Genomic DNA, 288,358 nt, shown 5'->3' on the forward strand with positions numbered 1-288,358 from the left:
AAACAGTAAGCAATGCAGGTGTAGAAGCACCGTGGCTAGGAAAAACTCCCTAGAAAGGCCAATACCTAGGAAGAAACCTAGAGAGGAACCAGGCTATGCGGGGTGGCCAGTCCGCTTCTGGCTGTGCCGGGTGGAGATTATAACAGAACATGGCCAAGATGTTCAAATGTTCATAGGTGACCAGCAGGGTCAAATAATAATAATCACAGTGGATGTCGAGGGTGCAACAGGTCAGCACCTCAGGAGTAAATGTCAGTTGGCTTTTCATAGCCGATCATTCAGAGTATCTCTACCGCTCCTGCTGTCTCTAGAGAGTTGAAAACAGCAGGTCTGGGACTGGTAGTACATCCGGTGAAATGGTCAGGATTCCATAGCCACAGGCAGAACAGTTAAAACTGGAGCAGCAGCACGGCCAGGTGGACTGGGGACACCAAGGAGTCATCAGGAGAGATAGTCCTGAGGCATGGTCCTAGGGCTCAGGTCCTATGAGAGGGAGGGAGAAAGAAAGAAAGAAAGTAAGAAAGAAAGAAAGAGAGAGTTAGAGAGAGCATACTTAAATTCACACAGGACACCGGATAAGACAGGATAAATACTCCAGATAACAGACTGACCCTAGCCCCCCGACACTTAAACTACTGCAGCATAAATACTGGAGGCTGAGACAGGAATGATCGGGAGACACTGTGGCCCCATCCGACGATACTCCCAGACAGGGCCAAACAGGCAGGATATAACCCCACCCACTTTGCCAAAGCACAGCCCCCACACCACTAAAGAAGACAGCGGCTGATTGACCCATTGACCCATTGATTGACCCATCAACCATGAATAGTTTTGCAAAAATAATTCAGGTAATTATGAACAAACAAATACAAAAATGGAAATATACAAACAAAAGTACCTATACCTAACAGACATACACACTGAGATCAATTTTCAATTTGTCAAAAAGTTTATAATACGTATTGCTTTTTTGCTTTTACACTTACTGATCATTTCAACAAAAAAATTATATTATATCTTAATTAAACAACGTGAAGAGGGGTTTGTTCTCCGCCCTTTTCATTTTACGGATAAAGAATCTGCCATGAAAAATAAACAAATTAACAATGAAAGTTAAATCAGGGTCCATATCATTTGGATCAAAATAAAACATAATACCAGAGTCTTTCAAATGAACATTAATAGTTGTTTCTTTTCAAATAAAATCTTCTTACTCACTCCAAAATCTTCCGACATAAGAACAGTCCCAACATAAATGGTCAAGAGTCTCTAGGTCACAACCGCAAAACAAACATTTGTTATCAATAGCTATTTTGAGTCTGTGTATAATAAAGGTCTTGTAACGGATGTCGTCTGGAGATAGAGAGGAGTAAGGATCGGACCAAAGCGCAGCGTGGTAAGTGATGATTTTAATTAAAGAAAGCACTGAACACTGAATCAAAACAATAAATGATGACGTGAAATTACAAACCTGGAAACAGTACCGTGTGGCCCTCACTCAGACGGGAAACAAACACCCACAAACTAAAAGTGAAACCCAGGCTACCTAAGTATGATTCTCAAAAACCAACATAGAAAAACAAACATAGACTGCCCATCCCAACTCACGCCCTGACCATACTAAAACAAAAATAAAATAACAGAACTATGGTCAGAACGTGCCAGTAACCCCCACAAGGTGCGGACTATGGCCGCAAAACCTGAACCTATAAGGGAGGGTCTGGGTGGTCGTTTGACTGCGGCCTTCCGCCTGGCTACTCCAACCTCGGCCAACAGCTCCCCCCCGCAGCTACTCGCCCAAGCCTCTCCAGGTTCTCCTTTACCCAAATCCAGATAGCAGATGTTCTGAAAGAGCTGCAAAACCTGGACCCGTACAAATCAGCTGGGCTTGACAATCTGGACCCTCTATTTCTGAAACTCTCCGCGGCCATTGTCGCAACCCCTTACCAGCCTGTTCAACCTCTCTTTCATATCGTCTGAGATCCCCAAGGATTGGAAAGCTGCCGCAGTCATCCCCCTCTTCAAAGGGGGAGACACCCTGGACCCAAACTGTTACAGACCAATATCCATCCTGCCCTGCCTATCTAAGGTCTTTGAAAGCCAAGTCAACAAACAGGACCATCTCGAATCCCACCGTACCTTCTCCGCTGTGCAATCTGCACCACGGGTGCACCTCAGCCACGCTCAAGGTACTAAACGATATCATAACCGCCATTGATAAAAGACAGTACGGTGCAGCCGTCTTCATCGACTTTGCCAAGGCTTTCGACTCTGTCAATCACCATATTCTTATCGGCAGACTCAGTAGCCCCGGTTTTTCGGATGACTGCCTTGCCTGGTTCACCAATTACTTTTTAGACAGAGTACAGTGTGTCAAATCGGAGGGCATGCTGTCCGGTCCTCTGGCAATCTCTGTGGGGGTGCCACAGGGTTCAATCCTCGGGCCGACTCTTTTCTCTGTATATATCAATGATGTTGCTCTTGCTGCGGGCGATTCCCTGATCCACCTCTACGCAGACGACACCATTCTGTATACTTCCGGCCCGTCCTTGGACACTGTGCTATCTAACCTCCAAACGAGCTTCAATGCCATACAACACTCCTTCCGTGGCCTCCAACTGCTCTTAAACGCTAGTAAAACCAAATGCATGCTTTTCAACCATTCGCTGCCTGCACCCGCACGCCCGACTAGCATCACCACCCTGGATGGTTCCGACCTTGAATATGTGGACATCGATAAGTACCTAGGTGTCTGGCTAGACTGTAAACTCTCCTTCCAGACTCATATCAAACATCTCCACTCAGAAATCAAACCAAGAGTCGGCTTTCTATTCCGCAACAAAGTCTCCTTCACTCACGCTGCCAAACTTACCCTAGTAAAACTGACTATCCTACCGATCCTCGACTTTGGCGATGTCATCTACAAAATTGCTTCCAACACTCCACTCAGCAAACTGGATGCAGTTTATCACAGTGCCATCCGTTTTGTCAGTAAAGCACCTTATACCACCCACCACTGCGACTTGTATGCTCTAGTCGGCTGACCCTCGCTACATATTCGTCGCCAGACCCACTGGCTCCAGGTCATCTACAAGTCCATGCTAGGTAAAGCTCCGCCTTATCTCAGTTCACTGGTCACGATGGCAACACCCATCCGTAGCACGCGCTCCAGCAGGTGTATCTCACTGATCATCCCTAAAGCCAACACCCCATTTGGCCGCCTTTCCTTCCAGTTCTCTGCTGCCTGTGACTGGAACGAATTGCAAAAATCGCTGAAGTTGGAGACTTTTATCTCCCTCACCAACTTCAAACATCTGCTATCTGAGCAGCTAACCGATCGCTGCAGCTGTACATAGTCTATCGGTAAATAGCCCACCCATTTTTACCTACCTCATCCCCATACTGTTTTTATTTATTTACTTTTCTGCTCTTTTGCACACCAATATCTCTACCTGTACATGTGTAACGGCTCTCTTCTATCTCCTCCTCTGACGAAGAGGTGGAACAAGGATCGGACCAAAATGCAGCGTGATGATGATTCATGATATATTTTAATAAAGAAAAAACTATACATGCAGAAACTACAAAAATAATTAAATGAAATAATGAAAACCGAAACAGCCCTATCTGGTGCAAACACAAAAACAGGAACAATCACCCACGAAACACTCAAAGAATATGGCTGCCTAAATATGGTTCCCAATCAGAGACAACGATAATCACCTGACTCTGATTGAGAACCGCCTCAGGCAGCCATAGACTATGTAGACACCCCACAAAACCCCAAGACAAAAACACACCACAAAAACCCATGTCACACCCTGGCCTGACTGAAATAAAATGAAGAATAAACATAATATATTTCGACCAGGGCGTGACAACATGACCATCTGATAATTTATCACTCCAGTGTTAATCTGCAAAATTGTAATTATTCACCTACCTCCTCATGCCTTTTGCACACAATGTATATAGACTCCCCTTTTTTTCCTACTGTGTTATTGACTTGTTAATTGTTTACTCCATGTGTAATTCTGTGTTGTCTGTTCACACTGCTATGCTTTATCTTGGCCAGTTCGCAGTTGCAAATGAGAACTTGTTCTCAACTAGCCTACCTGGTTAAATAAAGGTGAAATAAAAAAATAAAAAGACTCTTGCGACTCAGGATAGACGGGAGACTCTGGCGGCTCAGGACAGACGGGAGAATCTAACAGCGCTGGGCAGGAGGAAGGCTCTGGCAGCACTGGACTGGCGGGAGCACCTGCAGGGAGAAGACTGAGAGACAGCCTGGTGCAGGGAGCTGCCACCGGAGGGCTGGTGCGTGCAGGAGGCACCAGATAGACCGGACCGTGCAGGCGCACTGGAGCTCTTGAGCACCGAGCATGCTGGTTGAATGCTCCCCGTAGCCATGTCAGTGTGGCGATGTGGAATAGCCCGCAGTGGGCTGTGCTGGTGAACCGGGGACACCATGCGTAAGGCTGGTGCCATGTGCACTGGAGACCAAAAGCGTAGAGCCGGCTTCATGGCACCTGGCTCAATGCCCACTCTAGCCCAGCGGATACGAGGAGCTCTCCGGTAAGCACGGGAAGTTGGCGCAGGTCTCCTACCTGACTTAGCCACACTACCCATGTGCCCCTCACCCAATACATTTTTGGGGCTTCCTTTCCAGCCGTGTTCCCTCGTATCGCTGGCTCCTCTCTCCGGCTGCCTCTGCTCTCCTAGCTGCCTCCACCTGTTCCCATGGGAGGCGATCCCTTCCAGCCAGGATCTCCTCCCATGTGTAGCAACCCTTGCCATCCAAAATGTCCTCCCATGTCCAGGAGTCCTGACATCGCTGCTGCTGCTGTTGCAGCAGGCTGTCCTTGGGCTGCATTCCAGTATATTTTAGCAGAGGGACATAGTTTTATTTTATTTATTCAAAAGTTTGTGATCACTTAGAAATGTCCTTGTTTTTTAAAGAAAACCACATTTTTGTCCATTAAAATAACATCAAATGTATCATAAATACAGTGTAGACATTGTTAATGAAGTGCTTTGAGAGACTAGTCAAGGACCATATCACCTCCACCCTACCTGACACGCTAGACCCACTCCAATGGGAGTGGGTTGCCCCAATAGGGCCACAGACGATGCAATCGCAACCACACTGCACAATGCCCTAACCTATCTGGACAAGAGGAATACCTACGTGAGAATGCTGTTCATTGATTACAGCTCAGCATTTAACACCATAGTACCCTCCAAACTCGTCATCAAGCTCGAGACCCTGGGTCTTGACACCGCCCTGTGCAACTGGGTACTGGACTTCCTGACGGGCCGCCCTCCAGGTGGTGAGGGTGGGTAACAACATCGCCACCCCGCTGATCCTCAACACTGGGGCCCCACAAGGGTGCGTTCTGAGCACTGGGGCCCCACAAGGGTGCGCTCTCCTGTATTCCCTGTTTACCCACGACTGCTTGGCCATGCACGCCTCCAAATCAATCATCAAGTTTGCGGACGACACTAGCAGGCGACAGCCTGAGAAAAATCCAATCCGGAAGTGCCTCATGTTTTGAAAGCGCTGCGTTCCAATGCGTCCCTATTGAGCAGTGAATAGGCTATCAACCAGATTACATTTTCTCCGTATTCCCCAAGGTGTCTACAGCATTGTGACATAGTTTTACGCATTTATGTTGAAGAATACCAGCTACATTGTGCAAGTGGTCACCTGATGCTCTCAGAGTGATTCTCGTGTAAAATACAGAGGTAGCCATTATTCCAATCGGGAAAGAAAGAGAGGGTCCAGATTGTCGAGCCCAGCTGATTTGTAGGGATCCAGATTTTGTAGCTCTTTCAGAACATCAGCTGTCTGAATTTGGATGTAGGAGCAGGGAGGGGGCTTGGGCAAGTTGCTGCAGGGGTGCAGAGCTGTTGGCCGGGGTATGGGTCGCTAGATGAAAAGCATGGCCAGCCGTAGAAAAATGCTTTTTGAAATGATCGATTATCGTGTGCATTGGGCAGCTGGGAGGAGGTGCTCCTTCTCTCCATGGACTTTACAGTGTCCCAAACCTTTTTGGAATTAGTGCTACATGATGCACATTTCTGTTTTAAAAAGCTAGACTTAGTTTTCCTAACTGACTGTGTATATTGGTTCCTGACTTCCCTCAAAAATTGCATATTGCGGGGACTATTCGATGCTAATCGAGGATATTTTTGTGCTGGTGAAGGGCAGTCAAGTCTGGGGTGAACCAAGGGCTATATCTTTTCTTAGTTCTACATTTTTTGAATGGGGCATGCTTATTTAAGATAGTGAGGAAAGCACTTTTAAAGAGCAACCAGGCATCCTCTACTGACGGGATGAGGTCAATATCCTTCCAGGATATTAAGAATGATATGGTGACCAAAGATTATCGGAGGGATTTTCAGGCTAAATTCACGTGAAATCCATTTCAACAACAGCTGAGAAATGATGCGATACCATTTTTCCCTTCACAGCAAAACAGAATATAGTCAATTAAAGATAACCTAAGGTTAGCTAGCTTGCTAGCCTAGTTGGACTATATGGGAAAGTTAGCCAGCTTGATAACATTACAGTCCTGTATTGAACTCTGAAAGCCATCAGCTCGTATAGCTATCTTTTGGTATACACACTGTCAATCAATTTTACTTATGCCACGGTTGTTACTGCTAGACTGGTAGCTACCTTTAGAGTAAACATCTTTGACTGATGTTAGCTAACATAAGCTATGTAATGCTACTCTTATTTGGTATCTCAATTGGGTAGCCATCTATTCAACCCTTGGAAAACACTCTGTTACTAAAATATAATTGTCGATATAGCTGTTTGTCTGTTGGTAGCGATGATGAATGTGTATCAGTCGTCTATGGTTGGGTAGGTGTTTCTCAGCCAGTCTCAGCTGGCTAGCAATCTTGCTCCCAATTTAGTGATGCTAGTTAGCTAACAGCAAGCTGACAATATCGAAATATCAAAATTAGGTATGCTTAGATAACCAGGTGTAATAGAGATCAATACAATTAGCGGTTAAATTGAATTTTGTTGTACGTGGTACAGAATCTGATTACACCAACATGCGCTTCCAACCCCTAGCTCTGGTGAAGGTTATTTGGCAAAACAAAATCCAAGTTGACGGCAAAGATAGCTACATTTACAGTAAGCATGGTATAAACCTCAATTGGGTAGTGTTTGTATGGTTTGTGTTATGGAGTCACAGGTGGTTAGAGGAAGCCCGAGGACCACAGAGTACCTTCCAGAACATCCAGAACATCAAGAACATGTAATCAATTTAGTCTTATCTTTTCTTTTTGTACAACTCTGGATATCTGGAGTCATTAGACAGTGCCCTGCTGTAAAATACCCCAAAGCGGGAGCATTTTGAGTACACAAGCATGAGGGAGAGGACACACCTTGCGACTATGGAGCACAACACGATTGTGGGACAGAAACCAGCAAGGGACACTAAAAGGTATACACTCAAGACTACAACTAATGACACTACCACCTCATTCTTCTCTCTGCAGATTCTCAAAACACAATACAAAGACATGTCTACGAAATTACCCTGCAAAGGGGTACTATTGACAAAAATGATCTGTCAAAGTCAATGGGCTGGGGGAGGTTTACAGACAGTTCTTTGTTTGTGCAGGGTTGTGCTTAGACAGTAAATGTATTGTTTTGTATGAGAGCAATTGAGGTGACATTTCTCCTCAATATCCTACACACAACAAATCATACTGTGTAAGAGTTGCCTTCCTAAGACATTTACATTTAACATTTACATTTAAGTCATTTAGCAGACGCTCTTATCCAGAGCGACTTACAAATTGGTGCATTCACCTTATGACATCCAGTGGAACAGCCACTTTACAATAGTGCATCTAAATCTTTTAAGGGGGGGTGAGAAGGATTACTTTATCCTATCCTAGGTATTCCTTAAAGAGGTGGGGTTTCAGGTGTCTCCGGAAGGTGGTGATTGACTCCGCTGTCCTGGCGTCGTGGGGAGTTTGTTCCACCATTGGGGGCCAGAGCAGCGAACAGTTTTGACTGGGCTGAGCGGGAACTGTACTTCCTCAGTGGTAGGGAGGCGAGCAGGCCAGAGGTGTATGAACGCAGTGCCCTTGTTTGGGTGTAGGGCCTGATCAGAGCCTGGAGGTACTGAGGTGCCGTTCCCCTCACAGCTCCGTAGGCAAGCACCATGGTCTTGTAGCGGATGCGAGCTTCAACTGGAAGCCAGTGGAGAGAGCGGAGGAGCGGGGTGACGTGAGAGAACTTGGGAAGGTTGAACACCAGACGGGCTGCGGCGTTCTGGATGAGTTGTAGGGGTTTAATGGCACAGGCAGGGAGCCCAGCCAACAGCGAGTTGCAGTAATCCAGACGGGAGATGACAAGTGCCTGGATTAGGACCTGCGCCGTTCCTAACATTCCTCTCCTCGGCTTTTGAACCTCTCCAGGGGGCCACCACCTACCACCTGCACTCTAATTGGGGCGTAGGCTAGCCTATGCTCCGGATTCCAAACACAGTCGAACGGTCAGTTGGAGCGAGCTAACCAGGACCTGGAAACCACCCTAAGATGTCTGGTCTCAACCAACCCCGCTACCTGGAGCCGACAACTGGTCTGGGTGGAGTATTCCCGGAACACTCTTCCATGTTCAGAAATTGGACTCTCCCCTTTTGAGTGCTCCATCGGGTATCAACCTCTGCTCTTCCCAGAACAAGAACCAGAAGTCAACGTACCCTCGGCCCAGATGTTCATCCGCCGCTGTCGACGTACCTGGAGAAGAGCTCGGGTAGCACTTCTCAAGACCAACTCCAGGTATCGTCAACAAGCGGACCGCTGCCGGACTCCAGCTCCCTGCTACAGCATGAGGGTATGGCTGTCCACACGGGACCTGCCCCTTCGTGTAGAGTCCAGCGAACTGTCCCCCTGTTTCATTGGTCTGTTTCCCATCTCTAGAGTCCTTAGTTCCACTGCTGTCTGTCTCTTGTTACCCAGTACCCTCCGTATTCACCCTACGTTCCATGTGTCTAGGATTAAGCCCGTGTCTCACAGTCCTTTGTCTTCTGTCCCCAGGCCCCCCCCCCCCGCCCTCCCCGTGTCATTAATGGCCATTCGGCATTCACGGTGAGCCGTCTCCTGGGTGTTCGACCAAGGTGCAGGGTTTTCCAATATCTTGTTGACTGGGAGGGTTACGGCCCGGAGGAGAGGTGCTGGGTTCCTGCTAGGACCTCCTGGATTCATCCCCGACTTCCACCGCAGACACCCCAGTCAACCAGGTATGCGCCCAGGTAGGGGGCGTACTGTCACACCCTGATCAGTTTCACCTGTCCTTGTTATTGTCTCCACCCCCTCCAGGTGTCGCTTGTTATCCCTGGTGTATATATCACTGTGTTTCCTATCTCTCTGTGCCAGTTCGTCTTGTATGTTCCAAGTCAACCAGCGTGTTTTTCCCGAGCTCCTGCCTTTTCTATTATCTTTTACTAGTCCTCCCTGTTTTGACCCTTGCCTGTTTTCTAGACTCTGTACCCACCTGCCTGACCATTCTACCTGCCCTGACCTCAAGCCTGCTACACTATACCTCCTGGACTCTGAACTGGTTTTGACTTTCTGCCTGTCCACAACCATTCACTTGCCTACCCCTTTTGGATATAATAAATATCAAAGACTCAAACCATCTGCCTCCTGTGTCTGCATCTGGATCTCGCCTTATGCACTTATAGTGAGAGTGGTCATAATAGTTTGTAGGTCAAACCGTTCAGACGCTACAGATGTTTTTGTGAGAAGACTGATTTTCGGGATGTCTCATAGTCTGACAAACATCGCTTTAGCTCTGCCTCTTTCCACCACAGATGGGAAAGGCCGACAAAGGCGGATGCGGTGGACTGAGACACAGCTCATGCAAAAAAACACATCTCTCGCTTAAACGGAGGGATTTTGATGGGGATTTTTGGATTATGTTAATTAGATTGCACAGGTGAGTCAATAGACTCTGAATGATTTTAAATGTGTGTGTGTGTATAATCACTCCTGTCCACACGTTTCCCCCTTCCCTGTGTTCCTCTCTCACTGTATTTGTTTCCTTTCAGGACTAGAAGTACACTGGGTATCTCTCCTCTGAGGCTGGCTGCCATGACTGGCCATGTCCCCTGCAGTCAATCTGCCGCTGGACATGGTTTCAGACATCAAGGCTCAGATCGAGACCAACCGCCACAAGGCACTGACCCTGTTCTGCTTCCAGGGCCGGGCAGAGTTGGTCGGTCTGCTTTTGTACCAGCGAGGCCAATGTGAAAGCAGCCACAATCGACTGAACCTGACATGTCATGTTATTCATAAACTGATTGATATAAATACTATATTATTAACCTTTTGATTAGCTTACATATTGCATATTGCGTCAAGGTATTGATTTTAAACAGCCATCACTAACATTGAGTGGCTGCTACCAACATACTGACTCAATCTTTAGCCACTTTAATAATTCAAAATTTGATGTAATAAATGTATCACTAGTCACTTTAAACTATGCCACTTTATATAATGTTTACATACACTACTCATCTCATATGTATATACTGTGCTCTATACCATCTACTGTTGCCTATGCCGTTCGGCCATCACTTATCCATATATAGTTTTATGTATATATTCTTATTAATTCCTTTACACTTGTAAAGTATAAGGTAGTTGTTGTGAAATTGTTAGATTACTTGTTAGATATTACTGTATGGTCGGAACTAGAAGCACAAGCATTTCGCTACACTCACATTTACATCTGCTAACCATGACAAATAACATTTGATTTGAAATTTGTAATCTAAAACCAACCATCATTTGTCACATTTGTAGGAATCACAGTAGCCAACACTAGATCTGAAACAGACTGGATTACATAAACAATGGTGGTAGCCTATGAACCTGTTGATTGTGTTTTCAATAACATCCATATTGCTTTTAAAGTGATAAATTATTTTAGTGTGCTGGTGTGTTTAGACTGTGAATGTATTAATTATTGTCATGTTATTTTTTATTGCATGCTTAAATGGGCTGTCTTTTAAGCTGACGAATATACAAATAATACACTTTATTTTTATCTGGAAATGTATTTGACATCCACTATAATTTAATTCCACTCACTGAAAACATGTTTTGCCTTCTTGCCAGGTCGCCCTCGCAAAATAGCTTTTTAACCTCAATGGGTCTCTTGGTTAAGTAAAAGGTTAAATTCTTTCCCTAAGAATGCATGCTTTTGCACACACTGTAAAACAATTCGTCGTGCCCACAGCTTAGCCATTATATTGACCAAATAATCAAGTGGCCGAGCTCACAATTGGAAGGACATGTCTTCAAAGACAGAGAGCAGTCGGGAGGAGGCGAGAGCAGGTTGGCTTAAATGGTCCAATGAGAGGGTAGATACGTGTGTGAACAAAAGGCACAACTCCGATGTGAAATAGTTTTCTCCATATCAGTACAATGTGTAACAACCTAAGCATTACATAAGTTATCAACGAAGCCTCACGTAGCAAATAAGCAAATAATTACATTTTTTTGTTGACCAAATTCCACACTTTCATTGACTTCCATTCAAAAACCCTTGCATTGTGGGCGAAAAAACGCCACCTGCTGGAGAAGACAGATTTGGGGCCTCAAGTCTCGGTGAATAGGAGTAGACCAACAGAAGGTAAGCTTCGTGATACACCAACCATCTAGTGACCCCCCTTCCCTTTCGCTTACAATGCGCCTCTCCCCTTCTTCAACGATCGCTTTGGTTGAATCCAAAACAGAACATCATGGCGATTGATGGTAAGTAAGGCCAATAACGCGTCTCCTCGTCTTGTATAATGAACATCCATTGAAAATAATTAATATTGGCACGACAAACGTGGTTGAATATATTTAGTGAACGTACTGATTTATGACATTTGCAAAAGTTTTTGTCGTTTGCAACGTCGCGATGGGTTTACATTGGAAACGGGTGAAATCTCATAGCAGCACTGCAAAGATCATGTAGCCTACTCTTCATGTAATTTCTTTAGTGCTGAAAATATAGCTTCCCCCGTAATGATGTGATTTTGTTCCACTCTGCCTGTGTGCTATTTTCGATTGAGAAGATATCGAGTTGTTTGTTGAATGCTATATTTTAACCCATTCAACTTTTGTCTGACTACGATAGCGAGTGTTTCATATTTAGGCTACGATAGGGGAACTGTTGCCATGTAGTGAGGAAATGGTGGAGACCTGAAGTTTAAATAAATAGCCAGAATAAATAGTGAGATGTGTACTCGTGCACAAAGCAGGAAAGTGCTGTAGGCAAGCAGGTGTCTGGAGGTCGTTTATCAAATGCGTTTAATCTGCGGGCAAATAAAGCAAAGCACAATGTGTTCTTATAGTGGTACATGAAGAACTAATTTGCTTGCTGATTTTGGATTGGGTTCTTCCTGTTTTAGCTTAAAAATATAAACGCAGCATGTAAAAATATTAACACAACATGTAAAGTCTTGGTCCTATATTTCATGAGTTGAAATAAAATATCCCCAAAATATTCCATATGGACAAAAAGCTTATTTCGCACACATTTTGTGCATTTGTTTACATCCCTGTTAGTGAGCATTTCTCATTCACCAAGATAATCCACCCATCTGAAAGGTATGTTATATCAAGTAGCTGATTAAACAGCATGATCATTAGAGGCACACCTTGTGCTGGGGACAATAAAAGGCTACTTTAAAATGTGCAGTTTTGTCACACAACACAATGCCACAGATGTCTCAAGTTTTGAGGGGGCATGCAATTGGCATGTTGACTGCAGGAATGTCCTCCAGAGCTGTTGTCAGAGAATTGAATGTTACTTTCTCTACTATCAACATCATGTTGGAGAATTTGGCAGTACCTCCAACCGGCTTCATAAACGCAGACCATGTGTAACCACGCCAGCCCAGGACCTTGACAACCAAAGAATTTCTGCACAAACTGTCAGAAAATCAATCATGCTCATTGTCCTCACCAGGGTCTTTACCTCACTGCAGTTCAGTGTCGTAACCAACTTCAGTGGGAAAATGCTCACCTTCGATGGCCACTGGCACACTGGAGAAGTGTATGGTGTCGTGTGGGTTGATGTTCACAACGTTGACATCAGAGTGCCCATGGTGGTGTTATGGTGCTGGCAGGCATAAGCTACAGACAACAAACACAATTGCATTTTATCGATGGAAATTTGAATGCAGAGAGATACCGTGACGAGATACTGAGGCCCATTGTCTTGCCATCCACCCCATCACCTCATGTTTCAACATGATAATTCACTGTGCCATGTCGCAAGGATCTGTACACAATTATTGGAAGCTGAAAATGTCCCAGTTCTTCCATGGCCTGCATACTCACCAGACATGTCACCCATTGAGCATGTTTGGGATGCTCTGGATCAACATGTTTGACAGCGTGTTCCAGTATCCTCAAATATCCAGCAACATCGCACAGCCACTGAAGAGAATTTGTTCTTAACTCACTTGCCTAGTTAAATAAAGATTAAACAAATATATTAAAAAGAGTGGGACAACATTCCACAGGTGACAATCAACATCCTGATCAACTCTATATGAAGGAGATGTGTCGCACTGCATGAAGCAAATGGTGGTCATCAGATACTGACTGGTTTTCTGATCCAGGCCCTGCCTTTTTTAGTTTTTAAGATACTGTGTCTGTGGCCAAGTGATGCATATCTGTATTCCCAGTCATGTGAAACCCATAAATTAGAGCCTAATGAATTTATTTCAATTGACTGATTTCCTTCTGAACTGTAACTCAGGTAAATCTTTGAAATTGTTGCATGTTGCTTTTATAATTTTGTTCAGTGTATATTGTGTAGAGTTGACCTGTTTACAAGGAACATCTGTTTCTAAATATGTCCTCTCGGGGGAGCTTGACATTTTGCAGATTGGTCTAGTTTATGCTGTTCTTTCTGCGTAGTTACCACTTAATCTCCCACACCCACACACACAGGGTTGCTTTCTCACTGCAATTGTTTGAATAACTTTCATTTTGACCACTGACTGTATCTGCTATTACGCAATTAATACTTTTGTAACACCTCTCTTTTTCTTGATACAATTCTAAAAATAGCCTTTGTAAAATGTATAACTTGTAAGTGATTTATCTACAATGTTTATTGAAATAACATGATAAATAAAATGAAATTAGAGCATTTTGCTATTCAATAAAAAAAACATGGTTTGACCATCACTAACACATTCTAAACTCAGTTTGGTTGTTCATACGAATTAAACTGGAGGATAAATAAAAAGCAGTGGCATGAATTTAAAGCAATAAATTGCAAGCTGATGCAGTGGTGTGTATTGATGGATGCCAAGGATAGCCAGGCTTCCCCCCCAAAATGTACCAATAAAAAAAAAATATATACAATTATTTATCAAGGGAGGCCAAATTTCTCTCTGTGTTTCATAATTTTCCTTCAATTCACAAGAGGCTGAATGTACAGTATTTCATTGGAGAAAGCATCTGAACAAGCAAAACAGTGCCTCTCTGTCTCTGTATGTGTAGCCCATCTATGTAGGCAATCTACTGCTGTCTGGTTAAAAAGAGTAGGATGTTGTTGCCGCCCAAGCATTGAATGCAAGAGAAGCCAGTGAGCATTTGGCCTCCCTTGATGATAATAATGTTTAAATAAAAAAATAAACTTTGAGCCAAACTGAGTGAACTTAATTGGCACACCAAAAAAAGTGAAATGGGAATCCAGTTGAAACAAGGATTTGGCTTCACACCAATCACATCACATCCAAAGCCAAACGTCATTGACAGAAAAAACTTTAATTGTTGCATCTCGTTGTGATGTTGTCCTCCGGGCTGGCTGGCTAGCTAACTAGGTAGCTAAAATGGTATATTTCGTTGCTAGTTGGTTCTGTTGATTCTGATCCAACCATAAATTCATACATTACGCCCCTGGCCTGAAAGGATGGAATTTCAATATGTAGCTAGATGTCGTTGGCTAATGTTAACTAGCTGGCTCATAGTTATGAGCCAGGTAGCCGAGGACAACAACTAAAAGCGTGTACTATATGACAGTTATAGACCGTTTTGGTAACATGAAAGAGAGGAGGATGGCATTGGTGTTTCTTTACAAGTAGGGTGAGTCAACATAGTTTTTTCTACTTAAACACACACATCTAAATCAATAGTTGATTAGTAGTCCGAAAATATCAGAAACATTAACTTGATTGACCATGCTGTAGGTCATGTAACTGTTTGTTACATGTAATATGCTTTGTGGACTTTACCGAAAAGATGTTGCTCTCAGGTTTTGTGATGAAACAATGGTGTGGTTGAATTTATTCTGCCACTGTCTTCTTATTGTGTTGGCCTTAGGTCATTGTATATATCAAGGTGGCAAGCCATATGAACTAACAGGTTATAGAGCAAACAATGCAATTATCACAACACACAGGTTGTAATATGGCATTTTTAGGCTTCCACTGTGATTTTTATCTTCCCACCGCTAGTGAGCTGATGTACATTGTATTTGGATATTGATGCAAAACCATACATGTCTTGTCAACATTCTGAGTGAACTGGCAATGGGATTGGATCAGTGTTTCATTTGATTCTTGGAAACAATATGAACATTTTAGGAAACAGCTGTTGTGAACTGACAGAGCAGAGAGAAATCCATCTTGATGTGCCAGTGAACTACAATGTAGCAGATTGGCCTCGGGACAAGGTTTCCCCTAGGTTCAGATCTAAGAATCTTCCCCAATCCAAACCTTAACACGAGGTCCGCTGACCTTCAGAACCTACAAGTACCAGCCAAGAGTGTGTGTTCTTTCAGGCACCACCTGTATCCTAGGCACAGTGTTGTTATCAACCAAAATAAATACCACCGTAAAAAATGTATTAATTGATTGTAAAAAACACATATGCCGTTGTTAAAAAAAAATATATATTTTTGTTTATTATTTTACCCTAACCTAATGGACAACAACACTTAGGCTTCTACTTCAAGTTTATACATACATTGTATCCGTAAAATGTATATAGTATGTTACAATTGTTATCTTTTGTTTGTTTTTTATCCCATCCTTCAAATACCCTCAACCCCTCCCATCTATCTCTGAAAACCCTCCAGTTGGATTTTTATTTGACATATATTTTTATCCTGTGCTGTTTCACAAAAGTTCTGAACCTATATGCAGTGCCTTCAGAAAGTATTCAGACCCCTTGACTTATAGACATTTTGTTACAGCCTTATTCTAAAATGGATGAAATTATATCAAAATCCTCAGCAATCTACTCACAATTCCCCATAATGACAAAGCGAAAACAGGTTTTTAGATTTATTTTAAAAAAAATCAGAAATAAAAATAACTATCTTACCTACATAAGTATTCAGACCCTTTTTTATGATACTCGAAAATGAGCTGCCGTGCATCCTGTTTCTATTGATCATCCATGAGATGTTTCTACAACTTTGAGTCCACCTGTGGTAAATTCAATTGATTGGACATTATTTGGAAAGGCACACACCTGTCTATGTAAGGTTCCACAGTTGACCGTACATGTCACAGCAAAAACCAAGCCATGAAGTCAAAGGAATTGTCCGTAGAGCTCCTAGACAGGATTGTGTCGAGGCACAGATATGGGGAAGGGTATCAAAAGAATTCTGCAGCATCTTCCATTTAAGAAGAACGGGACCTTTTTCGCCTACAAAAATATTATTTTTGAAAAAAGGAACATTTGCTATCTAACTAGGAGTCTCCTTCCTGAGTGAAAACATCTGAAGTTCTTCAAAGGTAAATTTATTTTTTTATTTCACCTTTATTTAACCAGGTAGGCTAGTTGAGAACAGGTTCTCATTTGCAACTGCGACCTGGCCAAGATAAAGCATAGCAGTGTGAACAGACAACACAGAGTTACACATGGAGTAAACAATTAACAAGTCAATAACACAGTAGAGAAAAAAGGGGAGTCTATATACAATGTGTGCAAAAGGCATGAGGAGGTAGGCAAATAATTACAATTTTGCAGATTAACACTGGAGTGATAAATGATCAGATGGTCATGTACAGGTAGAGGTATTGGTGTGCAAAAGAGCAGAAAAGTAAATAAATAAAAACTGTGGGGATGAGGTAGGTGAAAATGGGTGGGCTATTTACCAATAGATTATGTACAGCTGCAGCGATCGGTTAGCTGCTCAGATAGCTGATGTTTGAAGTTGGTGAGGGAGATAAAAGTCTCCAACTTCAGCGATTTTTGCAATTCGTTCCAGTCACAGGCAGCAGAGTACTGGAACGAAAGAAGGTAGAATGAGGTGTTGGCTTTAGGGATGATCAATGAGATACACCTGCTGGAGCGCGTGCTACGGATGGGTGTTGCCATCGTGACCAGTGAGCTGAGATAAGGCGGAGCTTTGCCTAGCATGGCCTTGTAGATGACCTGGAGCCAGTGGATCTGGCGACGAATATGTAGCGAGGGCCAGCCGACTAGAGCATACAAGTCACAGTGGTGGGTAGTATAAGGTGCTTTAGTGACAAAACGGATGGCACTGTAATAAACTGTATCCAGTTTGCTGAGAAGAATGTTGGAATGATTTAATTTGGTTGCTTTTCTTATTTTTGTGAAAATGTTGCCTGCTGCCAGCAGAGCCTAGCATAGCATTATGCCATGCTAAACTTACAGCCAACACTAGACAAGCATTTGTGTAACGCATATTTTGAAAATCTGAGATGACAGTGTTGTTAACAAAAGGCTAAGCTTGTTTTTGGATATATTTATTTCATTTGCGATTTTAATGAATAGGGAAAGTTGCGTTATGGTAATGCTCTTGAGGCTATGATTACGCTCCCGGATACGGGTTTACTAGTCGCAAGAAGTTTAAACAATTTTAAATATATTTGAGATTCAAAGTAGCCACCCTTTGCCTTGATGACAGCTTTGCACACTCTCAGCCAGTTTCATGAGGCAGTCACCTGGAATGCATTTCAATTAACAGGAGTGCCTTGTTAAGTTAATATGTGGAATTTCTTTCCTTCTTAATGCGTTTGAGCCACTCAGTTGTGTTGTGACAAGGTAGGGGTGGTATACAGAAGATGGCCCTATTTGGTAAAATACCAAGTCCTTATTATGGCAAGAACAGCTCAAATAAGCAAAGAGAAATGACAGTCCATCATTATTTTAAAACATGAAGATCAGTCAATCTGGAAAATGTATGATGCTATGATGAAACTGGCAATCATGAGAACCGCCACAGGAAAGGAAGACCCAGAGTTACATATGCTGCAGAGGATAAGAGTTATCAGTCTTAGAAATTGCAGTCCGAATAAGTGCTCCACAGAGTTTGAGTAACACATGCATCTCAACATCAACTGTTCAGAGGAGACTGCGTGAATCAGACCTTCATAGTTTAATTTCTGCTAAGAAACCACTACTAAAGGACACCGATAAGAAGAAGAGACTTGCTTGGGACAAGAAACACGAGTAATGGACATTAAACCGGTGGGAATCTGTCCTTAGGTCAGATGAGTCCAAATTTGAGATTTTTGGTTCCAACCGCCGTGTTTTTGTGAGACGCAGAGTAGGTGAACGGATGATCGTAGCATGTGTGGTTTCCACTGTGAAGCATGGAGGAGGAGGTGTTTTGCTGGTGACACTGTCAGTGATTTATTTAGAATTCAAGGCACACAGCACAGCAACCACAGCATTCTGCAGCGATTTCCCCATCCCATCTGGTTTGCTCTTAGTCCCACTATCATTTGTTTTTCAACAGGACAATGACCCAACACCCATCCAGGCTGTGTAAGGGCTATTTGACCAAGAAGGATAGTGATGGAGCGCTGCATCAGATGACCTGGCCTCCACAATCACCCGACCTCAGTCCAATTGAGATGTTTTGGGATGAGTTGGACCGCAGAGTGAAGGAAAATCAGCCAACAAGTGCTCAGCATATGAGGGAACTCCTTCAAGACTGTTGGAAAAGCATTCCAGGTGAAACTGGTTGAATGCCAAGGGTGTGCAAATCTGTCATCAAGGCAACGGGTGGCAACTCAGAATCTTCAAAAATAAAAATAGCATACAATTATTGTGATTATTTCTATATTGTCCCTAACATATTTACTCCCTAGCAACAGTTGTGGGATATATACGCATGCATACACACTCAAGCTGTTTCCCCCACAAACAACCATAAACTCGGATGCACAACAGTTGTTCCATCCCAGAACCCAACTCGAGAAAGGACTTGATTTACAAATGCATGTACAGTTGCAACTGTTTGACAAGGCATGGAAAATGTAACAAAAATGGGTAGATTTGTTAAGATTTGAGATTTATTAAGTCCTAGCTGATGGGGATCATATATATATATACAGTGGAGCAAAAAAGTATTTTGTCAGCCACCAATTGTGCAAGTTCTCCCACTTAAAAAGATGAGAGAGGCCTGTAATTTTCATCATATGTACACTTCAACTATGACAGACAAAATGAGAAAAAAAATCCAGAAAATCACATTGTAGGATTTTTTTATGAATTTATTTATAAATTATCGTGGAAAATAAGTATTTGGTCAATAGCAAAAGTTTATCTCAATACTTTGTTATATACCATTTGTTGGCAATGACAGAGGTCAAACGTTTTCTGTAAGTCTTCATAAGGTTTTCACACTGTTTGTTGCTGGTATTTTGGCCCATTACTCCATGTAGATCTCCTCTAGAGCAGTGGGAGAACTTGGGAGAACTTGCACAATTGGTGGCTAACTAAATACTTTTTTGCCCCACTGTATCTTGAAAACGTGATTGCTGACATGCAAAAAAAATGTTGGGACCATATATATATATATATATATATATATATATATATATATATATATATATATATATACACTGCTCAAAAATAAAGGGAACACTAAAATAACACATCCTCGATCTGAATTAATGAAATATTCTTATTAAATCTTTTTTCTTTACATAGTTGACTGTGCTGACGACAACAAAATCACACAAAAATGATCAATAGAAATCAAATGTATCAACTCATGGAGGTCTGGATTTGGAGTCACACACAAAATTAAAGTGGAAAACCACACTACAGGCTGATCCAACTTTGATATAATGTCCTTAAAACAAGTCAAAATGAGGCTCGGTAGTGTGTGTGGCATCCACGTGCCTGTATGACCTCCCTACAACGCCTGGGCATGCTCTTGATGAGGTGGTGGATGGTCTCCTGAGGGATCTCCTCCCAGACCTGGACTAAAGCATCCTCCAATTCCTGGATAGTCTGTGGTGCAACGTGGCATTGGTGGATGGAGCGAGACATGATGTGCTCAATTGGATTCAGGTCTGGGGAACTGGCGGGCCAGTCCATAGCATCAATGCCTTCCTCTTGCAGGAACTGCTGACACACTCCAGCCACATGAGGTCTAGCATTGTCTTGCATTAGGAGGAACCCAGGGCCAACCGCACCAGCATATGGTCTCATCTGAGGATCTCATCTCGGTACCTAATGGAGGTCAGGCTACCTCTGGCGAGCACATGGAGGGCTGTGCGGCCCCCCAAAGAAATGCCACCCCACACCATGACTGTCCCACCTCCAAACCGGTCATGCTGGAGGATGTTGCAGGTAGCAGAACGTTCTCCACAGCGTCTCCAGACTCTGTCATGTCTGTCATGTGCTCAGTGTGAACCTGCTTTCATTTGTGAAGAGCACAGGGCGCCAGTGGCAAATTTGTCAATCTGTGTTCTCTGGCAAATGGCAAACGTCCTGCACGGTGTTGGGCTGTAAGCACAACCCCCACCTGTGGACGTCTGGCTCTCATACCACCCTCATGGAGTCTGTTTTGGCCTGCAGGAGGTCATTTTGCACGGCTCTGGCAGTGCTCCTCCTTGCACAAAGGCGGAGGTAGCGGTCCTGCTGCTTGGTTGTTGCCCTCCTACGGCCTCCTCCACGTCTCCTGATGTACTGGCCTGTCTCCTGATGTACTGGCCTGGTAGCGCCTCCATGCTCTGGACACTACGCTGACAGACACAGCAAACCTTCTTGCCACAGCTCGCATTGATGTGTCATCCTGAATGAGCTGCACTACCTGAGCCACTTGTGTGGGTTATAGATCTCATGCTACCACTAGAGTGAAAGCACCGCCAGCATTCAAAAGTGACCAAAACATCAGCCAGGAAGCATAGGAAGTTGAGAAGTGTTCTGTGGTTATCACCTGCAGAACCACTCCTTTATTGGGGGTGTCTTGCTAATTGAATATAATTTCCACCTGTTGTGAAATTTATTGTCAATCAGTGTTGCTTCCTATTTGATTGACTTGGAGTTACATTGTGTTGTTTAAGCGTTCCCTTTATTTTTTTGAGCAGTGTATATCTATACACACACAATGGACTAATGAAACAAATACCAAAAGATCAAATACCAAAAGATAGTAAAAAACTATCATCCTTTTATATAATTTATCTTTGTTTCGTATTAGTTTGTTTAGTTTAGTCACATGATTTCCCAATTTACAGTAATCAGCTGTGCAGCCAGACTTATTTGCTATTCCTTTTGCCGCGTCCCTCTCAACCATAGTTTTTTAAAATTCCTCATCAATCCACAGGGATAGCCATTCTAATAGTCAGTTTCTTAATTAATTGATTCAATTTTTATTCATTCTTTATTTAACTAGGCAAGTCAGTTGAGAGCAAATTCTTATTTACAATGACGGCTTACCAATAGGCAAAAGGCCTGCTGCGGGAACAGGAGGCTGGGATTTAAAAAATGTATGTTAAAATTTAGGACAAGAGACTCTCGACAACACTACATAGCATGGCAGCAACACAGTATAGTAGCAGCACAACACGGTAGCAGCACAAAATATGGTACAAACATTATTGGGTACAGACAATAGCACAACAAGGTACAACAATACATCACATGAAACAGCCACAGCTGTCAGTAAGAGTGTCCTTGATTGAGTCTTTGAATGAAGAGATGAACGCTGTCCAGTTTGAGGGATTTTTGCAGCTCGTTCCAGTCGCTGGCTGCAGCGAACTGAAAAGAGTGACCCAGGGATGTGTGTGCTTTAGTGACTATTAACAGAATGTGACTGGCAGAATGGATGTTGTATGTGGAGGTTGAGGGCTGCAGTAGATATCTCAGATAGGGGGGAGTGAGGCCGAAGACTGTTTTATAAATAAGCATCAACCAGTGGGTCTTGCGATGGGTATATAGAGATGACCAGTTTACAGAGGAGTATAGAGTGCAGCCGCTCGAGAGCGCCCTTACCTGCTGATCTATAAATTACAACGGCGTAATCTAGCATTGGTAGGATGGTCATCTGAATCAGGGTTAGTTTGGCAGCTGCAGAGAAAGAGGACCGACTACGATAGAGGAAACCAAGTCTAGATTTAACCTTAGCCTACAGCTTTGCTTTGTGCTGAGAGAAGGACAGTGTACCGTTTAGCCATACTCCCAAGTACTTGTATGAGGTGACTACCTCGAGCTCTAAACCCTCAAGAGGTAGCAATCACACCGGTGGGGAGAGGTGGCATTCTTCTTTCCAAACCACATAACCTTTGTTTTGGAGGTGTTCCGAACAAGGTTAAAGGCAGAGAACTTGTTGCACACTAAGAAAGCTTTGTTGTAGAGCTTTGAACCTTTCTGGCGCAGGAGTTCCGCTATCGACCCATCCGGTGAAATTGCAGAGCCCCAAATTCAAAATACAGAAATAGTCATAATAAACATTCATAAAAATACAAGCGTTATACATCGGCTTAAAAATGTACTTCTTGTTAATCCAGACGCTTTGTCAGATTTTAAGAAGGCTTTACGGCAAAAGCATACCATACGATTATCTGAGGACAGTGCCCCACTTACAAAAGCATACAAACATTTTCCAACCAAGTAGAGGAGTCACGAAAGTCAGAAATTGCGATAAAATTAATCACTTACCTTTGAAGATCTTCCTCTGGTTGTAGTAGTCCCAGCTACACAATATATGTGTGTTTAGTTCATTAAAGTCCCTCTTTATATCCCAAAAAATCAGTTTTTTGTTGGCGCATTTTGTTCAGTAATCCACTGGCTCAAAGGCAGTCAAAACATGCAGACGAATACATCCTAATAGTACCGGTAAAGTTTGTCGAAACATGTCAAACAATGTTTATAATTAATCCTCAGGTTGTCAATTGTCTAAATAATCGCTAATATTTCAACTGGACAATAGCGTATTCAGTAGAAAGGAAAAACAACGAAGGGCACACACGAGGGCACGTGCGCAAACCAGCACTGCATGATTCTACAGTCCACTGACAGAAATGTCTCCTTCTTCATCTTTCAGAAAACAAGCCTGAAAAAATGTCTAAAGACTGTTGACATGTCGTGGGAAGCCATAAGAACTGCAATCTGGGTCCTAACCCATTAGATACTCTATAGGCATTCAATTGAAAACTACCCACATAAAAAAAAAATCCCACTTCCGGATGGATTTTCTTCAGGTTTTTGCCTGTCATATCAGTTCCGTTATACTCACAGACATTTATTTGAACAGTTCTGGAAACTTTAGTGTTTTCTATCCAAATCCACATGCATATCCTAGCTTCTGGGCCTGAGTAACAGGCAGTTTTCTTTGGACACGCTTCTCATCCAAACGTCGAAATACTGCCCCCAAGCCATAAGAAGTTAACACAAAGTCCGGGGAGGGGCCAGAGTATAAAACTGTATCGGCATATAAATGTATGAGAGAGCTTCCTACTGCCTGAGCTATGTTGTTGATGTAAATTAGGAAGAGCGTGGGGCCTAGGATCGAACCTTGGGGTACTCCCTTGGTGACAGGCAGTGGCTGACAGCAGATTTTCTGACTTTATACACTGCACTCTTTGAGAAAGGTAGTTAGCAAACCAGCCCAAAGACCCCTCAGAGACACCAATACTCCTTAGCTGGCCCATAAGAATGGAATGGCCTACTGTATCAAAAGATTTGGCCAAGTCAATAAAAAGAGAATACTATAGACATCAAGAAAGCCTGTCAGTTGATTATTGACACATTTTTCCAACACTTTTGATAAACAGGGCAAAATAGAAATTGGCCTATAACAGTTAGGATCAGCTTGATCTCCCCTTTTAAATAAAGTGTGCATCATGGCTGCCTTCCAAGCAATGGGAATCTCTCCAGAGAGGAGAGACAGGTTTAACACGTCAGAGATAGGCTTGGTGATGTTGGGGGCAGCAAACTTAACTTCTTGGTGACGGGGCAGTATTTTCACGTCCGGATGAAATGCATGCCCAAATTCAACTGCCTGCTACTCATCCCCAGAAGATAAGATATGCATATCATTAGTAGATTTGGATAGAAAACACTCTGCAGTTTCTAAAACTGTTTGAATCATGTCTGTGAGTATAACAGAACTTATGTAGAATGAAAAACCCGACGAAAAAACATTTGTTTTTTGTTTTGTTTTTGTGGTCACTCTCTTTTCAATAAGCTTTCATTGGGAATCCAGATTTCCAAGGGACCTTCTCGCAGTTCCTACCGCTTCCACTGGATGTCACCAGTCTTTAGAAATTGGTTGAGGTTTTGAATGAATAAGTAGCCCTGTTCAAAATGAGGGTCACTTCAAGTGTACTGTTTGGTAGAGGAGCATGACCAGAAAGGTAGCGTCAGTTTGTTTTCTTGCTGTATTGAACACAGATCATCCCGTCTTCAATTGTATTGATTATTTACTTTAGAAAATACCTAAAGTTGTATTACAAAAGTGGTTTGAAATGTTTTGGCAAAGTTTACAGGTAACGTTTGAGATATTTTGTAGTCACGTTGTGCAAGTTGGAACCGGTGTTTTTCTGGATCAAACGCGCCAAATAAATGGACATTTTGGATATATATCAACGGAATTAATCGAACAAAATAAGAATTTGTGATGTTTATGGGACATATTGGACTGCCAACAAAGGTAAGGCATGATTTATGTTTTTATTTCTGCATTCTGTGTCGCGCCTGCAGGGTTGACATATGCTTCTCTCACTTTGTTTACGGAGGTGCTATCCTCAGATAATAGCATTGTTTGCTTTCGCCAAAAAGCCTTTTTAAAATCTGACATGTTGGCTGGATTCACAACACGTCTAGCTTTAATTTGGTATCTTACGTGTGTGATTTAACGAAGGTTTGATTTTATAGTAATTTATTTGAATTTGGCGCTCTGCTTTTTCCCTGGCTTTTGGCCAGGTGGGATGCTAGCATCCCACATATCACAGAAAGGTTAAAGAAGGGTCTAAACCTTCTGACCCAGATGTTTTTTTGGCGTTAAGTTTAAGGAGCTTTTTTAGCACCTCGGACTCAGTGACTGCCTGCAGGGAGAAACTTTGCAGTGGGGCAGGGGGAAAGTGGGAGGGGCTTTGGGATAGTCACATTAGAAGGGGTGGGAGATTAGGAAATGTTGGATGGCAAGGAGACATGGCTGAGTCAAATGGGAATCCTGACTTAATGAAGTGGTGATTAAAGAGCTCCGCCATGTGCTCCTTGTCAGTAACAACCACATCATCAACATTAATGGACATGGGCAGCTGTGAGGAGGAGGGTTTATTCTCCAGGGCTTTAACCATTTTCCAGAGAGAACTGCTCCTTTAAAGTAAATAATTTTAGCCTTCAGGATAGCCTGAGTGCACTGATTTCTCATTTGCCTGAACGAGAACCAGTCAGCCTGAGTGTGTCTGCCGTCCCTTTCGCCAAATGGAATTCTTGTGGTGGAGTAACTCTGCCAGATCACGGTCGAACCAGGGGCTGAACCTGTTGTTAACAATACCACTGAAAATATAAAAAAAGATGGTCCAAGCGTCCTCGACAGAGGGGATCAAGCTGATTCTATACCAATTTACTGGGGCCAGGTCATGAAGGAAGGCTTGCTCATTAAAGGGTTTTAGCAAGTGTCTGACAAATCAGGACAGGTCGTTTCACTGAGCAGTCATTGCAAACAAAGGCTGTAAAACAGTGATCACTAAGGTCATTACAGAAAACACCAGACTGATGATACCTACCAGGATTTGTGAGGAATGGGTACATGCTTGTCAGTAACTGGAAGTAGCAATTTCACAAATGTGTCAAGTGCGGTGTCTGGTTGGTCTTCAATACACACAACAGACCAGCAAATATTTTGTACATCTTCAACGTAGAAATCACTACAAAACCTCTTGAATGATCTGTTATACACTATTTTAGGCCCAACCTTTGCAACTTTGGTTTTTATAGATATGGACACTTTATCACTACATCCGATGGGTGTGGATACTGGTTTAAATTCAATTGAGTTTGGTAATTGATACTCCAACACCAATGATTTTGCTAATGAAACCATAATGTAACTAAGTCCACTGTAAGCTCTGTGAATATTAGAATATATTTGGTGTGCATGTTTTTAGCTCATGCAATACATAATTAGGCAGATTGTTTCTGAGTTTGACTTTCTCTATGGTTATTGTTAGGTGAGATGTCAATGTCAGTCTTGATGCAATAATGCATAGATTTGTCAGTTCTAAAAAGCTGTGTGTCAATTGGACTACTTTCAAAGAGCCTCAGGGATTTGGGTAGAAGAGTGATTGTGGAACTCTCACACTTTTAAGACCTACAGCTTTTCATGAAAAATATCCTGCAAATAACAATAATATTATTAACTTTATTCATTAACGAACACAATAAGGCAAAGACACTCAGGACAGCCATTATGCTTCACTAATGAAGAAAATAAAGCTCTTGCTAATGAAAGCCAGTGCCCAATATTAAGTGTTGGAAAAAAGACCCAATTGTCATTTATGACTCAAGTAAAAGGGAAAGTCACCCAGTAAAATACTACTTCAGGAAAAGTCTAGAAGTATTTGGTTTTAAATCTACTTACTGTTGTCCGTACTTAAATCTACTTAAAGTAAATGTAATTGCTAAAATATACTTAATTATCAAAAGTAAAAGTACAAATCATGGGCCTCCCGAGTGGCGCAGCAGTCTAAGGCATCACTACAGACCCTGGTTCGATCCCAGGCTGTGTCGTGTTTGGCCGGCTATTGTGCTCTAGCGACTCCTTGTGGCGGGCTGGGTGCGTGCACGCTGACTTCGGTCACCAGTTGTACGGACACCAGTTGTATGGACAGATTGGTGCAGCTGGCTTCCTGGTTAAGCAGTGTGCAGTGTGCAAGAAGCAGTGCGGCTTGGCAGGGTCGTGTTTCGGAGGATGCATGGCTCTTTGCCTCTCCTGAGTCCGTATGGGGAGTTGCAGCGATGGGACAATACTGTATTTGTATTTATTATGGGTCCCCATTAGCTACTGCTAAAGCAGCTACTCTTCCTGGGGTCCAGCAATTACAAAACATTTCACAACACACTGTGAGCCCTCACTCCCCTACTCTACCACAACCACATATGTGTATGTAAATCCATGTGTATGTATAGTGCGTATGTTATTGTATGTGTGTGTCTGTCTGTGCCAATATTTGTGTTGCTTCACAGTCCCCGCTGTTCCATAAAGTTTTTTAAAATCTAATTTTACTGCTTGTGTCAGTAAATTGATGAAGAATTGAGTTCCATGTAGTCATGGCTCTATGTAGTACTGTGTGCCTCCCATAGTCTGTTCTGGACTACAAATTGTACTACCAAAGTATTGACAGTAAAAGTATGAATCATTTAAAATTCCTTATATTAAACAAACCAGACGGCACGATTTTCTTTTTTTTCTTTTATTTACAGATGGCCAGGGTCACACCAACAGGAGTGAATGTTATTTATAATAACCGTTACATGGAGAAAATCAGACCTCTGAAATTAAAATGGAGGCCCTCGCTTTAATAAATGTATATATTACCTACAACTTCCCTGAAAACTTGAAAGAAAACAACCATTTACCCTAATTTCTTGGTCAGTCTTTTCATAAGCATTTCATGCAATTCCAGTCATGGACAGAGGTAGGTCTACAGTATGTGTTCAACTTATCATATTTCTCCAATGCCAAATCAGTGTGTTTTCTTTGCAATTAAACTCCCTGTTTGGAAATAATGAAAGTTGAGACATTATTAGGAATCTGAGCATGGTACTGTCAAAAGGTAGGCCTACCTTTCTTCCCCAGACAAGAGTAGGCCTACCGACAGAAAAGTGGAAGCTTTAACTGCTGGCTACACTTCTGTGGCTTAACCCAATGAGAGAAGGTCACAAGTGCTTCCCTAAAAGCTGTCTAGGTTTAAATATCTTATTTTGTACATGAAGTGAATAGCATAATCAATTGCTAGTGACAGAATTTGAGTACTCACCAAGCAAAGTCTATTTTTTTTTGTCTCCTCGGCTATAGAAGGCTGTAGATCATCCTCCGAATGTCAGAAAAGGAACGGTTATATTCCCATATGCATCGGATTCATGTATTTTACATTATTTTACATTTTACATTGTTTCTAGCATAAAGCATCTCAAACAAAAGCGCCGTCATAGAACACTTTATTTAATCGAATCCGTTTATCTTAAGCTAAGCACAGGTAAGCCTGTGCTTTTTGCTATTTTCTTTAATAAATGGTAGGCCTACGGATTACACTGTCAAACCCTCCATTCAAGTCTTGGTTTAATTTAGCCTACCTCTGTGTCAGTGTCACACCTGCATTCGCTTTGGCTCCCTCTCCACTCCAGCTCAGGTGTTCGGCGTCCGCCGGCCTTCTAGCTGCTGCCGAACCTACTGCTGGCACACGCCCTTCACTCATCAACCCCAGACTTGTCTCATCATCATTACACACACTTGGTTCCAATCCTCACTCTATCACTGTATATATACTCCCTTTACCATTTGTCTTTGTCTATCATTGAAAATGTTACTTGTTTTCCTGAGAGAAATCTCCTACATTTTCCTGAGTACTTAATACTTTGGGTTTGCCCTGTGCCTTTTTGTTTATGAAGATATATTTTGAGCACAACAGCATTTGGGATTCGTCCTGCTTCGTTCTATGGTTTTAAACCTGCAACTACCTCCTGCCTACTCCTCTCTACACCAGTGACAGTCAGTGTTATTTAAAGAGTGCATGGTGGGTGGAGGAATTGCCCGACAAATCTATGGATATACAGTGCATTTGGAAAATATTCAGACCCCTTTCCTTTTCACATGTTGTTACGTTACAGCCTTATTCTAAAATAGTTTTTAAATATCTTTTCCCCCTCATTAAATCTACAAACACTACCCCATAATGACAAAGTGAAACTAGGTTTCTTGAAATTTTAGCAAATTTAGTCAAAGTCAAAAACAGCACAACCTTATTTACATAAGTATTCAGACACTTTGCTATGAGACTCAATTGAGCTCAGGTGCATCCTGTTTCCATTGCCTATCCTTGAGATGTTTGTGCAATTTGATGGGAGTCCACCTGTGGTAAATTCAATTGAGTGGACATGATTTGGAAAGGCACACACCTGTCTCTATAAGGTCCTACAATTGACAGTGCATGTCAGAGCAAAAACCAAGCCATGAGATCAAAGGAATTGTCCCTAGAGCACAGAGACAGGATTGTGTCGAGGCACAGATCTGGGGAAGGGTACCAAAACATTTCTGCAGTATTGAAAAATGGTGCCGAAGATCTTGCTGACGTTTTACATTCTCCCAACCAATTGTGCTATTTTGTATTTTTTGGGGTCTAATATTAGAGGTCTCAAGGTATTGCTCGCCTGAGTACTTTATGATAAGTTGCAGACCACATTATCTACCAAGAGAGTTCTCATCTGTATTATTCGTAGCTGTCTATTTACCACCACAAAACGAAGCTGGCATGAAGACCACTCTCAACCAACTCTAAGGCCATAAGCAAAGAAGAAAATTCTCACTCAGAAGCGGTGCTCCTAGTGGCTGGGGACTTTAATGCAGGCAAATTAAATATGTTTTACCAAATTTTTACCAGTTGTCACATGTGCAACCAGAGAAAAATATTCCTAGACCACCTTTACACCACACACACACACAGATGCATACAAAGCTCTCCCCTGCCCTCCATTTGGCAAATCTGACCATAATTCTATACTCCTGATTCCTGCTTACAAGCAAAAAGCGAGTCGCTGGAAGTTCCAGTGACTCGCTCAATACGGAAGTGTTCAGATGATGCGGATGCTACACTACAGGACTGTTTTGCTAGCACAGACTGGAATATGTTCCGCGATTCATCCAATGGCATTGAGGAATACACCACCTCAGTCGTCGGCTTCATCAATAAGTGCATCGATGACGTCGTCCCCACAGTGACTGTATGTACATATCCCAACCAGAAACCATGGATTACAGGCACCATCTGCATCGAGCTAAAGGCTAGAGCTGCTGCTTTCAAGGAGCGGGATACTAATCCGGACGCTTATAAGAAATCCCGCTGTGCCTGCAGATGAACTATCAAACAAGCAAAGCGTCAATACAGGATTAAGATTGAATCGTACTATACCGGCTCGTCGGATGTAGCAGGGCCTGAAAACTATTACAGATTACAAAGGGAGCTGCGAGCTGCCCAGTGATGCGAGCCTACCAGACGAGCTAAATGCCTTTTACGCTCGCTTCGAGGCAAGCAACACTGAGGCTTGCATGAGAGCACCAGCTGTTCTGGATGACTGTGTGATAATGCTCTCCGATGTGAACAAAACCTTTAAACAGGTCAACATTCACAAGGCCCCTGGACCAGCTGGATTACCAGGATGTGTACTCAAAGCATGCGCGGACCAACTGTCAAGTGCCTTCACTGATATTTTCAACCTCTCCCTGGCCGAGTCTGTAATACCTACATGTTTCAAGCAGACCACCATAGTCCCTGTGCCCAAGAAAGCTAAGGTAACCTGCCTAAATGATTAACGCCCCCTTGGCACTCACGTCGGTAGCCATGAAGTTCATTGACTACAGCTCAGCATTCAACACCATAGTGCCCACGAAGCTCATCACTAAGCTAAGGACTCTGGGACTAAACACATCCCTCTTTATTTAATCTTTATTTAACTTGGCAAGTCAGTTAAGAACACATTCTTATTTTCAATGACGGCCCAGGAACGGTGGGTTAACTGCCTTGTTCAGGGGCAGAACGACAGATTTTTACCTTGTCAGCTCTGGGATTCAATCTTGCAACCTTAGTCCAACGCTCTAACCACCTGATTACATTGAACTCCACGAGCCTGCCTGTTACGCGAATGCAGTAAGCCAAGGTAAGTTGCTAGTTAGCATAAAACTGATCTTATAAAAAACAATCAATCAATCATAATCACGAGTTAACGACACATGGTTGATGATATTACTAGTTTATCTAGCGTGTCCTGCGTTGCATATAATCGATGCGGTGTGTATTCATGAAAAAGGACTGTCGTTGCTCCAATGTGTACCTAACCATAAACAGCAATGCCTTTCTTAAAATCAATACAAAGAAGTATATATTTTTAAACCTGCATATTTAGCTAAAAGAAATCCAGGTTAGCAGGCAATATTAACCAGGTGAAATTGTCACTTCTCTTGCGTTCATTGCACGCAGAGTCAGTGTATATGCAACAGTTTGGGCTGCCTAATTTCCCTGAATTTGACGTAATTATGACATAACATTGAAGGTTGTGCAATGTCTCCAGATCCTCAAAAGGTTCTCTAGCTGCACCATTGAGAGCATCCTGACCAGTTGCATCACCGCCTGGTATGGCATCTGACCATAAGGTGCTACAGATCGTAGTGTGAACGGCCCAGTACATCACTGTGGCCAAGCTTACTGCCTTCGAGGACCTAAGTCGGAAGTTTACATACACCTTAGCCAAGTACATTTAAACTCTGTTTTTCACAATTCCTGACATTTAATCCCAGTAAAAATCCCCTGTTTTAGGTCAGTTAGGATCATCACTTTATTGTAAGAATGTGAAATGTCAGAATAATAGTTGCGAGTGATTTATTTCAGCTTTTATTTCTTTAATCTCATTCCCAGTGGGTCAGGAGTTTACATACACTCAATTAGTATTTGGCTTAGCCTCAATTAGTATTTAGCATAGCCTTTACATTGCTTAACTTGGGTTAAATGTTTTGGCAAGCCTTCCACAAGCTTCCCACAATAAGTTGGGTGAATTTTGTCCGATTCCTCCTGGCAGAGCTGGCGTAACCCAATCAGGTTTGTAGGCCTCCTTGCTCGCACACGCTTTTTCAGTTCTGACCACACATTTTCTACGGGATTGAGGTCAGGGCTTTATGATGGCCACACCAATAGCTTGACTTTGTTGTCCTTAAGCCGTTTTTCCACAACTTTGGAAGTATGCTTGGGGTCATTGTCCATTTGGAAGACCCATTTGTGACCAAGCTTTAACTTCCTGACTGATGTTTTGAGATGTTGCTTCAATATATCCACGTAATTTTCCTTCCTCATGTTGCCATCTATTTTGTGAAGTGCACCAGTCTCTCCTGTAGCAAAGCACCCCCACAACATGATGCTGCCACCCCGTGGTTCACAGTTGGGATGGTGTTCTTTTTTTAAAGGGCGGTTTTGGAGCAGTGCTTTCTTCATTGCTGAGCTGCCTTTCAGGTTATGTCGATATAGGACTTGTTTTACTGTGGATATAGATACTTTTGTACCTGTTTCCTGCAGCATCTACACAAGGTCCTTTGCTGTTGTTCTGGCATTGATTTGCACTTTTCACACCAAAGTACGTTCTCTAGGAGACCTGAGCGGTATGACGGCTGCGTGGTCCCATGGTGTTTATATTTGCGTGTTATTGTTTGTACAGATGAATGTGGTACCTGAAGTGTTTGGAAATTGCACCCAAGGATGAACCAGACTTGTGGAAGTAAATTATTTTCCAAGGTCTTGGCTGATTTCTTTTAATTTTCCCATGATGTCAAGCAAAGAGGCACTGAGTTCGAAGGTAGGCCTTGAAATACATCCACATGTACACCTCCAATTGACTCAAATGATGCCAATTAGCCTATCAGAAGCTTCTAAAGCCATGACATCATTTTCTGGAATTTTCCAAGCTGTTTAAAGGCACAATCAATGTAATATATATAAACTTCTGACCCACTGGAATTGTGATACAGTGAATTATAAGTGAAATAATCTGTCTGTAAACAATTGTTGGAAAAATTACTTGTCGTGCACAAAGTAGATGTCCTAATCGACTTGCCAGGACTATAGTTTGTTAACAAGACATTTGTGGAGTGTTTGAAAGGGAGATTTAATGACTCCAACCTAAGTGTATGTAAACTTCCGACTTCGACTGTATATGATAGGCGGTGTCAGAGGAAAGCCCATATAATTGTCAGAGACTCCAGTCAACCAAGTAGACTGTTTTCTCTAATACCGCAAGGCAAGTGGTGCCGGGCACCAAGTCTAGAACCTAAAGGCTCCTCAAAAGCTTCTAGCTGTGCAGCGACGCTGTTGGAGCTTGAGCGGATCTGCAGAGAAGAATGGGAGACACTCCCCAAATACAGATGTGCCAAGCTTGTAGTGTCATACCCCAAAAGACTCAACTCTGTAATCGCTGCCAAAGGTGTGTCATCAAAGTACTGAGTGTAAAGTGTCTGAATACTAATGTAAATGTGATAGTTACATTTCTTGTGTTGAATGCATTTGCAAACATTTCTAAAAACCTGTTTTGCTTTGTCGTTATGGGGAATTGTGTGTAGATTGATGAGGGAAAAAACAATTTAATCCATTTTAGAATAAGGATGTAACATAACAAAATGTGGAAAAAGTCAAGGGGTCTGAATACTTTTCGAATACACTGTCGTAACCTATAGCCTAATTTCGTCTTTCAAACAGGTAGCCCTACCTCTTTCTTAAATAGGAAAGAATAGGCTCCAACACAAAATCCTCTTATTGTTAGTAAAGTCTAATTAAAATGACTGTTGAAATGAATTATGCCTACTTGAATTATGCCTACCCTACCCCTAATTTCCATTTGATTGTTCCGCTGCAGCTGCTTCAAGTTTCAGCACAACAAGGTAAATTACTCGAATCTGGCTTATTGTGAGGTCAATAACTGATAAATTCATCATGGGCAAGAAATAAATAAATTATCGTAGTAGCAAGCTAACAAAGTTGACCTTACGGTCCTCCTTCTCATCTTTGCGGTCTCCTCAAACTGAACAGAATATAGGCTAGTCCATGCGCAATATCGTGCATTTTTTGGACTAGGCCTAATCAAAAATAAATTGGTGAAGAAGCCTTTGACTCTACTCCTGAACTGCCACCGTAGTTCGACACAGCACAGCCATGGGAAGCACAGCCATTGGAAGCACACAAAAAAAACGGTTTAGATTAGCAACAGTAGAGCAGGCCAGGGGGTTCAGGGTTGGAATATCAATTGCTGTGTGTAATGCAGCCTTTTTGTATTTACCCCATCTCAGCGGCTATCTTAGAAATCTAACTTTCCTGTGGTCTTCTCTGAGCATGCCCTTCGTAGCCTATAGCTTTTGATTGCGACCACACTAATTGGCCTATAAGCGCACTTGATATTGCATGCCCAGCGGAGAATCAGAGATGAGCGGCTATTTTCTTAAACACTGAGAAATGTTTAAATTTGATAAATTACAAATGACATAATCCAAACCTGGACTAGATTAAAAAATAAATACCTCCCCTTGATTTAATTTGAAAAAGCATGGACCTCCCCCATTTCTTCCAGGTAATAATTCTGTCAATTTCAATCCATCCCAAATAACTAGATTCTAAATTGGAAAAATTTTGGGGCTTAGTTTTTTGCGCTAAATGTTTGCTTTTTCATTACTTCCACATTCATCTGAACGACTTATTGCGAGTGATCATTCTTTTCTCGCTGTGTCTCAGCTCACTGGTCACCATAGCAGCACCCACCTGTAGCACGCGCTCCAGCAAGTATATCTCTCTGGTCACCCCCAAAACCAATTCTTCCTTTGGCCGCCTCTCCTTCCAGTTCTCTGCTGCCAATGACTGGAACGAACTACAAAAATCTCTGAAACTGGAAACACTTATCTCCCTCACTAGCTTTAAACACCAGCTGTCAGAGCAGCTCACAGATTACTGCACCTGTGCATAGCCCATCTGTAATTTAGCCCAAACAACTACATCTTTCCCTACTGTATTTATTTATTTATTTAGCTCCTTTGCACCCCATTATATCTATCTCTACTTTGCACATTCTTCCACTGCAAATCTACCATTCCAGTGTTTCCATTCCATACTTGCTTTATTGTATTTACTTCGCCACCATGGCCTTTTTTTGCCTTTACCTCCCTTACCTCACTGGCTCACATTGTATATAGACTTATTTTTCTACCGTATTATTGACTGTATGTTTGTTTTACTCCTTGTGAAACTCTGTGTTGTTGTATGTGTCGAACTGGTTTGCATTATCTTGGCCAGGTCGCAATTGTAAATGAGAATTTGTTCTCAACTTGCCTACCTGGTTAAATAAAGGTGACATATTTGTTTTTCCATTTTTTTTCCCAAAATAACAGATTTCATGTAATTCTTATTACAGAGCAACTACAAGCAATCAACATCACAATGCAATGTATCTCCATCGAGAGGATGTGATGCCATTCAACCCAATAAATGAACCACAACAAATAGATTTTTTCAGATCTGTTTGTTTTACAGATGAATCAATCTGTCATCCAACTGACAATGTCCGAATGAACTTCATAGCAGAAAGATGTGGGAGTGGAGAAAGACCACAAGAGGGATAGAAAGAAAGTGAGGAGAAAATATGTGAAGTGCTTTGAACTTTTTAATAGCACCCTAATTTCAAGCCATCTCTTGAAAAGTCTATGTTCTTATTTGCTAGTGATTTCTATTGACTAGACCTAATTCAACATAGGAACCAATCCAGTACTGCTTCAGATATAGTGATAGTTGCTAGGCATTTCCTCTATATGGTTAATACCCTACTTCTTGTACCTTAGACTTGTCTTTGTATAACTAGCTTTTGGCCTGAGTCCATCGCTCTACAGTGTCCTCAATAGCAAACAACAACTGTGGCCTGATTTTGCTGTGCAGGTAGTGGAGATTCCTCAAGGAAACTGGGACAAGCCCTATAAATACAAGCTCGACTGTCTGCAGGTGGGACCATTATGTCTGGCAGACACTTCAGCTTGACTTAGTTTGTATTTAAAAAAATATATATTTTACCTTTATTTAACAAGGCAAGTCAGTTAAGAACAAATTCTTATTTACCATGACGGCCTGCCCCGGCCAAACCCTAACCCGGACGACGCTGGGCCAATTGTGCGCCGCCCTATGGGACTCCCAATCACGGCCGGGTGTGATACAGCCTAGAATCAGCCTGGGTCCGTTGTGACTCCTCTAGCACTGAGATGCATTGCCTTAGACTGCTGCGCCACTTGGGAGCCCACTCGGGAGTATTGGTTGTAAACAATAGTTGGCCAAGACTTTCGAATCTGTCTATCACCGCATTCTTATCGGCAGACTCAATAGCCTTTTGTTTCTCAAATGACTGCCTCGCCTGGTTCACCAACTACTTCTCAGACAGATTTCAGTGTGTCAAATCGGAGGGCCTGTTGTCCGGACCTCTGGCAGTCTCTATGGGGGTGCCACAGGCTTCAATTCTCAGGCCGACTCTTTTCTCTGTTTATATCAATGATGTCGCTCTTGCTGCTTGTGATTCTCTGATCCGCCTCTACCCATATGACCAACTTTCTGTATACATCTGGCCTTTCTTTGGACACTGTGTTAACAAACCTCCAAACAAGCTTCAATGCCATTCAACACTCCTTCCGTGGCCTCCAACTGCTTTTAAACACTAGATGCATGATCTTCAAACAATTGCTGCCTGCACTCGCCCACCCGACTAGCTTCACTACTCTGGATGGTTTTGACTTTGAATATGTGGACAACTACAAATACCTTTGTCTGGTTAGAATGTAAACTCTCCTTCCAGACTCACATAAAGCATCTCCAATCCAAAATTAAATCTAGAATTGGCAACAAGGCCTCCTTCATGAAAGCTGCCAAGCATACCCTCGTAAAACTGACTACCCTACTGATCCTGGACTTTGGCGATGTCATTTTCAAAATAGCCCAAAATACTTTACTCAGCAAATTGGATGTAGTCTATCACAGTGCCATGCGTTTTGTCACCAAATCCCCATATACTACCCACCACTGCGACCTGTAGGCCCTCGCTACATTTTTGTTGCCAAACCCACTGGCTCCAGGTCATCTATAAGTCTTTGCTAGGTAAAGCCCCGCTTTATCTCAGCTCACTGGTCAACATAGTAACACCCACCCGTAGCACGCGCTCCAGCAGGTATATTTCACTGGTCATCCCCAAAGCCAACACTTCCTTTGGCCGCCTTTCCTTCCAGTTCTCTGCTGACAATGACTGGAACGAATTGCAAAAGGCTGCACTGAAGCTGGAGTCCTATATCTCCCTCTCTAACTTTAAGCATCAGCTGTCAGAGCAGCTTACATATCATTGCACCTGTACGCAGCCCATCTGTAAATAGCCCACCCAACTACCTCATCCCCATATTATTTATCTTCTTGCTCTTTTGCACCCCAGTATCTCTACTTGCACATCTATCACTCCAGTGTTAATGCTAAATTGTAATTATTTCACCACTACGGCTTATTTATTGCCTTACCTCCTGGTGTTTTCGCGGGTACTATTTAATGTAGCTACCAGTTGAGGACTTGTGAGGCGTCTTTCTCAAACTAGACACTCTAATGTACTTGTCCTCTTGCTCTTGTGCACTGTAGCCTCACACTCCTCTATCTATTCTGATTTGGGCCAGTTTGCAATTAGGGTGTGGAAATGTTATGCTTAGTACTGTAGCCTACACCCGACCGTCACGTTGTACAGTGCCATATTTTCCATTCCACCCTAACGGAAACCCTATCATGCTAGCTAGTCTCAGGGGTTAGCCTGGGATACGTTTCAGGGGAGACTGGAAGGATGAAAGTAACACAATGTAAACTGATTACCTGGAATAACATTTCAAAAATTTCTTAACAGGCCAGTTCATATAGTTCTAGTTCATATTTATTTTAGAATGTTAGCAAAATATCAAGAAATTATTTCATGTTTTAAAATTATGGAATTATTGGAATTATACTTTCATTGACTTGATGGATCAGCTTCTCACATTTATTTTTTATTTACCTTTATTTAACTAGGCAAGTCAGTTAAGAACAAATTCTTATTTTCAATGACAGCCTAGGAACAGTGGGTTAACTGCCTGTTCAGGGACAGAACGAGGAGCATGCATGACAAGGACAGTTGAAGTGCACCTAATTGGTAGGGCTAAGCATGAATAGTCATTGAAAATGGTGAAAAACATCTACTACATTCCAATTAAAGTGAGATGAGAAAATGATGGTTAATTTAAATTTCTAACCTATAGCATTAATTATTCAAATCGACACAAACATGAAATTATGGCTGATTGTACATTTGTTGAAAATAACAAGCATTACAAACCTGAACGTAAGATAGATAGTGTGCACTTTTCACTAGCTGTTACTTCTGGCCCAAGGCTGTGTTACTCCCGCCCCACCATCAGGTACAAAAGTAACGTTGCGGTAGTTCTGTTCTCTGTCTATTCAATTTAAACTAGTTTACCGTAGAAATTAAATTACAGTTGCTAATGGTAGAGGACATACAGTGCCTTCTGAAAGTGTTACGTTACAGCCTTATGGATTAAATCGATTAAATTATCCGTCCCCCCCTCGTCAATCTACAGACAATTCCCCATAATGACAAAGCAAAAACGGGTTTTTATACATTTTTGCAAATTCATATAAACAAATACCCTTGTAAATGTCACACTTACATAATTATTCAGACCCTTTACTCATTACTTTGATAAAGCACCTTTGGCAGCGATTACAGCTTAGAGTCTTCTTGGGTATGACACTACAACCTTGGCACACCTGTATTTGGTGAGTTTCTCCCATTCTTCTCTGCAGGTCCTCTCAAGCTCTGTCAGGTTTTATGTGGAGCGTTGCTGGGGAGCTATTTTCAGGCCTCTCCAGAGATGTTCGATCTGGTTCAAGTCCGGGCTCTGGCTGGGCCACTCAAGGACATTCAGAGACTTGTCCCAAAGCCACTCCTGCGTTGTCTTGGTTGTGTGATTAGGGCCATTGCCCTGTTGGACGGTGTGAACCTGGATGCCATAAGGTGAATGCACCAATTTGTAAGTCGCTCTGGATAAGAGCGTCTGCTAAATGACTTAAATGTTAAATGTAAATGTAACCTTCGCCCCCAGTCTGAGGTCCTAAGTGTCTGGAGCAGGTTTATATCATGGATCTTTCTGTACTTTGCTCCGTTCATCTTTCCCTCAATCCTGATTAGTCTCCCAGTCCCACCACCATGCTTCACAATAGGGATGGTGCCAGGTTTCTTCCAGACGTGATGCTTGGCATTCAGGACAAAGAGTTCAATCTTGGTTTCATCACACCAGAGAATCTTGTTCTTCATGGCCTAAGAGTCTATAGGTGCCTTTTGGCAAACTCCATGTGGGCTGTCATGTGCCTTTTACTTAGGAGTGGCTTCCATCTGTCCACTCAATGGTTGTCCTTCTGGAAGTTTCTCCAATCTCCACTGAATAACTCTGTCAGAGTGACCATTGGGCTCTTGGTCACCTCCCTGACCAGGCCCTTATCCCCCGATTGGTCAGTTTGGCCGGGCGGCCAGCTCTAGGAAGAGTGTTGGTGGTTCCAAACTTCTTCCATTTAAGAATGATGGAGAACACTGTTCTTGGGGACCATCAATGCTGCAGAAATGTTTTGGTACCCTTCCTGTTCCCCAATTCCTTTGACCTCATGGCTTGGTGCTCTGTTATGCACTTTCAACTGTGGGACCTTATATAGACAGGTGTGTGCCTTTCCAAATGATGTCCAATCAATTGAATTTACCACAGGTATACTCCAATGATTTGGAGAAACATGTCAAGGATGATCAATGGAAACAGGATGTACCTGAGCTCAATTTCGAGTCTCATAGCAAAGTGTCTTAATACTTATGGGGGAAAAAAGGTATTTATTTTTATTTTTTATTAATACATTTGCAAAAATGTCAACCTGTTGTGACTTCGTCAATATGGGGTATTGTGTGTAGATTGATATTTATTTATTTTTAAATGTAACAAAATGTGGAATTTTCAAGGTTTATGAATATTTTCCAAATGCACTGTATTTAAGTTCTTTGTCATGAAATATGGTTTCTTTAAGTCTATTGATCTCTGAATGATCAGATTCTCCCCGACATGACAATTGTGACCAGTTAAAGGAAACTAAGCTCAAGTGCCTTCTCGAACGTGAACTTTCATGTGCCTAAATAACAAACTGTAAATGCCATCTGTAAATACAAATGAAGTTGTTAAATTTTGAGCCTAGTTGGTTTAGCCACAGAAAAAGTCACCAACCTTCCCGCTAGCCATGATTGGCTGAGATAATGATTGGGCTGGACATGCCGAAAGATGAGTTTGGATTGGTCTGCCATATAGCGCGTTTCTGTCTATTTGCGATGGGCAGTATGTGTAGGTAATCTGTTCTAACACGGCTTTAAAAAAAGGTAGTGCGTAGTAAAACAGCATAAGTGTTGCTCATCACTTTCTGGAGGACCAAGCTTTGAATCAGCGTAATTCCTGTATGATAGCTAAAGAGATGGAGAAAAAATTGTCTCCGGATTACATCTTCAAAAGAGGTCGACCGATTAATCGGAATGGACGATTAATTAGGGCGATTTCAAGTTTTCATAACAATCGGAAATTGGTATTTTTGGACACCGATTTGGCCGATTTTAAAAATATATATATACATTTTCATTTTTTTACACCTTTATTTAATCTTTATTTAACTAGGAAAGTCAGTTAAGAACACATTCTTATTTTCAATGACGGCCTAGGAACGGTGGGTTAACTGCCTTGTTCAGGGGCAGAACGACAGATTTTTACATTGTCAGCTCTGGGATTCAATCTTGCAACCTTACAGTTAACTAGTCCAACACTCTAACTACCTGATTACATTGCACTCCACGAGAAGGCTGCATGTTACGCGAATGCAGTAAGCCAAGGTAAGTTGCTAGCTAGCATTAAACTTAGTTTATAAAAAACAATCAATCAATCCTCACTAGTTAACGACACATAGTTGATATTACTAGTTTATCTAGTGTGTCCTGCATTGCATATAATCGATGCTGTGCATATTCGTGAAAAAGGACTGTCGTTGCTGCAATGTGTACCTAACCATAAACATCAATGCCTTTCTTAAAATCAATACACAGAAGTATATATTTTTAAACCTGCATATTTAGCTAAAAGAAATCCAGGTTAGCAGGCAATATTAACCAGGTGAAACTGTGTCACTTCTCTTGCATTCATTGCACGCAGAGTCAGTGTATATGCAACAGTTTGGGCTGCCTAATTTGCCAGAATATTTCGTAATTATGACATAACATTGAAGGTTATGCAATGTAATAGGAATATTTAGACATAGGGATGCCACCCGTTAGATAAAATACGTAACGGTTCCGTATTTCACTGAAAGAATAAACGACTTGTTTTCGAGATGACAGTTTCCGGATTCGACCATATTAATGACCTAAGGCTCGTATTTCTGTGTGTTATTATGTTATAACTAAGTCTATGATTTGATAGAGCAGTCTGACTGAGCGGTGGTTGGCAGCAGCAGGCTCGTAAGCATTCATCCAAACAGCACTTTTGTGCGTTTTGTCAGCAGCTCTTCGAAGCATTGCGCTGTTTATGACTTCAAGCCTATCAACTCCCTAGATTAGGCTGGAGTAACCGATGTGAAATGGCTAGCTAGTTAGCGGGGTGTGCGCTAATAGCGTTTCAAACGTCACTCGCTTTGAGACTTGGGAGTGGTTGTTCCCCTTGCTCTGTATGGGTAACGCTGCTTCGAGGGTGGCTGTTGTCAATGTGTTCCTGGTTCGAGTCCAGGTAGGGGCGAGGAGAGGGACGGAAGCTATACTGTTACACTGGCAATAGTAAAGTGCCTATAAGAACATCCAATAGTCAAAGATTAATGAAATACAAATGGTATAGAGAGAAATAGTCCTATAATTCCTATAATTACTTCAACCTAAAACTTCTTACCTGGGCATATTGAAGACTCATGTTAAAAGGAACCACCAGCTTTCATATGTTCTCATGTTCTGAGCAAGGAACTTAAACATTAGCTTTCTTACATGGCACATATTGCACTTCTACTTTCTTCTCCAACACAGTGTTTTTACGTTATTTAAACCAAATTGAACATGTTGCTGGAGCAGTTTTGCCTTGAAGAATGGGCAAACATTCCAGTGGCTAGATGTTTCAAGTTCATAGAGACATACCCCAAGAGACTGGCAGCTGTAATTGCTGCTAAAGGTGGCTCTACGAATGATTGACTTGGGGGGGTGAATAGTTATGCGCGCACAAGTTTGTGCGTTTTTTTTGTCTTATATTTCTTGTTTTTTTTTCTCAATTAAAAATATTTGGATCTTCGAAGTGTTGTGTAAATCAATTGATACAAACCACCCAAAAATCTATTTTAATTCCAGGTTGTAAGGCAACAAAATAGGAAAAATGCCAAGGGGGGTTAATACTTTCGCAAGCCACTGTACTGCATGTTAATGAAATAATCTAAAGAAAAATATATGTCAAAAGTGCAAGAGATACTGTTGCATGTAGGCCATGTCTAGATTATCATAAAGATATATCAACAACAACAAAAATTAAACTCAAAAGGAAATGACAGTCTATGGTGCAGGAACCACTGATTCGCTGCCTTTTTTTCTTTTTTTAGACAAAGGGGCTCTCCAGTAGTAGTACCAAAACATTCAAAGGCCATTTTCTCAAAAGTGAGTTTCAAGTTTATCAACTTTCAAAGCCGAATTACTTTCCCAACTGCAGTGTATGATATACCATTTTGTATCTCTCAGTCTCTACTTTTACACAATGTAAAAAAAATTATAATAATCAAATTTTGCTACATAAGACCGATTTGAGCCGGTCGGTCACAACTGGCACTCATTTTTCAATGCTCCTCCTCTTCTCTTTAAGATGGGTGAACATTTGAAATAATAATTTTCTTTAGACAACATGGTGACCAACTAAAGACAATAGTGGGAAGACTTCATGTTTTTTGCTTAGTGTGGAGGGTGATCGATTTGGCTATTCGTCAGGGAATGGAGAACATACAGTATGCATTTTTGGAAAAATACATGCCTCAGTGCTCATTAAGGGAGCAATAAAGTGGTCTTTTAAATTCTGTCCTTTCCGCTGGTTCAAGACAAACACATAATGTGCCGTTTACAGGTGTAGGATCTTGATTTGATCACCCTGTTCCAGGATTTCTAGTGTATTTGAGGTTTTAAAAGGCTTTTGTAATTTACACATTGAAATTTCAGACTTGATTTTCCTTTACGAAAAATGTATCAACCTAAAACAAAATGGCAATTAACATTTCCTTTTCTGCAGGATTATTTTCCTGCGTTAGCAAACTGGCTCAAATTAAGATCCTATATCTGTAGATTAGTATCGGCTTAAAGTAAAACAGCACATGAAGAAAGATAAAATGGGGTTTCGTATAATGTCATTGTGAAAACATTGTGGATCACCATCCACAGGATCAAAATGTTTTTATGTTGAAAGACACTTTCAAATGTCTGTAGTTTAAAAAAATTGCTCGAAAGAATAGCTCACATCTCACTCATACAGTTGAAGTCAGAAGTTTACATACACCTCTGCCAAATACATTTAAACTCAGTTTTTCACAATTCCTGACATTTAATCCTAGTAAAAATTCCCTGCAACTTTATTTTAAGAATGTGAAATCTCAGAATAAGAGTAGAGAGAGGTGATTTAATTGAGTTTTTATTTATTTCATCACAGTCCCAGTGGGTGAGAAGTTTACATACACTCAAAATGTATTTGGTAACATTGCCTTTAAATTGTTTAACTTGGGTCAAACATTTTGGGTAGCCTTCCACAAGCTTCCCACAATAAGTTGAGTAAATGTTGGCCCATTCCTCTGACAGAGCTGGTGTAACTGAGTCAGGTTTGTAGACCTCGCTCACACACGCTATTTCAGTTCTGCCCACAAATCTTTTAAAGGATTGAGGTCAGGGCTTTGTGATGGCCACTCCAATACCTTGACTTTGTTGACCTTAAGCCATTCCTTAAGTCCTTAAGCCAGGCGTTTGGAAATTGCTCCCAAGGGTGAACCATCCAACTTACTTCAACTGTGTTTCATAATTGCTTTGTGCTGAAAGTATTAAAAAATATGGTCGATTTGCAATCCTGAGCCGTATCCACAAAGCATCTCAGAAAATATCCTAGGAATCATGTTAAAAACCTGTTTTAAGACAAAAAACACTCCCAGCTCTGAGTAGGTTTTATGATGATGTTAAGACACTGCCCAGACAAAAACTCTTGAGCCAGGAGTAAAATCAACTCATAAAAGTTTCTTAGCTGGTAATCACAACAGTTTAAGGTACCACAAAGGAAAGATATTGATGACACTCATTGACATGGTTGCAAATGATGGGTAATAACCAATCAAGATGAGCCCAGCTGTGAACTCTATACTGGGCCAGAATACTGCATTTGGAGTCCCGGGGCACAGCCCTCTGGAGGCTCATCTCATGCTTTTGTTCACAGATCATTTTTTTTTTCAGTATTAAAACAAATTTCCAGAAATTTTGCTATCACATGCGTATGCCTAATATGTTGGCATTCATAATCATTTTTTTGTTCAAATTCTGGTATTTTAAATAGCATGACAGGCATATGGTACTGAATTGTTGTTAAAAGTGTAATTTTTATTACCGTTATATCAGTGTTTCCCAACCTCGGTCCTCGAAACTCCAAGATTGCACGTTTGATTATGTCATTATTTGAATCAGTTGTGTAGTGCTAGGGCAAAAAAACTAAACGTGCACCCCATGGGGGTTCCGAGGACCACGTTTGGGAAACCCTGCGTTATATTAACACACGTCACTCCCGTTCAACAACTCTCTAAATAGCTTCTGGCACCGTAGGCATCAAATAACTTGATGATAATATTGCATAAAATATTTTAAAGGTATCATTAATCACTGAACGCATATGCTTTAAATGCTGTCAATTGCCCAACTTATAGGCATGCCCAAATTAGGCATCTTTTTTTAACAACGTGATATTGCGCTCCAAAGGGATAACTTGAAATAACATGATGTACGGTGCCTTGCAAAAGTTTTCATCCCCCTTGGCGTTTTTCCAATTTTGTTGCATTACAACCTGTAATTTAAATAGATTTTTTATTTCAATTTCTTGTAATGGACATACACAAAATAGTCCAAATTGGTGAAGTGAAAAAAATAACTTAAGTAAATAAAACTGAAAAATGGTGTGTGAAGCCTCTAAAGCCTCTAAATAATATCTGGTGCAACCAATTACCTTCAGAAGTAACACAATTAGTTAGATTATACACAGGTGGACTTTATTTAAGTGTCACATGATCTGTCACATGATCTCAGTATATATAAACCTGTTCTGAAAAGCCCCAGAGTCTGCAACACCACCAAGCAAGCTTCACTATGAAGACCAAGGAGCTCTCCAAACAGGTCAGGGACAAAGTTCTGGAGAAGTAGAGATAAGGGTTGGGTTATAAAAAAATATCAGAAACTTTGAACATCCCACGGAGCACCATTTTAAATCCATTATAAAAAAATGGAAAGAATATGGCGCCACAACAAACCTGCCAAGAGAGGACCACTTTAAGCCGTACACGCCACAGAGCTGGACTTTACGGAAGAGTGTCCAGAAAAAAGCCATTGCTTAAAGAAAAAAATAAGCAAACCCATTTGGTGTTCTCCAAAGGCATGTGGGAGTCTCCCCAAACATATGGAAGAAGGTACTCTGGTCAGTTGAGACTAAAATTGAGCTTTTTGGCCATCAAGAAAACGCTATGGCTGGCGCAAACCCAACACCTCTCATCACTCTGAGAACACCATCCACACAGTGTATCATGGTGGTTTCAGCATCATGCTCTGGGAATGTTTTTCATCGGCAGGGACTGGAAAATTGGTCAGAATTGAAGGAATGATGGATGGTGCTAATACAGAGAAATTCTTGATGGAAACCTGTTTCAGTTTTCTAGAGATTTGAGACTGGGACAGAGGTTCACCTTCCAGCAGGACAATGACCCTAAGCATACTGCTAAAGCAGCACTCAAGTGATTTAAGGGAAACATTTGAATGTCTTGGAATGGCCTAGTCAAAGCCCAGACTTCAATCCAATTGAGAATATGTGTTTTGACTTAAAGATTGCTGTTTCCCAGCGGTACCCATCCAACTTGAAGGAGCTGGAGCAGTTTTGCCTTGAAGAATGGGCAAACATTCCAGTGGCTAGATGTTTCAAGTTCATAGAGACATACCCCAAGAGACTGGCAGCTGTAATTGCTGCTAAAGGTGGCTCTACGAATGATTGACTTGGGGGGGTGAATAGTTATGCGCGCACAAGTTTGTGCGTTTTTTGTCTTATATTTCTAGTTTTTTTTTCTCAATTAAAAATATTTGGATCTTCGAAGTGTTGTGTAAATCAATTGATACAAACCACCCAAAAATCTATTTTAATTCCAGGTTGTAAGGCAACAAAATAGGAAAAATGCCAAGGGGGGTTAATACTTTCGCAAGCCACTGTACTGTATGTTAATGAAATAATCTAAAGAAAAATATGTCAAAAGTGCAAGAGATACTGTTGCATGTAGGCCATGTCTAGATTATCATACAGATATATCAACAACAACAACAAATTAAACTCAAAAGGAAATGACAGTCTATGGTGCAGGAACCACTGATTCGCTGCCTTTTTCTATAATCATTGCACCTGCTGGTAATGCTTAACTGGTTGGGACAGCTCTTGAGGTCTCTATCTGTCAAATTATATGTTTGACTCTAATGACTAAGGAGGCTTCCCACTGGTCACCAACTGGTTGAATCAATGTTATTTCAATGTAATTTGTCAACGTATTGTGACATGTAATCTGTGCTGTAAATACAGTGGGGCAAAAAAGTATTTGGTCAACCATCAATTGTGCAAGTTCTCCTACTTAAAAAGATGAGAAGAGGCCTGTAATTTTCATCATAGGTACACTTCAACTATGACAGACAAAATGAGAAAAAAAATCCGGATAATCATATTGTAGGATTTTTAATTAATTTATTTGCAAATTATGGTGTAAAATAAGTACTGGACTAAAGCATCCACCAACTCCTGGACAGTCTGTGGTGCAACGTGGCGTTGGTGGATGGAGCGAGACATGATCTCCCAGATGTGCTCAATTTGATTCAGGTCTGGGGAACGGGCGGGCCAGTCCATAGCATCAATGCCTTCCTCTTGCAGAAACTGCTGACACACTCCAGCCACATGAGGTCTAGCATTGTCTTGCATTAGGAGGAACCCAGGGCCTACCGCACCAGCATATGGTCTCACAAGGGGTCTGAGGATCTCATCGCGGTACCTAATGGCAGTCAGGCTACCTCTGGCGAGCACATGGAGGGCTGTGCGGCCCTCCACACCATGACTGACCCACCGCCAAACCGGTCATGCTGGAGGATGTTGCAGGCAGCAGAACGTACTCCACGGCGTCTCCAGACTCTGTCACGTCTGTCACATGCTCAGTGTGAACCTGTTTTCATCTGTGAAGAGCACAGGGCGCCAGTGGCGAATTTGCCAATCTTGGTGTTCTCTGGCAAATGCCAAACGTCCTGCACGGTGTTGGGCTGTAAGCACAACCCCCACCTGTGGACGTCGGGCCCTCATACCACCCTCATGGAGTCTTGTTTTTGCACAACAGCATGTGAAATTTATTGTCAATCAGTGTTGCTTCCTAAGTGGACAGTTTGATTTCACAGAAGTGTGATTAACTTGGAGTTACATTGTGTTTAAGTGTTCCCTTAGTTTTTTTGAACAGTGTATTTAGTGATATTGAATTATTTTTGGTTGTCAATGCAACTAAATATCAATATCAAGGAAATCAAACTTCTGCTTGCATTGACAACCAAACACAATTCAATATCACTTTTGAAATACAAGAAATAGCCTACTATTGACAATGACATGTTGGATTCACGTCTCCAACCCAAGTTAAAGAATGGGATTGACCCAGATGGAACTCTCCAAGCAGTAGATACAGTACATCTTCTTCAAATGTTGATATTTGGTTGCATTATCAACCAGACGATATTCAATATTACTTTTGTAATACAGTTAGTAGCCTAAAGTTAAGGCTATGTTACACACTAATATAACATTTAACCTTAATTTGTAACATATCCATGGAAACATTGAGTTTATTGTAACTATAAATGTGTTCATATTTAATCATATGTTCAAGATACCATGCATTGGGCCCAGGCTTTCCTTTGGATTCTGAAATGGCAAATGAAGGTCTGAAAGTGTGTACATATTTCCTAAAATGCCACACATTATTGTCAATATTGTTTCGTCATGTGGAATCACAACAGATATAGAAGTTCCATCCATATGCGTGTTTGACCGCATTTCTGTTGTCTTGTGTATTCTCTCTATTCTTGTGAAATCCAGATTTTTGTCAGCATATCTGTGTCATTGACTCTTAACCTGTTGTTTTTATTGTATATCCATGTATGGTTATTATTTGTTTGTCTACCATTATGCGTTACAGGCCATTTAAAATGCATTGTCTTTCCAGGTGGTGAGCGCAACTGCGGAGTACATGAGCTCATCTGCATCAGAAAAGGTAGGGGCACTCCCCACCTCACCTCCCTGTACCACTACCATTCCCATGAATCACTGTATAATGTCTGGTCATGTTGTCGATGTCGAAAATCCACCTGTTTCACTGTTTATTGCCTTCTTTTATGGTCCATTTGTCTGGTTCTATTTGTTTTGCTTTACCAAGAAAAACTTGGTGTTTCCTTGTGCCTGTCCTGTGTGTGTTCGGCCTCCTCGCCCTGTTTTTTTGTTTGTTTTTGTTTTGTTTTAGAAGATAATGAAGAGAGAAGGTTTTAGTGGTTTGAGGTGAGAGGTTGGGGTTAACCAGGAAATAAATAAGCCTTCTAAACATCACATACGGTGTAACAATGGGCCTAGAACAGGGGTCACCAACCTTTTCTAGCATGACAGCTACAAGTACATTTAAAAAAAAAAATGAAACGTTGCAAGCTCCACATTTTCTGCTTTCAAATAGGCACATTCTTAATAAACAACTCCAGGGGCCCTATAAAATCTGTTTTAATTTGTAAAATCTGTCTTAGTTTTCCTGGGTTCAGATTTTTTTGTTTGTTTCACTTTCAAAATTACAATTATTTATATAGAATTAATACAATTGGATATTCTGAGTCCATGTCAATGCTTAAATCACAGCAAAATAAAAATGTTTAAATCTGAATTTTTGTAATGGGTAATTTCTCTTTAATTCAAGTGTGCACCTAGGGAGAGTGGGATGTGCATGGCTAGTGATGTTTCTGTACTGCACATGTAATGGCAGAGTTTGCAAAACAAAGGCTCACCAGATTGATACAAATAATCATGCTATCATTCTGTCAGGTAGGCCTAATTTGCTGTTAACATTTATTAGAAAGATAATGTTTTGGGCAAAGCCTGTCTGCCCACAAGATGGTTATCTTTAGCATCGCTAACTGCCTACACAAAGTGATTAATTGGCATACTGTATATTGTGTTACGTCTGGCTTTTTAAGCCAATTGTGGCTAACTAGGTGTGGGATAATATCAATGATGCTTTGATTGGATAGAAGCTGGGAGGTTGCAGTGTCTGCCATTTGTGAGATTTGTTTATGACAGTTTGCGGTGGAACACTTGGAAAATGTATGTACTTCCATAATTGTATGGCGAGCTACTCATAGGTGGGCTGTGAGCTACTGGTAGCTTGGGATCAACCTGTTGGAGACCCCTGGTCTAGAGTGTTAGTTGGCATGATTATGTCAAAAAAAGCCCTGTTGTGGTGTTAACCACACAAGACTGCCATCCTAAAACTTGATCTACGTTCCCTATTGTTCTACGTCCCATATGTCTGACTTGTTGCATCAACTAAAGGCTTTAAAAGATTGACAATTGGAATGTTAACAAATATAAAAAAAACAAGTCCACCCTAGCGATGCTGAAATACAGTAGTTAGCATAGCAGCAGGTGCTTTGATACTCCTGATGCTAGCTCATGTCAGTTGCATTGACCCTGTTGTCTGAGTGTGTTAGAACATACCCAATTGATATTTTTCCATGATGCAGAAAAGAGCTGGAGTCCCATACAGCAGTTCACACCCAACATGGTCTGATAGGTGGAGTACTGTATGTAGCATGTGTGGCACCCGAGTGGCGCAGCAGTCTAAGGCACTGAATCTCAGCGCTAGAGGCGTCACTGGTTCAATTCCAGGATGTATCACAACCGGCCGTGATTGGGAGTCCCATAGGGCGTCGCACAATTAGCCCAGCATCGTCCGGGTTATGGTTTGGCTGGGGTAGGCCGTCATTGTAAGTAAGAATTTGTTCTTAAATGGCTTGCCTAGTTAAATAAAGTTTAAAGAAGTAAAAACATGTAAACCTGTACACACATCAAATGTTTTTGCTTTTCTCAGTCTCATCTGGCAGTTTTGAAGGTGATTGATAAGGTTCCTATACAGTTTCATGTATTACTCTAAATAGCTTTCCTCTACTCAGTGGCCACCAGTCGTGCAGGGCAGGTGGGGCAGACCCACATAAAAAAAAAAATAATAATTGGGGGGGGGCATTCCTGTTTTGCATGTTATTTGGCATTAATACGTGTCACATATCAGTTTGCAAACAATGTAAACAAATATATATCATTGAGTTAATAAAGTTTTCTTGAGTAAGGCAGCTCCAAAATGCAGGTGTTTCAGCCTAGCTCAGTGCTTTCTGTGGTGGTGGGGCAAGCCAGCAGAAAATACGGAGCGTTGCCCCATGATTGGCTGTGTTCTGTAACTCATGGGGACACTACGTGACCGCCAAGGGTAGAGCTAGAAAATACAAGCCCCTTGGGTGCTGACATAGAGTTACATTAGAAGTGCCCATCCAAGAAGGCTCAAGGTCATTGGCGACAGATAAAATGATGTAAAATCACATATCTACAGTAGCTTTGATTGGACTAATCAACATCATACTTTCAATATCTTAGCTAACAGTCATCATCATGAATCAAGTTGACAATGTCCTGGCAAGTCCTTTATAATCCTTGTCAAATGAAAATAAATTATAGATAAAACGTATCAGTGTTCATCGGCCTTGGGACATAAACATTACACAACAATTTGGAAATCACAAATTCAACAATGAGTGGTTTGGAAGGAATCAGTGTGGCTAACTGCAAGCATTGCAATGCAATCATTAGCCTGCTATTCCGTGGAGTGGCTAAGATTTAGGGTCTCTTTTCCTAGTTTAAAATGAAACATTCAACATTGGTCATGCTGTCAATGAAGGATGACTCAAAACAACTGTTAACTCGGACATGCAAAATCTGTTCAAGACAATAAGTTCAAGACAACTGGGAAAAAACGAACTACGACGTGTTGAACTTTGATCCAACTCGGAATTGTACATTTGGAACTCGGGCCTCTTTCTAGAGCTACAACCTGAAGATCATTGACGTCATCATGATTTTTTTTCCCCCTAATAATAATAATTTATAATAATTTTTTTCAACCTAATAATTTGATATATTTTCACCTCTTAATTTCACCTACTGTTCTGACTTGGTGGTGCACATGTAGCCTATAACCTGTTTTTGAGAAATGTAATCATCAAATATTGTAAGAGCTTTCATTGTCTGCTTATATGCCCCCTTTATCCTACGGTTTTGACTTGGTGTACAGGGAGAACACTGTAAGAACGGCCCATGTTCTGAATTCTGTTGCTGTACATTTCAAAAGTGCTGAACAAATAGTTATATTGACTACGTTCGTCCTAGCTCGCTCATTAATGTCTTAATCGAAAATACGGATTGCCTCTTATCTGCTTTTCATCTCCTTATGCCATAGTTTGTACATCTCAATTGCCAGTAGAAACTACGTTTGTTTAAGCAAGTCAGCCATATCAGATATGTTTTTATAAAAGGTAGTAAATGAGACTGAATGAACTGTTTCGATGCCAGACAACTCTCCGCTGATAGCCAGGTGTAGCAGTGGTAAGGTGTTGGTACTCTGCTTTTGCGACAGATTTATGTAGGTCCTAACAGTTTGTGGTCATCGTTATAGTGCAATTAATGTATTGTTTAGTGTTGTATAGTGGCTTTACTGGCATGCATCCCACATTATTATTTTTTTGCCCCATCAAGATTTACATGCTAAAATCGCCACTGCCTCTACTTAGTCAGTTATAATGAAATGCTTACTTCTATCTCTCAACTCCAGGATCAACTATTTATACACGCAAATGGGCATTGAAAGCTTGAAAACAAACACCATCTGTTAAAATGGTCTTTGTGGACCCTCATCCTATAGACCCTATCCTGGCCGCATCATGAAAAGTTGTGCCCAGTTCCGAATCAGAAACTAGTTTGTTTATTGTTTACAATGCTCTGACTTCAAATGCAGCTCATGCAAGTAAAAAAATGAACACAAGTAATCAGATGGTTGTCATCTACAACATCAAAGGTGTCGTCAGAGGATTTGATTACCTAGCAAGTTAGCAAGCCAACGAGGCAAGCTAAAATATCACATAGAGCTAGATAAAGCCAGAAGAATAATATAGTTGTTAAACATAGATATAGCCAACAGTCTTGCGTGTTTTAATGGTCGTCACTCACTCACTGTGAAGTTTGTTAAGATACCGACACCATCATTAGCCATCGTGCTAAAGAACTTTTTGATGCGATGATGCGCATGCATCAATCGTACCTAATGTTTACTTGTAAACAAAAAACGTCTCTACTGTGTTTCAGTGAGAGATGAAAATACATGAGATCTTGCAAAGCGTGCCCAACTCTTTTACTTGTTGCAGTTTGTCTAGTCTGACAAAGCTCATTTCCAGCAGACATTGTTAAATCAACGTCATATGAGGCAACAGTACAGCATTTCCTATTTAATGCTAATGCAATGCCTTCCTCCATCTTTCATGCAGTTCACTGTAATGACTCAAAGACCCAAGTTAATAGCCGCAACTGGACACTGAGTATGCTCACAAGTGTGAGGACGTGTATTATTATTTGTGTGGTCTGGTTCTTTAAGCTTGTGTTGTTTATTATAACACACAACCAACTGCTTTTGGTTGTGTGTTATTGAAATGGTGTTTGTTTTATACCATTTGTTTTGTCTGTATGTAGGAGATGCCAGGGACAGTGTGCGTGCGTGGTGAGTGGGATATAGTGTGGGGGCACTGAGAGTGATTATGTACTGGCTGTATGTGGGTGTCTGCGTGGAGATGATTGGTGCTTTCTGACCTTCCGGATGGCAACTGTTACCATGCCAACAGGATAAAGCGAGGCAAGCGGAGTTAAAAAGGAAGGAATAAGCATTAATGAAAAAAACAGTCACCATTGAGAAAAGCAAATGGACACAGGCCTACATTCTGACTTTATCACAGAGTTCATTTGGCTTCATCAAAGAATTAAGCAATAAGGCATGATAACCTGGGAATTATGTTGCGATAACTCACGACTAAGGGCTGTTCTAATGCCCGATGCAAAGCCGAGGGCCGGAAAACAGCCATTTTATTTTAATGAGTACATTTTGTTTTATTTCATCCTTCCACCATACAAAATAGTTCAGGCAAAAGCCAGTAATTATTTCTGAGATTCTGAGGTTCCTAGCCAAATGGGCTGGTTGCCGATCTCTTCTCATGTTTTGACCCAGTTGTACATTCTATTCATCCCATGTTGATATGTTAAACAAATCATTGGCATGTAGCTAGCTTGCTAGCAGAGGTTCAATGAGCAACTCTAGTAAATGGTTGGCGAGTCCATAGGATATCAAGTTAGCCTATTTTTTTATTAGCCTATCCACGAGAGGACACATATTTTGTGTTTTTACAGCATTTCTGCTAAATATACATACAGTTGGAGGTGTACCTGTGATATATTACAGGCCTCTCATCTTTTTAAGTGGGAGAACTTGCACAATTGGTGGCTGACTAAATACTTTTTTGCCCCACTGTATCTGGATACAATCTGGCAAGTCTACTCCTGCAAAAGTGTAGGCGATTAAATATTTTAAACTGTAGTAACCCATGTCTAATTCAGATAGAGGATGAGTGTATCCTGTCAATTGCAGAATGCCAGGTGATATCGGAAATATCGCTTCCAAACTCCCATGAACACTTTACATGGTCAAGAGTAGGGCATGCAATATTCTGAATAATATCATACATCATAGAAATGTGTCCCTTTTTACATAGGGATCCAGGTTCAGACATTCATCAAGCCAGCTGGTGGGTGGGTGGAGACGGGAAAGAGAGGAAGATCTTTATTGTAAAGTTAACGAATCTGCAGATACCTGAAGAAGTGTGTCTGAGGTATACTGTGGTCTCTAACTAGATATTCAAAAGAGGTAAATACACGGTCATGGAAAAGGTATTTTACATTCTTCAATCCTTTCTGAAACCATAGCTGGAAGGCTGTGTTTATGAGGGAGGGTGTGAAGAGTGGGTTGGAAATGAAATGCATGGATGAGATAGCTTGTCTGTCTCCCAAGTGTATCCTAAACTGAGACCATATCCTGAGTGAACTTTTCACAATTGGGTTGTTTGAGTGGTATTGCTTACTCAATGGTAGGGGGACACAGACTAAGGAGACTGGGGATGATTTATGACATGAGTGATTTTCCACACCGGTCCTTCCCCCTCTAAAACCTTTTGGGTCTCTACATTTATCTTGTGAATATTAGCAGCCCAAAAGGTAATGGAGGAAATTGGTTAGGGAAAGACCCTTTCTGTCTTTCAAAAAACACTTTACGCAACCGTGAGATCCTTTTTATTCTAAATTAAAGTAGATATATGTCTATCCAGGTCTTTACAAAATGATTTTGCTATAAAGATGGGGATTAGTCTGAAACAGATACCGGAATCTTGGCATGATGACCATCTTTACCTCAGCCTATGCCTCCCTCCAGTCCCTCAACTTCTTGGCACTGACGGAAACATGGATCACCACAGACAACACTGCTACTCCTACTGCTCTCTCTTCGTCCGCCCACGTGTTCTCGCACACCCCGAGAGCTTCTGGTCAGCGGGGTGGTGGCACCGGGATCCTCATCTCTCCCAAGTGGTCATTCTCTCTTTCTCCCCTCACCCATCTGTCTATCGCCTCCTTTGAATTCCATGCTGTCACAGTTACCAGCCCTTTCAAGCTTAACATCCTTATCATTTATCGCCCTCCAGGTTCCTCGGAGAGTTCATCAATGAGCTTGATACCTTGATAAGCTCCTTTCCTGAGGATGGCTCACCTCTCACAGTGCTGGGCGACTTTAACCTCCCCACGTCTACCTTTGACTCATTCCTCTCTGCCTCCTTCTTTCCACTCCTCTCCTCTTTTGACCTCACCCTCTCACCTTCCCCCTACTCACAAGGCAGGCAATACGCTCGACCTCATCTTTACTAGATGCTGTTCTTCCACTAACCTCATTGCAACTCCCCTCCAAGTCTCCGACCACTACCTTGTATCCTTTTCCCTCTCGCTCTCATCTAACACCTCCCACACTGCCCCTACTCGGATGGTATCGCGCCGTCCCAACCTTCGCTCTCTCTCCCCTGCTACTCTCTCCTCTTCCATCCTATCATCTCTTCCCTCTGCTCATACCTTCTCCAACCTATCTCCTGATTCTGCCTCCTCAACCCTCCTCTCCTCCCTTTCTGCATCCTTTGACTCTCTATGTCCCCTATCCTCCAGGCCGGCGCGGTCCTCCCCTCCCGCCCCGTGGCTCGACGACTCATTGCGTGCTCACAGAATAGGGCTCCGGGCAGCTGAGCGGAAATGGAGGAAAACTCGCCTCCCTGCGGACCTGGCATCCTTTCACTCCCTCCTCTCTACATTTTCCTCCTCTGTCTCTGCTGCTAAAGCCATTTTCTACCACTCTAAATTCCAAGCATCTGCCTCTAACCCTAGGAAGCTCTTTGCCACCTTCTCCTCACTCCTGAATCCTCCCCCCCTCCTCCCTCTCTGCAGATGACTTCGTCAACCATTTTGAAAAGAAGGCCGACGACATCCGATCCTCGTTTGCTAAGTCAAACGGCACCGCTGGTTCTGCTCACACTGCCCTACCCTGTGCTCTGACCTCTTTCTCCCTCTCTCTCCAGATGAAATCTCGCGTCTTGTGACGGCCGGCCGCCCAACAACCTGCCCGCTTGACCCTATCCCCTCCTCTCTTCTCCAGACCATTTCCGGAGACCTTCTCCCTTACCTCACCTCGCTCATCAACTCATCCCTGACCGCTGGCTACGTCCCTTCCGTCCTCAAGAGAGCGAGAGTTGCACCCCTTCTGAAAAAACCTACACTCAATCCCTCCGATGTCAACAACTACAGACCAGTATCCCTTCTTTCTTTTCTCTCCAAAACTCTTGAACGTGCCGTCCTTGGCCAGCTCTCCCGCTATCTCTCTCTGAATGACCTTCTTGATCCAAATCAGTCAGGTTTCAAGACTAGTCATTCAACTGAGACTGCTCTTCTCTGTATCACGGAGGCGCTCCGCACCGCTAAAGCTAACTCTCTCCTCTGCTCTCATCCTTCTAGACCTATCGGCTGCCTTCGATACTGTGAACCATCAGATCCTCCTCTCCACCCTCTCCGAGTTGGGCATCTCCGGCGCGGCCCACGCTGGATTGCGTCCTACCTGACAGGTCGCTCCTACCAGGTGGCGTGGCGAGAATCTGTCTCCTCACCACGCGCTCTCACCACTGGTGTCCCCAGGGCTCTGTTCTAGGCCCTCTCCTATTCTCGCTATACACCAAGTCACTTGGCTCTGTCATAACCTCACATGGTCTCTCCTATCATTGCTATGCAGACGACACACAATTAATCTTCTCCTTTCCCCCTTCTGATGACCAGGTGGCGAATCGCATCTCTGCATGTCTGGCAGACATATCAGTGTGGATGACGGATCACCACCTCAAGCTGAACCTCGGCAAGACGGAGCTGCTCTTCCTCCCGGGGAAGGACTGCCCGTTCCATGATCTCGCCATCACGGTTGACAACTCCATTGTGTCCTCCTCCCAGAGCGCTAAGAACCTTGGCGTGATCCTGAACAACACCCTGTCGTTCTCAACTAACATCAAGGCGGTGGCCCGTTCCTGTAGGTTCATGCTCTACAACATCCGCAGAGTACGACCCTGCCTCACACAGGAAGCGGCACAGGTCCTAATCCAGGCACTTGTCATCTCCCGTCTGGACTACTGCAACTCGCTGTTGGCTGGGCTCCTGCCTGTGCCATTAAACCCCTACAACTCATCCAGAACGCCGCAGCCCGTCTGGTGTTCAACCTTCCCAAGTTCTCTCACGTCACCCCGCTCCTCCGCTCTCTCCACTGGCTTCCAGTTGAAGCTCGCATCCGCTACAAGACCATGGTGCTTGCCTACGGAGCTGTGAGGGGAACGGCACCTCAGTACCTCCAGGCTCTGATCAGGCCCTACACCCAAACAAGGGCACTGCGTTCATCCACCTCTGGCCTGCTCGCCTCCCTACCACTGAGGAAGTACAGTTCCCGCTCAGCCCAGTCAAAACTGTTCGCTGCTCTGGCCCCCAATGGTGGAACAAACTCCCTCACGACGCCAGGACAGCGGAGTCAATCACCACCTTCCGGAGACACCTGAAACCCCACCTCTTTAAGGAATACCTAGGATAGGATAAGTAATCCTTCTCACCCCCCTTTAAGATTTAGATGCACTATTGTAAAGTGACTGTTCTACTGGATGCCATAAGGTGAATGCACCAATTTGTAAGTCGCTCTGGATAAGAGCGTCTGCTAAATGACTTAAATGTAAATGTAATGTAAATGTAAGTTGACTGCCATTGAGTGTTATGGTGAGTGTCAAGCAGCGATTGAGGTCTTAGTGTTCTCCAAGGCTGGCTTGAAATTAAAATAGATTTTTATTTAGAATTTCCGTGTCTCATAGACCCCGAAATACAGTTGAAGATGAAAGTTTACATACACCTTAGCCAAATGCATTTCAACTCAGTTTTTAACAATTCCTGACAATTAATCCTAGTAAACAGTCCCTGTCTTAGGTCAGTTAGGATCACCACTTTATTTTAAGAATGTGAAATATCAGAATAATAATAGTGATTTATTTAAGCTTTTATTTCTTTCATCACAGTCCCAGTGCATCAGAAGTTTACATACAATCAATTAGTATTTGGTAGCATTGCCTTTAAATTGTTTAACTTGGGTCAAACATTTCGGATAGCCTTCCACAAGCTTCCCACTATAATTTGGGTGGATTTTGGCCCATTCCTGACAGAGCTGGTGTAACTGAGTCAGGTTTGTAGGCCTTCTTGCTCGCACACACTTTTTCAGTTCTGCCCACAAATATTTTAAAGGATTGAGGTCAGGGCCACTCCAATACCTTGACTTTGTTGTCCTTAAGCCATTTTGCCACAACTTTGGAAGTATGCTTGGGGTCATTGTCCATTTGAAAAACCCATTTGCAACCAAGCTTTAACTACCCGACATGTCGTGAGATGTTGCTTCAATATATCCACATAATTTTCCTACCTCATGATGCCATCTAATTTGTGAAGTGAACCAGTCTCTCTTCTATCAAATATATACACTACCATTCAAAAGTTTGGGGTCACATAGAAATGTCCTCGTTTTTAAGAAAAGCACATTTTTTGTCCATTAAAATAACATCAAATTGATCAGGAGTACAGTGCAGACATTGTTAATAATGTTGTAAATGACTATTGTAGCTGGAAACGGCAGATTTTTTTATGCAATATCTACAAAGTCGGACAGAGGACCAATATCCGCAGCATCCACTCCTGTGTTCCAATGGCACGTTGTGTTAGCTAATCCAAATTTATAATTTTAAAAAGCTAATTGATCATTAGAAAACCCTTTTGCAATTATGTTAGCATAGCTGAAAACTGTTTTTCTGATTAAAGAAGCAATAAAACCGGCCTTCTTTAGACTAGTTGAGTACCTGGAGCATCAGCATTTGTGGGTTCGATTACAGGCTCAAAATGACCAGAAACAAATAACTTTCTTCTGAACTCAACCGTCTATTCTTGTTCTGATAAATGAAGGCTATTCCATGCGAGAAATTGCCAAGAAACTGAAGATCTCAAACAGCGCTTTGTACTACTCCTTTCACAGAACAGCGTAAACTGGCTCTAACCAGAATAGAAAGAGGAGTGCACAACTGAGCAAGAGGACATGTACATTCTGTCTAGTTTGAGAAACAGACGCCTCACAAGTCCTGAACTGGCAGCTTCATTTTAAGTAGTACCCGCAAAACACCAGTTTCAACTTCAACAGTGAAGAGGCGACTCCGGGATGTTGGCCTTCTAGGTAGAGTTCCGCTGTCCAGTGTCTGTGTTCTTTTGCACATCGTAATCTTTTCTTTTTTATTTGGCCTTTCTGAGGTATGGCTTTTTCTTTGCAGCTCTGCCTATTGTCCTCTTCGCTGTTGACATTGAGACTGGTGTTCTGCGGGTACTATTTAATGAAGCTATTTAGTTCACCTGATCAAGAATACATTTCCGCCCCAAAAAAATGCATTTTGATAAAAACCTTTTTTTTACTTTCAAATGGCTCCTGTGACTTGCGACATACGCCTAGTTTCCTGAATCAGCTCGCAAATGCTCTTTGCTTGTTGCGTGCCTAGCAAATCCTTTGGTACTATCAATGGCATTCTTCCAGTTAGAATACCCAGCTTGGGTGAAGGCATTGTCTGTGTTAGCATTGCACCCACCCAACACAGATCTTTTGACATGGGAAACAAAATGGAGCATCTGCAGTAACAGAGTATTCCAGCTACTCTCTTCCTATGAACTAGTTGCTATTAAATGAACGTTTTTGGACAGAAAACCTGCGTTTTAAGGTACGATTCTAGGCTAACTTGGCCTGGCTCCTTTTTTTCATAGATCATCAGGAACTGTCAGAGGTGGAGGCGGCTGTGGAGCCAATTTGGCAGCGTTTGTGGAAGGGTTGGTAGATTGTCCACATGGAGCTAACTGAGCTTGGCGGTGGCCTCAGTGGTTTGATGCTCATCGCGCCCCACTCCTTTGTTTGGGTACTTTGTCGAAGCCAATTTCTGATATCCATTGTGGCAGATTAGCTGGTTCGTGCTAGCTAAATAGGCTAACCTGTTGAGGCTAGGAGGCAGCATTTTCACTTTTGGATGAAAGGCGTGCCCAGAGTAAACGGCCTCCTACTCTTTCCCAGATGGGAATATATGCATAGTATTATTACTGGTGGATAGAAAACATGTTTGAATTATGTCTGTGAGTATAACAGAACTTATATGGCAGACAAAAACTTGAGAAGAAATCCAAACAGGAAGTGAGAACTCAATTTAGAAAACAGTGCCATTGCCATCCACCTTAGATATGGATGAGAATGCACTTCCTAGGGCTTCCTCAAGATGTCACCGTCTTTAGATTCTGGTTGTATGATTCTACTATAAAGGTGGGGCTCATAATAGCTCTTTGAGTGGGTGGTCTCGGTTTCATTACGCGCGGTCACGAGAGAGTTCTTGTGTGTCCTATGCTTTTCTTTAGACAATGAAATTCTCTGGTTGGAACTTTATTGCTGATTTAATGTTTAAAACATCCTAAATATGGATTGCATACATCATTTGACTTGTTTCTATGACCTGTAACGGAACTTTTTGAGTTTTTGTCTGGAGGAATTGCTCGTGCTTTTTGAGGTTTGAATGCTGGGCTGAACAAGGTAACATATGAGATGATGTAGGGTATGAAAACATTATAGAAAGTGGCATTGTTTAAAGTGGCTAGTGATACATTAGATCAAGATGGCAAGATGCAGTAGATGGTATAAAGTGCCCTCAAGTATTCACACCCCTTAACTTTTTAACATTTTGTTTTGTTACAGCCTGATTTCAAATGGATTAAATCGAGATGTTTTTGTTACTTTGCTACACCCAATACCCCACAATGTCAAAGTGGAATTATGTTTTTCTAAATCTTTACAAGCAGAATGCAAAATGAAAAACTGAAATGTCTTGAGTCAATAAGTATTCAACCTCTTTGTTATTGCAAGCCTAAATCATTTCAGGAGTAAAAATGTGCAAGTCACATAAGTTGTGTGGACTGACTCTGTGTAATAATTGTTTTTAACGTGACTTTTTGATGACTACCTCATCTCTGTACCCCACACATAGAATATTCTGTTAGATCTCTGTCGAGCAGTGAATTTCAAACACAAATTCAACCACAAAGACCAGAGAAGTTTTCCATTGCCTTGATAAGAAGGGTACTTATTGATAGATGGGTAAAAAATAAGACAGCAGACATTGAATATCCCTTTGAGCATGGTGAAATTATGAATTACACTTTGGATGGTCTATCAATACACCCAGTCACTACAAAGATACAGGCATCCTTAACTCAGCTGCCGGAGAGGAAGGAAGCTGCCTAGGAATTTCAGCACGAGGCCAATGGTGACTTTAAATCAGTTACAGAGTTTAATGGCTGTGATAGGGGGCAGTCTTTGAGGAAAACCTGGTTCAGTTTGTTTTCCACCCGACACTGGGAGCTTAATTCACCATTCAGCAGGACAATAACCTAAAACACAAAGCCAAATCTACACTGGAGTTGCCAAGAAGACAGCAAATGTTCCTGAGTGGCCGAGTTACAGTTTTGACTTAAATCTACTTGAAAAACTATGGCAACACCCGGAAATGGTCGTCGAGCAATGATCAACAGCCAATTTCACAAAGCTTGAAGATTTCTTAAAATTATATTGGACAAATGTTGCACAATCCAGGTGTGGAAAAATCTTAGACCCACAGCTGTAATTCTAACATGTACTGTCTTGATTCAGTGGGTTGAATACTTATCTAATTAAGATATATTAGTGTTTTATTTTTTACAATTATTTTTTATTTACACATTTTAAAAATGTTCTTCTACTTTGACATTGCAGAGTATTTTGTGTAGATTGTTGACCAAGAATTACAATGAAATCCATTTGAATCCCACTTTGTAACACAACAACATTTGTAAAAAGCCATGGGGTGTGAATACTTCCCAAAGGTACTGTATTTATTAAGCCAGTGTAACAGTATAATCGCAGATCATCTCCTGTTGTCAGAATGTAGACTATTACTGACTAAAGATGTCTCCTAGTCCTCTGTCATGTTGTTTAACATGTTGTACTGTGTAGAATACAGTGCAATAGTTTTAGTATATCTGTCTTCGTCTGTGGTTCTAGGGCTATGTCTGGTGTGACAGCTTGTATCGAATAGTTAAACGCGAATAAGCTTTCTTTTAGGTGTGTAGACTTTTGCGTGAGCCAGGAGAGCTAAAAAGTCTTAATCTGCAATAAGGGGGGAAAAAAGGTTTTATTGAAATAAAGTACTCCCATAAAAAATAAAGGGCTGTATTCAATACGTATCGCGGAAATTCCCCGCTAAAGCCCAATTGAAATTCACGGTAAATGCTGCATATGTCGGAAATCGGAAATTGCCTTTAAATTTCTATAGTGAAATCTGCAATGCGTCAGTGATATGGATTGAATAGAGCCCTATGTTATCGTCAACAATATTAATGGCATACTCGAAAGACTTACTGGCATGCATTTCAACCATATAGCAGTCATCTTCAGGCAGTGCAATGGGGATAAATACAACATTTCTGGTGAGGACATGGTAAGAAGTTTCCTAATTGTATCCATTTAGGGTCTATACAAAAAATGTAAGAGAACTATTGACAAAGGCAAATAGTATACTACATTACATTACATTTAAGTCATTTAGCAGACGCTCTTATCCAGAGCGACTTACAAATTGGTGCATTCACCTTATGACATCCAGTGGAACAGCCACTTTACAATAGTGCATCTAAATCTTTTAAGGGGGGGGGGGATTACTTTATCCTATCCTAGGTATTCCTTAAAGAGGTGGGGTTTCAGGTGTCTCCGGAAGGTGGTGATTGACTCTGCTGTCCTGGCGTCGTGAGGGAGTGTGTTCCACCATTGGGGAGCCAGAGCAGCGAACAGTTTTGACTGGGCTGAGCGGGAACTGTACTTCCTCAGTGGTAGGGAGGCGAGCAGGCCAGAGGTGGATGAACGCAATGCCCTTGTTTGGGTGTAGGGACTGATCAGAGCCTGGAGATACTGAGGTGCCGTTCCCCTCACAGCTCCGTAGGCAAGCACCATGGTCTTGTAGCGGATGCGAGCTTCAACTGGAAGCCAGTGGAGAGAGCGGAGGAGCGGGGTGACGTGAGAGAACTTGGGAAGGTTGAACACCAGACGGGCTGCGGCGTTCTGGATAAGTTGTAGGGGTTTAATGGCACAGGCAGGGAGCCCAGCCAACAGCGAGTTGCAGTAATCCAGACGGGAGATGACAAGTGCCTGGATTAGGACCTGCGCCGCTTCCTGTGTGAGGCAGGGTCGTACTCTGCGGATGTTGTAGAGCATGAACCTACAGGAACGGGCTACCGCCTTGATGTTAGTTGAGAACGACAGGGTGTTGTCCAGGATCACGCCAAGGTTCTTAGCGCTCTGGGAGGAGGACACAATGGAGTTGTCAACCGTGATGGCGAGATCATGGAACGGGCAGTCCTTCCCGGGAGGAAGAGCAGCTCCGTCTTGCCGAGGTTCAGCTTGAGGTGGTGATCCGTCATCCACACTGATATGTCTGCCAGACATGCAGAGATGCGATTCACCACCTGGTCATCAGAAGGAGGAAAGGAGAAGATTAATTGTGTGTCGTCTGCATAGCAATGATAGGAGAGACCATGTGAGGTTATGACAGAGCCAAGTGACTTGGTGTATAGCGAGAATAGGAGAGGGCCTAGAACAGAGCCCTGGGGGACACCAGTGGTGAGAGCGCGTGGTGAGGAGACAGATTCTCGCCACGCCACCTGGTAGGAGCGACCTGTCAGGTAGGACGCAATCCAAGCGTGGGCCGCGCCGGAGATGCCCAACTCGGAGAGGGTGGAGAGGAGGATCTGATGGTTCACAGTATCGAAGGCAGCCGATAGGTCTAGAAGGATGAGAGCAGAGGAGAGAGAGTTAGCTTTAGCGGTGCGGAGCGCCTCCGTGATACAGAGAAGAGCAGTCTCAGTTGAATGACTAGTCTTGAAACCTGACTGATTTGGATCAAGAAGGTCATTCTGAGAGAGATAACGGGAGAGCTGGCCAAGGACGGCACGTTCAAGAGTTTTGGAGAGAAAAGAAAGAAGGGATACTGGTCTGTAGTTGTTGACATCGGAGGGATCGAGTGTAGGTTTTTTCAGAAGGGGTGCAACTCTCGCTCTCTTGAAGACGGAAGGGACGTAGCCAGCGGTCAGGGATGAGTTGATGAGCGAGGTGAGGTAAGGGAGAAGGTCTCCGGAAATGGTCTGGAGAAGAGAGGAGGGGATAGGGTCGAGCGGGCAGGTTGTTGGGCGGCCGGCCGTCACAAGACGCGAGATTTCATCTGGAGAGAGAGGGGAGAAGGAGGTCAGAGCACCGGGTAGGGCAGTGTGAGCAGAACCAGCGGTGTCGTTTGACTTAGCAAACGAGGATCGGATGTCGTCGACCTTCTTTTCAAAATGGTTGACGAAGTCATCTGCAGAGAGGGAGGAGGGGGGGAGGGGGAGGAGGATTCAGGAGGGAGGAGAAGGTGGCAAAGAGCTTCCTAGGGTTAGAGGCAGATGCTTGGAATTTAGAGTGGTAGAAAGTGGCTTTAGCAGCAGAGACAGAGGAGGAAAATGTAGAGAGGAGGGAGCGAAAGGATGCCAGGTCCGCAGGGAGGCGAGTTTTCCTCCATTTCCGCTCGGCTGCCCGGAGCCCTGTTCTGTGAGCTCGCAATGAGTCGTCGAGCCACGGAGCGGGAGGGGAGGACCGAGCCGGCCTGGAAGATAGGGGACATAGAGAGTCAAAGGATGCAGAAAGGGAGGAGAGGAGGGTTGAGGAGGCAGAATCAGGAGATAGGTTGGAGAAGGTTTGAGCAGAGGGAAGAGATGATAGGATGGAAGAGGAGAGCGTAGCGGGGGAGAGAGAGCGAAGGTTGGGACGGCGCGATACCATCCGAGTAGGGGCAGTGTGGGAAGTGTTGGATGAGAGCGAGAGGGAAAAGGATACAAGGTAGTGGTCGGAGACTTGGAGGGGAGTTGCAATGAGGTTAGTGGAAGAACAGCATCTAGTAAAGATGAGGTCGAGCGTATTGCCTGCCTTGTGAGTAGGGGGGGAAGGTGAGAGGGTGAGGTCAAAAGAGGAAAGGAGTGGAAAGAAGGAGGCAGAGAGGAATGAGTCAAAGGTAGACGTGGGGAGGTTAAAGTCGCCCAGAACTGTGAGAGGTGAGCCGTCCTCAGGAAAGGAGCTTATCAAGACATCAAGCTCATTGATGAACTCTCCGAGGGGACCTGGAGGGCGATAAATGATAAGGATGTTAAGCTTGAAAGGGCTGGTAACTGTGACAGCATGAAATTCAAAGGAGGCGATAGACAGATGGGTAAGGGGAGAAAGAGAGAATGACCACTTGGGAGAGATGAGGATCCCGGTGCCATACCATACTAGAATCTTGAGAAAAGTCTGACCTGAAATTCTGAATCTGACCTCATACAAGAAGTTGAGAAATGGCCAGTACTTTCACAAAAACTGGTATCAAGTTACAGCTTTATGAACTTAAAAACAACAAAATACTCACCTTTTTAGATTATCGTTTTGTGGTTGTACGTGTCCTCTTCATGTAAAGAGCATCTCATTTCATACTGTTATGCAATTATGTTTTTTAATGAACATTGAACATTTTCTAAGGCCGGTCTCATAGACTAGGCATAACATAGTAAACATAAATCGGGCACACTCAAATTAGTATGTGTTACATTTGGTTTGATTACATAAGATAGAAGGCAAAAGACAAAAATGAATGGGGGCTTGGTCAGGGAGAATGGGTGATCATATAAAGCAAACGTCTAGCAACCCAAAGGTTGTGTGTTCGAATCTCATCACGGACAACTTTAGTGCATTAGTAACTTTTCAGCTACTTAGCATGTTAGCTAAACATAACTCCTACCCCAACCTCTAACCCATAGCCTGGCTAACGTTAGCCACCTAGCCACAACAAATTGGAATTTGTAACATAATTTGTAATACATAACATACCAAATGTGACATATCATGTAAAGAAGAAAACATCTTGAATAAGTAGGTGTGTCCAAATTCTTGACTGGTACTGTATACTGGTGACATGATGATCGGTGCTTGGCTGTCAGTTGACAAATAAAAATGACCTTGCTCTTATCCATAATCTCATTATTTACCCTCTGCACTCAATCTGCAAGTGGTTGGCAGAGCAAGACCAGACTGGGAACATTAGCTGTTTATTGCAGACTTTTTGTTGCAAAACCATCGGCAGAGTAGAAAATGGGTAGTTATATGACGAAAAAAGTGATTTTTATGTGCTGTTCATCATTATGCACAGCTTTTTATTCTCAAGAAGCCAGTTTGACTCAAGCACACCATTGCCGGTGTATGTGTATATTTTTTTGTTCAAATATTAGAATATTAGCTTGAATTGATGGAAACCTAGCTAATTAAACAAACCTGGATATTTTTGCAGCAGCAATAATCATTGTACACACCGTAGGCTTCGTAAATGAGTTGAGAAATAGATGTTTTGAGAGGCCCCGTCCATTCATACAATCACCATTTTGCTCTACTTCTCTTCTCCCTGCAGTCTCTCCAGAGACGCTGGGGTTTCTGACGGCCATCGGACTCTTCCTCATTCTGATGACCATCCTGTTCTTATACCTCAAAAACAAGCTGTCACTTGAGAATGCTGGGAGCCGGCCATGCCTAGACGAGTTCAGGAAAACCAAGGAGTTGCAAGGTAAATCTGAACTCTGTGTGTGAGTTGTAAAGAAACCCTGGGTTGAATTGACAATGCCTTGAGGGCATGTTCATATGTTTGACACAGGGAGTGCAAATGAGCAGCTGTATTATGTGCAGTAGTGATGTTTAGTTTGTCAACGATTCGTTCTTTTTGTATGACCCTTTTGGTCCTGCTTATAAAGGCTTCATGAAGCCTTCATAATGCCTTCATACATACTACGTAAATGCTACAAATCATATATAATATGCTTTATAAAGTGTTCATAAATGTGGCATAACCCACTATGTCAAATATGACAGAAACCTGTGCTTTATAAAGGGTGGCTTAAGCACTGCTTAATAATGGCCTTAAAAATCATATTATATTGAGCCTTCACAAAGCATTTATAACCCTGTCATGCATCTTGGTAGAGCATTGCAACACCAGGATATTGGATTCGATTCCCCTGACCACCCATATGTAAAAATGTATTCACGCATGACTAAGTCACTTTGCACAAAAGTGTCTGCAAAATTTGATATTATATTACATTTCACTAAAACATTTCTAGGATGGCCCAACCTCTTTCTCTCTTGTGTGCATCGTTAATATTGGACCTGACCTCCAACTTCCAAAATGCTGTGCTGCAGGATTACTCACACTCTAAAATGCAGTCATGCGTAGCAAAAAAAACGTTGGTAGGGCCTTTTTAAAATTCATAGTTTTTTCCCCCAAATTCTGTTGTTTTCTTGGTTTTGTTTTTCCAGGTTTTGAATTTCTCAAAAAAAATTCTGGTGTACCAGTTTGTTAATAGAAAAACAAGAAAATTTGATTTTCTGTGTTCACAACTATGCTTTAACCACATCTGGGGTTGACTTGAGATCTGGGAAAAATGTAAGAAACTTACATGATTCTTTTGTGTAGTTGTCCTTTAATTTAGAGAGCACTGTTGTTTGGTTAGCGGGTTTCTGTAGTGCAGTAAACAAACATGTGATGTGATTCAGTCCCCAATGGAATGGGTGGAGTAAAATGCCAGCAACCCTCCGTATTATTAATAACTTGTTATGGCTGGGGGCAGTATTGAGTAACTTGGATGAATAAGGTGCCCAGAGTAAACTGCCTGCTACTCAGGCCCAGATGCTAATATATGCATATTATTAGTAGATTTGGATAGAAAACACTGAAGTTTCTAAAACTGTTTGAATGATGTCTGAGTATAACAGAACTCATATGGCAGGCAAAAACCTGAGAAAAAAATTCAACCAGGAAGTGGGAAATCTGAGGTTTGTAGTTTTTCAACTCTTTGCCTATTGAATATAGTGTCTAGGGGGTCAAATTGCACTTCCTATGGCGCCCACTAGATGTCAAGTCTTTAGAACCTTGTTTGATGCTTCTACTTTGAAGGAGGGGGAATGAGAGGGGATTGAGGCAGAGGTCTGCCAGAGAGGCATGAGCTGACCACGTGTGTTCACGTGAGAGTTATCTTGAGTTCCATTGCATTTCTGAAGACAAAGGAATTCTCCGGTTGGAACATTATTGAAGATTTATGATAAAAAAATCCTAAAGATTGATTCTATACATCGTTTGACAGGTTTCTGCGAACTGTAATGTGACTTTTTTTACTTTGTCTGAACTAAGCGATCACGCATTGAGCATTTAGATTACTGGGCTAAACGCGCAAACAAAAATTAGGTATTTGGAAATAAATTATGAATTTTACCAACAAATCAAACATGAAAAAGCTCTGTGACACGGCAGGGTCCACTCATTCAGAGTGGTCCCACTCCATCATTTTTCAGAATACAAGCCTGAAACGATTTATAAAGACTTTTGACATCTAGTAGAAGGCATAGGAACTGCAATTTGAGTCCTAAGTCAATGGATACTGTAATGGCTTTGAATAGAAAAAAAAAAGAATAATCCTACTTCCTGAATGGATTTTTCTCGGGTTTTTGCCTGCCAAATCAGTTCTGTTATACTCAGACACTATTTGAATAGTTTTGGAAACTTTAGAGTGTTTTCTAACCAAATCTACCAATTATATGCATATCCTATCTTCTGGGCTTGAGTAGAAGGCAGTTTAATTTGGGCACGCTTTTCATCCAAAATTCCAAATGCTGCCCCCTACCCTAGAGAAGTTAAGGAAAAGTGTATCTATAATTCCATGCATAATAATTGTATCTTTTATCAATGTTTATTATGAGTATTTCTGTAAATTGATTTGGCTCTCTACAAAATCACCAGATGTTTTGGAACTACTAAACATAACGCGCCAATGTAAACTCAGATTTTTGTATTTAATATGAACTTTATCGAACAAAACATACATGTATTGTGTAACATTAAGTGAAGTCCTGAGTGTCATCTGATGAAGATCAAAGGTTAGTGATTAATTTTCTCTCTATTTCTGATTTTTATGACTCCTCTCTTTGGCTGGAAAAATGGCTGTGTTTTTCTGTGACTAGGTGCAGATCTAACATAATCATTTGGTGTGTTTTCATCGTAAAGCCTTTTTGAATGGGATTAAAAACAAGTATCTTAAAATGGTGTAAAATAATTATGTTTGAGGAATTTTAATTATGAGATTTCTGTTTTGAATTTGGAGCCCTGCACTTTCACTGGCTGTTGTCATATCGATCCCATTAGCGGGTTTCAAGCCATAAGAAGTTTTAAGAGCTCCATGAAATGACACCATACAGTGCTTTCGGAAAGTATTCAGACCCCTTCCCCTTTTCCACATTTTGTTACGTTACAGCCTTACTCTCAAATGTATTATAGTATTTTTTTTCTCATCTACACACGACCCCATGTTGACAAAGCAGAAAACAGGTTTAGACATTTTAGCAAATGTATAATAAAAAGTATGTATTCAGTAAGTAGGTAAGTATTCAGACCCTTGGCTATGAGACTCGAAATTGAGCTCAGGTGCATCCTGTTTCCATTGCATCATCCTTGAGATGTTTCTTCAACTTGATTGGAGTCCACCTGTGGACATGATTTGGAAAGGCACACACATGTCTATGTAAGGTTCCACAGTTGACAGTGCACGTCAGAGCAAAAACCAAGCCATGAGGTCGAAGGACTTGTCCATATTGTTTTCAAGACAGGATTGTGTCGAGGCACAGATCTGGGGAAGAGTAGCAAAATATTTCTGCAGCATTGAAGAATACAGTGGCCTCTGTCATTCTTAAATGAGTTGAGTGGTCAGATGGAAGTAAAAGGCAACTAAAGAACTCCGAGCATGAGAAACAAGATTCTCTGGCCTGATGTTACCAAGATATTGAACTCTTTGGCCTGAATGCCAAGGATCAAGTCTGAAAGAAACCTGGCACCATCTCTACGGTGAAGCATGGTGTTGGCAGCATCATGCTGTGGGGATGTTTTTCAGTGGCAGGGACTGGGAGACTAGTCAGGATCAAGGGAAAGATGAACAGAGAAAAGTACAGAGATCCTTGATGAAAACCTGCTCCAGAGCGCTCAGGACCTCAGACTGGGATGTAGGTCCACCTTCCAACAGGACAACGACCCTAAGCACACAGCCAAGACAACGCAGGAGTGGCTGCAGGTCATTCAGCGAATGTCCTTGAGTGGCCCAGCCAGAGCTCAGATTTGAACCCGAGCAAACATCGCTGAAGATGTTTTCAGTTTTTGAATACCTGTTTTTGCTTTGTCATTGTGGGGTATTGTGTGTAGATTGATTTTTTTTCCCTTCCCCTAATCAATTTTAGAGTAAGGCTGTAACGTAACAGAATGTGGAAAAGTCAAGTCTTCTGAATACTTTCCAATTGCAATGAATTGACAGGCTCAAATCGGTCTTATGTAGCAAAATTCCTAACTGTGTATTTTACATTGGATTAGAGTCTCAGAGCTACAAAATGGTGTATCATACACTACAATTGAGGAACAATGAGAAAGTAATTTTGCTTTGAAAATTAATAAACTTACTCACTTTTGAGAAAATGGCCTTGAATGTTTTGGTACGAGCCCTTCTTTGTCTAAGCCTATTCAGCATCGTTCACACCCTCTTAAGCTTTAGCCCCACCAATCTTTTTAAGGGTTGATCAGAGCATTCTGTACTTGCAGCAGCAGTCAAACTCCCCTGTTAATATCTTTTATTGTGCACAGATTCAAAATAGCTATTGATAATGTGTATTTTGTGGATGTGACCCAGAGACACTTTACCATTTCTTTTGAGACTGTACTTGTACCGGTTCCGGTTGGAGCGAGCGGTCGCATTCGCACTTCGCTCTGCAGGTTGTATAAATTTTTCATTACATTTCATTATAGTACAACGGTTGATTTGTCTAATCTTAGCAATTCTTCTTAGCTAGCTACATAGCCGTCCTTGTATCAGAGATAATTGCATAATTATCGTATTTCGTCGCCCTAACGTAGCCTTCACTGCTATTCGCCCAGGAGCTAGCTAACGCTAGCTAACGCACACAGATTAGCATCACTGTAGTGCTATTCACTCAACTGTACGACTTGATTAGTTCAGTGTTAGCTAGCTACATAGCTGTCTTTGTTTCCAAGATAATTGTGTAGTTTAGTGTGTGTAGCCTTGGAGTGATTATCTTAATTCACTGAGGTTCGCTAGCCAGCTATTTGTCGTCCTTAACGTAGGAGACTCTGCTAGCTAGCCAACAGCTAACAGCTAACAGCTAGCCAACGTCTACTGAATAGAACTCAACAACCCGGTCGCATTCACAGGTAGTATCACATTTTGTTTCGAATTCAATCACCGGTCAGGGAGTATCACATTTTCATTTCATTACAGTACAACGGTTTGATTTGTTTGATCGTAGCTAGCTACATAGCTAGCTACATAGCCGTCTTTGTTTCAAAGATAATTGTGTAGTCTAGACCGATTTCCTAGGTTAGCTAGCCAGCTATTGTCGTTCTTTTAACTCAACGTAACGTAAACAACACTGCTAGCTAGCCAGCTAGCCCCGAATAGCAGCACTGTAGAAATTATTACACTCAACGGAACGACTTGATTAGTGTAGTGTCAACAACGCAGCTACTGCCAGCTAGCCTACTTTAGCAGTACTGTATCATTTTAATCATTTTAGTCAATAAGATTCTTGCTACGTAAGCTTAACTTTCTGAACATTCGAGACGTGTAGTCCGCTTGTCATTCCAATTTCCTTGCATTAGCGTAGCCTTTTCTGTAGCCTGTCAACTATGTGTCTGTCTATCCCTGTTCTCTCCTCTCTGCACAGACCATACAAACGCTCCACACCGCATGGCCGCGACCACCCTAACCTGGTGGTCCCAGCGCGTACGACCCACGTGGAGTTCCAGGTCTCTGGTAGCCTCTGGAACTGCCAATCTGCGGCCAACAAGGCAGAGTTCATCTCAGCCTATGCCTCCCTCCAGTCCCTTGACTTCTTGGCACTGACGGAAACATGGATCACCACAGATAACACTGCTACTCCTGCTCTCTCCTCGTCCGCCCACGTGTTCTCGCACACCCCGAGAGCTTCTGGTCAGCGGGGTGGTGGCACCGGGATCCTCATCTCTCCCAAGTGGTCTTTCTCTCTTTCTCCCCTTACCCATCTGTCTATTGCCTCCTTTGAATTCCATGCTGTCACAGTTACCAGCCCTTTCAAGCTTAACATCCTTATCATTTATCGCCCTCCAGGTTCCCTCGGAGAGTTCATCAATGAGCTTGATGCCTTGATAAGCTCTTTCCTGAGGACGGCTCACCTCTCACAGTTCTGGGCGACTTTAACCTCCCCACGTCTACCTTTGACTCATTCCTCTCTGCCTCCTTCTTTCCACTCCTCTCCTCTTTTGACCTCACCCTCTCACCTTCCCCCTACTCACAAGGCAGGCAATACGCTTGACCTCATCTTTACTAGATGCTGTTCTTCCACTAACCTCATTGCAACTCCCCTCCAAGTCTCCGACCACTACCTTGTATCCTTTTCCCTCTCGCTCTCATCCAACACTTCCCACACTGCCCCTACTCGGATGGTATCGCGCCGTCCCAACCTTCGCTCTCTCTCCCCCGCTACTCTCTCCTCTTCCATCCTATCTTCTCTTCCCTCTGCTCAAACTTTCTCCAACCTATCTCCTGATTCTGCCTCCTCAACCCTCCTCTCCTCCCTTACTGCATCCTTTGACTCCCTATGTCCCCTATCCTCCAGGCCGGCTCGGTCCTCCCCTCCCGCTCCGTGGCTCGACGACTCATTGCGAGCTCACAGAACAGGGCTCCGGGCAGCCGAGCGGAAATGGAGGAAAACTCGCCTCCCTGCGGACCTGGCATCCTTTCACTCCCTCCTCTCTACATTTTCCTCCTCTGTCTCTGCTGCTAAAGCCACTTTCTACCATTCTAAATTCCAAGCATCTGCCTCTAACCCTAGGAAGCTCTTTGCCACCTTCTCCTCCCTCCTGAATCCCCCCCCCCTCCCTCCTCCCTCTCTGCAGATGACTTCGTCAACCATTTTGAAAAGAAGGTCGATGACATCCGATCCTCGTTTGCTAAGTCAAACGACACCGCTGGTTCTGCTCACACTGCCCTACCCTATGCTCTGACCTCTTTCTCCCTCTCTCTCCAGATGAAATCTCGCGTCTTGTGACGGCCGGCCGCCCAACAACCTGCCCGCTTGACCCTATCCCCTCCTCTCTTCTCCAGACCATTTCCGGAGACCTTCTCCCTTACCTCACCTCGCTCATCAACTCATCCCTGACCGCTGGCTACGTCCCTCCCGTCTTCAAGAGAGCGAGAGTTGCACCCCTTCTGAAAAAACCTACACTCGATCCCTCCGATGTCAACAACTACAGACCAGTATCCCTTCTCTCTTTTCTCTCCAAAACTCTTGAGCGTGCCGTCCTTGGCCAGCTCTACCGCTATCTCTCTCAGAATGACCTTCTTGATCCAAATCAGTCAGGTTTCAAGACTAGTCATTCAACTGAGACTGCTCTTCTCTGTATCACGGAGGCGCTCCGCACCGCTAAAGCTAACTCTCTCTCCTCTGCTCTCATCCTTCTAGACCTATCGGCTGCCTTCGATACTGTGAACCATCAGATCCTCCTCTCCACCCTCTCCGAGTTGGGCATCTCCGGCGCGGCCCACGCTTGGATTGCGTCCTACCTGACAGGTCGCTCCTACCAGGTGGCGTGGCGAGAATCTGTCTCCTCACCACGCGCTCTCACCACTGGTGTCCCCAGGGCTCTGTTCTAGGCCCTCTCTTATTCTCGCTATACACCAAGTCACTTGGCTCTGTCATAACCTCACATGGTCTCTCCTATCATTGCTATGCAGACGACACACAATTAATCTTCTCCTTTCCCCCTTCTGATGACCAGGTGGCGAATCGCATCTCTGCATGTCTGGCAGACATATCAGTGTGGATGACGGATCACCACCTCAAGCTGAACCTCAGCAAGACGGAGCTCCTCTTCCTCCCGGGGAAGGACTGCCCGTTCCATGATCTCGCCATCACGGTTGACAACTCCATTGTGTCCTCCTCCCAGAGCGCTAAGAACCTTGGCGTGATCCTGGACAACACCCTGACGTTCTCAACTAACATCAAGGCGGTGTCCCGTTCCTGTAGGTTCATGCTCTACAACATCCGCAGAGTACGACCCTGCCTCACACAGGAAGCGGCGCAGGTCCTAATCCAGGCACTTGTCATCTCCCGTCTTGATTACTGCAACTCGCTGTTGGCTGGGCTCCCTGCCTGTGCCATTAAACCCCTACAACTCATCCAGAACGCCGCAGCCCGTCTGGTGTTCAACCTTCCCAAGTTCTCTCACGTCACCCCGCTCCTCCGCTCTCTCCACTGGCTTCCAGTTGAAGCTCGCATCCGCTACAAGACCATGGTGCTCGCCTACGGAGCTGTGAGGGGAACGGCACCTCAGTACCTCCAGGCTCTGATCAGGCCCTACACCCAAACAAGGGCACTGCGTTCATCCACCTCTGGCCTGCTCGCCTCCCTACCACTGAGGAAGTACAGTTCCCGCTCAGCCCAGTCAAAACTGTTCGCTGCTCTGGCCCCCAATGGTGGAACAAACTCCCTCACGACGCCAGGACAGCGGAGTCAATCACCACCTTCCGGAGACACCTGAAACCCCACCTCTTCAAGGAATACCTAGGATAGGGTAAGTAAGGGTAAGTAATCCTTCTCACCCCCCTCTCCCCCAACAAGATTTAGATGCAAGTGGCTGTTCCACTGGTTGTCATAAGGTGTATGCACCAATTTGTAAGTCGCTCTGGATAAGAGCGTCTGCTAAATGACTTAAATGTAAATGTTGTGTCAGAAGATTTGAGTGAGTTAGATTTTATTTTAAAATAAACTACTATTAATGTTCATTTGAAAGACTCTGGTATTATATTTGATTTTGATCCAAATTATAAGGACCCTGATTTAACTTTCATTGTTCATTTATTTTTGTCATGGTAGATTCTTTATCCATAAAATGAAGTGGGCGGAGAACAAACCACTTTTCACATTGTTTAAGATAGAATTGAAATTATCAGTAAGTGTAAAAACACAGAAAAGCAATACGTACCATAAAACCTTTTGACAAATTGAAAATGTATCTCGATATGTTAGGTTTATGTAATCTTGTTTGTATATCTGTTTTTGTATTTGTTCATAATAATAAAAAATACTTTAAAAATATAAAGCAGTCACACACCCAAGCTAACTTGCTAGCTACTTCCAGACACATGAGAGAGAACAGCTCACTGAACATTACTCACCCTAGCAGAGCTGGTTAAGCTGTTATATTATCCAGAGCGTTGGTGACTGCAACTGTGCTGTCAGATTGACTATTCAGAGCTCTTCGCTCTCTGAATTTATACTGGATGCTCTGGCCAATGAGTAGGGTTGATCTGAACGTTCTGACCTTACAACGTTAGTCATGCACCCAAGCTAGCTTGCTAGCTAATTCCAGACACAATGAGAGAATACCCCACTGACAATTTCTCACCCTAGCGGAGCGAGCCGCTTTTTTCATGTCTAGATCGTTGGTGACGAACTGAGCTGCTGGCAACAATTTAATTACGCTTTTTTGCCAACGTTTACTGACATCGGCCATATTCAACGAGTGTTGAGCGTTTGTTAATTCATCAGTTATTCTGCGCTCTTGTACAGTTGAAGTCGGAAGTTTACAAAAACTAGTTTTACAACCACTCCACAAATTTCTTGTTAACAAACTATAGTTTTGGCAAGTCAGTTCAGACATCTACTTTGTGCATGACAAGTCATGTTTAGACAGATTAACTCACTATCACAATTCCAGTGGGTCAGAAGTTTAGAGTAAATTAATTGTACCAGTTTCTTCCAGCATCTTCACAAGGCCCTCTGCTGTTGTTCTGGGATTGATTTGCACCGAAGTACATTAATCTCTAGGAGACCGAAAGAGTCTCCTTCCTGAGCGGTACGACGGCATCGTGGTCCCATGGTGTTTCTTCCGTACTATTTTTTTTTTTTTTTTTTTTTACACATGAACGTGGTACCTTCAGGCGTTTGGAAATTGCTCCTAGGATGAACCAGACTTGGTCTACAATTCTTTTTCCTGACGTGTTGGCTGATTTCTTTTGCGTGACATAATGGGAAAATCAAAGAGGCACTGAGTTTGAAGGTAGGCCTTGAAATAGATTCACAGGTACACCTCCAATTGTTAATTTACCTTATCAGAAGCTTCTAACTCCATGATAATTTTCCAAGCTGTTTAAAGTCCTAGTCAACTTAGTGTATGTAAACTTCTGACCCACTGGAATAATGATTGTGAAATGTAGATGTCCTAACCGACTTACCAAAACTATAGTTAATGAGTTAATGACTCCAACCGTCAGAAAGCAGAGACTACCATGTATGCACTTCACTTTGTACTGATTGTGATTTGGACTGAAATTTACGGTGACTTCCCTTCTACGTTTCCCTATTTTAAATTTAAGTGTCGACAGAATAAATAACCCCAAATTAGTTTGTATCCTGTGCTGGGTTTACTTTCGACAGGCTAAATTTTGTTTTATGAATGACCAAAGGTGTCTGACGTTAAAGGAAGTAGAGCGTCATATGAACAAAAGCATTTATGTATGTGTTATGAAGTACCTTTATTGGTCTGACTTGTGTACACCGGCATGCGATAGTGTCTTTATGGATGTGTCACAAACCGGCTCGAAGTTCGTAACAAAAAGGGAGACAACGTGGAGATAAGGAATAACAAAATATATTTATTAACTGAACTAAACAGAATTAACTATGGTGTGTGTAGTCAGTAATCAGTAGTGTAATTGAGAGTTTGCGTGCATATGTGATTATGAGGTGTTGAAAGGTAAGGTGCCAAAGCAACCAAATGGCCACAAAATGTCACAACCAAAATCTGTATGTCTGCCTGCATGGAGAGAGTCTCCTCAATAAAGGTGGAAAGAGGTGTATTTATCCCAGGACACACCCGAGCCCAGGTGTGTCCCATTTCTCTGACGACCCTCCCGGCTCCGCCAACCAACATCCTATTAAGGAAAACAAGTGCAAAGAGGAAGATTTCAGCAGCCCCACCCCCCCAATAAACCTGGGGACCAACAAGGACCCCGGATCCTAATAGAAGGCCCCCCCTGCATCCCAAATGACCCTTCCTGTGTCCGAAGTTCATGAGGGGGGATACTTCATCCTCCCCAGACCTCGGCAACCTTTGTGCACAGGAAGCAACCTTTAAGAGGAAAGAAGAAAATGAGACATGAGCAACAGAACAGAACAATACCAAACACAAAATAACAGTGAACAGAACAATACCAAACACAAAATAACAGTGGTCAGTCACGTACACATTCAGGAACAGGGCGCACTAGAGAGCACGTCAGCAACGACATTATCAGTCCCCTGGATGTGCCGCACATCGAGATGGAATGCTTATAAAAATAAACACCATCTCATTATCCTCTGGTTAGGACACATCATGGACCTCAAGAAGGTGAGAGGGTACCAATAGGTACTACTCCCGACCCAACATACACTCCTCCCAATCTTATCCATCTCGGAACAATAAGCTCTCAACAAAGACTTAAGTTTGATGGAAACGTTCCAGCGCTCCTTGACTTCGCACGTGATAGGCTCAAGACAAATTGTGTTTAATATGGAGCTGTTGGAAATCCTGACCAAACAGATTTGAGGTGAAATTAGATTCTTGATCACAATGAATGACCTTAGTTTCTCCCTGTTTGGAATCCCTGAGTCAAAGCTTTTAGCACAGACTTAGTTGTGAAAGACCGGAGAGGATAGGCAGCAGGAGACCTAGTGGTCTGACACAGTGAACAGGTAACTACTACCCTTTTTAGAACGAGGCAGAGGACCAACACAGTCAATAATCAGCCAACCTTTTGAGTGAGTTCAGGAATAGGAAACAGTGGTACCGGCTTAATAGCTTGATTAGGTTTACTAGTTAATTGACAGGTGTGAAAAGTTGATGAACTCAAACCTCCCTCTTTAACCTAGACCAAAAAATGTCTTAACATGAGATTGTAGGTTTCTCACCCCCATATATCCAGCAACTTCATTGTGGGAAGTTGTCAACACCAGCTCACAAAGCTTAACTGGCACAACAACCTGACTAATCGCCTCCCCCAGAAAACTACCATGAGACACCCACTTTCTCCTCAGGACATCCTCTTGGAGAAAATAGCCATCTCCAAACTGTTCCACAGGCACAATATGTTCATGCAACTCTTCTAATGTGGGGTCAGCCCGTTGTTCTTTGATTAGATCGGAGCATGGTACAGATAACAGGATAACAGGGAAGTAGTGACAGATTTCTTTGTGCCATTCTTGTTAGTCGGCGCAGTAACCAAAACACCTCTGGGACACCGCACGCTCATCAGGAATCCCTGCAAATGTCGGCTTAATGGAAACAGGCCATTCACGCTCACCAGCCAAGTTATTCCCAAGGATAAGTTCGATACCCTCAATTGGCAACGAAGGACGCAACCCCACAACAACCTCACCTTTCACCAGTCCACAATCCAACATCAGTTTATGCAATGGAACTGACAGTGTTCAAACCTATTCCCGAATCAGTCTCAGTAGAGAAGGGTAACAGACTCCAACACAAACAATTCAGAGGCACCTGTGTCTCAGGATCTTCACGGGCACTAGATCTTTACTTCCTAACAGACACTGACCCTCCGTAATGAAAGGTACATAGTCCATATTCACCCAGATTTTCAGATGCCCCTGGGCATGAGACAATGTGTCAGGAGTGAACTGATGTGGAACAGGCGCTGCTAACGACGTAGACTTAGATTTAACTTAAGTGCAAGTACCTAATTTACCCCTAGCCCTGAGAACCTTGACAGTAGTGACACTCTTGACCAAAGTCAGCTTTACCACGGGAGTCACGCTCAACCCTAGTTTAATGAAACTCTGCCTGTGAACCAGAGTATCTCAGTGAGCGAGGCCCAAATCTCTCCGAACACCCCCACTTACTCCGAGTAAGGGGCTCAAAGACACTTGAGTCAAAACATAGTCGTCCGCCAAAACCGCAGCTTCAGCGACAGTCTTTACCTTTCATTCTTGTACGTGACTATGTGATCAGGGATTGTGTCCTTAAATTGCTCTAGCATAATCAGATCACACAGCCCTTGGAAAGTCATAACTGCAGAGGCGGAATACCAGCGATTAACTTCTTGACGCACCCATCCCGTTAGCGAGATCATTTATCAACATCCGCTGAATTGCAGAGCCAAATTCAAATTAAATTACAAACAAATATTGAATTTTCATGAAATCACAAGTGCAATATAGCAAAACACAGCTTAGCTTGTTGTTAATCCACCTGGCGTGTCAGATTTCAATAAAGCTTTTCGGCGAAAGCATAACAAGCGTTTATGTAAGAACATCATAGATTGGTCACGAAAAAGAACAATAAATAAAATCGCTTTGATCTTCGGATGTTTGCACTCACGAGACTCCCAGTTACACAATAAATGTTCCTTTTGTTTCATAAAGATTATTTTTATATCCAAAATACCTCAATTTGTTTGGCGCATTATGTTCAGAAATCCACAGGCTCGAGAGGTCACGACATCGCAGACAAATTCCAAATAGTATCCGTAAAGTGCGTAGAAAGATGTCAAATGTTTTTTTTATTTTATAATCAATCCTCAGGTTGTTTTTAAAATATATAAATGATATGTAAACCGGAATGTAGCTTCTTCCGTAGGTGAGAGAGAAAATGGCTGTTGCACATGAAAAACTCTGCTGGCACCCAGCCATCCACTGACACGATGGGTTCTTTCTCACGGTCATGCTCTAGCTTCTCACGGTCATGCTCTAGCTTCTCACGGTCATGCTCTAGCTTCTCACGGTCATGCTCTATCTGTAACAGAAAGTTATTTCTGCTGTTCAAAAAGACTACTACAAGGGCTAACAGATGGAGCAGCCATTGTAATGAAATGGGGAGACAGAGTCCTCAGCAGAGGCTGCCCCAGTGGTAACTTCAAGAATACCACTCTCCATCAGATTGAAATTAGTGATAAATGGTTAAAATTATATTAGGTTGATATTGATGGCCAATCTGATGGAGTGGTATTCTTGAAGTTACCACTGGGGCAGCCTCTGCTGAAGACTCGCAGTCTCCCCAGTTGAAATTAATGATAAACGGTTAATTATATTAGGTTGATATTGAAGGCCAACCCTTGTAGTGTTCAGCTGTTCTTCAGTACATAATTTTAACAGTTCCTCTGATGGAAAGCGAATGAACTCGTAAGACACCATAGTCACAAGAAATACAAAAAATAATTAATCTTGCTCTTCCCCTCTGCTGAGCACACCAGACCACAAGAGAAATGACAATCACACTGGGCACCACAGAAGAGAGATGATATATATATGGAGCTTCCCCAAAACCTATAATAACTCAACCCTCGTCTTCGTGCGGATTTTCAGTGGGTAATTACGCACTGTAGCCCTCTGGCAAGGAAAAATAAATAAATAAATAGCACACTGGCAGATTCCCCCAAGCCACGGCTGTGCCCCCAAGATAACTGCTCAGTCCACCTACACCACACAAAAAAAATAGAAAAAAAATAACCATGCCCAATGTATTTCAAAGTGAAACACATCACTAAGCCTAACAGTGGAAAAATAAATGCTATAGCTCCAGGTAGCAAGTTTCACTACCCTAGCCAAATCTCCCACTGAGGTACACAGCCTATTGTACTCACCTCAGACCGATTTCCCAACAGTGAGTAGAGCAAGAGTCTCCAGCCTCGGAAGGGGCATGGAAACTAACCAATACACTCTCTCCAACGCAGCACACAACCAACTATCCACCGCAGTGGCAGGTTTACCAAACAAAAAGTCAACCAACTCAAACAAGCTGGGCACCAAACATTACAACTCAAACAAGCTGTAACAAAAGATGCAAACAAAGCACCTACAAACAATACCTGCAAGATCCCGGATGAGCCCCCACTTATCACGAACCAGCTCGAAGTTCATAACAAAGAGGGAGACAACGTGGAGATGAGGAATAACAAAATATACTGAAGCAAACTAAATACAATTAACAATGGTGTGTGTGTGTGTGTGTGTGTAATCAGTAGTGTAAGTGAGTGTTGCAAGGTGCCAAAGCAACAAATGCCACAACCAAAATCTGTAAGTCTGTCTGCATGGAGAGAGTCTCCTCAATAAATGGGGAAGAGGTGTATTTATCCCGGAACACACCCGAGCCCAGGTGCGTCCCATTTTGCTGACGACCCTCCCGGCTCCGCCCACTGACATCCTATTAACGAAAACAAGAGCAAAGAGGAAGAATTTGGCAGACTGAGTGTGATGGTCGTCACAGATGTGTTATGAATGACCGAAGGTGTCTCACTTCAAACTAAGTATTACAGGACACTACATAAAGTGTCAATAAATAGGTCTCATTATCCACAGGTTACTGTAGGGTGTGAGAGGTATTTAAATGGGTTGATGGACCTGCAGAGCTTGCGTTTGTGTGTGTGCCTCAGAATCAAGGTGATTTGTAGTAGTCCAACCTGAGACTACCACATCAGGTATTCATTCCTCTTCTGTTCCGATGCTGGAGACCAGGGCTTGATTACAACCTGTTACAATGGTGCCAACATTGGGCCCAGCATTGTGCGGTATGGCAAATGTTTGTTGTGTTTGTGTACTGTCACTACTCCACTAGCACATATTTACAATACAACATCCATGTGTACATGTGTATAGAGTGTGCATGTGCATGTCTTAGAGTGTCTAAGAGTGTGTCTCTTCACAGTCCCCGCTGTTCCATAAGGTGTAATTTTAAATCTGTTTTCAAAATCTGTTTCTACTGCTTGCAGCCATGGATCTATGTAGTACTGTGCTCCTTTCATAGTCTGTTCTTGACTTGGATTGTGAAGAGACCTTTGGTGGCATGTCTTGTAGGGTATGCATGGGTGTCCGAGCTGTGTGGTAGTAGTTTGAAACAGACACCTTGGTACATTCAGCATGTCAACACTTCTTACAAAAATAAGTAGTGATGAAGTCATTCTCTCCTCCACTTTGACCCATGAGAGATTGACATGCATATTATTAATGTTAGCTCTCCATGTACATTTAAAGGCCAGCTGTGCTGCCCTGCTCTGAGCCAATTGTACGTTTCCGAGGTCCCTCTTTGTGACACCTGACCACATGACTGAACAGTAGTCCAGGTGCGACAAAACTAGAGCCCGTAGGACCTGCCTTGTAGATAGTGCTGATAAAAAGTCAGAGTAGCGCTTTATTATGGACAGACTTCTCCCCATCTAAGCTACTGTTGTATCAACATGTTTTGACCATGACAGTTTAGTCACCTCAATTTGCTCAATTTCCACAATATTTATTACAAGATTTTGTTGAAGTTTTGGGTTTAGTTAGTGGGTTTAATGCTTTTGGTTTATGAAATATTTAGGACTAACTTATTCCTTGCCACCCATTATGAAACTAACTGCATCTCCTTGTTAAGTGTTGCTGTGATTTCACTCGTTGTATTAGAAATGTTGAGTCATCCGCATACATAGACATACACACTGGCTTTACTCAAGGCCAGTGGCATGTCATTAGTAAAGTTTTTAAAAGTAAGGGGCCTAGAGAGATGCCCTGGGGAGTTCCTGATTCTAGTGGAATTATGTTGAAGAGGCTTCCATTAAAGAACACCCTCTGTGTTCTGTTAGACAGGTAACTCTTTATCCACAATAAAGCAGGGAGTGTAAGGCCATAACAAGTTTTTTCCATTAGCAGACTATGATCGATAATGTCAAAAGTCGCACTGAAGTCTAACAAAAAAGAGCGCCCATAATATTTTTATCATCGATTTCTCTCAGCCAATCATCAGTCATTTGTGTAAGTGCCATGTTTGTTGAATGTCCTTTCCTATAAGCCTGCTGAAAGTCGTTTTACAGTAAAATAACGTTGAATACGTTCAAACACAATTTTTTCCAAAAGTATACTAAGGGTTGGTAACAGGCTGATTGGTCAGATATTTGAGCCAGTAAAGGGGCTTACTCTTCTAGGGGATTTACTCTTCTAGGGTAGAATAATTACTTTTGCTTCCCCCCAGGCCTGAGTGCACATACTCTAGTGGGCTTAGATTGAAGATATGGCAAATAGGAGTGGCAAAATCATCCGATATTATCTTCAGTAATTTTCCATCCAAGTTGTCATTGTTGATAGACAATATATATTTTTTTACTTCTTCAACACTCACTTTGCAGAATTCAAAATTACAATATTTGTCTTTCATAATTTGATCAGTTATACTTGGATGTGTAGTATCAGCGTTTGTTGCTGGCATGTCATACTTAAGTTTGCTAATCTCGCCAATGAAAAAAAATCATTAAAGTAATTTTAGTCACATGATTTCTCAATTTGCAGTATGTTTGCCAATCAGTTGTGCAGTCAGACTTATTTGCCATTCCTTTTGCCTCATCCCTCTCAACCATACAATTTTCCAATTCCTCATCAATCCACGGTGATATAACAGTTTTTACAGTATTTTTTTAATGCGTGCATGCTTATTAGTTACTGGAATAAGCAATTTCATAACGGTGTCAAGTGCAGCATGTGGTTGCTCCTCCTTACACACAAGGGCAAATATTCCTTACATTTACATTTACATTTAAGTCATTTAGCAGACGCTCTTATCCAGAGCGACTTACAAATTGGTGCATTCACCTTATGTCCACCTTCCAGTGGAACAGCCACTTTACAATAGTGCATCTAAATATTTTAAGGGGGGTGGGTGAGAAGGATTACTTTATCCTATCCTAGGTATTCCTTAAAGAGGTGGGGTTTCAGGTGTCTCCGGAAGGTGGTGATTGACTCCGCTGTCCTGGCGTCGTGGGGAGTTTGTTCCACCATTGGGGGCCAGAGCAGCGAACAGTTTTGACTGGGCTGAGCGGGAACTGTACTTCCTCAGTGGTAGGGAGGCGAGCAGGCCAGAGGTGGATGAACGCAGTGCCCTTGTTTGGGTGTAGGGCCTGATCAGAGCCTGGAGGTACTGAGGTGCCGTTCCCCTCACAGCTCCGTAGGCAAGCACCCTGGTCTTGTAGCGGATGCGAGCTTCAACTGGAAGCCAGTGGAGAGAGCGGAGGAGCGGGGTGACGTGAGAGAACTTGGGAAGGTTGAACACCAGACGGGCTGCGGCGTTCTGGATGAGTTGTAGGGGTTTAATGGCACAGGCAGGGAGCCCAGCCAACAGCGAGTTGCAGTAATCCAGACGGGAGATGACAAGTGCCTGGATTAGGACCTGCACCGCTTCCTGTGTGAGGCAGGGTCGTACTCTGCGGATGTTGTAGAGCATGAACCTACAGGAACGGGCCACCGCCTTGATGTTAGTTGAGAACGACAGGGTGTTGTCCAGGATCACGCCAAGGTTCTTAGCGCTCTGGGAGGAGGACACAATGGAGTTGTCAACCGTGATGGCGAGATCATGGAACGGGCAGTCCTTCCCCGGGAGGAAGAGCAGCTCCGTCTTGCCGAGGTTCAGCTTGAGGTGGTGATCCGTCATCCACACTGATATGTCTGCCAGACATGCAGAGATGCGATTCGCCACCTGGTCATCAGAAGGGGGAAAGGAGAAGTTTAATTGTGTGTCGTCTGCATAGCAATGATAGGAGAGACCATGTGAGGTTATGACAGAGCCAAGTGACTTGGTGTATAGCGAGAATAGGAGAGGGCCTAGAACAGAGCCCTGGGGGACACCAGTGGTGAGAGCGCGTGGTGAGGAGACAGATTCTCGCCACGCCACCTGGTAGGAGCGACCTGTCAGGTAGGACGCAATCCAAGCGTGGGCCGCGCCGGAGATGCCCAACTCGGAGAGGGTGGAGAGGAGGATCTGATGGTTCACAGTATTGAAGGCAGCCGATAGGTCTAGAAGGATGAGAGCAGAGGAGAGAGAGTTAGCTTTAGCAGTGCGGAGCGCCTCCGTGATACAGAGAAGAGCAGTCTCAGTTGAATGACTAGTCTTGAAACCTGACTGATTTGGATCAAGAAGGTCATTCTGAGAGAGATAGCGGGAGAGCTGGCCAAGGACGGCACGTTCAAGAGTTTTGGAGAGAAAAGAAAGAAGGGATACTGGTCTGTAGTTGATGACATCGGAGGGATCGAGTGTAGGTTTTTTTAGAAGGGGTGCAACTCTCGCTCTCTTGAAGACGGAAGGGACGTAGCCAGCGGTCAGGGATGAGTTGATGAGCGAGGTGAGGCAAGGGAGAAGGTCTCCGGAAATGGTCTGGAGAAGAGAGGAGGGGATAGAGTCAAGCGGGCAGGTTGTTGGGCGGCCGGCCGTCACAAGACGCGAGATTTCATCTGGAGAGAGAGGGGAGAAAGAGGTCAGAGCACAGGGTAGGGCAGTGTGAGCAGAACCAGCGGTGTCGTTTGACTTAGGAAACGAGGATCGGATGTCGTCGACCTTCTTTTCAAAATGGTTGACGAAGTCATCTGCAGAGAGGGAGGAGGGGGGAGGGCGAGGAGGATTCAGGAGGGAGGAGAAGGTGGCAAAGAGCTTCCTAGGGTTAGAGGCAGATGCTTGGAATTTAGAGTGGTAGAAAGTGGCTTTAGCAGCAGAGACAGAGGAGTAAAATGTAGAGAGGAGGGAGTGAAAGGATGCCAGGTCCACAGGGAGGCGAGTTTTCCTCCAATTCCGCTCGGCTGCCTGGAGCCCATATTCCTTACATCATCAGCATAGGAAACACTACACAACGTATTGTATGACCTCGTATTCACTATATTAGGCCCAGCCTTTGGAACTTTGGTTTTCCGAGATATGGTTACTATATTGAGATCACTACATCCGATGGATTTGGATACTGCTTTAAAGCAGATTTCTGCAACATTAGTTAATGTGATCAATACTTGTTGATGATTTCATTCCTGTGCTGTTTGTAAATAGCCTGGTAAGTTGACTAATAACCTGGTCCAGGTTGCAGGCACTGGATACATTTGAAGATTTTTCTTGAGTGTGCAGCTTGATGAAACCCAGTCAATATTTAGGTCACCCAGAAAAAGTACCTCTGTTGATATCACATAAATGATCAAGCATTTCACAGATCGTATCCAGATCCTGACTGTGAGCACTTGGTGGTATATAAAGGCTTCCCGCAAGAATGGGCTTTAGGTGAGGCAGGTGAACCTGTAGCCATATTTAACATGAGATCCTCTCTAAGCTGTACAGGAATGTGGCTCTGAATATAGACCACAACACTGCCCCCATTGGCATTTCTGTATTTTCTGTAGATGTTATAATAATGTATTGCTACCACTGTATCAAAGCTATGTGAGTTTCAGAGATAGTCAGAATGTGAACGTCATCTGTTCTAAGCAAGTTATCGATTTCCTGAACCTTGTTTCTTAGGCTATAATATGTTAATGTGGGCTATTTTTTGCACTTTTCTGGGATGCTTGATTGTTTTTATTGCTTTACTTGGATGCTTATCAAAAGTAAACATTACAATTAAGTTTTTGTTTGAGCTGACAGTGTAGGGTGAGCTGCACACATTGGTCTTCCTACTAGGGAGCACCGCCCCAGTGCTAACAATATAACTCTGGTTCATAGGCACATGATTACTGCATGCAATAGCTGTAGGATTGACAGAGGCATTCAGGGAGTTAGACATACATTAATTATGTTACTGGAGGAGGTCCGGCCGTTCTTTTGCCTCGAGTGGTTTCGCAAACCCCTCAAGGACCAAAGGGCGGTGGGTCCGGTTGACCCGAGCCAGATGTAGTATCCTTTGTGGGTGATGAATGGGCCGGAGTCTCAGAGAGACTAGCAGTCCGATGAAGCACGGATCTCTGGGGATCTGAACCCCAGGTAGAAGCCACCGGAGAGGGAGACAGAACAGCTGACGAAGGCGTAGGTACCTCCGGAACCAATCTCGAATCAGACTCCCCAGGGAAGGCGGCACTGGAACCTCTGGATCCAGGGCGGCAAAGCTGTTTCTAGTCTGTGTCCAGTATGAGTTTACGATCACAAAGGTTGCGGCCATTGCCAGAGGGTGCTGCTTTCGAATTCCATGACGAGTGACATCGCCATGGCTGGTTGGTAGGGTCAAGAACAGGAACATCAACCAAGTCATCCAGAAGCAACCTACTAGCTCCATTCTCCAGGGAAGGGGAGAGCACGTAAAGGGAGGGATCCCTGCAGAGCACCGTCCAGTCGGCTGTAGAGAGCCGACGCGGCGGTAAAACTTCCACCAGGCCAAAGCCGCGTCAGGCTACTGGGGTAAAATAGGAAGAAAAAGTAGGTGGGGGTGGATTCCCCAGTAGCTTGTGTAAGTTTGCTACTTGTTTGCTATGAGTAGCCATTTTGCCCCTGTAGTCTTCTGCAAGCAAACAGTTGCTACATTGAAAGTCAGGGCGGTCCACATTGTCCTGGAATAGAGCAAAAGTAACTCAACTCCTGCAGCATTGAAAATGTTTGTTATAACGTCCTCCATTTGATGCTACAGGCTAGCTAGGCTAGTTGGGGTTCCGTGTCTCTTCTCGACATATAGACTTCCGGCGCCGACTGAGATGGCCGCCTCGCTTCGCGTTCCTAGGAAACTATGCAGTTTTTTGTTTTTTTACGTGTTATTTCTTACATTAGTACCCCAGGTCATCTTAGGTTTCATTACATACAGTCGAGAAGAACTACTGAATATAAGATCAGCGTCAACTCACCATCAGTACGACCAAGAATATGTTTTCCGCGACGCGGATCCTGTGTTCTGCCTTACAAACAGGACAACGGAATGGACGCTTGCAGCGACCCAAGGAAACGACTACGAAAAAGAGGGAAACGCGGCGGTGTTCTGGTCAGACTCCGAAAAAGGGCACATCGCGCACCACTTCCCAGTATTCTTCTTGCCAATGTCCAGTCTCTCGACAACAAGGTTGATGAAATCCGAGCAAGGGTGGCATTCCAGAGGGACATCAGAGACTGTAACGTTCTTTGCTTTACGGAAACATGGCTTACTGGGAAGACGCTATCCAGGCGGTGCAGCCAACGGGTTTCTCCACGCATCGCGCGGACAGAAACAAACATCTCTCTGGTAAGAAGAGTGGCGGGGGCGTATGCCTCATGACTAACGGGACATGGTGTGATGAAGGAAACATACAGGAACTCAAATCCTTCTGTTCACCTGATTTAGAATTCCTCACAATCAAATGTCGACCGCATTATCTTCCAAGAGAATTCTCTTCGATTATAATCACAGCCGTATATATCTCCCCCCAAGCAGACACATCGATGGCTCTGAACGAACTTTATTTAACTCTTTGCAAACTGGAAAACATTTATCCGGAGGCTGCATTCATTGTAGCTGGGGATTTTAACAAAGCCAATCTGAAAACAAGACTCCCTAAATTTTATCAGCATATCGATTGCGCAACCAGGGGTGGTAAAACCTTGGATCATTGTTACTCTAACTTCCGCGACGCATATAAGGCCCTGCCCCCCCCCTTTCGGAAAAGCTGACCACGACTCCATTTTGCTGATCCCTGCCTACAGGCAGAAATTAAAACAAGAGGCTCCCACGCTGAGGTCTGTCCAACGCTGGTCAGACCAAGCTGACTCTACACTCCAAGACTGCTTCCATCACGTGGACTGGGATATGTTTCGTACTGCGTCAGATGGGAATATTGACGAATACGCTGATTCGGTGTGCGAGTTCATTAGAACGTGCGTCGAAGATGTCGTTCCCATAGCAACGATAAAAACATTCCCTAACCAGAAACCGTGGATTGATGGCAGCATTCGCGTGAAACTGAAAGCGCGAACCACTGCTTTTAATCAGGGCAAGGTGTCTGGCAACATGACTGACTGAATACAAACAGTGCAGCTATTCCCTCCGCAAGGCTATTAAACAAGCTAAGCGTCAGTACAGAGACAAAGTGGAATCTCAATTCAACGGCTCAGACACAAGAGGCATGTGGCAGGGTCTACAGTCAATCACGGACTACAAGATGAAATCCAGCCCAGTCACGGACCAGGATGTCTTGCTTCCAGGCAGACTAAATAACTTTTTTGCCCGCTTTGAGGACAATACAGTGCCACTGACACGGCCTGCAACGGAAACATGCGGTCTCTCCTTCACTGCAGCCGAGGTGAGTAAGACATTTAAACGTGTTAACCCTCGCAAGGCTGCAGGCCCAGACGGCATCCCCAGCCGCGCCCTCAGAGCATGCGCAGACCAGCTGGCCGGTGTGTTTACGGACATATTCAATCAATCCCTATACCAGTCTGCTGTTCCCACATGCTTCAAGAGGGCCACCATTGTTCCTGTTCCCAAGAAAGCTAAGGTAACTGAGCTAAACGACTACCGCGGTAGCACTCACTTCCGTCATCATGAAGTGCTTTGAGAGACTAGTCAAGGACCATATCACCTCCACCCTACCTGACACCCTAGACCCACTCCAATTTGCTTACCGCCCAAATAGGTCCACAGACGATGCAATCTCAACCACACTGCACACTGCCCTAACCCACCTGGACAAGAGGAATACCTATGTGAGAATGCTGTTCATCGACTACAGCTCGGCATTCAACACCATAGTACCCTCCAAGCTCGTCATCAAGCTCGAGACCCTGGGTCTCGACCCCGCCCTGTGCAACTGGGTACTGGACTTCCTGACGGGCCGCCCCCAGGTGGTGAGGGTAGGCAACAACATCTCCTCCCCGCTGATCCTCAACACGGGGGCCCCACAAGGGTGCGTTCTGAGCCCTCTCCTGTACTCCCTGTTCACCCACGACTGCGTGGCCACGCACGCCTCCAACTCAATCATCAAGTTTGCGGACGACACAACAGTGGTAGGCTTGATTACCAACAACGACGAGACGGCCTACAGGGAGGAGGTGAGGGCCCTCGGAGTGTGGTGTCAGGAAAATAACCTCACACTCAACGTCAACAAAACTAAGGAGATGATTGTGGACTTCAGGAAACAGCAGAGGGAACACCCCTATCCACATCGATGGAACAGTAGTGGAGAGGGTAGCTAGTTTTAAGTTCCTCGGCATACACATCACAGACAAACTGAATTGGTCCACTCACACTGACAGCGTCGTGAAGAAGGCGCAGCAGCGCCTATTCAACCTCAGGAGGCTGAAGAAATTCGGCTTGTCACCAAAAGCACTCACAAACTTCTACAGATGCACAATCGAGAGCATCCTGGCGGGCTGTATCACCGCCTGGTACGGCAACTGCTCCGCCCTCAACCGTAAGGCTCTCCAGAGGGTAGTGAGGACTGCACAACGCATCACCGGGGCAAACTACCTGCCCTCCAGGACACCTACACCACCCGTTGTTACAGGAAGGCCATAAAGATCATCAAGGACATCAACCACCCGAACCACTGCCTGTTCACCCCGCTATCATCCAGAAGGCGAGGTCAGTACAGGTGCATCAAAGCTGGGACCGAGAGACTGAAAAACAGCTTCTATCTCAAGGCCATCAGACTGTTAAACAGCCACCACTAACAGTGAGTGGCTGCTGCCAACACACTGTCATTGACACTGACCCAACTCCAGCCATTTTAATAATGGGAATTGATGGGAATTATGTAAATATATCACTAGCCACTTTAAACAATGCTACCTTATATAATGTTACTTACCCTACATTATTCATCTCATATGCATATGTATATACTGTACTCTACATCATCGACTGCATCCTTATGTAACACATGTATCACTAGCCACTTTAACTATGCCACTTTGTTTACTTTGTCTACACACTCATCTCATATGTATATACTGTACTCGATACCATCTACTGTATGCTGCTCTGTACCATCACTCATTCATATATCCTTATGTACATATTCCTTATCCCCTTACACTGTGTATAAGACAGTAGTTTTGGAATTGTTAGTTAGATTACTTGTTGGTTATCACTGCATTGTCGGAACTAGAAGCACAAGCATTTCGCTACACTGGCATTTAACATCTGCTAACCATGTGTATGTGACAAATAAAATTTGATTTGATTTGATTTGACAGGGAATTCTCAACTTGTCCGAGAGAGTATTACAACGCTATCAAAACGTCAGGCCAAGTTAAGCCTACACCAAACAATTAATTAGCATTATTGTAAAATTCACTACGTGAAAAGTTAATGGCGGTGTGGAGTATTGCAACCCAGGCTAGTAAAGCAGGTTTCGTCAACAACACTAAAAAGTAAGATGGGCGTTGCAGTAGAGGGTGGCACACACACTATATAATTATTCTGAAACATTCTTACGAGATCAATTTATTTTTTCCCATATTATACACAAGTTTTAAGTCAGCAAGGGATTCCTGTATAGCTATATAATCGGACTTAGTTTTGACACAGCCAGACCAACAGTCGGGACAATAGCAAACATAATAGTACCATCCACATATAGATGTATTTTACCATTTTTTACAGATTGACCAATGATGTATTTTTACTGTAAATAGTGAAGTGAACAGGTCCCAGAATCACCGCTGTGGTACACATTTATGTACTTCAAGAAATTCAGACTTAACCCCATCCTCACGATGGCCTGAGTTCTGTCACTAAGATAATCATGAAACCGAGAACAGGTATATCGAGGACCACTTTTTCAATAAAATGGCATGATTAACAGTATCAAAAGCTTTCAACAGGTCCACAAACAATTCAGCACATTTCATTTTAGTGTCTGAAGCATTGACAAGATCATTAATAACTAAGGTGGTTACTGTAGTAGTGCTATTCCCCGGCCTAAACCGTGAATGGTTTACATTCAACATACACTACTGTTCAAAAGTTTGGGGTCACTTAGAAATGTCCTTGTTTTTGAAAGAAAATCACATTTTTTTGTCCATTAAAATAACATCAAATTGATCAGAAATACAGTGTAGATATTGTTAATGTTGTAAATTACTATTAGCTGGAAACAGCTCATTTTTTAAAATGGAATATCTACATAGGCACACAACCATCACTCCTGCGTTCCAATGGCACGTTGTGTTAGCTAATCCAAGTTTAGAATTTTAAAAGACTAATTGATCATTATAAAATCCTTTTGCAATAATGATAGCACAGCTGAAAACTGTTGTCCTGATTTAAAGAAGCAATAAAACAGTCCTCCTTAAGACGAGTTGAGTATCTGGAGTATCAGCATTTGTGGGTTCGATTTCAGGCTCAAAATGGCCAGAAACAAAGGACTTTCTTCTGAAACTCGTCAGTCTATTCTTGTTCTGAGAAATTAAGGCTATTCCATGTGAGAAATTGCCAAAAAATCTGTGATCTGTGTACTACTCCCTTCACAGAACAGAGCAAACTGTCCCTTACCAGAATAGAAAGAGTGAGAGGCCCTAGTGCACAACTGAGCAAGAGGACAAGTACATTAGAGTGTCTAGTTTGAGAAACAGACGCCTCACAAGTCCTCAACTTCATTAAATGGTTCCCGCAAAACACCAGTCTCAATGTCAGTAGTGAAGAGGCGACTCCTGGATGCTGGCCTTCTAGGCAGAGTTGCAAAGAAAAAGCCATATCTCAGACTGGCCAATAAAAATTAAAGATTAAGATGGGCAAAAGAACACAGACACTGGACAAAGGAAGATTGAAAAAAAGTGTTATGTACAGATTAATCTAAGTTTGAGGTTTTCGGATCACAAAGAAGAACATTCATGAGACGCTGAAAAAATGGTAAGATGCTGGATGAGCATGGTGGAGGCAATGTGATGGTCTGGGGGTGCTTTGGTGGTGGTAAAGTTGGAGATTTGTACAGGGTAAAAGGGATCTTGAAGAAGGAAGGCTATCATATCCTGTGGACGGCGCTTGATTGGAGACAATTCCCTCCTACAGCAGGACAATGTTGCACAGCTCCAAACTATTATAAAAACTATTTAGGGAAGAAGCAGTCAGCTTGTATTCTGTCTATAATGTGGTGGCCAGCAGTCACCGGATCTCAAACCTATTTAGCTGGTGTGGGAGCAGCTTGACCGTATGGTACGTAAGAAGTGCCCATCAAGCCAATCCAATTGATGAGAGGAGCTTCAGTAAGCATGGGGTGAAATCTCTTCAGAGTACCTCAACATATTGACAACTAATATGCCAAAGGTCTGCAAGGCTGTAAATGCTGCAAATAGAGGATTCTTTGACGAATGCAAAGTTTGAAGGACACTATTATTACAAATAAAAAGCATTATTTATAACCTTGTCAACATCTTGACTGTAATTTCCTATTCATATTGCAACTAATTTCATGCATGTTTTCGTGGAAACAAGGACATTTCTAAGTGACCCCAAACTTTTGAACGGTAGTGAACATTGCTCAGAAAAAAAGAGCATTGTTGTACTTTTACCAGGGATTCAAGAATCTTAGATATTCAAGGAAGCCTTGAAACGGGGTGATAATTATTAAGATCACTACTATCTGTGCACTTATGGAGTGGAATATTTCAATGTTAAATAAAAAATATGGGTTATCGAGTCAACAATAATGGGCACTGCAATCTTACGCAGACCAGGATCCAATTGATCACCTGTAGATTTATTGTCTATTGCTGGCAATGCATCCATGACTTATTTTTCTGTAAATTGCTTAAAAGAAAAGCTTTACTATCATTTCTGATTAATCAGCAATTTTCCCTATCAGCATCCAGCCCAATATCATGGATTAGAAGTTATTTCAGAGATAGCCCGCTCAAATAAAATGGTGTTTAAATGCATCAATACCTTAGACAATACCTGTCACTGGTGTAGAGAGGAGTAGGCAGGAGGCAGCCATAGGTTTAGAACTACTGAATGTATTTAAGCACCATAGATCAAAGTGGGACGAAACCCAAACTAAACACTGTTGTGCTCAAAATATATGTTCATAAACAAAAAGGCACAGGGCGAACCCAAAGTGCAAAATATAATGTACTCAGGAATTAGTAGGAGAGATTCCTCTCAGGAAAACAAAGTAACATTTACAATGACCAACAAAGTCAAATGGCTGAGGGAATATATATACACAGTAATAGAGTGGGGACTGGAAGCAGATGTGTGTAATGATTACAAGACAAGTCCGGGGATGATAAGTGCATTTGCCAGCAGGAGGCTCGGTAACAGCCAGAAGGCCGGCAAAGTCGAACGCCGGCCCACTCCCCCGGCCAGGCCTGATGGGAACTACGAAAGTATCTACCCAGTTGCTGATTTACCCTTTCCACCTGCCCATTTGATTGGGGACGGTACCCGGAGGTGATGCTGACCGTGACCCCCAGTCATTCCACGAAGGCCTTCCAGACACGGGTCTTCCCGGAATCAAACGACAGGCCGTAATGACCGTAACTACTGACGGCCACAAGGTCCTTCTGTAGCTCAGTTGGTAGAGCATGGCGCTTGTAACGCCAGGGTAGTGGGTTCGATCCCCGGGACCACCCATACGTAGAATGTATGCACACATGACTGTAAGTCGCTTTGGATAAAAGCGTCTGCTAAATGGCATATATATATATACATATATATATATATATATATATAATTAATGGCCACATCTACCGACCACAATTACTGACCACACAGCAACTGACCACAACCACACACTATAATCACACAACTACTAACCACAAACACACATACTGACCGCAACCAAACACCTGCTGGCCACAACCACACAAATACTGACCTCAACCATACACAGCTACTGACCACTCCCACACAACTTCTGACCACACATCTAATCGCCATAACTACTGACCAACACAACTACAATTACTTACCACAACTGCTGACCACTATGATTGACCACAACCACAACTACTTACTACAACTACAGGCCACAAACACACATACTGACCGCAACCAAAGAACTGCTGGCCACAGCCACACACATACTGACCACAACCACACACATACTGACCACAACCACACACATACTGACCACAGCCACACAAATATTGACCACAGCCACACAAATACTGACCACAACACTTCTGACCACTGATCTAATCACCATAACTGCTGACCACAACCAAAATTACTTACCACAACTGCTGACCACAATTATTGACCACAACTACTGAACACAAACTGACCACTATTGACCACACCTACAAACCCCAACTACTGATCACAACCACAACTGCTGACCACACCCATTGACCAAAACTAATGAACCACAAACACCTAACTGCTGACCAAAACCACACAACTTCTGACCATAACCACACAATTACTGACCACACAACTACTGACTACTGACCAAAACCGCACAACTGCTGACCACATATAGTGACCACAACCACACAACTTCTGACCACAAAACGACTATTCACAAATACAAAACCACTGACAACAACTACTGACCACACAAATATCTAACTGCTGACCAAAACCACACAACTTTTCAACACAGCCACGCAACAACTCATCTAAATCACTACAACCTATGACCACACAACTACTGACCACAACCACACATCTTCTGACCAAAACTGTACAACTGCTGACCATAACCACGAAGCTTCTGACCACGTAGCAACTGGCCACTTATCTTCTTACCAACACAACTACTGACCACAACCACCTGGCCACCACTACTGACCACAATTATTGACCCCAACCACAGAACTAGTGACCCCAACCACAGGACTAGTGACCACAACCCCACAACTACTGACCGCAACTATTAACCACAACTACTGATCACATCCTCACAACTACTGATACCAACTACTGACCATGACCACACCTACTGACCACAACCACACACATTCTGATCACAACCACCTGGCCACCGCTACTGACAACAATTACTGATTCCAACCACGCAACTACTGAACCACAACAACACAGCTACTGAACACACAACTACTGCACCCCTGCCCAGTCACGTGAAATCCAGAGATTAGGGACTAATATATTTATTTCAATTGAATGATATCCTTATATGAACTGTAACTGAGTAAAATCTTGAAATTGTTGCATTTTGCATTTATATTTTTGTTCAGTATATTTATTATGGCCATCAAAATGTTAGCTATAAAAAAAAGATCCAACTATAATAAAGGGGGCTAGAAATCAAGGGCTTTGTGTCATTGTACACTGAAGAATGAAGTTTCCTCTTAAATCTGCAATCTGGATCTCTGCCCAGGTGGAGAATTCTCTTCCGTTGATAAGAAAACGATACCCTCGCTGGATGAGGCCGCAATTCAAACTGAGCTAATTGAATTCCAGACATCGAGCCAAATCAGGGATGCGCTCAGGAGTGCCGAGTCCCTGTGTAAGTTGTGGGTGGCATGCTCAGAGGAATCCAACACAATAAAGAAACTTTACTTCACATTTTATGTGCTAACAATGTTTGGATCGACTTACACCTGTGAGTCCTAATTTTCCTCTATGAACGCAATATAGACTCACTGTCACACCCTGATCTGTTTCACCTGTCCTTGTGATTGTCAACAGGGGCGGTAGGGTAGCCTAGTGGTTAGAGTGTTGGACTAGTAACCGAAAGGTTGCAAGTTCAAATCTCTGAGCTGACAAGTTAGAAATCTGTCGTTCTGCCCCTGAACAGGCAGTTAACCCACTGTTCCTAGGCCGTCATTGAAAATAAGAATTTGTTCTTAACTGACTTAGTTAAATAAAGGTAAAATAAATAAATTGTCTCCACCCCTCTCCAGGTGTCACCCATTATCCCCTGTGTATTTATACCTGTTTTATGTTTGTCCGTTGCCAGTTCGTCTTGTTTGTCAAGTCATTCAGCATTTTTGTTCTCAGCTCCTGCTTTTCCCAGTCTCTCTTTTTCTCGCCCTCTTGGTTTTGACCCTTGCCTGTCCTGACTCTGAGCCCACCTGCCTGACCACTCTGCCTGACCCTGACCCTGAGCCTGCCTGCCGACCTGTACCTTTACCCCACCTCTGGTTTACTGACCCCTGCCTGCCTTGACCTGTCTATTGCCTGCCACTGTTGGAATATTAAATCATTGTCAATTCGACTTCTCTGCATCTGGGTCTTAACTTGGTTCCTGATAGTACGAACTGGCCATGACTGACCCAGCAGACCCGGGCCAGCTGCACAACGCCATATCCACCCATGGAACCACCATTGGTAGGCACGGGTAGGCACGTGGCTTTGTGGAGGGGGTCCAAACATTGGCTAAACACCATGACCAGGTTCTGGACAGTTTGCTGGAACAATTCCATGGGTTGCCTGGGAGGCCGCCTACCACGGTGGTAACTCCACAGCTCCTCAGTGACTCAGCTGCTAGCAGTGCAGTCTCATCAGTCACTCCACCTTCTCGGGAGCCCCGCTTACCTCCTCCAGAACGTTTCAATTGAGAGCCAAGCACTTATTGGGCGTTCCTAGCTCAGTGTGACCTAGTCTTCAAGCTTCAGCACTCCTCCTTCATTACATTACATTACATTTAAGTCATTTAGCAGACGCTCTTATCCAGAGCGACTTCCACTTGGATTGCTCCAAGATAGCCTACCTCATCACGCTGATATCCGGGAGGGCTCTCACCTGGGCTACTGCCATTTGGGGACAGCAGCTGGCCAAATACGCTATTCTGGAGGGGTTCGTGGGAGAAGTAAGGAAGGTTTTTGATGCCCCGTTCTCCCCGGGCGAGAGGCCGCCTGGAAGCTAATCCAGGACTCCCGCAGTGTAGCTGATAATGCAGTGGATTTCTGCACGTTGAAAGTGGAGAGTGCTTTTAACGTGCAGGCACTGTTCGATATGTTCCTGCACGGCATCTCAGAGGAGGTCAAGGACGAGCTTGCAGCCCAGGAGTTACTTACAGAGCTCGATTCCCTCATTGCTTTGAACATCCGTATCGATGGCCGGGAACGACAGAGGGAGAGGAACTTGCCTCTGAGTCATCCCAGAAGCTCCCGACGGTCTCGTTGCTGAGAGATCCCGAGGCATTCCGACCTGCCTGAGGGCTGCTGAAGACGGCCGAGTCACTGCTTCCTGAGCCTATGCCACTAGGCAGAGCTGCGCTGTTGCCAGCGGAATGGCAATACAGGATCGACATGAAGAGTTGTCTGTATTGCGGTTCTCTTGGCAATTCCGTGTCCTCTTGTCCTTTAAAAAAAAACAGGCTCACCGGTAGGTGCGAGTACTCTGGTGGGCCATATGGAGAACGTTACTGCTTCCCTTGCTCGGACCCCTTTTCATGCCATTAGGTTTGTAGGGAAACCAGTCCAAATCTCTCCAGGTTCTCATTGACTCTGGGGCCGACTGGAGCATTTTAGACGGTACCCTGGCATCCGAGCTGAACATCCCCACTCAGCCCTTTCCATTCCCATAGACGTTAGAGTGCTGGATTGGTGCTCTATAGGCTGAGTCACCCACAACACCACTCCCATCAATCTACGTGTGTCAGGGAACCACAGTGAGGATATCCAGTTCCTGCTCATCAAGTCCCCTCTGATTCCCGTGGTATTGGTATTCTCCTGGCTCCAGCAACACAATCCCCTCATTAAATGGTATACTGGTGCCATCATGGGCTGGAGCCCGTTCTGCCATGCCCATTGCCTGAAGTAAGCACATCCTGCCCCGGGACGTCTTCCTAGGGGCTCGGAAGATGCCCCAGACCTCTCCGCCATTCCAGAACCTCCGGGAGGTGTTGAACAAGAGGTTCCTGCCACACTGACCTCGACTGCGGGATTGAACTTCTCCCTAACACGACTCCGCCCCGGGGACGACTGTACTGTCTGTCGGGTCCAGAGACCAAGGCGATGGAGACCTACATTGGTGACTCCCTTGCTGCAGGATTCATCCATCCTTCTTATCCAGCCCGTGCATTGACTATCAGGGTCACAACAGCATAACAGTGAAGAACAGCTATCCGCTACCACTCATCTCCTTGGCCCTCGAGCCTCTCCAGGGGGCCAAGCTGGATCTACGGAACGCCTACCACCTGGTGCAGATACCGGGAAGGGGACGAGTGGAAGAACGCCTTCAACATGGCCAGCAGTCACTATGAGTATCTGGTCATGCCATTTGGCCTTACTAACGCCCCTGCTGTGTTCCAGGCTCTGGTCAATGATGTATTCCACGACATGTTGAACCGGTTCGTCTTTGTCTACCAAGATAATCTTATCTTCATCTTCTCCCGTTTCAACCAAGAACATGTGCTTCACGTCCGACAGGTTCTCCTACCCCTCCTGGAGAACCAGTTGTTGGTAAAAGCAGAGAAGTGCGGGGCCCATAGGTCCACCATCCCTTTTCTGGGTTTCATCATCGCCGCAGGGAGTGTGCAAATGGATCCCGGGAAGGTGAGAGCGGTGGTCGATTGGCACCAGCCTACATCCAGTGTTGGTGTTCATCAACTTCTATCACCTCTTTATCCAGGATTACAGCACTCTGGCTTCCCCCCACCTGCACTCGCCTCACCCAAGTTTCCATTCACATGGTCCCCAGCTGCTGACTGGGCGTTCCGGGACCTCAAACATCCTTTCACCATAGGTCCCATCTTGGTTCATCCGGACCATTCCCGTTAGTTTGTGATGGAGGCCGATGCTTCTGATTTCGGAGTGGTGGTAGTCCTGTCCCAGCGTTCTGCCCTGGACCTCAAGCTACATCCCTGCGCCTTCTTCTCCCACCACCTCAACGCATTGGAAAATAACTGTGATGTGGGGAATCGTTAGCTTCTGATGTTGGAGGAATGGAGGCACTGGCTGGAGGGGGCGCAACACCCATTGATCGTGTGGACCAACCACAAGAACCGGGAGTATCTCTGCACCGCCAAGCACCTCAACTCCAGGAAAGCCAGATGGGCCCTGCTGGTCACACGGTTCAACTTTTCCCTCTCTTACTGTCCGGGATCCAGGAATGTCAAGCCGGATGCACTGTCCCGCCGCTATAGCCCCACGGGTACCACCCCGGTTCCCGAGACCATCCTTCCCACCTCGTGCCTGATGACGGCACTCAACTGGGGTATAGGGAAACAAGTCCAGGAGGCGCAGGGGTCCAGCCTAACCCTGGGGGGGCCCTGATAATCGGATGCTTGTGCCTGACGCTGTTCCCTCTGTGGTCCTGGAGTGGGCCCATTCTTCTAGGCTTGCCTGCCACCTGGGCTACCGTCGGACTTTGGCCTTCGTGCTATAATGCTTTTAGTGGCCAGCTCCGGCTGGTCTTCTGCAACCAGTGCCTGTCCCCACCGTCCCTGGTCCCACATATCCCGTGATGAAATCCAGGGTCTCCCCCATCTGATGGAAACACTACCATCCTATACGTGGTCGTCCAGTTATCCAAGGCCGCTCACTTCATCCCTCTCCCCAAACTACCCTCGGCAAAGGAGACGGCCCAGCTTTTTCCATAACAGCGGGAGGAACAATGGCCGGTTTACTCAATTGCACACCAACTCACTTTGAGAGCCCCCGCCTCTCCACTTACGCAATGTGATACTTTGCGCAAATTTTTCAAAATAAAAGCCTGAAACTATGTCTAAAGACTGTTGACACCTTAGGGAAGCCACAGAAAAAGGAATCTGGTTGATATCCCTTTAAATGGAGGACAGGCACGCAGAGGAACACAGACATTTCAAAATAAGAGGCTCTTCCTGATTGGATTATCCTCAGGCCTGCAATATCAGTTCTGTTATACCCACAGACAATATTTTTACAGTTTTGGAAACTTTAGAGTGTTTTCTATCCTAATCTGTCAATTATATGCATATTCTAACATCTGGTCATGAGAAATAGGCCGTTTACTTTGGGAACGTTATTTTTCCAAACATAAAAATAGTGCCCCTTAGCTTCAAGAGGTTAAGCCTCAAATGGCTGAGGTCATTTTATAAAGGTTTAGGCTCTGAAGAAATAGACTCCAATTAAGCCCTCTTGTTTGTAAAGACAAATTAAAATGAAGATTATTGTTGAAATGAATTGCTCAACTGGTGTAGGTTTTCTCCATCTGTTGGTGTGCAACACTTGCATAACAAGTTAGCAGTATTTTTAATTTAGGTACAATGTATTTGGGAGTATTTTTTTTTTAATTGTCATTTTTTTATGAAAACAATTTTCGTAATTAATTTTGGGGGCCAAATAATATTGCCGCCAGTTGTTTTATACATTTAACTATGCAAGTCAGTTAAGAACACGTTCTTAGTTACAATGGTGGCCGACACAGGACAAACCCGGTTGATGCTGGGCCAATTGTGCGCCGCCCTATGGGACTCCCAATCACGGTCGGATGTGATACCGCCTGGATTTGAACCAGACTTTAGTGATGTCTCTTGCACTGAATTTGTAGTGCCCTAGACCACTGTGCCACTCCTGTTGCATACATATTGTCCTGTTTATAGCCCATCCTAGAAACTTGGTTTATAGAAACCACAGCCTGCTACGCTTGTGAAGAACAAAATGGCTCCAGCTGTCCATCACTACTGTAAATAAAAACACAGAATACCCAAAAAGAGATTCAGTGAAAATAAAAATAATTGATTTATCAAGACCAGTCCCCATTCTTGTCTCAGAGCAGCGCTGTCTTGACCTCTGAATGCTCTCTTTTCCCTCTTCCACTTGCCTCTTCCATTACTTTTGAAAGAGTATTTTCCAGTAAGCAACAATTTGTTTATCTTCATTAGCCTACTTTGTTCCAATATTTCTGTCATTCAGTGATACTTATTCCCGTAGTAAATCGTTATGGATCCATATGGAAAATGAATGCGCAAGAGACTGTGGTAATATTTTTCCTTTTAGAGACCATAATACATGGTGTACAGGTCAGGATAACCAAAACATTGCTTTATTAAAGACTATCAGAAAGAATGTTGGTACTCGTTTATTTTGATCCAAAGCCATGAATGAGTGAGTCACTCAGCTTTATGTAGGTGCCGAGGCTACCACGTTCATCTGTACAAACAATAGTATGCAAGTATAAACACCATGGGACCATGCAGCTATCATACCGCTCAGGGAGAAGACGCGTTCTGTTTCCTAGAGATTAACGCACTTTGGTGCGAAAACTGCAAATCAATCCCAGAACAACAGCAAAGGAAGATGCTGGAGTCAACAGGTAAAAAATTATCTATATCCCCAGTAAAACGAGTCCTATATCGACATAACCTGAAATGCCGGTCAGCAAGGAAGAAGCCACTGCTCCAAATCCGGCATAAAAAAATGTCAGACTAATTAGGGTTTGCAACTGCACATGGGGACACAGATTGTACTTTTTGGCGAAATGTCCTCTGGTCTGATGAAACATAAATATAACTGTTTGGCCATAATGACCATTGTTATGTTTTGAGGAAAAAGAGGGAGGCTTAAAAGCCGAAGAACACCATCCCAACCATGAAGCACGGGGTTGTAGGGGTGCTTTCCTGCAGGAGGGACTGGTGCTCTTCACAAAATAGATTGCATCATGAGGAAAGAAAAGTATGTGGATATATTGAAGCAACATCTCAAGACATCAGTCAGGGAGTTAAAGCTTGATCGCAAATGGGTCTTCCAAATGGACAATGACCCCAAGCATACTTCCAAAGTTGTGGAGAAATGGCTTAAGAACAACAAAGTCAAGATATTGGAGTGGCCATCACAAATCCCTGACCTCAATCCCATAGAAAATTTGTGGGCAGAACTGAAAAAGCGTGGGCGAGCAAGGAGGCATACAAACCTGACTCAGTTACACCATCTTTGTCAGGAGTAATGGGCCAAGATTCACTGAACTTATTGCGGTAAGCTTGTGGAAGGCTACCCAAACTTGTTGACCCAAGTTAAACAATTTAAAGGCAATGCTACCAAATACTAATTGAGTACACGTAAACTTCTGACCCAATGGGAATGTGATGAAAGAAATAAAAGCTGAAAAAATTATTCTCTGACATTTCACGTTCTTCAAATAACGTGGTGATCCTAACTGACCTAAGACAGGGAATTTGAGTTGAAAGGTATTTGGCTAAGGTGTATGTAAAATTTTAAAAAATCACATATTCACCGGTTGTTGGGCATTTGTAAATGAATCAGTTATTCTGCGCTCTGGCACACTCAAAGGAGAGTGCTCTGAAATTGGAGTATATAGCCAGACTGAATTTACTTGCATAGTGGAATCTTTTAAGACATGTAGCTAGCTAGCTAGCTAGGTAAACAATGAACCTTAATCCCAATTAATGACATTACTACCCTGCATTAATCTGCAGGTAACTAACTAGCCAGCTTCAATGTTAGCTAAATAACATTAGGCTATAGCTAGCCAAGCAAATGGCTCTGAGATACGAACAATAAGATCATATATGTAACATTAGCTAGTGAGCCAGCCAGCTAACGTTAGCTAGGTATCAAGGTAAACAATGGACCATCAAATCAAATCACATTTTATTGGTCACATACACATGGTTAGCAGATGTTATTGCGAGTGTAGCAAAATGCTTGTGCTTCTTGTTCCGACAGTGCAGAAATATCTAACAAGTAATATCTAACAATTCCACAACAAATACCTAATACACACAAATCTAAGTAAAGGAATCGAATATGAATATATACATATAATATATGGATGAGCAATGACAGAGCGGCATAGGCTAGGATGCAATATATAGTATAGAATACAGTGTATACATATGAGATGAGTAATGCAAGATATGTAAACATTATAAAAGTGGCATTATTAAAGTGACTAGTGTTCAATTTATTAAAGTGGCCAATGATTTCAAGTCTGTATGTAGGCAGCAGCCTCTCTGTGCTAGTGATGGCCTTGAGATAGAAGCTGGTTTTCAGTCTCTCGGCCCCAGCTTTGACCTGGACTGACCTCGCCTTCTGGATGGTAGCGTGGTGAACAGGCAGTTGCTTAGGTAGTTGTTGTCCTTGATGATCTTTTTGGCCTTCCTGTGACATCGGGTGCTGTTGGTGTCTTGGAGGGCAGGTTTTTTGCAGACCACACCACCCTCTGGAGAGTCCTGCGGTTGTGGGCGGTGCAGTTGCCGTACCAGGTGGGGATAGAGCCCGACAGAATGCTCTCAATTGTGCATCTGTAAACATTTGTGAGGGTTTTAGGTGACACCCAACCCTAGCCTGTGGTTGACCAATTAGAATTCCTTGCAAATAAAACTGGGCCCATGGCCAAATACCATGTATCCTTTTTCAGGCTCAATGTATAGACAAATCGAACCAATGAGAGCTTGCCACATGTAGCTATGAGTCCCGGACTGAAATTCCTCTCATGTATCTGACCCATTCATCACTAATTCCTTATTTCAGAAAAAAACACTATTTCCATTGATTGTTTATTCTCTCTTCGCATTTAGTCCTCTAAGTTCTGTATTTATTATAAGGGCACAAGGCGAGACCCAAATGCAGACACAGGAGGCAGATGGTTGAGCTCCGATATTTATTATACCAAAAGGGGTAGGCAAAAGGCAGGTCAGGGACAGGCGAGAGTTCATAAACCAGGTTAGAGTCCAAACAGTACCAGGCGATAGGCAGGCTCGAGTTCAGGACAGGCAGGGGTTCAGTGAACAGGTCCAAGTCCAAACAGCACAAGGGGATAGGCAGGCTCAAGGTCAGAACAGGCAGATTGGTCAGGCAGGCGGATTCGGCGTCCGGACAGGCAAGGGTCAAAATCAGGAGGGCTAGGAAAAAAACAGAGAGTAAAAATAGGAGCTAGGAGAAACGCTGATGAACTGGCACAGAGAGACAGGAAATACAGGGATAAATACACCAGAGACTAATTGGGAAAACGGAACACCTGGAGATGGGTGGAGACAATCACAAAGACAGGTGAAACAGATCAGGGTGTGACATTTACCTTAGAATATTCTTACAGTTGCATATAGGCAACATACAGTAAACCAATAAAACAGAAAAGGTCTTCTCTTTAGTGTATGGGTCGCTCAGGTGGGTGTCTAGGGTATAGGGTTGGGGACCATTCCATCATGATAGGACAATAAATAAATTAGATGTATCATTTATTTTAAAAGGAACCCTCATCTGCATAAAATTGAAAGCTCTCTCGCAACCCCTGCTCATTGGTTCTGGGATATGCAACTGTTTCCTTTCTCATTCACTTAACGCCACACTTTTACAAATACAAAAACAAACACCACACCTTCCATCACAATACATCTACACATACCCACAATGGTACCTTCTATCTATGTCTTTTGTTTGCTATGTTTTTATCTCCACCATGTTGGTTGAGTACTTTTGTGTTCCAATTCGTTATATTTGAGGATGTATTGTTTTGCTAGTCATCCTTTCTTCTAATCCCGTCTTATCCATTCATAAAATACTATAAATGGAAAGTTAAATAATTATTTACAACATTCCCTATCTTGAATGGGATCGTGTAGTTGTAGTTTATTTAACAATTGTTTAATTGTATTGCTTCTTTATCTCTTTTTTAAATTATTATTACAATCCTTACCATGGCTAGTATTTGGTGTTCCATTATTTGACTCCTCTATGATAACTTTGTAATTTTTAGAATAGACATGGAGTAGTCTTTGTATCTCGGAACATTTTGTTGTCAATATACAGTTTTTCGACTACGAGCGCAACACGTTTACCTTTTAATCTATTTTTTTGTATCTATTTTCCTTGAAGAACTTTGCCGTTCTGCAATCTCCCCAGGGAACTGATCATTCATGCCTATTTTTTTTCCAGCGAGGCTTTTATCCAGGCTTTTAACCATTACTTTATCCTTAAAGAAAGCAAATTTGGCAACGATTGTGCACTCATATCTCTGTCCTCTTTGTCCGAAACGGTGTACACTTCGAGTTGAATTTTATCAACAGTATCGAGTGGGATTTGAAGCACTGTAAGAAATAATTCCTTCACTACTCATTCAGGAACTTCTCCTTCTCTTTCTTGAATACCAGTAAGTACTAGATTTTCTCTCATAGATCTAGTCTGTATGTCAAGTAACGCTTCTCTCAGAAAAATGTTCTCCTTTTTAAGTTCATTAACGTCCATTTATATTGTATTGCCTGTTACTTTTCGCTTGTTTCTTTATCCATTGTTGCTACTTTTTCGTCACTCATTTCAAGGCTTGCCTTCAACTCCTTTATATCTTTACTGACTAATTGAAGTATGCCCAGTTTGTAATTTATCGACTCTGATGGGTTAAGGACACTCTGATGAAAAAGTGTTTGGTCACGTCCAACTACATCAACTTTTGTAATTGGCTGATACAGAATTTGTTACAGGATATTCTAAATGTGCAGTAACTGCACATTTGGTCAAAAATATGTAATTTCAATATTTTATATAGACTAAATACATGCTTTATTGTGTGGACAAATATCCTGCCTCCATTGTGTTGTATTATGGAGAAAATGGGGGGTCATATTTGCAGTAACTGCAAAACGTTTCAGTAGAATCGAGGAAAAGGGCAGTAACTGGGATCACTCATGTCAGTTACTGACTTTTACCTTGGTTTCACTGAACTTGGGCTGCAGTGTCTATGGTAAACAATGGTATTATTTATTGTTCTCTGCTGATACAAGTATCAACATTTATACAACGAATGGGTCTAATCCTGAATGCTGATTGGTTAAAAGCGCATCCCAGCTGGTGTCTATTCCACAAGTTACCACCGGCTAAATCTATGAGGTTAAAATAACTATTTACTCTGTTCCATCTGACTACGCAATCCATTGTCTCATCAGCCCAGGCAGGGAAGTTATAAACTTGATCTTCACTATAAAAATCATCTAGACATTTTCTCACATTTCTTTTAGACTAACATTTAGTTTTCAATAGCGGAGATTTGTATAAACCTTGCTGTTTGTCTCTCCAACATTTGCAACATTGTTTCAATATTCAAATTCGATCTCCACCTGTCCCATAGTAATGAACGTGTATGGGTCGGGGGAGAGAGAGACAAGCATTGTTTCCTAGCCAGTCGAAATCATGAATCGGCTGGCATCATTTTTATGGATATATAAAAGAAATGTCACTAGAAAACAGCTTAGTTTGCAGTCTTTCCGGCTTCGGTTTGAAGTTATTGTGTTAGCTGTGTTGTTGGCTAGCTCCTCTGAACAATAGTGTGCTAACAAGAGAGCACATTTTCTATGGCAGGCGAAATCGTTTCTCATTAGCTCATTGTTATGGATGTATCCAAATAAATGTCACTAGAAAACTGCATCTACTGTCGTTATTCTGTTGGCTAGCTAGCAACCAAGAGATAAGAACGTTGCCAGCCAGTAGGTCAATGAAACATTTAGAACGAACGACTGGGTCGTGTCCATAGATACACAAAAAAAAACTGAACAACTGGATCTCATCTCTGGCAACCGAACCAATAGAACGAACGACCAGCCGGCTTGAGTAGCAACCCTAGATTTGTTTCGGGACTATATCTTGTGGAAGGATGAAATAGTATAAATAAATTCATCAAAATATGTCAATCATTATTTGAATATGTTGGTAACCTGTTGTATAAAAGTGATAATACCCTTGAAGCCAGTGTTTGGAGTATATATTGGCACAGTTTGCTGGCCCTCGACTTAATCTCGGCCTAACAACACCCATGCCAATATACCCTCCAAACACCGGCTTCTCGGGCATTATCACTTAAATATGCCACTGACAGCCACATACAAATAAATATCGTAACACAAGTTTGTATTTTTTTTTATTCGTCATGGAAACATATTCCAGTGGCTGTACCAAGCAAGAAGGCAGTAAGTGCCTTCTAGGTTCAAAGGACATGTCAGTGGTCAATATGAATAAACAATTACGTCATAGTAAGACATCAGATAACCACATCTCCATTGATCTGCCTACAATTAATTTAGCTTGGACAATTAAAAAACTTTGAAGTCATTATTCTCAGTTTCACTGAGTTACTGCTCTTTTGCTTGGTAGAGTAGTATGGGTGCTGCCATTTTCTCCCTCATATGATCAGTGGTGGCAAAAAGTACTACATCTCATACTTGAGTAAAAGAAAGGAATCATTAATAGAAAATGAAAGTCACCCAGTAAAACACTACTTGAGTAAAAGTCTAAAAGTATTTGGTTTTAAATATACTTAAGTATCAAAAGTAAATGCAGTTGCTAAAACATACTTAAGTATCAAAAGTAAAAGTACATATTATTTTAAATGCATTATTTTAAGCAAAATGTTGGATTTATTTACGGATAGCCAGGGTCACACTCCAACACCCAGACATAATTTAAAAACAAAGCATTTGTGTTTGTGAGTCCGCCAGATCAGAGGCAGTAGGGATTACCAGGGATGTTCTCTTGGTAAGTGTGCTAATTGGACCATTTTCTGTCATGCTAAGCATTCAAAATGTAACGAGTACTTTTGGGTGTCAGGGAAAATATATGGAGTAAAAAGTATATAATTTTCTTTAGGAATGTAGTAAAGTAACAGTTGTCAAAAATATAAATAGTCATGTAAATTACAGATACCCCCAAAAACTATTTATGTAGTAGTTTAAAGTATTTTTACTAAAGTACTTTAACCCACTGCATATAATACTGTATACTGGTAGGGCCAGGAGATTTCCAAGTCAGTTCTACTCTTTTGGGTAGTTTGTTGCCTCTACCAGATGACTGTCCACTGCCATCTTGGCTCAAAGCAGCCTCTAATTTGACTCTTGATTGTTGTTGTGAAACATTCGACCTGATATGGGGCAAAAAGTATACAAGATTTATGAAACAATATTATGAAAAGTTACTGCATGTATAGTGGTGACATAGCCTTTCTACTCTGAACAAAAATATGAAAGCAACAGTGTTGGTCGCATGTTTCATGAGCTCGTCTGAGTGTGCCAGAGCGCAGAATCACAACTGACAAATTTACAAACGCTCAACACCTGTTGAATATGGACGGTGTCAGTAAACATTGGAAAAAAAGCAGCAGCACAGTTGCAGACACCAACACTCTGGATAACATAAAAACAGTCTAACCAGCTCTGCTAGGATGAGTAAAATGGTCAGAGTGAGCTGTTCTCTCATTTGGGTATGGAAGTAGCTAGCAAGCTAGCCAACGTTAGCCAGTTAACTTGGGTGCTTGACTGCTGTTGTTAGGTCAGAACGCTCAGATCAAAAGAGCACACTCTGGCGGTGGGGTTCTCTGGTCTGGGCAGGCATAAGCTATGGACAACGAACACAATTATGTTTTACCATGCCATTTTAATGCACAGAGATAGCGTGATGAGATCCTGAGGCCCGTTTGTTGTAAAGATCGGACCCTTTTCTTCAATTTTCACCTGAAATGACTTCCCCAAATCTAACTGCCTGTAGCTCAGGACCTGAAGCGAGGGTATGCATATTCTTGGTGCCATTTGAAAGGAAACACTTTGAAGTTTGTGGAAATGTGAAATTAATGTAGGAGAATATAACACATTACATCTGGTAAAAGATAATACAAAGAAAAAAACGTTACTTAATGTTTTTCTTCATCTTTGATATGCAAGAGAAAGGCCAATATATGACTTAGGAATATAGGTGCAATTCAGATGTTGGCCTGTAGATGGCAGCAGTGTATGTGCACTGTTTTAGACTGATCCAATGAACCACTACATTTCTGTTCAAAATGTTGTATCAAGACTGCCCAAATGTGCCTAATTGGTTTATTAACACCTTTTCAAGTTCATAACTGTGCACTCTCATTAAACAATAGCATGGTATTCTTTCACTATAATAGCTACTATAAATTGGACAGTGCAGTAAGATTAACAAGAATTTAAGCTTTCTGCCGATATCAGATATGTCTATGTCCTGGGAAATGTTCTTGTTACTTACAACCTCATGCTAATCATATTAGCCTACGTTAGCTTAACAGTAACGCGGGGGAGGGGGCACCGGTCAAGTAGAGGTTAAAATAAAAATGAAAAAATGGTAATTAAAGCTGATCCTACATTTGATCTTAAGTACAGAAAACATATCTCTTTCCCTTTTTATCTTCCACCTCTAGAAAATATCTACCCTGACGGTGACCTGAAGGGTTCATCGTCAGACAGCGAGGATGAGGTGATGGGCCAGTACCAAGAAGCAGTCAACCGATCGCAGGGTCTCCGAGGCGGGGCTAGCGGCAGCCAGTCGAATGGCTACGGCTGGGAGATGAGGCAGAAGTACAGCCCCCTATCAGCCGAGTATGACGGCTACAGCAGCGAGGCTTCGGCAGAGGACGGTAGGTTATGTCTATAAGGCAAAGGTGGAAAATCTTAGGGCAACGGTGGGCACAGTGTGGGTGCTGTCTTTTGTAACTACATTGAAAAGGCTCAGTTAAAAATTAAATGTTAACTTCTTGACGCTACCCATCCCTGTCGCAGGATCATTTTCGTCAGTAACCGCTGAATAGCATAGCACAGTCAAATAATATTACTAAAAAATATTCATATTCCTGAAATCACAAGTGCAATATTGCAAAACACAGCTTAGCCTTTTGTTAATCCACCTGTCGTCTCAGATTTTTAAATTATGCTTTACAGCGAAAGCAATCCAAGCGTTTGTGTAAGTTTATCGATAGCCTAGCATAGCATTATGTACACTTAGCATCAGGAAGCTTGGTCACGAAAATCAGAAAAGCAATCAAATTAACCGTTTACCTTTGATCTTCAGATATTTTCACTCACGAGACTTCCAGTTACACAACAAATGTTCCTTTTATTCCATAAAGATAATTTTTATACTCAAAATACCTCCGTTTGTTTGTCGCGTTATGTTCAGAAGTCCACAGGAAAGAGTGGTCACGACAACGCAGACGGAACTTCCAAATAATCTCCATAATGTCCACAGAAACATGTCAAACGTTTTTTATAATAATTCCTCAGGTAGTTTTTAAAATATATATTCGATAATATATCAACCGAGTGTGTACGTTTTTCAATAACACCGGGTGGAACAATGTCCGGTTTACTCTGTAACCAAAATCTCACTCTGAGAGCCCCAACCTATCCACTTACGCAATGTGATCTTCCACGCTCATTTTTCAAAATAAAAGCCTAAAACTATGTCTAAAGACTGTTGACACTTTAGAGAAGCCATAGAAAAAGGAATCTGGTTGATATCCCTTTAAATGGAGGATAGGCATGCATAGGAACAGAAGGGTTTCAAAATAAGAGGCACTTCCTGATTGGATTTTTCTCAGACAATATTCTGACAGTTTTGGAAACTTTAGAGTGTTTTTCTTTTCTTAAAAAAAATATTTAGCCCTTTTTCTCCCCAATTTCATGGTATCCAATTGTTTTTAGTCGCTACTATCTTGTCTCATCGCTCCAACACCCGTAAGGGCTCGGGAGAGATGAAGGTTGAAAGTCATGCGTTCTCCACAACCCAACCAAGCCGCACTGCTTCTTAACCTGTTGCGACAAGCAATACCGTATCCGGGATCGTAATTATAGCCTCAAGCTCATTACCATTACCATTACCATTATCATTACCACGTTAACTATTCATGAAATTCGCAAATGAAATTAGCCTTTTGTTAACAACACTGTCATCTCAGATTTTCAAAATATGCTTTTCAACCATAGCAAAACAAGCATTTGTGGAAGAGTATTGATAGCTAGCATAGCATTAAGCCTAGCATTCAGCAGGCAACATTTTCACAAAAACAAGAAAAGCATTCAAATAAAATCATTTACCTTTGAAGAACTTTGGATGTTTTCAATGAGGAGACTCTCAATTAGATAGCAAATGTTCAGTTTTTCCAAAAATATTATTTGTGTAGGAGAAATCGCTCCGTTTTGTTCATCACGTATGGCTAAGAAGAAAAAAACGAAAATTCAGTCATCAAAACGCCGAACTTTTTTCCAAATTAATTCCATAATATCGACAGAAACATGGCGAACGTTGTTTAGAATCAATCCTCAAGGTGTTTTTCACATATCTATTCGATGATAAGTCATTTGTGTCAGTTTGGTTTCTCCTCTGAATCACATGGGAAAATACATGCAGCTGGAGATTACGCACCAATTTCGACGGAGGACACCAGGCGGACACCTGGTAAATGTAGTCTCTTATGGTCAATCTTCCAATGATATGCCTACAAATACGTCACAATGCTGCAGACACCTTGGAGAAACGACAGAAAGTGTAGGCTCGTTCCTGGTGCATTCACTGCCATATAAGGAGACATTGGAACACAGCGCCTCAAAAATCTGGCTCACTTCCTGTTTGAAGTTTCATCTTGGTTTCGCCTGTAGCATTAGTTCTGTGGCACTCACAGACAATAGTTTTCTTTCCAAAGCCGTCAATTATATGCATAGTCGAGCTTCTTTTCGTGACAAAATATCTTGTTTAAAACGGGAATGTTTTTTTATCCATAAATTAAAAGAGCGCCCCCTATATCCAAGAAGTTAACACAGCGCGCATCCAATCCGGAAGCCAGCCGCACCAATGTGTCGGAGGAAACACCGTGCACCTGGCAACCTTGCTTAGCGCGCACTGCGCCCGGCCCGTCACAGGAGTCGCTGGTGCGCGATGAGACAAGGGTATCCCTCAAGTCCTAAATCTTGAGTTTCGAGTCTTAAACTAGTCATAATGTGCTCTTCACCAAATGTAATATTTCATGTTTTTAACAAGAGTAATAGTTAGTATATTACAATTACGCAAATCATGAATGCTTTTAAAAATATATTTATTACTTTCCAAATAAATGTTATATTTCCATGGAAATACATGGGTAGCTATAAGTAAGACCCCCCCAATAGCGATGGACTATCGAGGATCACTATGGGGAGCAATCGAGCAATGTAGGCTTGTACACAATCGCCCAACAATAACACACACACACACACTGTGTGGTTACAATAGGCTAACATATGTCAATGGCTTTAGGACCAGCAGCAACATCAGGCAGGATTTAGGCTACCAACTGCCTAGCCAGTTGATCACGTTCCCGTACTGACTGACTGTGTGGAGGCTCATTGATTTAATGTTAGCCAACATAATACACTAGCAAAGTTATGAATGATATAGCGGTCAGCTATATTAGCCACGATTTACCCTTCTTTGTGCTGCTTCTTTGTGCTGAAATTGTTGCGCCTGTCATTTTCTTCCCGCATGTTTTGCAAGTTGCAATCCGTTTTTTGTTGATACAGCATAGTCTTTATATCCGAAAATAATAATTTGCGGTATCATCTTTCCAAGGGCTCATTTGAATTCACCCGCCGACATTCCTCTGCACTGCCACATGAAACTATTTCTCAGCTGGCTCAATTTGATTTCCTGCTGTCCGATTCAAACTGTAATCTGTTAAATGAAGAGTTGATGCACTGCACACTTTTTTTTTAATAGCATCATTTTATATATTTGGGCTTGGGAAGGGTATCAAGTCAGTTCGAGTCAAAAGGCTCAAGTCCAAGTTATGTCACGAGTCATTGGTGTTAAAGTCAAAGTGGAGTTGCAAGTCATCATATATGTGCCTCGAGTCCACACCTCTGGTATATACTATAGTAATTACTGTTGTGTTTTTGCAGACTGTAGTGTTAGTGTGGATATTAATTTGCCACTGAACAAAAATATAAACACGTAAAGTGTCAGTCCCACACATTTGTTTACGTTCCTGTTAGTGAGCATTTCTTAGAACCAAGATGGCGTAGCAGTCGGACGTGTGTTTGCCTTTGTCTTATCCCGGTCCTATCCCTTGTAAATAGGCAGTCTTTTTCATATATTTTAATCACACTTTCTATCTACGAACTAAATATACTTTCCTGCAACCCGCCTCACCCAATGTGGTACGGATCTGTTATTTTTATTCCTTAGAACTGGAAACTCCATCAGGAGCTAGCCAGCTAACTAGCTAATAGTCTTTGTTAGCCATGGCTAGAGGTCTTCACCTTTTTGCTCGGACACCAGCCAGCCTTAGCTCGGACAATACCTGCCGTCTGCACGGCGCGATATCAACCCAGAGCATATTAGACTGCTTCTCTCTACCACATCACCGGATTCCTGCCACTCTGAATCATTACATCAGATCATCGCAGCTAGTTAGCTGCAAACGAGTGGCTACTAACGGCTCTGTCCCGAAGCAAGCATCAGTTATCCTTGAGCTAGCCTCGAGCTAGGCCCATATATCAGCTAATTCTAGGGCTACAATGCCTCTTTTGCCAATTGTCCTGGACCCATTATTATTGTCGACGCGGAGCCCCGCCGATCCATCATGACTGGTCTGCCGGCGTAATACCCGATGTTGTCTCAACAGGCTATTCTGTTACAATGTTGCCGACGAACCATCTGCTAGCCCCGGCCCGCTAGCTTTCTGAACGCTGTGTCTCCCGCTTGCCTAGCGTAGTACTGACTTCTGAACAGCTCCCTGACTCACCTATTAATGCTCGTTGGATCCTATGATCACTCGGTTACACAGCTACACACCCTGGACTGTTTCAATAACACGGTACCTCATTTTGTTTATCTGTCAGTCTCAGCCTCGAACTCAGGTCCTCTATGTACCTAATTGACCTGCTCTGCACATTCAACGCCATTTACCCGTTGTTGTCTTACCTCTCCTGATCAACACCTGTGATTGCTTTATTCCTCTCTCTATGTCAATACTGCTGTCTCGGCTAGTTCTTATTGTTTTATTTCAATGTAGAGCCCTCAGTCCCGCTCAACATGCCTAAGATAGCTCTTTTGTCTCAACCCAAACACATGTGGAGACCTCACCTGGCTTGACTGGGGCCTCCAGAGACGGAACCTCTCTCATCGTCACCCCATGCCTAGGTCTACCTTCACTGTACTCACATCCTACCATACCCTTGTCTGTACATTATGCCCTGCATCTATTCCACCATGTCCAGAAATCTGCTCCTTTTGTTCTCTGTTCCCAACGCACTAGACGACCAGTTCTTATAGCATTCAGCTGTACCCTTATCCTACTCCTCCTCTGTTCGTCTGGTGACGTAGAGGTTAACCAAGGCCCTGTAGCTCTCAGTTCCACATCTATTCCCCAGGTGCTATCATTTGTTTACTTCTGTAATCGCAAAGCCTTGGATTCATACATGTTAACATCAGAAGCCTCCTCCCTAAGTTTGTTTTATTCACTGCTTTAGCACACTCTGCCAACCCTGATGTGCTAGCCGTGTCTGAATCATGGCTTAGGAAGGCCAACAAAAATTCTGAAAGGCCACCAAAAATTCTGAAATGTCCATCCCCAATGATATTTTCTGCCGAGAGAGAACTGCCAAAAGGGGCGGACTTGCAATCTACTGCAGAGAGTGTCTGCAGAGTTCTGTCATGGTATCCAGGTCCGTGCCCAAACAGTTTGAGTTTCTACTTTTAAAAATCCACCTTTCCAGAAATTAGTCTCTCACTGTTGCCGCTTATTTTAGACCTCCCTCAGCCCCCAGCTGTGCCCTGGACACCATATGTGAATTAATTAACCCCCATTTATCTTCAGAGTTCGTACTGTTAGGTGACCTAAACTGGGATATACTTAACACCCCGGCCATCCTACAATCTAAGCTAAATGCCCTCAATCTCACACAAATTATCAAGGAACCTACCAGGTACAACCCTAAATCCGTAAACACTGGCATCCTCATAGATATCATCCTGACCAACCTGCCCTCTGAATACACCTCTGATGTCTTCAACCAGGATCTCAGCGATCACTGCCTCATTGCCTGCGTCCGTAATGGGTCCGCGGTCAAATGACCACCCCTCATCACTGTCAAACGCTCCCGAAAACACTTCAGCGAGCAGGCCTTTCTAATCAACCTGGCCCGGGTATCCTGGAAGGATATTGACCACATCCCGTCAGTAGAGGATGACTGGTTATTCTTTAAAAGTGCCTTCCTCACCATCTTAAATAAGCATGCCCCGTTCAAAAAATTTGAACTAAGAACAGATATACAGTGGGGCAAGAAAGTATTTAGTCAGCCACCAATTGTGCAAGTTCTCCCACTTAAAAAGATGAGGCCTGTAATTTTCATCATAGGTACACTTTAATTATGACAGAGAAAATTAGAAAAAGAAATCCAGAAAATCACATTGTAGGATTGTTAATGAATTTATTTGCAAATTATGGTGGAAAAATAAGTATTTGGTCATTCATTTGTGCCATTCATTCGCCGGTATTACCTCATGTTTCAGCCTGATAATGCACGGCCACATGTCGCAAGGATCTGTAAACAATTTCTGGAAGCTGAAAATGTCCCAGTTCTTCCATGGTCTGCATACTCGCCAAACATGTCACCATATACAGCAACTTCGCACAATCATTGAAGAGGCGTGGGACAACATTCCATAGGCCACAATAAACAGCCTTGATCACCTCTATGCAACGGAGATGTGTTGCGCTGCAAAAGGCAAATGGTCACACCAGATACTAACTGGTTTTCTGATATACACCCCTACTTTTTTTCCAAGGTATCTGTGACCAACAGATGCATATCTTTATTCCCAGTCGTGAAATCCATAAATTAGGGCCTAATGAATTTATTTCAATTGACTGATTTCCTTATATGAACTGTAACTCAAAAAAATATTTGAAATAATTGCATGCTGAGTTTATATTTTTGTTCAGTGTAGTATTTCCTGTAATGTTTTTGGGGACATTACTGTAGTATTTAGTTTAGTATTTTTTGTGGTCTGTAGTACACTGTAGTATTTACTAAATTATTCTACAGTATACTACAACATTCTATAGTAAGTACTACACATGATTGAGGTACAGTGCATTCTGAAATTATTCAGACCCCTTGACTTTTTCCACATTTTGTTACATTACAGCCTTATTCTAAAATTGATTAAATTGTTTTTTTTCTCTCCATCAATCTACACACAATACCCCATTATGACAAAGTAAAAACAGGTGTTTAGACATTTTTGCATAGAAATTAAAAAGTAATAATGCAATATCACATTTACATAAGTATTCAGACCCTTTAATCAGTACTTTGTTGAAGCACCTTTGGCAGCGATTACAGGTCTTCTTGGGTATGATGCTACAAGCTTGGCACACCTGTATTTGGGGAGTTTCTCCCATTCTTCTCTGCAGATCCTCTCAAGCTTTGTCAGGTTGGATGGGGAGTGTCTTTGCACATCTATTTTCAGGTCTCTTTGGAGATGTTCGATAGGGTTCAAGTCCGGGCTCTGGCTGGAACACTCATGGACATTCAGAGACTTGTCCCGAAGCCATTCCTGTGTTGTCTTGTCTGTGTGTCCTGTTGGAAGGTGAACCTTCGCCCCAGTCAGAGGCACTGCACGATCTAGAGCATGTTTTCATCAAAGATCTCTGTACTTTGCTCCGTTCATCTTTGCCTCAATCCTGGCTAGTCTCCCAGTCCCTGACACTGACAAACATCCCCACAGCATGATGCTGCCACCACCATGCTTCACCGTAGGGATGGTGCCAGGTTTTCTGCAGTCGTTACGCATTGGCATTCAGGGCAAATAGTTAAATCTTGGTTTCATCAGACCATGAGAGACCATGAGAAATGAGAGTCCTTTAGGTGCCTTTTGACAAACTTCAAGCTGGCTATCATGTGCCTTTTACTGAGGAGTGGCTTCCGTCTGGCCGCTTTGGTGGAGTGTTGCAGAGATGGTTGTCCTTCCCATTTCCACAGAGGAACTCTGGAGCTCTGTCAGAGTGACCATTGGGTTCTTGGTCACATCCCTGACCAAGGCCATTCTACCCCAATTGCTCAGTTTGGCCGTACGGCCAGCTCTAGGAAGGGTATTGGTGATTCCAAACTTCTTCCATTTAAGAATGATGGAGGCCATTGTGTTCTTGGGGACCTTCAATACTGCAGAATTTCTTTGGTACCCTTCCCCAGATCTGTGCCTTGATACAATCCTGTCTCAGAGCTCTACAGACAATTCTTTGGACTTCATGGCTTGGTTTGTGCGCTGACATGCACTATCAACTGTGGGACCTTATGTAGGCTGGTGTGGGCCTTTCCAAATCATGTCCAATCAATTAGATTTACCACCAGTAGACTCCAATCAAGTTGTAGAAACATCTCAAGGATGATCAATGGACACAGGATGCACCTGAGCTCAATTTCAAGTCTCATAGGGAAGGGTCTGAATACATACAGTGGGGAGAACAAGTATTTGATACACTGCCGATTTTGCAGGTTTTCCTACTTACAAAGCATGTAGAGGTCTGTAATTTTTACCATAGGTACACTTCAACTGTGAGAGACGGAATCTAAAAATCAAGAAAATCACATTGTATGATTTTTAAGTAATTAATTTGCATTTTATTGCATGCAATAAGTATTTGATACATCAGAAAAGCAGAACTTAATATTTGGTATAGAAACCTTTGTTTGCAATTACAGAGATCATACGTTTCCTGTAGTTCTTGACCAGGTTTTCACACACTGCAGCAGGGATTTTAGCTCACTCCTCCATACATACCTTCTCCAGATCCTTCAGGTTTCGGGGCTGTCACTGGGCAATACGGACTTTCAGCTCCCTCCAAAGATTTTCTACTGTCTTCTTCTCTACCTTGAGATGCTTCTTACGGAGCCACTCCTTAGTTGCCCTGGCTGTGTGTTTTGGGTCGTTGTCATGCTGGAAGACCCAGCCACGACCCATCTTCAATGCTCTTACTGAGGGAAGGAGGTTGTTGGCCAAGATCTCGCGATACATGGCCCCATCCATCCTCCCCTCAATACGGTGCAGTCGTCCTGTACCCTTTGCAGAAAAGCATCCCCAAAGAATGATGTTTCCACCTCCATGCTTCACGGTTGGGATGGTGTTCTTGGGGTTGCATTCATCCTTCTTCTTCCTCCAAACACGGCGAGTGGAGTTTAGACCAAAAAGCTCTATTTGTGTCTCATCAGACCACATGACCTTCTCCCATTCCTCCTCTGGATCATCCAGATGGTCATTGGCAAACTTCAGACGGGCCTGGACATGCGCTGGCTTGAGCAGGGGGACCTTGCGTGCGCTGCAGGAATTTAATCCATGACGGCGTAGTGTGTTACTAATGGTTTTCTTTTTGACTGTGGTCCCAGCTCTCTTCAGGTCATTGACCAGGTCCTGCCGTGTAGTTCTGGGCTGATCCTTCACCTTCCTCATGATCATTGATGCCCCGCGAGGTGAGATCTTGCATGGAGCCCCAGACCGAGAGTGATTGACCATCGTCCTGAACTTCTTCCATTTTCTAATAATTGCGCCAACAGTTGTTGCCTTCTCACCAAGCTGCTTGCCTATTGTCCTGTAGCCCATCCCAGCCTTGTGAAGGTCTACAATTTTAGCCTGTCCCGAGTTCCCGAGTGTTACCATGACCTCAAACCGGTATTAAGCAAACAGAGGGCCACCATGCTACGACCCCATAGACCTTACGATTGGCCCATCAGCCCCCACCCCCCCTCAGAGGTCGGATCTTTTCCCTATCTCCTCCCGAACAGCAGGCCTCATTCGTCCGTTCACCTCGCCCGCGGGAGCAGGGTTTTTCTTTGGGGCCAAAAAAGACGGTGGATTACTTCCTTGCATCGACTACCGGGGACTCAATGCCATAACCGTCCGTAACCGCTACCCCATATGGCCACAGCAGATGAGCTGCTCCAGGAAGCAGCTGTCTTCACTAAGCTTGACCTGCGGAACGCATACCATCTTGTGCGGGTCAGACACGGTGACCAGTGGAAGACCGCTTTCAACACGCCTACTGGTCACTACGAATACTTGGTGATGCCCTTCGGCCTGACCAACGCCCCGGCGGTGTTCCAAGCGCTCATAAACGATGTGCTTAGGGATATGCTTAACTTGGATGACATCCTCATCTTTTTGAGCTGCCTTCAAGAAAACACAAAGCATGTCAGACAAGTAATCAAACGCCTCCTAGACAGCCATTTGTACGTTAAGCCTGAAAAATGTGAATTCCATTCCTCCCGAGTACAATTCCTGGGATTTGTAGTGGAAACCGTTCGAGTCCAAATGGACTCCAGGAAGGTAGGGGCGGAAGCGGATTGGCCCACCCCCAAGTCCGTTTAGGAAGTTCAGCGTTTCCTGGGCTTCACAAACTTTTACGCAAGTTCATCAAGAACTTCAGCTTGGTGCCAGCCCCTCTCTCAGCTTTAACCAAGGGTGGCAACGCAAGGTTTCTGTGGGGAAAAGAAGCAGAGACGGCCTTCCAAGGACTCAAGCAGCGCATCCTCTCTGCTCCCATCCTGACACTACAGACTGCGGATGAAACTTTTGTGGTGGAGGTAGACGCATCAGAGGTTGGTGTTGGAGTTGTCCTGTCTCAGAGGGGTGAAGACAAGAAGCTCTACCCTTGCGCCTTCTTCTCACACCGGCTTACCCCAGCCGAGAGGAACTACGATGTGGGGGATTGTGAACACCTAGCGGTTAAGGTGGCATTGAAGGAATGGAGACACTGGCTCGAAGGGGCTTCTCAACTGTTTCAAGTGCTTACGGACCACAAAAATCTGGAGTATATCCAGCAGGCGAAGCGGTTGAACTCCAGACAAGCTTGATGATCTCTTTTCTTCAATCGATTCCAGTTTATCCTCACCTATCGGCCCAGGTCTAAGAATCTCAAACCAGACGCCTTGTCCCGAGTCTACGCTCCTGCCATTCGAGAAGATACTGACATGCCTATCCTTCCTGCCGCTAAGATCGTGGCCCCGATCTCGTGGCAAGTTGAGGATACCGTGAGACGTTGTGGATTTATATTTTTGCCTAAAGAACTTTCCTTTTTACCTTAAAACACCATCTCAAGACTGCTGTGTCTGCCTCGAACCCGCGTTCGGAGCCGGATCTTGACAGCTAGTTGAAATGAATTATGCCTACTCAAATTTTATTTCAGCACCATGAGCTGTCCATTTCCAATTGATTGTGCCATGGCTGCTTCTTCAAGTTTCATCACCACAATGTAAGTTACTCGAAATCTGTTTTATTGTGAGGTCAATAACTAATAAATACAGTACCTTCAGAAAGTATTCACAGCCCTTGACTTTTCCACATTTGGTTGTGTTACAGTTTTAATTTATAATGGATTAGATTGAGATGTTTTGTCACTGGCCTACACTATAACCCATAATGTCAAAGTTGAATTAGGTTTTTTGAAAATGTTCCAAATCAATAAAACATTTTAAGCCACTCCTGGTTTGAGTCCAGGCTCTGTTGTGGGGCCGGCCTTGACTGGCAGACCCATGAGGCGCCGCACAATTGGCCCAGCGTCGTCTGGGTTAGGGGAGTGTTTGGCTGGCCGGGATGTCCTTGTCCCATTTGTGCTCTAGCAACTCCTGTGGCGGGCCAGGCGCTTGCACGCCAACCTGGTTGCCAGGTGTACGGTGTTTCCTCTGACACATTGGTGCAGCTGACTTTCGGGTTAACCAGGCATTGTGTCAAGAAGCAGTGCGGCTTGGCTGGGTCGTCTTTCGGAGGACGCACGGCTCTCGACCTTCGCCTCTCCAGAGTCTGTACGCGAGTTGCAGCGATGGGACAAGACTGTAACTACATATTGGATACCACGAACTTAAAGAAAGAAATAAGAGGTAAAAAAATATATATATAAAAAAAGTTAAAAGCTAAAATATCTTGAGTCAATAAGTATTCCTTTGTTATGGAAAGCCTAAATAAGGTCAGGAGTAAATAATTGCTTAACAAGTCAAATAATTAGTTTCATGTACTCATTCGGTGTGCAATAATAGTGTTTAACATGATTTTTGAATGACTACCTCATCTCTGTACCCCAACATAAGGTCCCTCAGTCGAGCAGTGAATTTCAAACACAGATTCAACCACAGAGACCAGGGAGGTTTTCTTATGCCTCTCAAAGAAGGGAACCTATTGGTAGATGGGTAAAAAAGCAGACATTGGATATCCCTTTGAACATGGGGAAGTTATTAATTACACTTTGGACCAGGGGTGTCAAACTCATTCCATGGAGGGCCTAGTGTCTGCTGGTTTTTGTTTTTCCTTTCAATTAAGCCCTAGACAACCAGGCTTGGAGAGTTCCTTACCAATTAGTGACCTTAATTCATCTAGTACAAGGGAGATGCGAAAACCAGCCCTTCGTGGAATGAAATGGATACCAGTGCATTGGGTGGTGTATCAATTCACCCAGTCACATTTTCTTTTATTTAACTAGGAAATTCAGTTAACCCACTGTTCCTTGGCCATCATTGAAAATAAGAATTTGTTCTTAACTGCCTTGTTCAGGGGCAAAATGACAGATTTTTACCTTGTCAGCTCAGGAATGTGATCTTGCAACTTTTTGGTTACTAGTCCAAAGCTCTATCCACTAGACTACCTGCCGCCTGCTTTTTGACACAGGCGTCCTTCCTAACTCAGTTGACGGAGAGGAAGGTATCCGCTCAGGGATTTCACCATGAGTCCAATGTTGACTTTAAAACAGTTACAGAGTTTAATGGCTGTGATAGGAAAAAAAAACTGAGGATGGATCAATATTATGGTTATTTCGCAATACTAACCTAATTGACAGAGTAAAAAGAACAAAGAATGTGCAGAATACAAATATTCTAAAACATGCATTCTGTTTGCAACAAGGCACTAAAGTAATACTGTACTACAACAACTGTTGCAAAACAATTAACTTTTTGTACTGAATACAAAGTGTTATGTTTGGGGAAAAGCCAAACATCAAGCATACTGGTGGCTGCATCATGTTATGAGTATCCTTGTAATTATTAAGGGCGAGGGAGTTTTTCCTGATTAAAAAAAAAATGGAATGGAGCTAAGCACAGGCAAAATCCGTCAGGAAAATCTGGTTGAGTTTGCTTTCCACTAGACACTAGTGGTGTATTCACCTTTCAGCAGGACAATAACCTAAAACACAAGGCCAAATCTACACCGTAGTTGCTTACCAAGAAGACAGTGAATGTTCCTGAGTGGCCAATTTACAGTTTTTACTTAAATCTACTTGAAAATATATGACAAGACCTGGAAATTGTTAGGGATGCAGCCCTGTACAGGCATCAACATCAGCGGAAATCAGGGGAAATTTCAGAGTGACAACTAATAGTACTTGATACAACTCAAACTTTCATTAAAACACACATGCAGGGTACTCAATTAAAGCTACACTCGTTGTGAATCTAGCCAACATGTCAGATTTTTAAAATGCTTTTCGGCGAAAGCATGAGAAGCTATTATCTGATAGCATGCAACCCCCGAAATACCCAAAGGGGACGTAAACAGAATAATTAGAGTACACAAAACGCAGAAATAAAATATAAAACATTCATTACCTTTGACGAGCTTCTTTGTTGGCACTCCTATATGTCCCATAAACATCACAATTGGGTCTTTTTTTCGATTAAATCCGTCCATGTATACCCAAAATGTCCATTTATGAAGCCCGTATGATCAGGAAAAAACTGCTTTCCAAAATGCAACGTCATTTTTTTTTATTAAAAAGGTTGCCTATAAACTTTGACAAAACACTTCAAACTACTTTTGTAATACAACTTTAGGTATTAGTAAACGTTAATAATCGATCAAATTGATCACGGGACGATCTGTATTCAATAGCAGCAAGTCTTGAAATCATGGTCCATATTCTCCCTTTCATAACTTCCTCCGGTGTACCCAAAGACAGGAAGTGCCTATTCCTCATCTCACCAAGGATAAACTTCAACTCAATTGCTAGTACTGGCGACATCGTATGGAAGCTGTAGGCATTGTTAATTGGACGCTATCTATTTTCCCTTAGAGATTTTGCCATAGACAATACAGAGACTGGCGGAGGGATATTTTTTTTTTTTTTTTGTGAAGTTTTCCTTGGGATTTTGCCTCCTACACACGTTCTGTTATAGTCACAGACATAATTTAACCAGTTTTAGAGACTTCAGAGTGTTTTCTATCCACACATACTAATCATATGCATATACTATATTCCTGGCATGAGTAGCAGGACGTTGAAATGTTGCGCGATTTTTAACAAAAAGCTGCAAAAATTCACAGCCTCTTTAAGAGGTTTTAACTGCCAAAGGTGCTTCTACAGAGTACTGAGGTGTGAATACTTGTGTAAATTACATATTTCTGTATTTCATTTACAAACATTTCTAAAAACATGTTTTCACATTGTCGTTATGGGGTATTGTGTGTAGATAGGTAAAACATATTTAATCAATTTTGAATTCAGACTGTAACGCAACAAAATGTGGAATAAGTTAAGGCGTATGGATACTTTCTGAAGAAACTGTACATCATGGGTTAGAAACAGATACTTTTTAATCAATTAAAGTAGTGGCAATTTATCAAAGTTGACCTCCAGTCCTCTTTCAAATCGTTGTGTTGTCCTTCAAAAACTGAACAGAACATAGGCAATAGGCTAGGCTAGTTTATTTTTTGGGACTAGCCCTGATCAAAAAAGATTTTCATAAGCAGCTTTTGACTCTCTGTCTGAACTGCCATTGTGTGCCTAGACAGCAAAGCTATTGGTTTGGCAACACTCAAAAAAAGTTTTTGAGTCTTCATGTACCACAACCAACAACTATGCAGTGGAGCTATTGGTATGGAGGAGGATAAGGAGGATGAAATGGACAATGAACTGTATAATGACATTGAAATTTAGGCCTAGATTAGCTCGGCTCTCACCAACTGTTATTTTCCAAAAAAGAGTTGTGTTTGTTCAGAAAAAGAAACAGCCCAAAATAGCATTTTGTCTCTTATTGTTATCATGGAAGATGTAATTAAGATTCATGTCTTAACCCAATGAGTCCCACAATAATGCTGGAGCATTTTGAACTTGTAACCCATTTTAAACATTGTGTGTTTAAAATGGGTTACAGACTTCTGGGTTGTACCATTGAATTTGTCTATTTCTTCTTCATCTGTAGATAACAACAACATAAGTCTGTGTGATTAACGGGGTCTGAGCTAGAGCGATGGTTGTGAGACAAGGGCGGGTCCCGAAGGGGTCTTTAAAAACATAACTGTAGCTATCACAGCTCAGGAGAAGACCCAGATGCAGTCAGTTTGAAGTAACAAAAGTTTATTTCATAAACAGGGGGCAGGAAAACGACAGGCAGAGTCCGAAAGGTACAGAACGCCAGGCAGGCTCACTGTCAGGGCAGGCAGAATGGTCAAAACCGGGAGAACTAGAAAACAGGGACTAGAGAAAAACACTGGTAGAAAACGCTGGTAGGCTTGACGAGACAAGACAAACTGGCAACAGACAAACAGAAAACACAGCTATAAATACACTGGGGAGGATGGGGAAGATGGGCGACCTGTGGAGGGGGGGGTGGCGACAAGCACAAAGACAGGTGAAACAGATCAGGGTGTGACAGTAGTGCCTGAATGGTTTGAGCTACAAACTATTAAAAGCCATGTATGAAATGCTGAGACTCTCACGAACACGCACAAGTAATGCATATTTTGCTCTATGATGCTGACAAGCTACACAAGAGTCGTTAGATAGAAGATCATAGGAAATCCTAGAACATAGTGTCTATAATAGTTTAATAGGCTCATAGTTTTATGTTTTTATTATTTTATTTAACCTTGAGATTAAACATCTATTTTACAAGAGAGCCCTGTACACATTACAATAAAAACAGAATATTAAAACATACAAGTGTTTTAAACAATGTAATTCAGCACACAATTAACAAAAATAAACATTTAATAAAAGCAATTGCATTCAACTACATAGAAGTCCTCAATCAATCATTTAAACTGCCTGAGTGGCAACAGTACATCTAACTGCAGTGAACTCTGCATATTGTTCCACAAATTAGGGGCAAAAAAACTACACGTGGATTTTCCTACATCTGTGGAGACTGAAGGGATCTCTAGTGTTATTCATTCCTGTGAATGGGTTTGGTAACTTATGATTCTTATCTTAATGAATGATGTTACATATAGATGGAGTTTCTGTAAGATTGCTTTGAAATAAATAAAAGGGAATGCAGACAGAGGTCCATCCCACATTTTTGAACAGACTACAATGATGAGTCCTAAAATTGTCCCCTGTGATAAAACGTATTTAGGAATAGTAAACTGAGTCCAAGGGTTTTAAAACAGAGGTTTCCGCATGCAAGTTAACAATTTCACCAACATCCAATACAAGAAAAAACGTTGCTTAAAACAATCTTTCTCCTATTTTTAAAACAAAGGCATGATTTATTTAAATATTTAAAAAACAATATTGGTTGCTGTCACAAACTCCACAAAGCTGTCACTGACTAGTTGGATATTTATTTCCCAATGTGTAAACTATTTCAGCATTCATATAAATTTGTTTTTATCAGGTTTTTCCTTTTACTGGACCGTATGCCTAATTGTATGGTGTTCTACTTGTAGCCCTGGTTATCATGAAAATAAAATTGTAAAATGCATAATTTTGAGACAATATTTAAGGGAGGACATGTAGATAAATGAAAGGGTTAATTGGACTGAAAGGGTCTCTGGACTGAAAGGGTTAATTGCAGATTGGACCCCAGGTTGTTTTTCTTTGTTTTTATGTACACAAGCCTACTAGACAAGCTAAATTACTTCTATGCTCGCTTTGAGGAAAGTAATACTGAAACATGCATGAGAGCATCAGCTGTTCCGGACAACTGTGTGATCACGATCTCCGTAGCCGATGTGAGTAAGACAGGTCAACATTCACAAGGCCGAAGTGCCAGACAGATTACCAGGACGTGTACTCCGAGCATGCGCTGACCAACTGGCAAGTGTCTTCACTGACATTTTCAACCTCTCCCTGTCTGAGACTGTATTACCAACATGTTTCAAGCAGACTACCTTAGTAGCTGTGCCCAAGAACACTAAGATAACCTGCCTAAATGACTACCAACCCGTAGCACTCACGTCTGTAGCCATGAAGTGCTTTGAAAGGCTGGTCAAATCAACACAATTATCCCAGAAACCCTAGACCCCACTCCAATTTGCATACCACTAACAGATCCACAGATTATGCTATCTCTATTGCACTCCACACTGCCCTTTCACACATGGACAAAAGGAACACCTATGCGAGAGTGCTATTCATTGACTATAACTCACCATAGCACCCTCAAAGCTCATCACTATTTTGCACGCCCGATTTTTCAGTTTTTGATTTGTTAAAACAGTTTGAAATATCCAATAAATGTTGTTCCACTTCATGATTGTGTCCCACTTGTTGTTGATTCTTCACAAAAAATACAGTTTTATATATTTATGTTTGAAGCCTGAAATGTGGCAAAAGGTTGCAAAGTTCAAGGGGGCCGAATACTTTCGCAAGGCACTGTATGTTAATCTTTTTAGTACCTACAGATTTAAAATCCTGGAGGGAATCCTGGAGGGACTGCCTGAATATCAGTGTTTCACACTGAAAATGTGATCCAAGAAAGGACTAGAAGTTAGATAGAACTGTCAAACTCATTTTTAATATTGGCTTGAATGTGACAATACACCAAATCAATCCCTTACAATTGTAGGAGATTGTCACTCAACAAGGGTACATGAAGAGACAGGTTTGGGCTTGAGCCTGCCAAAGTAATTTTGTTTGTGTTTGATGATCTCTTCTCCTTCCCCCCCAACCAGCGAACTGCATCCAGAGGATGAGGCGAACGCCCCCGCTGGATGAGCTTCAACCACCACCGTACCAGGACGAGGACGGCTCCCCGCGGATGTCCTACACACCATCAGACCTGGGCGACGCCAAGTGCAACCTGTCCCAAAACAGCGACAGTCCCCATCACTCCTACGGCAAGTGTCCGAGCGAGGCCAGCAATGGACAGGAGACAGAGAGTTACCTAAACAAGGGGTATGAGGAGGACATACCCAGCGACAGCACAGCTGTGCTCAGCCCAGAGGTGAGAGACACCACAGGACATACCGGAAAGACATAACCAGTAACATATTGGAGAAAGAGTTTTTCCTGAGGGCCAGTTTCCCGGACACAGATTAAGTCTAGGCCTGGACTCAAAATTATTTCCATTGGATATTCTTAGCTTTTTAGTCTAGGACTAGGCTTAATCTGTGTCCAGGAAAGCGCTCCAATGTGTTTTGCCACATTTCTATAAAACATACCGTATAAAGGATGTAGGCTACGTCTAAGGTAAATGACCACTTGAGTTTGTATGCCAATGATGCAAATTGAATAGTGAATCAAACATAATATAGTCATTTGTTCAACATGTATTTGGAATATATTTATTTTTGAAAGATGTGAGACATGTTTGTGATTATTATTGTGTGAGCAGACCAACATAATCAATGAAAATCTCCCAAGGAAAAAACATACATCTTCTTCTCCAGATCAAATAGGAACACAATACGATTATCTTTAAACTACAACAAAAGTCACGGGAATGTCACCTTCATGGATAGCTCCTCTGTCTCAGTGGCCATCTTTCAGAGATCGCCCCCCTCTGCTGGTTCCACACTCTCTCTTATAGGGGAAGGAGAATATGTCATTAGTACCGTCAGCTGTGCTTAATTGCCTCTGGTTACCTTGTCTCCCATGCCTTGTTGGGCTACTATCCGTGAGCCCAGCCTGCCCTGTGGTGGTCCTTCCACAATATGTAGGTAGGTGTAAAAGGTCTGAATCAGAGATGAGATCAGACACTAACATAAAATAAAAAGGTGTAAACTGAGACTCATTGATATGGCATGACCATAAACAGTGGTGCAAATAAGGAAAGTACAGAGAGAGTGCTAAACAAGAGGCTGATCTTGTCACAGATATTGTGAAGCATTTGTACATTTACGCAAAAGTTCTCTCCACCCTCGTGCAATGTGAAAACGGTGTGATGAGATTGGCCTCTTGCCTTGTACACTCTTAGAAATTGTGAGACCTTCGGCTGGATGGAGAGATAGAACACATGGAAGCACACAAACTGTATCCCTACAGATCCGTCAGTAAATCAATACTCCAGGGTGAAGTTTTACATTGCACTCTTATGCTTTGTTCACACTGCAGGCCTTAATGCTAAAAACATTTTGGGGTAGCACTTTATAATAATTCCATGTAACTCCATTTATAATTGATTAGTAAAATGTGTATTCATATTTATACTTTATAATGACTAAATAAATGTTTTGAGTGACCAGTGTAATTTCTCACAAAAAGATGGACATGCCATTGGTAGACATTCCAGTAGTACCTGATGAGTACCTGCCATGAAGCCCAAAACAAACACGTATACAAAAACACAGGGATGTAATCCCAAACAAAAGTGCGAGGTAAAACCTAATAAATACACGGGGCGAGACCCGTAATACACTACACGGTGTCGAGACCCGTAATAACAAATGCACAACAATACACAGGACAAGACCTGTAATAAAAAGTGCACAGTACACGCAACACGAAATAACAAAGCACAGGTACTCATAGACCAACGGACATGGGAACAATAACCGACAAGACAATGGTGAACAGAGGGCACAAATACTGTATACAATTACTAATCAGGGGAAATGGGAACCAGGTGTGCGTAATGAAACAGTTCAGTGACGCCTAGAGGCCGGTGACGTAGACCTCCAGAGATGGTGTAGGGAATGAGCAGCAGTACCGGGGGAATCTGTGACAGGTTAGACCTAGAAAAACCAAAAATGACCCCCTGTAGGAAAAGGAGAGTCTCACGAACACGATGGCTTTCTCCGACTCGTCTAAGGTAACGCATACAAATTAATAGGTGAGAAGATAATATATATATACCTATAATTCCTGTGTAAAAGAAAAAATATTTATTTCCTTTCTAATATCTCCTAGATATAGGACAGACGCTTCAAACCCTTATGTCTTTTTTTGCCATTTATGAATCTTATTCAATGTGTTTCTATGGGCTCTAGTAGTGAAGGCCAAATTCAATATCATTTTTTTATATCTAAAGGGGTCCTAAAATGCTAAATAAAGTAGCTAAATGATCCGTATGACCTTCTTAAAACAATTCTATATGTCTGCTTAGAACCCCCCTCCCTCAACGGCTTAGACTTCTAAGAATATATTAAGCAAACGAGATGGCACCATTTCTTGTTTTTATTTTATTTACAGATAGCACACCACAACATAATTTACAAATCAAGCATGTGTGTTTGGTGAGTCCACCAGATCAGAGGCAGTAGGGCAGACCAAGGATGCTCTCTTACGTGAATTGGAAAATGTCTCTAACCTGCTAAGCATTCAAAATATAAACAAGTACTTTTGGGTGTCAGGGAAAATGTATGGAGTAAAAAGTACATTATGGATGTTCATTAAAAAAAATGGGGTATGGATGTGGGTACGCAGACCCATGAGCCACTGCTGCCCCTCATGTTGAGTTACATTGTTTTGTGGCTCCGACCCCCATCGAAAATGCCTGTCCCTGTTCTAGGCTATTTTCATACCTTAACTTTGGGATAGGCGTGCTGCTTAGCGCCCCACCTCGACAACATCCGGTGAAATTGCAGAGCGCAAAATACAAAATTCAGAATATTAAACATTCATGAAAATACAAGTGCCTTACATCGTTTAAAAGCATAACTTCTTGTTAATCCAGCCACTTTGTCAGATTTCAAAAAGGCTTTACAGCGAAAGCATACCATGCGATTATCTGAGGACAGCGCTATTTACATTACTGGAGATAAATAACAAAATGCGCGCCCTCACCGACACACGCCACAACACTACAGCCAAAATGGGAGCCACCTAGAAAAACTACAAATTCTTTTTTCAAAAAACAAGCCTGAAACTCTTTCTAAAGACTGTTGACATCTACTGGAAGCCCTAGGAACTGCAAGAAAGGAGGTATTCCATTGATATTCCCATAGACAGCCATTTTAATGAGTGGTGAGCTCAAAATAAAAAATCTGGATGGATTCTCCTCTGGTTTTCGCATGCCATATCAGTTCTCTTTTACTCACAGACATTATTTTATGCATATCCTAGCTTCTGGGCCTGGTTAACAGGCAGTTTACTTTGGGCACCTCAGTCATCCAAACTTCCGAATACTGCCCCCTATCCCGAAGAAGTTTTAAGGAACAACAGGTACTGCTGGAATGTCTACCAATGGCATGTCCATCTTTTAGTTAGAAATTACACTCAAAATATTTATCAAGTATTTATAAAGTATAAAGGCCAGTGACAATTTTAGCATGTAAATCTTAGTGGGGCAAAAAAAAAATGTTTTTAGATGCATGCCAGCAAACCCACTACACAACACAACACAAACCAATATATTAATTGGACTATAACGGTGACAAACGGTGCCGGCCTACATAAAGCTATCCCAACAGCAGAGCTTCATTTCAGTACCATGGAGTGAATCCTTAACTTCTTATGGTATAGGGGACGCTTGCGGAGCAGAGCGGCAAATTCAAAACAAATGATATAAAAATCAAACTTTCATTAAATCACACATGTAAGATACTCAATTAAAGCTACACCCGTTTTGAATCCAGCCAACATGTCAGATTTTAAAAAGGCTTTTCGGTGAAAGCATAAGAAGCTATTATGTGATGATAGCCCAACAGTAAACAAAGAGGGTAGCATATTTGAACCCTGCAGGCGCTACTCAAAACGCAGAAATAAAATATAAAACATGCCTTACCTTTGATGAGCTTCTTTTGTTGGCACTCCAATATGTCCCATAAACATCACAATTGGTCCTTTTGTTCGATTCATTCCGTCCATATATATCCAAAATGTCAATTTATTTGTCCCCTTTTGATCCAGAAAAAAACAGCTTCCAAATTGCGCACCATCACTACAAAATATTTCAAAAGTTGCCTATAAACTTTGCCAAAATATTTCAAACTACTTTTGTCATTACAACTTTAGGTATTTTTAAACGTTAATAATCGATCAAATTGAAGACGGGTCTATCTGTGTTCAATACAGAAACACAACAAACCAAGCTACTTTTCAAGTCTTGCTGCAACTCTCAACAGTGTTATGCAGTTCCTAGATGGCCAGACTTCTTCATTGCACAAAGGAATAACCTCAACCAAATTTCAAAGACTGGTGACAACCAGTGGAAGCGGTAGGAACTGAAAACAAGTTCCTAAGAAATATCGTTTGCCAATGAGAACTCAATTAACAGACAGAGACCTCAAAAAAATGTTTATTCTGAACGGTTAGTCCTCAGGGTTTTGCCTGCTACATAAGTTCTGTTATACTCAGACATGATTCAAACAGTTTTTGAAACTTCAGAGGGTTTTCTATCCAAATCTACTAATAATATGCATATCTTATATTCTTGGCATGAGTAGTAGGAAGTTGAAATTGGGCACGCTATTTATCCAAAAGTGAAAATGCTGCCCCCTATACCTTAAGAAGTTAACACCTGGGATCAGTGGAGCCTTCCCTGGCAGCGAAACAGTTCATTCAACCTCATTTACTGCCTTTAAAAACAATTGCTTGTATGGCTGATTGCTTAAACAAATGTGGTTTCTACTGACATTTGAGATGTACAAACTATGGCATAAGGGAATGATGAGCGGAAAAGAGGCAATCCGTAATGTCGATGAAGACATTAATGAGCGAGCTAAAACGGACGTAGTCAATATTACTATTTGTACAGCGACAAAGTTCAGAACATGAGCCATTCTTACAGTATTTTCCCTGGACACAAAGTCAGAACTGTAGGATGAATAAGCAGACATTGAAAGCTCTTACAATATTTGATGATGACATTTCTCTAAAACAGGCTATAGGCTACATGTGCACCACCAAGTCAGAACAATAGGCTAAGTTATGAGGTGGGAAGGGACCAAATTATTAGGGTGAGGCACATGGGCTACTAAATGCTTACTACACAACATAAAGTTAGTATTTCTTTCTTAGCTTGAGTATACATACCTCCCTGGCATATTACATGATTTATGCAGCAGCATACAATACATTTTTGGACCTTGTTGAGCTGTGCTCACTTGAACAGGAAGGTGGCACTACGGTCCACAAGCCCTCTCCACTGAATAGCAGGCTAGTGATGTTTTTGCAACGCTTGCGGTTAGCCACAGATTCCTTCCAAACCATTCATTGTTGAATTTCGATTTCCAACTTGTTTTGTAATGTTTATGTCCAATGGCCGATGTGCACCGGTACGTTTTAATTATAATTCATCTTCATATGACAGCGATTGAAAAGGATTTCCCAGTAGATTGTCGACTTGATTCATGATGACTGCTTGTCTAGCTTGATAGCTAAGATTTTGAAATTATTTTTAGGTTCTGAACACACTCACGGACAACTAGAAAAAGCTCAAACCATGTTTATCCACCTACTGGGTCATACAGCTGCAAAGACAAATGCATGTTTACACAAGCACATGTATTTATACAACCCTACTAGGCGGAGTCAACTCCTTGCACATCTAGACAGCCAATAAATCTCTGTCAGGAACTTAATTGGTTCCACTCACTGGTGTAGTCATGGCCTTGCCTCATGCTAGAACCTTCGTGGGCATGGAATTACATGTGTGTGGGGTAGGACTGTTCCTTCTCACTTCATCTGACCTGACCTCTGCCGATTTGCTCCCTCCTCCCTAATCCACGACTGTCTTACCTTATCAGTGACTGAAACCTGACTGTTGTCCTTTGTCTCCCTCCTTAGGAGCCATGAGGTTTAACATGTTTTGACAGAATGTAATCTTTCTGTACTCCTCGTTGTCTCACTCAGTAACTTTCCATACATTAGCCACGTGGGTTAAGTGTGTGTTGAATTCGATAAAACAAATCACAACAGTGTCACCAGCAAAGCACCCCCACACCATCACAACTCCTCCTTCATGCTTCAGGGTGGGAACCGCACATGCGGTTGTTTATATCCGACTTTAATGTTGGCTATATGACATACAGCGTTCCACAAGTGTATGTGTGCCATTCAGAGGGTGAATCGGTAAGACAAAAGATTTAAGTGCCTGACGAATTGAGGCTGTTCTGAGGGCAAAACTCAATATTAGTAGTGTTTTACTCTCAGTGTATATGAAAGTATATACAGTATGGAAGTTCAGTTGTTTAAATTAATTAATCTACAGACATTAGACCCAAATTGATGTGTTAACAGATATTTTAGTACGTCAAACCATAGTTAAAAACAAAACAACAAAATAAAAGAGAAATGCACTCTATACATTACTGAAACCATGAAAACCACATGGAAAATAAGGACCAACTGCCATGAAAACCTCATGGGGGAAGAATATATACAGTGGGGCAAAAAAGTATTTAGTCCGCCACCAATTGTGCAAGTTCTCCCACTTAAAAAGATGAGAGAGGTCTGTAATTTTCATCATAGGTACACTTCAACTGTGACAGACAAAATGAGAAAAAAAATCCAGAAAATCACATTGTAGGGTTTTTAAAGAATTTATTTGCAAATTATGCTGGAAAATAAGTATTTGGTCAATAACAAAAGTTTATCTCAATACTTTGTTATCTACCCTTTGTTGGCAATGACAGAGGTCAAATGTTTTCTGTAAGTCTTCACAAGGTTTTCACACACTGTTGCTGGTATTTTGGCCCATTCCTCCATGCAGATCTCCTCTAGAGCAGTGATGACTTTCAACTCCCTCCAAAGATGTTCTATGGGGTTGAGATCTGGAGACTGGCTAGGCCACTCCAGGACCTTGAAATGCTTCTTACGAAGCCACTTTCATGCTGAAAGACCCAGCCACGTTTCATCTTCAGGTTTTCACTCAAAATCTCACGATACATGGCCCCATTCATTCTTTCCTTTACACAGATCAGTCGTCCTGGTCCCTTTGCAGAAAAACAGCCCCAAAGCATGATGTTTCCACCCCCATGCTTCACAGTAGGTATGGTGTTCTTTGGATGCAACTCAGCATTCTTTGTCCTCCAAACACGACGAGTTGAGTTTTTACCAAATAGTTATATTTTGGTTTCATCTGATCATATGACATTCTCCCAATCTTGTTCTGGATCATCCAAATGCTCTCTAGCAAACTTCAGACGGGCCTGAACGTGTACTGGCTTAAGCAGGGGGACACGTCTGGCACTGCAGGATTTGAGTCCGTGGTGGCGTAGTGTGTTACTGATGGTAGGCTTTGTTACTTTGGTCCCAGCTCTCTGCAGGTCATTCACTAGGTAATTGCTCCCACAGTTGATTTCTTCAAACCAAGCTGCTTACCTATTGCAGATTCAGTCTTCCCAGCCTGGTGCAGGTCTACAATTTTGTTTCTGGTGTCCTTTGACAGCTCTTTGGTCTTGGCCATAGTGGAGTTTGGAGTGTGACTGTTTGAGGTTGTGGACAGGGGTCTTTTATACTGATAACAAGTTCAAACAGGTGCCATTAATACAGGTAACGAGTGGAGGACAGAGGAGCCTCTTAAAGAAGAAGTTACAGGTCTGTGAGAGCCAGAAATCTTGCTTGTTTGTAGGTGACCAAATACTTATTTTCCACCATAATTTGCAAATAAGTTCATTAAAAATCCTACAATGTGATTTTCTGGAGAAAAAAAATCTCATTTGGGAGAACTTGCACAATTGGTGGCTGACTAAATACTTTTTTGCCCCACTGTATGTCTACTTTTGCAGCCATTTTCCTTTTCAGCTTCTCTCTCTGAATCACTACAGAGTAACCGAATGTAGCAGGTGTAAAAGAAATGCCTGAGTGGGGTCGGTAGAAACCGGAAGCTTCACCTCTTCCTCTCTGCTTTTCCTGAAAACCGGATGATTTTGGTTTCTTTCGACGCAGTACAGAGTCTCCCATTCTTTCACAAAGGAGCAGGAGACTTAAATTAAAAGAAAGAAGAAAAGTTATTGAAGTCTTTTGATTGAGAAACCTGCAGGTTTAGACAAGACTGGGGCTCAGAGGCTGTATAGCTGTTTCGGTAATTTGATTATTGCATTTTCTGACTATTTATGATATTGGTGTGTGGTCTATAGAATATGATTCTAAAGTTCCTTTTTGCACCTGTAGATTTTTCATGCATGAGACTACCGTGGTGGGAAGAAATGATCGACCACACACACACATGCACACAGATAGCCAAAGTCTCTCAACCTCTATTTCTCCCAATAAATGTCCCACTTTCTTTGCTTGAATTCCAATCCAATATACTCCCTGTTAACCCCTCACCCTCAGAGATTGGGAAGGATTGGATGGATGTAAACAAGATGTTGAAAACGGCACCCCACATTGTTGATCTATTGCTATATTGCTACCAAGAAGTATTTTCAGATCTGCGAGGGGGAGCCAACACGGGCAGAAGGAGGAACTAAATTATCAGATTGTAAATCCAGCCTTTGAAACAGCCTTATAAACATTTACACCACTGTCAGGATTTTGTCTGATAGATTTCCTTCATAAATGTGTGTTATGTTTTTATCTGACAGAAGCCCTTATACAGGTCATGGTACAAGAGCAACGATAAGCTACGTCGAAAACATAAGGTAACTTTGATCGTCCTGATCCATTTCACCTCCCATATTTCAAATCCTCCAATTCACCCTGTTCACCCAAGTAGAAACTAGATGTTGAGTCTTTAGGATCTCTCTCGTAGCTCAGGTGTTTGTGATAGTCGAGGCTTTTCAGTTTCAAGCAAACGTTCATTACTTCTCTAGTTCAAGTGAGTAGCAATGTAGAAATAGTCCAAGAGCTGTGATGACTGCATAACGTATGATAGATCATACGTATGGCGGTGTAGACTTAAAAAAATGTTATGTATTGTGTTTGCCAATCTTTTGTACATTACTTCTTGTGTGGTGTAATGTGTCTCTTTAGGACATATCAGCCCGGGGGTCAGCGTCTCAGCTCCCCAAGGGCTACGAACCGGAACCCCTGGCCAAATATGGCACTCTGGATGTGGTGTTCGACTACAACTCCCAGGACCAGCGGCTGGCGGTGACGGTCACAGCCGCAACAGACATCCCAGCCCTCAAGCGTACAGGCAACGTTGCCTGGCAGGTACATCTGGTGCTGCTGCCCACAAAAAAGCAGAGGGCGAAGACGTGCATCCAGAAAGGGCCCTGCCCGGTCTTCACAGAGACCTTCCGCTTCAGTCACGTGGAGTCAGAGATGATCGGCAACTACTCCATTCGATTCCGTCTCTACAGCGTGCGGCGGATGAAGAAAGAGAAGGTGCTGGGAGAGAAGGTGTTCTACCTCACCAAGCTCAACCTGCAGGGCAAGATGTCGGTGCCGGTCATACTGGACCCCTGCTGTGCCTTCCCTGTGAGTAGATCAAAGTAAAAGCTAGGCCTCAAGCATTTACTGTACACAACAACTGTGATGGTAGAATGCTGTTCCTGGGGTAATTTTGTCATGTTCTTACTAAAAACCTACCCGGATAATACATGAAGACTTTATTTCTGACATTCTGGTATTTGCCTGGATTCTTTTCCACATTGCAAACATCAGTTATGTAGCTCGTTGTAAATGAACATAGTCCAAAACAGAGGAACTCGTACAAACTTTCATATTTTACTTTCCAATGCAGTCTCAAAAGTTTGTCAAAGCATGCCTGCCTGTTATTACAGTATCTCTGCATTTTTATTCTAAGAATTTAGATTCCTTACCTTACTTCCTTACAAATTTCAGTAACATTGAATCCTGGGCCCGTATTTATAAAGATCTAGGATCAAGTCACCCCCTGTCCATGTAATTGTATTAATTATGACAAATTCAGGCAAAACTGATCCTATATCAACACTCCTACTCTGAGATGCAGACCCTGAAAATTCACTGACCTTCTTGTTGGTCCATCTGTCCACCCACGTGCAAGCAGGGCGGTGAATCCCAGGCTAGTATATCGGAGATGTCCTGCAGCGAAAGTGCCTCTTCATTCCAGTCAGCCAGCCAAGGCTCCACACCAGAGATCTTGGTAGGGCTCGTCTACAATGCCACCACGGGCCGTCTCTCAGTGGAGATCATAAAAGGCAGTCACTTCAAAAATCTGGCTGCCAACAAGCCACCCAGTAAGTACACCAAGACATTCTTCTGGTTGCTTGTCAACACTTTGTCAATAATAGTCAGTGTCCAGTTTTCATTTAACGATTATGAGAGTCCTTGCTTTCAGATCTGGTCTCGGTCACATGAAGGACCAGAGTAGCACTGGATAGATCAAGTGAAGCAACATTGAATGAGGAATTGTCTTGTAACTAGCAGTAATATGTGTTTGTCAAGATCATACATTTCTGTGCAACTGTTGATTTAAGCAAAAAAAAGTGTGATGGGTCCACACTCAAAAAGATGTTGCATAAAGCTTACTTTTTACTGCACCAGGATAGCATACACAGACGTTTCGGCCTAACAGCATTCCTCAGTGTGTAGGTTATTTTTCAATCAGAAACAGCATTTATAGGTATGGCCCTTTATTTTGGGGATTCCTTTCCATCCCACCTTACAAGGCAGATATAGCACCTTCTTACACCACGTGTGAACAAATTGTCACGTGCATACCATAATCATCCAAAGTAATTATCAAATTATCCAAAATAAATTCCCAACCATATGGATTGACTATAAATTAAATGTCTGTTGACACATAGCACCATTGTCATCAGCAGTATATGCTGAATTGTATAAGCAATTTAGATTTTAGCTGCCATGTATAAAAAACTAAAGTCAAAAGTATACGCTTTGAGGAACCAATTTATGAGGATATTATTTTTTTTAAGTGATATTCAGTTTTTTAATAGAAATTACATCTACATAGAGTTGAAGTCGGAAGTTTACATACACCTAAATTCAAACTCAGTTTTTCACAATTACTGACATTTAATCCTAGTAAAAATGCCCTGTTTTAGGTCAGTTAGGATCACCACTTTATTTTAAAAATGTGAAATGTCAGAATAATAGTAGAGAGATTGATTTATTACAGCATATTCCCAGTGGGTAAGAAGTTTACATACAATCAATTAGTATTTGGTAGCATTGCCTTTAAATTGTTTAACTTTCAGGTAGCCTTCCACAAGCTCCCCACAATAAGTTGGGTACATTTTGGCCCATTTCTCCTGACTAAGCTTGTGTACCTGAGTCAGGGGCGGCAGGGTAGCCTAGTGGTTAGAGCTTGTGGAAGGCTACCTGAAAGTTAAACAATTTAAAGGCAATGCTACCAAATACTAATTGATTGTATGTAAACTTCTTACCAACTGGGAATATGCTGTAATAAGGTTGCAAGTTCAAACCCCCGAGCTGACAAGGTACAAATCTGTCGTTCTCCCCCTGAACAGGCAGTTAACCCACTGTTCCTAGGCTGTCATTGAAAATAAGAATTTGTTCTTAACTGACTTGCCTAGTTAAATAAAGGTTAAAAAAAAGGCTTGTTGGCCTCCTTGCCTGCACATGCTTTTTCAGTTCTGCCCATACATTTTCTATTGGATTGAGGTCAGGGCTTTGTGATGGCCACTCCAATACCTTGACTTTGTTGTCCTTAAGACATTTTGCCACAACTTTGTAAGTATTCTTGGGGTCGTTGTCCATTTGGAAGACCCATCTGCGACTAAGCTTTAACTTCCTGACTGATGTCTTGAGATGTTGCTTCAATATATCCACATAATTTTCCTCACTCATGATGCCATCTGTTTTGGGACGTGCACCAGTCCCCCTTGCAGCAAAGCACCCCCACAACATGATGCTGCCACCCCCGTGCTTCACGGTTGGGATGGTGTTCTTCAGCTTGCAAGCCTCTCCCTTTTTCCTCCAAACATAATGATGGTCATTATGGCCAAACCGTTCTATTTTTGTTTCATCAGACCAGAGGACATTTCTCCAAAAAGTACGATCTTTATCCCCATGTGCAGTTGCAAACCGTAGTCTGGCTATTTTATGGCGGTATTGAAGCGCTGACTTCTTCCTTGCGGCGGTATTTCAGGTTATGTCGAACTCGTTTTACTGTGGATATAGATAAGTTTCTACCTGTTTCCTCCAGCATCTTCACAAGGTCCTTTGCTGTTTTTTTGTTATTGATTTGCACTTTTTTGCACCAAAGTGCGTTCATCTCTAGGAGACAGAACACATCTTCTTTCTGAGCGTTTTGAAGGCTCCGTGGTCCCATGGTGTTTATACTTTTTGTTTGTACAGATGAACGTGGTACCTTCAGACTTTTGGAAATTGCTCCCAAGGATGAACCAGACTTGTGGAGGTCTGCAAAAAAGAATCTGATGTCTTTTGATTTTCCCATGATGTCAAGCAAAGATGCACTGAGTTTGAAGTTTGGCCTTGAAATACATCCACAGGTACACTTCCAATTGACTCAAATGATTTCAATTAGCCTATCAGAAGCTTCTAAAGCCATGACAATTTTCAGGAATTTTCCAAGTCACAGTCAACATAGTGCATGTAAACTTCTGACCAACTTGAATTATGATACAGGGAATTATAAGTGAAATAATCTGTCTGTTAACAATTGTTGGGAAAATGACTTGTGTCATGCACAAAGTAGATGTCCTAACCGACTTGCCAAAACTATAGTTTGTTAACAAGAAATGTATGGAGTGGCTGAAAAACGAGTTTTAATGACTCCAACCTAAGTGTATGTAATCTTCCGACTTCAACTCTACTTCCATGGTTGGTTAAATTGACTCTCCCCTTTAGCTGCCCTTAATTTATCAATTTTAAAACTTCCGAGTCTATATACAACAATATTATGAGCAACGCTCATGCCCTGCCCACCTGAGGATCTGACTTTTTCAGCCATCTATTTCCTGTGTTTGAGGGGTGCAAAATCCACATCTCGCTGGATTGATTGCTTTACTTTTACTCCTGTGACTCTTTCGTACTCTTGCTTGTGCCTTTCATTTTTCTCCGTTAACATTATGACCGTGGAATTGTTTGTAATGACCTGTCAGACAGCTTGTCTGTCAAAACGTTGGACATAAATATTTTTGCATCTGGCACTCCTTTATTTTTTAAGTGTTTCACTCCGCTCGCCAGCAGCTCGCCTAAATAGGTGTACGTTTCTTTCGCCTCTAGATTGTAATGACCTGTCAAACACTCCCTGGTAATGGCTGAAATGTGCTAAATGGAGTATATTGTCTTACCATTGAATTTATTAGAATGCAAAAGCTTTGTCGAAGATTTAACACTTGACACTTACATCAGAAGAAAGGTAATTTTATTTTTTATTATTAATACCGTTGTATTATTAATGCAAGTGTTTACAAATTAGATTACACACTCTTGAAAATGAACACTCGGATTATAGTGAGTGATATTATGTCTGATCTCGCAAACAATGTAAAGTATGTTTTGATAGGTGTAATCTTGAGCCAAGCGTGTAGAAGTTGTATTATTAATACAGTTGAAATGTTTACAAATTAGATTACACACTCTTGAAAATGAACACTCGGATTATAGTGAGTGATATTATGCCTGATCTCGCAAAACAATTTAAAATATGTTTAAATAGGTGTAACCTAGAGCCATGCGTGTTGATTTTTTGTCTGAGGGTATCCTGCTATTGAAACACTTGTTGAATAATGCAAGAAAACGTGAAAAAAATGTAACTTATGAGGCAGTCTAGACAGCGTAGGTGAGTGTACGTAGGGCAGGCAGAGCTAGGTATTACTACACTTTTGGAGCTAGAAACACAAACATTTAGCTGCACCTGCGATAACATCTACAAATCTGTGTACGCGACCAACATTTTTGCCTGAATAAGAGAACAGCATAAGTCCTCATAAGTCCTCAACTGGCAGTTTCATTAAATAGTACCTGGCCTTCTAGGCAGAGTTGCAAAGAAAAAGCCATATCTTAGACTGGTCAATAAAAATAACAGATTAAGATGGGCAAAAGAACACAGACACTGGACAGAGGAACTCTGCCTCGAAGGCCAGCATCCCGAAGTCTTCTCTTCACAGTTGACATTGAGACTGGTGTTTTGCGGGTACTATTTAAGGAAGCTGCCAGATGAGGACTTATGTTGTTCTCTTATTCAGGCAAAAATGTATCCAATGGATTACACATTTATTCATTGGATGGTTCTCTCATGGATTGAGTTCCCGCCTAAAAATATCTTGGCCCATTTTCCCGACAGCGATGGAATTTAGGCTTAGAGTGTTTTAACGATGCATCTTTCCTACAACTGCCAAAGATGTAATATGCATTTCCCAAAACAACACGCAGAGAGAACGTTTGATAAGTGCGTTGTTGAGGCATGTGTCGATACTGATAGGATCGACAGAAGGGCAGAGCTGCTCTCTGATCAGTGTTCTACCTTTCCAATCTTACCTTAATTAACTTTAGAATTATTCCACAATACTGTCGACGAATCAGCTCCTATAGAGATATAATCACCGATGGCTACAAATATTGAGGCGGCTTATTTTAATGATTGCCCTACAATAATGAACTAATTCAAGATGCTGCATCATTGCATACATTACACATCATTAATTATATTGAGCCAAAAATGTGACAGTAGTGTACAAATAGATAAATAAAACTCAATAAAATAAATTAACATTAAACTGATTTCAATATCCTTCAAATACACTGAGTAAACCAAACATTACAAACACCTTCCTAATATTCAGTTAAAAATCCTTTAACCTGTCTCCTCCCCTTTCATCTACACTCATTGAAGTGGATTTAACAAGAGACATCAATAAGGGATCATAGCTTTCACCTGGCTTCACCTGGCTACATACAATGTATTCGGGAAAGTATTTAGACCCCTTGACCTTTTCCACATTTTATTACGTTACAGCTTTATTCTAAAATATTTTTTCCTCATCAATCTACACCTCAAGGATGGTGCCAGGTTTCCTCCATTCAGACCAAAGTTTCAATCTTGATTTCATTAGACCAGAGGATCTTGTTTCTCATGGTCTTAAGAGTCCTTTGGGTACCTTTTAGGCAAACTCCAAGCGGGCAGTCATGTGTCTTTTACCGAGGAGTGGCTTCCGTCTAGCCACTCTACCATAAAGGCCTGAGTGCTGCAGAGATGGTTGTCCTTCTGGAAGTTTCTCCAATCTCCACAGAAGAACTCTGGAGCTCTGTCAGAGTGACCACTGGGTTCTTGGTCACCTCCATGACCAAGGCCCTTCTCCCCCGATTGCTCAGTTTGGTTGGGCGGCCAGCTCTAGTTAGAGTCTTGGTGGTTCCAGACTTCTTCCATTTATGATTGATGGAGTCTACTGTGTTCTTGGGGACCTTCAATGCTGCAGAAATGTGTTGGTACTCTTTCCCAGATCTGTGCCTCGACATAATCCTGTCTTGGAGCTCTAAGGACAATTCCTTCAATCTCATGGCTTGTTTTTGCTCTGACATGCACTGTCAACTGTGGGACCTTTTATAGACAGGTGTGTGCCTTTCCAAATCATGTACAATCAATTGAATTTACCACAGGTGGACCCAAATCAAGTTGTAGAAACATCTCAATGATGATCAATGAAAACAGGATCCACCTGAGCTCAATTTCGAGTCTCATAGCAAAGGGTACTTATTTAAATAATGTATTTCTTATTTTTATATGTAATAAATTTACAAACATTTCTAAAAACCTGTTTTTGCTTTGTCAGTATGTGGTATTGTGTGTAGATTGATGAGGATTTGTATTTAATTTGATCAATTTCAGAATAAGGCTGGAACGTAACAAAATGTGGAAAAGTCAAGGAAAGAGCAGATGTCCTTAATGTTTTGTATATTCAGTCTATGTATTTATCTTTTAATACACTCCTCTCGGTTTTGTTTTGAAGCATCCTCACTTGTTATGCAAAGAATGGTTTGTAGCTAGTTTTCCATATTTTCTAAAATCTGCATATTTTGTGTTTCCACCAAACAAACTTGTTGCAGATAAGAATCAGTGCGTGATGAGGTAGTGCACACAAAATGTACATTTTCGCCTACGTTTTAATATCCCGCAAAAAAGTTGAAATTTCAAAGTGTTTCCATCACATTTTACATTTACATTTACATTTAAGTCATTTAGCAGACGCTCTTATCCAGAGCGACTTACAAATTGGTGCATTCACCTTATGACATCCAGTGGAACAGCCACTTTACAATAGTGCATCTAAATATTTTTCATCTCTACCACTAGTTTTGTTACCAAAATTGTTGCTTTAAATAGTAAATGTGCCTACATCGTCTTGGCATGTGTGCTCTAGCCAACAACAGGTTTTTTATATGGTATGACTTTCCTTGCACAAAAACTGTGGATGCTAATGTATTACTGTAACATTCGTTCTGAAGTTATCAGCGGTCACAGAAAGACAAACATTTAGATTTTGTGTTTAGCGGAGATCTTGTGTGTAAAAGAAGGGCAAAAACGCATCTAACGACTTACTTAGCTATTTTAAGAGTGGTCTGAGGCAGTTGTTAAGTAACAAGCATTTTGAAGAGCAACTTTAGTAACGTTGGTGTTATAGTGTGGACGCTATATAAATAATTCCTACTGAATAGGTGGTGTACTTAACTGCAGTATAGTATTATTACTATCAAATCAAATCATATGTTATTAGTCACATGCTCCAAATACAATAGGTGTATACCTTACAGTGAAATGCTTACTTAAAAGCCCCTAACCAAGAATGCTGTTAAAAAATATGAATAAGAGTAAGCTATAAAAGCAACAAGTAGTTAAAGAGCAACAGTAAAATAACAATAGCAAGACTATATACAGGGGGTACTGGTACAGAGTCAATGTGCGGGGGCACCGGATAGTCGAGGTAAAAATTGCTATTCATGGGAGTATGGTTATTATGGACATTGGTGGTGACCTTTATATGCCTGTGATGTCATCACCCAGATTTGACACAGCATTAATGGGACTCTACCTCATGTTGAGTTGCGTATATCGCACTCCTGTTTTCTACCGTTTGTACATGGCTGTACCCCTTATTTTTGTAGTTTGCAAGTAAAGGCATTAAACATTGAAACGGGTGTGGATAATAATCCTCGTAAAGTTACCACAGATGGTTTTAGGAAACAGCTCGAAGATTTAACGATGCTCCTACAAAGGTTCTAACGATGAACGTAGCCTTAAGATGCTTTTGGGAATTCGGGCCCAGGGCATTTGGATTGACAAAAATGTAACTTTTAAAAATGCATACGGATTTAAAGCTTTTCTTTATACATCATGCCTTTCCCTTAACACCAGGAAGCAGAGTGTACAGCCAACCGTCCTGACAGTTCTCAACTATGGTGACACCATCTATCAGAATGCAGCAGCCACTACTCTAAAACCCTTAGATGCCGTTTACCACAGCGCTCTTTATCACAAGTGACAGGTTTACATGTTTCGTACACATTCTTGCATCCTGTATCAGAAGGTCGGAAGATCACTTCATGAATCCATTTTTGTTTATAAAGCTCTGCTGCACAAGCTTCCAGCTTATCTTGCCTCACTTTTAAGGTATAAAAATATGAGGCACCAAACCCGTTGACAGGGTTGATTAACTCTTGAAGTCCCACTAGTCTCCACGGAGCTAGGAAAAGTTTTGGAATGGCCTATAAGGCTCTTGATACCCTGGTGCCTCTACAGCAGTTTAGGACTCTGGTGATGAATGTGTTAAATGAGAGTTGTAATTGTTTTGATTGAGTATAAAAATGTATATGTATTGTTGAAATTGTGGTACTGAATTTGCAAATTGTTGTTTTAATTTGTATTTTATTGGAAATATCCATTGATATTGTTGAATTGTTGTCTTCAGGGCACAATTGTAAATGAGACCCTGGTCTCAATGGGTTCCACTGAATAAATAAAGGTTAGATAAAATAATGCAGTTGATTCCCGCTATTCGTTCATTCAAATCAAATCAAATTTTATTTGTCACATACACATGGTTAGCAGATGTTAATGCGAGTGTAGCGAAATACTAGATGAAAAGACAAAATTTGTAAAGATGTTCTGGCATTTAAAGCATACAACATTTTGGAAATGTTACATAATATAAAGCTTTCTATTTTCGCGTAACCAAAAGGCCTACTATTTAGAACCCAAGTACGGGTATTCGGACAAAACCAATATCCCTGCCTTCGCATTCAGGGTAAACGCTGTTTTTGAAGAACATACGGTATAAGTTATAGTTATTTTTGATTAATGTCAAAAAGAATGAACTTGAGTTTGACAATAATATTACCTACGTTTCAGGTTAGTGTGTCTTGGGTCACAGCCATCAAATTCCTTGCAAGATCATGTCATCGAGGGAACCCCCCACCTCTGAAAATTGACATTTCCTATTGTTTTATTATTATTATGCCACAATTGAAAATATTTAGTTCATATATATACCTCTTAAATTTCAGGAAATTATCAAATATGTAGGCCGTATGAAGTTGTCTGAGCACTACCTTGCTGCAAACATTCCCCCTGTTTTTACCCCCTTTTACCTTTCATCTCCCTTCCAACTCCCCAAAATGACCAGAGGCTCCAGCAAGTTTGTGTGATACTGATGACCTTCTGACCCTGTTTCTCTCTCCTGCTGTTGTTTGTGTTCCCACTTTCTCTCTTTGTTTTGTCTGCTCCTGAACTCTCTCACGCCAACTATTGACATCTTGGTCCATTGTTTCTCTTACTGCTTACCAACCCTTGTTGTCAGATGGGCTGTTCTGTTGCCTAAAACACTTGATAGGTGGCCAGGTTTATATTATCAGAGGTGAGTCTCTTTGGCTAACAAACTGAGGTGTCTGCCAGCTCCCAACTATCTCTCTCTCTCTCTCTCTCTCTCTCTCTCTCTCTCTCTCTCTCTCTCTCTCTCTCTCTCTCTCTCTCTCTCTCTCTCTCTCTGCACTGAGATGTAAGTTGACTAGGAAGTCGCAATGTATTCTCATGGATGCAGGTTGTCAGGCTGCCAATTTCAATGTCAATTCTTAGTGAATAATTGTGATTTGACAGTGGCACATCTAAGATGAGAAAACCTACAAAATGTACCAAAAAACCTACAGCTCACCATTATATTATATGTCACCCAACCACAAACGATAAAGATCACTGACTAGGACCAGATATAGGCAATACTTGGCCTTAATTTGTTAACCTTATCCTACTGCATATAACTCGGCAGGTAGCCAAGCGGTTAAGAATGTTGGGCCAGTAACTGAAAGGGCGCTGGTTTGAATCACTGAGCCGACGAGGTGAAAAATCTATCAATGTGCCCTTGAGCTAGTCACTTAACCCTAATTGCTCCTGTAAGTGGCTCTGGATAAAAATGACTCATCCATGAAGAACATTGGGTAGCACTTTGTAATAACTCCATGTAATAAAGCATTTGTTATGGATTTGTAAATTGTTTATTCATCATTTATTAATCATTACTCCATTCATAAGATTTAATTTAGGTCCTTGTAAACTATATAATAATCATTAGTTAAGTATTGTTGCATGACCTCATCTAAAGTGTGGGCTCTTTTATACTTTATAAGTACTTTATAAATGTTTTGAGTGACCAGTGTAATTTCTCACAAAAAGAGGGACATGCCCCTTATGGTCTACAAATAGCCTAGAACAGTGGTGGGCAACATACGGGAGAGGTTTGAGTAAAAACTTTATTTGGGGGGGGGGGGGTGATTATTTTGGGTTAGCAAAACACTACAGGCCACTCTTGAACGTCTAACACTAGATATAAAGTATGTAGGAATTATAATGACCCGTATGTTTTCAAGTAACTGCCCTTTTTTCTATGCCGCAAATTGATTTTGACTAAGAAATTGGTCGCAAAATAATTGGCCCTCCTTTGAATTTGGAAATCTCAATGTGGCCATCAAGCCAAAATCATTGCCCACCCCTGGCCTAGATCATATCATTGGTGAAAGAATAAGCACACAACACTGGATGTTAAAAGAAATATAGCAACAATTTTATATATCAACAACACTCAAAACATTTATAAAGTATGTATAACATATAAAAGCCCAAAAGTAAGATGAGGCCACATAACAATACTTAAAAGGTTGAGTAAATTAGAATTTTATCCGCAAATGTAGCAACATTTACATTTTACGGTGACTTGCAAAAGCATTCAGACCCCTTCTAGGTGGTGGGACTTGACAAACTATATGCTTTGGTTTTCGAGATGATCGATCTCCGTCTTTTTTTGGAAATGTCAATTCTTGCAATTTGTTTCAAAATATGTATTATTTATTAGTCTGCTAGTTGGACAGGCAAACGCCCTAGAGTACTAAACTGTGAACCAATCAAAACTCTGTATTATATATGGTACTATCTCTGCTGATCACGTCTGCCAATCACATTATCTGTATCTAAGGTACAGTAGTAGACAGCTGCCGACATCTCGAGATAGTTCTTTGTTCGACAAACTGCTATCAGGTAAAGTATACCAGAAGAAACGTGATACCATCATTGCAAGCCGTACATTTACTCCCAACATAGAACACTGCAACCTTAATAATATAGCTAGCTTACTAGTTAGCTAGCTAGTTACAACAAGTAGAACTGTTGCTTGCTAGCAGGAGCAGATAGCTTTATCACTAGCTAGCATGTCATTCCGGAAAAAAGTTACATTTTAGCTAACAGTTTATTTCAAGTAATAATTTAAGACTACAAAAATCTATAAGACAAGTAGTGTAAATCTAATACAGTCATCAAGGCAGGACCCATGTCATTCATACTGCCAAATAAAAAATGCCACATTATTATCCTTGTCAAAAGTTAGAGTCAGAGGATTGCAGAGCACCCTGCCTCAGACTGTCAGGATGTTCATTTTCTAGCTCACAAACACTCCTTTGCTGTGATGATTTATTTTATTCATTCTTTTATTTTTGTCTCACATGAAACAATATGTTGGAACATTGCTGCAGGGACTTGCTTCCAATCAGCCACAGGAGCATTAGTGAGGTCGGGCACTAATGTTGGGCGATTAGGCCTGGCTCACGGTCAGTGTTCCAATTCATCACAAAGGTGTTTGATGGGTTTGAGGTCAGGGCTCTGTGCAATTTCTGTATGGACCTCACTTTGTGCACGGTGGCATTGTCATGCTGAAACAGGAAAGGTCCTTCCTCAAACTGTTGTCACAAAGTTGGAAGCACAGAATCATCTAGAATGTCTTTGTATGCTGCAGCATTAAGATTTCCCTTCATTGGAACTAAGGGACTGAGCCCGAACCATGAAAAACAGCCCCAGACCATTATTCCTAATTCACCAAACTTTACAGTTAACACTATGCACTGGGGCAGGTAGCGTTCTCCTGGCATCCGTTCTCCAAAACCAGATTCATCCATTGGACAGCCAGATGGTGAAGCGTGAATCGTCACTCCAGAGAACGCATTTCCACTATTCCAGAGTCCAATGACGGCGAGCTTTACACCACTCCAGTCAACGCTTGTCATTGTGCATTGGTGATCTTAGGCTTGTGTGCTGCTGCTCGGCCATGGAAACCCATTTCATGAAGCTCCCGACGAACAGTTATTGTACTCATGTTGCTTCCAGAGGCCGTTTGGAACTCAGAGTGAGTTTTGCAACCAAGGACAGATGATTTTTACTCACTACTCGTTTCAGAACTGCGGTCCCGTTCCGTGAGTTTGTGTGGCCTACCATTTCGTGGCTGAGATGTTGCTCCCGCAGAGATGGTTGTCCTTCTGGAAAGTTCTCCCATCTCCACAGAGGAACTCTGGAGCCCAGCCCTTCTTCCACAATTACTCAGTTTGACCGGGTGGCAAGCTCTAAGAAGAGTCTTGGTGGTTCTAAACTTCCATTTCAGAATGCTGGAGGCCCCTGTAATGGCCGTTGGTGGAAGAAGTTGAGGACCAAGGTGCAGCGTGGTACGTATTCGTCATTTTAATGGTAAAGCTGAACAATATGCAACAAAAGAACAACTGAAACAGCTCCGTCAGGTGCGAAACACACTAAACAGAAAATAACTACACACACCACACAGGTGGGAAAGGCTACCTAAGTATGGTTCTCAATCAGAGACAACGATAGACAGCTGTGCCTCGTCACAGTCCTGTCTCGGAGCTCTACAGACAATTGCTTCAACCTCATGGCTTGGTTTAAAGCGTCTGAATACATTTTTTATTTTTACTACATTTGCAAAGATGTCTAAAAACGTGTTTTCGCTTTGTCCTTATGGGGTATTGTTGGTAGATTGATGAGGATTCTTTTTTATTTAATAAATGTTAGAATAAGGCTGTTACACAACAAAATGGTGAAAAGGGGAACGGGTCTGAATACATTCCAAATGCACTGTATGCAGCTGTCATTTTTAAACATCCATTCTAGCATACATGACATACACACATCTACGTGCTTTTATATGGGTTTCTATGCAAAGTGTATGATTGAATAGGGGGCTCCTGAGTGGCACAGTGGTCTAAGGCACCGCGTCTCAGTGCACAAGGCATCACTACAGAGCCCGGTTTGATTCCAGGCTGTATCACAACCGGTTCACAATTGACCCAGCATTTTCCGGGTTTGGCCGGGGTAGGCCATCATTGTAAATTATTAATTTGTTCTTAACTGACTTAACTGGTTAAATAAAATACTGTTTCTTTAAGGTATAGCAGTTGATTGGTTCCAAGGTTAGCAGTTTGGCAAATTTGCCTGAGCAGATAGTGTTGAAATATACTTTTTATGAGAAAATGTGCAAGAATTGAAGGTGCCAACACATTTTTGTCATCATAAGAATGTTTTGCTGTCATATAAAGAAAATCTGCTCCTCCCTCAACAGGGATTGATCAACTTCAAGTTTCCGGCTTCGGCCGACCATCTATTGGATTTCTTCACATTTTATTGTGTTACAAAGTGGGATTAAAATTAATTGAATTTTATTTTTGGGGAAGATATATATATATACAGTTGAAGTCGGAAGTTTACATACATTTAGGTTGTAGTCATTAAAACTATTCTAAGTTATTCAACCACTCAACACATTTCTTGTTAATAAACTGTAGATTTGGCAAGTCGGGTTAGGACATCTACTTTGTGCATGACACAAGTAATTTTTTCCAAAATTGTTTACAGATTATTTCACTTGTAATTCACTAAATCACAATTCCACTGTGTCAGAAGCTTACTTTACACTAAGTTGACTGTGCCTTTAAACAGCTTGGAAAATTCCAGAAAATGATGTCATGGCTTAAGAAGCTTCTGATAGGCTAATTGACATCATTTGAGTCAATTGGAGGTGTACCTGTGGATGTATTTCAAGGCCTACCTTCGAACTCTGTGCCTCTTTGCTTGACATCATGGGAAAATCAAAAAAGAAATCAGTCAAGACCTCAGAAAAAAAATTATAGACCTCCACAAGTCTGTTTCATCCCTGGGAGCAATTTCTAAACTCCTGAAGGTACCACGTTCATCTGTACAAACAATAGTAAGCTAGTATAAACACCATGGACCACGCAGCTGTCATACCGCTCAGGAAGGAGATACGTTCTGTCTCCTAGAGATGAACATACTTTGGTGCGAAATGTGCAAATCAATCCCAGAACAACAGCAAAGGACCTTGTGAAGATGCTGGCGAAAACAGGTACAAAAGTTTCTATATCCATAGTGAAACGAGTCTTATGTTGACATAACCTGAAAGGCCGCTCAGCAAGGAAGAAGACACTACTCCAAAACCGGCATAAAAAAGCCAGACTACTGTTTGCAACTGCACATGGGGACAAAGATCGTACTTTTTCGAAAAATATATTCTGGTCTGACGAAACAAAAATAGAACTGTTTGGCCATAATGACCATCATTATGTTTGGAGGAAAAAGGGGGACAACCGTGAAGCACGGGGGTGGCAGTATCATGTTGTGGGGGTGCTTTGCTGCAGGAGGGACTGGTGTACTTCCCAAAAAAGATGGCATCAGGCATCGTGAGTGAGGAAAATTACGTGGATATATTGAAGCAACATCTCAAGACATCAGTCAGGAAGTTAAAGCTTGGTCGCAAATGGGTCTCCCAAATGGACAATGACCCCAAGCATACTTCCAAAGTTGTGGCAAAATGACTTCAGGACAACAAAGTCAAGGTACTGGATTGGCCATCACAAAGCCTCAATCTTAATCCTATAGAAAATGTGTGTGCAGAACTGAAAAAGCCTGTGCGAGCAAGGAGGCCTACACACCTGATTTACACCAGCTCTGTCAGGAGGAATGAGCCAAAATTCACCCAATTTATTGTGGAAAGCTTGTGAAAGGCTACCCGAAACGTTTCACCCAAGTTAAACAATTTAAAGGCAATGCTACTAAATACGAATTGAGTGTATGTAAACTTCTGACCCACTGGGAATGTTATGAAAGAAATTAAAGCTGAAATAAATCATTCTCTCTACTATTATTCTGACATTTCACATTCTTCAAATAACGTGGTGATCTTAACTGACCTAACACAGGTAATTTTTACTAGGATTAAATGTCAGGAATTGTGAAAAACTGAGTTTAAATGTATTTGGCTAAGGTGTATGTAAACTTCTGACTTCAACTATATATATATATATAATGAAATAACTCAAATATAGTCATTGCGTAATTATTCAGCTCCCTGAGTCAATACATGTTAGAAACCCCTTTGGCATCGATTACAGCTGTGAGTCCTCTTGGATAAGTCTGTAGGACATTTGCACACCTGTATTGTAAAATATAATTTAAACAACTATTCAAGCTCTGTCAAGATGTTGGGGATCATGGCTAGACAGCAAAGTCTTGCGACAGATTTTCAAGGAGATTTAAGTTAAGACTTAAATCCACTCAGGAACATTCACGGTGTCCTTGGTAAGCAACTCCAGTGTAGATTTGGCCTTGTGTTGTAGGTTATTGTCCTGCTGAAAGGTTCCTCTAGTATTTTGACTCCATTACGTTCATTTTATCCTAAAAAATAGTTTGCCCATGTCAAGCGTACCCATACCGGGATGCATGCTCGAAAATAAGGAGGCAGTTATTCAGTGATGTGTTCTGTTGGATTCGCCACAAACATAAGGCTTTGCATTTAGGCAAAACGTGTATTCCTTTGCTGTGTTTTTATCTAATATTATTTTAATGCCTTGATGCATGTTTTGGATATGTTTTTTCTGTATGTTTGTATTCTTCTTTTCACTCTCATTTAGGTCATTATTGTGGAGTCACTAGAATGTTATTGATCCATCCTCTTGTCTTCTCCCATTACAACCATTGTAGCTGTTTCAAAATCACCAATGGCCTCATGATAACATCCCTGAGCAGTTTAATTCCTGTTCTGAAGATCAGTTCAGAAGGACACTGTATCTGTTATGTGTCTGGATGGTTTAATACATAATCCACATCAGAATTAACTTGACCATGATTAAAGAGATATTCATTGTCTAATTTTGTTATTTTTACCCATCTACCAATCACTGCCTTTCTTTATGAGGCTTTCAGAAAGCTCCCTGGTCTTTGTAGTTAAATATGTGCTTGGTATTAAATACCTGACGGACCTACAGATGTATGTATGGGGACAGAGAAAGGTTTAGTCACTCAAAATCATGTCAACCCCTATTATTTCACACATACTGAGTCCATATAACCTATTATGTGATTTTGTTAAGCCAAACTTTACTCCTGAACTAGGCTTGCCAAGACAAAGGGGCTGAATACTTATGTAACAACTATTTTCGCATTTGTATATAAAAATATATATATATATATACAGTACCAGTCAAAAGTTTGGAAACACCTACTCATTCCAGAGTTTTTCTTTATTTTCACTATGTTCTACATTGTCAAATAGTAGTGAAGACATATAACACATACATAATCATGTAGTAACCAAGAAAGTGTTAAACAAATAAAACATATATTTTATATTTGAGATTATTCAAAGTAGCCAGCCTTTGCCTTGATGACAGCTTTGCACACTCTTGGCAATCTCTCAACCAGCTTAATGAGGCAGTCACCTGTAAGGCATTTCAATTTACAGGTGGACCTACATTTGTGGAATTTCTTTCCTACTCAATGCCTTTGAGCCAGTAATTTGTGTCGTGACAAGGTAGGGGTGGTATACAGAAGATAGCCCTATTTGGTAAAAGTCCAGGTCCATGTTATGGCAAGAACAAAGAGAAACAACAGTCCATCATTACCTTAAGACATAAAGGTCAGTCAAGGTGCAAAATTTCAAGAACTTTGAAAGTTTCTTCAAGTGCAGTCGCAAGACCATCAAGTGCTATGATGTAACTGGCTCTCATGAGGACCACCACAGGAAAGAAAGTCCAGAGTTACCTCTGCTGCAGAGGACAAGTTCATTAGAGTTACCACCCTCAGAAATTGCAGCCCAAATAAATAAAAGTAACAGACACATCTCAACATCAACTGTTTAGAGGAGACTGCTTGAATCAGGTCGAATTGCCGCAAAGAAACCACAACTAAAGGACACCAATAAAAATAAGAGACTTGTTTGTGCCAAGACACATGAGAATTGGACATTAGACCGGTGCAAATCTGTCCTTTGGTCTGATGCGTCCAAATTTGAGATTTTTGGTTCCAACCACCGTTGGAACTGTGAGACGCCAAAAAGGGCCCAAAAGGACTCAGACCATGAGAAACAAGATTCTCTGGTTTAATGAAACCAAGATTGAAGTCTGTGCCCTGAATGCCAAGTGTCACGTCTGGAGGAAACCTGGCACCATCCCTAATGTGTTTTTCAGCGGCAGGGACTGGGAGACTGGTCAGGTTTAAGGAAAATATGAACAGAGTAAATTACATAGAGATTCTTGATGGAAAACCTGCTCCATAGCGCTCAAGACCTCAGACTGGGGTGAATGTTTGCCTTCCAACAGGACAACGACCCTAAGCACACAGCCAAGACAACGCAAGAGTGGCTTCGGGACAAATCTGACTGTCCTTGAGTGGCCCAGCCAGAGCCTGGACATGAACCTAATCGAACATCTCTGTAGAGACCTGAAAATAGCTGTGCAGCGACGCTCCCCATCCAACCTGACAGAGCTTGAGAGGATATGGAGTGAAGAATGTGAAAAATTCCACAAATACAGGTGTGCCAAGCTTGTAGCTTCATATCCAAGAAGAATCTAGGCTATTATCGCTGCCAAAGATGCTTCAACAAAGTTCTGAGTAAAGTGTCTGAATACTTATGTGAAGAAAAAACAGTTTTTGCTTTGTCATTGGGGTATTGTGTGTAGATTGATGAAGAAGAAAGCAATCGAATCAATTTTAAAATAAGGCTGTAACGTAACAAAATGTGGAAAAAGTCAAGGGATATGAATACTTTCCGAATACGATGTACGTTTGTTCTATGAAACTAAATAAATCCTGCTCTCTGACGCACAAAACTTCTTTGCTTGATTCATGATAGTGTGGTTAAACAAAGCAAGGAAAGTGAACTTCAAAACATTTTGTAGTTTTATTGGAATTTGCAGCTGTTGTTGGTGAGTAATGAATCTGCTAGATTTAGTGTTCGAATGAGTAGTAAATGGTTTATAGGGACCTATATTAAATATCTTATTAATTTTCTTATGAATCATTATTCAATATTTTAAAAGTTGTTTATAAATGTGTGAATAACTATGTTACTAACATTTACACATGTGGGAGTAATGATACATAAATGAGGAATAAACTTTACTAATCCATTATAAATTATTTATTACGTGGAGTTATTATAAAGTGCTACCGAACATTGCTAATTCAAAGCTTTGAACTGTGTGTGTGTGTGTGTGTGTGTGTGTGTGTGTGTGTGTGTGTGTGTGTGTGTGTGTGTGTGTGTGTGTGTGTGTGTGTGTGTGTGTGTGTGTTTTCACTTTATCCCCATTCCTGGTTATTCTCATGTATGTATTTCCCCGTCCAGCCCTATGCCTTGCTCCCTGCTTTTTTTCATTGTATGTGGGCTTGTGGGAATCATGATAGCTTGCTTCTCCATATTAAGAGTAATTCAGGCCAACTTTTTGGTGACTTTGGTGACAAACAATGCAGTCTTTTGGCACATATTCTACAGTGGGGTCCAGAGTTATTGACACCCTTGGTAAAGATGAGCAATAATCAGTGTATAAAATAAATAATTCAAGTACAGATCTATATTGTATGCTCCAAAAATTGGGAAATTATATTATTTTATACTAATATAATTACTCAGAGTAAAATATTTTGTTGAAAGAGGAGGTTAGGATGTCTTGGGGGTATGATCTTTGACCCTCTGTAAATGTCTCACTCATCATTATTCACGATTCATTCAGGGTTATTTGTTAACAGGGTAAAATAAATAAAAGTGATTCCAAGATGACACAATATATTATTTAAAAAATGTGTAATTTAGCAGACGATCTTAACCAGAGTGACTTACAATAATGAACGCATACGTTTTCATACTTTTTTTTTGTACGATTATTATTATTGTTATTGTATTTACCATTCATTTCTATTCGGCACAAAATAATCTGAAACACAACCACAACAAACTGCAATGCATCCAGCAAAGTTTATAGTCACAAGCTTGATGTAGTCTAGGAAAATGGGACCAAATACTAAGCTTTTGACTACTTATTTATAATAAGTTTTAGGGGTGTCAATAATTTATCCCCCAACCTTTTTTGAGAAAAAAAAGTATTACTTGTTAAACAAAATCTGTTTCTCTGAGCAAGTGTATTAGTATAAAATAATATATACTGAACAAAAACATGAACGCAAACATGCTACAATTTCAAATATTTTCCTGAGTTACAGTTCATATCAGGAAATCAGTCAATTCAAACATGTATTAGGCCCTTATCTATGGATATTACATGACTGGGAATACAGATATGCAGCTGTTGGTCAAAGATACCTTTAAAAATAAAAAAGCTATGGGTGTGGATCAGAACACCAGTCAGTATCTGGTGTGACTAACATCTGCCTCATGCAGCATGAAATTTGCATAGAGTTGATCAGGCTGTTGGTTGTGGCCTGTGAAATGTTGTCCCACTCATCTTCAATGGCTGTGTGAAGTTGCTGGATATTGACGGGAACTGAAACACGCTGTCATACATGTCGAACCAGAGTATCCCAAACATGCTCAATGGATGACATGTCTGGTGAATAGGCAGGCCATGGAAGAACTAGGACATTTCAGTTTCCAGGAATGGTGTACAGATCCTTGCGGCATGTGGCGGTGCATTATCATGCTGAAACATAAGGTGATGGCAGTGGATGAATGGCGTGGTATCTGTGCATTCAAATTGCCATCGATAAAATGCAATTGTGTTCGTTGTCCATAACTTATGCCTGCCCATACCATAACTCCAACACCACCACCATGGAACACTCTGTTCATAATGTTGACATCAGCAAATTGCTCGCCAACATGACACTATACATGTGATCTGTAGTTGTGAGGCGGGTTGGGCATACTGCCAAATTATCTAAAATTATGTTGGAGGCAGTTTATGGTTGAGAAATGAACAAAAAATTCACTGGCAACAGCTCTGGTGGACATTCCTGCAGTCAGCACGCCAGTTGCACACTCCCTCAAAACTGTGACATTGTGTTGTGTGACAAAACTGCACATTTTAGAGTGGCCTTTCATTGTCCTTTTATTTAAGATGCACCTCTAATGATCATGCTGTTTAATCAGGTTCTTGATATGCCACACCTGTCAGGTGGATGGATTATCTTGTCAATGGAGAAATGCTCACTAACAGGGATGTAAACAAATTTGTGCTTAAAATTTGCAAAAAACTAAGCTTTTTGTGCGTATGGAACATTTCTGGGATCTTTTATTTCAGTTATTGAAACATGGGACCAAAACATTACATGTTGCATTTATATTTTTGTTCTTTGTAATTTCCCAATTTTTTGGAGCATACAATATAGCTCAGTATTTGAACTATTTATTATATACAGTCATTATTGCTTATCTTTATCAAAGGTGTCAATTTGGGAACCCACTGTACTTCATAACAATTGTCTCTCTCCATAAAATGTTGTTTTATTACAGTATTGTAACGTTATATTTTACAATCTGTTACGAACAGTCATTTTAATTCTGGAGATTTGCGTAAATGCTTTCCCAGTGAAGTTAAAGCTTCTGAAAATCTATTGGCAATAAAGCATCAGTCAACCAAAAGTAATTGTAATTGCTCTTATTACATGAATGTCATGCTACAGTATATCGCTATTCACATGGGAATTTATTTGTGCGGTCAGCAGGTGTTCTAGGGAGTTTTTGTCTTCTGAATATTGATTCAATTCAGATGTGATTGACTTTACAGAAATAGTAACATCTGGCTATACTGACGAATCTAAAAGCTGTGAAGTCAGTCAGGCCATGAATTATGTTTTGAATTTGTATGCAAAGATGTGAGTGCACAGGTAGTTGAGGATGGAAATGGCACATTAATCAGCTGTCACAACCCCTCTCATTCATTGACAATGGTACAAGAACTTCTCCACCACGACTGGCCTCTTAAGACACCAACAGTTTTACAGTTTAAGCCATTCTACAGCAAGCTAAAAAAAAAGAAGTCTATCTTGGTAGTGTCAAAGAGCGCAAGATATCCCCTGAATTCAAGGCAAAGAGCTACAGTATAGGCCTTCAAAAGCAGATGGCACTGATCGTTATAAAAGCCCTGTCAATTCATGCCTTACCCACTCATTCACAGCAGTAGAAATATGGAACATTATGGAAAATGGTTATGATATGGCCAAAGGCGAAACATGATCAATGCCTTTGTGATTGCTATGCTTGCCGCTGTTTCTTCCAATTTGGTTTGCAGCCTTGGATGTCATCAGTTGTTGTCTCAGGGTTTTTTGCCTGTAGATAAAATACGAAATAAAGTAAGTGATGACTATTCACTTTCTAATAGTTGGAGTTGAATCCCTACATTGTTTTTCTGGGAGGTAATTTAATAAGGAATGATCTAGGAATAACTAGTGATATGATTTAATACATTTTTTATGCTTCCGTAATTGCCTTCCCATGGGGTTATGTTCAGTTTTGCATGTTGCCGTGCTGTAGCTTATCCATTTATTGTATTATGTACCCCCCCCCATTTTTTTCTTCATATTCATCACCCCTCAAGAAATCTAACTCAATTGTTATTTTTGGACTATAAGCTGTATCTCAGCATTTGAGATATAGAATTGTTTTGTTTCTAGTCCTTAATCATTCTCCCCATTTCTTCCTCTTAGATACATATGTCAAGCTGACCTTATTGAACTCAATGGGCCAGGAGATGTCCAAGTGTAAGACGTCGATCTGTCATGGCCAGCCCAACCCTACATACAAGGAGACGTTTGTCTTCCAGGTTGCCCTCTTCCAGCTGTCAGACGTGACGCTCATCCTCTCCGTGTACAACAAGCGCAGCATGAAGCGCAAGGAGATGATCGGTTGGATCTCGCTAGGCCTCAACAGCTCTGGAGAGGAGGAACTCACTCACTGGACCCAGATGAAAGAGTCCAAAGGACAGCAGGTCTGCCGGTGGCACAGTCTGTTGGAATCATAGACCGACAGAATACAGGAGGAAGCAAAGGTGGTTGAGAAGAAGGAAGAGAGGGATGGGGAACAGGGACACGGCTAATCCCATAGGTGTCTCTGCTCAGGTGAAACATTCTTTATGTGGACTGGGTTGATGGGTTGGGCATGGTGGGTGGTGTTATGTGGTCTAGGCGATGGCAAATGACTTGACAGTGTTACTTAATATGCCAGCTTTTTTAAATCGTCTTTGATTAGGATGAACACTTGTCAAAGCTGATACGAAATTCCCTGCTGGGTCCTATCATCTTGTCATGGTTGCAACACATTTACAATTTGACACATTGGGTGAAATATTTACAGTGCAAAATCTGTGCAGTAATTGAAAGAGATCATATTACTTCAAGAGTGCTTACTGCTCCATCTATTGTTTTCACATGTATTTGGGAAGCCAAGATAGATACAGTATGTATTGCATATCTGCGCTGTTTAATGCTAAACCTGGATGAATCATCAATTCTCTCACGTAATTGTACAATGAGAGGAATATGAATACATTCTGTTTTGACAATAGCAGTGCTCTTTCTCATTGTTAAGTACTTACAGTGCATTCGGAAAGTATTCAGACCCCTTGACTTTTTTCACATTTTGTTACATTACAACCTTATTCTAAAATTGATTTAATAAAAAAAGTTCCTCATCAATCTATATACAATATTCCATAATGACAAAGCAAAAACAGGTTTTTAGAAATATTTGCAAATGTATTAAAAATAAAACCCAGAAATAACTACAACTTGATTGGAGTCCACCTGTGGTAAATTTTATTGGTTGGACATGATTTGGAAAGGCACACACCTGCCTATATCGGTCTCACAGTTGACAGTGCAAGTCAGAGCAAAAGCAAAGCCATAAGGTCCAAGGAATTGTCCATAGAGTTCCGAGACAGGATTTTGTCGAGGCACAGATCTTGGGAAGCCTTCCAAAAAATGTCTGCAGCATTGAAAGGTCCCCAAGAACACAGTGGCATCCGTTCTTAAATGGAAGAACTTGAAATCACCAAGACTCTTCCGAGAGCTGGCCGCCCAGCCTAACTGAACAATTGGTCAGGGAGGTGACCATGAACCCGATGGTCACTCTGACAGAGCTCCAAAGTTCCTCTGTGGAGATGGAAGAACCTTCAAGAAGGACAATCATCTCTGCAGTACTCCACCAATCAGGCCTTTATGGTAGAGTGGCCAGACTGAAGCCACTCCTCAGTAAAAAGGCACAAGACATCCCCCTTGGAGTTTGCCATAAGACACCTTAAGACTCAGATCATGAGAAACAAGCTTCTTTGGTCTGATGAAACCAAAACTGAACTCTTTGCCTTGAATGTCAAGCTGCACGTCTGGAGGAAACCTGGCACCATCCATAAGGCGAAGTGTGGTGACAGCTTCATGCTGTGGGGATGTTTTTCAGCGGCAGTGAGTGGGAGACTAGTCAGGATCGAGGGAAAGATGAACGGAGCAAAGTACAGAGAGATCCTTGATGAAAACCTACCCCTTAGCACTCAGGACCTCAGACTGGGGTGAATTTTCACCTTCCAACAGGACAACAACCCTAAGCACACAGCCAAGAAAAAGCAGGAGTGGCTTCAAGTCTCTGAATGTCCTTGAGTGGCCCAGCCAGAGTCTGGACTTGAACCAGATCAAACATCTCTGGAGAGATCTGAAAAGAACTGTGCAGCGTCACTCCCCATCCACCATGACAGAGCTTGAGAGGATCTGCACAGAATAATTGTAGAACCTCCCCAAATACAGGTGTGCCAAGCTTTTAGTGTCATACCCAAGAAGACTCTAAGCTGCTTTCGCTGCCAACGGTGCATCAACAAAGTACTGAGTCTAAATACTTATGTCGTTTGTGATATTTCAGTTTTGTATATTTTATACATTTGCAAACATTTCTAAGACCTATTTTTTCTTTGTCATTATAGGGTATTGTTTGTAGACAGTCAAAACATCAATTTAATCAATTTTAGAGTAAAGCTGTAACGTAACAAAATGTGGAAAAAGTCTAGTGGTCTGAAAACTTGCAGTGTGTTTTGCAGTGTGTTTTGAGCTGTGAGCTTGCATTCTGACATCAAGAACAGATCTTGAATTGTGGTGGCATTTGCTCTCTTGCATTTGCTACCATGAAAACCATTTAAAATTGCAAATAGTTGCACATCATACATGTTTTTGAACTCTATCAATCATAAAATATAATGCAAGTCCTTTATATTGCAGAACTTTATGTTTATGCATTGTTTATAGTACATAGGGCAAGCAAATTGGCTTCTCCAAACAGTGACCTGGTAGAGTTGTGACATGTTTTGGGGATTTAGAGATAACGATCGATTATTACTCTAGAAAGTAAACAAAATTATTTAACATATTGTATAGATAAATAAAAACGAGGCTATTAAAATACCTTTATTTTTATGAATAACAAATACAGTGTGTCCCTAAGTTTATGCCATTGGTGTTATTCCTTGAAAATCGATCAATGCAAAGATAGACAAGGACTTTGAGCATTATCTGCTAATCACAACCTTCTAGTATGTCTAAATACAAAATGCCATTGGTGTTACTCAATTTAAATGAAGGTAAATTACATTGTAAGCTAAATTGAATCATATCACTTTAGTAAATTGTTCCAATGTATTCATAATTAGTCAATATTATTTAAAGTAATTAAGCTGCCATATTAGTTTATTTAGAATGTAAAGATGTACCAGAATACATTAAAAAATAAGTATTCTTTCACAATGCCATGCCCAAATGCCACCAGAATTCAAGAATGGCCCAGATACAGAGAACTAGTTTGTCTAGATTCAAGTTTTAATGTCATGCACAACTACAGTGAAATGCTTTTTTGCAAGCTATAACACCAACAATGCAGTAATCAATAACAATGTAATACAAAAAATAACAAATAAGAAGAACACGATAAAGTAAGTAAGCACAATGCAGGATATTGTCGGGAACTGGAACATGATGTTGTACATGTCGATTTAGAGCATCCCAAACATGCTCAATGTCTGGTGAGTATGCAGTGTGTCATGTCTGGTGAGTATGCAGGCCATGGAAGAACTGGGACATTTTCAGCTCCCAGGAATTGTGTACAGATCCTTGTGACATGGGGTGTTGCATTATCATGCTGAAACATGATGGCGTGATGGTGGCAAATGAATGGCACAACAATGGGCCTCTGGATCTCGGCAAGTTTTCTCTGTACATTCAAATTGCCATCGATAAAATTCAATTGTGTTCATTGTCCGTAGCTTATGCCTGGTCAAACCATAACCCCACCGCCACCGTGGAACACTCTGTTCACAACATTGATATCAGCAAGCTGCTAGCAGACAAGGCACCATACACATGGTCTGCGGTTGTGAAGCCGGTTTGACATACTACCAAATTCTCTAAAACAACGTTTCAGGTGGCATATGATAGAGAAATTGACATTAAATTCTCTGGCAACTGCTCTGGTGGACATTCCTGCACTCAGCATGCCAATTGCACACTCCCTCAAAATTCAGACACGTATGGCATTGTGTTGTGTGACAAAACTGCACATTTTAAAGTAGCCTTTTATTTCCCTATGAAATGATCGTGCTGTTAATTCAGCTTCTTGATATGCCACACCTGTCAGGATTATCTTGGCAAAGGATAAATGCTTACTAACAGGGATATAAACAAATGTGAGCACACAATTTGAGAGAAATAAGCTTTTTGTGTGTACGGAAAGTTTCTGGGATCTTTGATTTGAGCTCATGAAACATGGGACCAACTATACACAGGTTCACTTTGAGTCAAGACCAACATACAGCTGGCTAATTTTCAGCAAGTGTGGAACTTGTTTAGAAAAACTGCATGCTGTCTGATGATTGTTGACTAGCGCTTGCCTAGTCCCTTTCCCAGAGTGAAATATCTGATCCAAATATGCCTATATAAACATGCTTATTAATAGGATAGCAGACTAAAGCCTGGTACAGATACAACAGCCGACATAATGAGAGGCAAGATTAGAAAAACTAGCCCATTTTATGTGTTGTGTTGTAGAACAGCAGACTAAAGATGGGGCATTCAGGTAAAAAAAATACAAGAGATGCGGTTAAGACCGTTTCCACAGTAACGTTCCCTCTTTACAATGACGTAATAAAAGTTTGAAACAAAATTGCCATTTGTTGTAGCAAGGTGCTGTAACAAACGAGTATCATGAAATACATGCACCAGAAACAGGGCCCACTTTGAGACTAGGCTAACTGATTGCAGCAAAACAGCTGCTTGGCTAAACACATAACTTCAGCACACTGTTCTCTGATTGGCTAAAAAGACCCATCTCATCTCAAGTCTTTAGCCAAGGTTTGACATGTTGAATATTGGAAACTCCAGAAGCCGACTTGAGATGTTCTAAAACTAGACTGCTCAGATCAAGAAAACATTGTTTTAAAACAACATAAAACCGTCTCTTCTCAGCTGTTGTACCTGTACCGGGATTAACCATGGAAAAAGAGGAAACTGTCTTGATGAGTGAATGGTCTAAGACAGGGCTCTCCAACCCTGTTCCTGGAGAACTACCCTCCTGTAGGTTTTCAATCCAAACACAGTTGTAACTAACCTGATTCAGATTATCAACCAGTTAGTTATTAGAATCAGGGTTGGAGTGGAAACCTGCAGAACCGTAGCTCTCCAGGAACAGGGTTGGAGAACCCTGCTCTAAGCTAAGTGACTGCACTCTCACATACCAATCTGACTGGTTGGTCTAAACTTTTAAGCATTGCTTATTTCTCACAATGACGTTACTGGCCTAATGTACGTGGGGAGTTGGAGTTAGAAAGGTGGCATGTTTTGATCCAGATTCAATTGCACATGTACTCTCCACACATTTCATAATTGGAAGTGCTTTGGGAATAGCACTCCTGATGTGTGTTGTCATATTACCAAAAAGTGACGCTTTGAGTGCACAATATTAGCAGGAGATATTTGAGCTTCTACTTTAATAACAATAGCAAATTGGAGATGTGAATAATTGTTGGTGGTCAATCAAGCAGGTGCAAGTGCCACACATGCCCTTCAACTAAGCAAGTTTTTCACAAAACCAAGGGAATTCTGAGCCTTCGTTTAACGATGATGGATAGGGATCTTTAGCAGCCTTATCTAATGAGGTGTCACTTGGTTATTTGTACTTGCATTCAGTTTGCTTCAACGTTTGCTACGTTGTGTGACGGATTGTACTGAACGACATGTTTTCCTTGAATGGTGTGCACTGTTCTTCAACAGCTTTTGAGGTACGTTTGCACCCGTCTGGTGGGTGTGGCGAGGTGTGGCCTGATCAATATGGGTGTGACCTGTGCCAGGCACAGCTGGATAAGACGCTGCGTCGCAGTGTTGAGGCGCCACTACACCCTGTGGATTGATCCCAGGCTGTGTCACAGCCGGCCGTGACCGGGAGCCCCATAGTGCCCGCACAATTGGCTCAGTGTCGTCTGGGTTAGGGGAGGCTAAGGCCAGGGGGATTTCTTTAGCTTATTGCACTCTTGCAACTCCTTGTTGTGGGCCTTTCACCTGCAAGCTGACTTCGGTTGTCAGCTGAGCAATGTTTCCTCCAACACATAGGTGAGGCTGGCATACTGGTTAAGACATAAGTGTTTTAAGAAGCAGCGCTTGGCGGGTCATGTTTCGGAGTATGCATGACTCGACCTTCACCTCTCCCGAGCTCGTTGAGGAGTTGCAGCGATGAGACAAGATTGTAACTACCAGTTGGATATCATGAAAAAGGGGGTAAAATTACAATTTTAAAAAATATGGATGTGACCATTTGACATCGCAAACCTTGTGCAGTAATCACCCTCTGGGCCACCATAATCTCAACACATTTCAACTGGCTGTTCAGTACCGTTTCAGTTGAATTCAACATTGCACACCGTTGTCTGTCTAATATAGCATTGTCACTCATCTGTTCTTTATTATTTCTCTTTTCCCTGACCCCTGGTGCTGTGTGCTGTGGTGGCACAAGAATCCCATTCACTTGCCGTACACTCTAGGTTTCTCCTTTCTCCTAAAGCGTGCAGTTGTTTACTACTTCCGACAAATATAAAAGCATTGGATTGGTGGAGACATAGGCTCGTGGGAGTTTCCGCCATATTTCTTATACGAGTCATTTCCTTTCAAATCATTGAAGGGAAGTGAACAAGTGCACACATTGGGAGGAGAGATAATTGGGCCATAGCTCTTGTTCTACCCGTTATTGATCCTCCTGTTGGTGTAGGATCCATTCAAAGGCCAATGGAGTCCAGTGAGCTTTCTTGTAGGGGTAAAGGACAAATGGAGCACATTCACAACTCTCACGCAACGTTACAGTGCCAAAATTTGCAAGAAGCATATAATTTAAAGGAAAAGTCCAACTTAATAAAGGAGACAAAAGAAACTACCGGTCACTCCGGACAGAATTAAACAGAATTAAATCATTTGGTGGTCCTTCTGTAGCTCAGTTGGTAGAGCATGGCGTGTAACGTTGTTGGTTTTTCTGGGACCATCACAATTCCTGATATGTTCCACATGACTGTAACTGCTTTGGATAAAAGCGTCTGCTAAATGGCATATATTATTATTATTATATTATTTTGCATTACATTTCAAAGTGCACAACTAGTATGGCTGGTACGTGGTTGTTGCTTTTTCTGTGGAGTATCACAATTCCTGTATATGTTCCACTACTTAACTGTTCTATTTGACTACAGCAAAGATACTTCTCACTTCTTGATTGTTACATCCTGAATACAGTCAATTAAAGAAAATATTGATCTATTTTTGTATTGATAGTGGGAAATAGCTCTGTGAGAAGTTGTTTTTAGTCACATACGTTGTTCAAACACTTTAGTTGATTTATTTCTTTATATATGGATAAATCATTTGAACAGTAGAGCAAAGCAACACACTTTTCCTGTTTTTTTGTTGTTGTCAAAATAAGATGCTGTAGGGAATGGAATAATACAAATAAAAACTAAATGAATGGGGGGAGGGGTGTTGTCTCTAAGTGCTGTTGTCAGCATTACTTAGAGAAGCAATGTGTATTTCTTGTACAGTTCTTTATATTGTAACCCCCATCTCCCCCCCCAAAAAGGATAAAGAAATAAGGAAAATATATAAGGAAAATAAGGAAAATATGTAGTCAACTTCCACAAGAAGTCCCACAGTACACCAGCACATATTCTCTCTCTCTCTCTCTCTCTCTCTCGCTCTCTCTCTCTCTCTCTCTCTCAAAGCTATTCAATCAGAGGTGTAGGCTTTTTGTCCAGAATAAGACGAGAGTCAGTGTCAGTCCTCCACCAAATGTTTCAATCATCCAGTGGCAGTCTCTCAAGATGTCAATATTTTTTATGAAGTAACACCCCAATCCTATTGCCATTTTTAACACATTATATGTACACACTTGCACAGTTACTACTGGTATTTGCCTATTTACTGTGTGTAAACAGTGTCCTGATATACAGTATGTAGGATTTGATCGAATTTCAGTAATGTAGTAAAAAGAAATCTACTCAAATTTTAGACTCCACAAATACAAGCACTGAAATCCCATGGTACATTTTGTTATTACAATGTACCCTTGCATGAGAAACATCAATGATACACATTTCAAACCTTTCCTATACATTTTGTAATTGTTAGACAAGTTCTAGTGTCAGCAAATTTTGTCAGACGCTGATAGACATTCCGAATGATAACACCATTGACCTAAATGTTTTGTTACCAAAGAAACAGCAACTAAGAAGACATCTGCTTATGTCATGTTATGACAGAATTCACAGATTTTCACCAGCACCAACAGATAAATCTGAATTAGCCTGCGGGGTCTTGCATTCAACAACCCGCCTGTGTGTAACGCAATGTGAATGCATTTATAGGTATTTAAAGTATACATGCTGCCATAGGGAGCCATAAACTGTGATAAAAGCGTATATAACGTTTTTAGAATGCAGAATGTAATTATTTCTGAATATATTGATGGCCTATATGTTTTTATAAAAGGTGTTATGAATGCTTATAGTCTTATAATTCACTTTGGAATTTGGGCTCATAATGCAGCATGGAGTGATATACTGTAAGTCACTATAAACTATTAATAATGCATTATGCAGTGGTGTAAAATACTAAAGTAAAAATACTTTAAACTACTACTTTAAGTAGTTTTTTGGGGTATCTGTACTTTACTTGATATGTTTTTGACAACTATTACTTTTACTTCACTACATTCCAAAAGACAATTATGTACTTTTTACTGCATACATTTTCCCTGACACCCAAAAGTACCCATACCCATACATTTTGAATTCTTAGCAGGATAGAAAATTGTCAAATTCGCACACTTATCAAGAGAACATCCCTGGTCATCCCTACTGCCTCTGATTTGGCTGACTCATTAAACACAAATGCTTTGTTTTTAAATGATGTTTGAGTGTTGGAGTGTGACCCTGGCTATCCATAAATAAATAAAAACAAGACAATTGTGCCGTCTGGTTTGCTTAATATAAGGAATTATATTATTCGTACTTTTACTTTTGATACTTCAGTATATTTTAGTAACTACATTTACTTTTGATACTTAAGTATATTTAAAACCAAATACTTTTAGACTTTTACTCAAGTAGTGTTTTACAGGGTGACTTTCACTTTTACTTGACTACTTTTCCAGTAAGGTATCTTTACTTTTACGCAAGTATGAAAATTGAGGCTGGCAGTTGATAGCACAAAGGACACAGCACAGTGACTCTGTATGATATGGAAAACATTTAGGTTTGGCACCCTTTTTTGTAAATCTTTCACACTACCATGGCTTGAAACGTAACATGTTTACAAGTATGTTATATGCTTTGCATTATTATTATTTTGTCAATTAGTTGATTTACATAGTAGTTTTATTCAGTTTTTGATTCATTTTCTTGCTTTTTAAAAACTGCCCATTACCACCGATTCGATCGGCTCTATACATTTATCTCTTGGGAATTACTACGACTTTGTGTCACTGTGTGTAAATGTACTTCTGTACTTACCTGTGTACTAGAGATCAGATTTGATTTGTAAGAATGTATTTTATGATTATTATTGATTAAAAAAGGATTTCTATGGCATCAAACACAACTACTTTGTCTTAGTGTTTAATTTTGTATATACTTTCCGTCCATTCTTAGAACATTAACCAAGACATTAGTAGGCAGGGCAAAACCATTTTTGTGATTTCTGGTATATCATCAAAATAAATCAATTGCAGCATGTTTTTGGACTATCTCAGCAATTTTTACCTGAATAAGTACAATACCATTGGAAATTAATGTTGAAAGTTCCATTTATATTTCTAAAAGGTAAGTTGAAAATGATGCTGTCGCTGCTTCCTGTTGATAAGACATATTGATAAATAGCCAAATGTCAAAAATTGACAATTGTGCAAGATGGGAGAGATGAGGTTGCATGTCCTGTTAAAACGAACTAAGCTAAAAAAAAAAAAACACAGAGCTAAAAAACCACACGGAATCTGGGAATACATCACTGGTTAGAGGACCAGTTGTAGAGGACAGCGAGATGCATTTTGAAGTGTTGTATTTTGAGTAAATTAGGCCACCAATGCAGTAAGTGTAATGCAACACTTTATCTGTTAATGACTTCCATCGATATCCCGCTGAAATCAATAGAACAGGGGCAAACGTTTGGGGTGTAGCGCTGTTTAAACTACCACAATTCAAAGGCCACAAGGCAACTTGGAATAAACTACATTTACATTACATTTAAGTCATTTAGCAGACGCTCTTATCCAGAGCGACTTACAAATTGGTGCATTCACCTTATGACATCCAGTGGAACAACTATATAAACTATATATGGTTGGTTAGATTAGAACTTGTAGAATGCTTATCACTATATTTTGGATTGGCAGATGTTGATTTCAGGAGGCTTTTCTCAAGGAAAACAGAACAAACCACTTTTTTTCTGTTAACTTCAACGTTTTACCACCTGCCATAGGATATCGCTGTTGACAATGGTAAGCTGCTATTTAAGTAAAAACAAAACAAAGATATTGATCCATATTAAGCTATTTATCTTGTGTCATTGTGTTGACTATAAACTTTTATGCTAACATTACATATCTGAGGTAAAAAGGATGTGTAATTCTGCCCAATTATATGTGGTCAAACATCAGCTTGTGTAATGTATAACACATACTGTCCACATCATGAAAAGTAGCATCATATACAGTGCCTTGCGAAAGTATTCGGCCCCCTTGAACTTTGCGACCTTTTGCCACATTTCAGGCTTCAAACATAATGATAAACTATTTTTTTGTGAAGAATCAACAACAAGTGGGACACAATCATGAAGTGGAACGAAATTTATTGGATATTTCAAACTTTTTTAACAAATCAAAAACTGAAAAATTGGGCGTGCAAAATTAGTCACCATATAGTTGCGACTGCTAAACACAGAACAAACACGCACAAAAACCATGTGGGAACCAGAGGGTTAAATAGGGAATAACTAATAATGTAATAGAAACCAGGTGTGTACAATAAAGACAAAACAAATGGACAATGAAACATAGATCGGTGGCGGCTAGAAAACCGGTGACGTCGACCGCCGAACGCCGCCCGAACAAGGAGAGGCACCAACTTCAGCGGAAGTCGTGACAAGACCGTAATTTCCTGTTCAACGTAAAATATTTGGCAGCATTATCAACAGGTTCAGAATAATTCTGTTTTGAATGGAGTAATAAAAAAAATGTTTTGTGAAAATCACTGCAATAACTGTGCTTTATCTGTCACCCTGATATTGGCTATACTTGCTAGACAGCTACTTCCCTCTCCATACTGTGGGACAAATTGTGCCTCGGCTTGCAGCGCATACTCCCCCCATTGAGCAATAGACCATCACTGTGACGTTGAGGTTGTTACTACCAATATTACAAGTTATTTTTCATGTAAGCTGCTATCCTTCTCCAAATAGTGGGCTGGAAACAATTGGCCACGCTAGTTACCACCAGCGGTAGGTGAAACAGCTGCAGGAAGCAAATGACTTCGGTGTTCACCTTGATTCAACACCAGTGGCACTGGTCATTCACAACAGCTTGTCGTGCTTCCTGAGCACAGGTATGTTAGCTAAATGTCATGTCACGGTGACATCCAGATGGTTACCAATATGTATACCGTATCTTACAAATTGTTTCTCCAAACGATAAATGGATCTCTCCCCCGTCCATCAAAATAAACAACTTTCTTTACAAGTTTTGACAATGCCTGGCTGTTGTCGCCACCCAGGGAGGGTGGGTTTGCAGTGGTGTAAAGTACTTTAGTTAAAATATTTTAGAACAAGTCATTTTTTGGGGGGTATCTGTGTACTTTACTTTAATATTTATATTTTTGAAAAATATTTATTTTTACTTCACTACATTCCTAAATAAGATAATGCACTTTTTAATGTACCACACATTTTCTCTGAAACCCAAAAGTCCTCGTTATATTTTTAATACTAAGCAGGACAGGAAAATGGTCAAATTCACGCACTTATCAAGAGAACATCCCTGGTTATCCTCACTGCCTCTGATCTTTTAATACATTTTAGTGAATCATTATACTCCATAATGACAAGGCAAAAACAAGTTTCTAGAAATTTTTGCTAATTTATTAAAAATGTTAAACTGAAATATTTAATTTGCATAAGTATTCAGACCCTTTACTCAGTACTTTGTTGAAGAACGTTTGGCAGTGATTACAGCCTCGAGTCTTCTTGGGTATGACGCTACATGCTTGGCACACTTGTAATTGGGGAGTTTCTCACATTCTTCTCTGCAGATTCTCTCAAGCTCTTTCAGGTTGGAAGGGGAGCATTGCTGCACAGCTATTTTCAGGGCTCTTCAGAGATGTTCGATCAGATTTTTAAGTCCGGGCTCTGGCAGGGCCACTCAAGGACATTCAGAGACTGTCCTTGAACCCACTCCTGCGCTGTCTTGGCTGTGTGCTTAGAGTCGTTGTCCTGTTGGAAGGTGAACCTTTGCCCCAGTCTGAGGTCCCTATGGTCAACTCTGACAGAGCTCTAGAGTTCCTCTGTGGAGATGGGAGAACCTTCCAGAAGGACAACTATCTCTGCAGCACTCCACCAATCAGGCCTTTTTGGTAGAGTGGCCAGATGGAAGCCACTCCTCAGTAAAAGGCACATGACAGCCCACTTGGAATTTGTCAAAAGGCACCTAAAGGACTCTCAGACCATGAGAAACAAGATTCTCTGGTCTGTTGAAACCAAGATTGAACTCTTTGGGTTTTTTGCTAAGCGTCACGTCTGTAGGAAACTTGGCACCATCCCTTTGGTGTTGTAACATAACAAAATGTGGAAAAAGCCAAGGGGTCTGAGTACTTTCCGAATGCACTGTATATAAAATTATTTACTTTTATTTATTCAGCCAGATTGAGACCAGTGTCTCACTTACAATGGTGACCTGAGAAAAAAAATATAAATGAATACACAATAAAATAAAAAACATTCAGAAATAAAACAATACCCTCCGAGAAACCTTCAATATCTAATCTTATGAAGGGGAAGCTCCAGATAGCCCAGAATATTCTGATCAGGATAGTATTGAAGGTGAGTCCACGTACTCGCATAGGCAGGAGCTGCTTTCAGGAACTGTTGTTGAGGCTAGGGTGTCCCAGATTAGACTAGGTTTGGTTTACAGGAGTATTTATGGTCCCAGATATCTAAGTGATTACTTTCCTCATGTTAGGGATGCACACAATCACAGCACCAGATCAGGTGTTGCTGATGTGTGCTTATACAGGTTTAGGAGTAATGCTGGGTAAGGTACTTTCTTGTATACTGGAGCCTCATAATGGAATGAGTTGCCTCTGCCTATAAAAACAACGCCCTCTCTGGACAGTTTTAAAAATAAAGTAAAAATATGTCTTCTGTGCCCATATGAATAACCCCTATGATGTAACTGGAATGATGAAATAGATGTTCTTCTTCTATGCTTTTGTTTTATTATTTCACTGCCATACTGTGTTTGATCTTGGATCTTGTCTAGCCATCTTGTGTCAAGAGGACCACAATGGAAATAAGTCCCTGAATGTATTGTGTGTTATCTTCAATGATTTTATTAATGTGCATGTATGGATTTTAAGTTTTATGTGTGCTTGTTTTTAAAAACTAAACACCACCTTTAGTAAGCTGTTAATGGTCTGGTGTCTGAGGTCAAAACACCACATAAATACAAGGTTCCCTTTCAGTCGGTCACTCTAAATAGCATACTGTGGAGAGTCAATGACCAATCATATTGAACCTGAAGAAAACTGAAATCCCACCCAACAGGCCAAAGGATGCCGAGCCCGCCCTTGGAAACTCCACCTTCCTGGCTATAACACCAGGGCTCACAATCATTTCCTCAATTCTTTGCTCTTCAACTCGCCTGAAGGAAGAACGTGTCATGCAATTTAAAAACTTTTCAAGCACATGAAGACCATGAGATTCAGCACTGACTTAGGTGTCTATTAGTGGGGAGAGAGTACTCGTTCCCCTAGATGCTATGAGTTTTGGGTCTTGGTATCGGTTTTTGAGTTTGATAAAAGCAAACTACTTTCTGTTCTGCTTGTGTAGCTAACTCTTCCTTGCTAGGGTAGGATTTGTGTTTGCTAAAACCCACTACTTTTTGCACTGCTTGTGCAGCCAGTGTTTCCTTGCTTGCGTAAGATGGCCAGTGGTAAAAGTAAGTAAAAAAAAAAAGCCTAACCAGCCAAGTTTGAACCTCCGACCGTGGTTTTACACTGAAAATGAAAGATACTCACGAGTGCTGTCCTGTTTGCCTGGGGTGTGAACATGCTCAGGAGGCTTTGGCTCGCACCAGTTTGTTTGACCATTGTCTCCGGCTGGGTTCAACTTCCATTTGACGGTGGGCTTACTTTGTGAGAAAGATTAGGGCTGCTGGCGAAGGGTCTTCCGGTGATAATGACCTTGGGAATGGGGTCATCTAAGGTCAGGAGAAAGCAGTAGCGGTGGTTGGAGTAGATATGGGTGTCATCCCGGCCGAGTGAAGGTCATTCTGTTTTTTCAGGCAGTGTCCGGATTCCAGTGATGATATACTATCCGTGGTTGGCTCCGGAGGGTTTTTAGAGTGTGAATCGGATGACATCAATCCGGAACAGCCTAAAGCTTTGGATTTGGCGGGGGAACGTGAACTATTGGTGGTTAATGTGCTTTTGATGATGTGTCGTAGGGCAGCAGCTCAACTAAGGGTTGAATTGGCTAGTTCCTCCAGGTTTGGAGGAAGGTATTTACCTCCTGTCCCTGCAGCAATGAAGCATTGCTTACCCCCTGTTTAAAGATTTAGCCAATAAGGTAAAGGATACCCCTCATTCAGCCAGGCCAGTTTATGGCGAGTTCATGAATGTAGATGGTATGGAGGAGACTGGGCTCATTTGCACGCCGCCGATGGATGTAAAGCTGGCGAGTTACTTAGCTCCAAAGGCTAACAAGGGGGCTACTCCTAGCTCGGTGGTTCCAAATAAATAGTGCCGGTTCTTGGTGGATAAGCTGGACAAAGTATACCAGGCTGAGGTTCAGGCGGCCACCGAAAGTGGCTCCCCTTCCTGTTTAAGTGGCGCTCGGCGGTCGTCGTCGCCGGTCTACTAGCTGCCACCGATCCCTTTTTCCTTTTCGTTTGTTTTTGTCTAATTGTTCCTTGTTGGGGTTTTGGGATGGGTGTAATTTAAATTTGTTTAGCCTGCTGTGGTGTTTGTTGACTTTTGGGTTTTCGCTGTCCGGTATTTTTGTAACCCATCACTCTCCCGGCATTGCAGATGCCCACACCCACCATATGGAGTCAGCAGGCGCAGCGACCCCCCCTCTCCCCACGATGGAGGAGAGAGTCATTCATCATACATCCATCCTCCATCGCATGGGATCAGCGATGGATCAAATGATGGAGAGGATGGACCGTTGGGAGAGGAGTGGTCTTCCTACTACCCCACCTACCCTCCCACCAGCAACTCTACCATCTCCTCCAGCGGGATCCGGGGCCAGTGCTCTGCGTATCACACCTCCGAGGGAGTACGATGGAGCGGCAGCGGGGTGCCAGGGATTCCTGTTACAACTAGAGCTCTACCTGGCCACCGTTCGGCCGGTTCCCTTGGACAAGGAGAGCGTGAGTGTCCTCATCTCCTGCCTGACGGGTAGAGCCCTGGAGTGGTTCAATGCAGTCTGGAACGGGCCCGACTCAGCGAGGGGCCACTACCTGGAGTTCACCCGCCGTTTCCGGGCCGTGTTCGATTATCCTCCGGAGGGCCGAGCGGCAGGTGAGAGGCTGTTCCATCTCCGGCAGGGGACGAGGAGCACGCAGGACTTTGCGCTGGAATTCCGGACCTTGGCCGCTGGAGCGGGGTGGAACGACAGGGCCCTGATAGACCATTACAGGTGTAGCCTAAGAGAGGACGTCCACGGGGAGCTGGCTTGTCGGGACACTACGCTCAGCTTGGATGAGCTGATCGACATGCCAATCCGGCTAGACCATCTGCTGGCTGCTCGTGGACGTTCTGAAAGAGTCCTGTCAGTTCCACCTCCTGGCCCCCCTGCTCCCATCCCGATGGAGCTAGGAGGGGCTGAATCTAGGGAGACCGGAGCAGGAGGCTCCCCCTGTACCCATTGTGGCCGGAGAGGGCACACTTCCGGTCGGTGATGGAGGAGTCCATCTGGGAGTCGAGAGGGCAGGCAGAACACTCCACGGTCACCCCAGGTGAGTCAGCACCACACTCTCCCAGAGCTTCCTGTTGGTCACATGTTTTTGTTAATTTGCTTCCTGAAGTTTTTCCCTTCTCTCCAGCATAAGGCGCTAGTCGATTCAGGCGCAGAGGGGAATTTTATAGATTGCGGACTCGCCCAGAGGTTGAGGATTCCATTAGTTAAAGTAGATCTTCCCCGTGCACTCCTTAGGGGGCGATTGTTAGGGTCAGGGCTGGTCAGGGAGGCCACGATTCCTCTGGAGATGATTACACGGGGGAATCATAAGGAGCGGATTAGTCTGTTCCTTATCGATTCACCTGCGTTTCCGGTGGTGCTGGGCATTCCCTGGCTGGCTATTCACAATCCTAGGATTTCGTGGAGACAGGGAGCTCTCCAGGGGTGGTCTGATGAGTGTTCAGGCAGGTGTTTAGGAGTTTCCATCGGTGCGACAACGGTGGAGAGTCCAGACCAGGTTTCCACCATGCGCATTCCTGCTGAGTATGCCAATTTGGCTATCGCCTTCAGTAAGAAGAAGGCGACCCTATTACCACCCCATCGACAGGGGGATTGCGTGATAAACCTCCAGGTAAACGCTGCACTACCCAGGAGTCACGTGTATCCTTTGTCCCAGGAGGAGACGTTGGCTATGGAGACATATGTCACGGAAGCCCTGGGACAGGGGTACATTCGGCCCTCCATGTCACCCGTCTCCTCGAGTTTCTTTTTCGTGAAGAAAAAGGAGGGTGGTTTGCGTCCGTGTATTGGTTATCGAGGTCTAAATTCCATCACTGTGGGTTTTAGTTACCTCATCCTTTCACGGGGCGCGATTCTTCACGAAACTGGACCTCAGGAGTGCGTATCATCTGGTGCGCATTCGGGAGGGAGATGAGTGGAAAACCGCGTTTAGTACCACATCTGGCCATTATGAGTACCTCATCATGCCGTACGGGTTAAAGAATGCTCCAGCCATCTTTCAATCCTTTGTTGATGAGATTCTCAGAGACCTGCACAGACAGGGTGTAGTGGTGTATATTGATGTCATCTTGATCTACTCCGCTACACGCGCCGAGCATGTGTCTCTGGTGCGCAAGGTTCTTGAGCGACTGCTGGAGCATGACCTGTACGTGAAGGCGGAGAAATGTGAGTTTTCCAAACAAGCCGTTTCCTTCCTGGGTTATCGCATTTCCACCTAGGGGGTGGTAATGGAAGGTGACCGCTTCAAGGCCGTGCGTAATTGGCCGACTCCGACCACGGTAAAGGAGGTGCAGCGGTTCTTAGGGTTTGCCAATTGCTACTGGAGGTTTATCCGGGACTTTGGTCAAGTCGCTGCTCCTATTACATCACTGCTGAAGGGGGGGGGGCAGTGTGTTTGCAGTGGTCGGCAGAGGCAGACGGAGCTTTCTGTCGTTTGAAGGGGCTGTTCACCGACGCGCCAGTGTTGGCGCATCCGGACCCTTCTTTGGCATTCATTGTAGAGGTGGACGCATCCGAGGCTGGGGTTGGAGCAGTGCTCTCACAGAGCTTGTGTACGCCACCGAAGCTCCGAATTATGATGTGGGGGATAGGGAGTTGATGGCCATGGTTAAGACCCTGAAGGTGTGGAGACACTGGCTTGAGGGGCCTAAGCACCCTTTCCTCTGGACTGACCACCGTAACCTGGAGTATATCCGATCAGCTAGGAGATTGAATCAACGTCAGGCAAGGTGGGCCATGTATTTCACCCGATTTCGTTTTACTATCTCGTATCAACCAGGTTCCCTCAATACTAAGGCCGACGCGCTCTCCCGCCTATACGACACTGATTACCGGTCCATCGATCCTACTCCAATCATTCCGGCTGCCAAGCTGGTAGTATGGGAGGTGGACGCGGACATTGAGCGGGCACTAAGGGAGGAATCTGCGCCTCCAGAGTGCCCGGAGGGTCGTAGGTACGTGTCGCTCGCTGTTCGTGATCAATTGATTCGGTGGGCTCATAGTCTACCCTCGTCAGGTCACCCGGGTATTTTGGGGACGGTGCGAGGTCTTAGAGGGAAGTACTGGTGGCCTACCTTGTTGAGAGACATGCGATTCTATGTCTCCTCCTGTTCGGTATTTGCGCACAGAGTAAGGCTCCTAGGCACTTGCCACGAGGGAAATTACAACCCCTCCCCATTCCAGAACGGCCGTGGTCCCATCTATCGGTGGATTTTCTTACGGATCTTCCCCTGTCTCAGGGGAACACGACGATCCTGGTCGTTGTGGATCGGTTCTCGAAGTCCTGCCATCTTATCCTGTTGCCCGGTCTCCCTACGGCCCTAAAGACTGCGGAAGCACTGTTCACCCATGTCTTCCGGCACTACGGGGTGCCCGAGGATATCGTTTCTGGTCGGGGTCCCCAGTTTACGTCCAGAGTATGGCAGGCGTTTATAGAGCGTCTGGGGGTCTCGGTCAGCCTGACCTCGGGTTATCACCCAGAGAGTAATGGGCAGGTGGAGAGAGTGAACCAGGAAGTGGGTAGGTTTCTGCGGTTGTATTGCCAGGACCGGCCAGGGGAGTGGGCGAGATACATCCCCTGGGCTGAAATGGCCCAGAACTCACTAAGCACCTCCTCTACCAACATGTCACCGTTTGAGTGTGTGTTGGGGTACCAGCCGGTTCTGGCACCATGACATCAGAGCCAGACCGAGGCTCCTGCGGTGGAGGAGTGGGTGCAGCGCTTTAAGGAAACGTGGAGAGCCGTCCAGGAGTCATTGCATCAGGCGAGTGGACGGCAGAAGAGGAGCGCTGACCATCACCGCAGAGAGGCCCCCGTGTTTGCACCGGGTGACAGGGTCTGGCTCTAGACCCGAAACCTTTCCCTCCGCCTACCCTGCCGGAAGCTGGGGCCATTGTGTAGGGCCATTTAAAGTCCTGAGGAGAATAAACGAGGTGTGTTATCGATTGTTACTCCCTTCGTAGTGTCGTATTAACCCCTCATTTCATGTGTCTCTCCTCAGGCCGGTGGTAGCTGGTCCCATGCAGGAAGGTGAGGTTCCGGAGGTCCCTCCGCCCCCTCTGGACATCGAGGGGTCCCCAGCGTACACGATACGGGCCATTCTGGAATCGAGGCGCCGGGTGAGGGGCCTGCAGTACCTCGTGGACTGGGAGGGGTAAGGGCCGGAGAAGAGGTGCTGGGTACCGGTGGGGGATATATTGGATCCCACTATGCTAAGGGAATTCCATCACCTACATCAGGATCACCCTGCGCCTCGCCCCCCGGGACGTCCCCGAGGCCGGTGTCGGCGCGCTGCGGGAGCCGTGCGTCTGGGGGTGGGTGCTGTCACAAATACCACCGAAGGTGGCTCCCCTTCATGTCCGGGTGGCGCTCGGCGGTCGTCGTCGCCGGTCTACTAGCTGCCACCGATCCCTTTTTCCTTTTCGTTTGTTTTTGTCTAATTGTTTTCACCTGTTCCTTGTTGGGGTTTTAGGATGGGTGTTATTTAAGTTTGTTTAGCCCGCTGGTGTTTGTGCGGGCTTGTGGTTATTTTACGTTAGTGGTGTTGACTTTTGGGTTTTCGCTGTCCTTTATTTTTGTAACAGTGGTTTTGGGTTTGTTGCACCTGTGTTTTGGGCTTCACCCATGTTTGTACCTGTTACTGTGATTGAGGACATTAAAGCGTTTTCTCCCGTCTACCTTCTGCTCTCTGCGTCTGACTCCACACCCATCACTCTCCCGGCGTTACAACAATGTTGCAGATGTATCATGTCGATTTTCTGCAGGAGCTGAATAAGACTATAGAGGCAGGAAAGCTGGTTTAAGAGCTTCTCGACAAAATCCGTGCTACGGCAGATTTTGTGCTGTGTCTGTCCAGATTCCTGAGCTGTACTATCCTGGCTGCTATGGAGTCCTTACAGGCCTGTTTTGGAGAAATAAAAAAGGGCCCTCCACCCCAAAGTATGCAAGTTTTTGGGCAATGGGGGCACATTACGGTGGTGGCTCAGCACCACTTCTGGACAAAATTAACTAATGATGGCCCAGCAAAATTCCTGAGAGTGAGTAGACGGATGTATTTGGATGAGCCAGTTTGATACAACAGTGTTAGGCCTGATCACCGACAACGACATAATAGCCTATAGGGAGGTGGTCAGACTTGACTGTGTGGTGCAAGGACAACAACCTCTCTCTCAACATGATCAAGACAAAGGAGATGATTGTGGACTACAGGAAAAGGAGGAACAAGCACGCCCCCAATCTCATCGACTGGGCTGTAGTGGAGCAGGTTGAGAGCTTCAAGTTCCTTGGCGTCCACATCACCAACAAACTAACATGGCCCAAGCACACCAAGACAGTTGTGAAGAGAGCACGACAAAACCTATTCCCCCTCAGGAGACTGAAAACATTTGGCATGTGTCCTCATATCCTCTAAAGGTTCTACAGCTGAATAATCGAGAGCATCACTGCCTGGTATGGCAACTGCTCGGCCTCCGACCACAAGTCAAAGACTCCAGCCACCCTAGTCATAGATTGTTCTCTCTGCTATTGCACAGCAAGTGGTAGCGGAGCTCCAAATCTAGTTCCAAGAGGCTTCTAAACAGCTTCTACCCCCAAGCCGTAACACTCCTGAACATCTAATCAAATGGCTACCCAGACTATTTGTTTAGCCCCCTCTCCCTCTTTTATGCTGCTGCTACTCTCTGTTATTATCTATGCATAGTCACTTGAATAACTCATCCTACATGGACAAATTACCTTAATTACCTCGACTAGCCGGTGCCCCCGCACATTGACTCTGTACCGGTACCACCTGTGTATAGCCTCGCTATTGTTATTTTACTGCTACTCTTTAATTATTTGTTACTTCTATTTAATATTTTCCTGGCTAGTGGGAAGGTTTCTGTCTTTTTCTGTGGCTTATCCTCTCGGCGACGGATCCTTACAAGGCACCAGGTCCGTCGTCCATGATCAATTGTATTGTATTTGTATTTACAGATGGCATACACTTTTGTTATTAAGGCTCATGAAATTTCACATGTTCTAGAAGGCATTTCTGCCAATAAACGCAATTTGAATAAAAAAAACATTCAAATAGCTCTCCTGTGAATTCATGACCTGCGTCATACACCTTGTTTCCTGAAATGGGTCACATATGGGACATTGGCAGTGTGCTCTGTTCAATGGCGGGCATGAGCAGTTTCACCATGGGTTATAAAGACGGTGACAAGAAGGCAGGGTTTGCAGTTCGCTGTGCTTACTCCTTTTGTGGCATCATTACATCAATGGTCCAGAGGAGAGAGCGCCTGAGAGAAACCAGAGAAAAAGCAGGCTATTTGGGTGAGAGAGAGTGTCAGAAGTACAGAGCAGTTGGTACAGCATACTTTAGTTCACACAGGACACCAGATAGAAAGGAGAAAGAAAGAAATAACAGACTGAAAGAAAGAAAGAAAGAAAGAAAGAAAGAAATAAAGAAAGAAAGGTTGAGACAGGAGAGGTCGGGAGGCACTGTGGAGTCCAACGATAAGACAGCCAAACAGGCAGGAAATAAAAATTTTGCCAAAGCACAGCCCCCACACCACGAGAGGGATATCTTAAATTACCAACTTACAGAGACAACTGAGATAGACAGGAGAAGATCTCCAGATATAACAGACTGACCCTAGGGGCGACACAAACTATTGCAGCATAAATACATGGAGACTCAAAGACAGTGAGAGGTCTAGGGAGGCATGGAAGAGCACCAGTCCAACGATGACTCACCCCTGGACATGGCCAAACAGGCAGATATAACCCAGTGGAGACAGGGGAACCGGCCAGGCAGAGACAGCAAGGGCGGTTCGTTGCTCCAGTGCCTTTCCGTTCACCTTCACACTCCTGGGCCAGACTACACGCAATCATAGGACCGACTGAAGAGATGAGTCTTCAATAAAGACTTAAAGGTTGAGACCGAGTCCGTGTCTCTCATATGGATAGGCAGACGATTCCATAGAAATGGAGCTCTACAGGAGAAAGCACAGCTGTTTGCTTAGAAATTCTAGGAGCAGTAAGGAGGCCTGCGTCTTGTGACCGTAGCGTACGTGTAGGTATGTACGGCAGGACCAAATCGGAAAGATACGTAAGAGCAAGCCCATGTAATGCTTTGTAGGTTAGCAGTAAAACCTTGAAATCAGCCCTTGCCTTAACAGGAAGCCAGGGTAGAGAGGCTAGCACTGGAGTAATATGATCAAATGTTTTGGTTCTGGTCAAGATTCTAGCAGCTGTGTTTAGCACTAACATAGGTTTATTTACTGCTTAGCTGGAAAGTAGAGCATTGCAGTAGTCTAACCTAGAAGTGACAGAAGCATGGATTCATTTTTCTGCATTATTTTTGGACAGAAAGTTTCTGATTTTCGCAATGTTACGTAGATGGAAAAAAATCTGTCCTTGAAACAGTCTTGATAGTAAGTTTTAAGTTCCTCGGCGTACACATCACGGATAAACTGAATTGGTCCACCCACACAGACAGCGTGGTGAAGCTGCGCCTCTTTAACCTCAGGAGGCTGAAGAAATTCGGCTTGTCACCAAAAGCACTCACAAACTTTTACAGATGCACAATCGAGAGCTTCCTGTCGGGCTGTATCACCGCCTGGTACGGCAACTGCTCCGCCCACAACCGTAAGGCTCTCCAGAGGGTGGTGTGGTCTGCACAACGCATCACTGGGGGCAAACTACCTGCCCCCCAGGACACCTACACCACCCGATGTCACAGGAAGGCCATAAAGATCATCAAGGACAACAACCACCCGAGCCACTGCCTTTTCACCCCACTATCATCCAGAAGGCGAGGTCAGTACAGGTGCATCAAAGCAAGAACCGAGAGACTGAAAAACAGTTTATATCTTAAGGCCATCAGACTGTTAAACTGCCACCACTAACATTGAGTGATGCTGCCTATATACTGACTAAACTCGAGCCACTTTAATAATGTAAAAATGTATGAAAAATGTATCACTAGCTACTTTAAACAATGTCACTTCATATATTGTTTACATACTCTACATTACTTATCTGATATGTATATACTGTACTCTATACCATCCACTGCATCTTGCCATCTTGATGTAATACATGTATCATTAGCCACTTTAAACAATGCCACTTTTATGTTTACATACCCTACATTACTCATCTCATATGTATATACTGTACTCTATACCATCTACTGCATCTTGCCTATGCCGTTCTTTACCATCACTCATTCACATATATTTTTATGTACATGTTCGTATTCATTCCTTTACACTTGTGTGTATGAGGTAGTTGTTGTGAAATTGTTAGGTTAGATTACTCGTTGGTTTTTACTGCATTGTCGGAACTAGAAGCGCGAGCATTTCGCTACACTCGCATTAACATCTGCTAACCATGTGTATGTGACAAATACATTTTATTTTATTTTAATTGTTCTAGTTAGAGCCCTGTCTATGTTCGTAGATAAGATGAGAGCACCACTCCAGCTAGGATGGAGTCCGTCACTCCTCAGCAGGCCAGGCTTGGTCCCGTTTGTGGGTGAGTCCCAGAAAGAGGGCCAATTATCTTCAAATTCTATCTTTTGGGAGGGGCAGAAAACAGTTTTCAACCAGCGATTGAGTTGTGAGACTGCTGTATAGCTCATCACTCCCCCTAACTGGGAGGGGGCCAGAGACAATTACTCGATGCCGACACATCTTTCTAGCTGATTTACACGCTGAAGCTATGTTGCGCTTGGTGATCTCTGACTGTTTCATCCTAACATCGTTGGTGCCGATAAAAATATCTCTATACTCTCTACACTCGCCAGTTTTAGCTTTAGCCAGCACCATCTTCAGATTAGCCTTAACGTCGGTAGCCTTGCCCCCTGGTAAACAGTGTATGATTACTGGATGATTCGTTTTAAGTCTAATACTGTGGGTAATGGAGTCGCCAATAACTAGAGTTTTCAATTTGTCAGAGCTAATGGTGGGAAGCTTCGGCATCTCAGACCCTTAAACGGGAGGAGTAGAGACAAGAGAAGGCTCGGCCTCTGACTCCGACTGGTTGCTTAATGGGGAAAACCAGTTGAACGTTTCTGTCGGCTGAATGAGCGACACCGGTTGAGCATTCCTACAGTATTTCCTTCCAGAAACCGTGAGAAAGTTGTCCGGTAACAGACATCTCAACATCAACTGTTCAAAGGAGAATGTGTGAATCAGGCCTTCATGGTCAAATTGCTGCAAAGAAACCACTACTAAAGGACACTAATAATAATAATAACAATAATAATAATAGACTTGTTTGGGCCAAGAAACACAAGGAATGGACATTATACTGGTGGAAGTCTGTCCTTTCGTCTGATGAGTCTAAATTTGAGATTTTTGGTTCCAACCGCCGTGTCTTTGTGAGACGCAGAGTAGGTGAACGGACTATCATTTATTTTTCAACGGGACAATGACCCAACACACGTCCAGGCTGTGTAACGGCTATTTGACCAATAAGGAGCTTCCACAATCACCCGACCTCAACCCAATTGAGATGGTTTGGGATGGGTTGGACCGCAGAGTGAAGGAAAAGCAGCCAACAAGTGCTCAGCATATGTGGGAACTCCTTCAAGACGGTTGGAAAAGCATTCCAGGTGAAGCTGGTTGAGAGAATGCTAAGCGTGTGCAAAGCTGTCATCAAGGCAAAGGTGGCTACTTTGAAGAATCTAAAATATATTTTGGTTTGGTTAACACTTTTTTTGGTTACTACATGTGTTATTTCATAGTTGTCTTCACTATTATTCTATTATTGCGTGTGTATGTATACAGTACATATAAATACATGGGAAGCAGGCATGTGTCTTTCACTAATGTTGTTTGCAGGTGCAGTATCCTTTTTTTATTGAACCTTTATGTAACTAGACAAGTCAGTTAAGAACAAATTCTTATTTACAATGACGGCCTACACCGGTCAAACTCAGACGGCGCTGAGCCAATTGTGTGCCGCCCTTTGTCACTCCCAATCACGGCCGGTTGTGTTACAGCCTGGATACGAACCAGGGTGTTTGTAGTGACGCCTCTAGCACTGTAATTCAGTGCCTTAGACCGCTGCACCACTCAGGAGCCCCGACATTCTGACCCTAGGTCCCATCTACTTTTTAACTCCTCGCAAGTGTGGCTTGTTTGGTGTCTGTTGTGAAGGAATACCACAAGTCAACTACTTGATTTATGAAGGCACGTCATCCAACAAAGGCAGCAGCGCAGTCATCAACTACATGCACTATTTCTTACCAAACTACAGAGTTGGGGAAATACGTGTGGACCTGAATTGTGACAACTGCAGCGGCCAAAACAACTACAAGATTGTGCTCTGGTATTGTGCCTGGCGGACCATGCACAAGCTCCACCACAGTTAATAATTTGACATACATAATTTGTATGTCTGTTTCTCAGCTTTTAAAATGTATGTTTTCATAAATGGTTTGACAGGAAATTATTTACATTTTAGGTCATGGTCCATAACAATATTTTTACATTCCACCAGGCAGGAAAAGGCTAGTCTACACCTGTTGCTTATGAAGCATGTGACAAATGTAATCAACATGAACTGTTGTTTTGAGGATGATATTTCTACCACATGATCAAAGGTAATCCATTTCCAATAATATTTCCAATACCCTTGTATAAAATATTGAATTTCTACCTTTGAAACATCAGTTCTTCAACATTATATCCACTATCAGAAATAACAATAGGCTGGGCAGCCCCTCCTACAGGAGAATTGGTCTAGCTACAGTTATCCCTTTGGTGTTCCATCCAGGGTTTTAACCAAGCCCAGCCCTGCTTCGCTTTATTTGTCACTGACTATTACCAATGCACTATAGTAAGAATAATTGAGAGCTCCACTTAGGTTAACAAATGGTGCTGTATGTTGGATTTACATCCCCAACTCAACCAAAAATGAAAGCAAAAAAAAAAGATTAAGCCAGTGGCTCCAAGCAGTAGATATCTTTAAAAATGTTGATATTTGGTTGTGTTATCAACTAAATGCAATTCAATATTACTTTTGTAACTCGAGTAAATAGCCTCTTACAAACCAAGGTAATGTTTTTTCTTCTACCTTAAAATAAAATGTTTTAACCTTTAATTAGGGAAGTCAGTTCAGAACAAATTCTTATTTACAATGACAGCCGACCGGGGAACAGTGGGTTAACTGCCTTGTTCAGGGGGGCAGAATGACAATTCTTAAAACGAGTTATAGTAACCTCAAGTTGGCCATGGATGTGGAATTATAAAATGTAATCATAGAAAGTGGGCATGCTTAAGATAGGTCTGTGAAGATCTTCACAATTGATATAAATCTGCCCAGAATCTCAAATGACATTGTAATCTCAACTGCAATCCAGGTCATAAGGTTGTGATATGAGAATGCACAGTGAAAATATATTAAAATTGTATAAATAAACCAAAAATCTGCCAGTGTATTCCCATTTTGAACTTTAGGTGACCACTTAAAAATTCAGACATTGTTTTTCCATTGGAATTTGGTTGTGCTTTTACATGTTGAAAACATAGTGATGACACATTTGCCTGCCTTTGTGAGTGGGTGAATATGTTGTCATCTCATTGATCAAGGTCTCAAATAAATATTACTCAATTGTCCATGTTGAAATTACATACTGTTCCCAGTGGGATATGCTTGACAGACTGGAGGACCAAAGCCCCGTTTCCCCAGAACCTATTAAAATGTTGATTAAAAAAAAAAAAAAATTAAGTGATTGTTGACATCAGACAATTAAAATAACAATTGTTGCACTAAAACAGATGAACATATAGTCACTATCTGTGTAGAAGCCACAATTCAGCCCAATAGCGGCCATGCTAGTTCGTAACAGAATAAGCTACATCGTCATAGCCTCTCAATATTCATAGACTGCTATGGAGGCCAGGACTGACAGTCCATGAACATAAACAAAGGAGTATTAACTGCAATTGTTGGGTTATGATTGGCAAGGGTACAACTAAACAGAATAGTGCTAGGCTTATTAAAGAGGGCATTTATATTCTGAATGTCAAATCATGTTATATCAATTATGTTAGCGTTGCATGGATATGATCCATAGTAAAAACCATCATGTGGGAAATCTGGCCCAGGACTAACCATAAATCGGTCCACTTTGCGATTTTTGTATCAATGATAAACTGACATCAATTATTCAAGCACTTTTACACACACACAATAAATATATAAGGACACTTTATTCCTTAAAAGCTTTTGTATTCCAGTCCAATAAAACAATTCCAATAATCACATAAGGAAAAAAACATTTTGTTGTACTAAGGCTTGACAGAGTAAGACTGTTTAAAAACTTCTCTGCAAGGAAAGATATTTTTGTATTTATACAGTCACAAATACAATCAAAGCCTAAAAATATGTTCATTCTAACCACTTAAACCTTACTAACTTCTCAGCAAACTCACTAAACTCAAATCAACCCCATGTGCTCTTTGCTTCACCTTGCCTTCTGCATTTTACTAATGCTTTAGCCATTGCCTATTAGATCGTTTAAAATCTGCAGGATAACCATTAGGTTGTGATTAGGCGACGAAACATTTCAGAATTTACCAATACCATAACCAAATAGAATGTTCCATTGTTGTCCTGCAGCTCATTATTTAATAATAATAATAATAATTATCACTACCAAAACGTACAAATTTTACAAACTGAATTGTTAAATCACTGTCTTAAAATGACAAAATGCTTCCAAATTCTGAACAATTCAAATTTGGCCAAAAGGGTTGGACAATTCAATAAAATGTTATGTTTAATATTCAACATAATGATGTTACGTATTTACAATTACACTTATTTTATTCACAAGCTAAAAAAATAAAATAAAAATGGCAGTTGTGATGCATGACATTTGAAATGTCCCATTTTGGTTTGTTATGACCAATTTTTATGAATAATGTCTAATCTTCTTTGAGGAAAGTTAAGATGAACCATATTCAGAGTTGAGAGTGAAATATTAATAAAAATTAAGCAAGTGTGCCGTCATTAGAACAATCAAATCTTTGGATCATGAAAATATATTCATGAAGTAAAGCATTTCTTTGCGAGTAGAGCAAGCTCAAATGTCAGTGGAAAAAAAACATTTCAGTACCTTGCAAGGGGTCACTTATGGCCAAATCATTCAATCATACCATTTGAATAATCCCTGGATTTTACAAAGGCGACTAACGTGGAATAAAACTTGGATCAAAGAAGTCTATACAAAAGTTAAAGTAATTAGCCGATAGTTATACTGTCTTTAGTACTGTAAAACTTCAATGCCCATTGTAACATTGAATGAAGTTACTCTTTAAATCATTTGTATTATACTCAACCAGCAGGGGGGGACATAGATCCTTATTTTGGTTTATCAGCTCACAGTGCTGTGTCTACAACACTTTCCTTGTGTAGGAGTCTAAGCGCATTCCTCAAAATACCCTAAAAGTACAAACTGTTTTTGGCTGACCAACAAGCCGATTAAAGTTTTAAAATTAATATCTGAGACACAAAGAGAGGCCTTTTTGATTGAACCTGGGTTGAACCTTTTCACAGTACACTCCAAATTCCTGGGGCAAAAAAAATCAGAGGTGGGAAAAGCAGTCCAATTTCAACGAGGAATTTGTGGACAAAGTTTTTCCAAACATACATATGCAAATAACTCAGATGAAAACAAAATCGGTGAAAAGAAAGCTATTGTTAATTCAGTTCCAGTAGAGACTTGTTACTTCACTAGGTTTATCGTGCAAGTCATTCCCCAGTCCCACAGAAAATGAAGTCGATTTCAGGTGAGCACAGCATTGCAAAACCTAACCATGTCCACCATGCATGCCTTCACTCATGCAACGGTCTTCTGACCTGTGTGTGGAGCAATGCCAAATGACTGAAGTCTGAATACAGAACTTTATAATAATAATAATATATGCCATTTAGCAGACGCTTTTATCCAAAGCGACTTACAGTCATGTGTGCTTGAAAGGATGATCGTTGTAATCATTAGGGGAGAAAAGTGTGACAGATGGTGCTCTAAGCTTTTGCAATGAGGGACTTACAATGAGTGCAACTTTAACAATGGGACTCAGATGCATTCGCTATAAACCGAAGGCTCATGCCTTTGAGCGATAGCTCCCAAGTAGGGCTGTTACGGGTGACCGTATTACCGCCACACCTGCCTCTGACCGCAGTCAAATTCCATGTGACCCTTTAGTCATGGTAACTAGGCTTCTCCAAACTCTGAGTGCTGCTGATCGTTAGTAGCCTACTAAACTTGCTAACTGCCTGGTAATAAGCACTCTATTGTCCCTCTAATCACTCTGACAATGCAAATATGTTCGAAAATCTAATCAAACGCTACATGAGCCCATGTTGCACAACATTTCTTTAGGCTACGCAATTGCCTAAAAAGAGGATCTCATCAGCTTTCTAGAGGCTCTGCCTAATATATTTATTTCTCAACATTCCCAATATTAAGCACATTGCTTCACTTTACAACAGGAGTATATCCTACCTGGCTGGCATGAAAATGAACCGTGAGAAAAAGAGTCCTCCACTCGCCATTTAAGTTCATAGATGACATGTATTTTTTCCCCCTGCCCCTGTCCCGAGACAGGAGCATGAGAATGGTACATTCTAAATCAAAACTCATTTCACACACATTATTTAGTATATGTAAAAGACAGGATTAAATTAAGAACAGTCTGATGGGTTAAAATATTAGCCTATCACTTGTGAATGTGTGCAGTAAGGCAAGAAAGAGCACATCCTTTTTAAAAATTACTTCATGATACAAACCTAATCAAAAAGGTTTGTAATCATAACTAAAGTGGCCAAATAACATCTTAAAATTAAGCACATTAAATCTGCTTTACAACCGGTGTGGAGCCTAACTGGCATACATAGGCAGCACGTACGCGAGTTTGGTGAAGATCATTTTCACCATAAAAATACACCTTTATATAATGCATTACATGCATAAATCACATTTGCGGTCACATTTGAGAAGTGTTTTCCTGCTTATGGATTGCATTTTGGAACATTCACACCTATAGCCTACTGCAGTGTGAGAATTGCTGCACTTACAAATGTGAAGTAGCCTAACAAGATTAAGATTAATGTTCAGATCTGTTGCGTCAGCCTCATTGCTTTTAAAGTTTTTTTGATGCGAGTGGTTGTATTAATTCGTGATCTTTCACATCCCACAACTGTCCCAGAGTATGTTTGGAATATTTATCTTGCACAGAAGGACAAGTTGACCAATAGAATAGATCAACTTTTGTCCTATGGGAGATCTACTTAGGCTAGTGCGTTTGCTGTTCGTTAGGCCTACTCATCTTGTTGGCTGACAAAAAGTTTAAACTGTCTATTTTACATCTTCAATAAGCCCCTCTGATGTGTCCGTCTTCACTTGTAGCCTACTTTGGGGCTGAGACGCATGTGAGAAGGACCCGATCACATAACGGGCATTGGCTAATAATAATTGAGATATCAGAGAGCCATGTGAGTAAGAGGTGCGTCAGAGCACGACTGCCAGGAGAATTATAAATCAGGCACAACGGCCACATTGGCCGCAAATGGCAGGATTTGTTTTAAAATGGCATTACGGCCACACAAGGGGGATGCCGTTAGGAAATTCAAGGCCTGGTGAGAATAATCAAGTGCTTGTCAAATTGTGAATAAGAGACTGATGAAGTGTGTGCAGCCTGCATAAGAAACAAAGCAGAGCTCTTGGATTTCATGAGACTTTAAACAAATCATTAGTCTCTTCATGCAGCCTAAAATCTAAACATATCACAACTAAAGTTGCATAAATAACTAAATTAAGCATTTAGGAGAACCTGTTTCTTTGTTAACCGCTCAACACAGAATAGCCGCATGTGTGCACTCTCTCGGTAACGGTTTAGAGAAAATATACTTTCTATTTTATTCAGCCACGTTCAAATGTTTTCATACTATAAAATAATGCCACAGAATTCTAAGAAACTTATCTGCTAAATGAACTAGTGTAGCCCACAGCCATTTGGCGTAGCCAGATCAGAGTCTAACAAGGACAACTCAGAGTATGCTATTCTGTTCATCTGAAAAAGACTACATTTTCTTCATATGTTTCTTTAGACTGGTCTAAAATAAATAATGGATTTATTGTGATGGTGTAGGCTATATTAAATGTATTTATTCGTTGTGATTAAATGTAGATGTTCCAAAAGGTCTGCATCAGTGGCTTGTAGGCTATGTGTGGAAGCCAGGAGATGCTAAACGTGTTTATGTTAATTAATTGTAAATTACGGTGAGACCGGCAGTTATTTGCTCGACAATCACCGGCTGACAAAATACTACCAAGCATGGTTGGTAGATGCTTCCACATCACTCAAGAAAGCTGTTGAGTGTCTCGTCTCTTGCGTTGCCTGAGAGTTAAAAGCCCCTGAAAGACCAAGGGATCGAACAGCATGAATATGGGCATTTGGGCTCAGGTTTGTTTTGGTTCAGAAAGGGAGAAGAGGCGGTTTGAACAGAAGGGTCAGCAGAAGAGACATGACAGAAAGTGTAGGGAGAAATAATGAGGGTTGAGATACAAAGTCGTGGGAAAGTTCTGTGGGTTCCCTAAGCGGTCTTCTTGACCACGTGGATGAAGTAGCAGGGGGCCTGGCTCTGGCCGGGGGTGTAGGTCTTGAAGTCGCCGTAGACACTGTGCTCACACTTCCCGTGGAAGGCTCCCGTCAGGATCTCTTTGAAGTTGTCAATACGGTGAGGGTAATAGGACAGGCGGAATTTGCTGCGGGAACACAGACACGAGGCATAAAAATGGGGGATCACACTTACTCTCCTAGCCAACAAGAACTAAATTAACAAATATAAAATGAACTTAAGATTTTAAACTTCAATGTAAAATAATACTGGACTAAATTATGAATTTGGTTGGAGGCAAGTGATCTCGTTTACTGGGCGATTTATCTCACGTGGTATGTTACAAGTAAACTTTTACAAGTAAAAAATAGCCATTCAACATGTTTTGAAAAGAGAAAACAGAACATTGCGCTCCATTGCAAAGGTGTAAGGTTGTCAATATATTTGACCGCATCTTAATGTGCTCATGACAAGTTTTACAATGCATTATGAATACATCTTAATGATATAAGTAGTTGTACCTAAGTTCGGGGGAACTCTGTGGGCCCTCTGGCACCTGTACAGTGTAGTCCAGGGTGATCATGTGAGGCTTGTTGTCGACCCACAGCACAGAGGTGGTGATGTCCTGAGTAAGATCACTCTGAAAAATGACAGACACACACACACACACACACACACACACACGGTGGTTAGCCACAAAACAGTACGGATAAGGACATGCATACAGCATAATACCGAGGCATGGATGCAAACACTAGCATGTAAGAGAACTCATTACATTTTATTATGACTACAGTATATTGGTGTAAAATAGTACAGAAGACAACTGTAACCCTTCAGTGGCCAATATAGGGGCATAAACAAAGTGTTGATAGCAAGGTGGTACTGATAACTAAACACGTAAAAATAAGGAAGCTATTTCCATAAGTGGGGGGAATTTGCTTAAGGACTGTTTACCTGGCCGTATTCATAGGCTGCACTTTACCAGACTTTAAGAACGAGTGAGTAACTTTGAAAGCAAGTGCTTACATTTTTAAGCAGGCCTAAGAAATAAATATAATTGTAGATCCCAGTCTACTTCTATCAGGGCATCGAGTTCAATAAAATCTGCATCTACTTTCCTGGACTCTCTGAAATTGTTTTCTTTGCAAAGAACACAATATCCGACAGGCTTTTGGGAGATTTATGCCGAAAGCTCAGCTGCTGGCCAGTTTTGGCAGGAATAGCATCCCCATAAATTACTGTGTCCGAATGACAGTAAATGCACTGACAGCACTCCCACATAGGCCAGTGGTTCTCAGCATACTTTAAGGTTACTCAACCCCCAGTACCCCCTCATGTGATCCAGAGTGGCAAAGCGGTTTAAGGCACTGCATCCCAGGCTGTATCACAACCCGGCCGTGATTGGGAGTCCCATAGGGCGGCGCACAATTGGCTCAGCATCGTCCGGGTTAGGGTTTCGCCGAGCTAGGCCGTCATTGTTAAATAAGAATTAGTTCTTCACTGACTTGCCTAGTTAAATAAAATATGTGCAACTGATGCAGAGGCATTTATGATTCTTGAAGTACATCCTGTGGATAGGCCAGGTAACCCCCAGGGGTACTAGTATCCAAGGTTGAGAACCGCAGACATAGGCTTTCACCGACCAAACACTTTTTACCTTTTAAAATCAGACAGCTTCAGTTTCTCGCACTTCATAATTCTCATGAAAAACTAAGTAACATTTCCTCATATTTGATATTTTCCTGCGCAACAAGGCTCGGCATAAACTGTGTTAAAATCAGAATGGCAATTTGGGCTAGTGATTGCGTAAGTGGTGCAATAGCACTTTACCTTGGGAACTATTCCAAGAGATGTTTATTTTGAAGGGAGTGAAAGTTTACAGATAGATTCCCTTGGAATATTGCAGCTTTAGTATCACTCTTGTGATTATTATTGTTTCCCCTTGACATGCGGTCAATATACATACACACAGTACCAGTCAAAGATTTGGACATACCTACTCATTCAAGGGTTTTTCTTTATTTTTACTCTTTTCTAAATTATAGAATAGTGATATAAAAATGAAATAACACATGGAATCATGTGGTAACCAGAAAAGTGTTAAACAAATCAAAACATATTTGAGATTCTTCAAAGTAAGCACCCTTTGCCTTAATGCCAAGCTGTCATCCTCTCCACCAGCTTCACCTGGAATGCTTTTCCAACCATCTTGAACGACTTCCCACATATGCGGAGCACTCGTTGGCTGCTTTTCCTTCAATCTGCGGTCCAACTCATCCCAAACCATCTCAATTGGGTTGAGGCACTCCATCACTCTCATTGGTCAAATAGCCCTTACACAGCCTGGAGGTGTGTTGGGTCATTGTCCTGTTGAAAAACAAAAGATAGTCCCCACAATGCTCAAGCCAGATGGGACAGCGTATCACTGCAGAATGCTGTGGTAGCCATGCTGGTTAAGTGTGCCTTGAATTCTAAATTAGTGTCACAAGAAAAGCACTCTGACAACATCACACCTCATCCTCCATGATTCGCGGTGGGAACCACACATGGGGAGATCATCCGTTCACCTACTCTGCATCTCACACACGGTTGTTGGAACCAAAAATCTAACATTTGGACTCATCAGACCAAAGGACAGATTTCCACTGGTCTAAGTGGCCACTGCTCATGTTTCTTGGCCCAAGCAAGTCTCTTCTTATTGGTGTCCTTTACTGGTGGTTTCTTTGCAGTAGTTCGACCATGAAGGCCTGATTCACAGTCTCTTCTGAACAGTTGATATTGAGATGTGTCTGTTACTTGAACTTTGAAGAATTTATTTGGGCTGAAAGCCGAGATGCAACTTATCCTCTGCACCAGCGGTGACTCGGTCTTCCTATCCTGTGGCGGTCCTCATGAGAGCCAGTTGCAACTGCACTTGAAGAAACTTTCAAAGTCTTTGAAATGAATTGACTGACCTTCATGTCTTAATGTAATGATAATTTCCCTTTGCTTACTTAAGCTGTTCACGGCATAATATGGACTTTTTTTTTTATTTTTTTTTTTAGATTAAAAATAAATAAAATCGGGCTATCTTTTATATACCACCCCATATATTGTCACAAGGATCGTCTCAAACGCTGATTGTCTCAAACGCTCAAAAAGATAAGTCTTCATCGACCTGGCAAAGGCTCGACTCTGTCAATCATCACATTCTTATCAGCAGACTCCACAGCCTTGGTGTCTCAAATGACTGCCTCACCTGGTTCATCTATCTTCTCTGATAGAGTTCAGTGTGTCAAATCGGAGGGCCTGTTTGGACTTCTGGCAGTCCATGGGGTGCCACAGGGTTAAATTCTCGGGCCGACTCTTCTCTGTATACATCAATGAGGTCGCTGCTGCTGGTGATTCTATGATGCACCTCTACACAGACAACACCCATCTGTATACTTCTGGCCCATCTTTGGACAATTAACAAACCTTCAGACGAGCTTCAATGCCATACAACACTCCTTCAATGGCCTTCAACTGCTTTTAAATGCTAGTAAAACTCTTCAACCAATCGCTGCCCGCACACACCGGATAGGTTCAGTGAAACGTGTGGTTTTACAGGGTCAGCCATAGTAGTACAGCACTCCTGGAGCAAATTAGGGTTAAGTGCTTTGCTCAAGGGCACAAACAGATTTTTCACCTTGACGGTGATACATGTCATCCCCTCCCAAAATGACAAATTAACTAAAAAGGGTAGGTAACTTGATACATAGATTAGATGGAAGAACGGAATGGTTGGTCAGGACAGAGCGACAAACTAATATGATAATCAGATGGATTGACAATCACTGCTGATACTACAATACGTATGTGAATGCAACGTTTCTCAAACGTTTGTTTTTATTTAGTACCTTGTAGTAGATGTTCTTGCCCTGGGGCGCTCTGCCTGTCTCCAGAATATAGTCGTAGTTACGGTGGTCAATGATTAGGATGCCCCCTGGTCTCACCATGCTGGCAATATTCTGCAGGGCTAACTTCTGATCACTCTGGTCCCCTGGGATAGACAAACATCAATACATCTTAACCACAAAACAATCAATATACTATTACTGCCAAAAAATATATATACACACTGCTCAAAAAAATAAAGGGAACACTTAAACAACACAATGTAACTCCAAGTCAAATCAAACTGTCCACTTAGGAAGCAACACATGCTTCCTAAGCACATGCTGTTGTACAAATGGAATAGACAGCAGGTGGAAATTATAGGCAATTAGCAAGACACCCCCAATAAAGGAGTGGTTCTGCAGGTGGTAACCACAGACCACTTCTCAGTTCCTATGCTTCCTGGCTGATGTTTTGGTCACTTTTGAATGCTGGCGGTGCTTTCACTCTAGTGGTAGCATGAGACGGAGTCTACAACCCACAAGTGGCTCAGGTAGTGCAGCTCATCCAGGATGGAACATCAATGTGAGCTGTGGCAAGAAGGTTTCCTGTGTCTGTCAGCATAGTGTCCAGAGCATGGAGGCGCTACCAGGAGACAGGCCAGTATATCAGGAGATGTGGAGGAGGCCGTAGGAGGGCAACAACCCAGCAGCAGGACCACTACCTTCGACTTTGTGCAAGGAGGAGCACTGCCAGAGCCCTGCAAAATGACCTCCAGCAGGCCACAAATGTGCATGTGTCTGCTCAAACGGTCAGAAACAGACTCCATGAGGGTGGTACGAGGGCCCGACGTCCACAGGTGGGGGTTGTGCTTACAGCCCAACACCGTGCAGGACGTTTGGCATTTGTCAGAGAACACCAAGATTGGCAAATTCGCCACTGTGCTCTTCACAGATGAAAGCAGGTTCACACTGAGCACGTGACAGAGTCTGGAGACGCCGTGGAGAACGTTCTGCTACCTGCAACATCCTCCAGCATGACCGGTTTGGCGGTGGGTCAGTCATGGTGTGGGGTGGCATTTCTTTGGGGGGCCGCACAGCCCTCCATGTACTCGCCAGAGGTAGCCTGACCTCCATTAGGTACCGAGATGAGATCCTCAGATGAGACCATATGCTGGTGCGGTTGGCCCTGGGTTCCTCCTAAAGCAAGACAATGCTTGACCTCATGTGGCTGGAGTGTGTCAGCAGTTCCTGCAAGAGGAAGGCATTGATGCTATGGACTGGCCCGCCCGTTCCCCAGACCTGAATCCAATTGAGCACATCTGGGACATCATGTATCGCTCCATCCACCAACGCCACGTTGCACCACAGACTGTCCAGGAGTTGGCAGATGCGTCCAGGTCTGGGAGGAGATCCCTCAGGAGACCATCCACCACCTCATCAGGAGCATGCCCAGGCGTTGTAGGGAGGTCATACAGGCACGTGGAGGCCACACACACACACACACACACGACTGAGCCTCATTTTGACTTGTTTTAAGGACATTACATCAAAGTTGGATCAGCCTGTAGTGTGGTTTTCCACTTTAATTTTGTGTGTGACTCCAAATCCAGACCTCCATGGGTTGATAAATTTGATTTCCATTGATAGTTTGTGTGATTTTGTTGTCAGCACATTCAACTATGTAAAGAAAAAAAGTATTGAATATGAATATTTCATTCATTCAGATCTAGGATGTGTCATTTTACTGTTCCCTTTATTTTTTTGACCTGTGTGTGTGTATGTATGTATATGTATGTATATGTATGCATGTATGTATATATATATATATATAATCTTTCAAGACACTCAAGGACATCTTACATTAAAAGTAGGTCTCCATAAAATCCAAAAACAAGTGCATCAAATCAACAACAAAAAAATCCAGCATGATGGTGTTAAGGTGAGCCATGACTGGCCCTTCAAAGCACTTCATGGCTACCAACGTGAGTGCCACGGGGGGGTAATAATTTTGGCAGGTTATCTTCGCTTTCTTGGGCACAGGGACTATGGTGGTCTATTCGAAACATGCATGTATTACAGACTCAGTGGAAAATGTCAGTTGGTCCACGCATGCTTTGAGAATAAGTCCTGGTAATGCATCTGGCACCGCGGCCTTGTGAATGTTGACCTGTTTAAAGTTCTTGCTCACATTGGCTACGGAGAGCGTGATCACAGTCGTCCGGGAACAGCTGGTGAGCTCATTCATACTTCAGTGTTTCTTGCCTCGAAGCGAGCATTAGAAGGCATTTAGCTTGTCTGGTAGGCTTGCGTCACTGGGTTTGTCTTTGTAGTCCGTAATAGTTTGCAAGCCCTGCCACATCAGTCGAGCATTAGAGCCGGTGTAGTAGTATTCAATCTTAGTCCTGTACTGATGCTTTGCCTGTTTGATGGTTGGTCTGAGAGCAGAGCGGGATTTCTTATAAGCATCCAGAATAGTGTCCCGCTCCTTGAAAGCGGCAGCTCTATCCTTTAGCTCGGTGCGGATGTTGCCTGTAATCCATGGCTTCTGGTTGGGATATGCATGTACAGTCACTGTGGGGACGTCGTCGTCGATGCACTTATTGATGAAGCCAGCCTGCGCTAGCAAACAGTCCTGTAGCGTAGAATCCACGTCATCTGACCACTGGTACTTCCTGCTTACAAGCAAAAACTAAAGCAGGAATCAGGAGGATAGAATTATGGTCAGATTTGCCAAATGGAGGGCGAGGGAGCCCTTTGTATGCATCTCTGTGTGGAGTAAAGGCGGTCTAGAGTTTTTTTTCTTCTAGTTACATACGTGACATGCTGGTAGAAATGAGGTAAAATAGATGTTTGTTTGCTTATGGCCTTATACAGCTCATGAGTGCCAGCATCTGTTTGTGGCGGTAAGTAAATGGCTACGAATAATATAGATGAGAACTCTTGGTAGATGGTGTGGTCTACAGCTTATCATGAGGTAATCTACCTCAGGCGAGCAATGCCTCGAGACTTCTTTAATATTAGACATCAGTGGTTTAACTCGCCGGTGAAAGCATCCGACCATCCTCCCCTTTTCTCTGTCTTTTCTTCACGTGGATGACAGGTATTTGGGCCTGATCTTGCCAAAGCAGGTTATCCTTTGCGTCAGACTCATTAAAGAAAAAGTCTTGTTCCAGTTTGAGGTGAGTAATGACTGTTCTGATGTCCAGAAGCTCTTTTCGGTCATAGGACGGTAGCAGCAACATTATGTACAAAATTAGTTACAAACAGTGTGAAAAAAATTAAATAAAAATAGCAGTTGGTTAGGAGCCCGTAAAACAGACATCACCTCCAGTGCCATTATCAAAAGTACAATTTAAAATCAAAGGGCAAGACAATACAGGACAGATAAAAATAGGGAGGGGTTGGGTATAGGATACAAACCCAGTTTATGGTAAGGTATTAGGTTTAGGCGGTAGGTTTGGGAATAGGAAACGGACCTCGTTTAGGGTAAGGGTTTGGGGGGAACATAAGAAACTGTTATGGCACTGAAGGAAGGGTAGAGAGAGTCAAACATGGACCATAGGCTATAGGCTTTCTTGAAGAGGTGTTTTAAAAAAAAAAGAGATGACTCATCTCTGCATGTCGTATGTGTGGGGAGTGCATTACTTGTATACTGTTACTAGCACTTATACTGTTATAACGGAACTATCAATTATTACTTGCAAGGTCAGACATCATCCCGGTCCTGCAAAGCTACACAACGTGCAGGCTTTCGTTCCAGCCCAACACAGAGAAGGCACAATAATAAAGTACCAAGAACTTCAAAGAGTGCACAAATAAGTTACTTGTGAGTCCAAAATCAGTTAGGTAATGACAATACTGGCTGCCTGCCCCTCACTCACCTTTGAAGTCTGGCAAGTGAGCGAAGGAGTTTCCCAGGCAGATGACTGCATCAAACCCATTCCCTGGCTTCTGCACATCTTCTGTAAGCGTCAGCCAGTTGGCCTCTTCGATCACTGGAGGAGGGTAAGGAAAAAGAGGAACAAAATTAAGAAATTATATTTAGGTCTAGAGTATTTTCTTTGACATCTTCCCTCCTAGTTTAATACCAATTAGGAAAGCTGAGGAATTGTGAGCTAAGCTTTAGCTCAGCAGGCTAACAAATAGAGATGTTAACGGCGAACCGTTAATCAGTTAACGGCCAAAAATACATTTTACCGGTCATACTTATTGGTCTATAGGGTCATTTGCATAATTGTGTGGAGTTAAACTGCAGCGTGTGTATTTGTTAGTCATCATGCAGCTTATCATCACACACCCACAGCATACAGAGTCTACCACCTGTCAGACAGCACAAGAGTAGCTCCCCAAAAAGTCTGTAGGCTACTGGAGTAAAACCTGTTTTTGTAAGCCTAGTTATTACACAACAAATAACAATTCTCAAATTAAACTTTGTCACATGCACTGAATACAACAGGTGTCTTTCACCTTACCGTGAAAGAACTCAACTCTTTCTTGAACTGCACTGCTTTAAAATTATAAATTAACACAATAAAATAAGAGGCCATATACGATTCTAAACGCAATCACGTGTTAACTTGCGACCGCGATTAAAAAGGAGACATGTTCATTTCTGAACTCTGAATTAAAGCGCACCTCCCAATCACCATTCAGGTGTATAGGATATAAGCCTGCCTACCGTTGACTTTCAAAGTGTCACCCACCACCTTGCAATGTGATCTTGAAGTAGTAGAGTTGTTTGAAACCTGAATGTTTTACTTTACTTCAAATGATGAGGCATGTCTTACCTTGCGAAAATCCACCCGTAGAAATGTGGACGCAATTATTTTATAAGACTTCCTCGTGCCTTTAACAACGTTTCTCACCTGTTCTACATACCAATTTTTCTTTCGTTGTCCAGAAGCCAAAAGGCACAATCCTAGTCATAACCACAACGCATTATAGTTCTCGCTTTTAGATTCCCCCTTTCCGAGTTAACTGAGATTTTAATCTTGGTCACAACTGCTCGTATTAGGTTAAGAACGACGGCGTTCTACACAAATTGCCTTTTGGCAAATGTTTGAAAATGACATTTTATTAGCTGCTTCATTACAGGACTTGCATGTTCAATAATAGGCTATATATAGCCTTTTGAACAGTGAGACGATAGGCTTGCTATTGTTGCATGTTTCCATTAAGCTCTTAATGAAAAATGTCCAGTCCTTGTATGCATACTTAGTATCAGAAAGGAAGAGGCAAAGCGAGAAGTTTCACTCTCGCCAAAATCTGTCCAAAACAAACCCATATTATTTTGGGCATAAACTTGTCGCCTACCCTCCTACCTTGGGCCGACTCCCATTGTTAGGGCGGAAACTTAAGCATCTCATCATTATATACAGATCTCTAATAGTATTTTCTGTTGGTCACATCATTTTACTGTTTGGAAACCATGTTACTGTTGTTGACCGGTTAAATGAAGGTTAGTTAGTCAGTCAGGCGGCAGCAAAATTGACCGAAATGTGCATGCCTAACAAAGCATTGTTGCGCACAGGAGAAGCAGATTTGAATCAGTCAGACACACCATCACTACTCACCCCACTGGTCAAAGGCACTCTCTTTTCTTCTCTCCCACCTTTCCTTCAGCGCGTATTTGAGCATTTTGTCGCTGGCGTCCACGCTCGTCATCTTAAATCCTTCCTCAACCAACATGATGGAGTCCACGCTGCAATAAATCAAAACCATTGGTGTTGGGTTTTGAACTAATTATTTGCTTATCTAACCGTCAAGGAAAAGTTCAGGTGTGGAAATTGTTGTAGAAACACATAACGATAAACATTCAGTAACATGGCAGTAACAAAACCACAGGCCTATACAAAGTTGCCTAGCTTTGTGCTAAACTAAGCTAGCGTCAGCTACCCAGTCCCTAAATGGTCCTAAGCTAAACTATCACTGCTTTTGTTGGGTGTGTCACTCAATTCAGTGTGTTGCTAAGGTTAAAGGCAAACAGTCTGGTTGATAAAAAATGGATAAAACACCATACAAATTATTACCAATATGTACAGTGACACATGCAACAGGTTTGTTAAAGCCAATGCTCATACATTTTAGTGGACAGCGAACACACTATAGAAACATTTGTGAATGGGGTGGACCTGTGCTCAAGCTTTTGCTGAGCTGGCAGTCTGTGTGCCAATTATTTCCATAGTAGACCATTGCGACACAAATCGAAACAGCATTGGCAGTTAAATTAGTCACACTGTATCATTGGTTGAGAAGAGGGATTTAGTACTCAGAGAGCAAGAGTATATAAGTAGATCAAATGTAGATCAAATGACAAAACAACTAGATGGTTTGCTATGGCAGAACATTCCAAAAGCCCCAAATAGGATATAGCACGGACACTCCGAAATAATCCAGTTCCACCAGCCATGTTTACTTTGGGAGATACCAGGGCACACTTGCCAAACTCAAAAGGTCTACTGCACTACTCTGCAGGATGTTCAATATAACCATGGATTTCTCCTTGGAAATTAGGATAATTCTACAACTACCACACGGTTTGCTATGTGAATTAGGACACATGTTAGGGCCATAACTCAAATTAGCTCAGTAGAAGAGTACACCAGATAGTGACTACTGTACAAACCAACCGGATATGAAGTGTAGCAATGATACAATGATTAGGTTAACACATTGTCTGAACTTAGCCAGTCAAAATCTTTTCCAATTCATCTACTTACTAAATCATGGATACTATATACAACCCTGACACTTATGTAGGCTTTTGCATTGACGATCACGTCTTTGCCAATGAAATATGCCTTTGTTCCCAAGAATCTATGGTCTCTCCAACAATGGCGACATAACAGAATGCTGGATGAAAGAAGTTTACAATGTTTGGAAAAACATGTTGATGACTAGCAGCTTCCTAGATTATTTGACCTCCAAAAACAGATACACACTATCCGTGTGGAGGAAAACCAGTCAAAACACACCACTATCAGACCAAAATTGGTGCAAAGCACTGAGTCACTTTTTCCCAGTACACACCCTTACAGAAGGTTTAGATGGGATATTCCTTGGACTCTTCCAACTTGATGTGCTGGACAGCCTATTCCAACGTGCAACATGTACTTTTTTCATGGGTGTGAGTCACGCCATCTGCCCAGCCAATCTGAAAACAGCTCCACATTTTACCCCTGCATGAGTGAACATTTGGTATGTGGCAAAATGTTTCACAAGCATTGAAGCGGTACAGCTAAAAGGAGCTAAAGTAACTGCAGTGGACGGCAACCTGCTGTTGCTTTTTGGTTATTTTGGAGAACATCCGTTAGTCTTAAGAGTTATGTTTCATAACTTAAACGTGCAGGTAGTGCCTATAATTCTGTATACTATGCCCTGAATAGGGACCCATAATGAAAACAAACATAAGTTGGTCCATATTGTGTAAGAAAAAAAAATACACCAATTTACTATAATAAATCAAAATGTACACTTTATGCCTTAAAGGTGCAATCCCAAAACTGCTGATAGGGTTATGATAGTGAGCACTAGTAGGTATCAAGGTATGTAAACATGTATACCCTGCTTTCTGAAGTGACCCAATAGCAGCAGTTTGCAACTGAGCATGTGTTGGTATTATCTAGGGAAATAAATTTGCCACATTGGGTTCCATTCAGTCTTTTGAGCTAATCCATATCCAAAACAAATCCAGTGTTGAGGAAATGTGGGAAAGGTTCATTTGGGTGAAATTCGTAAATTGCAGTTCTCAACGCTGAGCAGATTTCCTTAAATATGCCTACATTCCCGCAGAATAAATTAGCTTTTCATTCGTTGAAGGCGGTCCTATCTAGCCAATACACACGACGTTTATTTTGTGGAAGCGTAAAAAGCAGGTGGTAACTAATGGAATATTTCAGCAACTGCAATCAAGGCCTAGCCAAACGCTAGACACTAAAGAGACGATGTTACAAGCAATACGAACCACACGTAAATATGACAGGTTGGTTTAGATCTCGATGTGTTATGTGCTTATTATAGGGATGTTTGCAGTGGCCTACGAGGGCCCACAAGCTGTTGTGTACGGATAAACGTACAGTTAAGAAATACTAGCTGTATCGGCGACATGCCTACCCTGTGCCGCAGGCAACATCCAGTATCCTTTGCACACCGTGCTGTTTTAGCAGGGACACCACCCAGCTTTTGTATTCTTCCGTTCTACTCCGCGTGTCTCCGATGTACAGCTGCCACACCTTTGCTGCTTTTCCGTCGGCATATTGATCAGGAAGCCCCACGGAAGCAACGCCGAGAGAACGCGTCCGAAACACACTGTCGACTGACATTCTGTATCTTCAGGGATCACACTGCTACTTTGTGCAGAACTATCAAATTCTAGACTAATGGAATATTTATGAAAATAGTGAGGCACGTATTATATATTGATATCCGTATTTTTATTTGTCTAGCCTTTCTCCACCTAAATCTTAACGGTGTTATTATTATTTATACTTGCTAGAGATAAACTGGAAGCGAAACTTTAGCCCAATGAGACGCCTGTATACTCACGCCTTCTTTCTGATTGGACACGGCGTAGTCCTCACGTCAACATTGAGGAGTTCAATTAATGTCCGGGCATCTGCTGGTAAAGCGGGTTAGCATTGATTGCATTCTATTTTCAAATGCAAAAAGTAATTATTTTGATAAAAAAGGGTTTATCTGCCTTAATGAAAACAAGTTTGAAAATGTGAAGATATATTTTATGGAAAAGAGATTTTATGAAGGAAACATAATTTTGCCTAAGTGGCTCAGATTACTGTTCGATTTGAAGATGCGCTCCTCACTCACCACTGTTCATATCGCGGGCCATATCCCGGTGCACTGCGGCACAGGTTAATAAAACTCCCTCAATCGTATGAGGTGATGAAACATGGATCAAAATTCTCCGCCCTAAATCTAGTATTTCATCAGTTGTATGAAAGTAAAACAGATGTTGACGGCGCTGAATGAAATGTGTGGTTAAGGCTGAATTTAAGTGAAACATTTGAGTGAAACATTTATTTGTAGCCTATTATAGTTATAAGCAATTATCAATACAATTGTAATCAAGAACTGATGCTACAAAGTAGTTTTTCAAAGTCCACAATACACCAACTATGTAGGCCTAACCACTATCAAACGTTTTCAATTACACCATTTGTCTATTTGATGTTTTTTTATTAGTCTGCAAAAATTTACAGCACAACATTAAATTGTTTATGGGGCAGGTTCTCGACACACCCAACTGGCTGTAGGAAAGTAGACACCTCCTATGCTGATTGGCCAGTAGACTTCACCACAGACCCTCCACCCTCTGGTTCAGGCAGATCCGGTACTATCCAGGCCAGGGTAAAGGTTTGGGTAGGTTACTTTCTAAATGTAATCCGTTACTAGTTACCTGTCCAAAATTTGTTTCTGTAATGTACCTTTTGGATTACTCAAACTCAGTAACGTATCTGATTACATTCAGTTACTTTTAGATGACTTTCCCCCTAACAAGAGGCATTAGAAGACACAAATGTATGTTACCAATTGAATGACATCTATTGCAGAATAAATCAATGTTAAAGTTTACATAGCTGGCCATATATGGATGTTAAATGGTACTTTATGGGTTGGTTATGTAGGCTTCTTCTAACCCATAACTTTCTACTACATATAATATGATTAAATTACATCTTTACATTAATATTTGTATTTGTATTTAATAGGGATCCCCATTAGCTGCTGCCAAGGCAGCAGCTACTCTTCCTAATATGTTCCTGGGGTCCAAATATATATATATATATATATATATATATAGTCCAAAAATTGATGTAGCAACCTCAGATTGCCCCTTTAAGTCTATCAACGTGTGCAAATTTGAGCATGTCTCCATTGACCTATGTATTTTTTTCCAGCATGAATTAGATTGAGCAATAAAATTCCCACTTTTATTACGTAGGCTGGGATCCGCACTATGGATCTTTTGCAAGAGCGCATTCTTCACTGGCTGTCCACTGGCTTCAAAAACAATGATTGATAGGCATCTTAAACTTCCTGAATTCAACCATTATTGGGTTCAAATACACATTTACATTTGTGAACAGCCATCCACAACAACCACAATCCGTAAGGCGCAAATAGCTAAATTAAAGAGCAGCAGTGAGATTCACATCAATGCGCTATGTAGATATCAATAATAAGTGATATCTGTATCGCCATAGACTACACCACAAATTGGATAATCTTTGGATGCTGACAGCTGTCGCACAATTGGAAGATATAGCTTGGACTGTAGCCCACAAAAGCCTATTCCTGCTCTTTTCCCGCGATCCATCAAACACATTTGGTGTGTCATCATAGTGGTCAATGACTTGTGGTCAGACTCGCTCAAGTGGAACAAACTTGAACTTTCGCCTTTTTTCAATGCTGATTTGAATGTTATTGAGAAAATAGAGAAGTGTCATATTTTATTTTTCTTCTTCCATCATTCTTAAATGGAAGAAGTTGGAAGTGTAACAGTTGTTAAAGTACTATGTGAATTTCACCAGGTTCATATAATCAATATGTTGTGTTGATTTGTTATGCATGCCTGCATCCTGGGAGAAGGGGAGTGTGTACTTACGTTTTGCCCGGTGTGCTCGTGCTCAAATCATTTTGATGCACTAAGAGAGGTAGGCACTCTTTTTCTGTCTTCAGAAAAGTTTGATTCTTTTTAAGTACAAAGTCATACACACAGTGTTTTGTTCATATATATTTTGAGGTTACTCATAAGAGGATGCTATTGTTAAGATGCACTTGTAATTGTACTTTTTAGGATGATATCAACATTCTGAATTCAACATGTGGTTAATAGCTAGCTAAGGTATTAGCAGGCTATTGTATGTGTGAACGATGGCTAGCTCCTCGAATGATCCCAGTCCCTCCTATTGTGCATCTGTTGTAGAAAGAGGCGACGATTCTCAGAACATATGGGCTCTACAAATTTTTTATTTGCTTTTGGATGCAGATGCAGGATGCAGAGAGTCAGTTCTGCTTGATTAAAACTACCTGATCTCCAAAGTCCACGTTTATAGTCTCAATCAACCACACACAACGCAGAGTTACAGCGGTGCAGTATAGCACCGGCTACAGAAGCACCAAGATTCTTCATAGAGCTGGCCACCCGGCCAAACTGAGCATTTGGGGGAGAAGGGCCTTGGTCAGGGAGGTGACCAAGAACTCGATGGTCACTCTGACAGAGCTCCAGAGTTCCTCTGTGGAGATGGGAGAACCTTCCAGAAGGACAACCATCTCTGCAGCACTCCACCAATCAGGCCTTTATGGTAGAGTGCCCAGACGGAAGGCATTCCTTAGTAAAAGGCACATGATAGCTCACTTGGAGTTTACCAAAAGGCAACTAAAGACGCTCAGACCATGTTGAAGCAAAGATTGAACTCTATGGCCTGAATGCCAAGCGTCATGCCTGGAGGAAACCTGGCACCATCCCTACGATGAAGCATGGTGGTGCCAGCATCATGCAGTGGGGAGGTTTTTCAGAGGTCAAGGACTGGTAGTCTAGTCAGGGAAAGATGATCGGAGCAAAGTACAGTGAGATCCTTGATGAAAACCTGCTCAAGACATCACACTGGAGTGAAGGTTCACCTTCCAACAGGAAAGCGATCCTAAGCACACAGCCAAGACAACACAGGTACGGCTTCGCGACAAGCCTCTGAATATCGTTGAGCGGCCCAGTCAGAGCCCGGAATTGAACCCGATCGAACATCTCTGGAGAGACCTTAAAAATAGGTGTACAGCAACGCTCCCCATCCAACCTGACAGAGTTTGAGAGGATCTGCAGAGAAGAATGGAAGAAACTTCCAAATACAGTTGTGCCAAGCTTGTAGCGTCAAACCCAAGAAGACTTGAGGCTGTTTTTGCTGACAAAGGTGATTTAACAAAGTACTGAGTATAGGGTCTGAATACTTATGAAAATGTGATATTTCCGCTTCTTTTTTTTTTTAGATACACTTGCAAACATTTCTAAAATCCTGTTTTTGCTTTGCCTGCTCAGCACACATTTGGGGGCAGTCCTGGTATGTACACTTACAGATGCATGTACACAACACACACGGGAGCATTGACATGCATGAACCCAAACACATACACCAGAATGCTTACAGTACGTTCTTCACTCTGTTACACTTATGACGTCACATTACATAGCCTACTCACAAACACACACAGTACAGTTTAGCACTGTACTATGACCAAACCATATAAATGTGTCCAGATACACACAACACTATACAGTGCTGCATTAGGAACACAAAGTACATACTCTCTTACCCCAATTATGGAGTATTCCTTCATGTTCTAAATGTCCTTAAACACTTGCTTTTATTTGGTAAAGGCTTCAGTCCTTTTACTTCTGGTGCTGCTATTGAGCCAAAAGGGGTCCCTTAACTGGACAAAAACCTTGGTATTTCATTTGACAGAAAGGGGAACACTTCCCCACACACAATCAGAAAGCAAACATTGTTTGCCTAAAACTATTAAGTATTTCTGTGGTTTTATAAGATATGTTCATATTCTATCATATACTCTATGTATACTTGAACTTAACTGGACTGTATCTACTACCTCAAGGCTTTGGGAGTAAAAGGCTGTTGAAGCACAGGCCAGTCCAACCTGCGAGAGTAGGCTGATGCAAGTTTCCTTTCCAGTTTTCATCAACCTGACTGAGCTGGAATCTTTGGATTAGTTAGTCACCTTGTGTGTTTGTGTGTGTGTGTGTGTGTGTGTGTGTGGTGTGGTGTGTGTGAGAGAGAGAGAGAGATAATATGGCTATTGCTGGCAGGGATCAATGGCACTCAGCGTTGACAGAAAACATATCCATTTAAATTTTGGAATTGAATTTGGAAATGTAATATTCCCAGGTTTTGATGCAACACTCACAATGCAAATAGGAAGAATGAGAGGCAGTTAATTTCTTGTCATATTCTTATTTTCCTGTCATATTCTCTTTTGCAAGTCTTTCTTTATTTTGTAGCCGATTTATACAATTATCAAAAAATAAAAGGATGTCATAGTGTGAGTCATTGTGTTATAGGCAGCATCAGAATGACTAGGCACTTTATTGCTGCCGGCTCATGATTGATTTCTATTACTAATGTGCTACTAGAAGGTGTGGCTGTTTGCCTGCTAAGGAGCTTCTGGTACAGTCATAAAAAACATGCCAAGATTATTTTTTTTGTTGATAATCCATTTAAGATGGGGACTTAAAAAACATATACACTACCGTTCAAAAGTTTGGGGTCACTTAGAAATGTCCTTGTTTTTATTTATGTTTTTAGAGGGAGAAAAAACAAAAATTTCACAGGTCTCCCAGTTGAGGCCAGCACAGGTATTGAACCAGCATCTGTAACAACACAGCTTGCAAAGCCATGTCTTAGACCATTGTACCACTCAGCTGCTGTGCAACATGACTGGTCGGGAGTGGGGTACAGTACTACAGTAAGAGCAAAATAATCCTAACATCTGACTGGTGTCACACTTTCTCTCCATCCCTAGCAACACAGCTGATTAATCGAATTGTATTCTAAACTGAAGAACATTAGGTGATTATTGGAGTCAGGTGTGTTAGTTGGGGCTGGGGCCCTTGAGGACTGGATCAGGCCCTCGGGGACTGGAATTGCCCATCCCTGGTCTAAAAGCTAGCTGCTAGCTTTACTCATAGGCAATCCTGGCACAGTTAGCCACTTTGCTAAGTACGACCAGGTGAGCAACATGATTATAGCTGGTAACAAATGATGTATCAGCATTCTTAACAGGAGACAAGGGACCGTTCTGATAATCAAAGTAACTAAATCACGTGTGTTTGAGTGACTGGTCAAGACAAGTAGCTCACAGAGTTTTTTTACCCTTTGAAATGTAGAATTACATTTATTGTGTTGAGAAGGGAAGTGCAGCCAACAGTTTGAAAATTAAAATGAAGAATACATTTAATAAGGAGCTACGTCTTTCTTCAGCCTTGCAGACAAACACACTGCTGTGCCCTAATTATCATATTGCATTGGCTATATCACATGGATGTGTACAGCTACAATGTAATCTTTGTATGCATTTTCATAATCATCTACATATGCTTTATTTGACTCCACAGCAGTGGATAATTTTTCCCTCAAATAAAAACCTCACTCGAGTGGGATTAGTAGTATGGTATCTCACCATTTCCAGGTTTACCACCTTAGTGGATTATGCCACGAGTCAGTGATAAATTATAGGTATTTTACAAGACCACAAGCTTCTTCAGCTTAATTATTTTTTTTTACAATGTATAAACTTGGATGTTGTATTATAATCCTACATCTTTATGTCTGAATGCACATGGATGTGTGTGAAACGGATAGGCAGAATTTTGGAATATATGCAAAGAAAAGTGTCTTGAATTTTGCGTAACTTTAGCAGGCTAACCTAATCAAGGATGCATCTTGCAATATATACTTAACAAAAATACAAATGCAACATGGAAAGCGTTGGTCCCATGTTTCATGAGCTGAAATAAAATATTTCAAAATTAAAAAAAATTAAAATGTAAAATACCCACAAAATGACTATTTCTCTAAAATGCTGTGCGCAAATGTGTTTATATCCCTGTTAGTGAGCACTTCTCCTTTACCAAGATAATCCATCCACCTGACAGGTGTGGCATATCTAGAAGCGGATTAAACAGCATGATCATTACACCTTGTGCTTGTGACAATAAAAAGCTACTCCAAAATATGCAGTTACCACAGATGTCCCAAGTTTTGCAAGCGCGTGCAATTGGCATGCTGACTGCAGGAATGTCCACCAGACCAGTTGCCAGAGAATTTAATGTTCATTTCTCTACCACGTTGTTTTAAAGAATTAGGCAGTACTGTCCAACTGGCCTCAAAACCGCAGACCATGTGTAAAGAAACCAGCCCAGGATCCCAAGATCCGGCTTCTCCACCTACCGGATGATCTGAGACCAGCCAACCAGACAGCTGATGAAACTGTGGGTTTGCACAATCAAATAATTTCTGCACAAACTGTTTGACTTGACTGTAGTTCGGCGTCGGGGAAATGTGGGGAAATGCTCACCGTTGATGGTCACTGGCATGCTGGAGAAGTGTGCTCTTCAGGGATGAATTCCAGTTTCAACTGTACCGGGCAGATGGCAGACTGGAATGTTGTCCCACTCTTCAATGTCTGTGTGAAGTTTCTGGATATTAGCGTTGTGTGGGCGAGGGGTTTGCTGATGTCAACGTTGTGAACAGAGTGCCCCATGGTGGCAGTGGGGTTATGGTATGGGCAGGCATAAACTATGGACAATGAATACAATTGCATTTTATCAATGTCAATTTGAATGCATAGAGAAGAGATACCGTGACGAGATCCTGAGGCCCATTGTCATTACATTCATCTGCTGCCATCACCTCATGTTTCAGTATGATAATGCATGGTGGCCCCATGCCCCAAGGATTTCTACACAATTCCTGGAAGCTGAAAATGTCCCAGTTCTTCCACGGCCTGCATACTCCCCAGACCTGGTGAGCATGTTTGGGATGGTCTGTAGACGACAACGTGTTGCAGTTCCTGCCAATATCCAGCAACTTCACACAGCCATTGAAGAGGACCTGGCCACAATCAATAGCCTGATCAAATCTATGCGAAGGAGTTGTATCGCGCTGCATGAGGCAAATGGGGGTCACACCAGATACTGACTGGTTTTCTGATCCACGCCCATACCTTTTTTTTAAGGTATCTGTGACCAACAGATGCATATCTGTATTCCCAGTCAAGTGAAATCCATAGATTAGAGCCTAACTGATTTCCTTATATGAACTGTAACTTAGTATAATCTTTGAAATTGTTGCATTTATATATCTGTTACAGACCAAGGGTAATAAACCTTAAAGTTTGAGGTTTTAGAAACTCCCTCTAGTGCAGGCCTGGGCAATTCCAGTCCTTGGAGGCCTGATTGGTGTCACACCTTCCCCCATCCCCAGCAAACACAGATGATTTAAACTAATTGCATTTTTAACTGAAGATCATGGTTAGTTGATTATTGGAGTCAGGTGTGTTAGCTGGGGCAGGGGCAAAAGTGTGACACCAATCAAGCCCCTGAGGACTGTAGTTGCCCAGGCCTGCTAGTGGCTAAATTGACCTGGTTAGCAAATAAGATTGGATGATGGCTCTACCGTTTAAGGTTTCTGATAAATTGATGTGTTATTTTGTTAGTAGACTTATAAATGACTTATGGTAGCCAGGTGGCTAATTATGCCAGGTTTGCCTATAAGAAAAGCTAGCATGTTAGACTAAAGGTCTAAACCTCTGGTCTAAGCAAAAGTTCATGAGTATGGATCCTGGGAGAGAATCTGGACTGGGGCTTTGTTTACACCCTGCATGTTAGTCTAGATAAGGGTAAAATTTCACCCACACCATACTGGTCTAGACTGCCCCCAAGTCCAGCAGACTGAGGCCTCCCCAGTTAGATACCAATCTAAATTAAAGGTTCGCATTTTCACCTTTGTCCTCCTGTCCCTCCCTGTAACCTCCATTTGAAAAAAGTAAATATTTACCCGACATGTTCTGTTTAGGATTCGTAAGGAAATTAATGATTAGTAATTGCTGCAAGTATAGCCTAAAAGGTCATTTAGGGACGCTTTACAAAAATAGTAAAAATACATGATGTACGTGGAATTATATAGATAACAGAGAGCAGGATACATTTGCCAGTATGCATCACAAACAACCTTTTGGTGTATCTTTTTTGTTAACTTTTATTATGGCATTATTGTCAAATAAACCTGAAATCTCCCTAACCTTCAGTCCACGTTATCTGATTCAAGTTTTAATGTCACGTGCACAAGTACAGTGAAATGCCTTTCTTGTAACCTACAAACCCAACAATGCAGCAATCAATATCAATGTAGCACTAAAAATAACATGATAGAACAATAGCACACAATAAATTATAAGTTACAATAAGTTATAGAGGTAGATACACTATAAATACAAAAGCATGTGGACATCCCATCAAATTAGTGGATTATCCTATTTCAGCCACACCTGTTGCTGACAGGTGTATAAAATTGACCACAGCCATGCAACCTCCATAGACAAACATTGGCAGTAGAATGGCCTGATTGAATAGCTCAGTGACATTCAATGTTGCACCGTCATAGGATGCCACCTTTCTACAAGTCAGTTCATCAAATGTATGCCCTGCTAGTGATGCCCCTGTCGACTGTAAGTGCTGTTATTGTGAAGTGGAAATGTCTAGCCACAGCGGCTCAGCCACGAAGTGGTAGGTCACACAAGCTCACAGAAAGCGACCACTGAGTGCTGAAGCGTGTAGCGCATAAAATCTTCTACCCTCGGTTGCAACACTCACTACCAAGTTCCAAACTGCCTCTGGAAGCAACATCAGAACAAGAACTGTTCAGCTTTATGAAATGGGTTTCCATGGCCGAGCAGCCGCACACCAGCCTAAGATCACCATGAGCAATGCCAAATGTCGGCTGGTGTGGTGTAAGCTCGCCCCCATTGGACTCTGGAGCTGTCACGCCTTGACATTAGAGCCTTTTTATGTCTATTTGGTTTGGTCAGGGTGTGGTTTTGTTGGGCATTCTATGTTTTGTATTTCTTTGTGGTTGGCCCGAGTGTGTTTCCCAATCAGAGGCAGCTGTCTATCGTTGTCTCTGATTGGGAATCATACTTAGGTGCCTTTTTCCCCCACCTATGTTGTGGGATCTTGTCCTTGTATTGTTGCTGTTGAGCCCTACAAGGCTGTACGTTTCGTTGGTGCTCTCTTTTCTGTTTAATTATTCATTAAAGAATATGATTAACCTAGGCTGCATCTTGGTCTAATTCCACCAACGACGTTCGTTACAGAAGATCCAACCACAAAAATACCAAGCAGCGTTTTCTGGAGGAGTGGACATGGGAGGAGATACTGGAAGGTAAGGGACCCTGGACGCAGGCTGGAGAATATCGCTGTCCTAAGGAGGAAATGGAAGCAGCAAAAGTGGAACGGCGAAGCATGCACGAGAGGCAGCTCCAAATTGTTTTTGGGGGGTGGACACACGGGGTGATTGACAGAGTCAGATTATAGACCTGAGCCAACTCCCTGTGCTCACCGTGGGGAGAGTGTGACTATACAGGCACCATGTTATGCGGCTCTGCGCAGTGTGTCTCCTGTGCGCATGTACAGCCCGGTGCGCTCTGTGCTAGCTCCTTGCATTTGTCGAGTTGGAGTGGGCATTCAGCCAGGACAGATTGTGCTGGCTCAGCGCTCCTGGCCTCCGGTGTCTCTTCGGTCCAGCGCCGGCTCTATGCACAGTGTCTCCGGTGTGCTTTCACAGCCCATTGCATCCTGAAGAAATGGCACGTTTGACCCAACACCCTATTTAAATGACTACCTAAACCGACTGGCCCATATGCATGGCTTGGCTCGTAGCATTCGGTAATCGACCCTACACTGACTACGTCAGAGAAACAACTCGGAGGCACCCTCCAACACACACAACCAACAATTCCTTTCAACAACTCCCATGGTGTATAACATAATCTGGGTGTATCATTTAATCTGCTTTTCAATTTCATATAGGCTGAATCCAACATTAAGGCCTCATGCTATCTTAGATTCCTCGCACGGTGGAATCAATATGTTGTCTTGACTCTCATTAATGTGAATGACTGTTATTCTATAACATAATTACATACCACGTTAAACAATTAAGCGATTAAATTACTCATGTAACAATTAATTATGTAGTAATCTGGGGCACCACGGAAAATGTTATTTATCGACTAACTACCTCCCAACTAAACTCTAAATATATCTTACATCAGTCACAGTCAATTCATTAACTCTTGCTTCCCTTCTATCAGTCTAATTCTGGATTTCGCAAAATCCTTGAATATCTCCACAAACCCTAGCATACATTATGTTTTTCACAATTCTTGTAAAAATTATTGATCTTAGGTCAGTTAGGATCACCACTTTATTTTAAGAGCGTGAAATGTCGGAACAATAGTGAGTATTATTAGTAGTAGCATTGCCTTGTTTAACTTGGGTCAAACTTTTCGGGTAGCCTTCCACAAGCTTCCCATAATAAGTTGAGTGAATTTTGGCCCATTCCTCCTGACAGAGCAGGTTTGTGGGCCTCCTTGCTCGCACACACTTTCAGTTCTGCACACAGATTTTATTTATAGGATTGAGGTCAGGGCTTTGTGATGGCCACTCCAATACCTTGAATTTGTTGTCCTTAAGCCATTTTTCCACAACTTTGGAAGCATGCTTGGGGTCATTGTCCATTTGGACGACCCATTTGCGACCAAGCTTTAAACTTCCTAAATGATGTCTTGAGATGTTGCTTCAATATATCAACATAATTTTCCTCCTCATGATGCCATCTATTTTGTGAAGTGCACCAGTCCATCCTGCAGCAAAGCACCCCCACAACATGATGCTGACACCCCTGTGTTTCACGTTTGGGATGGTGTTCTTCGGCTTGCAAGCCTCCCCCTTTTTCCTCCAAATATAACGATGGTCATTATGGCCAAACAGTTCTATTTTTGTTTCATCAGATGACATTTCTCCAAAACTTACGATCATTGTCCCCATGTGCAGTTGCACACCGTAGTCTGGCTTTTATATGGCGGTTTTGGGGCAGTGGCTTCTTCCTTGCTGAGCGGCCTTTCAGGTTATGTCGATATAGGACTCGTTTTACTGTGGATATAGATACATTTGTATCTGTTTCCTCCAAAATCCTCACAAGGTCTTTTGCTGTTGTTCTGGGATTGATTTGCACTGTTCACACCAAAGAATGTTCATCTCTAGGAGACAGAATGCATCTCCTTCCTGAGCGGTATGACGACTTCGTGGTCCCATGGTGTTTATACTTGCGTACTATTGTTTATACAGCTGAACCAGACTTGTGCAGGTCTACAATTATTTTTCCAAGATGGCTGATTTCGTTTGATTTTCCCATGATGTCAAGCAAATAGGCACTGAGTTTGAAGGTAGGTCTTGAAATACATCCACAGGTACACCTCCAATTGACTCCACTGATGTCAATTTTCCTAGCAGCAGCTTCTAAAGCCATGGCATAATTTTCTGGAATTTTCCAAGCTGTTTAACCTCTTGGAGATAGGGCTGAATACTGCCCCCTTTGGAGGAAGTGCGTGCCCATAGTAAACTGAAAATATGTTTTTCCCAAAATTGCTAATATATGCATATAATAATTATTATTGAATAGAAAACACTCTAAAGTTTCTAAAACCGTTTAAATGATGTCTGTATGTAAAGCAGAACTCTCAGGACAGCCATTCTCCCAAACTCTCTCTTGGCAACAGAAAAGTTGGGCCAACTTTGACGTCATCGCCCCCACCCTTCCCAAGCAGCTAGCGATCTGGGAACAGTTTGTATGTGTTCAGTCTGCTTTCAAATGGCGCGTTCATTGTGAGAATCTCGCGCGCCCTCGTCCTTTGGCGGGCAAAAACGTTCGGGTCACTCAAATACATGCACTCTATTGCGTGCGGCCGATTTGGGGAGCTTTCTTTTCCAAGAAACACCAATTGATTTCGGTTTGTTTGTTCGCGCTGATCATTGTTTTGCGTGTTAAAAATATCATAAAGCTCGATTCTGCACTTAGTTTGACCGGTTTAGTCGACATATAATATGTAATTTTGAAGTTTTGATGCGCAAGAGTGCGGGACCAGAAGTCATTTTGGGTGCATTTCAGCTGAAGCTGTTAGCATATGCTAATACAGAGACACACAACTTGAAAGCAAACGATGTATTGGGTAAGTATGACTCCTTCTAGGTCTTCTGATCGAAGAACATCAAAGGTAAGGGAATATTTATGTGGTTATTTTGGGTTTCTGTGGACTCCAAACGTAGAGGAGACATACTGCTAATATCTGAGCGCCTTCTCAGTATAGCCTAGTGAACGAATTCTGTAACGTTAAAAATAAATGTAATACAGTGGTTGCATTAAGAAGTGTATCTTTGTAACTATATGTAGAACATGTATATTTAGTTATGTTTATTGCTTGTTATCTGACGTTATCTGTCGGAGCTATCATCATTTCTCCGGACATTTGAGTAGCATTTTTTGAAATGTCGTCATTGTAAACAGAGATTTATGGATATAAATGGCATATTATTGAAAAAAACAAATGTACTGTGTAACATGTCATATTATTGTCATCTGATGAAGATTTTCAAAAGGTTAGTGAATTATTTTTTTAATCCTACTTTTAAATTTTATATTTTCTGGGACAAAATGGCTGCCTCTTGTCTTTTGTTTCGGTGGTGATCTAATATAAATATGTGCTATGTTTTCGCCGTAAAACATTTTAGAAATCTGACTTGCTGGGTAGATGAACAAGGTGTTTATCTTTCATTTGAGCTATTGGACTTGTTAATGTGTGGAGGTTAAATATTTCTAAGAATATTTTTTTGCATTTTGCGTTATGGTAATGAGCTTGAACCGTAGTCACGATCCCGGATCCGGGATGGGTCGCCGCAAGAAGTTAACAGGATGCACCAGCACTCAATTTTGAGTCTCAAATTTCACAGTGGGTGCGAGACATGGAGAGGCATACAAGCCACAGTGTCTCGCACCTACTGTGGAATTTGGTAGAGGATCGGTGATGAAGTCACCCAACATCAAAGTGAAAGACTGGTGGAGAGCATGCATGAAGATGCTTCAAGATGCATGAGTTATTCCACCAAATATTGACTTCTGAACTCTTCCTACGTTAAAACATTAGTATTGTCTGGTTCAAAAACGAATATGAACTTGTTTTCTTTGCATTATTCGAGGTCTGACAACACTTGATATTTTTTGTTTATTTAGACCAATTGTCATTTTCTGCAAATAAATGCTCTTATTAATTAATTAAATTTGGAATTTGGGAGAAATGTTGTCAATTGTTTATGCAGTTATGCATTAGGGGGCGCTATTAAAATTTTGGGATGAAAAACATTCCCGTTTTAAACAAGATATTTTGTCTCGAAAAGATGCTCGACTATGCATATAGTTGACAGCTTTGGAAAGAAAACACTGACGTTTCCAAAACTGCAAAGATATTATCTGTGAGTGCCACAGAACTGATGCTACAGGCGAAACCAAGATGAAATTTCAAACAGGAAATGCCCCAGATTTTGGAGGCGCTGTGTTCCAATGTCTGCTTATATGGCTGTGAATGCGCAAGGAATGAGCCTACACTTTCTGTCGTTTCCCCAAGGTGTCTGCAGCATTGTGACGTATTTGTAGCCATATCATTGGAAGCTTGACCATAAGAGACTACATTTACCAGGTGTCCGCTTGGTGTCCTCTGTCGAAATTATTGCGTAATCTCCAGCTGCATGCATTTTTCCATGTGGTTCAGAGGAGAAACCAAACTTCCACGAATGATATATCATCGAATAGATATGTGAAAAACACCTTGAGGATTGATTCTAAACAACGTTTGCCATGTTTGTCGATATTATGGAGTTAATTTGGAAAAAAGTTTGGCGTTGTAATGACTGAATTTTCAGGTTTTTTTCTGAGCCAAACGTGATGAATCTTTTTGGAAAAACTGAACATTTGCTATCTGAGTCTCCTCATTGAAAACATCCGAAGTTCTTGAAAGGTAAATTATTTTATTTGAATGCTTTTCTTATTTTTGTGAAAATGTTGCCTGCTGAATGCTAGGCTTAATGCTATGCTAGCTATCAATACTCTTACACAAATGCTTGTGTAGCTATGGTTGAAAAGCATTTTTTGAAAATCTGAGATGACAGTGTTGTTAACAAAAGGCTAAGCTTGTGAGCCAATATATTTATTTAATTTCATTTGCGATTTTCATGAATAGTTAATGTTGCGTTATGGTAATGAGCTTGAGGCTATAATTACGATCCCGGATACGGGATTGCTCGTTTCAAGAGGTTAACCTGTTAACCTCTTGCTTCTACCTGGCATGCAGGCATCCCATCTAGAGCTCTGGAAATGCAAATGCGCTACGCTAATAGTATTAGTTAACTCAAACGTTCATTAAAATACACATGCAGGGCAGGGTATTGAATTAAAGCTACACTCGTTGTGAATCCAGGCAACAAGTCAGATTTTTAAAATGCTTTTCGGCGAAAGCATGAGAAGCTATTATCTGATAGCATGTAACACCACAAAAGACCCGCAGGGGACGTAAACAAAATAATTAGCATATTCGGCGCTACACAAACCGCACAATAAAATATAAAACATTCATTACCTTTGACCATCTTCTTTGTTGGCACTCCTAGATGTCCCATAATCACTATTGAGTATTTTTTTTCGATTAAATCGGTCCATATATAGCCTAGATATTGTTCTATGTAGACTGTGATAAATGAAAAAAAATAGCGTTTCATAACGTAACGTCATTTTTTAAAATTCAAAAAGTCGACGATAAACTTTCACAAAACACTTCGAAATACTTTTGTAATGCAACTTTAGGTATTAGTAAACGTTAATAAGCGATCAAATTAATCACGAGACGAAGTGTTTTCTATAGGGATCCATCTTGAAATACTGTCCGTCTATTTCTCAACCAAAAATATCCGGTCGGAGACCGGAAGAAATGGGCTGTCTCTTGTTCGTTTGGCCAAGAAACAAATCCTAGGCAAATGACAAGACTGTTGACATCGTGTGGAAGCTGTAGATACTGCAACCTCAACCATATTTAATGTCTTTCGCCCATAACAATGGGTTGAAGCGGCGGATGGATATTTTTCCACTTTCAGTGATCAGATTTTCCTGCACTTTTCAATGAAACGCACGTTACGTTAAAGCCACAGCCGTGATTTAACCAGTTTTATAAACGTCTGAGTGTTTTCTATCCACACATACTAATCATATGCATATACTATTTTCCTGGCATGAGTAGCAGGGCGCTGAAATGTTGCGCGATTTTTAACAGAATGTTAGAAAAAGTAGAGGGTTAAGTCGACCCTCTACTTTTTTGAACATTCTGTTAAAAATCGCGCAACATTTCAGCGCCCTGCTACGTTTATAAAACTGGTTAAATCACGGCTGTGTCTATAACAGAACGTGCGTTTCATTGGAAAGTGCAGGAATATCTGATCACTGAAAATGGAAATAAATATCCATGCGCGACTTCAAGGAATTGTTCAAAGTGAACCGAATTAAATGAGGCTGAGGTTGCAGTGCCTACAGCTTCCACACGTTGTCTAGAGTCTTGTCATTTGATTCAGCTTTGATTCTTGGTCATACCGAATCAAGGGAACCGATTCCCTCCGGTCTCCGACCGGATGTTTTGGTCGAGCTCTCTCCAGACATTTTTTCGAGACAGACACCTATAGAATTGACATCGCCTCCTGATGAATTTTATCGCTTATTAACGTGTACTAATACCTAAAGTTCCATTACAAAAGTATTTCGAAGTGTTTTGTGAAAGTTTATCGTCGACTTTTTGAATTTTAAAAAATGACGTTACGTTATGAAATGCAATTTTTTTTCCGTTTATCACAGTCTTCATAGATCGATATCTAGGCTATATATGGACTGATTTAATCGAAAAAAAGACCCAATAGTGATTATGGGACATCTAGGAGTGCCAACAAAGAAGATGGTCAAAGGTAATGAATGTTTTAAACGTTTAACCCTCGCAAGGCTGCAGGCCCAGACGGCATCCCCAGCCGCGCCCTCAGACCATGCGCAGACCAGCTGGCTGGTGTGTTAACGGACATATTCAATCAATCCCTATCCCAGTCTTCTGTTCCCACATGCTTCAAGAGGGCCACCATTGTTCCTGTTCCCAAGAAAGCTAAGGTAACAGCTAAACGACTACCGCCCCGTAGCACTCACTTCCGTCATCATGAAGTGCTTTGAGAGACTAGTCAAGGACCACATCACCTCCACCCTACCTGACACCTTAGACCCACTCCAATTTGCTTACCACCCAAATAGGTCCACAGACGATGCAATCTCAACCACACTGCACACTGCCCTAACCCATCTGGACAAGAGGAATACCTACGTGAGAATGCTGTTCATCGACTACAGCTCAGCATTTAACACCATCGTACCCTCCAAACTCGTCATCAAGCTCGAGACCCTAGGACTCGACCCCGCAACTGGGTACTGGACTTCCTGACGGGCTGCCCCCAGGTGGTGAGGGTAGGTAACAACATCTCCACCCCGCTGATCCTCAACACTGGGGCCCCACAAGGGTGCGTTCTGAGCCCTCTCCTGTACTCCCTGTTCACCCACGACTGCGTGGCCACGCACGCCTCCAACTCAATCATCAAGTTTGCGGACGACACAACAGTGGTAGGCTTGATTACCAAAAACGACGAGACGGCCTACAGGGAGGAGGTGAGGGCCCTCGGAGTGTGGTGTCAGGAAAATAACCTCACACTCAACGTCAACAAAACTAAGGAGATGATTGTGGACTTCAGGAAACAGCAGAGGGAACACCCCCCTATCCACATTGATGGAACAGTAGTGGAGAGGGTAGTAAGTTTTAAGTTCCTCTGCATACACATCACAGACAAACTGAATTGGTCCACCCACACAGACCGCATCGTGAAGAAGGCGCAGCAGCGCCTCTTCAACCTCAGGAGGCTGAAGAAATTCGGCTTGTCACCAAACGCACTCACAAACTTCTACAGATGCACAATCGAGAGCATCCTGTCGTGCTGTATCACCGCCTGGTACGGCAACTGCTCTGCCCACAACCATAATGCTCTCCAGAGGGTAGTGAGGTCTGCACAACGCATCACCGGGGGCAAACTACCTGCCCTCCAGGACACCTACACCATCCGATGGTACAGGAAGTCCATAAAGATCATCAAGGACAACAACCACCCGAACCACTGCCTGTTCACCCCGCTATCATCCAGAAGGCAAGGTCAGTACAGGTGCATCAAAGCTGGGACCGAGAGACTGAAAAACAGCTTCTATCTCAAGGCAATCAGACTGTTAAACAGCCACCACTAACATTGAGTGGCTGCTGCCAACACACTGACTCAACTCCAGCCACTTTAATAATGGGAATTGATGTAAAATATATCACTAGCCACTTTAAACAATGCTACTTAATATAATGTTTACATACCCTACATTATTTCTGTCATATGTCTACGTATATACTGTACTCGATACCATCTACTGCATCTTGCCTATGCCGCTCTGTACCATCACTCATTCATATATCTTTATGTACATATTCTTTATCCCTTTACATGTGTGTGTATAAGGTAGTAGTTTTGGAATTGTTAGTTAGATTACTCGTTGGTTATTACTGCATTGTCGGAACTAGAAGCACAAGCATTTCGCTACACTCGCATTAACATCTGCAAACCATGTGTATGTTTTTTATTTTATTTCACCTTTATTTAACCAGGTTGGCAAGTTAAGAACAAGTTCTCATTTACAATTGCGACCTGGCCAAGATAAAGCAAAGCAGTTTGACACCTACAACGACACAGAGTTACACATGGAGTAAAACAAACATACAGTATAAACAAGTCTATATACGATGTGAGCAAATGAGGTGAGATAAGGGAGGTAAAGGCAAAAAAAGGCCATGGTGGCAAAGTAAATACAATATAGCAAGTAAAACACTGGAATGGTAGATTTGCAATGGAAGAATGTGCAAAGTAGAAATAAAAATAATGGGGTGCAAAGGAGCAAAATAAATAAATAAATAAATTAATTAAATACAGTAGGGAAAGAGGTAGTAGTTTGGGCTAAATTATAGGTGGGCTATGTGCAGTAATCTGTGAGCTGCTCTGACAGCTGGTGCTTAAAGCTAGTGAGGGAGATAAGTGTTTCCAGTTTCAGATATATTTGTAGTTCGTTCCAGTCATTGGCAGCAGAGAACTGGAAGGAGAGGCGGCCAAAGAAAGATTTGGTTTTGGGGGTGACTAGAGAGATATACCTGCTGGAGCGTGTGCTACAGGTGGGAGATGCTATGGTGACCAGCGAGCTGAGATAAGGAGGGACTTTACCTAGCAGGGTCTTGTAGATGACATGGAGCCAGTGGGTTTGGCGACGAGTATGAAGCGAGGGCCAGCCAACGAGAGCGTACAGGTCGCAATGGTGGTTAGTGTATGGGGCTTTGGTGACAAAACGGATTGCACTGTGATCGACTGCATCCAATTTGTTGAGTAGGGTATTGGATATAAAATTTGATTTGGTGTTGAACGCTGAGCAACATTTCAACAATTCCTTTTATCTAGGTGGGTGAGGGCAGCATGCAATTGAAATTGTGTCTATAGATCTGTTGGGGCAGTATGCAAATTGGAGTGGGGCTAGGGTGTCTGGGATAATTGAGTTGACGTGTGCCATTACCAGCCTTTCAAACCACGTATTGATTACAGATGTGAGTGCTACAGGGTGCTCGTCATTGTGGCATGATGCCTTAGAGTTCTTGCATAGAATGATGGTAGTCATTTTAAAACGTGGGGATTACAGACAAGGAGCGGTTGAAAATTACTGTGAATATTCCTGCCAGTTGATTTGTGCAGTCCTGTAGCATAATCTCTGATTCTGATGACCATTTATCAACTGAGTGAGTCACGTGCACTTTAAAAATAGCAAAAATGCATAGGACATACTCTTGAATACCTTGTTCGTTATGAAACATATTTGACTGTCTTTTTGCTATTTATGAATGTGTTATTCAATGGGATTTTATGGGCTATAGCAGTGAAGGCCAAATTCAATGTTTCATCAATTCATTTTTAAAATATATTTTTTATACCTAATCACATTGCTAAATTATACACTTTTAAGACCATTTTAAAACAATATATAGGGTTGCATGGAGAAATTTGGACCTCTGAAATGAAAATGGTTGGCCCTCTGTTGAAGGAATTATCAATTCCTCTGTTTTTATTTCCCAATCAAAATTAAACACTCTGTCAATGCATAAAGAATGGACAGAGCCCCGGTCTTAAGTCAGGTAACAGCATTTAATTCAAGAGTACTGGATTCATACACATTTTACCACAGGTTATAAACTGAAAATGACGTCAGCGTTTTCTAAATGTTCTATCTCTTCTTGACACTGGTAGAGAGGCCCTATAGTTCTCGAGCCTTCCCTCCTCGCTTAAAGCCAAGGTCAGTCAGTGTAGATAGTCCGTCCCTGCCATCTGGAGATAGTTCATTCATTTGTACCAAGGCATTGTACTAAACTCCTGACTATATTATATACAATTGGGAATGGGAGCAAGAGAGAATTCATACATGTACAGTACATAATAGCATTTGGACTAGTCAGTCCTGATTTTGAAATGTATACATAATTAGTCATCATTGATAAAAAATTCCCTTAACACCCTCCCTTCAGCAAAATATATTTGACCTAAACCCTTAGTGAACACTTGAAAAAATAAATCAAGTGGATAGTAGATAACATGCCTACCGTTTACCCTCACTTGGACAGACCCGAGCCTTAGATACAGTATGCAGTTTTAAAACCTTTAAGCATTACATGGAAATGCGTCGCTGCACAGTTATTTTCAGGTCTCTCCAGAGATGTTAGATCGGGTTCAAGATTGGGTTCTGGCTAAGCCACTCAAGGACATTCATTGTCCCAAAGCCTCTCCTGCATTGTCTTGTCTGCGTGCTTAGGGTCGTTGCCCTGTTGGAAGGTGAACCTTTGCCCCAGTCTGAGGTCCTGAGCGTTCTGGAGCAGGTTTTCATCCAGGATCTCTCAGTACGTTCTTCTGTTCATCTTTCCCTCGATCCTGACTGGTATCGCAGTCCCTGCCGCTGAAAAACATCCCCACTGCATGATGCTGCCACCACCATGCATCCCATAGGGATGATGACAGGTTTCCTCCAGGTGTGACACTTGGCATTCAGGCCAAAGAGTTATTGGTTTCATCAGACCAGAGCATCTTGTTTCTGACAGTCCTTTATATGCCTTTTGGTAAACTCCAAGCGGGCTGTAACTGAGGAGTGGCTTCCGTTTGGCCACTCTAACATAAAGGCCTGATTGGTGGAGTTTTGCAGAGATGGTTGTCCTTCTGGAAGTTTCTCCCATCTCCACAGAGGAACTCTGGAGCTCTGTCAGAGTGACCATCAGGTTTTTGGTCACCACCAAGGCCCTTCTCCCCCAAATGCTCAGTTTGGCCGGGCAGCCAGCTCTAGGAAGAGTCTTGGTGGTTCCAAAGTTATTTAATTTAAGAATGATGGAGGCCACTGTGTTCTTGGGGACCTTCAATGCTGAAAACATTTTTTTGGTACCGTTCCCCAGATCTGTGCCTTAGCACAATCCTGTCTCGGAGCTCTATGAACAATTCCTTCGACCTCATGGCTTGGTTTTTGCTCTGACATGCACTGTCAACTGTGGAACCTTATATAGACAGGTGTGTGCCTTTCCAAATCATGTCCAATCAATTGAATTTCCACATGTGGACTCCAATCCAATGTTATAGAAACATCTCAAAGATTAGCTTGATATCTACATCCAGACACAAATGAGACTACTCTGACCATTTTAGTCACCCTAGCAGAGCTGGTTATGCAGTTTTCATGTTATCCAGAGCGTTGTTGACTGTAACTGTGCTGCTGGCAGCAATTTAATTACACTTTTTTGCAATCTATTACTGACACCGGCCATATTCTGCGCTCTTGTACGCTCAGATGAGAGTGCTCAGAAATCGGAGTAGATAGCCAGAGTGAATTTATGAAAGCACCCGCATATCCATTGAGAACGCACAATGACTATACCATTTAGCTAAACTAAGAATGACAGGAATAATCAAGTCAATTCGTTAGCCTATAGTTAATATACTGCCAAGTTTGATGTATAAGTACTGCAGCCAACTAACGTTAGGTAGCTAGCTAACATACTGGTACACACTGTAATGATACGCTATGTGGTTCGTATGAACAGCGTAGCTAACAATTTGTCAGCCAACATAACGTGTAAGGTAACTTTATTACATTGCTCAACATTTTCTTAATATTTGTCATAATTAGTTAAAGCAATGAATTTCTAACTGCTCTCGTTGTACTTCGGCTGCATATTTTCTGCCATTTTCTTCAAGTCTGAAAACAATGTGAAGCCACGCCCATTTCCAGAATAATTGTATTATGGGCCCTAAAGTACGGAAATAGCGTCCTCTGCGTTTATACTTAATATTTTGTCAAATGTAGTACTACATCCGGGAACTTTTGGCATACTAACTATATCCATACTATGACCAATAAGAATACTATATACTCAATTCTAGTCACAAATAGTACGGCTAGTGAGGTTAATATGAGTATTTTGAACACAGCTATTGTTTTTATTCAAATCATTTATTTTAGTAGCAAGCTATCCATGTTGACCTCCAGTCCTTCTCATCTTCACACTCTCCTTCTCAGACTGAACAGAACATACGATATAGGCTAGCCCACTCACAAGATATTGACTTTTTTGGACTAGGCCTAATCAAAATAATTTCCGGGAGAAGTGTTTGACTCTCCTCCTAAACTGCCACTGTAGGCCTACACAGTACAGCATTGGCTAGGGAACACACAAAGGTTTTGATCAGTAAGAGTAGAGCAGGCCGGGGTTCAGTGTTGGAATGTCTATTGCAGTGTGTAATGCAGCCTAGTTTTATTTACACCATCCCTGCAGCTATCTTAGAAATATTACTTTATGTGCTTCTCAAAGCATGTAATTCATAGCCTGTCATTTTATTGATGAGGAGTCTCATCATTACGGACACATGTCACCATCGTTACGCGCATCAGTGCTTCATGGGACTCACCTGGACTCCTTCACCTGGTTGATTTTCCCCCACCATATCTGTCTGTTCCTCAGTTTGATCCCTGTGTCAGCATTATTGTTATGTTTCCCCTGTCCAGATGCTGTCCTTGTTTGTTTCATGTTGGTAATTTATTAAATGTTCACTCCCTGTACTTGCTTCTCGTCTCCCAGTGTATGTCCTTACAGAATGCTGACACCAATATTGGAAGCATCAGGGAGATTTTTACTTTTGTTTTTGTTGATGACGTCAGGTCTGTGTGCCGCTGCCGATGGAACCGGGGGTGCCTCAGCTGGCTCATCAGGCTTCCACGCCTTAGCTGGCTCGAGGTTTCCTTGCCTCTGTTGGCTCGACAGGCTCCCAAACCACCTCATGCCTCAGCCGGTTCGTCGGACTCCTACTCCTCAGCTGGCACGTCGGGCTCCCACGCCTCAGCTAGCCTGTTAGGTTTGCCCATGTGGGATGCCAGGTGGCGACCCTAGAGGGGGGGTACTGTCACGCCTGCTCCCGCTCCCCCTCTGTGGCACTCGAGGGTGCCAGGCGGCCCATCATTATGCACACCTGTCACTATTGTTACGCGCATCAGCGCTTCATGGGACTCACCCGGCCTCCTTCACCTTGTTGATTTCCCCCTCCATGTCTGTCTGTTCCTCAGTTTGATCCCTGTGTCAGCATTATTGTCGTTATGTTTCCCATGTCCAGACGCTGTCCTTGTTTGTTTCATGTCGGTTATTTATTAAATGTTCACTCCCTATACTTGCTTCTCATCTCCCAGCATCTGTCTTTACTCTAAATGCCCTATAGCCACACTTGTTAGTGCGTGCCCAGTGGAGAATCAGAGATGAGGGGCGGCACACATTTATATATACCCTAATAAGAAATTCCTTTTTTTTTTTAACTGAGAAATATTAACTTCATCAATTACAAATTGTATGACCCTCTCCTGGACTAGATTAAAAATATTAAACCCTCCTCTTGACTGAAATTGGAAAAGCATGAACCCCCCCATTTCCCCCCAGTTACCAATTCTGTAAATTTTGATCCGCCCCTTAGTTTATTAGATATTGCGATCTAAGTGCTTAGACCTGTTGGTTAACTTTTCCTATTGGTTCTGTATTGTAATTCTTATCACTACGGGAGTAATATATTTCTGGCCACTGGTTGGTTGGTTTGTGGCTTGGCCACTGTAGAAAGGACACTTTCAGTCTGTCTACTAGTTACCTCAAGGAGCGAGCAACCCTCACTGTAGACTAGGGTAACTTGGTCCTTCTGTAGCTCAGTTGGTAGAGCATGGTGCTTGTAACGCCAGGGTAGTGGGTTCGATCCCCGGGACCACCCATACGTAGAATGTATGCACACATGACTGTAAGTCGCTTTGGATAAAAGCGTCTGCTAAATGGCATTTATTATTATTATTATTATTATTGTAACCACATGTCCAGGATTGTGGGGGACAGTACAGCATTTTGTCTAGGTCCTACATTGTAGAATAATAGTGAAGACATCAACTATGAAAAAACACATATGGAATCATGTAGTAACCAAAAAAGTATTAAACAATTCAACAAATATTTGAGTTTATTCAAAGTAGCCACCCTTTGCCTTGACAGCTTTTCACACATCCACACCATCTCAATTGGGTTGAGGTTGGGTGATTGCGGAGGCTAGGTCATCTGATGCTGCACCAGCACTCTCCTTCTTGGTCAAATAGCCCTTACACAGCCTGGAGGTGTGATGGGTAATTGTCCTATTGAAAAACAAATGATAGTCCCACTAGTCCAATGACTGGAACAAATTGCAAAAATCTCTGAAGCTGGAGTTATATATTTCCCTCTCTAACGTTAAGCATCAGCAGTCAGAACAGCTTACCGATCACTGTACCTGTAGATAGCCAATCTATAAATAGCACACCTGACTACCTCATCCCCATATTATTACATACCTTTTGCATCCCAGTATCTCTACTTGCACATCATCATCTGCACATCTCACTCCAGTATTAATGCTGAATTGAATTTATTTATTTATTGCCCGCCTCCATACTCTTCTACATTTACACACACTGTGCATAGATTTGTCTATTTTTCTTATTTTGTGTTATTGATTGGACGTTTTTGTTTGTGTAACACTGTGTTTTTGTCACACTGCTTTGATTTATATTGGCCAAGTTGCAGTTGTAAACGAGAACTTGTTCTCAACTGGCCTACCTGGTTAAATAAAGGTTAAATAAAAAAGGACCTAACCAGGTGGGATGGCGTATCACTGCAGAATTCTGTGGTAGCGATACTTGTTAAGTGTGCCTTGAATTCTAAATAAATCACAGACAATATCACCAGCAAAGCACCCCTACACCATCACACCTCCTCCATGCTTCACGGTGGGAGCAACACATGCAGAGATCGTCCATTCACCTACCCTGCGTCTTACAAAGACACACAGTGCTTGGAACCAGAAATCTCTAATTTGAACTCATCAGACCAAAGGAAAGATTTCCACAGGTCTAATGTCCATTGCTTGTGTTTCCTGGTCAAAGCAAGCCTCTTTTTATTATTGGTGTCATTTAGTACTGTTTTCCTTGCAGCAATTCAACCATGAAGACCTGATTCACACAGTCTCCTCTGAACAGTTGTCTATTACTTGAACTCTGTGAAGCAGTTAGTTGGGCTGCAATTTCTGTGACTGGTAACTCTAATGAACTTATCCTCTGCAGCAGAGGTAACTCTGGGTCTTCCTTCCAGTTTCATCATAGTGCTTGATGATTTTTGCAACTGCACTTGAAGAAATGTTCAAGTTCTTGAAATGTTCCGCACTGACTGACCTTCATGTCTTAATGTAATGATGGACTGTCATTTCTTTTTGCTTATTTTAGCTGTTCTTGCCATAATATGGACTTTTTTCCTGAATAAGACTATGTTCTGTATACCACCTCTACCTTGTCACAACACAACTGATTGGCTCAAACGCATTAAGAAGGAAATAAATTCCAAAAATCAACTTTTAACAAGGCACACATGTTAAATTGAAATGCTTTCCAGGTGACTACCTCATGAAGCTGGTTGAGAGAATGCCAAGAGTGTGCAAAGCAATCGTCAAGGAAAAGGGTGGCTACTTTGAAGAAACTCAAATATAAAATATATTTTGATTTGTTTAACACTTTTTTTTTTAGTTACTACATGATTACATTTGTGTTATTTCATAGTTTTGATGTCTTCACTGTTATTCTACAATGTAGAAAATAGTAAAAATAAAGAAACCCTGGAATGAGTGGGTATCGCCAAACTTCTGACTGGTATTGAATATCATAAGGATGTGGTAGCCTAAGCTTCTCCAATCGTTGTTGAGATCTGATATTCTGCGCAGAGCAAAATGAGACGTAGGTTAATGTCAAAGACCTAGCATCAACCAATCATATTTCTCAAATCCTTTCAGGCTACATTCCAGCTGAACTTGGAGAGAACAGTTGATCTTACTACTTACAAAAGAATTGCTTCTGATGAAGAACTACAAAAGTCAATGAATAGCCGTATTAGACTGAAAGATATAAGGTAATTTCTTCAAACGTGTGAGGCTCTCATGCTCATTCAACGTATTTGCTTTTATTTCACTCACCAAACCCAAATATTCCCAGATTTTCATAAAACGGCTACACGTGGTCTCATTTCTGCATCACCAAATTTTGCGGCAGGCAAAATAGTAGGCTATGTGCACATCAATTACTTTCCTGGAGCAGCGGACTGCAGGGGTATTGTGCTGCCTGAGTTAGACCAAAGCTGAATCAGTGGCCATGTCTGGAATTTGGCTTGCCTAGTACTTACTTAAACTGCATAATGTGTACTAATCGTACTACCTTCTACTTAGCACATACTATTTAGTAAATAGTATGCAGTATGCCACGGGCGTAACTTATTACTTTTGATGCGTTCAAGTCAACTGGGAATTTGGAGACAAAACGAGCTCAGACTAGAAAAAGTTGGAGAAGTCGGTGCTCTAGGATGATACCCGAGTTTCTGTATTGTAATTCCAAGTTGGATTACCGTTCAAAACAATTTTTCCCATTTGGAGCAGGTTTACTGTTGTCTTGAACTTAACATCAGCGTCTTAAAGGATCGTCTGTAGCTTGTTGTTTTGGGCTAATGTTAGCTAAGTAGCTAGCATTTGTAACAGCGTATTTGGAGTAAACTTGAGTGTACCCTTGGCCTACACATGTATCACTTGAAGAATAACCTGAAGCTTGAGAGGAATGGGAGATGCAGTAGAGGAAGTGTTGAGGCAGAGGGCTTGTAAATGAGGACGACTGGCTACTACTCTGAACAGTCTGTGGTGAACTTTCGGTCATCTAGAGCTGCTGAGGCATCACCCAAGTGGGTGCCACACATTGTGAAGGAGAATTCCAGTGGCTACACGACTGGTTCCCAGATTAGCTAGCTCTCTGGGAGTCTGGTGACGGTCTTGTAATCTTCATCAACCAACCCCAGGGTGGTCACCTTCCTCTGATTAAGCCCCCCAAAAATGTCCTTCTCCAGGATGCATGCACTTAAAGTCATGACCTCTGTTGGTTGACCTAGCCAACTGAAGCTAGATTACTTATGACATTTTGTTTTTTGCTTTTGTTATGAAAAGAGCTATAGAAATGTTATCAATTATTATTATACCAAAGATGGTTTATTTGGTTTAGTAGATCAAAAAGCTCTGAAGGCCAAGAGGCAAACACGTAAGCTTCCAAAAATGTGATACTAGCAAGAGCAAATTGAAATCTTATTTGTCACATGCAACAGGTGTAAACCTTGGTTAAGTGCTTGTAAGTAAGCATTTCACTAACAATGCAGTTTGAAGAAAAAAATGACAATTAAAACATTTAAAATCAAAGTAACAAGTAATTAAAGAGCAGCAGTAAAATAACAATAGCGAGACTATATACAGGGGGCACAAGTACAGTCAATGTGGGGGGCACCAGTTAGTCGAGGTTGAGGTAATATATACATGTAGGTAGAATTAGTGTGTGTAAAGCTGTCATCAAGACAAAGGGTGACTACTTTAAAGAATGTAAGATATTTTGATTTGTTTAACACTTTCTTGGTTACTACATGATTCCATATGTGTTATTTCATAGTTTTTGATATTCTACAATGAAGAAAATTGTAAAAATAAAGAAACTGTGGATGCACACTGGAGGCCTAGTGCGTGGAGCCGGTACAGGTGGCACAGGACATGCTCTTCAGGGCGAGTGCGGAGAGCTGGCACAGGACGTACTGGCCTGGGGAGGCGCAATGGAGACCTGGTGCGTGGAGCCGGCACAGGTTGCAGGCAGGTTGTGACACGCACTTCAGGTCGAGTGCGAGGAGGAGACGGGACGCACCAGACTGGTGACACGCACTTCACGCTGCTTGGTCCTTTGTTGGTGGGATATTCTGTTACGATCTTGGAAATGAGCGGACCAAGGCGCAGCGTGAGTATAGTTCCACATATTTATTTAAGTGTAACAAAACAAAATAACAAAACTTGTTAATAACAAAGACTGTGCGGACGTAGTGCCCAAACACATTAACAAACAATCATAATCCCACAAAACACAGGTGGGGAAATAGTTACCTAAATATGATCCCCAATCAGAGGCAACGATAAACAGCTGCCTCTAATTGGGAACCATATTAGCACCAACATAGAAATAGATATGCTAGATCACCCCCGAGTCACGCCCTGACCTACGACACCATAGAGAACCTCTCTATGTCTCTCAATGGTCAGGGCGTGAGACCAAGACACATTAAACCGATCAAGCAAAGCTCTCAACCATGCCAGACCCCTCTTAATTTCTATTCAGTTCGACTTGCCATAAATTCGGTGACTGAACTGTGCAAAAGTGTATAACACCAGATATTCTAACAAGTGTGTTCCAAGTTTGGTTTAGTTTAGCTTCGATGCAAACAATTACACACACAGTTTGCAGATTTTTCAGCACAACTACTCCTGTTTGATTACATCATCCCAGATGTTTGTCACTATAATGAACATTTAGACAAGACAGTATGTTTTTAGAATGTTGACCTACCTCCTACAGTATGTTGGTTAAAACACTGCTGGATTACAATGTGACATAGCAATGTTTGTGCCTGTACAATATCTTAGTGTACACGTGTCTTGCGCTGAAAACCGGAAGCATCTACCTGTAAGTAAGGAGAAGTACCCAAACCGTTCTACAAAAATGTTTTATTGTGCTAATCAGGTTTGATTGAATTGAGATGTGTAACAACAAACGGATAACCAAGTCAGTTCTTTGATCACAAAATACAACATGGAAATGAATAGCCCATCAGAATTGTGAGGCTGTCACAACTTCCGCCAAAGTCGGCTCCTCTCCTTGTTCGGGCAGCGTTCGGCGATCGATGTCACCTGCTTTCTAGCCACCGCCGCTCCATTTTTTTTATCTTTACATTTGTTTTGTCTTGTCCCATACACACCTGGTTTTCATTCCCTAATCATACTGAATGTAATTGTTTATTGTTAGATTGTGATTTTGTCTGGCGCTATACTTGATTATTGTTTCTGTGCACATAGATTTTTCATGTATGTCATTTGTAGAACGGAATTAAAGTGCACCTATTTATTTCACTCTGCTCTCCTGCACCTGACTTCGCCTCCCTTATACACACCTAACAGAGGCACACAAAAGAGCTCTCAGTCAACACTGACAATATTATTCATGACTCACTATACTCAATGAAAAATCTATGAAAAAGAACAAATGCACAAAAGCTCCCACATATGGAAGCACACACACAGTTACAGACCTCTCTCCACAATGATTGAATTCAAGCCTTTTGTAAGCGAAGTGTAACAAGTTGTGAGGTAACACTGCTCCACGGTGGCCACATGCTTTAAGTGCAGAATGCTCGAACCCATTCATTAAAATCATTGACTTGGATTCTGGAATACGTCAATGAACCAGTTCAATCAAAATCAAAATAATTTAAAAAGTATCTTCTCTGTGCAAATTGCACTTTTAAAAGTTCATATTCTGCTAACTCATACCCAAATTATCTTGTTGACTCATCTTATACCCATTTTTGTGGCCAAAGCATAAATTGGAAGAGAAAAAACACTATAAACACCCCACCTCAAACTTCTATCTTAAACAGATTGTTTAAAAATGCTTGCTATTTCCTCATGTAGAATGATGTAATACTCCTCGGGAGGATGAGCTGGCCAATCAGTGGTCTATTGGAGGATGAGCTGGCCAATCAGTGGTCTACTCCATTAATATTTTCAATGACTGGTATACGCCCACACCTTTCTGTTGTTGGGGTACTCCCACACCATTATAATACAGAAAAGCTGATTTTTAAAATACTTCATTCACATTTTTTGGAAGGAAAACTATTTTACTCCTATTGTAATTCATTCTAGGTAGAAATCTGTAAAAACTGGGTATTTACTTTAATAGTTGCATCTACAATCAATCAATCAATCAACCAATCAAATTTATTTATAAAGCCGATGTCACAAAGTGCTATACAGAAACCCAGCCTAAAACCCCAAACAGCAAACAATGCAGATGTAGAAGCACGGTGGCTAGGAAAAACTCCCTAGAAAGGCAGGAACCTAGTAAGGAACCTAGAGAGGATCCAGGCTATGAGGGGTAGCCAGTCCTCTTCTGGCTGTGCCGGGTGGAGATTACAACAGTAAATGGCCAAGATGTTCAAATGTTCATAGATGACCAGCAGGGTCAAATAATAATAATCACAGTGGTTGTAGAGGGTGCAACAGGTCAGCACCTCAGGAGTAAATGTCAGTTGGCTTTTCATAGCCGATCATTCAGAGTTAGAGACAGCAGTGCGGTAGAGAGAGAGTCGAAAACAGCAGGTCCGGGACAAGGTAGCAGGTCCGGTGAACAGGTCAGGGTTCCATAGCCGCAGGCAGAACAGTTGAAACTGGAGCAGCAGCATGACTTGGTTGACTGGGGACAGCAAGGAGTCATCAGGCTCGATAGTCCTGAGGCATGGTCCTAGGGCTCAGGTTCTTAGAAAAAAAAAGAGAGAGAGAGAGAGAGACCATACTTAAATTCACACAGGACATTGGCTAAGACAGGAGAAATACTCCAGATATAACAGACTGACCCTAGCCCCCAGACACAAACTATTGCGGCATAATTACTGGAGGCTGAGACAGGAGGGGGACACTGTGGCCCAGTCCGACGATACCCCCGGACAGGGCCAACAAGGCAGGATATAACCCCACCCACTTTGCCAAAGCACAGCCCTCACACCACTAGAGGGATATCTTAAAACCACCAACTTACCTACTCTGCCTTGAGACCAGAACAAACATCTCCCCCACGGCACGAACCCGAGATGGGGCGCCAACCCGGACAGGAAGATCACGTCAGTGACTCAACCCACTCAAGTGATGCACCCCTCTTAGGGATGGCATGGATGAGCACCAGTAAGCCAGTGACTCAGCCCCCGTAATAGGGTTAGAGGCAGAGAATCCCAGTGGAGAGAGGGGAACCGGCCAGGCAGAGACAGCAAGGGCGGTTCCTTGCTCCAGTGCTGTCTCTGAGCCAGACTACACTCAATCATAGGACCTACTGAAGAGATGAGTCTTCAATAAAACGTAAAGGTTGAGACCGAGACTGCGTCTGTGTGAGCGGGTTAGGGTTGACTCTGTGTGGGCAAACCTTTTTATGTTCTGATGTTCTGTGTGGACGTCTGACCAGTTCTGTGTGAACATCTGACCAATCCTGTGTGGGTGATCCTTAAAGTTCTGTGTGAGTACCTAAGATTTCTTAAATTTTATAAGGATTCTGTGAATTATTTGAAATTATGATAAATTGTATGTGTGTATAATCAATTACTAGAGATTTGATAAAGTAATGCTGAGAATGATTAGATACAATTTAAACCACCCATTCGTAGACGTACGTAGGTTTTGAGTTGGTATTTTAAATGGATAATTTGATAAAGATGAAGTTTTTAAGCACTATTAAAATAATCTACAAAATCTGGGAAATTGAGCTCTAGAAACTGATTAGTGTGTCCACTTTTGGTTATCTTACCCTAACGATGTAACTATAAATTATAATATAATATAAATACATATTGGATTATCTCCGTCTGGGTGAAACATTTGAAATTTAACTGCCCTTAAGGTCTGAACATGTTATATTTTATCTTCCCAGTATGAGAGAAGTTGCAGGATTTATTGAATAAACGGAATAAAGTCAGAGAGAATTAAAGGGGGTCTCTCGATGTAATTTATAATGTCGTACAAAGCCCAAGGCTTTCCATCAAACTAATTATCATTGCGTGATTAATGTGATGTAGTAAAGTAATTGAAATACGTTGCTGTCACGCCTTGGTCTTAGTATTTTGTGTTTTCTTTAATTATTTGGTCAGGCCCGGGTGTGACATGGGTTTATGTTGTTGTATTTCGTATTGGGGTTTTTGTACTTGGGATCGCGGCTGACTAGGGGTGTTGTATAGGCTTGGCTGCCTGAGGCGGTTCTCAATCAGAGTCAGGTGATTCTCGTTGTCTCTGATTGGGAACCGTATTTAGGTAGCCTGGTTTCGCTTTGTATTTTGTGGGTGACTGTTCCTGTCTCTGTGTAGTTTCACCAGATAGGCTCGGTCACTTTGGTTTTTCTTTTTACTTGTTTTGGAAGAGAACGAGCGCCATTCTCCTTGCGGAGATGGTGCTAAATACATCAACACGGTCGGTCCCTGGGATTGGGCTGGCCAACACGATTCGGTTTGCTTGGAAGGAAAAGGAGTTGGAGCCTTTAGGACGGGAATCTTTTGGAAGGATAATATTGATGGGGATTCTAAAGCTGACGGTGAAGGACGTGTTTTGTTTCCAAGGCAACTCGTTGGAGGGAGCATACGACGTGGCACTATATACAGTGGAAAAACACGATGATATCCTGAGAAGGGCAAGAGCAGTGGGAGGTGAGAGGCCGATGTGCCACTACGAAATAACAAGCCTGGTGAAGAATAACTTTAGGGTTGTAACTGTCAACATTTACAACCCTTACGTTAAGGACGAAGAGGTGAGGGCTTTTCTGGGGAGATACATGGATAACGTCTCCTCAGCAAGGCACCTCAAAGACTCCCTTGGGTTTTGGAATGGGAGGAGAGGCTTCCAGGCCCTCCTCAGAGAGGACCCAAAGGGACATGGTGGCTACCTCCATCCTCCTGCTATGTTCTCCCTAGGGGCTGACAGGGGGACGTTGTTTTATGCACGTCAGCCCCCATTTTGCAGGCGCTGTATGGCCTACGGTCACATATTCGCCTCGTGCAGTACAAGAAAATGCAGATTTTGTGCATCTGAGGATCACGAGGCGAGGGATTGTGACAAGCCTAAGACGTGCCATGGGTGTGGCTCGTCAGCACACCTGTGGCGGGGGTGCCCGGCCCGTCAGAGGTCATATGCGTCTGCGGCTGGGGGGGGGAGCAGGAGCGGGGGATGGGGGAAGAAGAGGAGGGGAAGGAAGCACGCCTCATGACCAGAGTACAGGTCCAGAGGGGAAGGCCACAAGGAAGGAGGAGGAGCAAGAAGCGGTGGATGGAAGAGAGAAGGAAACGGAAGGCACGGGAGTAGGAGAACCAGGAAAAGCGTCGGAAGAAGGCAACCGAGTGGAGGAGCATGAGAGAGAAGAAAGCGAGGGACGAGTGGTGGAGAAGGAGACGGTGGAAGAGCAAGTGGACTGGGGGGAAAGTGCCCTGGTGGAAGAGATGAGGGGTATGGTGGAGGAGCTGGCGGGGGGTGGTATCTCTCCACTGCCGCCATCACCAAAGAAGAGTATGAAGAGGAGGGTGCGATTGGCTGACAGTGAGGGGGAGGGGATGGCCAAGAGAGTGATGGGGGCGGGAGAAACCTCTGGGTTGCTGCTGGTTTCCCCAGGCCCTCAACTTCTGTTGGGTGGGGACACACCTAACAAGACTCAGGACTGGGTACAGGAGGAGGTGGGGGATTTTTTTGTTTGGGGACTCAGCCTCCCCAATTGTTTTCCAAACCAGCTGCAACACTGGGGAGGGGGAGGATTGTGGGGGTAGACCCAGGGTGCAGGGCACCCCGGAGTCAAACACTATTCCTGCATCCTGGGATGGTGTGATGGAGGAAGAGGGGGGGATGTCGGGATTACGGATGGTGTTCTCACCGGTAGATATGGAACAGGGGAGCATCGGGTGAGTCTCCTGTTTTTTTTTTTTTTTCTGTCTGGGTTTAGAATTTGAGTGTATTACATGTTTTTATTTTTTCATGGAGTCTAATTTTACTTTTGTTAATTTAAATGTAAGGGGTTTAAGGGATTTTGTTAAGAGGGCGGTTTTTAGTTATTTGGAGGGTGTGGGGTTTGATTTTAGTTTTTTAAAAACGATTGTGCATATTGTTTTTGTCATAAAGTTAAGTTACCAAAATCATTATTTAGCTAGTTTTTTTCCAGCAACATCCAATACCAGGTTTATCGAACTCATTCATTATAGTAAGCAGGGAGCAGGTTTTGAACCCGCAACATTCCAGCCCGTGCCCAAATGTATTCATTGGGGTTGGAGCCGATTGTTGCTAAAAAAAACTTTGGAATCTTTAACGTGGAAAGGGGAACAATATTATTTTTTTTTTCACAAGCATAGCAGGAGGGGCTATTAGCTGAATAGAATAGAATATTCAACCTTTAAGAATTGTCTAATAACCGAGCTAGGTGTGACCCCCCAAACTTGCAACAAATAATTTTCAGGACTATCTAGAAAATGCAGATTTCTAAGAGGCTATTCTCCACAATGTGTGGATGAGGCTCTTAATTTGGCATTGGGGAAAACACGAGATGAACTACTACATAAGAGACCCGCTAAAGAACACTCTGTAATGTTCACAACTACATATACTTTGAATTCACGAAAATTGGGAGATGCGATCAAGAAACACAAGCATGTTTTATTTAAGTGATAAATTGGTCCATGCCAACTGCCAGCCACAAAAGAAAATCAGCCAAATGGTAGCCCTCAAAATGGCGCCCTCTTCCAAATGGTAGCTATAAATGCAGAGGTTGCGCACAGTGCAACAATATGATGTGTGTGAATATTTTTGCCACCCATATACAGGAAAACGGTTCCAAATAAATGACATTATTACGTGGTCCACCACCATTGTTTTCTACATCATTAAATGTCTATGTGGGCTGTGCTATGTAGGTAAAATCTCTCGTTCTCTCAAACAGAGAATCAGTGAACATAGGAGTTCAATTAAAAGAAACGACAGGGATTATCCAGTCAGATGTGCGAGTGCCTTTTGAATTTGGAGGGCTTAATTGGAGTCTTTCTTTCGGATCCTAGAACTATATAAAATAACTTAACTGGCTGAGGTAGGCTATGAGGCTAAACAGCCTAATAGAAGTATGATTTTTTTTAGGCCTACTTACAATTCCAACTGGTCAAAATGTAGCATCCTACATAAAAAAAAACATTTTAAGAAAAAGTTTGCATGTTCGAACTAAAACAATGTAACGAAAAAGAAAGCGCACATTTGTAATTCCCAAACTCGAAAAGTAATTGGGTAGGTACAGGTAGATACGAATTATGTGTGACATTGTGGTTACAATAAAGAATGTAGCCCATCATGCAAATGATTCCTATTAGCAGGACAATATACTTTTTATAGCCCAGCTACTGTTGTGAAAATCCCTCAATTTGCAATGTATTCGATGCTTAAGTACTCTAAAGTGTTACATTTCTAACTCAAAACAGCATTTCTTCATCAACATCTGTATGCTTTCGTTAATCTTCTTGATATTCCTTTTTTTCTGTGGCAATTTTGAGCAAATTGCTCAAGGGCCATGGTTGATTAGTCTGTGAAGATGACGTTAATTGAACGTCTCGCCAGCTTTGATCCATGCCTGGGCCTGCAGCACGCAAAGTTCTTTGTTTGTCAGACAAATCATTGGATCGAAACTACAGAACAGTACAAAATAAGCAAACACACATGTTAATGTTCTGAGAATTAAAAAGATAATAATAATATATATATATACATATAAATAAAACATTTCTTACAGAAGCCGTGATGCCCACAGATTAGATTGCCTGTACCGATCGCTCATCATCTTCATTCATCAGTGAGTCAATGGCTTGAATCGTCATTGAATAACACACGCGTTGAAAAGGGATTTCGGAATAGAAACACCATAATATTAATCTAATTAATTAAGCCAAATGTCTTAAAATCAATCCCAAGTACTATGTTATAACAAAAAAGGTTTCAAATTCTCTGGTTATGCCAATACGGAATATTATCAAATGCTTCTCAAAGATGCCCTCTGGTGGTCAAACTAACAATAACTTGCAATAACAGAAAAAATGTCTGAGAATTAAATGACGTGCCACAGAATGCTGCGGCAGCATGCAAGGTGTGCCGCAGTATTACGCAACTTTTAAAGGAGGAAGCACTGTATGATCCCTTGTTAAATCCACTTCATTCAGTAACTGCACCGCCCTCAACTGCAAGGCACCCCAGAGGGTGGTGCGGGTCTGCACAACACATCAACTTTTAAAGGAGGAACCACTGTATGATCCCTTGTTAAATCCACTTCATTCAGCAACTGCACCGTCCTCAACTGCAAGGCTCCCCAGAGGGTGGTGCGGGTCTGCACAACACATCAACGGTGGGCAAACTACCTGCCCTCCATGATACCTACAGCACCAAATGTCACAGGGAGGCCAAAAAGATCATCAAGGACAATAACCACCCGAGCCACTGCCTGTTCACACCGCTATCATCCAAAAGACGAAGTCAGTACAGGTGCATCAAAGCTGGGTCTGAGAGATTGAAAAACAGCTTCTATCTCAAGGCCACTAATTCAGAAAGGCTGCTGCCTACATTGAGACCCAATCACAGGGCACTTTAATAAATGGATCACTAGTCAGATAAACAAAGCCACTTTAAATAATGCCAATTTAATAATGTTTACATATCTTACATCAAATTCACATACACATGGTTAGCAGATGTTAATGCGAATGTAGCGAAATGCTTGTGCTTCTATTTCCGACACTGCAGTAATATATAACAAGTAATCAAACAAATTCACAATGACTACCTTATACACACAAATGTAAAGGGGTGAATATATGGATGAGCGGCATAGGCAAGATGCAGTAGATGGTATAGTATACAGTATATAGATATGAGATGAGTAATGTAGGATATGTAAACATGATTAAAGTAGCGTTATTTAAAGTGACTAGTGATACCATTATTAAGTCAATTTATTAAAGTGGCCAGAGATTTGAGTCTCTATGTTGGCAGCAGCCTCTCTATGTTAGTGATGGCTGTTTAAGCTTTATGTCTTGTATGTGAATCTGTTCATTTTATAAAGTAATTAAATACGGTTGTATTTAGAAATCCATTCTCAGATATTTAATTAATGCATATTACTATAACTCAACTATAGTGACTCTTGTGCAAACATTCACAGATGACCAGGAGGGTCAAATAATAATCACAGTGGTTGTAAAGGGTCAGTACCTCAGGAGTAACTGTCAGTTGGCTTTTCATAGCTGAGCATTCAGAGGTCGAGAAGTAATGACATATCAGACAGTACATACACTTAAATGCATGCACTGATCACAAGTCAGATACAGGTAAACTTAAGGAACAGTCCAGCGAGTCCAATCACTTCTGACCGCGATCTCAATCTGACAGCAGGGTTCAGTGAGGTGCACAGGGAATGGCGAATTGTGATTGGCTGATACAAGTAGCGTGACTTGTACTTAGGCGAAAATAACGGGTGTTGGGCAAATACAACAACTACTAGAATAGGGGTGATGTAACTGCTAAATAAGAGCTGGCCCTTTTAACATACTGTATATGGTCCATGGCAGAGTGCAAAGGCAGTGCAATTGGCACAAATGCTTATTGTTATAAGGTAGAGAAAGCTGATTACTTAAACACGAAGATGTAAGGGTACATTGTATATACTATATGGTACCTACTGAATTATGTTAAATCACTAAGATCTTGCATTTTTGTCAATATCTCAGATGGAAAGACATTCCACATTCACTTTTTACAAGGCACACCTGTTAATTGAAATGCATTCCAGGTGACTACCTCACTACTGCAGAATGCCAAGAGTGTGCAAAGCTGATTACTTTGAAGAATCTCACATATAAAATGTATTTTGATTTGTTTAACACGTTTTTGGTTACCTCATGATTCCATATGTTTTATTTAATTGTTTTGATGTCTTCACTATTATTCTAAAATGCAGAAATTGTATAATTAAGAAAAACCATTGAATGAGTAGGTGTGTCCAATTTTTTGACTGGTACTGTATATATAAAATCAGCATCTGGTCACTTCCTTTTTTCAAATTATTGTCTCAAATATGTCAAATTATATGACATAAGACCCACTAAAGTATTTGTATTTATTAAGGATCCCCATTAGCTGCTGACAAGGTAGCAGCTATTCTTCTTGGTGTCCAGCAACATTAAGGCAGTCATAAAAAATATTACTTGACATTACATTTCATAACACTTTTCACAACACATTGTGTTCCAACTCTACTATCACATAGCTACAATACAAAATCTGTGTTTGTATAGTGCATGTCTTATGTGTGTCTGTGCCTGTGTGTGTCATTTCATAGTTCTCACTGTTCCATAAGGTTTATTTTTATCTTTTTTTTTTTATTGAAACATATGTGGCCGGAAGTTGAAAAATGACTTTGGGTTGCCAACCCCTGGTTTAGGAGATATACATTTGTTCATTGGGCTGAGGGGAACATGGGGCTGGTCCCAAATTACTCCTCGAAGTTTGCAGTTGTGTCAACAACAACAACAAAAAAATCGCTGGAGGACGTCTTTAAGCAAACGTTTCAGAAAATCCCCCGGAATTATTTGAACTAAAAAAATCATTATCTCTTGGCAGAGTTTTGCAGACTATCATCATAAACGCTTCGACAAAGGATACTCCTGTGCATCCTTGGCAAAAGGAGGTAGGTAAGGACTGATAGAGCATCTCTTTCAACAAATTTGCCACCCAGTCAAAAATAATTCCAGGTCACCAAAGGCATTAGGAACTGCCCGAAAGGACTATTTGAATGCAAGTTGACCTCTAAATAGAGTAATTATACTACCTAAACATCTAAATAGAGTAATTATACTACCTGATTATACTACCTAAACATCTAACTATAGATCTAAGACTATTTAAAACTAAAGCAAGCACAGACATTTTCTTAAAAGAATGTTGACATTTTCTAGTTTTAGTTGTTGTAGCAGCTTGCTCTCTTGCAAAACAAATCCCCGTCTGTTAAAATGTTGAAATTCACAGCTGAGTGTGGATATTGAGAAGCTTATTCCTTAGTACACATGTTCAAGCGGTGGCACTTTTAATTTCCGCCAGGCTATTGGCACACATTGTTCTGAAGCTCAAAGATAGGAAGTCCTCTACCAATGTTCCCCTGTCTAGCCTAATGTGGTGTCTCACTCCTCCGTTGCACTGTGCCAGTGGCATTCTCAGGGACAGCCTGTGCACTGCCCTGGGGTTGGCTCCTGGCCCTATTTACAGCTTTCCGTAGCGGCCCGTCGTACAGCCAGTAGGTGATGGCAAGGAGGAAACATGGCAACCCCAGATGGAGGTCAGCGAGAATCCACACCAGGATGAGCCACAGTGTCACCTTGAGGAGCAGGAGGTTGGTGAGGGCTGGGCAGTGTGAGCCTAACCACAGCCCCAGGTCACTAGTCTGGAGCCAGCTGACAAGGGTGCTGCTCCTTAGCCGTCGGCCCAGGCCACTGTCCAATAGCCAGCGCAGCAGGTCACAGGTCTTCAGCCAATCAGGGAAGCACTGTGGAGAGGAATACACTACATTATTATAGATGAAGTATTTAAACATAAGATCAGTATTCTGAGAAGTGCCGAAAATATCAGTGATCGCCAGACAACCTTCCCACTGGACAAAAACTGGTTGAATCAATGTTGTTTCCACATCATTTCAACAAACAATAATCAATGTGGTTCAGGTAAATCAACATGGAAAACTGATTGAACTGACATGTGTCCAGTGGGTTGTCTCTTTTTTATCCAGTACACTTGTACTTTATTTTCTGACCCACCTGCCCATTGTCCACTCCACCAAACACAAGGTTTTCAAAACTTTCAGACACTTGGGGACCCTTTTCGATCTCACGAAAAGAGCAACTTCTTTTGGCCAGTCCGCTCTTCAGCGTTGCAGGCAGTGACTTTCTCCGCACTCTGACCTCCATTGCCCCTGTTAGCACAGTACATGGAATAAAAAAATACTAGATACAAATCACTTTTTAGTATCTTAACACAGATACAGTGCAGGTCACTGGGTGGTAGTTTTAGTCAAGCTTGTAAAGAACTTAGGTTGTTGGCCCTATAACTAAAACTAAGTTATAAGTCGTACACTTATTTTATTTATTTTTTTCAACTTTATTTTAAACAGGGAGTCATGCTGAGGCCAAGGTCTCTTTTACAGATGAGCCCTGTAATTCCCCCCCAAATAAATATCAATACACACTAATTAACGTAAAACGATTCTCAAATCAGCAGTCTGAATTGCCCTAGAGGCACCAATTCATTGAATCTTAGAAAGTTTGAGATTATTCCACAAGTAACGTGCAAAAAAAAAATAAAAGCAGATGTACCTGCATCAATCTATAGTAGAGGACTCCTGTTATCTCCAGTAGAATTGTTGTCTATCTAGGGTCATCTACGTTAATTGCTAACTTCCCAGTAGCCTACTTGGTGGGTGAACTGCTGACTTCTCATAACTTGCAGCTGATTATTGACACATCAACTACGATTAAGGGGCAAGGCAATTGTGATCGTTGTTGTTTTGGTAATCAGTGGCTGTATTGGAGAAGGAGTGGTTTCTCTTCTCCTAGGCAATCAGCAATTAGTACCGGGAGATGTGCTCTCTTCACCTCTGCTAGGCAATTAGCAATTATTGTAAGTACCTCAGTCTCACCTGTTTTTCAACAGCGGATGCGTCAGCGGTTGTTTCCTTGCCAAAACTAACACGGTTCTGCTGATTATTCAAGGAAGGAAAGAGAGGAAGGCTCCACACTACTCTCTCACTTAAGTGTCTTACCTAGTTATTATTATTATTTTTTTTTACCATTTCGCTCCTCTCCATGTAGGTTTTAAAGATGCTCCCCACCCCTTTACTGCAACCCTTCTAATTTAGCAGACCCTTCGCACAGCCAGTGTTTGGAGCTGCCAATCTGCGGTCAAGAACACAAAGTTCATCTCAGCCTTTGCTGCCTTTCAGTCCCTAGAGTAGCCCTGGCTCACATCAACACCATCATCCCGGAAAGCCTAGACCCACTCCAATTCTCATACCACCCCATCAGATCCACAGACGACACAATCTCAAACGCACTCCACACTGCCCTTTCTCATCTGGATAAAAGGAACACCTATGTGAGAATTCTGTTCATTTACTTTTTTATTATAAATAAATAGAAATATTTTTTATTTAATTAGGCAAGTCAGTTAAGAACAAATTCTTATTTATAATGATGGCCTACCCAGGTCAAACCCGGATGATGCTGGGCCAATTGTGTGCCGCCCTATGGGACTCCCAATCAGGGTTGGATGTGATGCAGCCTGGATTCAAACCAGGGACTATAGTGACGCCTCTTGCACTGAGGTGCAGTGTCTTAGACCGCTGCGCCACTCGGGAGCCCAAGCTTCCTGACATCTAGGACCTATATACTTAGCGTTGTCAGAGGAAGTACCAAAAAAATGGTCAAAGACTCACCCAAGTCATAGACTGTTCTCTCTGCTACAGTACGGCAAGCGGTACCGGAGTGCCAACTCTAGGTTCAAAAGGCTCCTTAACAGATTCTACCACCAAGATGGCGCAGCAGTCGAACGTCTTGTCGTGTCGTGTCCCTTGTATATATCGTTTTTTTATATATTTTTTAACATATTTTTCTTCGCATATCTTTTAAAACATTTTGTTAAACCTCAACTTCTAAATACTCTCCTGCAACCCGCCTCACCCAATGTAGCTATTTTCTTCTAAAGTATTTATATCTACTTTGGATCCGGAACCCCTCAACTGAAGCTAGCTACCAGCTAGCTAGCGAGCTAGCTACCAGCTAGCTAGCGAGCTATCAGTCAGCAAACCATTGCTAGCGGTCTTCAGCTAACCGGTCATCAACTAACCTTTAGCTCGGAAAGCTCTCGCCAGTTCGAACAACGCGGCTCGAACCAGAGCATAACGGACCTATTATTTTTTATCCCCGGATTCCCACCGGATTCCCACCGGATTACCACTGCAAACGGAACATTTTCAGCTGGATTCCTCACAACTAGCTATCTAGCTAACCGCAACCCCGGATGATTACTCCTGGCTAGCGTTTCCACCCACTTAGCTTGAAGCTAGCCCGGCCAGAGCTCCTGTGCTACCACCGAAGCATACTCCTGGGCTACAATATCCGGACCCACGACCGGTCTATCGATGTCACTGCATGAAGAGGAATAAACAGACTCACCCCATCGCAACGTCCCCCAAAGGCTAACTTTCTAGCCCTTGCTATCTCCTTGCTTGCTAATTCGGCCTGCTAACTGCTAGCTTGTTTAGCCCCGGTCCGCTAACTGCTACCTTGTTTAGCCCTGGCCTACTAACTGTTAGCTTGTTAGCACAGGCCTGCTAACCGTCTGAATCGCTGTGTCCCAAACACTCACTGGACCCATATTTACTTTCTATCTCTTTTCGATTTTTAATTTGTTTATACCTTCTGGTAACCTGCCTCACCCAATGTGATACGGAATCGCCATTATTTTTAATTTTTAGAACACACTCAAGAACCTCCAGAAGCTAACCAGCTCACTAGCGACAAGCTATTGAGTCATTCTTAGCCACTGCTAACTGTTTTTTAACCTGGATAACACTCGACAGTCCAGCTTCCCTGCCCCATCCACCGCTGCTCCCCTGGACACTGATCACTTGGCTACATAGCTGATGCATGCTAGACTGTCCATGAATCACTGTACTCCATTCTGCTTGTTTATGTTTTATCTGTCGGCCCCAGCCGCACTCAGGCTCTGTGTGTAGTTAATCCGACCCTCCCTGCCAAGCCAACGCCATTTTACCTGCTGTTGTTGTGCTAGCTGATTAGCTGTTGTTGTCTCACCTACTGTTTTAGCTACTGTTTTAGCTAGCTCTCCCAATTCAACACCTGTAATTACTGTATGTCTCTCTCAAATGTCAATATGCCTTGTATACTGTTGTTCAGGTTAGTTATCATTGTTTTAGTTTACAATGGAGCCCCTAGTTCCACTCTTCATACCCCTGATACCTCCTTTGTCCCACCTCCCACACATGCGGTGACCTCACCCATTACAACCAGCATGTCCAGAGATACAACCTCTCTCATCATCACCCAGTGCCTGGGCTTAACTCCGCTGTACCCGCACCCCACCATACCCCTGTCTGCGCATTATTCCCTGAATATATTCTACCATGCCCAGAAATCTGCTCCTTTCATTCTCTGTCCCCAACGCTCGAGGCAACCAGTTTTGATAGCCTTTAGCCGCACCCTCATACTACTCCTCCTCTGTTCCGCGGGTGATGTGGAGGTAAACCCAGGCCCTGCATGTCCCCAGGCACCCTCATTTGTTGACTTCTGTGATCGAAAAAGCCTCTTGGTTTCATGCATGTCAACATCAGAAGCCTCCTCCCTAAGTTTGTTTTACTCACTGCTTCAGCACACTCTGCTAACCCTGATGTCCTTGCCATATCTGAATCCTGGCTCAGGAAGGCCACCAAAAATTCTGAGATTTCCATACCCAACTATAACATCTTCCGTCAAGATAGAACTGCCAAAGGGGGAGGAGTTGCAGTCTACTGCAGAGATAGCCTGCAAAGTAATGTCATACTTTCCAGGTCCATACCCAAACAGTTCGAACTACTCATTTTGAAAATTACTCTCTCCAGAAATAAGTCTCTCACTGTTGCCGCCTGCTATACCGACCCCCCTCAGCACCCAGCTGTGCCCTGGACACCATTTGTGAATTGATTGCCCCACATCTAGCTTCAGAGTTTGTTCTGTTAGGTGACCTAAACTGGGATATGCTTAACACTCCGGCAGTCCTACAATCTAAGCTAGATGCCCTCAATCTCAGACAAATCATCAAGGAACCCACCAGGTACAACCCTAAATCTGTAAACAAGGGCACCCTCATAGACGTCATCCTGACCAACTGGCCCTCCAAATACACCTCCGCTGTCTTCAACCAGGATCTCAGCGATCACTGCCTCATTGCCTGTATCCGCTACGGAGCCGCAGTCAAACGACCACCCCTCATCACTGTCAAACGCTCCCTAAAACACTTCTGTGAGCAGGCCTTTCTAATCGACCTGGCCCGGGTATCCTGGAAGGACATTGACCTCATCCCGTCAGTTGAGGATGCCTGGTCATTCTTTAAAAGTAACTACCTCACCATTTTAGATAAGCATGCTCCGTTCAAAAAATGCAGAACTAAGAACAGATATAGCCCTTGGTTCACTCCAGACCTGACTGCCCTCGACCAGCACAAAAACATCCTGTGGCGGACTGCAATAGCACCGAACAGTCCCCGCGATATGCAACTGTTCAGGGAAGTCAGGAACCAATACACGCAGTCAGTCAGGAAAGCTAAGGCCAGCTTCTTCAGGCAGAAGTTTGCATCCTGAAGCTCCAACTCCAAAAAGTTCTGGGACACTATGAAGTCCATGGAGAACAAGAGCACCTCCTCCCAGCTGCCCACTGCACTGAGGCTAGGTAACACGGTCACCACCGATAAATCCATGATTATCGAAAACTTCAACAAGCATTTCTCAACGGCTGGCCATGCCTTCCGCCTGGCTACTCCAACCTCGGCCAACAGCTCCCCCCCGCAGCTCCTCGCCCAAGCCTCCAGGTTCTCCTTTACCCAAATCCAGATAGCAGATGTTCTGAAAGAGCTGCAAAACCTGGACCCGTACAAATCAGCTGGGCTTGACAATCTGGACCCTCTATTTCTGAAACTATCCGCTGCCATTGTCGCAACCCCTATTACCAGCCTGTTCAACCTCTCTTTCATATCGTCTGAGATCCCCAAGGACTGGAAAGCTGCCGCAGTCATCCCCCTCTTCAAAGGGGGAGACACCCTGGACCCAAACTGTTACAGACCTATATCCATCCTGCCCTGCCTATCTAAGGTCTTCGAAAGCCAAGTCAACAAACAGGTCACTGACCATCTCGAATCCCACCGTACCTTCTGGTAATCTGGTTTCCGAGCCGGTCACGGGTGCACCTCAGCCACGCTCAAGGTACTAAACGATGTCATAACCGCCATCAATAAAAGACAGTACTGTGCAGCCGTCTTCATCGACCTTGCCAAGGCTTTCGACTCGGTCAATCACCATATTCTTATCGGCAGACTCAGTAGCCTCGGTTTTTCGGATGACAGCCTTGCCTGGTTCACCAATTACTTTGCAGACAGAGTTCAGTGTGTCAAATCGGAGGGCATGCTGTCCGGTCCTCTGGAAGTCTCTATGGGGGTGCCACAGGGTTCAATCGTCGGGCCGACTCTTTTTTTCTGTATATATCTATGATGTTGCTCTTGCTGCGGGCGATTCCCTGATCCACCTCTACACAGACGACACCGTTCTATATACTTCCGGCCCGTCCTTGGACACTGTGCTATCTAACCTCCAAACGAGCTTCAATGCCATACAACACTCCTTCCGTGGCCTCCAACTGCTCTTAAATGCTAGTAAAACCAAATGCATGCTTTTCAACCATTCGCTGCCTGCACCCGCACGCCTGACCAGCATCACCACCCTGGATCATTCCAACCTTGAATATGTGGACATCTATAAGTACCTAGGTGTCTGGCTAGACTGTAAACTCTCCTTCCAGACTCATATCAAACATCTCCAATCGAAAATCAAATCAAGAGTCGGCTTTCTATTCCGCAACAAAGCCTCCTTCACTCACGCCGCCAAACTTACCCGAGTAAAACTGACTATCCTACCGATCCTCGACTTCGGCCATGTCATCTACAAAATTGCTTCCAACACTCTACTCAGCAAACTGGATGCAGTTTATCACAGTGCCATCCGTTTTGTCACTAAAGCACCTTATACCACCCACCACTGCGACTTGTACGCTCTAGTCGGCTGGCCCTCGCTACATATTTGTCGCCAGACCCACTGGCTCCAGGTCATCTACAAGTCCATGCTAGGTAAAGCTCTGCCTTATCTCAGTTCACTGGTCACGATGGCAACACTCATCCGTAGCACGCGCTCCAGCAGGTGTATCTCACTGATCATCCCTAAAGCCAACACCTCATTTGGCCGCCTTTCGTTCCAGTTCTCTGCTGCCTGTGACTGGAACGAATTGCAAAAATCACTGAAGTTGGAGACTTATCTCCCTCACCAACTTCAAACATCTGCTATCTGAGCAGCTAACCGATCGCTGCAGCTGTACATAGTCTATCGGCAAATAGCCCACCCATTTTTACCTACCTCATCCCCATACTGTTTTTATTTATTTACTTTTCTGGTCTTTTGCACACCAATATCTCTACCTGTACATGACCATCTGATCATTTATCACTCCAGTGTTAATCTGCAAAATTGTAATTATTCGCCTACCTCATGCCTTTTGCACACAATGCATATAGACTCCCCTTTTTTTTCCTACTGTGTTATTGACTTGTTAATTGTTTGCTCCATGTGTAACTCTGTGTTGTCTGCTCACACTGCTATGCTTTATCTTGGCCATGTCGCAGTTGCAAATGAGAACTTGTCCTCAACTAGCCTACCTGGTTAAATAAAGGTGAAATAAAATAAAAAAATATATAAAAAAATAAGACTGCTGAACATTTAATCAATGGCCACCCGGACTATTTACATGGACCCCCCCTTTGTTTTTACATTGCTGCTACTCACTGTTTATTGTCTATGCATAGTCACTTTACCCCTACCTACATGTACAAATTAACCCGACTAATCTGTACCCCCGCACATTGACGCGGTTTATTGTTATGTAATCTTATTGTGTTACTTTTTATCATTTAATTTAGTTTATTTAGCAAATACTTTCTTAACAATTTTTTTAAATGCATTGTTGATTAAGGGCTTGTAAGTAAGCACTTCACGCTAATACCTGTTGTATTCGGCACATGTGACAAATACATTTTTATTTGATTTAGACCTATTGGTCCTGATGGGAGACATGGATTACCCAGAGAACACTGCTACTCCAGCTGCTTTCTCTTCATCTGACCACGTGTTCTCTAATAGTCCGAAATAATCTGGTTGTCGCGGTTGTAGCATAAGGGCTACTCATTTCTAGGCTTGGGCGATTTACTGGGGTATTTGGAAATAGCCAAGAATTTTTTTTTCAATACCGTTACTATTTATTTGAACTAAAAAAAAAATATACAAATATATTTAAATAAACTCAGCAAAAAAAGAAACAACCTTTTTTCAGGACCCTGTCTTTCAAAGATAATTAGTAAAAATCCAAATAACTTCACAGATCTTCATTGTAAAGGGTTAAAACACTGTTTCCCATGATTATTCAATGAACCATAAACAATTAATGAACATGCACCTGTGGAACGGTCGTTAAGACACTAACCACTTACAGACGGTAGGCAATAAAGGTCACAGTTATGAAAACGTAGGACACTAAAGAGGCCTTTCTACTGACTCTGAAAAACACCAAAAGAAAGATGCCCTCTTCATCTGCGTGAACGTGCATTAGGCATGCTGCAAGGAGGCATGAGGACTGCAGATGTGGCCAGGGCAATAAATTGCAATACTGTACTGTGAGATGCCTAAGACAGCACTACAGGGAGACAGGACGGACAGCTGATCGCCCTCACAGTGGCAGAACAAATGTAACAACACCTGCACAGGATCGGTACATCCGAACATCACACCTGCGGGCCAGGTACAGGTTGGCAACAACAACTGCCCGAGTTACACCAGGAATGCACAATCCCTCCATCAGTGCTCAGACTGTCCGCAAAGGCTGAGAGAGTCTGGACTGAGGGCTTGTAGGCCTGTTGTGAAGGCAGGTCCTCACCAGACATCACCGGCAACAACATTGCCTAACGCTCTTCTCACCAGGGGTGATGGTCAGATTCACGTTAATGAGCGTTACACCGAGGCCTGTACTCTGGAGCAGGATCGATTTGGAGGTGGAGGGTCCATCATGGTCTGGGGTGGTGTTTTGCAGCATCATCGGACTGGGCTTGTTGTCATTGCAGGCAATCTCAACAACGTGCGTTACAGGGAAGACATCCTCCTCCCTCATGTGGTACCCTTCCTGCAGGCTCATCCTGACATGATGCTCAAGCATGACAATGCCACCAGCCATACTGCTCGTTCTGTGCGTGATTTCCTGCAAGACAGGGATGTCCGTGTTCTGCCATGGCCAGCGAAGAGCCCGGATCTCAATCCCATTGAGCACGTGTGGGACCTGTTGGATCGGAGTGTGAGGGCTAGGGCCATTCCCCCCAGAAATGTCTGGGAACTTGCAGGTGCCTTGGTGGAAGAGTGGGGTAACATCTCACAGCAAGAACTGGCAAATCTGGTGCAGCCCATGAGGAGGAGATGCACTGCAGTACTTAATGCAGCTGGTGGCCACACCAGATACTGACTGTTACTTTTGATTTTGAAACCCCCTTTGTTCAGGGTCACATTATTCAATTTGTTAGTCACATGTCTTGTGGAACTTGTTTATGTCTCAGTTGTTGAATCTTGTTATGTTCATAAAAATATTCAAACGTAAAATTTGCTGAAAATAAACGTAGTTGACAGTGAGGACATTTCTTTTTTTGATGAGTTTATTAAGTAGTGGTGGCTGATGGGAGAAAAGGGGTGGCTAGGGAGAAGGTGGCGGAATCTGAGGTTTTGTTTGAAATTGCAAGAATGACTGGGTTACAGTAGCAAAGAAAAAGGGAAACAAAAGTAGTGAAGCTGTGGTAGAAAATAGGAAACCACTACAATCATGTTTAGACGGAGTGAGGGTTTTGGATCAATGCTATTTGGGAAATCCATTTAACGTTTCGAGGAAAATCTGAACATCTGGAATGCGTTACCTGTCACATTATTTTACATCATGAAGCTTCCCCAGAACAGTTGAGCCAGTCACGTGTCTTTTTGTAAATAGCACAACGGAAGAAAGTGGGAGCAGGTGAGTTGTGCTGTGTATTGACAGGGTTTTATATTGGGAGAGTATATTAAGAGTTGTTTTGCTTCAATAGAGTGATCAGGGACGTGCAACTATATTTTCACTTCACAGAAAATACATCAGTGCAACACATTCTCTAGAAAATTGTTAAAGGTTCATCAGATGACAACTGAAGTGCAATGCTATTTTCCTGGCAACCACAAGAGTAAATGAGCTAACAATGCAAAAGCAAAGTATTTTTTTGCCAAAACTATGCATGGGCATCATGTTTCATTTACATTGACATTTAAGTCATTTAGCAGACGCTCTTATCCAGAGCGACTTACAAATTGGTGCATTCACCTTATGACATCCAGTAGAATAGTCACTTTACAATAGTGCATCTAAATCTTAAAGGGGGGTGAGAAGGATTACTTATCCTATCCTAGGTATTCCTTAAAGAGGTGGGGTTTCAGGTGTCTCCGGAAGGTGGTGATTGACTCCGCTGTCCTGGCGTCGTGAGGGAGTTTGTTCCACCATTGGGGGGCCAGAGCAGCGAACAGTTTTGACTGGGCTGAGCGGGAACTGTACTTCCTCAGTGGTAGGGAGGCGAGCAGGCCAGAGGTGGATGAACGCAGTGCCCTTGTTTGGGTGTAGGGCCTGATCAGAGCCTGGAGGTACTGAGGTGCCGTTCCCCTCACAGCTCCGTAGGCAAGCACCATGGTCTTGTAGCAGATGCGAGCTTCAACTGGAAGCCAGTGGAGAGAGCGGAGGAGCGGGGTGACGTGAGAGAACTTGGGAAGGTTGAACACCAGACGGGCTGCGGCGTTCTGGATGAGTTGTAGGGGTTTAATGGCACAGGCAGGGAGCCCAGCCAACAGCGAGTTGCAGTAGTCCAGACGGGAGATGACAAGTGCCTGGATTAGGACCTGCGCCGCTTCCTGTGTGAGGCAGGGTCGTACTCTGTGGATGTTGTAGAGCATGAACCTACAGGAACGGGCCACCGCCTTGATGTTAGTTGAGAACGACAGGGTGTTGTCCAGGATCACGCCAAGGTTCTTAGCGCTCTGGGAGGAGGACACAATGGAGTTATCAACCGTGATGGCGAGATCATGGAACGGGCAGTCCTTCCCCGGGAGGAAGAGCAGCTCCGTCTTGCCGAGGTTCAGCTTGAGGTGGTGATCCGTCATCCACACTGATATGTCTGCCAGACATGCAGAGATGCGATTCGCCACCTGGTCATCAGAAGGGGGAAAGGAGAAGATTAATTGTGTGTCGTCTGCATAGCAATGATAGGAGAGACCATGTGAGGTTATGACAGAGCCAAGTGACTTGGTGTATAGCGAGAATAGGAGAGGGCCTAGAACAGAGCCCTGGGGGACACCAGTGGAGAGAGCGCGTGGTGAGGAGACAGATTCTCGCCACGCCACCTGGTAGGAGCGACCTGTCAGGTAGGACGCAATCCAATCGTGGGCCGCGCCGGAGATGCCCAACTCGGAGAGGGTGGAGAGGAGGATCTGATGGTTCACAGTATCGAAGGCAACCGATAGGTCTAGAAGGATGAGAGCAGAGGAGAGAGAGTTAGCTTTAGCGGTGCGGAGCGCCTCCGTGATACAGAGAAGAGCAGTCTCAGTTGAATGACTAGTCTTGAAACCTGACTGATTTGGATCAAGAAGGTCATTCAGAGAGAGATAGCGGGAGAGCTGGCCAAGGACGGCACGTTCAAGAGTTTTGGAGAGAAAAGAAAGAAGGGATACTGGTCTGTAGTTGTTGACATCGGAGGGATTGAGTGTAGGTTTTTTCAGAAGGGGTGCAACTCTCGCTCTCTTGAGGACGGAAGGGACGTAGCCAGCGGTCAGGGATGAGTTGATGAGCGAGGTGAGGTAAGGGAGAAGGTCTCCGGAAATGGTCTGGAGAAGAGAGGAGGGGATAGGGTCAAGCGGGCAGGTTGTTGGGCGGCCGGCCGTCACAAGACGCGAGATTTCATCTGGAGAGAGAGGGGAGAAAGAGGTCAGAGCACAGGGTAGGGCAGTGTGAGCAGAACCAGCGGTGCCGTTTGACTTAGCAAACGAGGATCGGATGTCGTCGACCTTCTTTTCAAAATGGTTGACGAAGTCATCTGCAGAGGGGGGAGGATTCAGGAGTGAGGAGAAGGTGGCAAAGAGCTTCCTAGGGTTAGAGGCAGATGCTTGGAATTTAGAGTGGTAGAAAATGGCTTTAGCAGCAGAGACAGAGGAGGAAAATGTAGAGAGGAGGGAGTGAAAGGATGCCAGGTCCGCAGGGAGGCGAGTTTTCCTCCATTTCCGCTCAGCTGCCCGGAGCCCTGTTCTGTGAGCTCGCAATGAGTCGTCGAGCCACGGGGCGGGAGGGGAGGACCGCGCCGCCCTGGAGGATAGGGGACATAGAGAGTCAAAGGATGCAGAAAGGGAGGAGAGGAGGGTTGAGGAGGCAGAATCAGGAGATAGGTTGGAGAAGGTATGAGCAGAGGGAAGAGATGATAGGATGGAAGAGGAGAGAGTAGCGGGGAGAGAGAGCGAAGGTTGGGACGGCGCGATACCATCCGAGTAGGGGCAGTGTGGGAGGTGTTAGATGAGAGCGAGAGGGAAAAGGATACAAGGTAGTGGTCGGAGACTTGGAGGGGAGTTGCAATGAGGTTAGTGGAAGAACAGCATCTAGTAAAGATGAGGTCGAGCGTATTGCCTGCCTTGTGAGTAGGGGGAAGGTGAGAGGGTGAGGTCAAAAGAGGAGAGGAGTGGAAAGAAGGAGGCAGAGAGGAATGAGTCAAAGGTAGACGTGGGGAGGTTAAAGTCGCCCAGCACTGTGAGAGGTGAGCCGTCCTCAGGAAAGGAGCTTATCAAGGTATCAAGCTCATTGATGAACTCTCCGAGGAACCTGGAGGGCGATAAATGATAAGGATGTTAAGCTTGAAAGGGCTGGTAACTGTGACAGCATGGAATTCAAAGGAGGTGATAGACAGATGGGTGAGGGAGAAAGAGAGAATGACCACTTGGGAGAGATGAGGATCCCGGTGCCACCACCCCGCTGATCAGAAGCTCTCGGGTGTGCGAGAACACGTGGGCGGACGAAGAGAGAGCAGTAGGAGTAGCAGTGTTGTCTGTGGTGATCCATGTTTCCGTCAGTGCCAAGAAGTCGAGGGACTGGAGGGAGGCATAGGCTGAGATGAACTCTGCCTTGTTGGCCGCAGATCGGCAGTTCCAGAGGCTACCGGAGACCTGGAACTCCACGTGGGTCGTGTGCGCTGGGACCACCAGATTAGGGTGGCCGCGGCCACGCGGTGTGGAGCGTTTGTATGGTCTGTGCAGAGAGGAGAGAACAGGGATAGACAGACACATAGTTGACAGGCTACAGAAGAGGCTACGCTAATGCAAAGGAGATTGGAATGACAAGTGGACTACACGTCTCGAATGTTCAGAAAGTTAAGCTTACGTAGCAAGAATCTTATTGACTAAAATGATTAAAATGATACAGTACTGCTGAAGTAGGCTAGCTGGCAGTAGCTGCGTTGTTGACACTACACTAATCAAGTCGTTCCGTTGAGTGTAATAGTTTCTGCAGTGCTGCTATTCGGGGGCTAGCTGGCTAGCTAGCAGTGTTGTTTACGTTACGTTGCGTTAAAAGAACGACAATAGCTGGCTAGCTAACCTAGAAAATCGCTCTAGGCTACACAATTATCTTTGATACAAAGACGGCTATGTCTAGCTATGTAGCTAGCTACGATCAAACAAATCAAACCGTTGTACTGTAATGAAATGAAAATGTGATACTACCTGTGAATGCGACCGGGTTGTTGAGTACTATTCAGTAGACGTTGGCTAGCTGTTAGCTGTTAGCTGTTGGCTAGCTAGCAGAGTCTCCTACGTTAAGGACGACAAATAGCTGGCTAGCTAACCTCGGTAAATTAAGATAATCACTCCAAGACTACACACTCTAAACTACACAATTATCTTGGATACAAAGACAGCTATGTAGCTAGCTAACACTAAACTAATCAAGTCGTTCAGTTGAGTGTAATAGTACTACAGTGCTGCTAATCTGTGGGCGTTTGCTAGCTGGCTAGCTGCTGGGCGAATAGCAGTGAAGGCTACGTTAGGGCGACGAAATACGATAATTATGCAATTATCTCTGATACAAGGACGGCTATGTAGCTAGCTAAGAAGAAATTGCTAAGATTAGACAAATCAACCGTTGTACTATAATGAAATGTAATGAAATGTAATGAAAAAGTTATACTACCTGCAGAGCGAAGTGCGATGCGACCGCTCGCTCCAACCCCTCCAACCGCTCGCTCCAACCCCCCAATGTTTATCATAGAATGAATGTAGCCAGCTACAAGTTAATCTTCTAAATTAATCTTGAATTTTCCAGAGAAATTAAGGCTGACTACATGAGAAAAGTATTGGAGAAAAGTAACTACACATCAGTCAGAGTGCTGTCGGCTGATAGAATGCCCGTTCCTGAATTCTCATCCGTGGGGAAGTGAAACTGAAGGACAGAATTAGTCTGATGCGGAGCAGAAATTCCAACAAGAAGCATTTTAGTTCTGCATTTACAAAACGCATCAAGATATTTGTTATGCATTCATTTATTTTTCCTGTGTGAAAAACAAAGATTTCCTCAGTTTAACTTGCTAGTTATCTAAGTAAGTGGCTGAATTAATAAGGTGACGGGGCATCATAATGTGTTAGCTTTCTGCCGTGTTTGAGAAGTTAAAACCCTTTGGATGAGATATCTGTACAGCTGCCACTGTTATCTTTTGACATCCTTGTGTTTTTTTCTCCTCTCCATTCTCGGCCCGTCTGCTCCTCCCCCATCTTCTCAGAGCAGAGCAGAGCAGGCAGACCCATTGCCCTAATGTCATGGATCACCCGGTACTGCTGCTCATTATGTTGCCAGCTCCGTACCGGCTGTCTAGGCATCACTGCACCGGATTCATTACCACCAACCCCAGACAGTCTTGTCTCATTACGCACACCTGGTTCCAATTTCCCCTGATTATTATGTCTATAAATGTGCCCTCTGTTCCCCATTGTCCTTGTCGATTATTGTCCCATGTCCGTTGGTGAGTACCTGTGCTCTGTTGTATCGGCTTTTGTGCTACCTGTTATTGTGCACTTGTTATTATGGGTCTCGTCCCGTGTATTATTTAGAGGTTTACACCTCACTCTTTTGTTTGGGTTACATCCCTGTGTTATATATATGTACACTAGAGGTCGAACGATTATGATTTTTCAACTCCGATACCGATTATTGGAGGACCAAAAAAGATAATACCGATTTATCGGCCAATTTAAAAAGAAATTGTAATAATGACAATTACAACAATACTGAATGAATACTTATTTTAACTTAATATAATACATCAATTAAATCAATTTAGCCTCAAATAAATAATGAAACATGTTCAATTTGGTTTAAATAATGCAAAAAAAAAAAGTGTTGGAGAAGAGAGTAAAAGTGCAATATGTGCCATGTAAGAAAGCTAATGTTTAAGTTCCTTGCTCAGAAAATGAGAACATATGAAAGCTGGTGGTTCCTTTTAACATGAGTCTTCAATATTCCCAGGTAAGAAGTTTTAGGTTGTAGTTATTATGGTAATTATATAACTATTTCTCTCTATATGATTTGTATTTCATATACCTTTGACTATTGGATGTTCTTGTAGGCACTTTAGTATTGCCAGTGTAACAGTATAGCTTCCATCAATGATCCAAAACATAAAGCAAAATCTACAATGGAATGGTTAAAAAATAAACATATCCAGGTTTTAGAATGGCCAAGTCAAAGTCCAGACCTGAATCCAATCGAGAATCTGTGGAAAGAACTGAAAACTGCTGTTCACAAATGCTCTCCATCCAACCTCACTGAGCTTGAGCTGTTTTGCAAGGAGGAATGGGAAAACATTTCAGTCTCTCGATGTGCAAAACTGATAGAGACATACCCCAAGCGACTTACAGCTGTAATCGCAGCAAAAGGTGGCGCTACAAAGTATTAACTTAAGGGGGCTGAATAATTTTCACGCCCAATTTTTCAGTTTTTGATTTGTTAAAAAAGTTTGAAATATCCAATAAATGTTCTTCCACTTCATGATTGTATCCCACTTTTTGTCGATTCTTCACAAAAAAATACAGTTTTATATCTTTATGTTTGAAGCCTGAAATGTGGCAAAAGGTCGCAAAGTTCAAGGGGGCCGAATACTTTCGCAAGGCACTGTATATCACCTATTGAGCATGTTTGGGATGCTCTGTACCGATTGGTACAACAGTGTTTTCCAGTTCCCGCCATTATCCAGCAACTTCACACAGCCATTGAAGAAGAGGGGGACAACATTTCACAGGCCACAATCAACAGCCTGACCAGCTTTATGCGAAGGAGATGTGTTGTGCTGCAGTAGACAAATGGTCACACCAGATAATGACTGGTTTTATTATCTACAAACATACTTTTTTTTTAAAGGTATCTGTGACCAACAGATGCGTAATGTATTCCTAGTCATGTGAAATCTATAGATTAGGGCCAAATTTATTTATTTTAATTGACTGATTTCCTTGTGTGAACTGTAACTCATTAAAATAATTTGTATTGTTGTGTTTATATTTTTGTTCAGTATAGAACAGAAAACGTGACTTCAACGTCAGAAAAATACATATTTCCAACTTTAATTCAAAACTGAAAATGAGTGGATTTCAAAGTCTGGAAAATGACTATTTTCAACGTCATTTTACTCAATGGAAGGCATTATACAATTTTGATTCCGGAGTTGGATTTAGCCTTAAATGTATTTTATCAAAAGGCAACAAAATCATGTGAGTATTGCATTGTTAAAAGAAGAAAGAAAGAAAATGTGTTCTAATTGAAAAAGTGATTTGGTTCAGTGAACGAGTTGGTGAATTTGTTTGTTGTCGGCCTAGTAAGTCATTCTAACATATAATAAGCCATGGAAAATTGACAATGTAGGCTACTTGGGAAAATTGCACCAGAGTGAAAACTGTATTCAGCGTGGAATCGGATTCACAGTGGGGTCTAGGTGGATTAATGCATTTGATTATTGATAATTCCGTATTTCAATAATTAGTTACATGTGTCCCTAGTCCAAATACATTGGTGAAGTACATTAGAATATATCAATGCTTTTACTCACCACTGGCTTTAGCTGGCAAAATGGTATAGTCTTCTTATGAGAGGATCAAAAATATTGTCCTTCCTTTATGACGCCACAAAGATGGTGTCATTTTTTGCGTAATGTAGAGGGTTCTCTGTGGTATCACAGAGAAACGTTTGCTCGTGGAAGTAAACAAACCATTTACATACACTATGCACAATACAATATTTATTCATAACTAATATTTTGCTGGCTGGTTTAATGCAATACGTCTTCTTGAAAGATTGAGGGCGACATGCTTTGGTAATGCACTCTTGACTGCTGTTTTTCATTTGCTTGTTCAATTTTGTTAGCTTGAGCGCAGCGCAGACTCACAAATCTTCAATAACATAGATGGATCATAGAGTGCTTTGGCATTAGGTAAGATGACTTGTAGATCTTACACGCCGTCTACTTACGCAGCACGTGAAACCCGTCACATGTCACCAACACAATGTTAAAGGTAGGCTACGACAAATCTTGAACAGGAACAATGCATAGCGTCAATTCACAAGTAGATTGTCTTGCGTATAGCGTATCTAGGTACCCTGTGACCTAATGTCTAATTCAGTGAAACCAACATTTTAGTGTGCTTCGGACAAAATAGATAATACGCTATGTAGCTCATTCGGATTTCTGCTGTCCTGTCCAGTCTAAAGTTCAATGCAGCAAATGTCCGGAGAGAACAACAGCAAGAAAATGAATGTTGGTAATGTTAACCTTGCTAGTTGAATTGTCGGTTTTTGCAAGAACATAGCTTCATTTCGACTTTATGGCAAATGCGTTTCTTACTTAGTAATCTTCCGGTAGTATAATTTCAATGTAGGATTTCCGCATAGCGCACTGAAATGTTGGTTGTTGTAACAATGTAACTAAACAATAATCATAACAAAATACTTTCAGATTGCAATATTGCCTTCCCGGCATATCACTTGACATGCAATAAGAAACTATTAAACTGTTAACGTTAGCACATTGCACGTAGTGTCTGGGAATTGGGAAGCTGCAATGTTCTTTCAATTCTTGATATTTAGGCTACCCATTGCTTCTTGAAGAATACAACTATGTCTCACGATTTTACTACAACTTTCTGTCTTCATCATAACCCAAAATATACGATTTTATGTATTAATTGTTTACAAGCAACACGAATGTAATTAAACGGTTCGGCAGGTAGCCTAGCGGTTAAGAGCGTTGGGCCAGTAACCTAAAGGTCGCTGTTTCGAATCCACAAACAGATCAATTTCGCAATCTGCCTGTGGCCTTGAGCAAGGCACGTAATCCTAATTGCCCCTGTAAATCTCTCTAGGAAAAAAAGATTCAGCTAGTGTCGATATTCCCTTGAGAAAGGCACGTAATCCTTATCTCTCTGGATAAGAGCGTCTGCAAAATGACTCAAATGTAAATATCGTCAAAATATGGATAACTTTTGGATCTCATGGACAGTCAGTCCTTGGATCTAGAGAGCACTGTCGGTACATTTTTGTGGTGTTGAATTTGACGATTGATTCTTTCTCACACTAAAACTGAAAATCAATATTTAGGTAATAAAAAATTACATGGACAATTGTAGAAGAAAGTCACATTCCTAACCTCCATTACACGTCTGTTACATTTCCCTCAGCTGTACACCAAGGTTTTTATTTAATTGTAGCATTCATGCATGCTAATAGGCCTGCTGTAGACACTAGATAATAATAAGGAAGTGGATATTTAACCTGCAGAAAGTGTAGGCATAGGGGTCAGAATTAATGAAAGTTATAGTCAGGTATAGTTTCAGTAAGAGTTAGGGAAAGGCATACAAGTTAACATTGGGTTAGCGTGCCATTGTCCGCCACCATTCATTTTCTGCTGGTCAAATACAAACTGCTTCATTTTAGAAATGATCCTCACTCTTTTTGGGGGAACACTGTCCCTATTCTGTCACTTTCATTTTAGTTGTCAGTAGGCGGCTATTCCTGCCCTATCATGAATGGATAATTAGTCAATCTGTTTTTTTGTTTCTGCATTTCAGTTTGTAGAATGGACCAGCCAAGTTTCATTGACAACGATAAGCCCAAAACCCCCTAATGTTAACAGGTCTCCCAAGAATGGACAGTGGATCACAACAAGCATTAACTGAAGAATGGCAAGGTTTAGACGAAGATCTTGCTCCACATTTATTGGTTTGGTGTTGCTCATATTCATAGTAACAGTTGTTTTAAAGTCCTTTACACCAGAATATTCTCCATCCGGAAGCATCTTTGGTCCCAAATTGTTCCCTAATATCAAAGGACCTGGAAAAAATGACATTCAAATGCTTGGTAATATTGACAGTGTCGTCCCTGAAGCACTGACCAAAATGAATGACATAGACTCTGAGAGGGTCAATAACGTAGAGGCTGCCCTCAGGCAATTCCCTGCTCCAAACTACAATATTCATGCCTTTTACTACACATGGTATGGCAACACACAGTTTGATGGAAAGTACATTCACTGGGACCACCCTCTTCTGCCACACTGGGATTCAAAGGTGGCAGCAGGATACCCAAGAGGGAGACACAGCCCACCAGATGACATTGGGGCTAACTTCTATCCTGCTTTAGGAGCTTATAGTTCCAGGGACCACTCTGTTATTGAAGCTCACATGAAGCAACTGCGAACAGGAGCTATTGGTAAGGCTTTGATGTTGGTAATACATTTAATTTAGTATTTTTCTGCTACGGTAAGACCCAAGTCTGCCGTGCCATTCATCAGTTGAATAACTCAGTCTGCATTTCTAGGTGTTCTTGCTGTTTCCTGGTATCCACCTGGCATGAAGGATGAAAACGGTGAGCCAACAGATGACATTGTGCCTTTGATACTGGAGGTGGCACATGCATATCATGTAAAGGTGTGTATGATAATCAATGAAAAGAGCAAGCATTGCTCATATACAGTGGGGTTCGAAGTTCTTGACACCTTTAAAAAGATGAGCATCAATGACTGAACAAAATAAATAATTAAAATACTGAGCTATATTCTATGCTCAAAGAAATGGGGATATTCTATGTTGTACTAATACAATTGCTTAAGGAAAGCGATTAGAGGAAATAGGGGTCAAAATGATTGACACCCCTGTTTTCAATACCTTTCAATATCGCACCTTGCGAGGAAAATGGTACTGAGCCTATTTAGAAAATGTTTTATGAGTTGGAGAATACATTGAGAGGGATCTTAGACCATTCCTCCATACAGAATCCTTCCAGATCCTGGATATCTTCCGGTGCTTAGGGACTGCCCTCTTCAATTCAAACCACAGGTTTACAATGGGGTTCAAGTTCAGAGACTGTGCTGGCTATTGCAAAATATTGATTTTGTGGCCAATTAACCATTTCTTTGTGTGCTTGGGGTCATTGTTTTTCTGGAGGATCCACCTGTGGCCAGTTTAAGCAACCAGGTTTTGTTAAAATATCCTGATACTTTGTATTTATTATGGGGTCCAGGAAAAGTTGCTGCAATGATGCCGTTGACTTTAACAAGAGCTCCATAACATCAAAGATCCACCACCTAATTTTACAGTAGCTATGCGGTTATTTTCTGCTCATGGTTTCTCATTGATGCCAAACCCACCACTAGTGTGCGTGCCCGACGAGCTCTATTTTCATGTCATCTGACCACAGCACCGGTTCCAATCTAAGTGGCAAATGCCAATGCAGTTTAGCAAACTCCAGGTGTTTACATTTGTTGGATGACAAGAAAATACAACTCTTTGATATCAAAATGAGAATGCATGAGCAGAAAACAACCCAATCCCTATTTTAAAATATGGTGGTGGATCTTTGATGTTATGGGGCTATTTTGCTTGGTGGTGGATCACTTGAGTTGACTCACTTGTTCACAGGATTGGTTAACACTTGGTTCCTAGGGTCTCCACCGAGCTAGTTCAATACTTTTTTAGTTTTAATGCACCATATTGCTGGAACAAAATTCGAAATAGATTTAATCTTGATGTTCTGGTGCCGTTTGGGCAATTTTAAAATATTGATTGGCAATTTATTTGTGGAGGAATGTAACTGTTTTTCTGAGTGATTTGTGATGTTTTATTTGTGCTTAGGATGGTTGTGCTTTTGTATTGTAATATATATTTTGTTTTTAATGTGTCATTTATATTGTATTATACAGGGCGCATTTGGAAAAGAGACCCAGGTCTCAATATGTTTTCCCTGTCAAAATACAAATAAATGGGGCTATTTTGCTTCCGCTGGTTCTGGGGCCCTTGTTAGAGGAATCATGAACTTTACCCAGTACCAGGATATTTTAGTCAAAAACCTGGTTGCCTCTGCCAAGGGGCTGAAACTTGACCGCAAGTGGATCTTCCAGCAACCCCAAGCACACATCAAAGAAATGGTTCATTGGCCACAAAATCAACATTTACATTTACATTTAAGTCATTTAGCAGACGCTCTTATCCAGAGCGACTTACAAATTGGTGCATTCACCTTATGACATCCAGTGGAACAGCCACTTTACAATAGTGCATCTAAATCTTTTAAGGGGGTGAGAAGGATTACTTTATCCTATCCTAGGTATTCCTTAAAGAGGTGGGGTTTCAGGTGTCTCCGGAAGGTGGTGATTGACTCCGCTGTCCTGGCATCGTGAGGAGTTTGTTCCACCATTGGGGGCCAGAGCAGCGAACAGTTTTGACTGGGCTGAGCGGGAACTGTACTTCCTCAGTGGTAGGGAGGCGAGCAGGCCAGAGGTGGATGAACGCAGTGCCCTTGTTTGGGTGTAGGGCCTGATCAGAGCCTGGAGGTACTGAGGTGCCGTTCCCCTCACAGCTCCGTAGGCAAGCACCATGGTCTTGTAGTGGATGCGAGCTTCAACTGGAAGCCAGTGGAGAGAGCGGAGGAGCGGGGTGACGTGAGAGAACTTGGGAAGGTTGAACACCAGACGGGCTGCGGCGTTCTGGATGAGTTGTAGGGGTTTAATGGCACAGGCAGGGAGCCCAGCCAACAGCGAGTTGCAGTAATCCAGACGGGAGATGACAAGTGCCTGGATTAGGACCTGCGCCGCTTCCTGTGTGAGGCAGGGTCGTACTCTGCGGATGTTGTAGAGCATGAACCTACAGGAACGGGCCACCGCCTTGATGTTAGTTGAGAACGACAGGATGTTGTCCAGGATCACGCCAAGGTTCTTAGCGCTCTGGGAGGAGGACACATCACAGTTGTCAACCGTGATGGCGAGATCATGGAACGGGCAGTCCTTCCCCGGGAGGAAGAGCAGCTCCGTCTTGCCGAGGTTCAGCTTGAGGTGGTGATCCGTCATCCACACTGATATGTCTGCCAGACATGCAGAGATGCGATTCGCCACCTGGTCATCAGAAGGGGGAAAGGAGAAGATTAAGATCAACACTTTGCAATGGCCATCTCCGTCTCTGGACTTGAACCCCATTGAAAACCTGTGGTTTGAATTGAAGAGGGCAGTCCATAAGCGCAGACAAAGGATATCAAGGATCTGGAAGGATTCTGTGAGGAATGGTCGAAGATCCCCCGCTAACTAACTCCTAAAATATTTTAGAAAAAGGCTCAGTGCTGTTATCCTCGCTAGGTGAGGTATTGAAAACGGGTATCAATCATTTCGACTTCTACCTTTTTGAGCAAATAAATTATTACTTGTTAAACTAAATCTATTTTCTCTGAGCATTTTTTTTAGCACACAATATAGGTCAGTATTTGAATTATTTAATAGTCATTTTTCTCATCTTTATCAATGGTGTGAATACTTTTGGACCCCAATGTACATGTGTTCTTTGACAACATAAAAAGAAAGCAATTTTTCAGTTCTCAAATACATTGCCTTTTTTTTCCATATTACTGTTGATTTGTGTTTACTATACAGGTTGCTTTTCACATTGAACCATACAAAGGAAGAGATGAAACAAGTATGTTTAACAATGTCAAGTACATCATAGAGAAGTAAGTATTACATAATTCCTTATTTTATATTTCTGATTGGCCTTTCGTCTTGTCAGTATCAATAGAGTTCCACTTATATTGTTATTCAACATAAGTTTTTACCCCAGGTTAACTCATTTATTTGTTCAGTAATACCTTATATATGCAATGTTTAAAATATTACCCCAGCTTTATGAATTTGTATATGATTGAACAGCCCAATGCCTAACTCAATCAGATCATGTCTATTTCTTAATCTTTGTAAGTATTTGTAAAATGGTACTTAATTTGTAATCCTGTCATTCTATCTGAAGATATGGTGAGCACCCTGCATTCTACAGGCATAGAACAAACACTGGCAAGTTTCTTCCTCTATTCTACGTCTACGATTCCTATCTACTCAACTCAGAACAGTGGGCAAAACTCCTTAAACACACCAAAAGCAGTAGCATTAGAGATACTCCCTACGATGGTATCTTCATAGCCCTTCTTGTTGAAGAGAAACACAAGAGGGATATTGTCACGGCAGGTTTCGACGGAGTCTACACTTACTTTGCCACTAATGGGTTTTCCTATGGCTCCACTCACCGCAATTGGGAGTCCATTAAAACATTCTGTGAAGACAACAACCTGTTGTTCATTCCGAGTGTGGGGCCAGGTTATATTGACACCAGTATTAGGCCTTGGAATTTCCAGAATACACGCAACCGCATTAATGGGAAGTACTATGAAATGGCCCTGAGTGCAGCCCTAGAAGCAGGTGCTGATATTATATCTATAACATCATTTAATGAATGGCATGAGGGAACCCAGATTGAGATGGCAATTCCAAAAACAAGCCAGACTGTGTACCTAGACTACTTACCACACAAGCCTGATGTCTATTTAGAGGTAACTCGCAAATGGGCAGCAATATTTAGCAATGAAAGGAATGGCTAGAATGATACAAAAAGTAAGGGCCTAACATTAAATCTGACCAGAAATTGTCTTACACAATATAGATTATAGAATTTGACAACAATAGTGCATGAAACAGAAACCTATATTGACTTTTTGTCCTGTATGGTAACATTATTATGGTTTTACAGATTAACTAATGAAAGGGCAGCCTTGAATTGTGTGGTATTTGTCCTGCTTTATATGATTATAATGATTTGTACTTTAATGTATAACTTATATTTGGGCAGTGAGGGGGGGAAAGTATTTGATCCCCTGCTGACTTTGTACGTTGCCCACGGACAAAGAAATTATCAGTCTATAATTTTAATGGTAGGTTTATTTTTCAGTGAGAGACAGAATAACCACACAAAAATCCCGAAAAACGCATGTCAAAAATGCTATAAATTGATGTGCATTTTATTGAGGGAAATAAGTATTTGACCCCTCTGCAAAACATGACTTAGTACTTGGTGGCAAAACCCTTGTTGGCAATCACAGAGGTCAGACGTTTCTTGTAGTCTGTCACCAGTTTTGCATACATCTCAGGACGGATTTTGTCCCACTCCTCTTTTGCAGATCTTCTCCAAGTCATTAAGGTTTCGAGGCTGACGTTTGGCAACTCGAACCTTCAGCTCCCTCCACAGATTTTCTATGGGATTAAGGTCTGGAGACTGGCTAGGCCACTCCAGGACCTTAATGTGCTTCTTCTTGAGCCACTCCTTTGTTTCCTTGGCCGTCTGTTTTGGGTCATTGTCATGCTGGAATACCCATCCACGACTCATTTTCAATGCCCTGGCTGAGGGAAGGACGTTCTCACCCAAGATTTGACAGTACATGGCCCTGTCCATCGTCCCTTTGATGCAGTGAAGTTGTCCTGTCCCCTTAGTAGAAAAACACCCCCAAAGCATAATGTTTCCACCTACATGTTTGACGGTGGGGATGGTGTTCTTGGGGTCATAGGCAACATTCTTCCTCCTTCAAACATGTTGAGTTGATGCCAAAGAGCTCCATTTTGGTCTCATCTGACCACAACACTTTCACCCAGTTGTCCTCGGAATCATTCAGATGTTCATTGGCAAACTTCAGACGGGCATGTATATGTGCTTTTTTGGGCAGGGGGACCTTGCGGGCGCTGCAAGATTTCAGTCCTTCACGGCGTAGTGTGTTACCAATTGTTTTCTTGGTGACTATGGTCCCAGCTGCCTTGAGATCATTGACAAGATCCTCCCGTGTAATTCTGGGCTGATTCCTCACCATTCTCATGATAATTGCAACTACACAAAGTGAGATTTTGCATGGAGCCCCAGGCTGAGGGAGATTGACAGTTATTTTGTGTTTCTTCCATTTGCGAATATTTGCACCAACTGTTATCACCTTCTCACCAAGCTGCTTGGCGACGGTCTTGTAGCCCATTCCAGCCTTGTGTAGGTCTACAAACTTGTCCCTGACATCCTTGGAGAGCGCTTTGGTCTTGGCCATGTTGGAGAGTTTGGAATCTGATTGATTGCTTCTGTGGACAGGTGTCTTTTATACAGGTAACAGACTGAGATTAGGAGCACTCCCTTTAAGAGTGTGCTCCTAATCTCAGCTCGTTACCTGTATAAAAGACACCTGGGAGCTAGAAATATTTCTGATTGAGAGGGGGTCAAATACTTATTTCCCTCAAATCAACATTTTTGTCATGAGTTTTTCTGGATTTTTTAGCTATTCTGTCTCTCACTGTTCAAATAAACCTACCATTAAAAGTATAGACTGATCATTTCTTTGTCAGTGGGTGGGCAAACGTACAAAATAAGCAGGGGATCAAATACCCCCCACTGTAGGTAGGGGCTACCCAGATTTAAACCCCTTCCTGGGCTAAAAAGCACTTTTAAAGGAGGGTCTGAATTGAATATGCTTTTTGTCTAGGAAATTCTTAACCTGGGTCTGTACAAAACGCCACAATGTCACAGTTCCTACTTCATTGCACTACTGTATATACTGTCTACCAATAGGTGCCTTTTGAGAGGCATTGTATAACCTCCCTGGTCTTTGGTTGAATCTGTGTTTGAAATTCACTGCTTGTCTGAGGGTCCTTAGATATGTGTGGGGCACATAGATGAGGTAGTCATTCAAAAATGATGTTGAACACTATTGCACACAGAGTGAGTCCATGCAACTTATTATGTGATTTGTTAAGCACATTTTTACTCCTAAACTTATTTAGGCTTGCCATAACAAAGGAGTTTAATACTTACTTATTCACTCAAGACATTTCAACATTTCATTTTTTATTAATTTGTAAAAATGTCAAATCATAATTACACTTTGACATTATGTTTTTTTTTTTGTAGGCCAGTGATGACAACATATCTATATAATCCATTTTAAATTCAGGCTGTAACACAACAAAATGTGGAAAATATTAAGGTGTGTGAATACTTTCTGAAGGCACTGTACATACCAATGACTAAGCAGCTAAGTTTCTGTTAATTGTAAACCTGAATGCACGCATATATACATCCTTAATTAAAATAAACATTGTGTACATTTAGGCTACTATTGTTATTTCATGGTTTTCCTTCATTATTTCTTTAAATACAGGACAGTTAACAAAAGGGGCAAACATTGTCATATTAACATTACCAACCTGGGTTACGTCCTACGAATCAGCCTCAACATTATCTATTGTAATGCGCATTATAGGCTACTGAATCTCCGAAAAATGTAGATAGTCTATTTTAATAAACCCCAATCAAGTAAACTTTTAATTGATCACGAATCTTGTCAATTTAATGAGTATGGGTTTACATATAGGTTATGCCTATGTTGTAGGCTGTATGTCATTTTAATAATTTACTTGGAAAACCACGTCACCTGCGAACAAATAATTGTATGAGCAGCGTCAATATTGCACATGCATTCCTAATTGAAAGATGGGGAATGTATGATACACATGACATTTATTCAATAATGCATTTTTAGAACGCATGCCCAACTGATAGAATCTCTGCTAGGCTACTACCTACATTCGGTATCACGAATACACTTTCAGCCTATATCTGCATTGTCGGTAAATAGGGGCAAGGAAGGTAGCGCATGGGCAGCCAGTGAGGAATTATTCCACATCGCATCACATGCCTTACATGGCGTCCTTATATTTAACGAAACGATGCATTTGCTCAAATTTACTGAATTGAGAATAACAGTCATTTTCGAATTCTGGTAACCTTCTCAGTTAGGTCGCATGGGAGGGGGATTTTTATATAGCCTCCTTACATTGCAAGTTCGCGGAAACGTTATGGGTTTCGGCTCCTATGAATCCTGGCCAATTCCTGCAAATATTGCCATCAGCGCAAATATTTATTTGCATCCTTAACGTTTTCGGCATGTAGGACTGTATGTATGAGGGAACGACCCGGAAAAACAATGGGAAGATATGCATATTTTAATACATGCTTGTCGAGATGGTGAGTAAAATTGATTTTTCTCCGCACCGTGTCAAAGCAGTGGTACCTCGTTTCGCAAGCCAAGATGTGCTAGCTAATTATAAATAAAACATCAAGAAGAATCCGAAGGAAATGCATATATCTCATCATTCAAGTCACCATTTTTTCATTAAGAAAAATACACTGTTGTATTAAGGTCATTGACGTTATAGGCATTTGTCTTCGATGATTTGCCCCCTATGAATGACGATAAGGAGTAGCCTATGTTTACACGCCTGTCAGTGTTCTCAAAGATGCTTATATATGGCCCACATGATTTGAAGCTCTGTTGGTGCGTAAAAGGGCGTTTGTTAACCAGAGGGAATAGGGCTACAATAATATAAGGCTACATTTTTTACCAATAGATTTTATTTTACACACAAACAACAATGTTGAATGACACTCATTGCAAGCGTGTTTAGGCTATAACTGGTTTTTAAATGACCTTCAGTTGCACCTGCTGAAAATTAATTCATACTTTTGATACTGCTCGTTTCAACCTTTCGCCAGTGTAGCCAAACCAAACGAGAAATGCAGGAAAAATTATTATAATAGCCAATCTGCAAATGGTCCTGTTTTATCCCGCCCTCTGATAAAGCCAATAGCCTACACAAGACCATTGCACCCCCACCCCTCAGTTGTCATACTAGTTTGAAAAAACATTTTGACCCCTGCATAAACTTGTACATTTACCAAATGAAAATATGCGCAATGAGCCATAGCAATTTCTCTATATAATGTATTTCTTTAACTTTAGTTTTGATAACCATGGAGACCTAACTATGCCACCTGTGAATGATGAACTATTATTCTAAATGTCTCACCCTCACAGTTTATTTGTCTGCTTCCATTCAACCTTCTTCATTATCATTTGAATACAGTCCTATTTTGCATACTATAGCTTTCCCTTAAATCCAACTTTATGCATTTCAACCTTTTAAGCACAGCGTATCACTCTAATACTTACAGAAAGTGGATTCCTGTCATGTAAGAGGATTTGGTGTACATGAAAATGCATTGATACTGTAAGCCTTTAAAATGAGGTGCATTTGTCTACCCTAGACCATTAATGGCTGATGAACATAGCTCTCTTAACCACTGCTCAGTCACAAATGCCTGTCTGTATAGAAAAATAGTGCTGCCATAAGGCAATAAGCTAGAAAATTGTGAAGACTCTGGAAATTGGATAGTTACTGGTTTAACTAGAATCATTTGTTTGTAACTGTTTCAAGAAAATATGGAATATATGAAACGAGTAGTCTAATTTTACACAGGCATTATTTGATTTGCTTTTTATTTTCTTATGTAACATGCAGGTCACAGGTGTGTGTTCAATTTACAAGAGCTTGGAACATTATGTGTTCACTCAGCCTTAAGATGGCAGCATTCTCATATGCATGCTATTGATGTGTGTGACATGGATATTTGAAAACTGTATTTTTTCTGACAGTGATTCAGTTAATGTGTAGTGGGGGAGTAGGTGCTTCATTAAACTATTGGTATGCACGTGTGATGAGCATTCTTGCCTAAGACCTGAAGAATTGTGTTAGCTCCCAGAACGTATACCTAGGGCCTAGGCTTTAACTCAATAGGTTAACACTGAGATGAATCAAGTTCAGTATCAGGCCAGTCAAACATGTAAAGTAGTATCACCAAGTTATTCCAGTGGTGCAAGTCTACCCTGATTTAAAGCCTGAATCCTTAACAAAGCAGATACCCCCGCCTCTGTTTTGATGAAAACCCATTTACTTGTTCCACATTTTGTTACATTACAGCCTTATTCTAAAATGGATTGAATAAAATAAAATAAAATCAGCAATCTACACACAATACCCCATAATGACAAAGTGAAAATAGGTTTGTAGAAATGTTTGCAAATGTATTAAAAATAAATAACAGAAATACCTTATTTACATAAGTATTCAGACCCTTTGCTATGAGATGTCAAATTGAGCACAGGTGCATCCTGTTTCCATTGATCATCCTTGAGATGTTTCTACAACTTGATTGGAGTCCACCTGTGGTAAATTCAATTGGTTGTATATGATTTGGAAAGGCACACACCTGTCTATATAAGGTCCCACAGTTGGCAGTTCATGTGAGAGCAAAAACCAAGCCGTGAGGTGGAAGGAATTGTCTGTTAATCTCTGAGAAAGGATTGTGTCGAGGCAGAGATCTGGGGAAGGGTACCAAAAAATGTCTGCAGCAATGAAGGACTCCATCATTCTTGAATGGAAGAAGTTTGGAACCATCAAGACTCTTCCTAGAGCTGGCCGCCTGCCCAAACTGAGCAAACGGGGGAGAAGGGCCTTGGTCAGGGAGGTGACCAAGAACCTGATGGTTACTCTGGCAGAGTTCTAGAGTTGCTCTGTGGAGATGGGAGAACCTTCCAGAAGGACAACCATCTCTGCAGCACTCCACCGATCAGGCCTTTATGGTAGTGTGGCCAGACGGAAGCCATTCCTTAGTAAAAGGCACATGATGGTCCGCTTGGAGTTTGCCAATAGGCACCTAAAGACTCTCAGACCATGAGAAACATGATTCTCTGGTCTGATGAAACCAAGATTGAACTGCCAAGTGTCACGTCTGGAGGAAACCTGGCACCATCCCTATGGTGAAGCATGGTGGTGGCAGCATCATGCTGTGTGGATATCTTTCAGTGGCAGGGACTAGGAGACTAGTCAGGAGTGGCTTCGGGACAAGTCTCTGAATGTCCTTGAGGGTCCGAGCCAGAGCCCGGACTTGAACCTGATCGAACATCTCTGGAGAGACCTGAAAATAGCTGTGCAGGAACGCTACCCATCCAACCTGACAGAGCTTGAAAGGATTTGCAGAGAAGAATGGGAGACACTCCCCAAATACAGTTGTGCCAAAGGTTCTTCAGCAAAGTACTGAGTAAAAACAGTTTTTGCTTTTTCATTACAGGGTACTGTGCTTAGATTTAAATAGCCCACCCAAGTTACCTACCTCATCCCCATCCTACCTCATCCCCATACTGTTTATATTTATTTACTTTTCTGCTCTTTTGCACACCAGTATCTCTACCTGTACTTGACCATCTGATCATTTATCACTCCAGTGTTAATCTGCAAAATTGTAATTATTTGCCTACCTCCTCATGCCTTTTGCACACAAAGTTTATAGACTTCTTCTTTTTTCTACTGTGTTATTGACTTGTTAATTGTTTACTCCATGTGTAACTCTGTGTTGTCTGTTCACACTGCTATGCTTTATCTTGGCCAGGTCACAGTTGTAAATGAGAACTTGTTCTCAACTAGCCTACCTGGTTAAATAAAGGTGAAATAAAAATAAAATAAAAAAGATTGATGATAGAAAAAAACAATTTAATATATTTTAGAATAAGGCTGTAACCTAACAAAATGTGGGAAAAGTCAAGGGGTCTGAATATTTTCCGAAGGCACTATAACTGTTTCAGTTCTAACCATGTTTTGAGGCTTTACAGTTTTTTTTTTTTACATTTACATTGTTTTCAAACATTGGTGTAAACAAGCTTATATTGTAGGTCCTGATGGGCTATGGCAGTTGAACTAAGCTGATGAGGCATATAAGTTTTATATTCTTTAAGAATCAATCAATATATATCATTAATTTACAAGTCCAAAAATTGATATAGCAATTCAATATTTGCACTTTAAATGGGCAATCTGAGATTGCTACAAAAACAAGCTTGTATTTGAAGCAACACACATTATCCCTTTAAAGCTTGAATACTTAGTTGCTATCCATTTTTGTACGTAAATGAATGATCTACCCATTGATTCTTGAAGAATATATAATGTATACATGCCTCATCTGCTTAGTTCATCTGTCATACCTCATCAGAACCCAAAATGAAAGCTTGTTTTACTCTGTTTGTAAACAATGTGATTGTAAACAAACACTGTATAGCCTCAAAACATGGTTAAAACTGAAACAGTTAGGGTGCTTTCGGATACCCCCTTTTAACAAACTATTGTAACCCCACTTTGTTCTTTTTTTTCTTAAGGATACATCAATGAGATGACCTGGGAACTCAACATCAGACCAAAATCACTAGATGACTAAGGACCTCATTCCAACTGTGTGCAGCAACACCTCGTTCAAACACTACTTCAAACACTACTACTGAGCCAATGTAGAACCTGCCCCTTCAGAATTCCATGACTTTTTTCCTTGCCTGGATTTCAGCACAAAGTCAAATCTACCAGGTGTGGAATAGTTCTTTTTTTCTTTGATACTTTTGAACTAATAGTAAAACGATTTAATGCAGATTCAATGTTACATTACCTTTTTAGATATGTACTTCTCAGTGCAAATTAGAATTGTAAGACTGCCAGGGAGAGACAATGCTTTTTTACCAATCGCAAACTAGCCCAACCCACTTGGCACAGATGTCAGTTCAATGTCTAATGTTGATTAACATTTGGTTGAGATGTCAACTAATGTGAAATCAACCAAACATTTCACCATGTCAGTGGATTTAGGTTAAAAGTTGGGTGAAAAAGACAAAATCCCCTTACATTGATTACTTTTTTAAAAATCCAATCCGTTTTTCATGTTGATTCAACATCATCAGATTACATTTTTTTAAATGAAAGTGAGTGGAAACAACGTTAATGCAACCAATCTTTGCCCAGTGGGAAGCACTGTACTTTAAAAAGCTTCCAGGTCTTTCTGTCTTTATTCAAACCACACTGCACGACATGGTACAAGTTAAGAAAGTGCAAGTTAAGAAAGTGCAAGTTAAGAAAGAGGGCTGTTAGTAGTATTTGTGGACGTGGTCTCTCCACTTTGACAGAGAAGTTTGGACTTGAGGTATGTAAAGACAGCTGCTCCTCACAATCATCTGAGAAGATATTATAAATCATCACCATACTCGGTTCACAGCAGAGCAGACTTTCATAGGCCCTGTACCTTTTGCACCATAGTTTGTTTATGTTTATATCCATTGGTTATTGCAGGTATTCGAAAGGCACACTTGATTTACCTTGCCCAGCGAAGATTCACATTTGGAGCCATTTTATCGGTCCCTAGTTGAATCTCTGCCTACTCTGCAATCCGGGCGAGCTAATCTAGTGTGCCCATTCACAAATCGCCTCAACACACTTCTCACACTGCACGAGCCACAACAAAAATGTTTGCCAAACAGTTCATTGAACGTGACAAGAGAATGTAAAAGCTATTGTTTAACATTGTTGGCCCTCTCGTACTGTATAAAGGCAAGGACAGACACTTACAAACAATCTCAAACTTTTGTCAACATTCCTCTCTTCCTCTTATTCACTGGAAAGAGTCATTCTGATTAAATAAGGAATTCACAGATTTATTGAGTTTAATTTTTTTTGTTTTTTACGTATCTTTATAGGACAGAGTATGCCATCTGCACCTTTCCACAGAATTCTACGACCCCTTCTAGTTGGCACCTTCCTACTGGGCTGTTTTGTGACTCTGTTTTTGATGTACTTTAAACCGTCTACTAGCTGGCTATCAGGTCCCGTAGAGTCAACAGCATCCACAATCCGAGTTAAAAACCTCTTCTCCGCCAAGAGTGACAAAAACCTGACCACTGTACTCGTCTGGCTCTGGCCCTTTGGACAGACCTATGACCTGGGTGTCTGCAGCTCTCTGTTCAACATTGAAGGCTGTTTCATCACAGCAGATCGGAACCTATATAATAAGTCAGATGGTGTCGTCATACATCACAGGGATATCTGTACTGATCTCTCCAACCTGCCCCCCCTTCAGCGTCCCTCCTTCCAAAAGTGGATATGGATGAATCTAGAGTCACCATCTCACTCCTCTCAGCTGCCCGGTATCGAAAACCTGTTCAATTTAACTCTGAACTATCGCCAGGATGCTGATATCGAAGTGCCTTATGGGTCGATCGTGACGGCCCAAGGGGACGAGGATTTCGTGCCTCCGAGCAAAAGCAAATTGATCTGCTGGATTGTCAGCAACTGGAACCCGGATCATGTGCGAGTGAAGTACTACAACGAGCTATACAAACATATTGAGGTTCGCGCTTACGGACAAGCCTTTGGGGAGTACATTGCGGATCAAGACTACTTTCCTACCATCGCCAGTTGTAAATTCTACTTGGCATTTGAGAACTCAATTCACAAAGACTACATCACCGAGAAACTGTATAACCCACTCTCTGTAGGGACGGTGCCTGTGGTTTTGGGCCCGCCAAGACAGAACTATGAGAACTTTGTCCAAGGGGATGCTTTTATCCATGTGGATGACTTCACCTCTCCCAAAGAGTTGGCTGACTATCTCCTGCTCTTGGACAAAAATGAGGAAATGTACCTCAGGTACTTTGAGTGGCGACGGCACTTTAAGGTGAAAAAGGCATACTTCTGGGCCGAACACACATGCCTCGCTTGTGATTATCTCAGAAGGCACAAAGAGTACAAGGCATTCAATAACCTCGATAAATGGTATTGGGGTGGAACGCCTTGAAGGTCTAGAAATGGTTGTTTTGCTGTTGGAGGCATTGCTTGAAAAATATCTTCAGTCATGGACAATGCTTCAACATGTTTTTCTCAGTGGTTACAGGGGCCCAAATTAGCCATTCCCTTTTTTTATTTTGTTACCAGCCAGATTTGCTCAGCCTTACTTTGCCTATTGCTTTTTCATTCAATCATGTATTTATGTTGTAGTCATTTGCAATGCATTTAATATTTGTTTTATAAAATAACACTTTTATATTTAATCTCTGAACGTGACCACATTTGCTGCTATGTGTTTTTTTTATGATGTACTGTAACTTGGGAATCAAGCTGACATGCCACATCTTTCATCTGGCAGTATACACAATATTGTGGTGTTGAAATTGTAGTTTTTGTAATTGTAACTGGTATTTTTTCTTTTCTTTCTGTGGAATGTTCATGTTGAATTTGTTGTCCTCAGGGCACTATTGAAAATGAGTCACTGGTCTCAATGGGCTCCCAAGATTAAATGAAAGTTAAATAATACAACAACAAAAAATATTCAGTAAATAATTGAAGAAATAGTTGTTTCAATTAAAATATTTATGTACTATTTATTGAATTGAGACATTGTATGATAAAATACCATCTAAAAATCGTGATACAGTCATCTATGCAGTGTTTACTGAACTTCAAATGTAAAAGTAGTTCAGTTTTGTTATCTACTGTATATTGTACATGTGTGTGTGTTTTGAGAAATCACTCTCAATTTATTTTTGCAAGGTTGCATTTGCAAAACAAATGGATAGTCATCTTTGATCATGTATGTACAGTAATACATTGTAGAAAGAAGGAAAGATATCAAAAAAATACCGACAAAGTGTGTCAGGGGAGAATAGTGAACTTATTATGCTAATAGTGGTTTCTTAGTGGGCATTATCACATTAAATGCATTCCAGTTCTTTATAATGCCCCAAGCTCAGTTTTCATACCATTCTGTGTAAATGCTAATTTTGTCAAAATTTTCTCCACTGAACAATGCATCTAAGCAGCTCTCAGCATGATGGATGAATCGGTAACACTTTATTTGAACTGTACATAATAAGAGTCATAATATAACAAACATTTCTGAAATAGTTATAACAAATGTTATGACAACAGTTAATGTCACTTGCAGTTTTTAGTTGTTGACACCTATCAAGACTACATACATGTGTCATAACCATGAGAAATGTCGTGACAGTTTTTCCTAAAGGGTAACACTACCTTAATGAAGTAAACTATTCATAATTTCATTAGTTTAATATTGTCATAACATTATCCTACCAGCCACTAACCCTTCATTACATTTTTTTCTATAATATATGATATTGGCCTATTACATTTAGCGCCATTTAGCACTTTCATCAAGTCTAAGCACTTCACATTTCCAGTAAAAGCTCTCTGACCTCATCCACCTGCAGTGTGTAACACCCACCTGGATCATGCACAGCAGCAGTGGAGAGATAAGACGTGAATGTGCCATTCTGGAATTAGGGTATGATTAGGTGCTAGGATATAACGCGGATTAATGATCACTTTACTGTAACTGCAGATACCTTACATAATTATGTCATAATTCACCAAAATAAACACAAGGGGTGACATTTTATTAGATTTTTTTACACTTCTGTTTATAACACAATGCCAGGTTACCTACACTATAGCTAACCATTTTAGCCTTGATGTGTAAGTGACAAACTTATGTTAATAATACCTGTCAGTATGTCATGTTTACGACAATATTATGATGCTGGTATGTTGTAGCTACAGTTCAAATACAGTGTAGGAACACTTTCTTTGAAGGTTGAATACATGAAGCATTCTTATCAGCATATATAAACTATTCATAACACACCCGTGAAATCAGTAACATCGAAGACCTTAAGAGTACATTCAATAAGCATACAGTAATATTATTTGTCATTAGTGACGTTATTGAATTGTTTAAATGTGAAAATAAAAGTCCTATGAACCGGCAGATTTTGGGCAGAACAAAAAAAAAATTATTCCCTTATGTTACTTTATTGGTTCTGAAATGCTGTTTATTTTTGTACTATTTCCATTTTATGTATCACTATGCATGTTGTGTTATCATGGATACTTTTAGTTTACTTTTAAATTAATTTCCAAAATGTATAGCCAGATCTATAGATTGTATGAAGACTTGTCACAATTTTATTTATTTTATTTATTTTACCTTTATTTAACGATGCAAGTCAGTTAAGAACAAATTCTTATTTTCAATGACGGCCTAGGAACAGTGGGTTAACTGCCTGTTCAGGGGCAGAACGACAGATTTGTACCTTGTCAGCTCGGGGGTTTGAACTTGCAACCTTCCGGTTACTGACCATCAAAGATATGAACCACAGAGTTACAGACTGACCGGTCAACCGAATGGGCAATGTAACTTCTGTAGACTACATTTACATTTTATTTTATTTTATTTAACCTTTATTTAAATCAAACATAACTGTTGCTTACATGTTCTAAAAATACATCAGATATTTATAGTATCTGGCTATATGGTTGGAAAACACATGTAACATACAATCAATGTTAATTAAGGTAATAATAATAAATGTTTGAGAAGGTGAATTTAAAAGTTAAGGACATTTCAGTGTTCCGAACTACCTCCATTCCTGACATTTTCGTATCTCTAAAATTCCTACTGTAGATGCTTTATGAATGAATACACTATGAAGGTCTTTATAAATGTTACTTACACCTTCATGGATGTGTTATGAATGTGTATTATTATGTTGTTGTGAATGCTTTATGTATCAGTAACGAACATCCCTGTGCTTGCCTAGCTGTGCCACTTCCACCTGCTCCAGCACACCCCGAGACCATAACCTTGGACCTCTGCCTCGCAAACACACGTGCTCGCCCTCTTGAAACACATTTAACTAGCTGCGCCACCAAACAGGTACCAATGCAATGGTGCAGGTGGTGGTTTCAAGCTCGATACAGTCCGTATTGCGGAGGAGCCGTGGTATAGAGCGATTGAAATTTAAAGGTAATTTTCCGATTGAGCTAACGTATGCAGCAGCGTCTGTCATGAATGCAGTCTCCGCAAACATGGAAACATTGCATTTAAATTATAATCGCACTATTACCGGGGATATTCCGCTATACAGATTGAATCAAAACCTTTGTTTAACCAATTCAATTCGGTTATATATGTAACCTTCAAAGAAAGTAACCTAAATAGTTGCTGTTGAATCTTAACGCAAAACATATGTAAGACTTTCAAAATATATTGTATGCAAGATTAGTTTGTACCTGGTGAAAATACTCAACTTTCAGGTTGTTTTCATTTTGTTGTATTTACTGTGAGTGGGACCATTAGTGTAAAGAGGATGATTACAAATATTTGTTATATAGACAATAAAAAAAACAATCAGTCTATGTGTATAAACTGAAAGGTTGTTTTAAGAAGGTGGGACAAGGACACAACATAAAGCATGTCGTCCGTGTGCAGCGGGCAGCAGCCCTATAGCCTCTGACCACAGAACATCGGCTGTCATTTTTTTCCCAAATGATTCTTCATGTTGAAACGTCAACTTTCGTTGACACCCAGAAGATCTACTGCACACGACCAACGTTCGTAATGATGTGTCCCATCCTCAAAACTAGTCCACTGACATGTAGACGAGGGGAATTCTATAACTGTCTTTTTAAAAACACCCCACAGCTCTACCATTAATTAAATAACGTAGAAAGATTTTAGAAAGCAGTTCAACAGTCTTGATTGAATGGAATTTTTTCTCCCACTGTTCCAGGCTGTGATTGGTTGATACTGCTGGGACATAGCCTAGTTCCAAATACTGAATCAGACCAGCGCCAGCGGTGCATTATAGCCTGCCACCAGTCAAGGGAGAGCTGCACAGACCATAGCTAAGTCAATCAGTCAATCAGTAGATAATATTGTGGGCAGCTGTAATGTCTAGGCTAACCTTGGTTGGACTGTATTTATACTCACACTAAGTTAGCTAGCTACTAATGGACTAGCTAAGCTTTGATAACAAATTGCTAACACAAATTTTCACCAGCTATTGATGCACAAAGTGAGTAGTGTCCTGTGAGTAGACCAACTCTGCTTTGACAACAACAGCTAGCTAGTTGATTAATTTGCTGAGGTAGGTAATAATACCTATATTGCTAGTCTAAAAAACAGCAGCACATAGCCTATTAGGGTCAGCAAACCATAACATTTTTACAGCCACAGCCAAAGATTTTGACTAATAAAAAGCTTGCCTTCAGCTCAGCCACTGGCAATCTCTTGCGTTGATCTTCTGGTTATGTCAACTAATCCTATTCTCAAATTATGAAATAAAATGCATTCAATCGAGACCGTCAAATGGCATTCCAAACACTTTTGAATAATGTGTATATATTTTTTATGTTTCAGTCTCTTTTTAACTTTCGAGTGTTGCCAGCTTTGAATAATGATTTGTGCTTCAAAGCAGCTTTATGAATGAGGGGGAAAGAAAAGAGACACTTATACCGGAGAACCAGCGTTGAAGACAACAGTAATACTGTTTTGGAGAGGCCGTTTTTCTTCAAGTGAGGCAATTATACAAAAGAGAATGCAGACAGTTTTTTTTTATCCTGTTGACATGACCTAATTTCAACCCTCCTGTTGAAATTTTGCAGAGATATATAACTTTTATTCACGCATAAAAGTATGACTCATTGGCTGTCTCAAATGGAGCTATTGTGAGTTCATGAATTGTCCCAGACTGTCCCAGAATATGACTATGAAACTTCCAGGTATGGTTTCATATTGTACAGTTTCACTTCATGTATGAAACAGAGGTTTCTTGTTAAGTGTGATCTGTTGCAACAGGTTTGTTCTCTTGTTGTCTGAACTTTCTTTGTTCTTTGCACAAACATGTCAATTCTCTTTTCTGTGAGTAAGTACATTAGGAGAGTGGTGTAGGATGTGTTTTTTATTCGAGTTGGTGCAAAGTTGGTGTCCATGGACATTATCTCTGCATGAAGTGCATTCTTCATGTTTTGCTGAATCTTAATTGGGCAATGACTTTTCTGCCAGTTTACTGAAAGAGATGTTGAATCAATCATTGTAAGGTTTTTGCCAAATCATTGTATTTTGCCAATGTGTATAACTGTAGATGTCTGGTATTGTCAAGAAAATAAAGACATTTATAAAAGAGCATATGTTTTAGGGTTAGTATACATATCCATATAGATTGGAAGACACAATGTCCCTATTTACTAAGTTTAATCTTCATAAGGTTTCACTAAGAAACATAAGGCTCTATTCAATCTGTATCTTTGAAGCTGGTTCCGACAGATATTTTCGCTTATAAATTGATCTGTGGGTACCCTAGATCGAAATGGCTTGCATTGAGAGATAGCCCTGGTTCACACGGACACAGTAGTACTGTAATTTGTCTGATCTTCTGTGACATAGGATGTGAAATCTGAAACCACTTCAAGCTGGGGATGTCCCTTCTACCAAAAAAGTGTAAACAAATCAATATATATATATATTTTAGCCACTCTTTGCACCATCTTGGCATTCTCTTAACCAGCTTCATGAGGTAGGTCACCTGGAATGCCTTTAAATGAACAGATGTGCCTTGTTAAAAGTACATTTTTGGAATTTCTTTCCTTCTTATTGCATTTGAGCCAATCAGTTGTGTTGTGACAAGATACACAAGATAACCCTATTAGGTAAAAGACCAAGTCTATATTATGGCAAGAACAACTCAAATAAGCAAAGAGAAACGACAGTCCATCATTACTTTAAGACATTAAGGTCAGTCAATATGGAATATTTAAAGAAGTTTGAAAGTTTCTTCAAGTGCAGTATAAAAACCATAAAGCGCTATTATGAAACTGGCTCTCATGAGGACTGCCACAGGAAAGGAAGACCCAGAGTTACTTTAGAGTTCATTAGAGTTACCAGCCTCAGAAATCGGCAATTAACTGCACCTCAGATTGCACCTCACAGAGTTCAAATAACATACACATCTCAACATCAACTGTTCAGAGGAAACTGCATGAACCAGGTCTTCATGGTCGAATTGCAGCAAAGAAACCACTACTAAAGGACACCAATGAGAAAAAGAGACTTCCTTCGGCCAAGAAACATGAGCAATGAACATTAGACCAGTGGAAATTTGTCCTTTGGTTTGATGAGTCCAAATTTGAGATTTTTGGTTCCAACCGCTGTGTCTTTGTGAGATGCAGAGGAGGTGAACGGATGTTCTCTGCATGTGTGGTTCCCAACGTGAAGCACATAGGAGGAGGTGTGATGGTGTGGGGGTGCTTTTCTGGTGAGACTTATTTAGAATTCAAGGAACACTTAACCAGCATGGCTACCACAGCATTCTGCAGCGATACGCCATCCCATCTGGTTTACGCTTAGTGGGACTATCATTAGTTTTTCAACAGGACAATGGCCCAACACACCTCCAGGCTGTGTAAGGGCTATTTGACCAAGAAGGAGAGTGATGGACTGCTGCATCAGTTGACCTGGCCTCCACAATCACCTGACCTCAACCCAACTGAGATGGTTTGGGATGAGTTGAACCGCAGAGTGAAGGAAAAGTAGCCAACAAGTGCTCAGCATATGTGGGAACTCCTTCAAGACTATTGGAAAAGCATTCCAATGTGAAGATGGTTGAGAGAATGCCAAGAGTGTGCAAAGCTGTCATCATGAAGTATATTTTGATTTGTTTTGACTAATTCTTATTTAGAATAACGGCCTACCCCGGACGTTGCTGTGCCAATTGTGCGCAGCCCTGTGGGACTCCCAATCACTGCCATATGTGATCCAGCCTGGATTCAAACCAGGGACTGTAGTGATGTCTCTTGCACTGAGATGCAGTACCTTAGACTGCTGCGCCACTCAGGAGCTAATGCTAACTGTTAAGGCTAACTGCCTTAATTTTTCCAGGAAAAGTAACTGCTGCCTTGGCACCAGCTAATGATGATCCATAATAAATACAAATACAAACAGTGGACTAATGAAGAAAATACTCAAATACAATGAGTGTATGAAACATTAAGGACACCTGCTCTTTCCATGACGTATAGACTAACCAGGTGAATCTGGTGAAAGCTATGCTCTCATATTGATGGTAAATCAGGGTTTTTAAGTATTGAGACAATTGAGTCATGGATTGTGTGTGTGACATTCAGAGGGTGAATGGGCAAGACAAATATTTAAGTGCCTTTGAACGGAGTATGGTAGTAGGTGCCAGGCGGTTTGTGTCAAGGACTGCAACACTGCTGGGTTTTTGAGGCTCAAAAGCTTCCCATGTGTATCAAGAATAGTCCACCACCCAAAGGAAATCCAGCCATCTTGACACAACTGTGGCAAACATTGGAGTCAACATGGGCCAGCATCCCAGTGGAACGCTTTCGACACCTTGTAGAGTCCATGCCCTGACAAATTGAGACTGTTCTGAGGGCAAAAGGGGTGTGCAACTCAATATTAGGAAGGTGTTCTTAATGTTTTGTACACTCAATGTATGTTTTTGTTGAGTAAAATATCCCTTTAATGTGAAATATTAGGTGTTCGACTGCATTTAGACTTTTTTGTAATTGTCTCTTGTCAAATTTGAACGGCGGCTGCTCCAGCTGCTCCTTCTCCATTTCTGCATGCAATAAATTGTGCCATCATGATCCACACTGGTATAAATAGCGGGCTACATGCACTGATACATGATTGATGAGAGCAAGGGCCCAGTGTTATGATGGTAACACCTCAATCCTCTGACTGTTGTTAGTTACCCGAAATCCTCACTAGCACTTTGGCATTCACAGTCATCCCTTCTGACATGCAGAGTTGACACAGATTAATCCATTGCCTCAGTTGGGCACTGTGGGCCAAAGCCTAACTTGAGATAAGTATGCTCAATGTCAATGTGAGATTTGCATGAATCTTAAGTATGAAATACTGTAGTGTTCTCATGAATTATTATGTGAAATTCTGAATAGAACCATAACCCAGAATAATAGACAATTGAATTTCAGTATTTCATCTGATTGTTCAGTCATTTTTGTCCAAGTTCGCAGACTTGGGAGGTAGCGGTTGTTTTGGCAGTGTCGGAGGTGGAACTGCATTTGAACGGTCAAATCCACAAGCGGTTCCTTGCGTTATGGCGGACACTGCCATTGGATGCAACGAAACCACACAACTTTAGAATCTGACAAATCCTATGCAGCCGCGTAACAATTTCAAACACTCAAATGCGTGATGTTCTATTGTCTACACCTCAATTAGACTAATAAACTATAAATCCACCCATCCAAATTGTGGTCCATTAGATTCGTAACTGGCTTGACTTGGCGTATGACTCCTACAGATGTACTTCCTTTGTTAGAAGGAAAGGTTGAGTCCAAACTATTCCATGTGGTGCATGGTAGGAGAATGGTGTGTGAGCGTTTGAGTGGTCTCTGAAATAGAGAGAGTACACAAAAAGTAATATACATAAGCAAGTAGGCAGCAGCCAAATAAATAGCATTAACAGCCACAACTTATTGCATATAAAATACAACATCACTTGTAAGCTATAGTAAGGCGATAGTACATAATGGCCACTAGGTACAACTCCATAAAGAAGCATACCAATTATGAACAGTAAGGTAACACGAGAGTGCCGCCATTTTAGCTATTAAACCTCTAAAAGGCTAAACAGATTGGGGAGGGGTTCTACTAAGCTAACATATGGAATTGTTTTGAGATGGCCATACCATAGATAATTTAGCTGTTTTGATGTAGAATGTTAGGACATCTTTAGGTATCCCCAGAAAGTATTTTAAAATGATTTGATAAAATATTGAATTTGGCTTTACTACTATAGCCCATGGAAACACATTGAATAACACATTCATAAATGGCAAAAAAGACAGTCAAAAATGTATCATATGGAATAAGGTATTGAAGTGTCTGTCCTATATCTAGGAGACATTACCGTGGTTTGTAGGCCAAACCGTTCGGACGCTACCAACGTGTTTGTGAGAAGACACATTTTTGGGATGTTTCATGGACTGACAAGTAACACTGTAGCTTGGCCGCCTTCCACTGCAGATGTGGAAGGCCGACATACTGTAGGTCGGATGTGGTGGATTGAGATGCAGGACATGCAAATTTTATATTTTTTTGCATGGTCTGATATCTCTATCTTAAACTGGTGGATTTACATGGAGATTTTTAGATTGTAACCTTGTTAGGGTGCGTCAGTAGACTATTAAGGATTAATACCCAATAAAGTGCAGATTAGTGGCATAAAACACTGTAATTACATACAAATAAAGGCACAGAATAATAAAGCTGTAATGACCTAATACCCTAACAAGGTTACATATAGAAATATAATACAAAACAACAGGAATTACTCAAATGTTCACATGTTAATATGAACCACAGGAGGCAGGAATGTTGATAATACAGGCTAATATCTCAATATAGGAATTAACCAAGGCAGAAATATGCATATATTCACAGAGTTATACAGCTAGTTTAGCATGACAGGATGTAGCAAGTATCAGGCTAATAGGTTGTTGTCAATAAAACATCAACAGCTCTGTACCCCCCGCAGCAACTGGCCCAAGCCTCCCCCCGCTTCTCCTTCATCCAAATCCAGACAGCTGATGTTCTGAAAGAGCTGCAAAATCTGGATCCCTACAAATCAGCTGTGCTAGACAATCTGGACCCTCTCTTCCTAAAATTATCCTCCGCAATTGTTGCAACCCCTATTACAAGTTTGTTCAACCTCTCTTTCGTATCGTCTGAGATTCCTAAAGATTGGAAAGCGGCCGCAGTCACCCCCCTCTTCAAAGGGTGAAACACCCTAGACCCAAACTGTTACAGAGCTATATCCATCCTGCCTTTCTAAAGTCTTCGAAAGCCAAGTGAACAAACAGATCACCAACCATTTTGAATCACACCGTACTTTCTCCGCAATGCAATCTAGTTTCCGAGCTGGTCACGTGTGCTTCTCAGACACGCTTAAGGTCCTAAACGATATCATAACCGGAGGGCTTATCATAATAGGAGGGCCTGTTGTCCGGACCTCTGGCAGTCTCTATGGGGGTACCACAGGGTTCAATTCTCAGGCCTACTCTTTTCTCTGTATATATCAATGATGTCGCTCTTGCTGCGGGTGAATTTTTTCCACCTCTACGCAGATGACACCATTCTGTATACTTCTTGCCCTTCTTTGAACACTGTGTTAACAAACCTCCAAACGAGCTTCAACGCCATACAACACTCCTTCCATGGCCTCCAACTGCTCTTAAATGCTAGTAAAACGAAATGCATGTTCTTCAACCGATCGCTGCCCGCACCCACACACCCGACTAGCATCACTACTCTGGACAGTTCTGAATTAGAATATGTGGACAACTATACATATTTAGGTGTCTGGCTAGACTGTAAACTCTCCTTCCAGACTCACATTAAGCATCTCCAATTCAAAGTTAAATCTAGAATCGGCTTCCTATTTCACAACAACGCATCCTTCACTCATGCTGCCGAACATCCCCTCGTAAAACTGACCATCCTACCGATCCTTGACTTTGGCGATGTAATTTACAAAATAGCCTCCAACACTCTACTCAGCAAATTGGATGCAGTCTATCACAGTGCAATCAGTTTTGTCACCAAAGCCCCATATACTACCCACCACTGCGACCTGTATGCTTTTGTTGGCTGGTCCTCGCTACATATTCTTTGCCAAACCCACTGGCTCCAGGTCATCTATAAGTATTTGCTAGGTAAAGCTCTGCTTTATCTCAGCTCACTGATCACCATAGCAGCACCCACCCGTAGCACGCGCTCCAGCAGGTATATTTCACTGGTCATCCCCAAAGCCAACATCTCCTTTGGCCGCCTTTCCTTCCAGTTCTCTGCTTCCAATGACTTGAACGAATTGCAAAAATCACTGAAGTTGGAGACTTATATCTTCCTCACTAACTTTAAGTGTCAGCTGTCAGAGCAGCTTACCGATTGCTGCAGCTGTCCACAGCTCATCTGTAAATAGCCCATTCAACCAACCAACTACCTACATCATCCCCATATTTGTTTTTGTTTTTCTGCTCTTTTGCACACCAGTATTTCTACTTGCACATCCTCATCTGCACATATATCACTCCAGTGTTAATTGCTAAATTGTAATTACTTTGCCACTATTGGCCTATTTTTTGCCTTATCTCCTTACTTCATTTGCACACACTGTATACAGATCTTTCTATTGTGTTATTGACTGTACTATTGTTTATCCCATGTGTAACTCTGTGTTGTTTTTGTCACACTGCTTTCCTTTATCTTGGCTAGGTCACAGTTGTAAATGAGAACATGTTCTAGACTGGCCTACCTGGTTAAATAAAGGTGTAATAAAGAAAAAATAAAAAAAAATACACAACAGAGATGCTGCCTGGGCCAAAACTAGATTCACAGACTCGGGCCCAGACTGGCAGTCTTTCAGGCAATTGAGAAATCTGTGTGTAAAACTAGTTAAAAAAGCCAAATCTGATTATTATGTTAATACACTACATTTTGGAAAGCTATTATGCTACTGAAGGGCTGTGTCTCCTCTTCTCTCCTCCAATAAATTCATTTAGATTCTGTCCCTATTACTGACAAAATGTATATCATTAATGCATTTAATCACCATTTTATCTCTGCGGGCTATATATTTGAATGTATTTCAAAGCCAGCTCTTGAATAGAGTAGTTTGGATGTTGATGGTGAACATTTATTGAATAATAATGAAAATGCTGGTATGGAGTTTTCTTTTCGGAAATTCACTGATAAAGAAGTCCTGGATGCTTTGCTAACATTAGACACAAAAAATCCACAGAGGCTGATAATTTGGAGCCTGGTCTGCTTAAGTGTGCAGCTCCCTTTATTGCTGGCTCAGTAGCCCACATTTTTTATTTAACATTGTTATCAGGAAGTATAGGGCGGTTAGGGTTTGGCCGGGGTCGGACGTCATTGTAAATAAGAATTTGTTCTTAACTGACTTACCTAGTTAAATAAAGGTTAAATAAAAATAAATAAAAGATAACTAACGGCATGGAAATCCACATATGTGCTGCCACTCCATAAGGGTTGGGATACAGATAAACAGCTATTATTTCAAGACTAACTTGTTTAGCTAAGATTCTTAAATCCTTGATTCCAACTTTGTTCATTTTTAATTGTATTTTTAAAATAAACCAATCAGGGTTCAGGCCTGGACATAGTACTACCACAGCAACCACAGTCGTTGTTAATTATGTTGTCAATGCCTTGGATGCTAAAAAGAGCTGTGCTGCATTGTTTATTGACCTGTCAAGGCGTTCAACACTGTTGATCATTCTGTTTTGCTGAAGAAGTTATCAAGAATAGGCCTAGGATATAAAGCCTATTTATAGTTTCAGAATTATCTTAGCAACAGAACTTGACAAATGGGCTTAAATCTGAATTTCTTGAGATTGAAAAAGGTATACCTCAGGGTTCGATTTTGGGTCCATTACTATTCCCCTTGTATTTTAATGACACTGTTAGTACTTGTAACATTCATCTCTGTGCAGATGACACGGTTTTGTATTCCTGTGCCACCTCAGTGCAGCAAGGCATTTGTGAACTACAGCAGGATTTTGATTCAATTCAGAAATCACTTACAGATCTTAAAATACTGTTAAATATAAGTAAAACCCAGCTCCTGGTGTTCTCTAGGTCATGAAATGTTGACCCTGAGGACCTGCATATTTGCGCTACAAATGGAACCCAAATTGAGATTGTTTCTCAGTATAAGTACCTGGGTGTCTGGGTTGATGACAAGTTGTCCTTCATTACACATATATAAAATCTGACTAAGAAGCTAAGATCCAAGATATAATTTTTTTTTTTTTAAATCATGCTTCAGTATTGAAAATAGGACAAAGATTGTTCTACAATGCTTCTCCCTGTATAGGATGTTGGTGATAT

At 42.1% G+C, this 288,358-nt stretch overlaps 5 protein-coding genes across 10 annotated transcripts; 3 read left to right on the forward strand and 2 right to left on the reverse strand.

Annotated features, from left to right (window-relative positions):
• Nucleotides 1–11,505: 11,505 nt before the first annotated feature.
• LOC118402606 (synaptotagmin-14) lies at nucleotides 11,506–161,761 on the forward strand. Of its 3 annotated transcripts, none has more exons than XM_035800791.2 (9): nucleotides 11,506–11,799; nucleotides 48,627–48,674; nucleotides 66,742–66,894; nucleotides 110,132–110,347; nucleotides 127,621–127,892; nucleotides 136,360–136,416; nucleotides 136,748–137,197; nucleotides 137,748–137,940; nucleotides 145,068–145,922. In XM_035800791.2, exons 1-9 carry the CDS (start codon nucleotides 11,787–11,789, stop codon nucleotides 145,094–145,096), a joined length of 1,431 nt encoding a protein of 476 aa, XP_035656684.1. In that variant the 5' UTR covers nucleotides 11,506–11,786; the 3' UTR covers nucleotides 145,097–145,922. The 3 variants fall into 3 exon arrangements, with proteins under 3 accessions (XP_035656684.1, XP_035656674.1, XP_035656681.1); XM_035800781.2 differs by lacking the exon at nucleotides 145,068–145,922 and adding an exon at nucleotides 158,985–161,761 and having other exon boundaries at nucleotides 11,510–11,799; XM_035800788.2 differs by lacking the exon at nucleotides 145,068–145,922 and adding an exon at nucleotides 158,985–161,761 and having other exon boundaries at nucleotides 11,539–11,799; nucleotides 137,751–137,940.
• Nucleotides 161,762–190,477: 28,716 nt separating this feature from the next.
• gnmt (glycine N-methyltransferase) lies at nucleotides 190,478–203,019 on the reverse strand. Its single transcript, XM_035800778.2, has 6 exons — nucleotides 202,617–203,019; nucleotides 200,078–200,205; nucleotides 198,386–198,499; nucleotides 194,526–194,668; nucleotides 191,166–191,284; nucleotides 190,478–190,792 (listed from the first exon to the last, which is right to left on the reverse strand). Exons 1-6 carry the CDS (start codon nucleotides 202,823–202,825, stop codon nucleotides 190,621–190,623), a joined length of 885 nt encoding a protein of 294 aa, XP_035656671.1. The 5' UTR covers nucleotides 202,826–203,019; the 3' UTR covers nucleotides 190,478–190,620.
• A 48,858-nt stretch (nucleotides 203,020–251,877) lies between these two features.
• Nucleotides 251,878–270,402, reverse strand: LOC127911691 (uncharacterized). Its single transcript, XM_052478867.1, has 2 exons — nucleotides 269,901–270,402; nucleotides 251,878–252,688 (listed from the first exon to the last, which is right to left on the reverse strand). Exons 1-2 carry the CDS (start codon nucleotides 269,949–269,951, stop codon nucleotides 251,894–251,896), a joined length of 846 nt encoding a protein of 281 aa, XP_052334827.1. The 5' UTR covers nucleotides 269,952–270,402; the 3' UTR covers nucleotides 251,878–251,893.
• On the forward strand, nucleotides 259,080–267,276 carry LOC118402535 (glycoprotein endo-alpha-1,2-mannosidase-like). Of its 3 annotated transcripts, none has more exons than XM_035800753.2 (5): nucleotides 259,080–259,155; nucleotides 260,627–261,266; nucleotides 261,375–261,484; nucleotides 264,472–264,548; nucleotides 264,842–267,276. In XM_035800753.2, exons 2-5 carry the CDS (start codon nucleotides 260,738–260,740, stop codon nucleotides 265,464–265,466), a joined length of 1,341 nt encoding a protein of 446 aa, XP_035656646.1. In that variant the 5' UTR covers nucleotides 259,080–259,155; nucleotides 260,627–260,737; the 3' UTR covers nucleotides 265,467–267,276. The 3 variants fall into 3 exon arrangements, with proteins under 3 accessions (XP_035656646.1, XP_035656650.1, XP_035656655.1); XM_035800757.2 differs by lacking the exon at nucleotides 259,080–259,155 and adding an exon at nucleotides 259,162–259,321; XM_035800762.2 differs by lacking the exon at nucleotides 259,080–259,155 and adding an exon at nucleotides 259,162–259,317.
• On the forward strand, nucleotides 267,283–280,562 carry LOC118402518 (4-galactosyl-N-acetylglucosaminide 3-alpha-L-fucosyltransferase 9-like). 2 transcript variants are annotated; one of them, XM_035800744.2, is made up of 3 exons: nucleotides 267,283–268,915; nucleotides 272,940–273,141; nucleotides 274,299–280,562. In XM_035800744.2, the coding sequence occupies exon 3, from the start codon at nucleotides 274,307–274,309 to the stop codon at nucleotides 275,393–275,395; it is 1,089 nt and encodes a 362-aa protein (XP_035656637.1). In that variant the 5' UTR covers nucleotides 267,283–268,915; nucleotides 272,940–273,141; nucleotides 274,299–274,306; the 3' UTR covers nucleotides 275,396–280,562. The 2 variants fall into 2 exon arrangements, with proteins under 2 accessions (XP_035656637.1, XP_035656632.1); XM_035800739.2 differs by having other exon boundaries at nucleotides 272,940–280,562.
• Nucleotides 280,563–288,358: the final 7,796 nt, after the last annotated feature.

The sequence above is a fragment of the Oncorhynchus keta genome, chromosome 2 (assembly GCF_023373465.1).
Source record: "Oncorhynchus keta strain PuntledgeMale-10-30-2019 chromosome 2, Oket_V2, whole genome shotgun sequence".
Lineage (NCBI taxonomy): Eukaryota > Metazoa > Chordata > Actinopteri > Salmoniformes > Salmonidae > Oncorhynchus > Oncorhynchus keta.

Coding starts and splice junctions, on each gene's coding strand:
- gnmt (XM_035800778.2), bottom strand. CDS start 202,825: ATGTCAGTCGACAGTGTGTTTCGGACGCGTTCTCTCGGCGTTGCTTCC. Junction 200,206..202,616: donor GATGTTGCCTGCGGCACAGG/GTAGGCATGTCG, acceptor GATTTATTGCAG/CGTGGACTCCATCATGTTGG. Junction 191,285..194,525: donor GCAAGAACATCTACTACAAG/GTACTAAATAAA, acceptor GTCATTTTTCAG/AGTGATCTTACTCAGGACAT.
- LOC118402606 (XM_035800781.2), top strand. Junction 110,348..127,620: donor CGAGGCTTCGGCAGAGGACG/GTAGGTTATGTC, acceptor CCCCCCAACCAG/CGAACTGCATCCAGAGGATG. Junction 136,417..136,747: donor AGCTACGTCGAAAACATAAG/GTAACTTTGATC, acceptor GTGTCTCTTTAG/GACATATCAGCCCGGGGGTC.
- LOC127911691 (XM_052478867.1), bottom strand. CDS start 269,951: ATGCATTTTCATGTACACCAAATCCTCTTACATGACAGGAATCCACTT. Junction 252,689..269,900: donor ATGACAGGAATCCACTTTCT/GTAAGTATTAGA, acceptor TCTGATGACCAG/GTGGCGAATCGCATCTCTGC.
- LOC118402518 (XM_035800739.2), top strand. CDS start 274,307: ATGCCATCTGCACCTTTCCACAGAATTCTACGACCCCTTCTAGTTGGC.
- LOC118402535 (XM_035800753.2), top strand. CDS start 260,738: ATGGCAAGGTTTAGACGAAGATCTTGCTCCACATTTATTGGTTTGGTG. Junction 261,267..261,374: donor ACTGCGAACAGGAGCTATTG/GTAAGGCTTTGA, acceptor CTGCATTTCTAG/GTGTTCTTGCTGTTTCCTGG. Junction 261,485..264,471: donor CACATGCATATCATGTAAAG/GTGTGTATGATA, acceptor TTTACTATACAG/GTTGCTTTTCACATTGAACC.